Source organism: Chiloscyllium punctatum, chromosome 6 (genome assembly GCF_047496795.1).
Source record: "Chiloscyllium punctatum isolate Juve2018m chromosome 6, sChiPun1.3, whole genome shotgun sequence".
NCBI lineage: Eukaryota > Metazoa > Chordata > Chondrichthyes > Orectolobiformes > Hemiscylliidae > Chiloscyllium > Chiloscyllium punctatum.
This window is the reverse complement of record NC_092744.1, coordinates 56,750,200-56,993,992: the sequence shown is the minus strand read 5'-3', so window position 1 is coordinate 56,993,992 and position 243,793 is coordinate 56,750,200. Positions and strand designations below refer to the sequence as shown.

The following is a 243,793-nucleotide window of genomic DNA, read 5'->3' as shown; positions in this document are numbered from 1 at the left end:
TAGTGGGATATGGGCAAAATGCAGGCAAATAGTACCAGTTTGATTGGGGAAATCTGGCATGGATGAGTTGGACTGAACGGTCTGTTTCCATATTGCATTACTCTATATCTTTAAAGTGGGACTAATTGCATAGCTTTTTCAAAAGACACTAATTCCGTGAGAAAGTGCTTTGATTCTGTGTAATTAGGTTGGAAGTTTAACTGACCTCTAAAAACAGACATAAGTGAAGACTATTTTATCCTCTATTTGGTGTTTTCACAGCTATAATAAAGAAAAAACACTCTAGACACAAAACAAATTGACAGTATAAGATTGATATTTTAATCAAACTTTATTGAAAAATCATGTACAACCATTGATTTTCCTGAATTATAGAACAGGCGAAAAGTTAATGTTCATTTTATAATGCCTTTTTCTGAACAATAGGCACATAGCCTTTGGAACAAATATTCCACAGGACCCGATTTAAGTAATTATTACCAATCGTAAAAACAATAGCATAATACTTTAAAGAGACTTTAGATGCATGACATGCTGCTTCATGGTTTATTAGTAAAGTATCCATTTACAACATCCTTGTCCAACTGCATCATTGGCATTTACTATAACGTGAATATAGTGTTATCTAATATAGTATGTGAAAGCACATTTCATGCATTGCTGCAAAATAAGAACTTTTTGAAATGGCTTCAAGTTTCTTTGTAAACAGCCTAGCACTGGATCAATTCAATTGCAAGAAAATGGTTCCTTTATAGATTATAAATATGAATAACTCTTCCTTATGTGTAACTATGAACATTATAGAGCAGCCCTTAAATTTAACACCAAGCAGAGCTTTGCTTTAGCACCCAGCTGTCACTTTTTATGTTATAACTTCGTGTGTTGGAATTGTCTCATAAATTGACATTTGTTTGAATTTTAAGATTTGCTGTTTTTGAGGCAAAGTCAAAGTGATGAGCCACTTACACAAATATGTCTTAAAAAATTAAAATTTTCTTTATATAAAAACTAGAATTAAACTAGCATTAAAATGAAAGGTCCATGTTAAACAATAGAGAAGATTGCGAATGTGAACTGTGATGGCATTGGATTCAGACAAACACACGATTGGAGGAGTAAATATTTGACCCCCATGGCTATTGCTTCCAGTTGCTGTTTTTATAGTTAGTTTCATAGAAATTTCAATTCAATCGGTTGATGTCAGTGAATTCCTAACTTTAACTACCACATGCTTTCTCTTTTTATATATAATGCCATTTACCACTTTATTTGGATCACAAGATGATTGAGGTGCATAAGAAATAAGACTGCAGCCACAAAGCAAGTTGAAGAACCAAAGTTTTCACTGGGTCCTTAGATTCACAGATTTTTCTCATTTAAAAATGTCTTAAGTTTCAAATTAGTGTGGGTTAAGTCATGATGGCAACTGTGCTTTCAGGTTGGCCTGCTCCTAGGCCAGAAAAGAACTCCAGCGCCAGACGAATGTGAATTGGAATAAAGACGTAGGCTGTATATAAAACCATAGCCACAATGATGAACAAAACAGAATTGAAAACTGTTTGTTCCCAGGGCTCCAGCACATAACTGCACGTAACAAGCAGGTATTGGTAATATAGCCAGGATAGGGTTTCCTTCACACCTTTCACATCCATTTCTCTCGCTCTGAGTGAAAAGCAGAGTTAACCTAAATGGAGACAGAATTCAATTATGAAACATAATTATAGATAAATACATCACTTGTCCTTGTTGTTTTACTATTGCATGATTGAAACATGTCCCACTATCAAATCAAATTCCCTAAATTATCTACAGAAAATGTAGACTATTTGTGCAAGACATTTTAATCAGCAATCCAAATAGGTTAAGGTGTTTTACTTCTTTAAAAAATCCCAATCACAACACACATATTTAATTATTATTCAACATCACAAACATGGACTTATAGTTAATAACTGGAATAATGCTGATAAACAGAAGAGGATGGAGAATTAAAGATAGGGAACCTAGAGTGATGCTGGAAAAGCACAACAGATCAGGCAGCATCCAAGGAGCAGGGAAATTGACGTTTCAGGCAAAAGCCCTTCATCAGGAATAGAGGCAGGGAGCCTGCAGGGTGGAGAGATAAAATGAGAAGGGGGTGGGGTGGGGAGAAAGTAGCATAGAGTACAATAGGTGAATGGTTGTGGGGATGGAGGTGATAGGTCAGAGAGGAAGGTGGAGTGGTTAGGTGGAAAGGAAGATAGGCAGGTAGGACAGGTCATTCCAGCTCAGCACTGTCCCCATGACCTGTCCTACCTGTCTATCTTTCTTTCCACCTATCCACTCCATCCTCCCCTCTGACCTATCACTTCCATCCCCACCTCCATTCACCTATTGTACTCTATGCTACTTTCTCCCCACCCCCACCCCCCTCTCATGTATCTCTCCACTCTGCAGGCACCCCGCCTCTATTCCTGTTGAAGGGCTTTTGCCCGAAACGTCAATTTTCCTGCTCCTTGAATTCTGCCTGACATGCTGTGCTTTTCCAGCACCACTGTAATCCAGACTCTGGTTTCTAGCATCTGCAGTCCTTGTTTTAACCTTTGAATCATGATCGATCAAATTCATGTTGTGAACCCTACTTCTGAATCAAGTTGGGAAGTGTTCTCCCATGTGTAATGTAAAATATTATTTTAAAATCAAACCAATGTGTTAAATGTCAATATCTTCACATAACTGTAGATTTTATAACCAAAAACAGATTCATTGCATCAACTTGAATGTGTCAAGTAAAATGGGCAACTGGACCAATATGCAAACTGGTGTTCCATATCATTCTAAAGATTAGTTTCTAACTTAACTGGTTACTCAGAAGAATCACAAATAATTTGTGGGCCCAGAAAATGAATCCTTTTACAATTGCATTACAGCACTATTGTAGCAGAGGTTTGGAAGAATTCAAGTTCGGGATGTGGAAACAGGCCCCTCGGCCCAACAAGTCCACACCAACCCTCTCAAAAGTATCCCACCCAAACCCATTCCCCTACATTTACCCCCTAATAATGCACCTAATCTACACATCCCTGAACACTATAGGCAATTTAGCATGGCCAATTCATGTAACCTTTGGATTGTGGGAGGAAACCGGAGCACACGAAGGAATCCCATGCAGACATGGGGAGAATGTGCATACTCTACACAGACAGTCGCCTGAGGCTGGAATCGAATCTGGGTCCCTGGCACTGTGATGGCAGCAGTGCTAACCATTGCTAACCAGATGAGATAGAGCAGAAGCATGCAATGTTAGGAGGTGGAAGCAATCTTGTTGAACGAGCAGGCTGGAAGTTTATCTTGGGATCAAATTAGACACTATGTGTGGTTCAGCCTCAGACAGTTGCCGGGAAAAAGGAAAGAGTCAACAGACAGGGAACAGAATTTTCGTTGAGTAGAACACAGTACTTTTGGTCTTTCCAACATTGAGTTGCAGGAAATATTTGCTTACATAGTACAGAGACAGGCAAGGTACAGCGGGTGTTGTCAGCCTCCATGTAGGAACTGATACTGAGTTTTCCGATGTTGCAAAGAGGCAGCATGTAGATGAAAAATAAGACCATAAGACCTAGCAGCAGAAATTAGGCAATTCAGTCTATCAAGTCTACTATGAGAGTGCTAAGGCTAGATCCATGTGGAAGACAAAGAGACAGGGTGAGAAAGGGGAAAGAATTAAATGTTAATCTCTGGATGGATTAGGATGGAATCAAACAAAGTGCAATTCCAAACAGCTGATGATACAAGACAATGGCATGATCAGATATGTCAATGGTTCCACTCATGTAGGTCAAAGAGAATTTATTACTGTTGAAGGGACTGGTATATTCCAGGACATTGCAGAGGAAAAGGAGGTGAGCAAAAGTAACTTACAACAGTAGATGGAGTCAATGCCGGTCATTTTGAGGTAGAGTGGTGGCAGCAGATTTTATGAGGAGGAGCAGTGTATTTTAGAAGAATAACTGTCAACACCACCAGCCAACATGGGTGACCAGATGAGAAACTTTGTGGTCAGTATGAAGATGAAATGGAACAGTAGATTGGTCACTGGCACAATATGAGTTTGGAGAAGGAATGAGAACAGATAGAAAGGAAGTTTTACAGAGAGTGAGTTCTGGGCGATGACAGGGCTAAAGCTTGAGGAGTTTGGTCTGGTGGATGAAAACGAACAAATGGAGAAAAGACAGATGAACCGAACAGTTTCAATTTCAGTGGCAAAGTTCCTTGTGTTTGTTTGAGGTGAAGGTGGATGAAAGGGTAAGGATTTTCAGCTGGCACCTAGAGGTACAGGAACAAACAGGATGTTTTTGCATTGCAGTATGATCCTGCAGTGATGAGAAATTTCAGCATGAATATGATGGTCAGAATCTTTTTCCCCACTGTTTAAATATCTAATACTAGGGGCATGCATTTAAGGTGAGAGGGGGAAGTTCAAAGGAAATGTGAGGGGCAAGTTTTTTTACATAGAGAGTGGTAGGAATCTGGAATGGGCTGCCAGGGCTGGTGATGGAAACAGATATGGGAGGGCCATGAAAGGGACTTTTAGATAAGCACACGGGCATTCAAGGAATGGAGGGATAAGGATCAAGGGCAGGCAGAAGGAATTAGTTTAATCTGGTGTCATGTTCAGTACAATATCATGGACTGAAGGGCCTGTTCCTGTGCTGTACAATTCTATATTCTATGAAAGTCTAAAAGTACATGATATTGGACACCAGAGACAGTCATGACTGCACCCCGCAACTCAAAAAGAACAAGTAATCTCTTCCTAGATTTTACCCTTTAGTTTAGTAACTTTATAGAAAATCTACAATTTGGATTTCGTATTACTTTTATATAATCCTTATAACTAGAATGTCCAAGTATACCAAACTCCAACTGTGTACACATCTACATTAGTTTTGGGAGCTTGTGCCATGAAATCAAACTTCCAGGACTTTGCTTAAATGGTTTTCTTTAATAATGTGCAACTATTTGTTTAGATCACTCTAATCCATTTTGAATCTTTCCACACATTTTACCCTTACTTCCAAAATACATTATTTGACATTTTCTACACTGAAATGAACTCATTAATTGTTTGTCTTAGCTGTGTGCTTGTTTATGACCTCTAATAATCTTTAGCAATTTACCATTTCTTTATTTGTTGACAGTAAAATGTTGTTTCTTTTTACCGTTCCTAAGTTCAAGTCATTTGCAAATACAGGTAATAAGGGTGACCCCCAATACTGACTTAAGTGGAACTTTACACATCTTTCCAGTTTGAAAACTTACCCTTTAACCACTCCTCAGTTGATATGGCTATATGTACCTACCACCACAACTGTGTGCGCACACACACCAATCTACAGTGCATTTTAGATTATGTTGCTCTCATTGAATAGGCACTCTGATGCAGGATGCCAGACTCACCACATTCATAGAAGTTATTGAACACCATCATGTAGAAATTGGTGTACACCTTGTTTTTTATGGACATAATAAAAGTAAAAGCAAAGAAATTGGAGCAGAGTAGACCATTCAGCTCCTTGAGTCCATACCGCCATTCAATATGATTATGGCTGCTTATCGAACTCAGTACCCTATTCCAATATTCTCCCCATATCCTTTGATGCTTTTAGCATAAGAACTACGTCTGCATTTTCTTGAAAGTCTTCGATGTTCTGACTTCAATGGTTTGTTGTGGCAGAGAATTCCACAGGTTCATCACTCCCTAGATGAAGACATTTCTCCACATCTCTGTCCTATAAAAGGTCCATCCTTTACCTGTACAGTATGACTCCCTGGTTCTGGACTCCCAGGTCAGTGGAAACATCCTTCCTGAATCTACCCTGTCGAATCCTGTTAGAATTTTATAGGTTGATGAAATCACCCCTCATTCTTCTAAACGCTAATGAGTATAGTCCTTACTGATCCAATCCTTCTTTGTATATCACTCCTGACATTCTAGGAATTAGTCTGGTGAAGGTTTGCACTCCCTCAATAGTTTTAGAACATCATTCTTCAGAGAAAGGAACCAAAAGTACACACAATACGTCAGGTGTGGTCTCAACAATGAACAGTACAGTTGCAGCAAGACATTCTCTTCTCCTGTACTCATATCCTTTCACCATGAAGCCAGACATACCAGTTACTTTCTCCATTGCCTGCTGCACCCTCACGCTTACTTTCAGCAATTAGTTGGAGGTATAGTGGACAGCGGTGGTTACCTCATTACAATGGGATGTTGATCAGATGGGCCAATGGGCTGCGGAGTGGCAGATGGAGTTTAATTTAGATAAATGTGAGGCGCTACATTTTAAAAAGGTAAATCAGAGCAGGACTCATACATTTAATGGTAAAGTCCTGGGAAATGTTGCTGGACAGGAGACCCTGGAGTGCAAAGTGGAGTCACAGGTAGATAGGATAATGAAGAAGGCATTTGGTATTCTTTCCTTTATTGGTCACAGCATTGAGATTTGGGAGGTCATGTTGTGGCTGTACAGGACATTGATTAGGCTACTTTTGGAATATTGTATGCAATTCTCGTCTCCCGCCTATTGGAACAATGTTGTGAAACTTGATTCATTTACAAGGATGTTGCTAGGGTTGGAAGATTTGAGCTGTAGGGAGAGACTGAATAGGTTGGGGCTGTTTTCCCTGGAGTGTGGGGGGGCAGAGGTTTAACCTTTTAGAGGTTTATAAAATCATGAGGGGCATGGATAGGATAAATAGGCAAGGTCTTTTCCCTGGCGGAGGGGGGGGGGAAAGAGTCCAGAACTAGATGGCATAGGTTTAGGGTGAGGAGGGAAAAATTTGAAAGGGATCTAAGGGGCAACTTTTTCACGCAGAGGGTGGTGCAAGTGTGGAATTAGCTGCCAGAGGAAATTGTGAATGCTGGTACAATTACAGCATTTAAAAAGCATCTAGTTGGGTGTATGAACAGGAAAGGTTTAGAGGGGTATGGGATAAGTGCTGGCTAATGGGACTGGATTAGGTTAGGATATCCGGTCGGCATGGACGAGTTGGACCAAATGGTCTGTTTCCATGCTGTACATCTCTGTGACTCCAGTGCAAGATACCGAGGTCTCATTGCAACACCTCATTCCCCAATCTATTACCATTCAGTTTTTGTTACCTAAGTAGATAATCTCACATTTATCCACATTATACTGCATCCACCATGTATATGCTCACTTACTTAACACACTGAAGCTTCTCTGCATGTTGCTCCAAGCATAGTCTTCCATCCACTTTGTATCATCTGAAAACTAGAAGATATGACACATGGTTTCTTCAACTAAATCATTAATATAGATTGTGAATAGCTGGGGTCCAAGCACTGATCCCTAGTCAATGCTGCCACTCAGAAACAGATTCATTTATTTCTAATCTTTGCACAACCTCCAATCTCATTTTGTTTAATTTTACATTCCGATATCTTACATGGGAACTTATTGAAAGTCTGAAAATCTATGTAAACCACATTCACCGGCTCCCCCTTATCCACTATACTAGTTATGTCCCAAAATGTTAGCAAATTTATCATGCATGACTTTCCTTTCGTAAATCCAGGCTGATTCTGCCTAATCCTGTCAATACCTTCCAAGTGCTCTTCTATTACATCTTTTAAAATGGACTTGAACATTTTTCTGAGCAGACATATTGTGTACCAATGCCAAGAGTGTGTGCCTGTAGCACGTCTGCTGCCATATTGGACCTTCCTGCTGTTAGCTGGATCTAAAAAAAATGTCTCAAATTCAATGACTTAAATAAGTAGAGTTTTGCACGTTTCAAGGTCCTTATGGAGTATGTGCAGACAATCGGGTAGAGCACTTGCCCTGCACGTCAGACCAATTATATACAGCAGTCACAAAAGGAAATAATGCATTACAGCTCACAGAGTGCGAGTTATAGTGGCAACATGCATTCTTACATATATTCTGTAATCTCGAACTATGCAGAGTAATGGTAGAGACTCCAAGCTCCACTTCAGCCTATGGCCAACCAGAAATCTCGCACAGTCTTAACCACCTTGCATTGCTGTCTGTCAAAAGTTAATATTTCCAGCAAACGCGATTGTTTTTGTTTTAAATTATATTATTCAACCTGTCTGTGTCAGGTTATAAACACCTCAGTCAAAATCTGAGTTGAGACTGGAGTCCAGAACTTGGGGCTCCGATTTAGAGTCGCTTCCCACTGCACCGGCACCTAAAGTAAGCTGTTCATCCTCTGGCAATTCTCGCTCCCTGTCTTCTGTTCCCCACCTCCCCACCCATCACCTAACAGTGCAAACCATCTTCCGTGGCCTCTCCACCGTATATGCAGTGCTGTGGTTTCACCCAGCCCCTTTCCTGGTCGCTGTTGTCTCCGCTCCCACTCACCGGGTTATTGCTGCCGGCTCTGCAGGAAACGCGGGGCCACCGTCTCACTCCACCCCATTGCCCTCCCGAGCCCCAGTTTTACTCTCCCCCCCTCCCCCCATCCCCACTTCCTTGCCCGCAATCCACGATCTGGATTGTACCGCGTTCCCGCAGTCTCCCCGAATCCGCAATTCCAGTCTCCCGGGTCCGCAGTCCCTCCACGTGGATCAGCTTTGGCGGCGGGTTTGCTGCTGCAGCCTGAAGCAGAGAAGGGCTCATTCCAGGACATACGGCAACCTTGAACATAACACGCATGGGTCGGATTTTTCTGTTGTATTTATATGTGTGACACCCCTGCTCCGGGGTAAGGCTTCACTGGAACAATAGGCCATTATAAAACGCTGGTATTTAAAAACTCTGCAATTACCAGATCGTTACCGTTCCTTCACGTGTATGGAATGCCCTGGTCATTAACGTTCATGTAGAAAGGTTAGGTAACTGTCAGTTTTAAGGGAAAAAAAAATCCTCATCTCCTGTCCGTGTATAACTACCAATAACGCGTAAAGAATTGATTTCAGGCAATAATTCAATCTGATGAGTCTAATATTCTTACTGCTGAAATTTCCACTGTTTGTAAAGGTTGTCGGAAGCATAGATTACTGTCTTATACTCATTCACGATCATCACAAGTCAGGGAATTAAGAGGGGAAAATAGTGGCAGTTTTTGAATGTGTATGAATGAACTGGACTTTGGTACAGAGGATGTAGTTTCAAAGTTTACAGAGAATTGGTGAGATGGGAGTATTTAGGGAAGAGGATAGAATAATGGCAGACTTCAGGAGGATACAGACTGGTAAAATTGGTAGGCAAGTGGCAGATTAAACTTTCTGTACGTGTGTAATTGTGGAACTGAGGAATTGGTATAATCTAAATGGTACAATTTTAATAAAAGAAACGTAACGTGGCAGGAAAAATCTGAAAGAACAAGCAGAGGGGAAAAAAGTTAACATTGTGTATTCAAATTTGACGCTTCAGAACTGAAATTATGGTTTTTATGACAGAGGGAGTGCAACAGATAATGAGAGTGGGAGAGAAGTGAGGACTGCAGATCAGAGTCGAAAAGTGTGGTGCTGGAAAAGCACAGCCGGTCAGGCAGCATCTGAGCAGCAGGAGAGTTGACGTTTTGGGCATAAGATAATAAGGGTACCCAAAGAAAAAGACAATTGGAGTACCAATGATAGTAGAGGAGACATATAGATATTAATGGTATGTGTGAATAATTGAAAATAGGTCTGCTCTGCTGAGAGAGAACATATACAAGCAAAAACTGGGGATACAGAAGAGAGTGTAATCAAAATGAAAGAAAAAAGTTATTGATCTGACATGAGAGGGGAATGATTTTAAAAAGGAGCCAAGTGGTAACACTTTCAGGCAGAGGATCATATGTGTTTGGAATGAGCTGCCAGAGGAAGTGGTGAGGTGAATACAAATACATTTTAAAGGCATCTGGATGGGTATATGAATAAGAAGAGTTTAAGAGGGATATGGGCAAAGTGCTGGCAAATGAGACTAGGTCAGATTGGAATGTCTAATCAATACAAATGAGTTGGACTGAAAAGGTCTATGTCCATGCTGTTTGACTCGATTTATAACTGTTCAGTCCTGAAGGCTGCAAAGTACTGAAGTGGAAAATGATGTACTGTTTCTCCAGCTTGTGTTGGGCTCTGCTGGAGCATTGCAGTAGGTCTAAGGCAAAAATGTTAGCATAGGATTGCAAGAAGGTGTATTGAAATGGCACAGCACTGGAAAATCAGGGTCATTCTTTCAGTTCAATTTTAAAATTGGCATGGGAACAAACAGTACGTTGAACTTTTTGAAAAGGATCCTTTACTATAGAAATGTACTGCATAATCTAAGTGTCAGAAACAGATCAGCCATGAGTTTATTGAATGGCATGGCAGGCTTGAAGATTGAATGGCCTACGTCTGCTCCTATCGCATACGTTTATTTGAGAAACATTTATAAAATTACTGGTTATATCTCATCTAAAAATGCTGTGAACAATTCTTCAGAAAAAGGAATGGCAAGAGATGTCAAGGAAAGGAGATTGAATAGAATCAGGAATTAAGGCTTTCATTGATGTGGAGAGACTAAAGAATCTGGGATTGGTTCTTCTCAGCAAAGGGAAAGTAAGAGGGCATTTAATGGAGGTGTTCAAAATAGAGGGCTTTTGACAATAGTTATGGAGAAGTTTGATAACCTGAGTTTTGACATAATTGACATTTAATTCCGAACAAACAAGGAAAAGATTTTTCATTGATTTTCATGTTTTACTTCACTCAATGAAGTAGATTCAATAGCAGCTTTCAAAAGGGATTTGGATCTCTCCTTATGGCAATGATATTGTGAAAGTGCTGATATTGGACAAAATCAAAGTCACAACACCAGGTTATGGTTTATTTGAAATCACAAGCTTTCATAACACTGCTCCTTTGTCAGATAAAGTGACCTTCTGACGATGGTAATGGTTACAGAGCTCTGGTAAAAGTAGAGAATGGGACAAATTGGTAATGCAGAGGGTTGGAATGATGAGCAAAATGGTTTTCTGTGTTTACTAGTGCCTGACTTTAAAAAGAGCAGTTTTATTTACCATGCACTGGTTACCAATTTTGCACTCATGTTAAAAATAAAATACTTATCTAGAAATATATTTCTATCACTGGATACCCAATTTAAACCATTTTCAGGTTGATTTCAATTCCACATTTCATGCAAATTGAAATAGAGGACCATAAAACACTCACAATGGCATCTCCCAAGATTCCATAGTTCCTGACAGTTCAGGAATCTTAACATTGACATCACTGACGCCCAGAAATAGTAACGTAAGAAGCTGCTATTTCACTTAAAGTACATTTCTTGTGTTTGTATCTTGAACTTTTTCTAAAAACTGTCACATTTTGAAGTAGTTAGTCCTCTAACACCTTCTAAAAAACCACAAAGGAAAACAACAAACTATTAAATTTATTTCCATCTATTGACTTTTACCAGGTTCATTTTAATCCTTCCAAACAAGCATTGAAATATTTTACTTAATGGGGACTTTATTCACACAATCAAGCTACTGCAGAAGCTAAAAATCAGAGACTAAAACAGGAATTAGTCAAAATACACAAGTCAGGCTGCATTTGTGGAGAAAGAAACAAAATGATTCAGGTCAATGATCTTTCACCTAAGGGAGGATGGGGAAAATAGTGAATTATATGTAATAAGAGTGAGTAGAATTTGTATTTAAAATGTATATTCATTTCAATTGCTTGTTTTAGTATTTGGGGTAGCAGTATAGTGAGAGGTTGGACATTTGACTAGATTTTACTCTATTATGAGAATTTGCTTCAGCATTGCAGTGTAAAATATGAAGAACTGAGTTTCCATCCCATCAATGGATTAACATATTTTTCTTAAGTTTATGTTTGGTAGAATTTCTATCCCATTGTTTGGTCATAGTCCATTTGTCAAGCATTGAGGGTTTCTACATTAGTCTGGTCATGGGATACAAAAAAAGTGTTTCACAAGTCCGCATAATGTATGCTATATATGGAGAACATCTTGCTCTTCAATTTAACAGGAGAGCATACAATAGGGAATGATATTTGCTATATTGTAAATTGATTTGAGTGATATGATACAAATGGAATCATTTGCCAATAGAAGATACATTAGAAGGCAGAATAGATGTATGTGGTATTTGGTAGATAATTCTGGAATTAACTGATGAATTTTCTTTGAAAATTCTCAAGGTATCCACATGGGAATATGTATATTAGCAGGTAAATCCAGAAATTAGAATAAAATTGCATTAAATTCATGAAAACAGAACCACCGAATTACTTTTGGCAAGTGTCATTCTCTCACACACACAAGTTTCAGTTGAGTGCAGATTAAATCACTGTGGTATTCAAAAATCAACTGAAGTGAAACTTCTGGTTTAACTGGTTTCCGAGGAGATTGCTCACAATGCAGTTTCAGGCTGATCAGATTACTTGCATACAGATGTTTTCTTGTTCGTCTCAAACTTGAAGTGCCACTGCACAGCGTGTTTACAGTGTATTCAGATGCAATGGTGCTCCTGGTTCATATGGCAAGTGTGTTAGCCACAAGGGTGGACACACTATAAAAGAGGCCAATTACAATATGCTATTGGAACTCATTATAATAAATAAAAACAAGCCATTTGGCCTGAATTATTGCCATCCATTCCATAGGGCAGCAGGTTTTATATTCTCACCAGTTGCTATGTAAAAATATAACTAATTTCTTTATTTGATCTCTCTGGAACTCCAGCATTTGTACTCCTATTTCTTGTCTGCTAACCAATTTTCAATCCCCCTTAAAACCCTAACCCTATTGTGCTTTAGTTTTACACATTAATCTCGTGGGATTTTGTCAAAAGCCTTCAGAAAGTCCAAATCAACCAAATCCATTGGCTCCCAGATCAACTCGACTAGTTACATCCTTAAAGCATTCTAGTTGATTTGTCAAGCAAGTTATCCCTTTTGCAAATCCATGGTGACAGTGTCCGATTTCACAGTATAATAATTGTGCAGCATAAAATATTAACAGAGGGATGGCCAAAACCCAATCTGTGGACTTACTGTAAAAATCAGGATTCTTTTCATGTCACAGCAGATGTCAGAAACATGCATTAGTCCCTTTGATTAGATACTTTACTCAATGGTTCGGTTGGGTTCAAGGGTCAGAGACAGCTGGGGAAATAATACCAGAAATTCTACTCACTTTCTCTGTGGCAGGCCTCAGCATAGAGAATGAACTGAAAACTTGCACAAATCCTGCAAGGTACTTAAAAGTTGTCTAACATTTCTGCAAACAAATCCATCCATGAAATGCCAAAGCTTCCAGATGTAAAAATCTTCTGATCTTTTCAATGTAGGAGCTTCTGAAGGAGTCTCAGATTGAATGGGTGTTTTTTTTTGGTTATCATGATATAAAATATCCAAATTTCATCCAGGGAATAAATCAGAAATGATCAAATTGGATTTAGTACAGTTTGTAGATCTATACAAGATTCTATAGTGTCAGAAACGTCAAGTGAAACACATTTAGATTGCCCAGATTGATGGTGCAATTTTAGAGCTAGCACTTCATGCAGCCTTCATGGTGAAACTGGAAGCTATTGCAGTACATGGAATCTTGTATTAATCTAGGATGCAAAGTGCCTCAGAGGCGAGAATAGCACCAACCAAAGCACAACTGATACTGCAAGCAGCTGATGAATAAGTCTTTACTAAATTTCCAGAGAGGGTGGCGTAGCCTCGTTAGTAAGAACTTAAATCAATGGCAAAAAGTGGTTTAGAGTTGGAAGGCGTAGAATTGGTGTGGCTAGAGTTGAGCCCATACAAAGATAAAGAGATCTGATGGGTATATGGACCTCCTAACAGTTGTCAGGATATAGAGGAGAAAATAGAGATAGAAAAGGCATGTCAGAATGATCTATTACACTGATTGGGGGGTGGGGGGTGGAATTTCAGTATGCAGGCAAACTGGACAAAATCAGGTTGGTAGCAGATCTTAAGAAAAAAGGAATTCATGGAATGTCTAGGAGCTTTTTTCAAAAGTAGCTTGTGGCAAAGCCCACAAGGGAACAGATAATTCTGGATTTGGTGATGTGTAAAAAGGCTGAATTTATGAGGGAGCTTAAGGTGAAGGAATCCACAGGAGGCAGTTTAAGAGGGAGAAGCTTGCATCAGATGTAACAAGATTACAGTTGAGTAAAAAGGTAATTACAAAGACATGGGAGAGGAGCTGGCCAGAGTTTGAGTTGATTGGGAGGGGAGCCTAGTAGGGAAGATGGTGGAGCAGCAATGGGAGGAATATTTGGGGTAATTTGGGAGACACAGCAGAACTTCATCTCAAGGAAGAGGAAACATGCTAAGGGGAAGATGAGGCAATCATGGCCGACAAGGGGAAGTCAAAGGAAAACATAGAAGCAAAAGAAAAAGCATATAATGTCAAGATGACTAGAGAGAAGCCAGAGGATTGGGAAGCCTTGAAAAATCAGCAGATGACAACAAAAAAGCAATAAGGTGGCGGGGGAGAAGATGAAATAAAACAGTAAGCGAGCTAATAATAGAAAAGAAGATTATCAGAGTTTCTGTTAGATTTCTAAAATGATATGAGAGGCTAGAATGGGCATTGGACAACTGTAAAAGGAGACTGGAGAAGTGGATAGAGAGAACAAAAGGTGTTGCGGAGAAACTAAAAAAAAGGTACTTTGCATCAGTTTTCGCTGTGGAAGACACCAGCGGCATACTAGAACTTCAAGAGAGTCAGGGTTAGAGGTGTGTGTAGTGGCCATCACTAAAGAGCAGGTGCTGGGGAAGTTCAAAGATCTGAAGGTGAATAAATAACCCAGACCAGATGCAATACACCCCAGAGTTCTGAAGGAGATAGCCGAAGAGATTGCAGAGGTATTGGTGGTGATCTTTCATGAATCACAAGTCAGGAAGGATCCCAGAGGTCTGGAAAATGGCTAATGTAACATCCCTGTTTAAGAAGGAAGGGAGGCAGAATATAGGAAACTACAGGCCAGTTAGTCTGACCTTGGTCATTGGTAATATTTTATCCATTATTAAGAATGAGATTGCAGAGAACCTAAAAGTAGGGCTGAGACAGCATATCTTTGTCAAGTGGAGGTCGGGCCTGATGAATCTGTTGGATTTCTTAAAGGAGGTAACAATCAAGTTAGACAAAAGGAGAACCAGTGGATGGATCTCTAAAAGGCCTTTGACAAGATGTCATGCAGGAGCCTGCTCAATAAGATGGGTCCATGGTATTAGGGGCAAGGTACTGGCAGGGATAGAGGAATGGCTGACAGGCAGAAGGCAGGGAGTAGGGATCAAGGCATCTTTTACAGGATGGCAACTAGTAGAGTTCCGCAAGAGTCAGTTTTGTGAACATCACTATTCACGTTATACACCAACTTCATTTAGATGAAGAAATGGAGGGCATTATTGCTAGGTTTACAGATGATATAAAAATACTGGGGGCGAACAGGTTGCGTTGAGGAAGCAGGCAAGCTGCAGAAGGACTTGGATAGGTAGACATAATACAAATTTGGGAAAGTGCAAGGTTATGCACTTGACAGGAAAGAGAGAGGTGTAGACTATTTTCCAAAATGGGAAAGGGTTTGGAAATCTCAAGCGCAAAAAAAAGGACTTGGGAGTCCTGATTCAGAATTCTCTTAAGGTTAATATGCAGGTTCAGTTGGCAATAAAAAGGAAGGCAAATGCAATGTTAGCATTCATTTCAAAAAGGCGCAAAGATGTACTGCAGAGACTGTATAAAGGCTCTGGTCAAATTGCATTTGGGACATTGCAGGGCCCAAAACTGCTCTCATCGAAGGAAGGATGTGCTGGTCTTAGAGGGGGATCCAGAGGATGTGTACAAGAATGATCCTGGGGATGAAGGTCTTGTAACTGAGGAGTGGTTGAGGACACTGGGTCTGTACGCAATGAAGTTTAGAACGTTGCGGAGGGAGTCCTACTGAAACTTATACAACACAGATACCTGAATATGGAGATGATGTTTCCGTTACAGTCAGCGATGTGCAGCACAGAAACAGAGGCTTCAGTCCAATCCATTCATGCCATACAAATATTTCAAACCAATCTAGTCCCACCTGCCAGCAGGCAGCCCATATCCCTCCAAACCCTTCCTATTCATATACCCATCCAGATGCCTCTTAAAATGTTGTAATTGTACCAGCCTCCACCACTTCCTCTGGCAGCTCATTCCAGACACGTACTACCCTCTGCGTGAAAAAGTTGCCCATAGATCTCTTATATTTATCCCCTCTCACCTTAAGCCTATGCCCTCCAGTTCTGGGCTCCCCGACCCCAGGGAAAAAAAAAAAAAAAAAAACTGTATTTACCTTTTCCATGCCCCTCAATTTTAAACCTCTATAAAAAAAGGTCAGTCCCAGCCTGTTCAGCCTCTCCCTATAGCTCAAATCCTCCAACCCTGGCAACATCCTTGTAAATCTTTTCTGAACTGTTTCACAACGTCTTTCCTATAGGAAGGAGACCAGAATTGGACCCAATATTCCAACAGTGGCCCAACCACTGTCCTGTACAGGCGCAACATGACTTCCCAAGTCCAGTACTCAGTACGGTAACCAAGAAAAGAAAGCATACCAAACACCTTCTTCATTATCCTATCTATCTACCTGCGACTCCACTTTCAAGAAGCTATGAACCTGCACTCCAAGGTCTCTTTGTTCAGCAACAGTCCAGAGGACCTTACCAATAAGTGTACAAGTCCTGCTAAGATTTACTTTCCCAAAGTGCAGCACCTCGCATTTATCTGAATTAAATTCCATCTGCCACTTCTCAGCCCATCCGGTCCAGATCCTGTTGTAATCGGAGGTAATCTTCTTTGCTGTCCACTACACCTCCAATTTTGGCGTCATCTGCAAGTTTACTAACCGTACCCCTTATGCTCGCATCCAAATCATTTATGGAAATGACAAAATGTAGAGGACCCAGCACTGATCCTTGTGGTACTCCACTGGAGACCTGTGACCAGTCTGAAAAACAACCCTCCATCACCACCACCACCACCTTCTGCCTACTACCTTTGAGCCAGTTCTGTATCCAAGTGGCTAGTTCTCCCTGTATTCAGTGAGAACTAACCTTGCTAAACAGTCTCCCATGGGGAATCTTGTCGGACGCCTTACTGAAGTCCACATAGATCATATCTACTGCTCTACCCTCAATCTTCTTTGTTACTTCATCAAAAGAAAACTCAGTCAAGTTTGAGAGACATTATTGCCCACACACAAAGCCATGTTGACTATCCCTAATCAGTCCTTGCCTTTCCAAATGCATGTACATCCTGTCCCTCAGGATTCCCTCCAACAACTTGCCCACCACCGACAATCAGGCTCACCGGTCTATAGTTCCCTGGCTTGTCCTTACCACCCTTCTTAAACAGTGGCACCACATTAGCCAGTCTTCCAGCACCTCACCTGTGACGATCGATAATACAAATATCTCAGCAAGAGGCCTAGCAATCACTTCTCTTAGCTTCCCAGAGTTCTAGGGCACACCTGATCAGGTCCTGGGGATTTATCCACCTTTATGCGTTTCAAGACACTTCCTCCTCTGTAATATGGACATTTTGCAAGATGTCACCATCTATTTTCCTACATTCTATATCTTCCAGATCCCTTTCCACGGTAAATGCTGATGCAAAATACTCCTCATTTAGTATCTCCCCTATTTTCTGCAGCTCCACAAAAAGGCTGCCTTGCTGATCTTTGAGGGGCCCTATTCTCTCCCTAGTTACCCAGTTGACATTAATGTATTTGTAAACTCCCTTTGGATTCTCCTTAACCCTATTTGCTAAAGCAATGTCCCTACCGATTTCCTTCTTAAGTATACTCCTACTGCCTTTATACTCTATGGATTCACTTGATGTATTCTGTTTATACTGGACATATGCTTCCTTTTTCTTAAAAAAACCTTCAATTTCTTTAGTCATCCAGCATTCCCTATATCTACCAGTGATATACTTTCTCTGGATTCTTGATCTCATTTCTGAAGGCTTCCTAGTTTTCAGCCATCCCTTTACCTGCGAATATCTGCCCCCAGTCAGCTTTTGAAAGTGCTTGCCCAATACTGTCAAAATTGGCCTTTTTCCAATCTAGAATTCAACTTTTAGATCTGGTCTATCCTTTCCCATCACTATTTTAAATCTAATAGAATTATGGTTGCTGACCCCAAAGTGCTCCCCCACTGACACCTCAGTCACCTGCCCTGCCTTATTTCCCAAGGAATTGGTCAAGTTTTGCACCTTTTCTAGTGGGTACATCTACATACTGAATCAAAGTTTTCTTGGACACACTTAACACGATGGCAGTCCCAGTCTATGTTTGGAAAATTAAAATCCCCTACCATAACCACCCTATTATCTTTATAGATAGCTGAGATCTCCCTCTGATTATTAGAGGGTCTGTAGTTCAATCCCAATAAAAAGGTGATCATCCCTTTCTTATTTCTCAGTTCCAACCAAATAACGTCCCTGGATGTATTTCTGGGAATAACGTCCCTCGGTACAGCTGTAACGCTATCCCTTACCAAAAACACCACTCCCCTTCCTCTCTTGCTTCCCTTTCTATCCTTCCTGTAGTATTTATATCCTGGAACATTAAGCTGCCAGTCCTGCCCATCCCCAAGCTATGTTTTTGTAATTGCTATGATTGTTTTTAACCTGTGACTGCAGATGCTGGAAACCAGATTCTGGATTAGTGGTGCTGGAAGAGCACAGCAGTTCAGGCAGCATCCGAGGAGCAGTATGATTTTACTGCTCCTCGGATGCTGCCTGAATTGCTGTGCTCTTCCAGCACCACTAATCCAGAAATTGCTATGATATCCCAGTCCCATGTTCCTAACCATGCCCCGAGTTCATCTGCCTTCTCGGTTAGGCCTCTTGCAAATGAAATAAAGGTAGTTTAGTTTAATTTGTCAACCCTACCTTGTCCCTGCCTGCTCCGACTGACTCACTTCTGTTCTCAACTGTACCAGTCTGAGATTGATCTCTTTCCTCACTATCTCCCTGGATCCCCCACCTTACTGGTTTAAATCCTCCTGATTGTGCAGGTCACTTCTACCCAAAAAAAGTGATTCCAATGATTCAAAAGTGAATACTTCTTCCATACATCAGTTTCGCAGCCATATATTCATCTGCTCTGTCCTCCTATTCCTGCCCGCACTAGCTTGTAGCGACGGGAGTAATCCAGAGTATCTCCTTTAAATTCCTGCCTAACTCTCTAATCTCCCTTCAGAATCTCAACCATTTCCCTTCCCATGTCATTGGTTCCAATGTGGACAATGACCCCTTGCTGGCCCCACTCCCCCTTGAGAACATTCTGCACCCTCAGAGACATCCTTGATCCTGGCAGCAGGGAAACAATATACCATTCTGCTTTTTTGCTGCTGGCCACAGAAAGGTCTAACTGTACCTCAGACTAGAGTATCCCCCAACATATTTGATCTCTTGGAACCTAATGTACCCCTCGTTGCATTAGAGGCAGTCTCAATACCAGAAACTTGACTGTTCATGCTGTGTTCCCCTGAGAATCCCCTACATTTTCCAAAACAGCATACTTGTTTGAAATAGGAATAGCCACAGAAGACTCCTGCACGAGGTGCCTACCTCGTCGACCTTTCCTGGAGTTAACCCATTTGTGTGACTGTATCTGAGACTTTCCAACCTTCCTATAACTGCCATCCATCACATTGCTTGGGTCTCTAACCAATCCATTTGATCTGATAAAATTCGCAACCAACAGCATTTGTTGCAGATATAATCTGCAGTGACCCCTTAAACTCTTTAAATTCCCACATCTGACAAGAAGCACACGTCACTCTAATAAAGGCCATTTTTGCTCCTTCACGATCTACAGACCCAGAAAATAACAGTTTTATTCTTCTATAAAATCCTGCCCCAGATAAAATAAGCCATAAACTATAAATTTAAAGTTTAGTCAAGAGACATACCTCAAAAAGAACCCACTCTTCTCACTGCTGCAGACTTTCTGTAGGCCACACTTAAAAACAATTCACTTATCGGTTTCTGTGCTGTGAACTCCACCCAAACAATTTCTCCAAGTTCAGTTGTGAATTTCACTGTTAGTTTTCCCCACACACGCTCCGATGTCCAGCGATACATGAATTCAGACAGCAAAGGCAGTAATCACCAGGGTTCCAGATTCAATTCCACCCTTGGGTGACTGTCTCCCAGTATCTGCGTGGGTTTCCTCCCACAGTTCAAAGATGTGCAGGTCATGCTAAATTGCCCATAGTGTTAGGTGCATTAGTCAGAGGGAAATGTGTCTGGGTGGGTTACTCTTCAGGAGGGTCGATGTGGACTTGTTGGGCTGAAGGACCTGTTTCCACAGGGGAGGGAACCTAATCTAATGTAAATCTAACTGTGCAGGTACACTGTGGGGTGTGTGTTCTCTCGCTCTCTCCTACGCAGACCTCACCAATTTGCTTCCTTTGTCTCTTCTCCTTTTTAAAACTGCTGTTGTGTCGGTTTTTTCCCCAAAGTTCCAAAACAATGTAAACAGCATATAAAACAGTAATTGCTGCCACTAGAAAATGGGTGAGGAAACCACCTCCCGCACCTAAAATACCAAAAGAAAAAGCACCTGTTACAGCCAGAACTTTTTCCCGTCAATCTTTGGTAACCCAGAATCCTTGTCAAATTCCTGAAGTTGGGAACATGTGTGGCAGTGATGTGAATGGATGTCCTTTACCCCCAAATCCACAGGATTTTTAACAAATCACTTTCGGAATGTGGGAATCACAGGTTCAGCCAGTGATTATTGCTGATCCCTAGTTGCTCTTGAAGCACTAGTCCATTTGGTGTAGGCGGACCCATAAATGTCATTAGGAAAGGAGTTCTAGGATTTTTATCCAGTGACATTGAAGGAATGGTGATTATATTTCTAAGGTCAGGTGGTGGCGTTGCCATATATTTGCTGCCCTAGTCCTCCTGGACTATAATGGTCATGGGTTTTGAAGGTGCGGTCTAAAAAATAACCTTGGTGAATTTTTATGCAGTGCATTTTGTAGATGGTACAATGTTGCTAAAGAACACGGTTGGTGGATGTGTGTGTATACACATGATGCCAATCCTACAGGCTGCTTTGTCCTAGGTGATGTTGAGCTTCAAAGTGTTGGAGGTACACTCATTCAAGCAAGTAGGGAGTATTCTATCACAGTCCCGACCTGTGCCTTGTAGATGGTGGACAAGCTTTGGTGAGTCAGGAAGCGAGTTACCCACTGCAGGACTCCTATCCTCTGACCTGGTTTTGTAACCACAGTTTTTAGAGGACTAGTACAATTCAATTTCTGGTCAAATGGTAACCGCCAGGATGTTGATAATGGAGGATTCAGTCATAGTAATGGCACTGAATGTCGAGAGGCAACGGTTAGATTCTCTGTTGGAGATTGCTATTGGAGTGGGCTTACTGCATGTGAACGCGGACTGCTTTGATCTCTGAGTGGCTGTGATTGGTGCTGAACATCCCCAGTTCTGACCTTAACGAGGGAAGGAAGGTCATTGAAGCAACTGAAGGGAGGTTGGGCTAAGGACAGTGCAGGAGGTGTTTTCAGTACTTTTTACTGACAATGTGTTCCTGGAAAAGCGCAGGTCAGGCAGCATCCAAGGAGCAGGAAAAAAAAACACACGATGTTTCGGGCATAATTCCTGAAGAAGAGCTTATGCCCGAAATGTCAATTCTCCTGCTCCTTGGGTGTTGCCTGATCTGCTGCGCTTTTCCAGCAAAACATTTTTCAGCTTGGATCTCCAGTCCTTACTTTCTCCTCAGTAAAAAGTACACCAGCTCTGAAGAAGTGAACTCTTTAATCATCAGGGCCACAGGCCTTGTTGTGCCACTTCTTGCAGCTCTCCCATTGGAGATTGTAGAATCCATGGGTGAACATCAGGGTACTGGGAGATTGCCTGGAGACCAGCTGTCATTGTTAATCCAGGGTATTTGAAAAATGTTTTTTGCAGAATTGATGGATGGCGTTGCTATTCATCAGAAAACCACATTGTGAGCCAGGGAGTTTTGTCCATTTGTTATGGTCTCTAGAGGCTTTAAGGCATCTTTACATGAAATGGTGGTCAGCATATTGTTGGAACTTTTCTTCCTAACACATGCAGTTTATCTTCCAGATTTATACGTGAACATCAGCCTCAACTGGTTGAAGTGCTGCCTCCCTGACTTGTGATCCTCGCAGGCAATGTTAGCTGTTCAGTTTTGTTCTCAGAAAATTGTATATTTCAACACTTTCATTAAACCAGGCCTGTTACAGATGATGCTCAATTCCAATGGTCTGAACACAGCCTAGTACAGCAAGTTGGTTTAATTCCATTATTCTAAACTGGGGTTGGGTTTGTGAAGATGTTTTCAGATTGGTTGAGAGCTGCACTCGAAATTCCCCTCTTCAGTCAGGTTCCTCTACAGCAGAGATATATCTCTTCTTTCACTTGGACCTTTGTGTCTGGTGACATCTGACTGCTCGTTGCCAGATGGCTTAGATGATAAACACATTCATCAGAACCCCACAAGAATAGGAGTAATACAGACATCACTTTGAACTATAACCTGAACAATAACACTAGCTGTAAATAGAGAATATCTCCTTGTGCTTTTATATTTGCCCGGTCAGTGGACAAAAAAGTGTCAGTTAAAGTGAGGCTATACTTTAATTAGTAAAAGCATTCCATTTACTTTGGATTTTCCCACCATTTTATCCAGACAGTGTCATGGCCAACTCTGGCACAAGTCCTAGAAGAACGAGAGAGATTTTCTTCTTTTGGGATGGCTATGAAGATTCCACGAGGGTCGGAACAGAACATTTGTTGACCATCTTTATTGGAGTCCAGGGCCAAGGCATAAGCACTGATGATAATCACATATTAGCCATGACTGAGCCTCATGGTCTTTCATTTAAAGATTTGGAGTTCTGTCTGTGCATCCAAAATCCTCTTGGAGTGGCAAAGTCAACTCTGTCAATATGACTATCACTGTCGGTCTTAAAGTGTATTCCTACTAGTTCCTTCAGATGGGTCTATCAGAAAGGAGGGTCTCTCTGAAGGTGACAATGTCAATTTGGAGCCTTCATAGTCCAAGTAATGTGATTGCGGGTCTTCTTCGCAGACGGTCACCCTTAGATTAAACATTAATTACAAACATTGCTCCATATGGAACAAGCCCAATTATTGCTGAATTCAGAACTTCTGAAGAGTTTTCCACAGAATACAAAAGACATCTAACACAAGAGAGAGCATGGAAACATATCATGAAGGGGATGCTTCCACAAATGAGGCATCCAGAATAACTCTGGAGTGTTGCAACAATAGGCTTGGTCATTTGCCAGTGCACATTTTGTCCCTTATTTTGATTTCTGGGGCTACATTTTAGTTTTTAGGGGAGGAGATTTTCTTTTTATCCTCACTAACTCCTTTAGGTGCTGTAGTTACAGGGAAACATTAGCTTATACATTTGTGTTTGCATGTAGGGTATTTGGAAATGAACAGAAACAGATTGAGAATCCCTCAATATCTTCAACCATCACACGAGAAAACCATTAATGTTTTAGGTAGCACAGTATTTAAACTGACATGAAGCAACAAGCACAAATTAGCAAGAGATTTTAAAAACCTAATACACTTCTACACATGAAAAATAATCATACTAAATTCACTTTCCACAGCTGAGATTTTGGCTATTGTGTTGTCATACTTCTCCCCCACAGTTCTAGCCTCACCTCCACCACCCCCACATACCTTCACTCTCTTCTGTCCCCCATTCAACCTCTATATCCCTGGTAGCCATCTTTCTCTTCCTTTTGGCTCGTGACTAAATAGCCACTTTTCCAAGAAGCAACTCTGCACTTTCCCTCCTCTTCCAGGAAAAGTCACTGGCCCCAGTCCCAGCTTCACCGGAGGTCCTGCAAACCACTACTGGCTCCTGGTTCCTTGCTCTGCATCTGGATCTCCTGCTCCCTCATTGCTGGTATAAACCACACTGCTTACTGCACTTCCAGTCAGAAGTTGTTTCTCTCCTATGTTTACTGCAGATAGGTTCACTATAAATTTATTACTAGTGTTCAGAGCAGAGAATCAGTTGATTGGAAGAGCAGCTCCTCATTGTTTCCTTCCATCCAATAATGTTCACAGGTCCCTCTGAATGAATTTTGGGATTGATTTATTCATCGCCTGTGTATTTGAGTGTTGTGCTATGTGTCCCACTATCTGGTCTAACTAACAAAACACATTGCGTATTGAAGATTGCATTCTCCTGAAGGAGTTGCAAATGACAAGCCATCTTCAACACTGTACTTTTCATTCCCCTGCTTATTCCCTTTAACATACCACACTCTTCCAGGATCTAAACCCTTCACATCTCAACAAGCTGGAATATTAGTCTTCCTTTCAAGCCCACGTCATTGACTATAGAAGATGGAATGGCTGCTCACTTCGCAATATTATTCTATGTGCAGAAGGAACACTTGGCCATCTCTCTGGAGACCAGAATGCAATTGAAAATTATGTTGGTGGTCTTCCCCACCTTTGCCAGATCCTACCATTTGAGCTCCCAGTTCAACAATTCAAGATGCAACTTATTAACCAAGCAAACATACCTCAAGTTCCTCAAACATGAGAGAAGGTTTATCCTTCAGTTTGAGAAATATTTCCAATTAATGGGATCACGAGTATTTTTAACAGTAAAATTAAGAAGGTAGTTCAGCTGATTGTTTGAACAATTCAAATTTTTTTAAAAAAAAGGTAGCTGCTTACCTATTGAAGAAATACTGTAGTGAGCACAAATCTGAAGCAGTGCAAAGCAGTTTACTAAAGGTGAGGTCACACTGCCAATAATTGTTGCAGCATGTTTATGACTGTGACCAAACAACGCAGCAGACATAACATGAAAAATTGAAATAAGCACACCCTCAACACACCCACGGTCCACACAGATACCAAAAAAATCCGTCATGCATGTTTCTATCAGTATGTTGTGTTTGGGGTGTATGACTAGTTGTTTGCAACCACAGGAATTACAATTAAAATGATTGTTTATCAAAGAGATGGTGTTCTAATAAGTGCAGACTTTGCTAACACAAAAATCTGTGTCTTTACACAAGTGAAGCCTTTATTATTGCTGCTTTACTTCAGCAGGTGTGTGCAGAACAAGGTTAATAAACAGCTTTGTGCTAACACTTTACTGGTTCATCAGCAAAATCAGAAGTATGCTTAGTGAAACAGTACTACTTCAGGAAAGGTTCCCAAGCGATTGAACTCATGTCTGATAAAAGGAATATTTGCATAATGCAAGTGCCAGACAATGATCTCCAAAAAGAGAACATATTGTTAAATTCCCATTCAACAATATTCTGGGGTGACAATTGACTGGAGACTTAACTGAACTAGCCACATAAATACTAGAAAACCAATTCAGAGGCTGGGAATCCTGCATCAAGCACGTTCCCAAAAACGTTGCCCTTTCCTCTTCTGGGCAGAAGTGTAAGAGAGGTGTGGTGGAATATTCAGTTCCTTGGATGAGTGAAGACTTGATGGGCCAAACATCTATCTGCACCATAGGGACTCTATGATCTACAAATGCAGGTCCAATACATTCAGCAGTCAAAGTCCAAGTAGCCTGGTTTGTCAGTACTCCATTTAGCACCTTATATATTTGTTCCTCTATCACTGGCATAGAACAGCAACAATGTGGACTATTGACAAGATGCAATGCAGCAACTCACTAAAGCACCTTTGAAAGGACTTCCCAAATATGTGACCTCTACTATTTATAATTAGAAAGGGGAGCAGATGCTTGGTGAACACCACCATCTCCTAGTTCCCCTGCCAAATCATACCCCATTCTGACTTGGAACTTCCGTGTTGCAGTTTTTCCACTGTTGCTGAATCAACAATCTGGACTTCCTTTCATATAGCACTGCAGGTGCATTTAAAAATCACAGGGAGGACAAGGTCTCAAGAAGGTGGCCACCACTATATTTGCAATAATGGTTTCACACCAAATGCTGTCTTTTACCAATAATGCTCACATCGCAGAAGTTAATAATTGGAAGAAAAAAAAATGAACACCACTTCCATTCGGAGTTGAGTTTTGTTCTTTCAACCTTTACACATCAAATTCAAATATCAGTTTGCAAACGTGCACACAGTCTGGAATATCTAAACTAAAACCGTCACTAAATAAAGATAATTTCTTACCACACTATGTTAAGGACTACCTGAGATAGGGATCCTTTTCCACAATTCAATAGATCTCTAGGATAATCTTCCAATGTTTAAAAAATACAGTGAGGACAGTTTCGGAATTTCTGGATGTCATAGGTGCCTTCTTTATAGAAGGACAATCATGAACTATTGGTGTACCTGAATGAGGTCTACAGTTTTTAATTCGCTCGAAGCCAGTCACAAGACACTGCAACAGATTGAAAGCTGTTTTCTCCCACGGCTATAACAAAGTGATTAAAAAGAATAGCATTAGAATTTATACAACAGCACATAGCATTCCACAATGAAGAACTTCAGTATTGACTGAAGTTTAATAGCTATCCTTTGTAAAATCAGAAATCCCTGGAGTAATTCACCACAATTTTTGTTGCAGATTATGTTCTGATTATAAAGGGCAATGCTGAATTTATGGAGAACGCAATTTATCAACACTGAATTTTCTAATTTATAAATGCAGACCTTGATATATTATTTGACTCTAAAATCTGCAGAAAAGTGATTGATTTGAAATAACATGCTAGTAGTACTTCAAATAGTGAGTAAGAAATGCAACAGCATTAATATAAACATGAAAATACAATGGATCCTGGAAACTTCAACAATTTCACAAGCTAATCAACTCAAACTTTCTCAGCAAAGCGCTCTATTGTCAATAATGGAATTAAAACCACATCTACATTAAATATTATTAGGTACTGTCAGATAAAAGGTGCCAAGATCTTTTATATTTGCCTATTAGAATGCTCCCAACTCTTCAGCAGGCTTTGCCTAGATTCATGAACTAATTTACCCATCATGGTTTTCACTGGCATTTAAATCCTCTACCTCAATCAAAATATTGTAGACAATTTAATTCCCCTAAGGCAGTTATAATGGTGACCTCATTGACTGCATGAATTCACAGGGTTTTACCAAACAGCAATACAAGATTATTTTCCCCATCAAGTTTTGCTGGTACCTGCCTCCCAAGATGATTCTTTATTACAAAATATTTGCCAAATCCTCATATGTGTACCTTATTTTAAAAATGAGTTTTAGATGGTGTGTTTTTAAAATTCTACAGTGTTAGAAAATGTATGACAAGAATATGGCTGGAATTGCTCTACTGTGTTAATGTGGCATGATTAGAGCAAAGATCCCTCATAGCAAAATTATATACGATCAAGGAATGATGGGAATCTCAAATCACAGATTTTAAGTTTCATGCAAACAAATGCATATGGAAGAAAAGACAGTCCAAAATAACTTGTAGCAAATCACGAAGCTTCTAAGAGCACTATCCAAACCTTCAACTTCTGCCAGTAGAAAAACTAGAGGAGCATGTACATGGGAACACAACCATCTGAAAAACCCCTCTAACGCAATCATCCTATCTTGAAATTATATTGCTATTCCTTCACTATCACTGGATTGAAATCTTTGAATTCTGTACCAAACCCCACTTGTGCTGTATTTACAGCACATAGACTGCAGTGGTTAAAGAAGGTAGCTTATCACCACCTCGTGTTTCAAGCCATAAATGGAATATCGGTTGTCTTGCAAATTTCCATCTCTATATGAAAAAATAGATTAAATAGTTAAAACAAGTTAATGGAATTGAATTGGAAAACAAAAAACAAAAAAGTGTTGGTCATTTAACTCCTATTCCAATTCAACAATTCTTGTTGTTCTTACTTATTCCAAATTTTCACTGTTCCACCATTGATATTTGTGGTTTCAGCCTTAAATTCTAGATTTGCTTCCCTAAACTAATCCCCTCTCTCCTACTTTAAGACACCCTTTGAAATTCAACTCTTTGAATTTTGATCATGTTAACTTTTGTCAGGTTTTGTTTGATAATGCTCCCGTGAAACACAGATGCTTCATTACGATAAGGGCACACCATATTAGTACAAGTTGCTGTTGATATTAGTATGTTTACACTGGGTCAGAAATAAGGCACATGAATTCCTGATTGAAGAGCTCTCTTACAATGTTATTTTTCTTATGTATATTATTCTTGTGGCTACAGTTACAACATCTAAAAACCATTGACAGATACCCAGATAGAAAAGACTTAGAGGGGCAAGGGTCAAATGAAGGCAGAGGGACTAGTTCAGTTTAGGAAACCTGGTCAGCATGGATGAGATAGGCCTAGCAGCCTGTGTCCGTGCTACGTATGACTCCATTTTCAAAGGCTTTCCATTAAGGTTGGTAAAGCACATCCCATTTTGCGGTCAGCGATTGAGGTGGGGCTGACTCTTTTCTGAAATGTCTTGTACCACTTGGTCTCCTTTGTATGGCTGATAGCTGCCTTCCCTTGCTGAAAGTCTACCATCTTCCTGGAAGAAAAGTTACCAGCAAATACAAGGCTTCATTAGTAAACCAGCATTTTAGCTCTCAAATGGCTTCGACCATTTTACACAGTTGTTGTACTGTCCAAATAGATTACCAAAAAACTTTTCTTTTCAGCCAATCAACAGCTAATTAACGTGAAAGGTTTGTCTCTAGTTTAGTTTGTGTGCAGCTTGTTATACTAATTCCAGTTTTTCAAAAAAAAAAGTATATAATTTACACTTGGGAGTAGTTGTGAAACCTGAACAACTTGCTTTTTAAGTTGATTATGTCCAAATCAACCTGCAATCATAATTTCTAAACAAAGCCAATCATGATCATTTCAGCTTCTTGTCCTTCTTTCAAGGACAATGTCACGATTTCAGACATTATTTAGACCATAAGAAATAGGAACAGAATTAGACTATTTGATCCATCCAGTCTGCTCTGCCATTCAATCATGACGGTTATGTTTCTCGATCCCATTTTTCCATCTTCTCCCTGTAACTTTTGAACCCATTGTAATCAAGAACCTTTCTATCACTGTCTCAAACACAATGACTTAGCCTCCATAGCCTTTGGTGCCAATGAGTTCTACAGAATCATCACCTCCTGACTGAAGAAAATCCTCTTCATCCCAGTTCTAAGGGGTCGTCCTTCATTATTTTGGCTGTGGCTTTGGCTCCTAGTCTCTCCTGCTAGTCCTCTGCATCCACTCTTATCCAGGCCTTTTAGTGTTCTGTAAATTTCAATCAGATTCCACTCACATCCTTCTAAACTCCATTGAATACAGAGTCCTTAACTGTTCCTCAGAACGAGCCATCCAGTATTCCAAAAGTGGTCTGACCAGAGCTTTATGCAGTCTCAGCTGTACATCTCTGCCCCTGTATTCTAGGCTTCTTGAAGTGAATGCAAACATTGCATTTAACTTCCTAACTGCTAGCTGAACCTGCATGTAACCTTAAGAGAATCCTGAAGTAAGACTCCAAAGTTCCTTCATGCTTCAGATTTTTGAAGCCTTTTACCATTTCAAAAATATTCTTTGCCTCTTTTTTCTACTAAGTGCATAACCCCTCACTTTCCCACTTGGTTTCAAGATGGTGGCAGAGTCAGATGCTCCAGCTGGAGCTTCTCTGCTTCACTTTTTTCCTCATTTTTCCCCTAATTTTGAGAGTTTTTAAAAAGAACTTTTAGCTTACTTAGGAGGGGAATGAAGGAGGCCAGTGCAGGTCCCAGACAGAGGAGATGGCCCGAGTTTTGAAGCCTGGTGAGTTCTGGAGAGATTAGATTATATTCCCTATGGTGTGGAAACAGGCCCTTCAGCCCAACAACTCCATACTGACCCTCCGAAGAGTAACCCGCCCAGACCCATTCCCCTCTGATGGATGCACCTAACACTATGGGCAATTTTCCTGACTTACGCAGACAGGGAGAATGTGCAAACTCCACACAGAGTCTCCGGAGGCTGGAATCGAATCTGGGACCCTGGTGCTGTGAGGCAGCAGTGCTAACCACTGAGCCATCCCAGAGTTGGACTGGTGTAGTCTAGAGGCTTGGTGCTGGCACAGACTGGGTGAAGGGATTGTAAATCAAGTACTTTTTCCTTTATTTTTATTCTCCAGCTGGTCTGTTATCTATTATTCTTGCACTTTTGTACCAAATACTTAAGTTTCTGTACAGAGGTATCTTGCACCTAAAATGGAGCCATAAGCAGTGACATTGCCAACTTTTCATGTGCACTTTTGAGCACACATGACAAAAAGCTAATTCAATTAAATACAATTTGTATCCCATCTGCCACTACTTTGGCCACTCTGCTAGACTGTTCAAGTTCTTGTGCAGCCTCTGCTTTTCAACACCACCTGTCCCTCCAGTTATCTTTGAGATATCTGCAAACTTAGCAACAATACCCTCAGCTCTGAGCATGTAGAACGTGGATAATTGTGGTCCCAATACTGACCCATGCAAAACTCCAATCATCACTGGCTGCCATCTTGAAAATGATATCTTTATTCTTACCCTCTGCTCACCAGTCAGTCAGTCCTCTGTTGTTGCCCCTAACACTATCTTATTTAGCAGCCTCTTGTGTGGCAGCTTGTCAAAGGTCTTCTAGAAATCACATCCATTGGGTCTCCTTTGTCTAACTTGTTCATTGTCCTGACTTGTCAAACATGATTATCTTTTGAAGAAGATGTGCTGCTTCAGCCCTATTTTACCAAGTACTCTGCAATTGCATCATTAATGATGACTCTAAAAACGTTACTGAAGAAAAAAAATGTCACCATCTACCAATCCTCAGGACTCTAACTTCAGTGATTCCTTGAAAAATGACCACCAATGCCTCTCTGATCTCTGCAGCTAACTCCTTTAGAACTCAGGTGTGATCCATCTGGTCTAGGTCATTTATCCACTTTCAGGCCTTACAGCTTCCCCAGCACCTTCTCTTTACTGAAGATGAACGCTACACTCACCTGTACCCATAATTCTCTTGATGTTTTAGTTTGCTGCTGGTGTCTTCAACTGTGAAAACTGATAGACTCAGTGGAGGAACTTTCTTTCTTTCCCATTACTACTTTTCCAGCAGTCCAATATCCACTCTTGCTTCTGTCTTGCCTTTTACATATCCAAAAAAAAATTTATAAACTTCTTTCCTATTACTAACTAGCTTACCGTCATAGTTTATTCTGAGTTTTTTTTTAAATGTTAGCCTCTGCTGCTGTTTTAAAGGCAGTTCTCTGACTTCCCACAAATCTTCACCACATTGTATGCTTTTCCTTTTAAGTCACTGACCTCCCTTGTCTGCCAAAGTTGCCACATTCCCCCTATCTTAGTATGTTTCTTCTGCCTTGTTGCTTTTGAGATACATTTCACTTGACATGTAGTTTCAAACATAATTTTCATTTTTAGAACTAAGTGCCATGACCTAAACAAATCACCACTTGCATAATGCTATAAACAATTGCCTTCCTAACACTAATTGCACCAGTCCAGTTTGCTGGTCAGCATTCAGACAGATTGAAACTATAATATCTGGATTAGCATTTGTTTGTATGTTTGATTTAAGTTGCAGAAAGTCAGAATAGTGACTAAAAAAAAAGTAAACTTTAAACAAAGACAAAAGGTTTTTGTTAAAGGAACAGGAACTTCAAATTAGATTCTGTACAGAAAACTAGAAAGACAGGTCCTGCCACATATTTGCACTAGATCTTGCATTAACCTGCAGCCTGGTTTTAGTTAGCTTTCTGTCAGCATTAAAGAAACAAGAAAAAAATCTCACCTTTCCAAAATGTAGGATATTTAATAAAACTGTTGCTGCTTCTGTGGGAGAAGAGTCACAACTGTCTGTAATTCATCTAAAGTGAAATAAATCCTGCAAGTACTCAGCAGTTGAATTTGACACACCTGCCCCCATTTACTACTGTGAGCAATTGAAATGATTGACTAATAAAAACACAAGTTACTGATAAGCCGTAATACAGAAACTCATGCGTCTCCTTGGAGAAGGAGGCACCTCCCTATTTCTCAATGATTGTATTGAATGGGTTTGCTACAAATCAAGATTAGATGTTGTGGGCAGGCATTAATACAGTCACAAGCGAATGTGATAGCAAGGTGGCTGAATAATTCTGATAACTCTACCTGTATTCAGTAGGTTTTCCACATTAGTCACAATGTCAGATTGATTCATGCATTGAAAAATGTGCTGTGCATCCACTAAAATGCAGCCCAGAGTTCCATCAAATTGTGTGACATTACAGTTGGGCAGAGGGTGAAATGTATCTAAAAAGGCAGTGTTCATTTTATATATGTGCGGTGCATTTGTTTGTTGTGTACATCTACAATAATATTCAGAAAAACAAATTATGAATACTAAGTCAATAACGTGTAAACCAGGAGTGGTAATTGATTGTAATGTGATTGAGAAAGGTAGAATTAACTTGCTTACACCAGTTTATACCAGTTTTGGTGTATCACACTAGGTCATTTATAAAAATGGATGGCACTGAAATTCCCCTTCGATGTCTTAGTTTTTGAAGGAGGTATACATTTACATTCTTGTGGTTAATAATAAGTTTCACATCTGCAACATCTTAGAAAATATCTTGGTAAGCCGATGGAGACTGGTAAAGTCAGGGATTGAGACAAGTTAATTCGGTTAATTATAGCTTATCTTTCTGATTTTTATGTTTTTTTTATCATGGCACCTCATTATATTCTGAATGGTGCATTTATTTTGACTTTCATTCCCTTATATGGCAAGTTATCCAAAATATCTTACTCTACAAGTAAAGACAGAGAGGGGAGTTTTCTTAGGATGTTTCAAATGGGTTTGGGCTGCGGCAAGGGAAGACATTAGGTAGCAAGAGGGAAAAAACAGATAGAAAGGTATGAGTCAGGATCCCATATCATCCTGCCTTCTCCCATTGGCCCAGATTTTCTGATGGCTTGACAGTTGTTATTCCAGCATTGATGGAAATTACCTGGGAAACTGAGCCTTCCTAGGGCAATTCCCCATATGCTTGGGAATCTCCCAAAGTCTCCATTTAAATTGGAGCCTTTGGGGATTCTGATGAAATTAAGTAAATTAATGATATAAAAAAATTAGATTATTAAGTATATAATCTAGTCTTGAGTAAGCACTTGAAACAGCTCCCTGATTACCCCACTCAATTCCCAGCTACATCTCCCCCAGAGACTTCAACACTCAGACTCTGACCTGGTACCCTTCCTCTCCACCCACCGGAATCAATTTGAACTTATCTCAAACCATGCCAACCCTACCCCACCACTACTATCACCACCACCACTGGACTGTGCCAGCCACCCTGGACACAATCACTCTCCCATCCCTGCCAGATCTGACCCGATCCAATCCTTCACCCCATTCATTGCCTCCCTCCCTGTCATCAGACCCAAGGGGCACCACCCCCCCTCAACTCTCCATTTCCCTGGTGGACCCGATTTCAGATTCTGTCACTGCCTTCTCCCTATAGTTGCTGCCAGACCTGCTGAGTTTCATGTAATTTTTGTTGTTGGTTCAGATTATTTAAAGTGCCGTTACTGATATTGTTGGGAGCGAAGAAACTTAATAAGGCCATTAGAAATAGGAACAGGAGTTATCTACTGCTGTGTGATTTTTAACATTGTAAAAATTGTTCACATACTTTAGCAGATCTTCTCAGGTTACGCACCTTCTTCTATATCACCTCTCAACTACCTTTGATGGAAAAACTAGCAAAACTATCAAATGACACATACTGGTGTGACTTGTCTACTTAAACATAGAGCACAAATATAACCACAGTGTTCATCTTCAAAATCCTCGAGTTTTTTTTAACTGTTTTTTTTTCCATCTGGGACTGTAGTTGTGGGTTTCAGCTTTAACTTTATTTTCTTCCTGCGTCTGGCATATTTTGTGTTCATGTTGAATTTAAGATCATGGAGATTTATGTCAGTGATCCTTTACATCTCAAACACCACAATCCTAGTGTTTTATCCTGGTGCTCCATTTGCTTATCTGGCCTTGTATGCTGCTCAGCCCGCTGTTCCGAGTATAGCCAGTTAACCAGCAGTGTATGCCATGTTGTGAGCAGGCAGGTGGGACTAGATTAGTTTGGGGTTATGTTCAGCATGGACTGGTTGGACCGAAGGGTCTGTTTCCATGCTGTATGATGCCATGCCTCTATGACTCTAAGTGAGGAGTTGGCACAATACTGGTTTGCAACCTGTTTCAACAGGAAAAGGCAGATCATGATTCACTTTTAAAACATTCTAAAGTGGGTGTAAGTGAACTTTTATCACATTAGTTTGGAAGATAGGATGCCAATGCAAAGAAATTTACGTATTCCCAAACAGCAAAAGATGCTAACACCTACTTTACACATTTTCCATATGAAAGCAGCACTTTTCTGATCTGATGTTTATTATTTACTGGCACTAAGCCAATCTAAGGCAACACTGGAGAATACAGCCTCATGTTTCTTCATTCAGTCTTGCACAGCAGCCAAGGTATATTAGGGTTTTGTTACTATTAGATAGATTTGCTGTGTTCACACATTTGGTCAAATGTCAGTATTGTCTTTCAGAATTTTAGCTCAGCATCATCAATTTTACATGAAAATGTTAACAAAGTGTTGAAATTTTTATTCACAGTAACAGTTCATACTTTGTTATGGCATAACAAAACATCTGGACTTTGAGGCCAGATACAAAAGTGTTGTTTTGATCTTGGCAATGGAAGCCATTGTCTTTGTACCCATTAGCTCATGTACTCACCTGAACATCAATTGGATCTGTTCTTGTGGTGTACTTGAAACTGGGTTCACTCAGTCAGCTGCTTTGCAATGTAGAGTGATGCCAACAGCATGTGTTCAAATCCTATATAACCACGTTAAACTCCCCATCATTTGTCTGTTTCTAGTGAGAGAACAGATCTATGGTCCTGTGGGACGATGGCAACTTTACTATGTGGTATGGTTCCATCTAGCAGAATAATATATCCGGTGTTCTTGTTTGTCCATTATATGATGGTCACGATTGTAGCTTTATTTGAAAGATTAGCACTGCTGCCTCACAGCGCCAGAGACCCGGGTTCAATTCCCGCCTCAGGCGACTGACTGTGTGGAGTTTGCACATTCTCCCCATGTCTGTGTGGGTTTCCTCCGGGTGCTCCGGTTTCCTCCCACAGTCCAAAGATGTGCACGTCAGGTGAATTGGCCATGCTAAATTGCCCATAGTGTTAGGTAAGGGGTAGATGTAGGGGTATGGGTGGGTTGCGCTTCGGCGGGGCGGTGTGGACTTGTTGGGCTGAAGGGCCTGTTTCCACACTGTAAGTAATCTAATCTAATCAAGAAAATCCCAGTTCTTGCTTTTAGGAGACCAATGCTATGCTGTAAACATGGACCCATGAACACCAGAATACTACTCAAGGGTACGAGTTATTAAATAGTATGATGCAGACTACCCATCCGCCAAGTTCATGTGGAAAATTTCCTTCCACTGGACCCATTTTACGTTAGCATTCATGAATAAAATTTCATTTCACCTTTGTGCAACCTTAACCCTTACAGTGGACAGTGAGGACTGCAGATGCTGGAGACCAGAGTTGAGAGCGTCATGTTGGAAAAGCACAGAAGGTCAGGCAGCATCCAAGGAGCAGGAGAATCAATGTTTCGGGCATAATTCCTGATGAAGGGCTTATGCCCGAAGTGTGGATTCTCCTGCCCTCAGATGCTGCCTGACCTGCTGTGCTTTTCCAGCACTACACTCTTGACCCTTACCCTTACACTGCCTGATGTAGCTATGTTTAGAATGTTCTGACTTGCATTTCCCTTTACTTAATATATATCTTGTGTGTCTTCAAACTGCTAACTTAGTGGTTTTTCATTGTTTTCCCCATCGTGGAAGGAAGAGAGCTGGAAGGCTGCTGGGTTTGTACTTGCCTTTAGGTACAGAGGCAGCCTCGTTTTCTTCCAGTCATATGCTGCTCTTTAAAGTAAGAGTTCCAAAACAATTCTAGGTGCTGTCTGAAAAATCAACAATTCTATCACAGTCATTTGAATGGGATGGCTGGGGTGTTGGCATGTGATGTTTTCCTGAGAGATATCACCAGCATTCATGTTAACTACTACCATTATTTTCTTGCTGGACACTTGCTCAGTCTATGTAGAGAACTGTTTGATCCTAGAGCAGTGCTGACCAATGTTCGCAACTAAATGCATATGGTTAGCTGGTTATGTTATTATAAACGATTGATTGTTTTTTCAGACCTGAATTTGATTTTATTTGATAATGAAGTGTGGATGCCTCAAAGCCAGCATTTATTGTCCATATTCCCCATGAGAATATCTCAGAGCCACCTTCTTGCAATACTGCTGACTGTGTGTGGTCTGTGTGCACCCACAATTTTGTTAGTTATAAAGTTTTAGAGTTTTGACCCAGCAGTTATGAAAGAAAGTGAAAATATTGTTTTAATTCTGGCTGATGTGAGACTTGAAGGAGAACCTGCATGTTTTCTTTGGTGGTACAGCCTGCCAGTTTGGTAAGAGCTGCTGGGGAAGACTTGTAGATAGTGCACATGGCTGCCACTTTTCTTAGTGGCAGAGGGCACATATGTTGAAGGTGATAGATGGGTGCACCAATCAAATTGGATGCTTTGTCCTGAATGATGTTGAGTGTCGGATGTTGCTGGAGCTTTTCCAGGCGTGTGAGCAGTACTTTCTCATGTTCTTGAGTTGTGCCTCACAGATGCTGGTAAGGCCTTGAGGAATTGAAAGGGAAGTTACTTGCCAGCAAATAACCACAGTGTTTGTACAGCTGGTCCAGTTAGATTTATGAGTGCACATGACTATGATGCCAAGGCATTGATGCAATACCAGGATAGCAAAATTGCTCAACAAATGGGTAGTCCGCAGTTGTATTGAAGAGGGAAGCTGAGTAGTGTGTCCCTGTGGTCAGAGGAATGCTGATGGCCGTTTATGTTGTGAAGCATGCTAACTTCAAAACGTCCTGAGATTGGTTGTCCATCTAGAAACTGTGCAAATATGCTATTGCTGGTTGGCAAGCCAGCAATTGAGGGAGTTTTTTTTTAGCTAGAAACTCTTGGCATGGACTCTCTATCTAGGGACATTGCATCAGTCTGGAATCAGAGTGACAATTAAGATAATGCACCTAATGATAGAAGTTTGGAATCAGTTACTTCTCTACAGAATGCAAGTATCTGAGAACTAAATCAGGTCATTTAATTTGCCATCCTGATGTCATAAACATTGACAACACCAGCTTGAATTTATAATTGTTAGCACCTCAATATAGAAAAGATCCCCCAAGGGACTTCATAAAAATAATCTGCTAAAAATCAATATGTGCCTAAAGTAGGGGATATTAGGAGTGGTTAGTCACATTTTAGTCAAACAAATTGATTTGAAAGAGAGAGCAGGCTGGCACTTAAAGAGATTTAAGGAAGAAATTACAAAGTTTGTGGCCTAGATTGTTGAGGGCAGAGCAGCCAGTGGTGATGGGATGACTCTTTCAAACTGAGATGAGAAGGAATTTATTCAATCGACAGGTGGTGAATCTGTGGAACTCATTGTCGCAGAAGGCTGTGGAGGCCAAGTCACTGAGAGTACTTAAGACAGAGGCAGATAGGTTCTTGATTAGTCAGGGGATTATGGGGTAATGGGGAAAAAGCAGGAGAATGTGGTTGAGAAACATGTCAACCATGTATGGATGGCAGAATCCCCAGTGGGCCAAATGGCTTAATTTAGCTTCTACATCTGATGGTCTTACAGTTAAATTCATTTTGGAATGTAAAAAAAATGCCAAACTTGAATGAGTAGGGAGTTTTTAGATAGTTAAAACAACTGTCAAAAAGGCTTTGGGGATAAGGAGTGGTGAGAAATTTAAACAGAAGTTTGGGAATTCTAAGTATGTGGTATTGAGATTGGGAGTCAATTTAGGTCAGCAAGCACATGGCCATTGGTGAGTGGCCTAATGATTCATGGTGTGTTTAATAAACAAAACCACGATCCCCAAATGACCGGAATGAAAAGTTAATAAACAAGAATTCACCTTATATTTGTACTTTAACCTACTAATCAAATTAAAGAGGATATGAATAATATATGATAATAATATAGCATTCATAACAAAGCAGATGAACTAATGGCACAGATCATAATGAATGATTATGATGTGGTAGGCATCACAGAGACTTGGTTACAGGGGGGTCAGGACTGGCAGTTAAACCTCCAAGGATTTTCAACTTATCGAAAAGACAGGGAGGTTGGCAGAGGGGGTGGGGTTGCCTTGTTAGTTAAGAACAAAATTAAATCCATAGCACTGAATGACATAGCGTCAGATGATGTGGAGACTGTGTGGGTGGAATTGAGGAACCACAAAGGCAAAAAAAACATAATTGGAGTTGTGTACAGACCTCCTAACAGTGGTCAGGACCAGGGACGCAACATGTACCGGGAAATAGAAAAGGCATGTCAGAAAGGCAAGGTCACGGTGATCATGGGGGACTTCAATATGCAGGTGGACTGGGTAAATAATGTTGCCAGTGGATCCAAAGAAAGGAAATTCATGGAATGCTTACAGGATGGCTTTTTGGAACAGCTTGTCATGGAGCACACAAGGGAGCAGGCTATTCTGGACCTAGTGCTTTGCAATGAACCAGACTTTATAAAAGATCTTAAAGTAAGGGAACCCTTAGGAAGCAGCGATCATAATATGGTAGAGTTCAGTCTGGAGTTTGAAAGAGAGAAGGCAAAATCGGATGTAATGGTGTTACAGTTAAGTAAAGGTAATTATGAGGGCATGAGAGAGGAACTTACAAAAATAGACTGGAAGCAGAGGCTAGCGGGGAAGACAGTAGAGCAAAAATGGCAGGAGTTTGTGGGTATAATTGAGGACACTGTACAGAGGTTCATCCCCAAGAAAAGAAAGATTATCCAGAGAGGGATGAGACAGCCATGGCTGACAAAGGAAGTCAGGAAATGTATTAAAGAAAAAGAGAGATCCTATAAAGTGGCCAAGAGCAGTGGGAAATCAGAAGATTGGGAAGGCTACAAAAACAAACAGAGGATAACAAAGAGAGTAATAAGAAAGGAGAGGATCAAATATGAAGGTAGGCTAGCCAGTAATATTAGAAATGATAGTAAAAGTTTCTTTCAATACATAAGAAACAAACTACAGGCAAAAGTAGACATTGGGCCACTTCAAACTGATGCTGGAAGCCTAGTGATGGGAGATAAGGAAATAGCAGGAGAACTTAACAAGTACTTTGCGTCAGTTTTCACAGTGGAAGACATGAGTAATATCCCAACAATTAAAGGGAGTCAGGAGGCTGAGTTGAGTATCATTGCCATTACAAAAGAGATAGTGCTAGAAAAGCTAAAAAGTCTTAAAATTGATAAATCTCCTGGCCCCGATGGGATACATCCTAGAGTTCTGAGAGAGGTGGCTGAGGAAATAGTGGAGGCATTGGTTGAGATCTTTCAAGAGTCACTGGAGTCAGGGAAAGTCCCGGGTGATTGGAAGATCGCTGTTTTAACCCCCTTATTCAAGAAAGGATCAAGACAAAAGATGGAAAATTATAGGCCAATTAGCCTAACTTCGGTTGTTGGTAAAATTCTAGAATCCATCATTAAGGATGAGGTTTCAAAATTCTTAGAAGAGCAGAGTCTGATTAGAACAAGTCAACATAGATTTGATAAGGGGAGGTCATGCCTGACAAACCTGTTGGTATTCTTTGAAGAGGTGACAAGTAGGTTAGACCAGGGAAATCCAGTGGATGTGGTCTATCTAGACTTCCAAAAGGCCTTTGATAAGGTGCCACAAGGGAGGCTGCTGAGCAAGGTGAGGGCCCATGGTGTTCGAGGTGAGCTACTGGGATGGATTGAGGATTGGCTGTCTGACAGAAGGCAGAGAGTTGGGATAAAAGGTTCTTTTTCAGAATGGCAGCTGGTGACGAGCGGTGTCCCGCAGGGTTCAGTGTAGGGGCCACAGCTGTTCGCATTATATATTAATGATCTGGATGAAGGGACTGGGGGCATTCTAGTGAAGTTTGCAGATGATACGAAGTTAGGTGGACAGGCAGGTAGTACTGAGGAAGTGGGGAGGCTACAGAAGGATCTAGACAGTTTGGGAGAGTGGTCCAGGAAATGGCTGATGGAATTCAATGTGAACAAATGCGAGGTCTTGCACTTTGGCAAAAAGAATAAAAGCACAGACTACTTTCTAAACGGTGAGAAAATTCGTAAAGCCAAAGTACAAAGGGATCTAGGAGTGCTAGTTGAGGATTCTCTAAAGGTCAACATGCAGGTTGAGTCTGTGATTAAGAAAGCGAAAGCAATGTTGTCACTTATCTCAAGAGGGTTGGAATATAAAAGCATCGTTGTGCTACTGAGACTTTATAAAGCTCTGGTTAGGCCCCATTTGGAGTACTGTGTCCAGTTTTGGTCCCCACACCTCAGGAAGGACATACTGGCACTGGAACATGTCCAGCGGAGATTCACACGGATGATCCCTGGAATGGTTGGTCTAATATATGAGGAACGGCTGAGGATCCTGGGATTGTATTCATTGGAGTTTAGAAGATTAAGGGGAGACTTAATAGAGATGTACAAGATAATACATGGCTTGGAAAGGGTGGACGGTGGGAAATTGTTTCTGTTAGGTGAGGAGACTAGGACCCGTGGACACAGCCTTAAAATTAGAGGGGGTCAATTCAGAACAGAAATGCGGAGACATTTCTTCAGCCAGAGAGTGGTGGGCCTGTGGAATTCATTGCCGCAGAGTACAGTGGAGGCCGGGACGCTAAATGTCTTCAAGGCAGAGATTGATAGATTCTTGTTGTCTCGAGGAATTAAGGGCTACCGGGAGAATGCGGGTAAGTGGAGTTGAAATGCCCATCAGCCATGATTGAATGGCGGAGTGGACTCGATGGGCTGAATGGCCTTACTTCCACTCCTATGTCTTATGGTCTTATGGTCTTATAGTGGATAAAAATTTGCAACTTGCTTTAGCTAATGTTTCAAGCTGGTATCCACAGTGAATGTTCCTTTACAATTTTGTCAACTGTGAGTTCACATGCAGGTGATGTTTGATGCGTTAAAAGAAAAAGCCTGAAGTGCCCAAAACTGTGAAGCCATTAAATGTCAAGTGATAAAATGCTCAATGTCACCATTACTATTCCTCAGGCGAATCTCCAAAAAATGGCATTCAGCTCCCACACAAACCAACATCATTAGCAGCAGCTAACGAGTGTTGATGTCCAGACACATAAAAGATTTCCCAATAAAACTGACAGTTTAATGAACTGGCAGATACTCTGACGATAGCGTTTTGTCAAATATAATGAGCAGAGAGGAAATCCTAGTACTATCAGTAAAACAATCACTTCATTTCTCTTTTAAAACAAGTTGTAATATTTATTGCAAGATTAAAGTCCCAGTTTTCCAGATGGAACAATTTTCATCCATCCAAAACAAGTCATCAGGAGAAAGGCAGAAGAACATCTATTTATAATCTGAACCCAACTCTTCATATCCCTGTTACAACAATAAATCCAAATTCCCGCAGTGTACATTCACTTATGCACTGATTAAATAGCTTAGTAAAGTGCTAACAATATAGGCTGTTATCACAGTTGGAGGATATGATTCCCAGAATTTCACATGATTGTAAGAAAAGGTTGGGAGACAAAGTGAATATTGAAGTTGTCACGTCCTGAGGTAATATACAAACAACTTAATATTTTTAAGGTTGATGGACTATTCTAGGAGTGAAGGCAGGTGATGTTGCAATGGTAAAGGGAATCAATCTTTGCAATGTGGGCAATATGTGTTTGGATATTTGGTTTGTTCTTTTTAACACAGTAAACATTTCATTATCTGGCACCTATGGGACCAGGAGCGTGCCAATTGATCAAATGTTCTGGATAATTAAGAGGCCCACACTATTAATGAAAAGATACATACTAAGTAATAGAAATGTAATGCAGGCGGTACACACATCACTATTATACTTTTTTTACAGTATAAATCACTAAAATAATAATGCAAAATTGCCTTAAACAAACTGACCAGCAGAGAGCCTTCTCACTTGCACTCTCAACTGACTACTCAGACGTTATGGTAGATCATGGTATTTGAGAGAAATTGACTCGAAATTGAATGAACTGATGAAATTTCATGTGGCCATTCTATTGAACAACAAATATATTTAACTGAGGTAAATACATCAATAAACTATAATAATTGTACAGAAGAATGCAGTAAACTTTGCAATGTTTGAGCTATATCTATCATTTTGGCCAGTTTATCAAGAGTACTGGTTCAAGAGATGCCAGTTATGGAGTCATAGAGTTCTGCCGCACAGAGACAGGTCTGTCATCCCAAACTGGCCTATGCTGACCAAAATATCTGTCCATGCTAAGCCCATTTCCCTCCTCCTTTTAAACCTTTCCTAACCATGTATTTGTCCAAATGCCTTTTAAGTGTTGTTACCCACTGCAATCCCTTACTCTGGCAGCTCATTCCATATGTGTGTAAAAACTCTCTGTGTAAAACCATTTCTCCTCAGGTTCCCTTTTATTCTTTCCCCTCTCACCTTCTAGTTCTCGATTGATTTCCCCAATTTCCGAACTCTGAGAAAAAGGCTGAATGCATTCACCCTATCCATGCCTCTCATGATTTTATACACTTCTCTCAGGTCTCCCCCTAAGTCTCCTACGCTCTAAAGAAAAAAAAGTCCAAGCTTGTCTAACCTCTCCCTATAACTCAGACCCTTGAGTCCGGGCAACATCCTTGTAAATTTCTTCTGCACTCTTTCCAGTTTAGTAACATTCTTCCTATAGCAAGGTGACCAAAACTGAACACAATACTCCAAGTGTGGCCTCACCAACATCCTGTACAACTGCAACATAGCTTCCCAACTTCTATACTCAGTGCCTGACTGACAAAGGTCAGTGTGCCAAAAGCTTTCTTCACTGCCTTGTCTACCTGTGACTCCATTTTCAGAGAACTCTGCATCTGAACTCCAATGTTCCTCTGTTTCACTACACTTATTACGACCCTACCATTCACCATGAAACTCCTACCTTGATTTGACTTTCCAAAATGCAAGACCTCACACTTATTTAGCATTTAGCATTTTTCGACCCACTTCCACAGCTGATCAAGATCCTGCTACAGTTTTTGACAACCTTCCTCATTGTTCACGATACCACCTATTTTAGCATCATCTGTGAACTTACTAATCATGCCTTGTACATTCTCATCCAAATCAGCAATGGGCCCAGCACCAACCCCTTAGGCACTCCACTAATCACAGGCCTCCAGTTCGACAAGCATCCTTCCACTATTATCTTCTGCCTCCTACCAGCAAACCAATTATGCTTCCAATTTGCCAACTTTCCCTGGATTCCATGTGATCTAACCTTCCAGAGCAGCCTACCATGTCAAACCTTATCAAACACCTTACTGAAATCCATATAGACTCTGTCTATCACCCTGTCCTCATCAACCCTCCTGGTCACTTCATCAAAGAACTCTAACAAAGTTGAAACAAAGTTTGCTGTAGATAACTGGAGAACATTACACTTCTTCTGAATCTGGATGCCTGACAACAGAGATAGTGGAGAAAGGGAGTTACAAAGCAAAGGTCTAATCATAGTCATAAATAGAGGACATTATGAAACCTTTGTGCGGCATTGACGTTGAGGATGAAGGTAGGTATTTTCTCCGAGATGAACGGCAGAAGGAAATAGAGTTATAAGGAGAAGAAAAGCAATGGCTGGTAAGGGATGCAAGGAAGTTATCAAAGAAAGCCATATCTATGATTGAGGTATTGAGAGTAGAGAGATCATATGAGATTTCAAGGTTGAATGATTATTTGTGAATAAGATATGATAATTTACATGGGGACCAGGTCAAAAGGGGAATTGGCTCACTGAATTATGTCAAATAGAGAGTGACATTGCTCTCTGCCCAAGGGAGGTTCCATAGTGCCTTAAACTTGTACCAAATATCAACAAATCCAGAACATCAGCAAGTATTGGAGCATTCTTCAAAATAAGGGTTACAATCCCAACAAAAGTTATCTGTTAGTAAATTTTACTCCAGTGGATCTGTAGATTCCTGCAAGATTGCTGCCCTTTTCTGATTCTGTATGATTTTCTCGATGAAGGATCTCTCTCTCTCTCTCGACTAGTTTGTGGCTTTCTCTTTCTGCACAGTGTAGCTAATCAACCTGGCTAATTAGTTCAACCTGGAAATTATGAGCTGTTACTGAGACTAGGAATTATTTTAATTTAACTTCAGATTACCATATGGAATAATCCCAAATGGATAGATGTGGAAAACTTGCCCATGCAATGATTAGCATTAGTGGCACACGTTAATGAGGTTATTTCGGGAGAGATCTTAAAAGATTCTTCTTCTGTTCTTTGTCCAAAGGCAGGTCCAACCCACAGCATCATGATCTCCCCCATGAGTAGTGTAAGGAGACAGGTTCTGAATCCAGGTTCAGCTGGAACCTCATGCTCAGAACACCACTCTAATTCACACCAACTGTCCGGCCAAAAGAACCAACCATTCCCACAAGGGGTCTGAGTTGCTTTGGCAACATGAACTTTATACTGCATGTTATTAAAAATGTTGTTATGAACTTTGAAGTAAATGATCCATTTTCTACTTATCATATGGCTGACTTGGAATCTCTCCCATTCTTGCTGCCTGCCGTTGTTTTATGTTGGCAGGATTTACATTATAAATGCACCTTCCTCAGCTTTTAAATCCTGAAGTGAAATTTACAGTTCTCGCTTGGAGACAGGAACACTACACACCGTACTGCAAGGCCTCCCCATTCATTTTCATTACTTATCTCTGTTATCATTAAACATTAATTCAAAACAAAAAAGATTTTTGGCTTGTTGTGATGCTTAGGTAGTAATAAATGTTTGTTCTTTAACTTCTACAAAGTTTACCAACCTATTTATCACCAGGATTGACAGCACATATCCCATAAAGGAAAACTAAAACTGATTTCACAAAATGCTCTTCCTTAATATGTTCATTTATTCTTTATATTTGGTCCAGATTGTTTCATGCCCCTTTTATTTCCATAAGTAGTATTTCTTAGCTGTTGACTCTATTCAGCTACCATTTAAATTTCTCTTGCTTTATTATGTATAATAATTTTAAAAAATATTTTAGTTGTTTGTTCAGTATCTTGTTAACATTTTGGTCGCATTCAACCAACCTTGATTCATAGCTCAAAAGTCACAGCATCATAGCAATAGCACCTCAAGTGAATTTCTGTATAAATAGCATACATTAACAATAAACGTGATGGTTAGCATAGGATAGTGTAATGACCAGAACATGCAAAGGAAAATCTTTTCTTTTCGTAACACTTCATGATTTTCTTCATGATTCTTCTATTTAATTTAAAAAAAGATCAACACTGTCGGGCTCTTAAGATGGCTGCTATAGTCACATAACTGGAATTAACTGAAATCCTCTTGAACTTTCTGCAAGTAAAAGCCATCTAGTGCATTAACAGCTCTTGGAGACTTGCCTACTAGCTATTGTCACCAAATATTGCTTAGTTATGCCCTGGCTGCTATAAAGTCCAGGGCTCAAAGGAATTGTAAATGACTACCTGATACCAAAATGTTAATTATGTTAATTTCAATTAGTCACTGACATTGGCTATCAGCACTGCTTTACCTAACAACAATCATTTTTACTAGGATGAACAAAGTATGTAATTTCTCTGAATGGTTTAGCAAAAACTATCCAGTCACATAACTGGAACCTGCACTTGAATTGCTTAAGAGCACGGTTTTGACTTCTGATGTCAGTTGCTGCTTCAGTATCTTGAAAAGAGCAGCTCCAAGGCTTAGAAACTTGAAGGTTGCCCACCATAGAACATTACAGCACAGTCCAGGCTCTTCAGCCCTCGATATTGCACCAGCATGTGGAACCAATCTGAAGTCTATCTATCCTACACTTTTGCATTTTCATCCATATGTCTATCCAATGACCATTAAATGTTCTTAAAGCTGGCAAGTCTAACACTGTTGAAGGCAGGGCGTTTCACGCCCCTGCTACTCTCTGAGTAAAGAAACTACCTCTGACATCTGTCCTAAATCTATCACCCCTCAATTTAAAGCTATGTCCTCTCGTGCTAGCTATCACCACCTGAAGATAAAGGCTCTCACTGTCCACCCTATTTAACCCATTGTTTAACTTTTATGTCTCAATTAAGTCACCTCTCAAATTTCTTCTCTCGGATGAAAACAGTCTCAAGTCCCTAATAAGACCTTCCTTCCATACCGGGCAACATCCCAATAAATTGCCTCTGAACACTTACCAAAGCTTCCACCTTCTTCCTATAATGCGGTGACCAGAACTGTACACAGTACTCCAAGTGCGGCCACACCAAAATTTTGTACAGCTGCAACATGACCTCATGGCTCCAAAACTCAATCCCCCTACCAATAAAAGCTAACACACCTTCTTAACAACTCTACCAAACTGGGTGGCAACTTTCAGGGATCTACACTGCCAAGAATCTTACCATTAGCCCAGTACTCTTTATTCCTGCTGCTCTTTCAAAAGTGAATCACCTCACACTTTTCCACATTAAACTCCATTTACCAGCTCAAAGCCCAGCTCTGCAGCTTATCTATGTCCCTCTGTAACCTGCAATATCCTTCATCGCTATCCACAACTCCACCGACCTTAGTGTCACCCACAAATTTACTAATCAATCCTTCTAAACCCTCATCCAGCTCATTTATAAAAATGACAACCAGCAGTGCCCCAAAAACAGATTCTTGAGGTACACCACAAGTAACTGAACTCCAGAATGAACATTTCCCAACAACCATCACCCTCTGTCTTCTAAATCACCCTCAAACCCATGCCTCCATATTTTGTGCAATAGCCTACCATGGGGAACCTTATCAAACGCCTTACTGAAACCCATTTACACCACATCAACTGCTTTACCTTCATCCACCTGTTTGTTCATCTTCTCAAAGAACACCTGCCCTTCACAAAACCGTGTTGACTATCCCTAATCAACTTATTCCTTTCTGGATGATTATAAATCCTATCTCTTATAACCTTTTCCAACATTTTATCGAAGTAGGGCTCACAGATCTATAATTCCCAGGATTGTCTCTACTCCCTTTCTTGAACGAGGGGACAACATTTGCTATCCTCGAGTCTTCTGGCAGAATTCCTGTCGACAATGATGACGCAAAGATGACATCAGCAGTACTGCCAGTCTTCTGGCACTATTCCTGTAGACATTGATGACCTAAAGGCTCTGCAATCTCCTCCCTGGCTTTCCAGAGAATCTTTGAATAAATTCCATCTGGCCCAGGGGACTTATCTATTTTCACACTTTCGAGAATTGCTACCACTGCCTCCTTATGAACCTCAATCCCATCCAGTCCAGAAGCCTGTATCTCAGTATTCTACTCAACAACATTTTCTTTTTCCAGTGTGAGTAGTGTGGAAAAATATTCATTTAGCGCTTCTCCTATCTCTTCTGACTCCATGCACAACTTCCCACCACTTTATTTGATTGATCCCAATTTTACTTTAGTCATTATTTTATTCCTGATGCACCTATAGAAGGCTTTAAGGTTTTCCTTGATCCTATCTGCCAATTACTTATCATGTCCCCTCCTGGCCCTTCTTAGTTCTCTGTTTAGGTCTTTCCTGGCTAGTTTGTAACTCTCAAGTGCCCTAACTGAGCATTCATTTCTCATCCATCTCTCCTAAATATCTGATCTCTGGAAAGAAACTTGGATTTTGCCTGTGAAACTGGACTAATTCTTGAAGGACGGGAAATATTTTTGCACCTTTGAAAGCCATCCACCTGCATCTCAACTTTCAGGAAAAAATAATGGCTGCAAGATTATCCAACTGATAGACTCCCAATTGAGCACTGACTCAGTCGACTGTGTCAATTAAACAATTACCAACATTTTTGTTTTATTTTTAAGAAATTCATGCATTGTAACCTCCTTCTTTCCCTTTCTTTCTTTCCACTTTGAATGTTTGTGTGTATGTATGAATGAAGTAGAAAACAGTATCCCACATTTTAAATATTTTGAGAATAAACCCAACCTTTGATTTTGGGGGGTGGTTGGTGGGGGTGGGGGGGTGGGTTAGGAGTTGGGGGTTTTATAGCGAAGATTTAGTTTTGTTTTAACTCAAAACTTGGGAATACTTTTCAATGCAGAACATTAAGGGATAGGAATAAAATGGTGAAAGAGTGAAATGATCAATAACTCGCTGGTTCTGGCTTAAGAGGGGAAAAACAATCATAATTAAAATTCATCCCGTTCTGTCTTTATCCATGATGGTTGGTATTAAAAATTAGCATTCCTTCACAATATGCATTGACAATTGTAGAAGGTGCTTTGAACGTGATATTTAAATTCCTGATGTGTCATTGTCATTGTGCTTTGAGCTTTGCTTTTGTAAACTTCATTTCTATAGCTTAGAAATTACTTTGAGATGTAAACAGACAGACAATGCCAGAATTAGTTTTATAAGTCCTGCTTATGTGGATGATTATTATATACTTAATGACTTATTGTTAAATCTTATTCTTCCATAGCTTATTGTGTAAAGTACTAAAGTATAGAATTATAGTGTCAATTTTATTTTTGTTGGGCCAATAATAGATTTAGAAAGGATCATATGAGTCATTATGTTAAATGCCTTGCACCACATAGAAAATGTTGTCTGCTTTTTTTTTAAAGTTGTTTCCAGGAATTAAGATTAAGAATTGCATATTTGTGCAATGAAAACAGTTCTGTATTTTATGCTTTTTCTTCTCAAAATGTTGTGCTTTCAACCATGGAAATTGAATAAGGTTTTATTTTGGAATACTCTTTCACTTTTGGTAGTTAGTGCTTTGGTGTGGTTGCAGGGACCCAAGGCGGAAGATGGGGTAGAAGTGACCTGTACAAGAAGGACAGATTGCACCTGAATTGGAAGGGGACTAATATACTGGCAGGGAGATTTGCTGGAGCTGCTCGGGAGGAGTTAAGCTAGTAAGGTGGGGGTGGGTGGGGGGGCGGTTAGCGGGGGAGGTGACCGGGAGATAGTGAGGAAAGACATCAATCTGGTACAATTGAGAACAGAAGGGAGTCAAACAGTCAGGGCAGGCAGGGACAAGGTAGGACTAATAAATTAAACTGCATTTATTTCAATGCAAGGGGCCTAACAGGGAAGGCAGATGAACTCAGGGCATGGTTAGGAACTTGGGACTGGGATATCATGGCTATTACAGAAACATGGCTCAGGAATGGGCAGGACTGGCAGCTTAATGTTCCAGGATAGAAATGCTACAGGAAGGATAGAAAGGAAGGCAAGAGAGGAGGGAGAGTGGCGTTTTTGATAAGGGAGAGCATTACAGCTGTGCTGAGGGAGGATATTCCCGGAAATACATCCAGGGAAGTTATTTGGGTTGAACTCAGAAATAAGAAAGGGATGATAACCTTACTGGGATTATATTATAGACCCCCTAATAGTCAGAGGGAAATTGAGAAACAAACTTGTAAGGAGATCTCAGCTATCTGTAAGAATAATAGGATAGTTATGGTAGGGGATTTTAACTTTCCAAACATAGACTGGAACTGTCATAGTATTAAGGGTTTAGATGGAGAGTTAAGTGTGGACAAGACAATTTTCTGATTCAGTATGTGGACTAACCTACAGGTGCAAAACTTGACCTGCTCTTGGGAAATAAGGCAGGGCAGGTGATTGAGGTGTCAGTGGGGGAGCACTTTGTGGCCAGCGACCATAATTCTATTAGATTTTAAATAGTGATGGAAAAGGATAGACCAGATCTAAAAGTTGAATTTCTAAATTGGAGAAAGGCCAATTTTGATGGTATTAGGCAAGAAGTTTCAAAAGCTGATTGGGGGCAGATGTTGACAGGTAAAGGGACAGCTGGAAAATGGGAAGCCTTCAGAAATGAGATAATGAGAAACCAGAAAAAGTACATGCCTGTTAGGGTGAAAGGAAAGGCTGGTAGGTATAGGGAATGCTGGATGATGAAATAAATTGAGGGTTTGGTTAAGAAAAAGAAGGAAGCATATGTAAGGTATAGATAGGCTAGATCGAGTGAATCCTTCGAAGAGTATAAAGGAAGTGGGAGTATACTTAAGAGGGAAATCAGGAGGGCAAAAAGGGACATGAGATAGCTTTGGCAAACAGAATTAAAGAGAATCCAAAGAGTTTCTACAAATACATTAAGGACAAAAGGGTAACTAGGGAGAGAATAGGGTCCCTAAAAGATCAGCAAGGCGGCCTTTGTGTGGAGCCGTAGAAAATGGAGGAGATACTAAATGAGTATTTTGCATCAGGATTTACTGTGGAAAAGGATATAGAAGATATAGACTGTAGGGAAATAGATTATGACATCTTGCAAAATGTCCATATTGCAGAGGAGGAAGTGCTAGATGTCTTGAAATGCATAAAAGTGGATAAATTCCCAGGACCTGATCAGATGTACCCTAGAACTCTGTGGGAAGCTAAAGAAGACATTGCTGGGCTGCTTGCTGAGATATTAGTATCATCGATAGTCACAGGTGAGATGCCAGAAGACTGCTAGTTGGCTAACGTGGTGCCACTGTTTAAGAAGGGTGGTAAGGACAAGCCAGGGAACTATAAACCAGTAAGCCTGCTGTTGGTGGTGGGCAAGTTGTTGGAGAGAATCCTGAGGGACAGGATTTACATTTATTTGGAAAGGCAAGGACTGATTAGGAATAGTCAACATAACTTTATGCATGGGAAATCATGTCTCACAAACTTGATTGAGTTTTTTTGAAGAAGTAACAAAGAGGATTGATGAGGGCAGAGCGGTAGGTGTGATCTATATGGACTTCAGCAAGGCTTTTGACAAGGTTCCCCATGGGAGACTGATTAGCAAGGTTAGATCTCATGGAATACAGGGAGAACTATCTATTTGGATACAGAACTGGCTCAAAGGTAGAAGACAGAGGGTGGTGGTGGAGGGTTGTTTTACAGACTGGAGGCCTGTGACCAGTGGAGTGCCACAAGGTTCAGTGCTGGGTCCTCTACTTTTGTTATTTACATAAATGATTTGGATGCGAGAAAGAGGTACAGTTAGTAAGTTTGCAGATGACACCAAAATTGGGCGTGCAGTGGACAGCGAAGAGAGTTACCACAGATTACAATAAGATCTTGACCAGATGGGCTAATGGGCTGAGAAGTGGCAGATGGAGTTTAATTCAGATAAGTGCGAGGTGCTGCATTTTGGGAAAGCAAATCTTAGCAGGACTTATACACTTAATGGTAAGGTGCTAGGGAGTGTTGCTGAACAAAGAGACCTTGGAGTGCAGGTTCATAGCTCCTTGAAAGTGGAGTCGTAGATAGATAGATAGGATAGTGAAGAAGGTATCTGGTATGCTTTCCTTTATTGATCAGAGTATTGAGTACAGGAGTTGTTGTGGCTGAACAGGACATTGGTTAGGCCAATGGAATATTGGATACAATTCTGGTCTCCTTCCTATCCAAAAGATAGGTTCAGGAAAGATTTACAAGGATGTTGGCAGTGTCGGAGGATTTGAGCTATGGGGAGAGGCTGAACAAGCTGGGGCTGTTTTCCCTGGAGCGTCGGAGGCTAAGGGGTGACCTTATAGAGGTTTAAAAAATTATGAGGGGCATGGATAGGATAAATAGACAAAGTCTTTTCCCTGGTGTTGGGGAGTCCAGAACTAGAGGGCATAGGTTTAGGGGGAAGAGGAGAAAGGTATAAAAGAGACCTACGGGGCAACTTTTTCACACAGAGAGTGGTAAGTGTATGGAATTAGCTGCCAGAGGAAGTGGTGGAGGCTGGTACAATTGCAACATTTAAAAGGCATTTGGATGGGTATATGAATAGGAAGGGTTTGGAGGGATATGGGCCGGGTGCTGACAGGTGGGACTAGATTGGGTTGGGGTATCTGGTCGGCATAAATGAGTATGACCAAAGGGTCTGTTTCCATGCTGTACATCTCTATGACTCTATGAGAAGTTCTTCCTCCAAGCATTGGGTGGTTAGGACTTGGTGATGGAGGCGGCCCAGGACCTGCATGTCCTTTCTGGAGTGGAAGATGCATGGAGGAAGAATGCCTCATCTTCTGCCTTGGGACCCTGCAACCACACGGGATTAATGTGGATTCCACCAATTTCCTCATTTCTTCTCCCCCCACCTTATCCCATTCCCAAACCTATCCAATTCGGCACCACCTCTTGACCTGTCCATTGTCTTTCCCATCTTTCCGCTCCACCCTCCTCTCCAACCTATCACCTCCACTTTCCTCTACCTATTGCATTCCCAGCTACCTTGCCCCCAGCCTCACCCCTCTCCCATTTATCACTCAGCCCCCTGGCTCACAAGCCTCATTCCTGATGAAGGGCTTATGCCTGAAAGCTCGATTCTCCTGCTCCTGGGTTGCTGCCTGACCTGTTGTGGTTTTCCAGCACCCGACTCTCGACTCTGATCTCCAGCGTCTGCTTTCTCCTTTAAATTGATACAGTCCATTTGACATTACAAAAGCCAAAATTGTCTTTGCTCTTTTGGACAAAGGTATCTGCCAGTATCCTCTAAGGAACTCCAACTTTGAAATATAAATTTGTTGTTTCACCTGTTCAATACAGTCTTCCAAACGTGGGATCAGATATGAATCAGACTTTATAACTGCATTGACTTTGCAATTGTCCACGTATAACTGTTGGGTGCCATCTGGTTTTGGCACCATTACAGTCACTGTAACTCACTTGGATTATGTTGTCTTGGAGCATGTGTTCAATCTCCTTTTGAACCTGTGTCAACTTTAGAGGGTTAAACCTACAAGCATGTTGCTTAATCAGAACAGCATTTCCTATCTCTACGTCATGCATTATTAGGTTCGTACTTCCCAGCTTATCTCCCCATGTGATAGCAATAATCCTTTCAGGTCATTTGGATTTTCCCCTGAAAAATAACTCAATAATTTATCTCAATTTTTGATAACTTTCTCATTGTCCAATTTAATTTGAGGAGTGTAGAATGAGTTGCCAGAGGATGTGGTGGAGGCTGGTATAATTGCAACATTTAAAAGGCATTTGGATGGCTATATGAATAGGAAGGGTTTGGAGGGATATGGGCTGGGTGCTGGCAGGTGGGACTAGATTGGGTTGGGATATCTGGTCAGCATGGATGGGTTGGACCGAAGGGTCTGTTTCCATGCTGTATAACTCTATGAATATCCAATTGAGAATCCTCTGAATTTAGTTCTTCCCTCTGTGTTGACACCAGTCACACAGTCTCATTTTGCTTTCCTTCCCTGTCAAAATACCTTTTGAGCATATTCACATGACACACTCTGAGATTTCTTTCTGTCTGGAATCCTTATCAAATAGTTCACCTCACTCAAACTCCTTTCAACTTGATAAAGTCCACTAAACCTTGCTTTTAAAAGGTTCACCTATTATTGGAAGTAACACTCACACCTTATCTCTGATAGCAAAATTGCATGCTTTTGATTTATTGTTTGCTTCCTGTTTCATTGTATGCTACGATACTTTTAAATGCTGTCTAGCCAACTCCCCCACTCTATTTAGCCATTTCCTAAAATTTGACACACAATCCAAATATGTGGTCTCTGAATTCTGACTCATCAATTTCTCCTTAAATCAATTTTAATGGTCTTCTCACTTCATACCCAAAATCTAATTCAAATGGATTGAATTTAATGGATTCATTTGTTGTATCTCTGATTCCAAAAAGTACAAATGGAATTCCTTTATCCCAATCATCTGGATAGTCTTGACTATAAGCCCTCAACATGGTCTTTAAAGTCTGATGCCATCTTTCTAGTGCTCTCAGCGATTCTTGATGGTAAAGATTTGAATTGTTTAATTCCTAAGCTGCCCTTGAATAATTCTGATGTGAAGTTTAACCCTTGACCTGATTGGATTTCTGTGTATATTCTGTATCTACTGAAAAATTTGAGTAACTTCTCTACAATCCCTTTAGCTGTGATATTGCAGAATGGAATGACCTCTGGAAATCTAGTGGACACATCCGGTATTGTTAACAATTACTGATTCCCACTTTTTATTTTAGGTAGGAGTCCTACGCAATCAATTAAGGCTCTTGGAAAAAGTTCCTCAAATGCAGGAATAGGTATTAAAGGTGTGGGTTTTATTACTGCCTGAGACCTGACATGCATGACACATCTGGCAAAATTCAGCTACATCCTTGTGCAGTCCTGGCCAGTAAAAATGTTTCTGTATTTTAGCTTGAGTTTTTCTTACCCCTAAATGACCTCCTACTGGTAGTTCATGTGCTACCCACAATATCTCCTTTGTATAAACCCCTGGCAATACAACTTGATGAACGTCTGCCCATTTTTCATCTGCCTGAATATGTGATGGTCTCTATTTCCTCATTTAGACATAATTTTTAAGGTAGTAGCACTCAGGGATACATTCAAATTCTCCCTCTTTATGATTTTTGATACAATTGCTTTTGTTTTTCATCTTTCTGCTATGACTCAGTTAATTACTATGAGCTAAAGAGGTGTACTTTGTCATCCATCTGCTCCTGGTTTGTCTCAACCATTTATCAAACAGGGTCTCTGATAACTCTACTTCAACTTTCTCATCTGTACTCTTTGATCTCTTTTGTTTCAAGTGGTGATTTTGTGACCTCATTACCACACAGTCAGGAAACATCCGATGATATGCTTCCTGTAATACCTTAGTGGCCTGATTATCCACTGGCTTTTCAACCACAGTAGCCAGTATTCCTACCTGTGAACCAGCTACATCATTAGCAAAGACAAATTGTATTCTTGGAGCTGAGAGTTTGTCCAGTATTCCTACCACGAATTCCCCACTCTTCACTGGACACTCCAATCTCATTTTGCATAATTGAGTACTTCTTGTCTCACTGTGAATTCCCGTTACTAGTATCTTTTCTGACAATATTCCTTCAGAGGTACATATTTCCTTATCTTTCAACATGAAAAAATTGAGAGGAACCTGTAGCACTTAATACTGTAATCTCTTTACCTGCTGCTCCGGGCCTATGTGAATAAACTTCACCTTCACAAGTATATGGTTTCAGAAGATCTGGCACTTCCTCCTTAACCAACTTCGAACCAGCTTATATATTCTGGTGTAGCTTTTTAGCCTCCACTGTGCTTTCTGTTACCACTCCAACAAAAATTCACTAGTTTAACCTGTTTTCCTACATCTGGCTTCCCAGTGCTTTTTCTAACTCATCAACTCTGTGGGTTCATGTGGCCTACTTTATTGAGTGAAATCACCAGAGCTTTTTAACTTCTTTCTGCTTCAAAGGTTTCCTTTTTACCCTGTGGTAAGTTATCCTTATGATCTTCACTGAGATCTACTTTTTCGTTACCATGTAAGAAATTCTATTTTCTTCAATTTTTAATCCCTCATTGATTGAAATTGATGTTGGAAGCCAAACTTTGAATTATGGACCAACTCATAATCATCAGCCATTTCAGCTGCTAATCTTGCCATTTTAACTCTCTGCTCTTCGACATGAGTTCTCACTACTCCAGGAAGTGAATTTTTGAACGTCTCCAAAATAATCTCTCTAAGACCATCATAGGTTTGGTCTATTTTTGATGCCCTTATCCACCTGTCAAGATTACTTTGTGTGATCCTTTCAAACTCAGGTTTGACCAGGGTCCCTCCTTAGATTCCTGGAATGCTGTCTATAGGCTTCTGGCACAAACTCATATGCACTTAAAATAGCTTTCTTCACCTCCTGATATGCCCCAGATATCTCCTCTGTTTGTGATGCAAATACCTCACTAGCTCTATCTACAAGCTTTGTTTGGATCAACAAAACCACATGGTCTCTGGCCACTTCAATTGTTTAGCCACCTTGTCAAATGAGATGAAAAAGGATTCTACATCATTCTCTTTGCTTAAACTTAATGCTTGAATATATTTAAACAGATTCCCACCAGGCCTTTGATGGCCATGGGTTTGCTCAACCTCACTCTTTTCCTCATTCAGATTACCTTCAGCCTTCAACTCCATCCTTTTAAGCTGACTTTCCTGTTTAAGTGCCATTTTATGAAGTTCAAACTTCCTCTCTTTCCTCCTTTCCTTTCTTTCCTTTTCGCATCCTTCTCTCTCCTTTCTTTTTGTTCTGCTAAAACAATTCTGTCTTTTTGTTTTGTTCTGCTAGGGCCTTCCATTCTTTTTCTCTTCCCTCAGTTTTTAATCATAATTTAATCATAATTCAAAAAGTTTCATTTCTTTTTCACTTTTTCTTTTGCCTCTAAATCAAGCTGCCTTCTTTTCAATTGAATTTAAGCCATCTCCAAAAATTCCAATGTCTTGTCTGGCAAATTTAAATACTGAGCTATTTCTGTAATTATCTCTCCTTTTCTTATGGATAAAGGTAACTCCAACTCCAGCTTACACCCGAAACATTGACTTCTGCACCTCCTGATGCTGCCTGGTTTGCTGTGTTCTTCCACCCTCCTGCCTGTCTACCTTGGATTCCAGCATTTGCAGGTTTCTTTTTGTCTCTGACTGCCAATTCCAGCAGCTTTGCCTTGTTCAGTTTTTATAAAACCTCCAAAGTGACTTCTTCTACCCCCAGAAAACTCTTTGTGACTGGATGAGCCACTACCACATCAAGCACTATTTAAACCAACCAAATTCAACACCCAGAACAAAAGACACTAACACCTACAACTTGCTGCCTTTGAGTCCAGCATTCCTAAACCCAAATTGGAACAATAGAACAAATCCCACAAAGAGCCCCTGGTCTGTTATGGACCAGGATACACCCCTCAAAATATTCTAAGAAGGTAATCCAGATCCTAACTTTTTCAATTGTTTTAAGCAGGTGTAAGTGGATATTCCAGGAGTGATGCAGCGAGTCAAATCACTCAGTTGTAAACAAAACAAAATTTATTTTACATACAAACAAAAGAAAAGCAAATTTTGAATAACATAACTATTTGAAAACCTAACTGACATGAAAATGCAACTTAACAAAGAGCTGTTCTGATTTCCTGAAATGTCCCATAAACACACCCCTTGACAAAAAGGTAAATTCAAACACAGGTTCTTACAGGAGAGAGATGTCAGAGAGAGTGAGAGAGAGGATCAGCATTGAGCTGTTTCATTGGGCCCCCAGCTAAAAACTGGAATAAACCCTGAAGTGAGTGAACTGACAACCCCCCCTTTCATTGTACAAGTATTTTAAAACAATACCTGGAAGACTTTTCTGCTTGTTGACTTAGGCAGCATCTGTTAGCTATTACTAAAGTAGCCAGTTCAGACATTTTGGCACTTCTGCCTTTAGGGACCCATCTCAACAAAAAAAAACAAGAACAGAATAACCTGATTAAGGGAGCCGTATTGTCACACATTGTAATGGTGTGTTCTCTCACCCATCTCTTATGAGCCAGCAATTCAAATACACATCTCAGCATTAATTAGAATGCCAACAATAACATTTTAAATAGATTTTTCACTGTTTAGAGTCATAAATATGTATCTAAAAGATAGAAGCAGGAATATATTATTCAATCTATCAAGCCTGCTCTGCCATTTGATAAGTTCATGGCTGATCTGATTTTGACCTTTACTTTCCTTTCTATTGCCGTATCCTTTAATTCTCTTGTCAATAAGAACCTCTCTCACTCAGCCTTGAAAATATTCAATGATCCTGCTCCTACCCCTCTCTGGGGATCAGAATTTCACAGACCAATAGCACTGTGAGAGAAAAAGATTCTCTTCATTTCCAAAGAGAGATTTTTTAAAACTGAATTTTCTACTCACTCCCTCAAGGGTGCAACTTAGCAAAGAGCTGTTCTGATTTCCTGTAACATTCTCATAAACACACCCCTTGCCAAAAAGGTAAATTTAAACACAGGTTCTTACAGGAGAGAGATGTCAGAGAGAAAGAGAGAGGGAGGACCAGCATGAGGCAGCATCACCCTGTCAAGTCTCTCCATGCTCCTACAAGATCATTGCTAATTTTAAAAACTTCATACAGTCTCAACCTTCCCAAACTTTCCTTGTAAGACAACCCATTCATCCCATGAATCAGTTGGGTGAATCTTCTCAGCATTGCTTCTCATGCAATTATGTCTTTTCAGAAATAAGGAGACCAAACTGTCCACAGTACTCTAGATGTGGTCTCTCCAATGAGAAAAACCTTTTTACTTATATATCCAATTCCCCTTGCAATAAATGACAACATTCTATTTGCCTTACTAATCACTTGCTGTATCTGCACATTTTATTTTGTAATTAATGTATCAGGGCACTCCAATCCCTCTGTCACTTTGCAATTATTCTTCAGTAAAATAGTATGCTGCTTTTTTATTCTTCCCATTCAAAGTGAACAAGTTCATATTTTCTCATATTACACTTAATCTGCAAATGTTTTGCCAACTTATTTAACTCACAATATACCTTTGCAGATGTATTATGTTCTCTTCATGAGCTACCCTCTTATCTATCTTTTTGTGATTGGCAAACTTAACGACCACAAATTTGGTCCCTTTATTTAAGTACTTTACAGAAATTGCAAAAGTTAATGTCTCAGCACTAACACCTGTGCCACTTCTCTTGCTTCATTCTTTGCCAACCTGAAAATGACCAACTAACCTCTATTCCTTGTTTTCTGTTAGCTAAACAATTTTTTATCCACGTGATTAGGTAAAAACAGGACTGCAGATGCTTGAAATCAGAGTCTAGATTAGAGTGGTACTGGAAAAGCACAGCAGGTCAGGTAGCATCCGAGGAGCAGGAAAATCGACATTGCAGGCAATCTATTCCTGATGAAGGGCTTTGGCCCGAAATGTCGATTTTCCTGCTCCTCGGATGCTTCCTGACCTGCTGTGCTTTTCCAGCATCACTCTAATCTATCCACGTGATTTTGCTACCCCCTATGCAGTGAGGTCTTATTTTTAAGGAAGTCTTTCAATGTGACACATTGTCAAATGCCTTCTGGAAATTGAAGTGCTCCACATGTACAGTTCCCACAGAAAAACAGGAATTTCCTTCCACAAACCATGTTGATCCTACCTGATTGCATGAAGATTCTCAAAGTGTCGTGCCATAATCTCTTCAGTAATATATTGTGGCATTTTCCCCCATAGATTACATGCTACCTAGCCTATAGTATTCTGCTTTAACTCTCCACCCTTTGTTGAAAGGTTTTACATTCAATATTTTCCAACCTGTCGGGACTTTTCCAGAGTCTAGAGAATTTTGGACAATTAAAACCAAAGCATCTACTATCTTAGCAGCCATGTTTTTAATGACTGGCACGTGACAGTGTCATGTTTAATGATTGCCATTATTTTCCACCTCTTCCGCCACTTGGCCATGCGCTTTGCAGGCCTGCAGTCCTTACTGTCTCCTACTTCTTGAAAGCATGAATTAATCATTATGTTTGAATTGTTGGCATACTTGAATTTGGAAGGTTTGACAGAGAGGGTTCTCCAAGCATTGAAACTCCAAGGGGAGAAAACCCTGAACTTGTAACCAATTTAACCAATTTCCACACCCAGTCAGAGACAGCAGGAAGCCCCGATAGAACAGAACAGCAACTGGTCAGAACAGCCTGCCTATCCATCTTGACAGAAAAACCTGACAAAAACAGGACCCAAAAACATAATAAAAACAAAGATGGGCTGACGTTGCTACAAACAGACAGAAACATGTGCAAAGCAGTGGCAGGAATGGCCTCGGGAATCAGTCTTTCAGAGAAAAAAAAAGTTGTCATTTACTTAAATGTAGAAAGAGAGGAAACTGAAGCAAGAGAAGGAGAATAGTGAGTGCATTCCAAACCTATAGTTATAGTGGAAGGATATTAGGAATGTGAGTGGTTCCCTTGAACTGTGAAGCTCTTTCTATAGCACTGCTGTGAGTACAGATTTCAGAATATGCATTTTACAGTGTTCCAACGGGTGACAGGTGACAGGCTGCTCCATAATGCCTGAAAGGGAGAGAAAATACATTCACTCCTAGCTTTCAAAAGGAAACTAGATAAATCTTTGAAGAGAAAGAAATTACAGGGAAGAGCTTGTGAGTGGGACTCATTGAATTGCTTTTTGAAGGACCTGACCAGACGTCCTCCTTTGATTTTGCACTGTGATTCCATTTGATTATAGATGGTGAGGAACTTAGCTTTGAGTGTTCTCACAGATTTCTTTCTCTGCATTATTGTGTGTTGATACAATTAAGTACAACTTACTTATGAAAAGCTGGTATTTAGCAATGACATGAATAAACACTGACCACAAAATTCTTTGACTAATTTAGCAAAGGCATCAACCTATTGTTTTGACTATGGTGAAAGGAATGCAGTAATAATTAAATCCAAACACTCCACTAGTGGCATCATTAGTGTAAACATGTTGATTCAATTACCAAAATGGCCAATTCCATTCTTTTGTTTTACTAAAAGAAATGACAACCTGGCTTCTTTAATGAACTAAAAAAATATATTATGAACACAACTTAGTATTAGAACAATTGGCAAGTAATGATTAACACCTAAATTATGATCCAGAATCAAAACTATATCCCTCTAATCCCACAGACACTCACAATATAAAAAAAATCAAGTCTCTGTAGAAATATATCTTTTCGTTTTAAAAATGACAAAAGGCAAAACCTATGAGATGCTCTGCTGGTATACTTTTTATGTATATGATTTCTTAATATTACCACTTATGATAAAACATTTCCCCACATTTGTTGTTCATTCTCAGGAAAATATATATCTAAACATCTAAATTTGTCCAGAAGTTTAAATAATAACCCTCAAAATTTAGTTAGTTTGATAGTTTACTTTCACTTAAAATTACTATTCATGGAACCATACACAAATTTGTATTTTACCCTTCAAACTGAGATTGTTGTATTTTTCTAGTGTCCTCTAGTGGTGCATTATTATAGCTTCACGAAATGATGGCTCAAGAATCACATGATGAGCTAGGAAGCTACTGTGTTTTATCACTTGGGTTTCAGAGTTTGTTAAATTTTACAGTTCTCTATCTTAGATTAATTAAAAAGAATTGTCAAGCAAAGCAAAAATCATTTCATATTTTCATGATATTTTTCATAACATTTGACTATTTTAATGGTGTTCAATGAAGCAGTTTATATTGTGCAATGCCCATCAATCTTAAAGGAAGCCTGTTGATAAGTTGAATATGAGGCTCAGATATCTGAGCATATAATGCCTCTATCAACACTCACCCTGTTCCATCACTGTCCGGTAAATGTTTTGAAGCAGTAAGGTGGCCATTTGAGATGAATATGTGATTTCAATGTTTTTAAACATGTATTATATGTGATTAACCTTTAGTCTGAGCATGAGGTGAGCAATGCCAAGGTCACAGAGAGGACAATGTCATATATGTTGTTATTGTGAATTTAAATAAAGACTATTAATCTGTATTAGCTAACATTGAAGTCTTGGATTTTGGGTTAACAGAGGAAAAGTTAAAGTGACCTGAGACAGTACAAACCAAAGTCTCTTGCTTTGAAAATATCTGAATTCGCAGGATCATACAAAGGATTGTCTGGGACTGTCTAGCAAATTATCAAAGAGGTAATTAGCTGAACATTAAAATTCATTATGTGGAATGTATACACAACATGACCTTCCAATGTATCTGGGGAATGAGACTTCTCAATTACAGGTATTGCTGAAACAAAGACTTAAGTCTGAAAATGGTCATGCAAAGCAGAGGATTGAATCCCATCCAGCTATGACAAAGAACCATAGCTGTATTCTGAGAATGGACTATCAAAAATCTTGGCGAAAAATAAGTTGTCCCCAGTGTGGACCAATAGCCAGTTTTGAAACACCGATACCTTGAGTACAAAGACATTGTAGGTTTGTGGCTTTTGTTATGGTAAACAACATCTTAAAAATTGAATAATTTTGCTTTTATTCATTTGTGCAATGTAGGTGTCACTAGTTGGACTAGCATTTAATACCTATCCCTATTTTCCAAGGGAAAATTGCTATACCCTCAATAATGAGGTAACAGAAGGACAAGAAAAAACCATTAAACCTTATTCGTATGGTCGAGGGATGACCATATAAGTGCCTTGCAAATGCTGCCCGTGATAGACAAAGATGTTATCTTTAGGCTTTAATCAGTTTAGGAAGACTTAAACTAACTTAGCAAGGGAACCAGAAGCAGAAAGTGATATTATACAAAATTATCAAAGAGTTGTGAGACAGATAGTAATAAAATAAGACAGAGTAAGGTGTTAGATGAGTCCAAGTAAGCAGGCATTAGCCTGTTTGGATAAGAGTGCTGGCTACAGGTTGATGAGATAACTGACTATTCCACCACATGGAAGCTCTTCTGTGGAGATGCAGTGGTGGTAGAGACAGCATTGTCAAAGGAATTTACTCTCTTCTCAGCAAAGAACATGAGCCGAAATGGCCGTGTCGCTTGCCCCATGTCAGTATTCGGGACATCTACTCAGGGCTGGAGAGCAACTTGCAGTGAAAGGGACAGGGTCCAATCGATGTGGTCGATGTTGATACCAACAACATAAGCCAGACAAAGAAATTGGTTCTGTATTGTTAGTATGAGGATCTAGGCACCAAAGCAAGCAGCAGAATTTCAAAAGTCATTATCCCTGGATTAACATCTCTGCCACATGAAAATTGGCATAGGGCAAATCAGATTGATTAGATGAATGCATGGTTCAAAGAATAGTGTGAGAGAAGGGCGTTCTGGTTTACAAAGCGTGGCATTAGTATTGATCTTTATGTCATAACTGTCTACAGGAATAGTGCCAGAAGACGGGAGGATAGCAAATGTTGTCCCCTTGTTCCAGGTGGGAGTACAGACAACCCTGGTAATTATAGACCAGTGAGCCTTATTTCGGTTGTGGGTAAAGTGTTGGAAAAGGTTATAAGAGTTGGGATTTATAATCATCTAAGAGAGGAATAAGTTAATTAGGGATACTCAACATGGTTTTGTAAAGGGTAGGTCATACCTCACAAACCTTACTGAGTTCCTTGAGATGGTGACCAAACAGGTGGGTGAGATTAAAGCAGTTGATGTGGTGTAAATGGGTTTCAGTCAGGCATTTGATAAGATTCCCCATGGTAGGCAATTGCACAAAACATGGAGGCATGGGATTGAATGTGATTTAGCAGTTTGGATCAGAAATTGATTAGCTGAAAGAAGACAGAGGGTGGTGGTTAATGGGAAATGTTTATCCTGGGGTTCAGGTACTAGTGGTGTACTGCAGGATCTATTTTGAGTCATTTTTATAAAATGACCTAGAAAGATGGGTTAGTAAAATTATGGTGACATTAAGGTCAGTGGAGTTGTGGATAGTGGCTGAAGGTTGTTGCAGGTTACAGAGGGACATAGCTAAGTTGCAGAGCTGGGCTGAGAAGTGGCAAATGGAGTTTAATGTGGAAAAATGTGAGGTGATTCACTTTGGAAGGAGCAACAGGAATATAGAGTACTGGGCTAATGGCAGGATTCCGGGTAGTGTAGATGAGCTGAGAGAACTCAGTGTCCATGTACATGGATCCCTGAAATTTGACACCCAAGTTAATAGGGTTGTTAAGAAGGCATACAGTGTGTTAGCTTTTATTGGTAGAGGGATTGAGTTTCAGAGCCATGAGGTCATGCTACAGCTGTACAAAACTCTGGCACGGCCGCACTTGGAGTACTGTGTACAGTTTCTGGTTACCACATTACAGGAAGGATGTGGAAGCTTTGGAAAGGCTTCAGAGGGGATTTACTAGGATGTTGCATGGTATGGAGGGAAGGTGTTATGACGAAAAGCTGAGGGAGTTGAGGCTGTTCTCGTTCGAGAGAAGAAGGTTGAGAGGTGACTTAATTAGATATATACGATAATCAGAGGGTTAGGTAGGGTGGACAGTGAGAGGCGTTTTCCTTAGGTGGTGCTGGCTAGCATGAGGGGTCATAACTTTAAATTGAAGGGTGATAGTTATAGGAGAGGTGTCAGAAGTAGTTTCTTTACTCAGAGTAGTAGGGTCATGGAATGCACTGTCTGTAAAAATAGTAGACTCGTCAACTTTAAGCACGTTTAAATGGTCATTGGATAAACATATGGATGAAAATGGAATAGTGTCAGAGAGATAGACTTCAGATTGGTTCCACAGGTCAGTGGAACACTGAGGGCTGAAGGACCTGTTCTATGCTGTTACGTTCTATGTTCTATTGGGGAAATTAGGGTCAGTACAATTGGGATGGTTTGTACCTGTATCATGCTATGGCCAGTGCTCTTTTGAGCCACACAACAGGGAAATAGAGAGGATTTAAAATGAAGTGGCTGAGATAAAGGATTAAGTTTAGAAGACGTAGTGAATTAAGGAGAAATGGATAAAATGAAAAGTATTATTAAGGAAAATGGATAAACGTACTGGGCAGGACGGTTGGAGAGTACAAATCTAATTGTAAATCACATGATAAGTCCAGTGGTTACAGAAGTAATAAAAAGATACAACAAAAGACTCTGGGCTGAATTTTATCAAACATCAGCTCGTTGTTACTTACAGGGAATTTCACAGAGCGTTTTTCTCAGTGAGATGCAGTGAGTTATCTCACAGATTTTTAGGCACTTCACCTCATTACATCTGCACCACACCTCTGTGCCACCACATTTGTGTGATTGTGCCCTCACCAACAGTGGAGTTACTCAGCACTTCTGAAACCTTCTGAAAGGTTATCACCTACATCACCTACATCATATTTAAAGCCTAACTGTGCACTAGGTCAAACGGAGGGAATTGAGAAAAGACAACTTCTGAAGGCACATAGGTGACACAGCACCATAGAAATGATACTGCATCGAAAGAGGCCATTTGGCCCACCCTGTCCAGGCCAACCCAAAAGACACCCAATGCCCTTTCTAATCCCATCTTCCTGCACACAGTCCATAGCCTTGCAGTTTACAGCACCAATGGTGCTGATCCAGAGATCTTCAAAGAGTTTAGGGTCTCTGCCTCCACCACCAACTCAGGCAGTGAATTCAAGACACCACAACCCCACCTCCGCAACTCTGCATAAAAATGTTTTTCCGCTCATCTCCTCTTATCCCTCTTAGCTTGAATCCATGACCCATGGTTTTTCTTTTAACTCTGTGAAGGGAAACAGGTTCCTCCTGTCTACTCTATTTCTATCCCTCACAATTTTGTACATCTCAATCCTGTCGGCCCTTAGCCTTCTCTGTTCTAAGGAAAACCAGTGCAACCTCTCCAACCTCTTCAAGTAACTTCAATACTCCAGCCCCGGAAATGTTCTAATAAAACCTTCTCTTCATTCTCTCCAGATAAATTACATCCTTCAGGGTTGGAGCTACAGGGAGAGGCTGAATAGATTGGGGCTATTTTCCCTGGACCGTCAGAGGCTGAGGGGTGACTTTATAGAGGTTTTTAAATCATAAGGGTCATGGATAGGGTAAACAGACAAGGTATTTTCCTTGGGATGGGGGAGTCCAGAACTAGTCGGTAGAGGATAAATTTAAAAGCCACATAAGGGACAACTTTTTCAAGCAGAGGGTGGTGCATGTATGGAATAAGCTGCCAGAGGAAGTGGTGGAGGCTGGTACAATTGAAACAGTTAAAATGCATCTGGATGGGTATATGAATAGGAGGGGTTTAGAGGGATATGGGCCAAGTGCTGGCAAGTGGGACTAGATTAGATTGGGATATCTGGTCAGCATGGATGTGTTGGACCAAAGGGTCTTTTACCGTGCTGTACAACTCTGTGACTCTATGACTCTACACTATCCACTACACGGCCAATTTTTGCATCATCTGCAAATTTCCCAATTGTGCCTCCCACATTCAAGTCCACAACGTTAATATAGAAAACAAACTGCAGCAGTCCCAACACTGACCCATGTGGATCACCATTTTAAACAGCTTTCCATTCACAAAGTCAGCCATTAACCATCAACCTTTGTTTCCTGCTACTAAGCCAATTTTGGATGTGATTTGACAAATTACCCTGTATCCCATGGGCTGTTACTTTTTTGACTAGTCTGCTATGTGGAACCTTCTCAAATGCCTTAAGAAAATCCATGTCGACAACATCCACTGCTCTACCCTCATCGATTTTCCTTGTCACTTCCTCAAAGAATTCAATCAAATTTGTAAGGCATGACCTTCCTTTAAAAAAAGTCATGCTGCCTGTCCCAGGCTAGTCTTTCTAAGTGACAATTTATCTAATCTCTCAGGATTGATTCTAACAATTTGCCTACCACTAAAATAAGTCTATCTGGCTGATAATTATGTAGGATTTCCTTTGTATTGTTTTTAAGCAATGGAACCACATTTGAATTCCTCCAATGCTCTGCCACCTCTCCTATGTCTAGTGAAGATTGTAAAATAATCCTCAGAGCATCTGGTTCTTTCTTCTCTGACCGCTTTCAATATCCTAGGGAACAATCCATTTGGACCTGGTGACTATCCACTTTAAAGGATTGCAACAGGTGACACTACATTGCAAATAGAAGCACACAGTTTTAAATACATCATTGTCTCTCTGATTGACTGAGTTTGTAACTATATCTGCAAGATGCAAAGGTTACCTTCAAATCACTCAGACTATTGTTCCTTAACACTATATCATGTTACATTCTTGTCTAAGGGGGTACTAATGTTTCCATAACACCCAGCATAATACAACATTTTGATATTATTGCATGTGGGAGCATCATATGTTGGAAACAGTTCAAATAAAACAAAAGATTAGCTTTTATTGATGAACAGAAAATGTGAAAAAAAAACAAGAAACAAGCTTGTATTCGTTTCTGGGAATAAACAGTAACTTTGTGCCTTTCAGCAACAACAAATTTATGCTTAATTAATGATGACTACATAAAGATCACATTGATTGGAACTGAGTGTCAATTACGTCCTGTCTGGCTTATTGCACCTGATGGTGTACAAATCTGTCATTTGAAGTAATGTTCCTCCTGTGCAATTTGCCTACCACCGAAATAAGACTATCTGGCTGATAATTATGTGGTATTTCCTTTGTATTGTTTTTGAACAATGGAACCACATTTGCATTCCTCCATCTCCCTCTTTGGAAGACTGCGGCTGTTGTCAGTTCCTCAAAATCTATCTCACCCCCTCTTTGCCTGTTGCAGTTGTGCAGGATGTAATGCAAGTATCATGCAGCACACTGTTTGGAGTGTGCTGCAAGGCCCCCTCTCCCCTCGATCAAACTAAACATTAGAACCTTCATCTTCAAGAGACCAATCTACTCCATTATGTCCCTGTGTGAATGGGCTGCATCATTTCTATACTTGTCCATAGTTAGGGGATTAATTAATAGTGTAATCGGTCATAGAGTATAACCATTATCTTCCAATAACCATTCAACTAGTGCACCAATTCTTTGAAATGAAGCACGAACACAAGACTTCTCAGGGATACAGGCATCATGGCAACTTCCAGTGTAATTGGCGGAGACTTTACAATGCCATGAGTATAGTTTATAGCATCTTGCACATGGGAAAAATCTGCCATGTTTGGAAAGTTTACAGTTCAGGCTACAGCATGTACCCCTTCGCACAGGAACAAGATAAAGTGGGGGTGTTCTGGCACAATTTGTATTGGTAACAGCCTTAACATCAGAGGTGGGATAGCTATGAGATGGCTGAGAGTACCTGAGTTTGCACTTACTATGGTGGAGTAGAGCAGGTCATTAATCATCCCTTGTGACACTGCTGGCCATTTCTCTGAACCTTGGAGACAGAACTGACTTGGAGACTGGACTGAGCAGGAGATTGGGCTACTAGGACCCAGAGTTCTGGCCTCCTGCATGAGTCCTCTGGGAAAAGGGGACAACTAATTTATACTCAATTAATTAATCACTGCATAAAGATCGCATCGATTGAAACCGGGATGTCAATTATGTCCAATCTGGCTTGTTGCACCTGACGATGTACATATCTGTCATTTGTAGTAATGTTCCTCCTATGCAATGTTTTCGTCACCCTCTTCGGAAGATTGCAGCTGCTGTCAGTGCATCATCCTCTATCTCACCTCCAAGAGGTTCCTGTTGGAAAATAATGGTGCTATCTTCCCCTTCTCAGATATCTTCTGACTGAATGTCGATTGGTGAGAATGGCAGTTTTGGAATGCCAGTGCTTGTCTGTGTCATTTAAATATGGCATAATCACAGGGGAGACTGGTCTTCTGGTGGTATCCAGTGTGGCAACCTTTTTTTCTGGGATATGAGAAGATAGGGCTAGAATTGGACGAGAGGGATGTCACACTGGTAGAGTAGGTATTTAATGAAGCTTGGAAAAATACGGCAAGAGATGTCATCAGACCTTGAGGTGAAACATCCTCCAAGAAACTTGACACAAATGACATGTAGCAAAAAAATGTCAGATTCAGCCCGAAGTCTTTAAACATTTTTATAAAGTTTTAAATAAGCTATGTTAAGCAAGAGAGTGAAGGTCAGCAGATGTAGGCAGGAATGTGGATTTAAGATTAAGTCAGATCTGTCATAATGTTATAGAATGGTGAAGTCAGCTCAAGCTCCTACTGATTTTCATGTGTTCATATTTTGACAGTAATTGATAGCGGATATAAAACACTTTGGGATGTACCGAAAATGTGATAATTATTTCTTTTTTCTTGAGTACCATTACTTTTTTTCTAGAATTAACAGTTATTTTTATTTACATTGTAAGATTTTCCTTTTAGCAAGTATACAGTTTCCCATTTTTCCAAAATATTATGTAAATCAGGTTATAAAACAGATAACTATGACACAAGACATATTTTCATCAGCTTGAGAAATAAAATGTTTCCTGTTATTTCATCATAATCAATGACCTACTGAAAAATATTTAATTCTTAAGAATATGTATATTACAAAACAGCTGTAAAAACAAATTCTTACTCTTTAGCTGATTGTGAACAGTCAGTAAATTCTTACAGGTGAATCTAAAATGTGTTAATCCATCTAGGAAGTGAGCTTTTTTGTTTTAAACATTTAAATTACTAATCAGCCCTGAAAGTACTCTTTGCTGCATTTGTTGTCTCCTCTAAAATGGTTTAAGGGACAATAATTCATTGTTCCTTTGCAGTTGAAAGGAGCCAGTCATTGCATAATTTCTGTTCTCCCGTGTCATGCAATGCCATTCTTTGTTCAGCCCTCCAGTATGCACCATTTGGCGTTAATAACATGTTTACCCATCTTTACATGATTACTTCGGAGATCCAAAATAACTCAATTTTCCAAATGACTCTGAAAGAACAAATTACTAATAGGATTTGGCTTTTTGCATCTTTAACTTGAATGTGAACCAATTGAAATGATACATAAATCAAAGAGTGAATGCTGCTTCAAATAATAAGACTTTTAAAAATTGTCGATACAAAAAAAGTTATGCCTTACAGGACCACAAACCCCCAAATCACTCTCTTATAGACTAGTTGCACAGTTCCACAATATACTGTTCTTTATTCATGCAGGGTAGGAATGTTATCTTACACTAATTTTCAGCTTTGAGTTTATGAATATCATCAACAAAACAATATTCTTTGAATCCTGACTCCTTCAGGTCATGATAGTCATGTTGTTGTAGATTTGCAGTTTCTTTTTAACTGACCAATCAGTAACACCCCCGTTCATAGAGTGGCCATTTCATGAAAAGTAGTGAGCTCTTTAGCTTTTTGAGCTATTCCCAAAGCTTTTCTGGTTCTAACTAGTTTGCTTAATGTCTCCAAGAACTTCTACATCTTTTTCCTGACCTCTTCCTAAGAATGATTTATTTTTTTTCTCTTTAGAAAATGTCCTGTGTGCCTTGTTTTGTCTCCGCTATTCATTTGCTTCTGCATCTATGCTTTTCACCTCTAGCCCCTCTGCTTGTAGCTGTCTTTCAACTGTAATATCTTTCTGTGTCTAGGCACAGGGGGACTGTATCTTAACTTCCTTCCTGTTGATGTTCCTACCAGGTTGTTTGCCAGTCGCATAGACCAATATTTCTTATTCCCAAAAAAAGATACAAATCATCCTTTACAATTGATGCAAACTCTAAAATGTGCTTTCCAAACATTCATAAAAATAATTAGACACCACTGGAATTTTAAACAAGTTACACATTTTCTTTAATGTATCACTTCCAGGTCAAATGTCATCAAAGCATGTTTGTTTTTGCGTCTGTAACAATATCAGTAATTCTTTTTGAAACATCACACAAGAGAAGGCCATCTAACTTGTCATAAGGTCATTGAGGTGTATAGCACAGAAACAGATCCTTTGGTCCAACTCATCCACGCCTACCAGATATCCCAACCCAATCTAGTCCCACTTGCCAGTACCCAGCCCATATCCCTCCAAACCTTTCCTATTCATATACCCATACAGATGCCTTTTAAATGTTGCAATTGTACCAGCCTCCACCACTTCCTCTAGCAGCTCATTCCATACATGCATCACCCTCTGTGTAAAAAGGTTGCCCCTTAGGTCTCTTTTATATCTTTCCCCTCTCACCCTAAATCTATGCCCTCTAGTTCTGGACTCCCCCACCCCAAAGAAAATACCTTGTTTATTTTCCCTATCCATGCTTTTCATGATTTTATAAACCTCTAAAAGATCTCCCTGTAGCTCAAATCCTCCAACCCTGGCAACATCCTTGTAAATCGTTTCTGAACCCTTTCAAGTTTGACAACATCATTCCAATAGGAAGGAGACCAGAATTGCATGCAATATTCCAACAGTGGCCTAATCAACGTCCTGTATAACAGCAACATGACCTCCCAACTCCTGTACTCAATACTCTGACCAATAAAGGAAAGCACACCTTCTTCACTATCCTATCTACCTGTGACTCCACTTTCCATGCAGTGAAGAAGTGATTTTTTTCAGTCTTACAGGGTCTTAATTGAATCTCATTTGTAATAATGAAATCAGTTTGGGCACTAAGTCTCAGGCATGGAATGGATACCATATACTGTACCATTACCAGGGTTTAAAGTTTGAAATTATGAGGACAAATTCCACAATCCGATTTGTATTCCTTTCAGTTTAGTAGGTTTGAGTGATTAAGATTAAAGCCATTGATAAGGTAGATACCCAAACTCTATTTCTTCTTGATTGGAATCAAATTCAAGAGGGGCTGTTCTTACAATTAGAGCTAACTCCTTTCAGAGTAAAATCAGAGAACACTTTTTAGAGTAAGTTTTATTCCTGATCCTTAAGGCATGTGTCTGGCAGCAAGTGATAAACCTTATCACTTTTGATATTAATGGAAATGTTTGCTATTTAATGCTATTTCAGTTCCTTATTTGCTACTATTAGATGAATTTTAAAAACATTTAAATACTTTCCTCTGCTACCCAAGACACCTGGTCCATGCTTTCCTGTCTCTAGTCACCCAGAATGCACATTAACATAATTTAAACCATGCTCTGTCTGATCTCTCACTCTACGCCTTTTTAAAAATATGTATTTGTAGGACTCAATAAATACTGAAGTGTAACTCTAAAATATGATTTTTTTTCAGTTTCAGATTCAGATTGCTCTTCAATTGTTGGCCATTATCACAGTTGGCCATTATCACTGCTGGCCCTTGGTATTTGTTTACAAGCCCACTCATAGTTGGCCCATATCATTAAATAAGTTTTGCTCACCCCTCTCAAATTGTGCTAATCTTTCTCATAGCCTATAGACCATCACTTTGGCTTCTGACCATATATCGTCTTGCTCACTGAGACTGCCTAATGCCACCACTGAAACACTGCCCATCTGTACAAATATGTGGAAGGGCAGGTTGTGAGAGAGATAAAAACAGTTCACACAAAGGTATTGAAAATGTGAAGTTATTTTGGAAGAGAGAACAAAAGAACAGATTATTATCGAAATGGAGAAAAAATGCAGAAAACTGGAACACATAGGGACTTGTCAGTACGTGTGAAAGAAACACAGAAAGCCAGCACACAGGTGCAGCAGGTAATCAGCAAGACTATTGGAATGTTGGCCCTTATTTGAAGGGGATTGAAGTAGAAGAGTAGAGAAGTCTTAATGCAACTATACAAGGTGCTGGTGAGTCCACATCTGGAGTACTGTGAGCAGCTTTGGCCCTCTTATTTATGGAAAGATCTTATTTCATCAGAGGCAATTCAGAGAAGTTCACTCAGATGATCAGCAAAATGTCTGCCTCCCTTGACTGAGGACTGACGAACAGCAAGGTAAGGCAGTGATTCTGTGAGCATGTAACTAGATACTATGTGAGTGAGCCCTAGGACAGCAAATAAGCAGCCCTAAGGATTAGCCTGATCCAATCTGTAAGTTGTATCATTGTCCCTGTGATGTGTCTCTTAAGCAGCTATTCAATACTTATTGCCATTCAATGCAGGCCTCTAATTCTGAGGGGTCTTGCAATTGGATTGTAGAGGTGCCACAAGGATTCTGAAAGGTTGACAATTGTCTGATGTCAATATCTGTATTGAGGGATGCATGCTACTGGTGTCCATGGATGGAGCTCTGGGATACTGTTGGGTGCAACATGGAAGCTCTTTGCAGTCAGCAGTTACCAGGTGTTGCTCTGACTTCCATGCTGAGAGCTCTGGGCATCTAGTTTACTTGCATCAGGTGGTACACAAGGAAGCTGCATAACAATGAAATGAGATGTGCAGCTAATAATGTGGTTCATGTGCAATGATCCCCCATTATAGGCAACTCACTTCTGTTCAGTGAGAGTCTTACCTCAATGCCCTGAACATAGTTAAAGGATGCAGTGATTTGCTTTGGATGTTGAGATAGGCCTCACTAGGCTTTTCACATAATTCTGCCACATTTTGCACCATTACCAAAATCATTCAGGCCCCCATAAGATTCCATACCAAGTCTCTTTTCAGCCATTATCCCTGTGTTTGTTGAGGTACAAAACCTCCCATGGTTCAGTATAAAAATTATTTCAAAATGTCTCCATGGCTTCGTTCCTTTATGTGCTTTTGCTGCTCTTAACCCTATAAGCATCCAATATCTCTTAGTTTTCCAATTCCAGCCTCCTTATTTTAACTGTTCCACCATTGGCTGTTCTATGTTGAGCTAATTAGACATGGCATTCTGAAATTTCCATCCTCAACTTCGCTGCCTCTCTCCTCTCACCTCCTTTGAGACACTTCTTCAAACCTAACTCTTTGTCAAACCTTTGGCCATCTATCTTAACATTTGCTCCAGGGTAAAAGCTTAAATGTAAGATGCTAGTCACATGGAAATGAAAAATGTAATTAGGAATTAAGGTATAGATCAAACCAGACAGATCAGTGTGCAATCTAACTGAATGGGACATGCTGTTAGCTAAATGAGGAATATGTACTGAAACTACGAAGGTCTTAGTCTAGGTTTTTCTATAAAAATTGATTAAGAAAATTCATCCGCAAACATGACCACACCAGCTTTCAGCTACTTTGGGTGTACGATTTGCATATGAAATCTCGAGACAATACACTTTTGGGTGGATTTCATCCATGTAAATACTTGAAGGAGGTGTTTTCAATTCAGCCTCTAAGTGTTGTTCTGCAATTTACTACGATCATGGCTGATCTCATCATCGCCTCAACTCCATTTTCCTGCCGAATCTCCATAACCGTTTAACCCACTGCTAATTAAAAATCTGTCTATACCAATTTAAATGTACTCAGAGTCCCAGTGCCCACCACACTCTGGAATAGAGAATTCCACCATTTCACGTCCTTTGAGTGAAGTAATCCCTCCTCATCTCTGTCTTCTTTGAACTGCCTCTGATGCAATTAAATTCATCATCATCTAAGGGGTCCAAAACTCTATGCACTATTCAGATATTGTCTCACCAAACCTTGTACAATTGCAACAATGCTTCCCTACTTTTAAACTCCATTCCTTTACCAATAAATGCCAAAGTTCCATTTGCCCTCTTTATTACTTCCTATACCTGCAATACTAGCTTTCTACGATTCATGTACAAGGACACCCAGAACCCTCTGCACTAAAACATCTTGAAGTTTCTCTCCATTGTTTTTCTGACAAAAATAAATACCTTAGAGTTATCCACATTAACCCCATCTGTCACATTTCAGCTCATTCACACAACCTGTTCATATTCACTTGTAAATTTCTTATTTCTTCACTGCAATTTACTTTTCTACCTATTTTAGTGTTATCAGTGCTGGGATTTCTCCATTTTATTTGTTAAATCATTTTCATCAAATCTCTGGGCTGGATCTTGAGTGAAATCTTCAATTTCAGATTTTTTTCTTAGAATATGTGTTAGCACAGTATTACTGTAGTCTGAGAAATTGGGGGCCATTTGGATCCATTTTCTCAGAAATGCTCGAACTTAATAATGAAATGGCTGTAGTTGTTGTCCTGTTAATATAGAGCCTTTGAAACCCATGTCTCTTTTTATTTAGCAGTGTTTAATTATATCATTGGTGCTACTGAAGCAACCTTTTGATATTAAAAATGCCTGTGGAAATTGATGGAGCAAAAATTAATTGAAACGCAAACATACTTGATGATTTTCAATTTACTTGTGACATTTAGATCAGCAAAATGCAGCATAGCCATGGATAACGATGTAGTAACTGCATGTTCTCACATTTTAGTAAGTACCACGTGCCAGTTCAATAAGACTGAACTCTCATTGTGAAAGTGCAATTTAAAAAAAAGCTTTGTGTCAGTAACCATTGAAGTGGTATTTGGATTTTTTTGTAAAAAAAAATAAATTTCTATTGGTTTATCTGAATAACTACCCAGCTCAGAAACTTCTTGGCTCAGAACTGTCATTAATTTATGTAAAGCGCAGCAGTGTGTAGGCCTTGTTCAAATCACAGTCAGTTATTTGGTGAGTGGCTATTAAGTCAGAAAATAATGGTAATTATAATTGAGCACTGAAGCACATCCCTACATTTCATTCAAATTCCTCAATTTATTAAAAAGAAAATGACAGGCATCTAACATGCAATTGAGAAATAAATGCTCATTTTCATGAAGCACTTACATTCTATTTAAGACTTGCCACGGACCCGGGCAAAAGAAATTTTGATCGAAGCTATTGTAGTGAAGGTTGATTTGTTTTCTGTGCAGGTAAACTCATATTATTCAGATAAACAAAAGGTGAATAGGACACGTTCATGTGGAAAGTTTTGAGATTTTACATTGATTGCTTTAAAAATGTATTAAAGTTCATTTCTGTGGATTTGCTTAATATGGAGAGATGTGTTTTTTAAACATTGTGGGTAAAAACTGTTGTTTTATTTGAATTTATATGAAATGTAGTAAATTGATGAAGGCTCTAAAATGGATTTGAGTAGCTTCACTTTTAGTGAAGTTGTGTGCTCCCTCAATGAGACTGATGGTGCAACTGATTTTTAATGGAAACAGTAAATTAGAAAGTGCCTGGGATTTGCACCTGTTGGTTGAACATTTTCCAAAAACTGCGTGAAGGCATTTGGTCCAAAGGACTTTTACAATTGGTGGTTTTTGTGTCCCTTTCCAGTTTTTACCATTAATAATTTTGTTACATTACACTGATATTATGGAAAAGAGGATTCACAATGTTAATTTAAGTAAACAACTTAACGTAACATCAAAATTTTTATTTTAAGTTTGCAAGCATTCCCAAATGCCAAAAAGACTCAGAAGCTATGACATTCTACTGAATACATCACTTCCAGGTGAGGTGTTCAGCAGCAGAGTGCTCATGGAATTTTAAATGTAAGCAAGTCCCAGAACTGTTCACTCCACTTGGTAAATGACCTGTGCTGATGGTTTGGCATGCAAGGACAATATTTGTATAGTTACTTTGATCAGCCTGTTAGGACATGCTGTGACATACTTTGGGGGCAGCTGGGGCTTGAACCCAGATATTTCAGCTCAAAAAATGATATTTGTGTAACCTGTGTGGAATATAATCTACCCATAATGTCATAAGAATTATGTACAGTTCATTGAGGCAATGATTTTTTTTGATAAATATTTGTGTCCCCAAAGAGTAAATGTTCAAAATGTTTCATGAGGAAAATGCTGATATATCTTAAACTTGCTGTCTTGATTTTGAGAAATAATTTTCAGCACTGATAAACCAATTGAAATATTTGATGTATTAAGGACTGCTCAAGTGGAGTGGAATTTAGAATAACAGTAACAGATTCGAAGATTGGATGTTGCAATAGATGCATGAGGGTGTGAATTTAATTTATAATAGAACGAATGCACATGTCAGCTGTAAGTATGATGGTAAAATTACTTCTGGGTTTGGGTATCCATTTCAATATTGCCCATTGGAACAAGCTCGATTAAGCTCTAAGAAAAATAATTTACTGATAAAGAAACTTTCAATGGTATGAGATGTAATGTTGTAGAGAATGTGGTGAAATCATATTTCCTTCTATTACTATTCCTAACTTAGCTGTCCGACTGGGTGGCTAAAACTTTGTATTTCATTCAACACCATTGCTTAGATCTCAATATGTATTTTTTTTTAAATCACAAACATATAACATTTAAATAATACTTAAAAATTGTGTTTTTTAAATCTTTGTAGAAATGCTTCATACATTTATGATAATACTGCCAATGCTGGCTTCCAGATTATATGCTCAGAATGGAACCAGTCTTGCTGACAGTGACTCTGGTAGAATTTTTTTACCTATGGAACAAGGTGATTTTGGATCTCGTGAAAGTGAGTCTCCAGACCCAACGGCTTCCTCTGAAACTGAGACTACTTTCTCTGATCTAGTTACAATGACTGATTCTGGATTTCAAGAGAATGAAACAAATGTTCTAATTACCATATCATCTCCAGAAGTTACTCCCCTAACAACTAATGAAAACAATGAAGCTGAAACAACTGCTCATATGGATTCAAAGATTAATGGTAATACTATAAATCTTCATGAATTGACAATAAAAAAGTAACAAGTTCTTTGTACTATACTACATCTGTCATTGAAAATTCCAACATACTAATAGAAATTTATTGTTACAGTTTCAGTATTAGGGTGTAGGTTTGCTTGCTGAGCGGTAGGTTTGATATCCAGACGTTTCATTACCTGGCTAGGTAACATCATCAGTGGCGACCTCCAAGTGAAACGAAGCTTTTGTCTCCTGCTTTCTATTTATATGTTTGTCCTGGATGGGGTTCCTGGGGTTTGTGGTGATGTCATTTCCTGTTCATTTTCTGAGGGGTTGATAGATGGTATCTAGATCTGTGTGTTTGTTTATGGCGTTGTGGTTGGAGTGCCAGGCCTCTAGGAATTCTCTGGCATGTCTTTGCTTAGCCTGTCCCAGGATAGATGTGTTGTCCCAGTCGAAATGGTGGTTTTTTTAATCCGTGTGTAGGGCTATGAGGGAGAGAGAGTCGTGCCTTTTTGAGGCTAGCTGGTGTTCGTGTATCCTGGTGGCTAACTTTCTTCCTGTTTGTCCTACGTAGTGTTTGTGGTAGTCCTTGCATGGAATTTTGTAGATGACGTTGGTTTTGTCCATGGGTTGTACTGGGTCTTTTAAGTTTGTTAGTTCTTGTTTGAGAGTGGGACAACACATCTATCCTGGGACAGAATTCCTAGAGGTCTGGCACTCCAACCACAACGCCATAAACAAACACATAGATCTAGATACCATCTATCAACCCCTCAGAAAATGAACAGGAAATGACATCACCACAAACCCCAGGAACCCCATCCAGGACAAACATATAAATAGAAAGCAGGAGACAACAGCTTTGCTTCACTTGGAGGTCGCCACTGATGATGTTACCTAGCCAGGTAATGAAACATCTGGATATCAAACCTACAGCTCAGCGAGCAAACCTACACCCTAAACCTCAACCTGAGCTACAAACCTTCACAAACCTTGCAGTTTCTGTATTACTACATTTTCTCCAAATCCTACTGCTGATACACTGATTTGATTCAATTTATTGTCCTGTGTACCTAAGTACAGTGAAAAACTTTGCAAGCAGTACAAGCAGGTCACAGTAAGCAAGGACATACAGATTATAGGGTGAAAAAACTTTAACAGTTATTGAAATTATTACAGTACCAGTACATTAACATGGCAGAATAACTCATCACTGAATAGTACTTCTGTAACTTTGAATGATCTGTTGTGCATAACAGCTTAGGAGTCTAACTAGAATTAGTATTATTACTACTAATATTACTTGTTCACTTTTGTTGAGGGATTGCAAGCAGGGAATATTGTTTTAGGGTAATAGCTAAGATGATTAGTGGGGAAAGGTTTTCATCCAGGGGGTGATATGAGCCTGGAGCTCATTGTCTGAAAAGATGGTAGAGGCAGAAACTCAGAAAATTTATGAGAAACCTGAATATGGACTTGAAGTGCTGTCTTGAAGCCTAGAAGGCTTTCGACAGAGAGCTGAATAATAGGAGCAGTGTGGTGGCTCAGTGGTTAGCATTGCTGTCTCAAGTGCCAGGGACCCAGGTTTGATTTCACCTTTGGATGACCGTCTGTGTGGAGTTTGCATGTTTTGCCTGTATCTGTGCGGGTTTCCTCCAGGTGCTCTGCTTTCCTCCCATAGTCAAAAGATGTGCAGGTTAGGTGGATTGGCCATGCTAAATTGCCTATCGTGTTCAGTGATGTGTAGGTTAGGTGTGTTAGCTATGAGAAATGCAGGGTTATAAGGTATAGGGTTGGGCCTGGATGAGATGCGCTTCAGAGACTCGGTTTGGACGGAGTGCCCTGATCCTACACTATTCTATTCTATAAATAGGATAAAGCTGGCTGGTTCTTTGGATGTCATCTGGGGAGGTAAAGGGACAAATTCTGATGATTCAATCCAAAGATGAGATTTTAACACTTTATATTGTTTCCAGGTTTGTCTGGCATCAAAGAAAACAACATCCTTGAAGTACCTGCACCAGGATTCAAAGAAAATAATGCATTGAATAATTCCAATGCATTAGGGGTTCCGGGTCCAAAGAATAATCCTGCAAAGTGTTGTCCTTTGGGCTCAAAAGGAGAAAAGTCACATCAAGGAGCTGACAGAGATTTTGGAAGCAGCCAAAACTCATCTTCTGGAGAGACAGAACATTTCGAAAGGAACCATGAAGAAGAAAGTAATATTGAACTTCCTGATTCTTCTAAAGAAATCCATTCTCAGGAAGAAATAAGAAAGGTATTTCGCAGAGAGATTGCACCTTCTACATTTTCCGAGCCAGAAGGATCACAGGCGTCAGAAGGCAGCTCAAGTACTGAAGGAATAATTGAAACTGATCAACAGGAAGTGACAAAACTTCTGAGTCCCAGTAATGAGAAAAATGGATGTGCTACGGCTCAGGCTTTTTCAGTTGGGTTAATGGGTCAAATTGAACTTTCATTGATTGGAACACCAGTTAAATTTCAAAACATTTTCTTTAATGAACAGCAGCTGTATAACACTAGTTCAGGAACATTTATTGCTGAGGTTAGTGGCATCTACTTGTTTATATACAATGTAATAGTTTCAGAATGGAAACTGACAATTGGCTTTTTTATGAATGGTGTCAACATTCTTAACACTTCTAGTGTCCAGGTTAATGGAAATATTGGTTCGGCTTCTGCATCTCTGATCTTGAATCTTTCAAACGGGGATGAAATCTGGCTTGGACTTGTTAACAGTGGTGGAGGGACGCAAATGACACACAGTAGTACATCCACCTTTTCAGGATTTCTACTCATCCTCTGATTATTTGTATAAGCCCAGATACTATGCTTCTTAAACTTTTATTGTAATATTTAGTGAAGTACTGTATGATTTTTAAATTGGCTACTATTTTGAACATCTCATATACTTGAGAACTTACAATTCTGTTCTTTCCATTTCTGCAGAAAACTCAATGAATATCATTAGAATAAAAATATCAGATTTGCATGACATTTGAGAAAAGGAATGGTGTGTACTACTGCATCTGAATTGATAAAAATTCAATTGTAATTAATCTATTGTATCTTCCAATCAGTTACAATAATAAAGTTCATTTCCCTCCTAATAATAATACTGGATAGTATTTATACATTAATATATTTACTTAATATCTTGGAATTGTTACAGCAGTGAAGAAGGCCATTTGACTGATTGTGTTCATGCTGAACCTTTTTTTATTGTTTCATGAGTTGGGGGCATCTCTGGCAAGGATAGCAGCATTTCTTGCCCATCCCTAATTGCCCTTGCTGGTTCATATCAGAGACTAGTTAAGAGTCAATCACATTTCTATGGCTCTGGAGTTATATGTAAGATAGATCAGGTACAGATTTCCCCTCCATAAAAGATGTTAAGTTTCTTTATTCATTCATGGGTTGAAGATGTCGCTGGTTTGGTCACATTTATTGGCCATTCCTAATTGCCTAGAGGGCGGTTAAGAATCAACCAAATTGCTCTGGGTTTGGAGTTTCATGTAGGCCAGACCAGGTGAAGATGGCAGTTTTTTTCCTTAAAAGGACATGAGTAAACCAGATGGGTTTTTCCGATAATCAACAATGGATTCATGGTCATCATTAGATTCTTAATTCCGGATTCGACTGAATCAAAAGGGGTTTTTACAAAAATCCACAATAATTGTCACACCTACCATTACTAAGGCTTGCTTTATATTCCAGACTTAATTGATTTACTTTAAATTCCACCAACTACCACAGTTGGGATTTGAACCGGTGTCCCTAGAGTATTAACTTAGGCCTTTGTGTTGGCTAGGCAAATGATATTGCCACTATGCCAGTGTCTCACCTCTGCCATTGCCCTCCATAACTGCACAGTTCTTCATTTCAGAGTCATACAGTAATTAGAAAAGGTACCAACAGCATGTGGCACAGAGGGAGGCCACTTTGCCTACTGTGTCTGCACCTACTGAAAAAAACTCAGCTACTCAGCCTCATCCCATGTTTTCTAAGTTATGGGATTTCAGGCATATATTCAGACAATTAATTGAGAAAAGGGTTTCTGACTTTATTAATAAGTATTATTCACATAATATACGTTATTCTGTAGCAGCTAAGAAGGCAGCCCAAGACCACCTTCTCAAACACAGCTAGGGACAGGCAATAAATACTAGTCAGCCAGTGATGCCCATGTTCCATCAACGAATGAAAGAAACCCAATTCCACTTTAAGAAGGTATATTAGCAGACCTGCAATCCTCCATCACATCCACCCTAATGAAGATTAGAAAGTGATGGTCAGAGAATCTGGTATTTCCTCCTTAGCTTCTTTCAACTGACTGATGTATATTTCATTTGTCACTGGTGACTTATCCACTTTTAAGAATGTTAATTCCCTATTGTTTCCTTTCTTCTCCTGTTTATCATATTCAATATTTCCCACTCCTCCTTAATAATTGTTATAAATGCATTGACCACCCTTTTTCTGCACACAGATGGCCATTCAGAGCTACAGGTTCTGCCTTTAAACATAGGTTACACTTTAGATCTTTTATGAGGCCACTCCTCCTTAGTTATCATCTTATTCAATGCATTGGTAAAATATCTGAATTCTCCTTTATTTTACTTTCCTTTACTTTCCTAGCTTCCTCTGGGATTCACCATTATGCTTTTATTCTTCTCTTAGCTTTCTTCAATATTGAATTCCTGGTGTCTGACATGAGCCCTCCTTTTCTGCCTTATTTTATCCTTTAAGTTCTTTGATATCTGGATGTGGTTGATTTGGTTTATTATAGTTAGAAGTCAATGAAATATTGTAAATGATTGAGCAATTTCAGTTAGACGAATGGGGCGAATGGAAATTCCTAGCCTAAATCAACTCCAAAGGGTTGTCTTCATCCAGGAATTGTGTAAAAACAGTTCAGAACATTTTCTTGCTGGGACCAGTGACATCTGATTAATTATGTTCAAGAATTTTTAATAGCACAGCTTTAGTATTAATATTGTAAAAAAAGACAACACAAATACATTACATATACAAAGTTTAAATAAGAAATTAATCCAGTAGAGAATGAACTATAAAAAGTCTCAATTATTATAAATGTTATAAATTGTCATTAATAGCACTGATCACCCATTTTTGATAATTTGAACTGATTTGTCAAATGCATTGTTCTTAACTTGGTTAAATTTGAAATCAAAAGCCAATTTTTAAAAATGTTCATTTTCTTTCAATGATATGCTTACGTCAGCATGTTTGGAGCAGCACAGATGTAGCTAAAAATGTAATGCCAATGTATGAATGTACATCTCAGGACTGCATGCATCCTAACTACCCGAAACGGTATGCTACAGACAAAGCAAAGCAACTAATAGATTGAATTTAAAGATCTGCAGTCCAGTTGCAAGCAGTCATAAATGCTGATGGAAACAAACCAATGACTTAAAGGATGAGTCTCGCAAATAACCTGAACCTCAAGATGTCACTGCAATAAACAAGGCTGATACATTTGCAAACCACTTCAGTCAGAAATACAAATTAATGCCTCCTCCTCTGCTCCCCAGTATCACAGGTGGTAGATCTTAGTCAACTTGATTTCTTCCTTGAGCTATCAAGAGAATGACTTCCAATAAGAAATTATTCAATCTAACTTTTCATGCTTCATGCAGTAAACAGCACTATGAACTCGGCTTTGAGGAATGAACAAGCTAGTAACAACAAAAAAAACATATTAGAAGAAGATACCTTGCAGGGGTTTGCTGCCTTATTTTGAGACTGTTCTTTACAGCTCCCATGGCACATGAGACAAGAGTCTTCTTCTCCCATCATTTGCTTTTTACATCTATTAGCAATCCAGATTTGTAAAAAAAAGACATGGATAAACACATGCGTAAACAATACATCTGTGTCTGAAATATTTTGCTCCCATAATTCAGCTACCTCCCAGTAACTTTCCAGCTTCTTTTTGTGAATGGGACAAAAGTAATCGTGTTGATTTTGTCAATGTTTTTAAGCCAATTGCAATTAAATTAGTTAAGTTGACTACTAATAAGAGATGACTTGATAAGGGTAAGAAGAGTACATGTCTTTCTCACCAGTTTAAGTTAAAGATTAGGGTTAAATTGGATGATATGGTGACATATTTCAGCGATGCATGATATTAACAGAACTTGACACACTGCTTGTCTTTCCCACATTGTGGTAAAGTATGGCTTTGCACTTAAAATCCCTACAGTTGAACTCAATCTTGGAAGACTCAACCTTTCTCAGACCTTCATTGAAAAGGCATAAGTAGCAAATCAGCTGTTTGTTCTTCCAATTGGAAATGGTACAGAACATTGGCTTAAAAACAATAACTGTTGATAAAAATGAACTGTATAATCTTTTAAAAATATTACTTAAAATATATCTCAATTAATTTCTGAATCCTGGCTTTAATTTTAAAAATGCTAAGTTACAAAGTAGTATTCATGAGCACCACCTTTGCAATTTTTAACTTTTCAACCCATCACACTTCAAATTCAATCAGCAATAACCTTCTCACTGACACTCAGTTGGAACTGCCAGAGTCACTCACCTCCTGACCTCACTACAGCTTTGAGTCAAAGATGGAATAAAGAGCTAAACTCCAGAGGTGAGGTGAGAATAAGTGTCCTTGACATCAAGGCAGCATTTAACTGAATGTGGCAAAACTGGCATCTATAGAAATCAGGGAGTGAAATTTCCATTTGTTTCAGTCATACCTGGCACAACAAAAGATATCTGTGACTGTTGGAGTTCAAACATCTTAGTTCCAGGACATCAGTGCAGGACATTTTAAGGTTGGAGTTCCCAACCCAACAATCTTAGTTGCTTCATCATTGACCTTCCCTTCATAATAAGATCAGAATTAGATGTATTTGCAGATGATTGCACAATGTTCAGTACCATTCCTGGCTCTTCAGACATTGAATCAGTGTGTGTTCATATGCCTAACAATATCCAGGCTTGGAATGATAAGTAATCCAAGATGGAGGAAGGGAAAATTTTCTGGCTAACAGGCTCCTCCTTTTTTGAGGTAGTTTTGGTGTTGGAGGTGGTTTCCTCGAATTCCAAGAGCAGCAATTACTGTTTTATACGCTGTTGCATTGTTTTGGAACTTTGGAGAAAACAAAAGTTAAAACAACAGCACTTTTAAAAGGGCGAGGAACAGACAAAGGAAGCACATGGTGAGGTCAGTGCAGTAGAGAGAGAGAGAAAGAGAGAGAGAACGATACCCACACTGCTACTGACACAGCAGTGAATCTGCACAGTTACTGACTTTGCTGTTTGAATTCATGTATCGCTGGACATTGGAGTACATCTGGGAAAATTAACAAACAATGAAATTCACAACTAACCTTGGAGGAACCTGTTTGGGAGAGGTCACAGCACAGAAACAGATAAGTGAATATTTTAAGCATGGTCTTACAGTAGGTCTGCAGTATTAAGTAGAGTGGGTTCTTTCTTGATTATATGCGATATTGAGATATGTCTCTTGACTAAACACAAAAATATAAGCCATTAAGTATTTTGTAGCAGAATAAGACAGTGCTTTTTCTGGGTCTTTAGATTGAAAGAAACAAAAATGGTCTTTAGCAGAGTGATATGCTCTTCTGGTCAGATATGGGAGTTTAGGGAGAGTTTACGTGTTACTGAGGATTATATCTGCAATAAATGCTATTGGTTGCGAATCCTATCAGATCGACTGGATCGGTTGGAGAGACAGTTAGAGGCAATGAGGAATTTACAAGACCAAGGGGACTTGATGGATGGCAGTTATTGGAAGGGGGAAGAGTTGCAGATACAGTCACATAGATGAGTTAACTCCAGGAAAGGTAAGAGATGCAGGCAGGTGGTGCAGGAATCTTCTGTGGCTTTCCCCGTTTCAAACAAGTATGCTGTTTTGGAAAATGTAGGGGGTGATGGATTCTCAGGGGAACATAGCACAAACAGTCTAGTTTCTTGTATTGAGACTGGCTCTAATGCAGTGAGGGGTACATCGGGTTCCACGAGATCAATTGTGTTAGGGGATTCTCTCGTCCGAGGTACAGACGGACGTTTCTGTGGCCAGCAGCGAAAAATCAGAATGGTGCGTTGCTTCCCTGGTGCCAGGATCAAAGATGTCCCAGAGTGGGTGCAGAATGTTCTCAATGGGGAGTGGGGCCAGCAGAAGGTCATTGTACATATTGGAACCGACAACGTCGGAAGGGAAAAGGTTGAGGTTCTGAAGGGAGATTACAAAGAGTTAGGCAGGAATTTAAAAAGGAGGTCCTCGAGAGTAGTTATATCTAGATTATTCCATAAGCTAGTGAGTTTTGAGAAGATGTGTAGCTCAGGTTAAGGTTCTATGAGCTATTAAAAGCAGGAATAGGAGGATAGAGCAGATGAATGCATGGCTGAGGAGCTGGTGTATGGGAGAAGGATTCACATTTTGGGATCACTGGAATCTCTTTTAGGGTAGACGTGACCTGTTCAAGAAGGATGGATTGCACCTAAATTGGAAGGGGACTAATATACTGGCAGGAAGATTTGCTACAGCTGCTCGGGAGGATTTAAAATATTAAGGTGGGGAGGGGTGGGACCCAGGGAGGTAGTGAGGAAAGAGATCAATCTGTGACTTGCAGAGTGGAGAACAGAAGTGAGTCAAACAGTTAGGGCAGGCAGGGAGAAAGCAGAGAACAAGGTACGATTGATAAATTAAACTGCAGTCATTTTAATGAAAGGGGCCTAACAGGAGGGCAGATGAACTCAGGGCATGGTTAGGAACATGGGACGGGGATATCATAGCAATTACAGAAACATGGCTCAAGGATGGACAGGACTTGCAGCTTAATGTTCCAGGATACAAATGCTACAGGAAGGACAGAAAGGGAGACAAGAGAGGAGAGGGAGTGGCATTTTTGATAAGATAGCATTAACGCTGTACTGAGGAAGGATATTTCTGGAAATACATCCAGGGAAGTTATCTAGAAACTGAGAAATAAGAAAGGGATGATCACCTTATTGGGACTGAACCATAGACCCCTAATAGTCAGAGGGAAATTGAGAAATAAATTTGTAAAGAGATCTTAGTTATCGGTAAGAATAATAGGGCAGTTATAGTGGGGGATTTTGACTTTCCAAACATAGCCTGGGACTGCCATAGTGTTAAGGGTTTAGATGGAGAGGAATTTGTTAAGTGTGAACAAGCAATTTTCTGATTCAGTATGTGGATGTACCTACTAGAGAAGATGCAAAATTTGACACACTCTTGGGAAATAAGGCAGGGCAGGTGACTGAGGTGTCAGTGGGGGAGCACTTTGGGGCCATCGTCCATAATTCTATTTGTTTTAAAATAGTGATGGAAAAGGATGGACCAGATCTAAAAGTTGAAGTTCTAAATTGGAGAAAGGCCAATTTTGATGTATTAGGGAAGAACTTTCAAAAGCTGATTGGGGACAGATGTTCGCAGGTAAAGGAATGGCTGGAAAATAGGAAGCCTGTCCAGAGACAGTATATTCCTGTAAGGGTGAAAGGAATGGCTGGTAGGTATAGGGAATGCTGGATGACTAAAGAAATTGAGGGTTTTGTTCAGAGAAAGAAGGAAGCATATGTCAGGTATAGACAGGTTAGATCGAGTGAATCCTTAGAAGAGTATAAAGGCAGTAGGAGTATACTTAAGAGGGAAATCAGGAGGGCAAAAAGGGGACATGAGATAGCTTTGGCAAATAGAATTAAGGAGAATCCAAATGGTTTTTACAAATAGATTAAGGATAACAGAGTAACTAGGGAGAGAATAGGGCCCCTCAAAGATCAGCAAGGCAGCCTTTGTGTGGAGCCGCAGGAGATGGGGGAGATACTAAACGAGTACTTTGCATCAGTATTTACTGTGAAAAATGATATGGAAGATATAGACTGTATGGAAATAAATGGTGACATCTTGAAAAATGTCCATATTACAGAGGAGGGAGTACTGGATGTCTTGAAACGCATAAAAGTGGATAAATCCCCAGGAACTGATCAGGCATACCCTGGAACTCTGTGGGAAGCTAGGGAAGTGATTGCTGGGCCTCTTGATGTGATATTTTTTCATTGACAGTCACAGGTGAGGTGCCGGAAGACTGAATGTTGGCAAATGTGGTGTCACTGTTTGAGAAGGGCGGTAAGGAAAAGCCAGGGAACTATAGACCAGGGAGCTTGGGCAAGTTGTTGAAGGGAATCCTGAGAGATAGTATGTCCATGTATTTGGAAAGGCAAGGCCTGATTAGGGATAGTCAATATGGCTTTGTGCATGAGAAATCATGTCTCACAAACTTGATTGAATTTTTTGAAGATGTAACAAAGAGGATTGATGAGGACAGAGCAATAGATTTGATCTATATAGACTTCAATAAGGTGTTTGACAAGGTTCCCCATGGGAGATTGGTTAGCAAGGTTAGATCTCATGAAATACAGGGAGAACTAGCCATTTGGATACAGAACTGGCTCAAAGGTAGAAGACAAAGGGTAGTGGTGGAGGGTTGTTTTTCAGACTGGAGGCCAGTGACCGGTGGAGTGCCACAAGGATCGGTGCTGAGTCCAGACCTGGAGGGTGGGTTTAGGGTGAGAGGGGAAAGATATAAAAGAGACCTAAATGGCAACTTTCACAGAGAGGGTGGTATGTGTATGGAATGAGCTGCCAGAGGAAGTGGTGGAGGCTGGTACAACTGCAACATTTAAAAGGCATTTGGATGGGTATATGAATAGGAAGGGTTTGGAGGGATATGGACCGGGTGCTGGCAGGTGGGACTAGATTGGGTTGGGATATCTGGTCGGCATGGATGGGTTTCCGTGCTGTACATCTATAGTGACTCTAGTGAGTAACACTTATGCCACTCAAGTGTCAGGTGATGATCATCTCCAACCACAAAGTATCTAACCATTCCTCCTCAACATTCAATGATATTACCACCACTAAATCCCACCCCAATCAACATCCTGAGGGTCACCATTGACCAGAAATTGAATTAGACCAATGTGGACCTTTAAGTATATTTGGTTGCAAGACCTGGTCAGAAGCTAACAATTCTGCCCTCAGTAATTCATCCCCCAACACCTATCCACCATCTATGGGGTACAATTCAGGAGAATGATGTAATATTCTCCATTTGCCTGTGCAGTAAGTCTAATAAAATAAGATGTGTGTCTTCACCCAAGATAAAGTCGTCACTTGATTGGTACCCCATGCATCATCTTAAATGTTCATTCCCTTTATCATTGATGCACAGTAACAAATTGCACCATCTAGATTATTTGGTAACTCAGAGTGGCTCCTTCCACATCTGATCTCTCCCACCTAGAAGGAAAAAAGAGGCAGCATATAAAAGGGATCACTAGCCCAACAGGTTTCTCTGTAAGTCACACACTATCCGGCTTAGAAATGTTACTGGATAACTCTTCTTGAGCATTATGGTTTATATCTTGAACATTATAGTTTTAATTATATCGTGTTGAATGGATTAGAGGTAGTTCTCTATTTCTCCCTTTACGTTCATGAGATTAGATCTCATATAGTTCTTGCCTTTGTTGGTTGGTCAACATCCAAAAGCAAAAGTTATCTTCATCACGTCTGACAAAGCGCGTTTCTTATTAACTTTTCTGACTGCGGTTTCCTAAATCAATACCTCAGTAATTAAAACCTCGTGGATCTCTTTTTAAAGACACTTAATTATCTATCTTCCCTGTCCGGATTTTTAAACAACGAAAAATTGCCTTTCTTACCCAGCCGTCAATTCCCGGATGCGATTGTTGCTTGCCCTTGCACGCTATTTAATTACTGTATGGAAACTATGTATCCTGGGACTTCAATCACCTGTCTGAGTTTAATCACCTATCTGACCATGTTCCAATTCTGAAAGCTCGTTAACACAGGAATATAGGTTTCATTATTTCTCTCTGGGCCAATAACCTCTCCTTCCCCGTTTCAATGTTTCATGTCTAGTTTCAGAGCAGCGCAACTTTACATTTGTCTCTTCGTAGCGCCACAACTAGATTAGCTGATGTTCAAATTAAAGACATCTATCAGGCTTGTTGCAACTAAATTGACACCAGCAGATCCAGCTTTTACAGAAACTCGTAACAGCTTTTGACTAGAAAAGAGCCAATGATACCATCATACCGCCCTGAGTTGAAATCTAATTTCCAGAGGTACCAAAATTGGCCAGTGGAGGAAAACATAGGAACATAGGCAGCATTCTTCAGAATTAGATTAACTCTTCCTTATTTGTAAAGCTATGGTGTCTTCAATCTTAACACCGATGAAGAGAAACGTCCAATACATAGAATCATTGCCAAAAAGCTTTCTTATTTTTGTTCCTCTTCTTATAATAATGAGTTTAAGACTCTCCCCCAAAATATTTCTTGAAAATGTTTGCTTCAATAATCATAATCATTTAATTTGCATTGTATTTGTAGAAATGTCTTTTAAAACATCGGATATTTTCGCATCATTGTAAATTTGACATTTTTGCACACGCTGCAGCTAATCTTCGACATCCGGCTTGGACTCCATTATCCGTTCCATTCCAGTAAATACCAGGTTAGTAGTCCCGTGAACATTGCGCAAAGCAGGCCGCTTCCCAGCCTTTAAGAAACTGTTGTAATGCATAAGATTAGATTGACTTTAAAGATAACTTATTTTTAATGAAGAAATAATAAGCATCCAGAATGTAAATTGCACAGAACATCTCGTCTACAGTTTATTTGCAAGCTAGAAAACTATCCTGTTCAAGTTAAATATCTACGCATCAGTTAGCGAGTTTTGAAAAGATTTGTAGCTCAAGCTGAGGTTCTGGATGTAACGCATCAGTATTTGCAATAGAAATGACATTAAAATACAATACCATTGAATTTATTCTATTTATGCTCAATTCTACCTATTTCTCCAGACAGGGAGCCTGGAACTAAAGCTGTAAACTGAAACTGGAAAGGGTGTAGAATATATTTACAAGAGTATTACCGAGACTGGACTGCGATGAGTTTTAAGGAGAGACTGGGTAGGCTTGGACTTATTTACCTCAAGCAAAGGAGGCTGAGGGGTGACCTTGCTGAGCTTCATAAAGTCACCATGGATAAGATGAACAGCCAAGGTCTTTTCTTTAGTGGAGGGAAGTTCTAAACTAGGTGGAATTGTTATAAAGTGGGAGGAGAAAAGTTTAAAAGGGACCCTAGGGGCAACGTTTTCACATAGAGGGTAGTGTGTGTATGGAAACAGCTGTCAGAGGAAGTGATGGAGTCTGGTACAATTATAACTTGTAAAAGACAGTCGGAACGGTGAATGGATAGGAAAGGTTCAGAGGGATATAGGCCAAATGCAGGCAAACGGGGTTAATTCAATTCAGGAAAACTGATCGGCATAGACGAATTGGACAGAAGGATTTCGGAGTTATATGACTCTATGATTCTATGACTAAAACAGCCAGAACTTCAGAAATGACATGATGAAATATCTCTGTTCAGAAATGGTGACGTAAGTTTGGAACTCTCCTATGAAAATGACAATTGGTGTTTGACAATTATGAATTACAAACCTGAGACGGAAAGACTTTTGTTCATGAAAGGTATGAAGGGATATGGGGCAAATATGGAAATATGGAATTAGATGGAGATCAGCCGTGACTCACTGGCGGGACAGGCTCGAGGGCCTAATAGCCCACTCCTGCTTCTTTTAAGTCAAAAGTTCTCATCATTAAATACATCTTTAGATTTCAATATTAGTATCACATCTCCATAAACTCTTCCACATGTGTAATCGTAGAGTACAGGTTTGCTGAGAGGTTATTGATCTGAAACCATCTCCCATCTCCACAGATAGCAGCAGACCAGCAAATCTGTTTTTATTTTGAACGCCCGAAATTGGCCTGAACGAGTTAACGATTCTGCCGGCGTTAAAGTGAATGCAATCTCTTCGTGGCAGTGGCCAGCCTACTCCACAAATTTCACTAATATCACAACATTACCCTTTAGATTTGCCAAGAATGGAACAAGTCTTAGCTCGGCAAAATCTCAGGGCATTTTTGTAGTGAACTTTGATCATACAAAAATAACGTTTTCAAATTGATTGTTTAAAAAACCAGAAATATGAAATTATTGGTATGAAATGCTAAACTGTGCGATCTTGATTACGTAGCATGGTTCTGAACTTAGGATCAGAATTAATTCTTTTGGGCATTAATCGCCTAAATCTTACAGCAGAAAGTACTAAGAAAATACTAAGATAGTATTGTACATTCAGTCGATAAAAATGAAAATGTGTACTTCCACGTTGAAACCATCAAGTGAGTTTATTTTAGCATTTTCCTGCCTGCAAATATTATGGTGAAATTACACGTAACCTGAGGTTTCCAAACTGAATTTATACAGACTATTAGATTTTTAAAGAACCTTCATTCCCACCAAACAGTAGATAAGTCATGGAACTGCAAAAAGACATCCGTGGAAAAAATAGAACTGGTTTCTGGCTAATCACTGGAGTTCGGGTAGAGAAAATGTTCAGAAAAAAATAGCCAATCCCCTGCCTCTCCAAATACCTCGTGCATTGCCATTGGCTCGGGCCTAAAAAGCAATAAATAAATAAATCAATGGATGGGGAAATGCATTTCATTTAGGGCGGATTGGTCTAGATGTTTGGGATAAATGGTGAAGGAAACATTCCAACAGGTATGCCAATAAACTTGGTGCTAGCTTCAGTACTTTTGCTGTCGGTAGTAGAATTATTTACTCGGCAAGATCAACGTTACCATGTATTTCAACACTGGGAGTCTAGATTTTACAAAAGTATATTTTTTTCGCGTTGTAATCGTTAACAAAAAAAATCTAAAAGTCAATTTTAACAGCTCTTGAAATCGCGAATTACCTCTATTACTCTTAACTTTAATGGGGGGAAACTTTATGCTAAACATTCCTAAATTAGAAAAGAACAGGTTTATGTTGCACAGATGTAAATGTTGAGATAATGTGCCTCTGAATGTGGAAATGAGTTAAAGCATTGGACACCTGTAGGAAACGGTGCATTACAGATCATCTCGGAAGGGAGTTTAAAGTGTCATATATTCTGGGTTTATTTTATCGCGTTTATCAGCGTTGTTCGGAAGATTTGTGGGCATTTCAAATCTTTAAAAAGACAGTAATATTCACTGACTATGACTTGTAGAAATGTGAACGTTTTCAGTTGTTACCTTACAGAGTACCACCTCAGGATTGCTGTTAACTCTCAAACTCAGTTTAAAAAAAAACATTTTAGCAACATTGAAGTGTACTCGGAAGTGATAGGAATCACTCTACTCTACCATCCTGCAAAGGAGGAACAAATGTTCTGTTTCAATGGCTTTGCAGAACCAATAGAGCAAACCTAAAACATCCTTAGGTTACATCTTGCAACAAAGACTTGAGTTGTTTTTGGATAACTGTAGGTTTTTTGTTACCTTGATGGAAGCAAAATAACCCTTTATCATTAAAATCTTGCATTAGTGTAGATACACTGTACCAGTAAATGCTGGAAACAACAGCCACTGTGTTTATGCCTTGTTAATGCAATTTATATAAGTGGAATGGAGAACTGCTCAGTGATACTCTAGTTAGACCACTGCTTTCAAATACTTCTAAAAGTGCTCTATTGCAAGAACTATGACCAACACCCAGTGATCTAAGGGGAATGGCAAAGATCTAGTTTCTCTCTTTTACTTGTGAATGGGGAAAACCAATAAAAGTTAATGGCCATGACTTGCTGTTTGAAATGGTTGATAATTCTGTTACCCTGCTTATTCTGCACTGCTCCCGCTTACTTTATTGTTCATTATCTAAATTGTAGCATGGACAAATCAAACATTTGCAAATAACATTCACCAAGTGTGACTCAATATCTTCCCAAGCATTTTCCTTAAAGTAATGGAGTTGAACCAGAATTCTGCAGTCATACTGCACATTTTGTTTTTCAATGTCCAAGGGTAATAATAGACCAGATTGACACCCTTTAATCTGTATTGTAATTTATTTTTAAACTTTGAGACAATTTTAAAAATCTGTGCTAGGGTTTAGGAAGTGCACAAGCAATGGATATCAGTAAAATGAAACACATATGTCTATGTTTGTTACATTAAAAACAATAACTGAAAGCAAAAGAAAACTTCTTGCTGAACATGGTTTCTAGATACCAAGACTGTGAATGTTGATATGATCTCAGCTGATGTTTTTACTGAAAAAGTCAGACTCTGGACAGGCACCTTGCTTGATTGATCATGTTTTGTTTTTCTCTCACTGAAACATAAGCACAAAATGGAGCAGATTTCTGCTTTAACAATAAAATGTTTTATTAACAAAAGAAATAAAGAAGATAGAATAAAGCAAACCAGCTGCTTTTAACAGGAATAAACAATGTTTGAACACAGATTGCATTTTTAATTATCAATCCTAAAACCCTTCTTTATAAATTGAAAATAAAATAAACAGCTTTTGGACAGTAAGCAAAACACAGCCTTGGTATAGTATCCAAAAACACACCTTGCCTCGTTCCCAAAGACACCATTGATATAATACTCACAGTGGAGTCTCAGCTCAATAGGCTAAAGTCACTTGTGATTTTAACTTATAGACTGGAACTACAGACAGACTCTTCCTGAAGCTATTACACTCCTGAGCTTAAACATATTCACCTTTAAGTAACCTTTTTAGGGTTCTACCTCTACATTTCTGACCTGGGACAAAGACTAATCCTTCACTGTAAGGTAACCCAGTTCTGTATATTTTCTCTCAGGAGCCCTAGTCTGTACAACCATATTCATTCAACCATTTCTCTGGACTGTCTGAATTTTAAGTAGATCGAAAAACAGAACCTCTCTCTCTCTCTCCAAACTGTAAGTGTTTCCCTTAATCTTAAAAAAAAGTACGTTTCAGAAATCTCTACCAAACCTTGAGGTCCCACTATTTAACTCGCACATTCACAAAATGATCTAAAATGTAGAAAATCTATTCCTTTTAAAGCCAGGCTTCAAAAACTGTTTTAAAAGAAATCAAAATAGACACAGAGATACTAACAAGTTTATTATTAAATTCAGACATCTGCAAAACCCGCATCTTACTGATAGAAAAACTAAAAACAATTAAAACTTTCAATAAATGGTATTGGATGTATCACATGGTTTGCATCACAATACCTTTTGAATTATAGCTATTCACAGCATTTAGCTAATAATCTGCTCTACATCCAAACTTCATGGAGTATAATCCTCTTGCTGATTTATAACTGAAAGATGAGCTTGACATTTTCATTTTCCCCAAGAGACACAAATATTTTTTGTGCAGTGAGGCAAAAATATTAGTACATATAACTGCAACGGAGTAATCACAACTGAAATGTGGCAATTCATCATTAGTATTTAATTTTGAATGCAACACTGATTCTACTCATCCAAAATAATAATTTCAGTTCTTAATAATGCAAAGAAAATGTATGTTTTCTCAAAGATGCCATAGAGAAAACAAATACATTTTCCATGGCCAAATGGACAAATATAGACGTAGGTTTGCTCACTGAGCTGGAAGGTTCATTTCCAGACATTTCGTCACCCTACTAAGTAACACCTTCAGTTGGCTCAGGCGAAGCACTGCTGATAGTTCCTGCTTTTTACTTATATGTTTGGGTTTTGTTGGGTTGGTGTTGTCCCATCCATCCCAGAAAAGCCAAACAAAGACACGCACGAGAATTCCTTGAAGCATGGCATTCCAACCGGAACCCTATCAACAAACACATTGAGTTAGACCCCATCTACCACCCCCTGAGAAAAAGAACAGGAAGTGACTTCACCACAGGAAACACCATCACCACAGGAAATAACATCACCAACCCAAAGAAACCCAAACATACAAATAGAAAGCAGGAACTATCAGCAGTGCTTCGCCTGAGGCCCACTGAAGATGTTACCTAATAGGGTGACGAAACATCTGGAAATGAACCTTCCAGCTCAGCGAGCAAACCTATATCCAGAACCTCAACTGAGCTACAAATCTTTGCAAAACTCGCTAAGGCAAATATAGAAATCTACTGTACAAAGATAGGTTTTGTTGATTATGCTCTCTTGGTTTGGAGCCCCATTCCACAACTTAAACACATTGGTTTATTATTTCAGGGTAGTAAAAGGGTTGGGATTGTTTTAGGCTCCTTAGAAAGAGTCCCTGACTTATGTTTTCAAGGGACATTTAACAAAAGGAAAAAGGGAGATCAACAGACAGGGTGGTGGGCTTGTTCTTAAAACTGGCAGGTCAGTCTGACTTCTCCATCAAGAAAGCAGCAGTACATCATGACGCCTGTAATTAAAGGTGATGCTTTTTCAAAATAGAAGTGCCTTCTCTCTAAATTTTTAATCTTCAATTAAAAATTGGCTCTTAGCCAGGCCATCATATTGAAGCAGTAGGGGAGTCCTTCACAGCATGTCCTGCAACCATTTATGCACCCAGGCAGCAGGGAGGGATTTCCCATCCACGGGTCTGCCTCCAGGAGGCTGTCTCTAGACTTCTGAACAGTCTTCTGCCATTTGGGACCTGAAGGCACCAATGGAAAAATCTTAATCTTAGCATAAGTTGGCAACCCACTGGGTAATCCTGCTGCACTCTCCTCCTTCATTACCTCTCTGCAAAAATGTCTTGAAGCTGGAAACCATTCTGGCTGGCAAGGCCATTCTTAATGCCAGCTAGTCTCCAATGTCGGTCTTGGCAGGGAGTAAAAATCTAGCCTATGTTTCTTTGTACCAGGGAATCAGTTAGATAGCCAGGATTGCATTTCACTATTCAGAAAAAGTGTAAGCTTGTATTTCATGTTGTTCTGACCAAAATATTTCCCTCAACTAGCGCAACCCAAGGCTGATTGCCACATCATTCATCTCATTGCTGCCAATGTAAATTCTTCTCATTGTGAATCATTTTAAGATACTTTTCCCCATTGTCCTCATTTATTCTTATTCTATTTTGAAACTATTACTGATTAGGAAAAATTACTAATTGTTCTGAATTATTTTTAGTTCAATCCTATTTTAATTTGAATTTTAGTTCTATCAATGAACAATAATTAATGCAGCTTACTGATGTTGTAGTTGTTATGTAGCTGTTGCATCAATGGAAAGTGGGCTCATTGAATCAGATATTGAAGTAGAACCCTGAAGTCAGATCCCCCCCTCGTCTCTGAATAACCTGCAGGTTGAGATGTACAACATAAGAAACATAATAAATAGGAGCAGCGTTTTGCTCCTGGAGCCTACACTGCCGTTTGCATCACAGGTAGACAGGGTGGTTAAGAAGGCATTTGCCTTCTTTACTCAGACCTTTTAATATAGGATTTGGGATGACATATTGAGGTTGCACACGATGTTGGTGAGGCCTGTTTTGGAGTACTATGTCCCGTTCTGGTCACCTTGTTGTTATAGGAAGGATATTATTAAGCTGCAGAGGATTCAGAAAATATTTACTGGGATGTTGCCAGGAATGGCGGGCTTGAGTTAGAAGGAGACACTAGGACTTGTCACTGGAGCATAGAAGGTTGAAAGGTGACCTTATAGAGGTTTATAAAATCATGTGATAAGGTGAATGGCAGATGCCTTTTCTGTAGGGTGGGGGAGTTCAAAACTAAGGGGCATAAGTCTAAGGTGAGAGGAGAAAGATTTAAAAAGGACATTAGGGCAACCTTCTTACACAGAATGGTTAGCATGTGGAGTGAATTTCCAGAGCAAGTGGTGGATGAGGGTACAATGTTTAAAAGACATTTGGATAAGTACATGAATAAGAAATGTTTGGAGGATAATGGGTCAAGCGCAGGCTGGTAGGACTAGTTCAGTCGAGCTGGACTGTTTGGATTAAAAGGTTTGTTTTGGTGCTGTATGACTATATAACATCATGGTTCATTTACTAAGGCCCCAACTCCTCTTTAGTGCCAGCTCCTTATAGCCCCCAACTCTTCAGTATTTCAATAATCTATCCATCTTATCTTGAAATGTTTTCAGTAATCTGGCCTCCTTAACTCTCTGGAATAAAGAATCCCAGATATTCATCACTCTTCAAGAGAAGAAATTCCTTTGCATCTCAGTTTTAAACGAGTACCATGATTTGCAGGACTTATTTTCTCTAGTTTGAGATTCTTCATTTGTGGAGATATCTTCTCAATGTTTACCCTGTCAAGCCTCTTCAAAATTTTACATGCTTCAAAAGGATCCTCATTCTTCTAAGTTCTAGTAAATAATTGTTTAGCTGTTCTCGATACATCATCACCTCTATCTCAGGAATCAGCCAAGTCAATCTCTTTTGAACTGCCTCTAATGCCAGTATATTCTTGCTTGGGACCAAAACTATATGCAATACTCCAGATGTGGCCTCGCCAACATTCTGTACAGTTGTAACAAGGCCCTTCCTTATTTTTAATGGAGTCTAAAAGTAAGCAATAAACTTATTGCAATAAAGTTCAACATTCCTTTTGACTTTGTAATTACTTGCTGCACTTGCATGCTAACATTTTGTGTTTCATACATAAAAACCTCAGATTCCTCCAGGCTACACTTTTTTGGAGTCTCTCTCCATTTTAGTAGTAGTCTGCCTTTTAATTCTTCCTACCAAAGATGCAAGACCTCACATGTTTCTACATTAAACTCCAGTTGCTAATTGTTTTCAGATTCCTTATGTCCTCATCACAACATGCTATCTTATATATTTTAGCATCAACAGGAAATTTGGATACACTCTGCACCCTCCTCCATTAATTGCACCTTTCCAGTCTAAAAAAGACCTGTTCATCCGACTCTGACTTCTGTGTATGAACCAATTCTTAATCCACAATAATCCCATTTTTCACAATACCGTGAGCTTCTAGTTTGTGCTATCTAGTATCTTTGTGACACCTTACTCAAGTACCTTCTGGAAAAGTATGAAAAAACTGTTGTATGGGACCTTGTGAAAACCTTAATCAACTTTCGTATTTTTAATGCCACAAGTGTGTGGTAGTGTGGCCGAGTGGTCTAAGGTGATGGATTTAAGCTCCAGTCTCTATCAAATTATGAGTTTGAATCTCGCCGTTACCAGCATCATGGATGAAGTATTCCAGGTAGTTGCTTGTGAAAGACCTTGGCAGTTTGTGGTCCTTTCCTTCTGGGTGTTTGTGGCTCCTCAGGCTTCTGATACTCTTGTTGATGTAAGCGGGAAAATTAGTGAGATGTCCAGCCATCCAACAGTCCTTCAGATCCCTGATTTAGGGGAATTTGCATGTCTAATGTTGGTCCTCTGTGTCTCAGTTGGTAAGCATGTTTGGCTGAAAGCTTGGTGGTTCAAACCCACTCAGGTACAGAGCCTCAAATATTTCAGATCAAGCATTGAGACCGAACACGTACTGACATTGCACCCATGATTCACCCATGAACTCATCCATGATTCACCCTGACTCCACACGAAGCGAGACAGGGACACACAGCAGGATGTGACCCCATTCTCTCCAACTCCCTGCTGCCAGCTGAAAGCAGCCACTGCAGCTTCAGTTAGTGGCTTGTGCCCAGCTTTGGGACACAGCTTATAGAAACTCCTTCCCTCATCAATGGGTCCTCCTGTGTGAAAGGGGCAAAAATCCATTTTTGCCTGTGGCTTGTTGGTCTAGGGGTAAGATTCTGACTTATGGTTTTCTATAGTGTTGAGATGCTAGATGTCCTGGGTTCAAATCTGAGACAAGCCCTTGTCTCTTGTCTTCACTTGAGTGGCTTGGTGACTCAGTGGCTAGCACTGCTGCGTCACAGCACTAGGGACCCTGGTTTGCTCCCACCCTCGGGCGATTGTCTGTGTGGAGTTTGCACATTCTCCCCGTGTCTGTGTGGGTTTCCTCCCATAATCCAAAGATGTGCAGATCAGGTGAATTGGTCATGCGAAATTACCCATAGTGTTTTAGGTGCATTAGTCAGGGGTAAATATAGGGTAGGGGAATGGGTGTGGGTGTGGTTGGGTTACTCTTTGAAGGGTCAGTGTGGACTTGTTAGACCAAATGACCTGTTTCCATACTGTAGAGAATCTAAATCTTAAAGTGATCTTGTGTAGTATTGTTCTTGGTATGTCAGATAACATGGTGTTTTATAGTTCTTAAAGTAACTTGCAACATGTTGTTTTGCTTTTAAGGTGCTTTGTTTCACATAGGCTGCAAGGCTGACTTTTTGATCTTGATGTCAATTATATTTTATTACTGTTACTGAGGGAAGAGACACGTGCTTGTGAATTTCCATCCTCCAGAATTCAATCCTTTAAACACAGATAAGCTTCCCTGTGTTCTCCAAATTTAATTAAAAGCCAATAGTCAGGAGAAAAGTGTGTTAGCATGATTGCATGAAGCTCTGTCCTGGCATACAAAGTGCAGTGTGATGTCTCCCAGTAAAAGTTTAGCTTATTTTCCTTCACACTGTAAAAGTAGAAGTTTCCGATTAGTAGTTAAATGTAATGTAAACATATTCAATACAAATGTGAGACACCCTGGCTGGCTCATGCTGGAGAAGACCACATAACTGTCAAAGCAATGGAAGGATATTTTCAAGATTAGATTACTTACAGTGTGGAAACAGGCCCTTTGGCCCAATAAGTCTACACCGACCCTCTGAAGAGCAACCCACCCAACCCCCTACCTTTACTCCTTCACCTAACACTAAGGGCAATTTAGCACAGCCAAATCACCTAACCTGCACATCTTTGGACTATGGGAGGAAACGGGAACACCTGGAGGAAACCCACACAGACACTGGGAGAATGTGCAAACTCCCGGGATTGTACCCGGGTTTCTGGCGCTGTGAGGCAGCAGTGCTAACCACTGGGCCGCCCTCCACTGTGCCATCGTGAAGATGCGAAAAGTCTGCTCAGAACAGGTTTGTGTTAATGGATGACTCTGGTTGGAGCACCTTTTTCCATTCATAACTGGATGCTCAAGGGGAGTCAGATCTTCTTCAGAACTGGAAAAGATCAATGAACCTGAAACATTAACACTGCTTTCTCTCCACTGCTGCCAGACCTGCCGAGTTTCTCTAGCAATTTCTGGTTTTGTTTCAGATCTTTAGCATCCATAGTTTGTTTTATTTTGTGGCTTCTGGATGTAGGTCCAAAGAAGTATGTCGCTGGGACTCTCTCAGATAAAGGAAGCATGGGGGATTCCAGGGAGTTGGCAGTAGATCTGCAAATGTGCTTCCTGTGGTCAATGACTAGCTGGATATTCATTTACTGGAAACCTTTTCTGTTCAGGAAACTGGCAAGTTTACAGGTGCATTGATGGCCTATGGGGGAAAACATGACTTCCTGAACCTGAGGGATTCATTGGTGACAAAGCCCAATGTTGTTTATGCCTGTGCAGATTCATCTGTTGTGGTGGATAGGCATCCATCCTCTGGGATATGGCATCTATGACCTACCTGATGGCATGATAAGCTGCAGAATGTGAGGTGTCATTCAGCTTTGTAGATGATTCTCAGATGTATAAAAATGCAGCATATTGATCACCTTGATGGTTGCAAGTAGGGGTATCTGTGGGTCATATGATACTTGGTCTTTATGTACCAGGACATAAATATCTTGACTATGGTCTCTCACCAGCTGTGCTCTGTCATTTGCAGATATTTGACTCTTAGCCAGCAATCCCAATCCTTAGATTAGTGCCTTCATCCCCTTGTAGCTCTTTTGCTGTGCTCTTGTGGTCTCCTCATGAATTTTCTCTTTGCTATTTTGCTGGATTGGCTCCCATTTGAACTCTATCAGTTGGCACTCATTTGTTCACTAGAGCTTCCTCTGCCAACATCTGGTGCTCAAGTAATGCCAGCAAACTTACATCGATTTCTGGAATCCTGCCACTCCACTCACAAATGGAAGCCGCTTAGCTCCTCTGTGCCACTGGTTGAGCAGCTGAGCATAATTCTCTGCTTCATGATTACGTTGACCTATGTCCATTCACCATGATGGCTCCATAATAGCAGCGGCTTCTCAGAATCCACAACCAATTAATTGGAGACTTCTAGGTTTCCAAATCCCCTTGTTCATCTTTTCAATATCGCTTTGCTTTCCAAAGGTATTGTCAACCAATGACTACTTCCAGAAATGTAATTTTCAATGCACACCACTACCTGTCTCACTTCCATGTGCAAAAGAAGATCCAGCCCATTGCACGCATAGAAAAATATGGTCATTTTTGTTCGGGTGACACAGTTACAGTTTTGCTCATGGTATTTACACTCTTGTCTAAACAGTGTTACTGATGAGCACTTTCCCTGTCTATTAGAATAGTTACAACACAGATGGAGTCTATTTTGCCCATCATATCCATGATGGTTACTGCATATCTGTACTGAGGCTATAAATGCTGATGAATGTGTTGGAGAGCCCCATGAGTTGTATTACATTGATATTAAACTTTTGAAAATTGTAGCTGCATATTTTTGCACACATTTAAGCTTTTTTAAAAAAAAAACGTTTTTCTAACATTGAAAAGTGAATTCTAATATGGTCCTTGACATTGTTATTTATCTTATCTCTTATTTGCATTAACTGTTAATATACTAATTGATCTTTTCCAGCTGCAAGGATGTTTAACCTTCCGTGGCACACAAAGCTCCTTCTGTTATTCCTCTTCATAGCACAAATAGTTGCAAAAAGTACACCACCACCAAAAGCTGAATTTAAGAAAGATGAAGTTTTTACGAGGGCTTTATTTCCAACCTCGACTGTACCTGCAGAAGAACTTGGGACTGATAATTCAGGTCTTTCCTCTGAGAGTTCCACATTGAAGTCAACATCTTTACGTTTATTTGACACCTTTCCCACTGTACCGCCTTTTGAAGATAATGGAAATTTTACTATTGATTCAGATGAGTTCCTTTTTAATTGCTGTGACTGCTGTCCTCCAGTACCAGGACAAAAAGGTGAACAGGGAGAACCTGGCAAAGCAGGTAAAATTGACACAATAGTTGAATTTATACAGTAAAGTCTGTGCATTCTGTTATAGAACCACTGTATCATTTCCCCTTTACCATGATCACCACCATTAGCTCCTGCAAAGTTGCAGATCAATGATCCAAGGATTGGTGCCAATAGCACTGCATTGATTTGGTATCAGTCTTCCAAACTATGGAGTTTTAAGGCTTGTTAGACGTTCAATGCACTGGGTTCCTGACAGCTAGAAAACAGCAACATGCTGTTAGTATGGTGTTTAAATTTAATCAAAATATTTAATGGTGTGTCTGAAAAGTGATTCCGACATAGAACACACATGAATATTTAATATAGTGGGAAAATGTTCTCATTTATGGAGTTGTAGAGCTATGCAGCATGGGAACAGACCTTTCCATCCTATTCGTCCGTGCTGACCAGATATTCTAAGTTAGCCAAGGCCCATTTGCCAGCATTTGGCCCATATCCCTCTAAACCCTTCCTATTCATATACCCATCCAGATGCCTTTTAAATGTTGTGATTGTACCAGCCTCCATCACTTCTACTCACAGTAGGACCAATTCCATCATAGAACATCCCAGATGGCTTCCTTCTTCAAAGACTGCAATTACCCCTCCCACGTTGTCCTCTGGTGCATCTCCTCCACTTCTCACACCTTTGTCCTTGAACTGCCCCCCGCCCCATGCAACAAGGACAGCCCCCCCCGACCCAGTACTCACCCCAACCTCCGAATACATTGCATCATCCTCTGCCATTTCTGCCACCTACAAACAGACCCCCACCACCAGGGCTATATTTCCCTCCCCACCCCTATCTATGTTCCATAGAGATCATTCTGTCCGTGACTCCCCTGTTAGGCCCACACCCCCACCAACCTCCCCTGCCATTGCAATAAGTGCAAAACCTGCACCTACACCTCCCCCCACCCCTCACCTTCATACAAAACCCCTAAGGATCCTTCCACAATGACAGAGATTTACCTGTACTTCTACACACATCAGCTACTGTGTCCATTTCTCTCGATGTGTAACTTGTCTACACTGGGGAGACGGGACACCAACTTGCGGAAAGTTTCAGAGAACATCTCTGGATCACATACACTAAACAACTCCGCTGCCCTGTCGCCAAACAATTTAACTCCCTGTCCCACTATGCCAAGGACATGCAAGTCCTGGGCCTCCTCCACTGCCAAATTCTAGCCACCTGACATCTGGAGGAAAAATGCTTATGTCTGCCTTGGGACCCTCCAACCACACTGGATCAATGTGGATTTCACTAGCTTCCTCATTTCCCATCCCCCCACCTTATCCCAGATCCAACCTTCCAAATCGACACTGCCCTCTTAATCTGTCCTACCTGTCCATCTTCCTTCCCACTTATCTGCTCCACCCTCCTCTCCAACCTATTACTTTCACCCACACCTTCGTCTACCTATCACATTCCCAGCTACCTCCACCCTCCAGCCCCACTCCCCTCCCATTTATATCTCAGCCCCTTGGCCATCGCCATATTCCTAATGAAGAGCATATGCTTGAAACGTCGACTCTCCAGCTTCTTGGATGCTGTCTGATGGCTATGCTTTTCCAGCAGCACACTCTCCAGCATCTGCAGTCCTTGCTTTCTCCACTACTTCCTCTGGCAGCTCATTCCATACATGCACTACCCTTTGTAAGAAAAAGTTGCCCTTAGGTCCCTTTTAAATCTTTCCCCTTAAACCTATGTCCTCTAGTTTTGGACTCCCCACAAGGAAAAGACCTTGGCTATTCATCCTATCCATACCCCTCAAGATTTTATAAACCTCTTGAGTGTGACCCCTGAGCCTGGACTGTAATTTGTTGTTTTTACTCTGCAGTTATTTTGATTGTTCTTTCCTATTGACCGGTTAATAAATACTCAATTGTTGGATCTAAGGTTGAACTCTGTCTGCCTCTGCATTTTCCTGAGCAGAATTGAAAATCTTAATCAATTTTGCTTAAAGGGTGACCTGTTGGCCTTTTTAATGGAAGCTGATATTGGGCATTAGAATCTATGAAACTCCTCATGCTTCAGTCACTGAGCACTAAGAGTGTCAAATATATATTGATTTAATGAGGGCAGAAGAGAACAATGCAAGTATTCAGCATGTCCAAATAACAGTGGACCCTAGCATTATCATTGGCTGCAATATTATCTCCATAAAGCAATGCGGAGGTAAATGTTCCATTCATGTTTACTTTTAGGCATGTAATGGAGTAACATTGCCTGATCAAGTGCAATTTTCTTGGTTCATATCCATGATTTCATCCGGCAATTTCTCTAAATGAAAAATACAAGATGAGACAGCTTAATCAATATTTTAGGGATCTTAAAGTGCAACTGGAAATACAAATTCATTTTGAAAATTGATTGAATTTTGATGCTCAGGATGATGAATCATATTTGTGCTTACTCCATCTTTGCTGCCCAGTGGCACTCGAAAACAACTGAAGTATGGGTTATGTGTGGAATGAACGACTATTTATTGCCCTCAATTTCAGAACAAGATCATTGATTAGAAAAGACTTTTCCTACCTTGACCTTGTCCATTGTTGTGGTCTTTTCCAATGTCTACAGTGCAGCGCATTACTTAATAAAAGTTAGTGTCTCTTGAAGCAGTGGTCTGATATGAACAAAAGCGGCAGTCTAACTTCAGCTGTCACCTTATAAATTCTAGTGGTAGAGACAGCTGGAGAACTGATTTGCGGTCAGTTAAGAGTTATTCTGAATTGAAAATGTCAATTTTTTTTACATTTTTCACAACAATATCATGAGTGTCTAATATGGAAGAGCCTGCCATAAAAATCAAAGCAATGAACAGGTATCTGTTATTCTTCACATTTTGGATAGAGAGCATAGACTGTTTCCATTCATAAAAGAATCAGGAATGAGACAGAACAGCTTTAAAGTGATTTGCAAAAGAAGCAAATGTGGGGTGAGAAATTCTTCTTTTCACACAGTGATTGGTTCAGGTCTGGAATGCAATGGATAGAATGTGGTGGAGACAGGTTCCATTGAGGCATTCAAGAGGGCATTGAGTGATCAGTTTTGTCTAAATAAGGTGCATGATATGGGGAAGAGACAGGAGAACGGCGCTAATGCATGACACTTATTTAGATAGCCAGAAATGATGAGCTGAATGGCTCGCTTGGGTGCTGTGACAATTCTGTTGGAAAAAAAAGTGCATAAAATCAAACTAAGTATTCAGAATCATTGCACTGAACTATAAATATTGTGATAAGATTTCTGAAGTTTTAAAGACTTTTTTTCAACTTAATAAAACTAGATTGTTTATAAGGTGCAGGGAACAGTTGTAACCAGGAGTGCCTATAATATCAGATGCTCACAGAAGATGTTCATTAAATAGTATAATTTGAGGCATTGTCAAGTACAAGTGGTTCAGGATTTATTTCAGTTTGATACAGCAATAGTTCTATCACTTTTTTTCTGGACTGAATCAAGTAGATAAAAATGCTTCCAAATAGCTTGACTATGCTAATATTAATCAAGTTATTACAACTATGGCTAAAGTTAGAAATTCTAATTATGAAGCAAAAAACATAAATTTTACAGCAAATTTTTAAAAGAGCTGAATTCTTCTAAAAAAACAACTTTTGGGTGGCAATGTTTGACTTTTGGTTTGTTCTATCCTCACTACATAGAACTTATTTATTCAGCTTTTAAAAACACAGACTTTATAGATTTTTAAATTGTTTCTCCATGTGTTTTGTTGAGGAATTTTAGATATGTTAGTTGTCTAAGGCCATACACAAGTGGCCTGAGGTGGTGATGGGGCGGGGGTAGGGGTCATGCCTCATTCCGCACTGTGATTGAATAATCATATTTGTCATTAATTAGTTGCAGTGATATGTGATAAAGTTCTCCAATTAGTCTACTTCCAGATGAGCTAGAGATACTTGGAACATGAATTGAATCACCTATCAATTCAGCATTTATTACCTTTCCTCTGTTATAGGGCCTCCAGGTGAAAAAGGAGACCAAGGGATAGCAGGTCTCCCTGGATCCCCAGGTCAAGCTGGTATCAAGGGTGCTGTTGGAGAAAAAGGTAAGTTGGATATTTGGTAGATGATTTCTTTTCACTAAGTGTGAGGTGTGACCAGCATGTTGGAGGGTTTTTCCCCATAACTTGGCAAAACTTAGCAAACTTGCCTCATTGACCATTAACCCTGTCACTGTAGCATCTCTCACATCTGATTCTAGCTCCACCTTATTCCTGGAACAACTTACCACTCATCGGATATCTGACAAAAGACCAGCAGTGCTGTTGGCTGTGTCATCTTTAAAAGATCATTAAGCACCTGGATAAGCACTGGCTTTCAGAATCTGCCCTGTTTGGTCACAGACAGATTCCGAACATGTTGGAGGAGGAGAGAGTGGGGTAATGTCACCGTGTATCTCCAACAGAGACCTGGAGGTTCTGGTGGATGGGGTGGTGCAAAGAAAGGGTGTCCTTTTCCTGGAGCACCAGCAGAGGATGCTATTCCATTGGATCCCGGCAGCCTGGTCTGAGGTCACCCATTGCAATGTTAACAATGTGAAGGAATGGCCAGCAGTATCATTGCAAGATCAGTGACCTGCTTGACTTTGTCAGGGTAAGTGGAACACTCTTCTCTCTGTTATTTTGCACTCACTCACTCACACACTCTATCTCTGTTACTTCACTCATCTCCCACCAAGGCTCATCTCTACCATTCCCTCACCTGCTTTCACACCCCTCTCCTCAAATGACCACCACGATCTCTGCCTGCCCTCTGTGCTGTCTACTCACTCCTTCTGAACACCTCACCACTTTTACAACACCTGTGCAGGCAGTTGTGCCACCCACTTGCAACTCACTCAAACTCTCCCTTTCTCTTGTTGTGGGAGAAAACAGCCCATAACAAGGCAGAAAGAGCACAGACAGGTAGAGGGGTGCCCAATGTTAGTTTCCTCAACAGTCACGAGGAGAAATCCCAGCCCCTCCAGCAGAAGGTCAAGAATGCAGCTGCAAAAATGCTGAAACATCCATGTCTTGCCAACTCAGGACATAGCACTCTTCATTCCACTACAACACTCACAGTAACATAGCTAAGTTGTCAGTGTGATTCATTGCATACCACTCCTAACCCCTGGTCATGATGCCTTTTCGCCTTATATCTTGCAGAGTACCAGTGTGATGTCACCCACATCCATGCAAAAATGGCTGGCTGCCCCAGAAGCCATCTCCTCAACCTCTGAGGATGAAAATCTTGATCCCTTGGAGGAAACATCAGCAAGGCTGCTTCCTTCACTTTCCACCAGCCCACAAACTGACACCTCGGTGGGAATGTTAGGCTTAGAAAGTGTGGCAACAATCTGGTGAGCACCCAGCTGTGACAGGTTCGCAGCTGGCTGAGGAAGAAAGGTTCCAGGCCACTGGCCCTTGAAGGACTGCCAGAGACCAGGCTCCTGCTCAGCCCCGGGCAGGAGAGGACGCTGTGGGTGTTGGCAGTCAGGAACTTTGTCCACATGCACAGGGAGGAACAGGATCAGCAAACAGGTATGTAGGCTTCAATGGCCCTCATTGCTCAGTGGCTGCTGGAGAGTAGTCAAGCATGAGTCAGTCTAGGAGCCCCGATGGGCAGGTTGGCAGCTGCCATGGAGAGCCAGGTCCAGCACAAGCCTGCGCTCCATTGGCACAGCCCCTGTTGCTCAGGCCTGAGGGCATGATGGACGGGGAACCCAGTGTGAACTCTGTGCCCCTTCCTCACAAGGAGACAGACCAATTGCAGGAGGTACCCAACTTGAGGTGGAACCACATGCAAGTAGTCCCTCAGCCTGTCAAGCTGTCCAGGCAGAAATTTCCCTGGATTAAAAACAGAAAGAACTGCGGATGGTGGAAATCAGAAACCAAAACAGAAATTGCTGGAAAAACTCAGCAGGTCTGGCAGCCTGTGTGGAGAGAAATTAGAGTTAATGTTTCGGGTCAAGTGACCCTTCTTCAGAACTGTAGAATTCTCCTGGAGTTGCCTGAACAAACCTCCAGGGCCAACGTCCCTCCTGCTGAGCAGCTTCCATCATCCCGACTGGGGAACCAAGGATGACACGGTGTGGGAGGGAGAGAAAGAAGGAAAACCTGGTAAGGGCACTTTGGTGGCATGGGTAACTCACCAGTAAACATGAAGTCTCATGTTTGCCTAAAATTTGATTTGTTTTGGTGCAGCATCTGTTTATTTGAGTCTCTGTTTAGCCCCGAGTGTAACTATGCCAGCACAATGCTTAACACCATGTCGTTCGGGTAGTACCAGAGTGATGTCTGTCTGTGTTAAGAACTTGCTGCTGCATCTTGAAGCAACATGAACAAGGTGTGTACAGGACAATTCTAATACCATTTACCCTCCTGCTCAAACAGCTCTATTGTTTTCCTCCACCTGACTAAGGAGCAGCGCTCTGGAAGCTTGTGATTTCAGTTACAGAGGAACCTCAATTATCTGAAGGACACGGGCAGGGAGTATTTCATTCAGTTAATCAAATTCCGGATAATTAAATGCCGGATAACATAGTTTATCCAAGCATCGGGATCTTGCGATCTTGCCGGATAATCTGATATTCGGATAACTGAATACTGGATAATCAAGGTTCCTCTGTAAAACTGTTGTACGATAGCTTGGTGTCATGTGACTTCTGACCTTGTCCATCTCAGTCCAACACCGGCACGTGCATGTTATTTTTTTCCTGACCTCTGTGCCCAAATGTACTGGTGTGAATGAGGTGGTTAGTGATATCTGGTTTAGGAGGTTGGCTCCCTGCTTGCTGCACATGTGTGAGGATGGCCAGGGATTAGGGACCCAGCAGATCTGTGTTCTGTGTGTGATGTTATTTCCTTTTTAAAACAAAAACCCTCACATAATTTGATCCTGTAACCCCTGCATCACAGATCAAGACTGTTACTCCACCCACTTGGGATGTGATCAATGCCATTTTCCTTCCTTTTCTTGAATAATTTTGAATTCAAGCATGATAGAGGGCTCGGTAACTGTTCCTACAAACAATGTGTCTCTGATGCAGCTTTTCAGTTTTAATTGCTGGAGCACTCTGCAATGCAAGTCATAGAGCCATAGTGTCATAGATTTATAATCGCGGAAACAGATCCCTCAGTCTATGTTGACTAGATATCCTAAACTGATCTAGTCCTGTTTGTCACCATGTGGCCCATATCTTTCTAAACCCTTCCTATTCATATACCCATCCCAATGCCTTTTAAATGTTGTAATTGTACCCGCCTCCACCACTTCCTCTAGCAGCTCATTCCATACACTCACCACTCTGAGTGAAAAAAGTTGTCCCTCAGGTCCCTATTAAATCTTTTCCCCCCTCACATTAAACCTATGCCTTCTGGTTTTGGACTCTCCTACCTGAAGAGAAAGACCTTGGTTAATTCACCCTATGCATGCCCCTCATGATTTTATGAACCTCTATAAATGTGATTCCTAAGCAGCTGGTGGATCAGAGAGGTGTCATGGTGAAGGGTTGACGGATGTCAGATGCCAAAATCCGTAGATGAAAGGTGCACGTGGCTGGTACCTATGGATCATGCCCACAGATTCTCATTGGTGTTGAGCAACACAGAGATCTTTTTAGAGCCAGTAGGGAGCTGAAGTAGCGAGGTACCCGCTCTGAATTCAATGTTGAGAATTGCTTGTTTGATGAATTTGGTAAAATACGAAGTGGAATGCTAATGAGGTGCTTTGTGGTGCCAATAATATGTTTTAACAAGCTATAATCCTGCTTAGTTCTCAACTCACCACTGCCAAACAAATACATAAAAGATGCAGCGAGGTGCTCCTGATGTTGAGACAAGCTTCATTGGCCATCTCACCATAGTCCCATGCGCTCAGTCCCCTATAAGATTCAGCCTAATGTATCCTAGGTACACATTTGCCCAACTTAAATATACTGTAGTTTAAGGAAGGATTCCATTTTGATTAATGTATTATATTAATAAATAGTAGAAATATATGAGCATAACAAATAGGAGCATGAAAGACCATACAAACCCCTTGAGTCTGTTGCTCCATTTAATACAATTATGGTTGAGCCTTGCCATGAACTGTACTTGCCCAATCTCATTTCCCTTGGTTTCAATCTTGAATGTATTCAATGACTGAGCAACCAGAGCTCTCTGGGCTAGAGAATTGCAAAGATTCAGAATAAGTTGAGTGGAAAAAGTAGTTCTCCTAGCTTGAAAATATGTATTCTAATGCTGGACTTGTTAGCCAAGGCATTAAACGTCTCAGCAGCTACACTCAATCTTCCTCAGAAATTATTTTGTTATTGTCTCATCAGTATTGCTGAACTTTAATTATATTAACTTATTTATAAAGATAAACTCAACTTGTCAAAAATTTAACACTTAACATATGGGTTAAAAGAAGTACTTGTTGCTGTTCAGGGTCAAAAGGGGATCGTGGTCTCGATGGATTTGATGGACTTCCAGGATTTATCGGAAAACCAGGGGAAAAAGGTATGGAAAAAAACATGTTTCTTACATATAATAAAGTTTTTATTGATCTACCAACTAGGTGGGTATATATACTTAGTAATATGCAGCATGAGAGAGCCAATTATTTGATCATTTGTAATGTAGCATTTTGATTTAAGGCATTTTGTTTGCAGTAGATGATAGCGTAGACGGTCTGTTAATAAAACTTATTCCTTTATTTACATTTTGCCATAAATAAAATGACATAATTACAATAATATACTGTCATTAACTCCTAATCACAGGAATAATTAAGTGTTCGAGTCACAATAAAATAATTAGAAATTAAATAAATCAGTAGTATAAAAGCAAAATTAACAAGTTTATACATTAAATTGTTCATTGGACATCTTTATTTTTATGTGTCTTCATTTTTGTAAATTCCCTGAAACTGTAATCTTTGCAAACTAGCTTATTTTACATGTATCTAATCTACTTGATGTTGATGTAATTTTAAAAAAAACTACTTTTGTCATTTTCAGTGAAACTCTGTCCTTGTGCGCTTGTTGTCTGCTAGATTTCCAAGCTCACCTGATATCCATTCAGGCCTAAACAGCAGCTTAGTCACTTTCTCAGGCCTGCATCCTAAAATATACAGTGCATTCCTCACAATGGCCTATACCTCATTTTTCTGCACTCAGACCAAACGATGGTAGAATGTAGGAGCAGTATTCAGACCATCAAATCTGCTCCATCAGTCAATGAGATGGCTAATCTGATAATCCTCAACTGCACTTTCCTGCCTTTCCCCCCCATATCCTTTGATTTCCATACTTATTAAAAATCTGTCCATCTCAGCTGCGAATATACTTAATGACTACAGCCTCTGTGAGAATGAATTCAACAGATGCACCTCCCTCTGAGAGAAGAAACTCTGACTTATCTCAGTCTTAAATGGATGACCCCTTACTCTGAGATTATGCCCTCTGGTTCTAGACTCTCACAAGGAGAAATAACCCCTCAGCATCTACTCTGTCAAGACCCCTAAGCATCATATATATCAATGAGGTCACCTTCTCTGGACAGCCTTCAATGTCACTATGTCTTTCTTTAGAAAAGGGTAAAAAATTGTTCATGATTCTAGGAGAGGTCTAATTAATGCCTTGTATGGTTTTATTCCCTTTGAAATAAAGTCCACATTCCATATAACTTCCTGATTACCTGTTGAACTTGTATGCTAGGTTTTGGTGATTTTTGTGCAGAAACTATCAAATTAGCCCCTCTATTCTTGCTGCCAAAGTGTATAATCTCACATTATCCTATCTTTCACTTCATCTGCTAAGTTTTTGATCACTCACTTAGCACATCCATATCTCTCTGTGGTGACTCTTTCTGTTCCCCTCACCACTTGTGTTCCCACCTACTTTTGTATCATCAGCCTTCTTGATAACCTCCCTGCTGATGAAACAGCCATTTTTACAGCCAATGTCCCCCTTAGTCTTGCACTTCCTTTGACTACATTCCTTGGTTGATTCTACTTCCAGAATATGTCTCTGATACATACTTGCGTACTTTATCTAAACTCACTTCTGGTGTTCCCATTATAGTTTCTGTACTCACTCCATTGGATTTCTATGTCTATTCCTTTTCTTTGAACATTTTCCAGTGATCCATGCTGATTCTGCCTAGCTGCTTCTTTTGTAAAATTATTCTCTTATTGAAATAGACACACCCCAGCTGTTTCTGTAGCTTCGTGTGTTCAACTTCATACTTCTGCTCTGAACTGGGAAATAGAGCAGGACAGGTGGTGGAGGTGACATTGGGGGAGCACTTTGGGACCAGTGACCATAGTTCAATTAATTTGAAAATAGTTATGGAGAAAAACAAAACTGGTTCAAGTTCTAAATTGGGGCAAGGCAATCTTTGATGGAATTAGACAGGAGCTTGCAGAGGTTGATTGGAGTAGTTTGTTTGTAGGCAAAGGGACCTCTGGCAAGTGGGAGACCTTTAAAAATATGATAGCTAGAGTTCAAGGTCTATATATGCCTGAGAGGGTGAAGGGCAAGGTTGACAGGAGTAGGAAATCCTGGATGACAAGAGATATTGGGGCTTTGACCAGAAAGAAGAAGGGGGCATGGCTCAGGTACAGGCAACTAGGATCAAGGGAATGTTGGAGGGATACAGGGGATACAGGAGTTTATTGAAGAAGGAAATCAGGAGGGGCATGGGGACATGAGATAGCTTTGGCTGAGAAGATTAAGGTGAATCCAAAGAGGTTCTTTAGGTATATTAAAGATAAAAGAATAACTAGAGAGAGAATAGGACCCCTCAAGGGCCAAAGTGGACATGTATGTGTACAATCACAGGACGTGGATGAGCTCTTCAATGAATATTTTTCCTCTATCTTTACCATGGCGAAAGACATGGGAACTTGGGAAGTTAGTGCTGATATCTTGGAGACAGTCCATATCACAGTAGAGGAGGTGTTGGACAAATTAGAATGTATGAAGATATGTAAATCTCCTGCTCCTAACCAGATATATCCAAGAACTCTGCAAGAGGCTCAAGAAAAAATTGCAGGGGTCCTGGCTGATATATTTGGATCATCATTAGCCACAAGTGAGCTCCTTGAAGACTGGAGGGTAGGGAATGTTGTGCCCTTATTCAAGAAGGGCTGAAAAGAAAAGCCTGGGAACTATAGACCAGTAAGCTTAACATCTGTGGGAGGTAAGTTACTTGAGAAGATTCAGAGGGATAAAAAAACGTGCATTTGGAAAGATAGGTTTTGATTAGGAGCAGTTAGCATGGCTTTGTGAGTGGGAAGTCATGCCTCACAAATTTGCTAGAGTTCTTTGATGAAGTGACCGGGAAGGTTGATGAGGGCAGGGTGGTAGACATAGTCTACATGGATTTCAGTAAGGCCTTTGTTAAGGGTCCACATGGTAGATTGCTGTGGAAAGTTAGATCGCATGGAATCCAGGGAAAGTTGGCAAACTGGAAACACAATTGGCTTGAGGGTAGGAAGTAGAGGTAATAGCGGAAGGATGCTTGTTGGACTGGAGGCCTGTGACTAGTGATGTGCCTCAAGGGTCAGTGCTGGGTCTATTGCTGTTTGTTACTTATCTCAATAATTTGGATGAGAATGTACAAGGCATGTTTAGTAAGTTTGCAGATGACACTAAAATAGGCGGTATCGTGGACAGTGAGGAATGTTCTCAGAAATTGCAGCAGGGCCTTGAAATGGCAAATAGAGTTTAATATGGATAAGTGTAAAATATTGCATTTTGGAACGTCAAATCAAGGTAGGAGTTTCATGGTGAATGGTAGGGCCTTAAGGAGTGTAGTGAAATAGACGGAGCTTGGAGTTCAGATGCAGAGTTCTCTGAAAATGGAGTCACAGGTAGACAGGGCCATGAAAAAAGCTTTTGGCACACTGACCTTCACCGGTCAGGTCATTGAGTATAGAAAAGCAAAAGTGAGGACTGCAGATGCTGGAAATCAGAGTTCAGATCAGAGTGGTGCTGGAAAAGTCCAGCAGGTCAGGCAGCATCTGAGGAGCAGGAAAATTGACGTTTCTGGCATGATGAAGGGCTTTTGCCCGAAACGTCAATTTTCCTGCTTCTCGGATGCTGCCTGACCTGCTGTGCTTTTCCAACACCTCATTGAGAATAGATGTTGAGAAGTTACGTTGCAGTTGTACAGGACGTTGGTGAGGCCGCACTTGGAGTATTGTGTTCAGTTTTGATCATTTTGCTATGGGAAGGATGTTTATTAAAGAGTGCAGAAGGAATTTACAAGGATGTTGCCTAGATTCAATGGTCTGAGTGATAGGAAGGGGTTGGACAAACTGGGACTTTTTTTCTTTAGAGCATAGGAAACTGAGGAGAATCTATTAGAAGTGTATAAGATCATGAGATGCATGGATAGGGTGAATGCACTCAGTCTTTTTCCCAGGGTTGGGGAATCAAGGAGTAGAGGGTATCAATTCAAGGTAAGTGGAGAAACTGAGGGGCAACTTTTTTACAAAATGGGTTGTATGCATATTGAATGAACCAATAGCAGAAGTGGTTGAGATGGGTACATTACTTTTATTTAAAAGGCATTTGGACAAACACATGGATAGGAAAGGTTTAGAAGGATATGGTCCAAGTGCAGGGAAACGGGGTTAGCATGGATGGACATTTTGGTCGGCATGAGCCAGTTTGGCCAAAGGGCCTGTCTCTGTGCTGTAGGTCTCTGACTCTCTAACTGCTATGAAAAATTGATTAATCTGTAGCACTTAACATATCAAGTCTCTATTTCCTTATATGCCTTTTACTGATTTCCATATTTCTCAGTGTTTTAAATTATTACTTTGCTTGACATTTGTGCAAGCTGCTTCTTAGCTTTATACTGTGCCTCTCCTCATATATTAACCATAATTGCTTGACTGTACACGTAGAAGTTTTATTCTTTACAGATTATGCATTGGCATTATATTATACTAAGAACTATCTTGAATACAGTGTAATCTAGATAATTTACCACTTCCATTGCAGAACTCCCATTTCAGTTGGAGAACTGTGGTAGAGGTGACATGCCATTTGGAGCAGTTGAATTTAGGCAATAAGTCTACCCAGAAAATGCTTCCTAAAGTTGTGACTGAATTATAACACTACAAAATTGCTGTGACCCTAGATACCAATGAAAGCAAAATAGTAGGACGTTAAAGTTCGTATTTTGTTAGTAACATGCACACATTAAAGATTAGCAAGCAGTGTTTTGTATACATATGAACATCTCTTGCAAAATTATTTTATAAAACTGTTATGTTATTGTGCCTAATGAGAGGGTATGTAGGTAGTTATACTGCAGCAGTCTCTTAAAATCTAGCAGCATGGCTAATTACTACACGTCTAATCTCTGATGTGACATCAGTTTGATCAATACTGAGACTCATTGCAGGTAAGTGTCCAAATCCAGCTCCATGCAAATACTTGCTGGTGAAAGGAACTATCACTTTCCATCTATTTAGTGTGATCTCAGGACGATTGGTCTTCATGGCGACTCCAGATTCTTGGAGAAAGTCCAGAACCATTTCTAAAGTTTAATTGCAGAATTTCAAAAAAGCGTTTCTGCTCTGGGCAAATCCAAATCTTCAGAGTGATATTCAAAAGTGTTTTTAAACTAGTTGAAATTTGTCACGTCCAAATTGGAGAAAAAAGATTCAAAATACATTTGCAAGTAGCTGAGATGATTAGTCATAACATAAGTGGGACACTGTTTCCATTTCAAGCCAGAAACATGGAAAGTTGGGGAAATGAATCATAGTTCAAATTCAGCATAAAAAAAATGTAATGCTCTTCACAAATGCTGTGACTGGATCATCCAATTGAAGAATGTTTATATTCTGTCTTTGCCTACAGTAAAATCATGGTAATTTGAATTGCAAGAGGCCTGCCTACAAAATTGTATTAAGCGGAGCTTCAAGATAGTCAAGGAAGCACTAATGTAACCGAATTTTCCTATGAACACATTTTCAGTCAAACAAATCGAAAACACAGTGATCTAGTGAATAAATTAAAATTGTCTTTAGTTTTCAATTTGTTCAGACCTTACAATAACCAGATCTTAAAAGACAATGGCAGCAAAAACATTGGCAGTTAACTGTGGACAAACTCAGTAAACTTTTTTCTGCTTGATGTGCTATCTTCATGTCATCAATGTAAATTAAACAGATGCTTTTTTGCTGCACTGCAAAATCCCAGATATCTCTATTGGCTTTGCAGCTTTGGCTTGAACAATGGTGAGGGATTGGGCATTCATATAGGATACTTCAGTGTCATCAGAGTGCTAGCCTTCTTTTTCTTGCATTGGTACATTTTGTCCACTTTCCTGATTCATGTCTCAAAAAAGATGGAAGTCATCCAAAGGGTTTTATTATCTTCAGAGTGTATGGATAGTGTTTGCACTTGGATTGGTACTGTGGGCCGACATTTGCAAAGCAATGTGGCATATTGGGCTTTCCCAACACAAAATGGGGCAGCTTTTCCATGATATCCATGTTGGCACAGGCTAAAGTAATATGTTTCTTGCTTTGCCTTTTAACAAAACACATTTCATGTTTAAATGTTAGGGAGAAAAATAGTAAAAGAAGGTAAAACACTCTAATTTCAACCATGTTGAAAATGTATATTGGTGAGTACATATTCCAGACATGAAGGGGACCATATTGTAGCCATCATTGTCGGCTTGCACATGACTTTTCATTTTAGTGTGGCTGAACTTTGCTCTGAATTATTAGTGCAGTCAAATGACAGGCATGCATAAGCTCAGCTGATCCAGAAGCCAGAAATTCATTGAATTTCCATTGAATTTCCTATATTGCCAGTGTGAATGACTGACAACTTCGCCACAATGGGGTTTTGAGTTCTCTAAATTTGATTCATCAGGATTTTGTCTTACTTTTGACAACCAGGGAACCTTAGTGAGAAACAACAACACAAATGATCAGAATCCTTGTTGTCACACGGGATTTCAAACTGACACACATAATGTGGTGAAGGTGCAATATAGTTCACAAATGTGAATGCTGCAATTGCGCATGTCGCTCCATGTTCAGTTCTTTAGTTGCTAATTGTTTCCTGTGAATCATGCAATGAGTCCAAACAGCAGACAGAGCAACATGCTTCACTGAGGCATGCAGGTCTGACTAGTTGCCTGAGGAGGTGGAGCACCATCAATACAAACTTCAACATATGATTGCAGGGCATTTTCATGTCCTCCATATATCACTGTAACACAGTAAATATTGCCTGGTCCAGGAATATTTGTGGTCAGGAACCAGAAGACAGACATAATTTTGACAAGAATATTCACCCACATGCAGTGCACAGATGCCAATATGTGAGCATCTCACAATCTGTGGCTCACATCAGTTTGAAGAGCAAAAGCATCTGCATGATCAACATGGATTCATGATCAGCTGAAATTGCCTATCCTTCACTTTATGTTGCAGTTTGAGAGGGATCTATATGCTAATCCACTTGCTTCCACCTCTCCAAACTTTATTTTAACCATACTGATTCTAACATGTAATATCAAAGGGCAGGAAGTTATGGAGGGGCTGAATGGCTGATCCCCATCCTATGAGGAATATTGGTAGCTAGATAACTGGCCAGTTGGAAGTTGGCCCCACAGTCATAAAGCACTGAGAGTCAGTAAAACGAGCTCCGAGTGTTACTTCTGTCCTTCGATGTGGATCTCTGTGCAGGAAGCTATGGCAAACATGGAAGCCTCATGGATAGTAAATTTGGCCTGGAATCTTAGGCAGGGGGAAGTTTTAGCACTTTTGTGATTTTGTGACTTTCATATTCTGGGTTAGAGGATTGCTATCTTCTGGCAGGCTACTTTTGATTGCCATTAATGATAGTGCCATTTTAAACACTTTTAAAAAGATATATTGGATATCCACTCAGACCCAACTGCTTATTTTGGTCTCTGCCTACCCTCTGTGTTTATTAGGAGTGAGCTCAGAATTGGGTAGGATGGAGGTGGGCTGGCCACACAGCCTATATTGTACACAACCCCAGTGAAAATAGCAGGCAAGGAGCATGTAATATCCAGCTGATTATTTGTGGAATCCTGGGGGCATCTTTGATTGCACTTCGATAAATCAGCTCAAAAGTTGCACTGAGGTGTGTCAGAAATGACTAGGACACTCTGAAATGGAACTTGTTGCTGTAAAAACTCTTCTTTTTGATGTTGGAAAAATGATTATCTTTCCCAGAGCATTATCCTTCTGAATGGTCTGAAGTGTCACTTGGGTATATTTGGCTTCATGCTTTTGCTAGACAGCACTTGAGACAGATATGGCCTTTCTCTGGATTTAGGCAAAAGAAACTCTGATGGATCCAGGGAAGTGTCTTGTATTTGTAAACAAATCTTCCCCCCCATGCTTTTCCTTTGCAATGGTGTCAGAAGCTGCTGGAGATAGAGCTGTGAATAGATATTTGATATTGATGTTACAGTATATGGTGGTGTCAAAAAGACATTTAATTATTCTCTTAAGATACAGATTATGGAAGCATTTGACAAATCAAGAGTTCAGGAGCTCCTGCAAAGTGGGTTCTTCCTGATCCCAACCATCAACTCCAACTCAAACTCTTCAATTCCAGTATGATCTAGATTCCATGCTCATTGGTCTTCCAATCAAGATTCCCATGGATTGATGTGACTCTGTCATTCATCCCAGTAAACCATGGTCACAAAACAAATCAGCCACTCGTAGTGATGGAGTTGCAAGCTTAGAGTTCATTCCCTGCCTGTCCCTTGCAACAAACAACGGCTAGAAAGAAAATAGGGTGTGGGATGAGGCCTGGGAGCTGCTTCTGGCCATGACCCCAACTGTTTGTCAACTGTTTGTGTGGGACTCCACACAAAGCCCGGCATTACTTTAAAGGTTCAGGCTAGAGTGGGGTGGGATGGGGGGGGGGGGGTGAAGAGAGCGGGTAGAGAGAGGGTTTGTGAATGACACGTACGCTCTGGAGGCTAGAGAGCTAATGGACTGATATTGGCACATTGACAGTCACTTTGTCTGAGTTGGGAGCTGCTGATTCGAGATGGACAAACAGAGAGGAGCCCTTAACAAGGAAGTACCCTTGGAAGCACAGGTTTGATATTTAAAAATGCAATCGCTGCCTGGTTGTGATTATCCAGTGGCAATGCTGGTGTAGGCACGGAATGAAGCATTGCAGTCCCTTCCTCACCTGAGCCTGCCATAGATTCCTCACCATCCTTCCGGTTGCTACCTTGTGGCAGCATTGCCAACTGGCTAACAGCAACTTAATGATTTTGTAAATATTTGTTTATCAAAGAGAAGTGAAAACACCACTTCTAGATCTGCAAACAGCATATACAATAACTGCCTTTAGATTTTAATCTTGCATAGCTTCAAACTATTTTATTTGTGGTAGGTATATTTATTAATGGTTTGTGTAAATTAAAAGATGTGTTTCACAAGATATATGTTTAATAATGACATATAAATGAGGGACCTATTTTCTTTTACATAGACACAAATAACTTGACTCATTTGTACAGATTAGTACAGGAGATGAAGCGATTCTCCTAAACCAATCTACTGAAATCGGCGGATAAAGTGAGATGAAGGGAGACACTGCCCTCATAGAAATAGGTGCAGAAAAAAAGCTTAAGATGGATCTTCTGATGATCAGACCATTTTTATTCCAGTGTAGATGGGAGGTGGGTGAATGGGGATCCTGTGAATCTCTTTCATAGCAGACTTCAAAGGAATTGCTTGGGAAATTGAAGATTCCACTGGACAATTCCTCTGTACTTTAAAATCTCCAAAATTACCCTTTTAACTTGGCAAATTTGGAGGTTTAATAGTAGCTTAGGGGAAGAATTGGCTATTAAATGCAGTCTAACTTCTCACTCTGTACTACCTTGCACTCCCAAGACTATACCTCCCCCAGAGCACTTAAACCCATCAGACCATGTTAGAACCCCCGGGTCCTGACAACCCACACTGCTCTGGACCTGGCAACCCCTTCCCTTTTCTCTGGATCCACTCCTGTCTTCTCCTGCTCTGGACCCATCATCTCCCTTCCCTCACTCTGGGCTCATTCCTCTCCTATTCTGGACCCAACACCACCCTTCCCTCATTCTGGATCCAATCCTTGCTTCCATTTTGGACCCAACACCCCCCTTCTCCTGCGCTCCCCTTTTTCTCCTGCTTTGGACCTAATATGCCGCTTCCCTTGTTCAGGACCTGGCACCCCCTTCCTGTTCCTTGCCATTTGACTTGACCCACTGTCTACCTCCCGGTATTCAAAACCCCTTGGCACCTGGGACCTAACCCCTACTTCACTCGCTCTGGATGAAGACCCATCTCCCCCTACTGTGGAATTGTTCCCTAATTCCTCCATTCCTGATCCAACTTTCCCTATCCCACTATGGACCTGCTCCTTTTTCCCTGCTGCTTGAAATTAGTCAAGAATCTCAACATATCCAGAACAAAATAGCTTACACGATTAGTACTCCATCTATTTCCTTAAACATTTTTCCCCTATAGTGCAAATGTACGCTGGTACAGAACCTTCTAGCTCTATGGTGTATCACAGCAACTTGCCAACAGCACCCCTCAACCCCATGACCTCGTACCATGGGAGTAAGCAAATATTTTGTTTAGCGGGCCCCATTTAGGTCTTGAATATCTATGGAAAATATGGCCATAAATGACCAAGAAACAAATCCTGACAATAGTTATTTATTTTGGCATAAATAAAACATAAAACCTTTATTATGATAGTTATCTAACTTGACAGTGCATTCTATACAACAATTGTACCCTTTCACACCACCCTGGATAATGTGAACCGTTCCTTACAATGTCATTCAAGTTTGGTGATACTTCTTTCCTCACTACACCTTTGCCTAATCTGAGTCCAACAAGGTCTATTTTATTTCTAATGCCCACAGTAGTTTCTTTTTGTCTTGCCAACATGGATGCTGTATTACTGTGTTCTCCAATATGGTGTTGCAAGGACCACTAGAGAAAACTAATAAAGAAAAGGGGAAAAAAATGTGAAGACATCAAAAGGAAATCATCACATCTTTTCGTATATACAAGGACGAGTAGTCTGTCTCTGTTTATCATTCCTGGAGCTGAGATTTGGTCACATCACTGATGTTTAAAAAAGGTGCCAATGAGTACATCCATAATCTATCCCACAGTTGTTAGAGAGCACATCCTAAGTTTATTTTTTTTAACAACACAGAATCCAAACATAAAAGTGCACTCTCTTCACTTTCAGTTATATTCACTTTTCTCTCTTCTCAGGAGTTCACCATTACCTGCCATTCCAGCAGGGACAGAAGGTTTTTTTCAACTCTAATCTTCTGAAGTCCTTCAACAAAGCATTGAGATTATCTGAGAACTTAATTGCTTGAGGAGACCCTTAGCAATACGTGCCATGAAACTTGTTGCAGATAACGAGTTTTGTTTCGATCTGTCAATCTTCTTCACCAGTACAAATGTCAATTGTGCTTTTGTTGAGTCGACACATCTGCCATCTTCTGGCTTGTTTGCAAATTACTTTAAATCTGAGCACACTACTCACCAATCCTTCGGTCACTAGAATATTTCTCCAGTTTTATCTAATCAATAGCTTACGTAATTTTAAAACTTTACTATATCTACTCTTAATTTTCTCTGTTCTATGGGGTGAAACTAATTTTTTTCTGTTCTCTCTACCTAAGTGAAGTTTAATGTGGAATTATAATGTAAAAAGTTGACAGGATGTACACAAAATTACAAAAAATAAAAATAAGCTCATTAGGTTGTGAACATATAAAAGTTTTGATGGTTGAAAGCATTCTCCGGAGTACTGTCACGTTAATGAAAACCTTAAGGTTACAGGTTGAAAACCTATGATTATCGGGACCCATGGCACAATTCCTCAGCAATAATTAGTTTTTACAATTGGAATTTTTTTAAAAAATGGGAATATCAAGCTATTCTAGTTGTACTGACTCTTCTTGATGAGTATGAAAGTGCAAGTGTAAAATAAGTGGAAGTTTAAAATTACAGTGTATATGCTTACAAAATCAAGAAGCAAATCAAAACTGCAACAATCCAATAAGTAATTCTGATTGGAGACTTAATTTGTGTTTCACTGCTCTTCAAGTGATGGCTGCTTTTAGGTGGCAGCTTATTTACTCCCGAAGGAAAGCCAACATCTGTACTCTAATCATTGACCAATGTTAGTTTATCAGGATGTATTTTTCATCGGCCTTGAAGTTCTTCAGGATCTACGTTTTAACTTTCCTGTAACTCCGGGTGTCCATCAGTTCGGTGCAAGGAACAGTTGTTTATGTGCATTTGGCTATCATTGCAACTGCTATAAACCTTGTGTACATTCCCTTGTGCAGCTGTGGGTCAGATAAGAAAGTCTTGTGGGCTATGGTTTGCCCAGAGTTGATCTAGAGGGGTAAGGGCAACAGGTGTATAGTGTTTCTCTCTAAACTATGCAGAATCCTGATTTGAAAACATGTCCATTTTCCATTGCAGCTGGAAATAGATAAGCTAGATCCTCCTAACACTGTGGGTGTTCCTACATCACGCAGGCTGTGGTAGCTTAGGTGGGTAGCTCACTACCAGCTTCTCAAGGATAATTAAGGAGCAACTATAAATGTTTGACCGCCTTTGATGTTACATACATCAACAAATAGAACAAAATTCAAAAGTCAGAGATGTGCTTATCTTCTGTTTTGTTTTGTTTTCAGGTGAGCAAGGAGCTAAAGGCGATAAAGGGAACATTGGTTTTCCAGGATTTAAAGGAGATAAAGGCGATAAGGGAGGTCCCTGTGAAAATGGTACCAAAGGAGAAAAAGGGGAGCAAGGTGATGTTGGCAAAATGGGGTTAACTGGAGAAAAAGGTGAGAAAGGTGAGAGAGGAGAGATAGGAGAAAAGGGAGAATGTGGGGACGTTGGTGAGAAGGGTGATCATGGAGATTCAGGGGCAGAAGGTGACAAAGGTGATAAAGGAGAAAAAGGTGATCCAGGGAATGATGGCATTAATGGAAGTGATGGATTGAGGGGGGAAAAGGGAAATGATGGACAAAAAGGAGATAAGGGGGATCATGGACCACAGGGACCCAAAGGATCACTAGGGCCAAAAGGAAAGGATGGTCGCAAAGGTGCCCGTGGTCGAAAGGGCATTCGAGGACTAAGGGGTTTGCCAGGAAACAAAGGTGAGGATATAAAGATCATGCCATCTGCATTTAGTGTGGGATTATCGCCAAGTAAGTCCTTCCCTCCAGTTGGGACTCCAATAAAATTTGAAAAAGTGTTTTATAATGAACAAAATGTCTACAATCCAGAAACTGGAAAATTTCACTGCAGCATTGGAGGTGTTTATGTGTTTTCTTACCATTTGACTGTGAGAAGTAGACCTATACGAGTTAGTCTGGTAAAAAATGGAACTCGTACCTTGAAGAGTAGAGATGCAATTTTTGGCCAAGATATAGATCAGGCATCTGGCCTGGTTATTCTAAAGTTAAAACCCAATGATCAAATTTGGTTGATGATAACCCGAGACTGGAATGGCATTTTTGCGAGCAATGATGATGATAGTACATTTACAGGGTTTCTTTTGTACCCAGAGTAGGCTTCACATTATATGAAATAAATCTGTTATCTTGCAACAACCTGGATCCCCTTTTGAATGTACTTTTAGTTTAAGATTTGGTCCTTGCTCAGACAATAAATGAAACAGTATATTTGAAATAATCAAAAATGAACTTAATTTTGTTGATTTTTGTTTAAAGTAACTTGACATTGTACTGACTATATTATATTAGTTAATTAAATCAATAAATGCTGTGAACATATGGCATTTCTTGTCTTCCTATTTCAATTTCATATTCATTTTCAAAATGGGTAACAGAATATTTCACAAGGTTTAACTAAGTGTTTAGTTTTGATCTTATCCCATAAGTGGTGTGAAAAAGGATGTTGAAATTACAAAATACAGTGATTATATCTGTAACCATCTAGGCAGGTTTCATGGGGAAGTGTTCTGTTGACAAGATAATGTTCAGAATGATACAAGCTTTGTTTCACTATGCACTTTATTTATACTAGCTTCTAACAAAATTCAATTTCAAATTGAAAGGGTATGATCCAGTATCTGCCACTAACCATATTAAAGCCTTTTAGTTATTGAAATCTTTTTTTCTTCATGTATTTCTCACTGATGAGGCTATAGGGATAACTTTCAATATACAGCAAAGCTGTTCATTGATGTCAGTGGAAAGGAAAATTGAGCAACCGCCCAGCATACAATACAGGTTTTATGCTGAAAAGGTGAAATTTATACTGCATAAGCTCTGAAGATCTTTTTAGATTTTTATGAAACAGTGAGTCAGCAGCTCGTCTGGTAGGGGACAATAGGAGCCATTTGCCCAAATCATCCAAGCTGAAATGTAGAGTTGCACCAGACAAATGCAAACTGCCTGAACTAGGAAATGCAACTATTCCTGATAGAAAATGTGCACCAATAAATGCAGTGTCACACAGTAATAGAAGTCTCCAAAGTACAGGGTGTGTTTTGAAATTGTCATGGGATGTGAGCATTATTTGCAAAACAAGCAATTGCTCTTCACCTCAAATGCCTCTTGAGAAAGTATTTGTGACTAATGATCCCCCGAGAGTCAAAGATCTCATGCACGCCAATTAGAGTGCTGATGCATTGACTTTTGCATGCATACGTTGCTGCTACATGTGGACCTCTGAGGTCTATGCATCAGAAAAAATGAACCAGGAAGAACATAGATGGTGAGCCATGTTTTTGAACCACTGCAACCAATCTGGAACACCTAGAATGTTGCTAGGAAGGGAATTCCAACATCTGGATTCGTTACTTTTATAATATGGTTCAAAGTCAAAAATGGTATGTATGGCTTGGTGGAGAACTTGCAATTCATAGTGTTTTCCCATATTTGCTGCTCTTGGCCTCCCACATACAAAGGTTGCAAGTTTGAAAGGTGTTGTTGGAGGAGCCTTGGTGAATTGCTGCAATGCATATTATATGTACGTCCAACTGTTGACACTGTGTTAGTAGTGGAGGGAATAGTTAGGGTGCCAATCAAATGGGAACTTTTATCCTGAGCTCTGACAAACCACTTGAGTCTTGTTGGAGCTACATTCATCTCGGAAAAGGGAGAGTATTGCATCATAGTCCCAACTTGTGGGTCTCGTGGAAGATGGACAAGATTTAGTCAGGAGGTGAATCACTCACTGCAGAATTCCCAGCCTCTATGTGTTCTGGAAGCCATAATAATAATCTGAATGTTTCAGTTAGGTTTCCAGTTGTGATGAAGCCCAGGATGCTGGTGATGGGGGAGGGACTTAAAAATGGTGAAACCATTTAATATCAAAAAGAGACGACTAAGTTGCTTGGCACTGGCACTTTGGTGCGAATGTCACGTGTCACTTATTATCCCAAGTCTGAAAATAGCCCATATTTTGCTGTATATGGATACAGACTGTGTTAGAATCAAGAACAAAGAACAATACAGCACAGGAACAGAGCCTCTTGCCCTCCAAGCTTGCGCTGACACATTTTGCCTAACCGTTAGTAACTAATGAGATACAACTGATACTGAAAATTGCACAATCATCAGTGAACATCTTCATTTCTGATGTTTGTTGGAGGGACAGTGATTGATGACAGAGTTGAAGATGGTTAGGCCTAGGACGCTATGTTGAGAAGTTCTTGCAGTGATGCATAGGAAATGTAGAGACTGACTTCCAAGAGCAGCAACCAACTTCCTTCATGCTAGGTATGCCTCCGAGAAATGGAAGTTTCCCCCTGAATTCGCAATAACTTCAATTTAGCCAGGCCTGTTTGATACCAGTCTTGGTCAAAATCTGCCTCGATGTCAAGCGTAGTCATCTCACCTTGCATCTTGAATTCAGCTCTTTTGTCCATATTTGGACGTGTATCGTAATGACCTCAGGAACTGAGCAGGCCTTGCTGAACCTAAACTGTATGTCAGTCAGCAAGTTATTACTGAGTAGGTGTTGCTTTGCTGACAACATCATTTTTCTGGCAATTAGGAATAAACAGATGGGATAGTAATCGGCTAGATAGGATTGAACCTGTTTTTTAATGAGGTGCTGTTTCACACATCTTACAAAAATTTGCCCTGAAAGTGCACATTTGTAACAGTGTGAAAACATGGAGCATCTGTATTTAACATGACTCTGACAAGGAATGAGGAAACGTGACTGACTTGGCTTGGCTGAGCACTCAGCATGGATTGTAAGGTAGGTATCACATTTAATTAATTTATCTAATTCAATGCACTTAGATATCCACAAATGTGATCAATAAACTTGTCAAATGAAGAGTTGCCACCAGCCATGTGTCAAGATCTATTAATACAATGGCATTTTCTCCCAAGTATTTTAATCTTGCTGATGTAAAATAACTGTCATGACACATTTCAGTGTTAGTCATTCCAGGGTTTATTTACTCCTGGCTGTCTGTTCAGTAAGATTTTCCCACATGTACTTCCTAACCAGCGTTTCTTCATCGACAGGAAGTAATGATGTATCTCTAACTGAGGAGCAACTTCACACAGAAGGTGATGCTTATATTGAACGAGTTGCTCGAGGAAATAGTAGAGCTGGAAAAAATTGCAAAACTTAAAAGACATTTGGACAAGTATATGGATAGGAAAGTTTTCGAGGGATATGATATGGGCCAAAAGCAATAAAATGGGACTAGTTTAGTTTATGAAACCTGGTCAGAATGGACAAGTTTGGCCAAACAGCCTATTTCCGTGCTGTCTACCTCGATGACTCTATGACACTATCTATGTTTAGGAAGGTAACATTCACTGGGTCCCTGTGCTAATGGCATTGCATACTCTGCATTGATAGTCACTTGAGCAGACTAGCTTAATGATACAAATGTGGTTTTGCCTGATCAACACATTAATTATTCACACAAGCCACTGATTATTCTCTTGTTACTGGGGATGCCATAGAGTGACCAGATCTCTCAGTAACAGCGTTGGTGCTTTTAAAACCTCCCATCCCCTGGACCTCCAATTAGATAAATTGTGATCCAATGTATCTAAAGCTTGAATTATAAAATTTAGTTAGGAAGCCTAGGCAGAACTCAAAGTAGGGGCCACTGCAGAGGTCATAGTCCGTTGATATGCAGTTCGGTAATCCACCAATACCTAACTGTGCATTTTGGACTCAATTGACTTGCTCAAGTTGTATTAATTATGGCATAAACTGTTGATACTTAGACACCAGTGTTGTAATTCTGACAATGGTAGAGTAGTATTAAGACTCTTTCCGCATTGCTTCTGCTGTAATAACATGAAAACATTTTTCTCCTGCATTAGCTGTCATCTGGTTGGTTAGTAATCCCATGTGCATTGAGTTGATAATGTAATATTTCCGAATAGGCAAAACTTTCCTCTTCCTCCCCTTTCACTGACACTTACTCTTCCTTCCTTGTGTTTCAGACTCATCTGTGACTTGTTTGTAAAATTGGTAATCTCAGGACATTCTATATTCTGATTGTGAGGGAAATAACTCAAAAGGGAAAAAGTTGAAAAATCCCTTTTGAAACTTTTTTTCAGATATTTTTATTGTCATTCAATTTCTTCCAGAAAGAAGAAGCAAATATTTGAGATAACTCTCAGAAGGTGACAATATTAATTCTTGCATACAACAGATGTCAATTTGTAATAGCTTTGTACCTTTGACTGGGTTATTGAACTTAAAATGTAATTTTTGGGAGATTTGTTTCATATTTTGAGTTGACAAAGTAGTGAAATTATTTCAAGCAATATTGAGCACTAATTGCTAGAAAGGAAGCCTGTTTATCTAAAATTATATCATTAATACATTATGATACTTGAAGTATTTTGTTGGAAAATCTGCTAACAAAGTGCCACTTTTACACTATTTTTGAAAACAACAAATGTTGGAGATCACAGCAGGTCAGGTGACATCCATGATTCAGTACAGATTCCAGCATCTACAGTAATTTGCTCCTGCTATATTTGACAAAACAGTTCAACAGCAATTTTTTTCAGAAAGATTTAGTTTCAAAACAAATGGTGTTAATGATATTTGGAAGAGTAATTGAGGTATACAATGTGAGACAGCAATTCTTTAATGCTACTGTGAATTGTCCATTTCACATCTGGCCACATAATCGTTTTTGGAAAGAATCACGTGAGACGGAGTTTAGAAATAAAATGTTTGCACAATGACTGAACACTTTAGTACTGCACCTTTTTCTTCAAGTGAATAGGAGACAAAAAGAAGTTAAAACCAAAACAAAAATATCAAATACAGTGATTTTAAAACAAAAAAGATGACTGGAGATGTAAGATAGTAATCTTTGTGAAGAGAACAAGTACATTTTAAGGCTCACAATACTTTATCAAGCTTTTGTTGATGACATAGATATGTTGATGACAGAAATTGCAGAATGTGATCAAGTGATATAAAGGTTGGTGAATAGATGAGACCATATCATGGTTGTGAGGAGATGAATGAGTAGGAGGAATAGTACACAAATGAGTTGGAATTGGTTGGAGGGGTGGGTCTGCCAGTGACACCAGAGGACAGTCTTTAGATGTGGAAAAAGACTGACATTTCAGTAAAATGGAAGAAGGTACTGTTAGAGCAGATACAACAAAGATGGAGAAATTCACAGAAAAGAACATTGAGTTTGTACACAAAACAGGGTAAATAGAAAAATATTCCAGGTAATAGTGTAAGTTCATAAGCTTGTAATAGACTTCTGTAGAAAGGCCATCACTAAGGTTAGAAAAAGAAAAATCCACAAAGGGAGAGAAAGAACCAGAGATAGATAAGGTCAAAATTGAAATTGGAAATACAGCAAATGAAATTTTCAAGGTCACACCAAGAATACAAAGAAGGTCATTTTGATTAATTTCTAGATCTCAAATTATTTTATTATAACAAACGACAGAAAAGCCTCAACTGAATTATCTTTCTCTTTGTCAGCAATTGTGCTAACAGAATGTTTCTGTGGTATTATATAAAGGCACTGGTGATCATTTAGCATTAGCACACAGAATACCTCAGCCATGAATGTTTCTGCTTACAGTGTATTTCCAGAATATATCTGCTTTCAGGCCGTTGTACTGTATCAATCATACTGCCATCTTTTATATTTCACGCCAAAATGAAATCAGTTCAACACATTTATACAAAGAATAGTTTAACTGGTTAAAAAGTATATCACAGTACTACAAGGTTGAAAACATTCAATATGTGTGTGTGGATGGAGAAAGCCACAAATACATCATTTTATTAAAGCAAGATGTAAGTGTGAAGGAGCAAGTTTAAAGTTGCACAAAACTTTAGTTGGGATGTGGTTAATACATTATGTGCAGTTTTTAGCTCCTGAGCAGAGAAAGAATATTAAAACCATTGAATGTGCACAATGTAAGTTTAAGATGGTGCCTATTTTTATTTGTTCATGTGGTGTGGACATTGCTGCCAAGGCACCATTTATTACCTATCTCTAATTGACATAGAGAAGATGATGGTGAGCTGCCTTCCTGAATCCTGCATTCCATAGTCCGTAGGGGTACCCATGATTCCTTTAAGAAGGGAGTTCCAGGATTTTAACCCAGTGAATTATAGATAGTGTTGTTCTCAAACACCTACTTCCCTTGTCTTTCTAAATATTAGAACTTATGAGTTCCTCAAAGGCTGCTAGATGAGTTACTGCAGTAGATATCAGTGCAGAAATTACACACTATGCATGGGTGGTGGAGGAACTGAATATTGAAGGCGATGGTTGGAGTCAATCAAACAGATTGTTATGGATGATGTCAAGTTTCTTGAGTGTTTGAGTTGCACCCACTATGCAAGTGGAGAATGTTCCATCACATTTTTGGGATTGTATCTTTTAGATGGTGAACAGGCACTGGAGAGACAGAAGGTAAGTTACTCACTGCAGAATTCCTAGCTTCTGACCTGCATGTGGCCACAGTATGTGTACGGCTAGTCCAGTTCTATTCCTGGTCAATAGAGGCCACAGATTGTTGAATATGGAATTTTCCATAATGGTAATATCATTGAACATCAAGCGACAATGGTTAGATTCTCTCTGTTGGACATGGCCATTGCCCATCACATATATGGTGTGAATGTTATTTGCCACATAGCAGTACAATCCTGAATGTTACCTATGCCTTGCTGAATATGGATAAAGAGGGCTTCAGAATCCGAGGAATTGTGAGTGGTGCAGTTCATTGTGCCATCACTGGTGAATGTTCCTGCTTCTGACCATTTGATGGAGGGAAGAACATTGATGGTTGGGCTGAGGACACTACTCCTAGGGTAATACTCCTGTGAAGAGAACTTCTGAAGAGTGCCCTGAAACTCGTAAACTACTTCCTGTGGAATTGTAAAAATTGAGAGGAGTAAAGCAGAGGGTTGTCTTTAAAATTATAAAAGGTTTTAATCAAATTGGAAGGGAGAGATTACCTTCTCTGGCTGGAACATCAGTCACAATAGGCCATCAAAATATCATTGATTGTAAGGTTAGAAAGGTATTACTTTTAATGGAAAGTTGCTGAAACTCGGTTTCAATGTCCAAACAAATGATGAAGTAGAAAACATTGCATCTTTTAAAGGAAAAAAATTAGATTACATTAGAAGCATAAAATGTCATCAGAATATGTGATGCTGGGATTAATTTTGGTTTGTTCTAACAAAGAGCAAGTGACTTGATGGGCTAATGGGCCTTGTTCTATGATCAAACCTTCTGTGGCTTAATGCTAACTTCTGGACAACTAAGCAGATGTAATCTTAAAAGATGAATATAAAGTAAAACTGTTTAAAGTTAATTTAGGTGAAATGATTTTCCAAAGGCAGCTCAAGTACATCCTAAATGGTGATATCATTTTTCTATAATGGCAAGCTACTGAATAATTCAGACCACATACCACTTCAAATTCAACACATTATAACTTCAAGGCATATTATTTGCTTAATCTAGTGCAGCATTTAACCTAGTGCAGCTGTCCCTGATAGTGAGCCAAAACAGAAAATGTTAGCAATGTGCCAGAAATTTTATGCCCATTACCATCACCTTCTTTAAATGGGGGAGAAATAGACAAATTGCCAAGCTCTCCCATACAATAACAGAGTGCTATACTCATTCATGGGGTAAATAATAAATTCAATACACTTCTAGCATGTAATAGTTCAAACATATTATTTCATTCTTTATTTGAAATGATCTAAACACCTATAAAGACATTAATCTTGTTGTCCTTTTAGTTATTGCTGATAGAATAATTTGCAATGCCATCAAACCTATTTAAATTATCAAGCTGATGCTTTGAATTTTACTTATCATTTTGAATATTCTGTAGAAGTTTTGGTTACTTAAGTTTGAATGTTAAATCACTTCAGAGGCTGGTATCCCCTCACCAAGTCACCCTTTATTTACATGTGCATAATACTTGACACTGATCAGCTATGTCCGAGCCAGATCTCTGAGTGAACAGGATGTCTGACACTCCCATTCTTATCTGTCAGCCAGGGCTCACTGATTGGATCAGATCAACAGCCCAAAATAAGGGACCTCATATTCTATGAGGTCCACCTGTTGATCTCATTACAACCAGTACAACTTCCCCTCAAACTCAGGAAAATAGACTTGTTCTTTTTCTTGCAGCCTCTCCTGTCGCATTTTCACACAAGGCCCACTATTTGGCTCAGCCTTGGATATGGGCCGCATGTATTGAACTGTAGCCTGCCTCATGGAGCTGGAGCATCTTGGAAGAAATTCATCCTCCTCTTCAGGTAGTAAAGGCATCAAGACTGTGACATCTACAGCCATGTCCATCTCAAACTCCAAGATTCCTTTGATGCCAGATGGAGGCAGAGAACCAACGGATTCTGACAGCTTTTCCGGCTGTCCTGAGGGATGGGTATATTTTGTTCCTGCCCATTGCAGGTTTCATGTGGTCCATGTGCTTGTTCAGAACTGCCTCACCGACCCAACATTTGTATATCGCAGGATCCTACCTTGTGTAGACCACGCCTCTGACTCATGCAGAGCAGTTTCTGTTGTTCCTGTACCCAAACTTCATCTCCTTAAGTAAACTGTCTCACTCACTTAGTGGAGTCGTGTGACTGGCATTGCCTTTCCTGATACCATTTCACCTTTACTAGCAGCCCCCCCATCCGTGGTCTCGGAAGATCAGATTTAACCTGGTGCGGAGTCTTTCCCCATTAGCTACTCTGCTGGAGCTATCCCTGAAGTTGCATGAGGGCTGGTCTGATAATCAAATAGGAATTGGGACAGTTTAAGTGACACTATAGGCTGTTTATGCCTGCCTTCAACATTTGGACTGCTCTTTCTGCCAGACCTTTGGATTATGGATGGTATCGAGCTGTCTTTATATGCTGAATGCCATTCAACTTCAGGAAATAGTCAAATTCCCTGCTGGTAAATGATGTCCCATCATCTGTGACCAACACTTCCAGGACTCCGTGTATTGCAGAAGATACTTGTAGCTTTTCAGTCATCGTCCCCGTATTTGACGAATGAACTCTATCATGTCACTTTGAATGGGTGTCCACAATGACGAAAAACATAGATTCCATGAAAGCATTGGCACAGTTAACTTGCAACTAAGTTCAGGGTTTATTCAAACTTTCCCAAAAATCTGGTGAGCTGCTGATGGTAATTTTTGTCCTTGGCACCCTGGCCACTGCTGAAAAATGTGTTGCTGGAAAAGTGCAGCAGGTCAGGCAGCATCCAAGGAGCAGGAGAATCGATGTTTCGGGCATAAGCCCTTCTTCAGGAATGAGGAAGGTGTGCCAACCAGGCTAAGATAAAAGGTAAGGAGGAGGGACTTGGGGGAGGGGCATTGGGAATGCAACAGAACCTCTGCCAGCTTTGAATGTAGTCCTTCATGTTAAGGGTCGAGTATTTATCCAGCTGTGTGAAGCAGTTTACCATTTGTTTAAAATCCCCACAAAGATGAACCAACCCATCAGACTTCACAATTGATACAGGTGGTGCTGCCCATTCTGCAAACTGGACTGGTTTGATGATTCTTTTACTCTCCAGCCTCCTGTACCTTGCCCGTAAGGCAAATAGCACTGTGTGGGCCTTACAGAATCATTGGAATTGCTTCCTGGACAACAGGCAAGCTGGCCTTGACTCCTTTGATAGTCCCTAGACCTTCCTGATAAATTTCTAGGTATTTCGTTAGGACTTCAATTAGGCTGCCGTTTCTAATTGAAAAATGTTGAGCCAATCTAGGAGAATCTTTCTTTCTCAACAGATTTTGCCCCATCAGGCTTGAGCCCGAGCTTTTTATTACAATCAGCAATAACTGAACCAGCTGCTTCTCATATGAGACTGGAACAGAAGTTGTCCCCTCAATCTATAAAGATTCCCCAGTATACGTTCTCAGTTTAGCTGAGGTCTTACGCAAACTTCAAGGCTGGAGGCCAGAATGAATTCTGTTAAAGACTGGTTCTGCAATCACTGACACAGCCACATCGGTGTCAACCTCTATGGGAAAGGGTTGACTATTTAACCAGGCATTTATTTTGATTGGTTCTGATTTGGATGTTGCTAAATCATTTAACTCAACAAGTGAGACATAGGTGGGCTTTCTACAATGTGTGCTTTCCTACCTACGATCCTCTGACTCAATTTAGGCCTAGTAGGACTTTTATTTCTGCCTTAAGTCTGCATACTGGCAGCAACTATAATGGCTTGTTGGCCTGGTCCTGAAGAAAATGTTGACTATTTGGCCAACACATGGCTTTGTTTTAGAGTTTTGCTGTGGGCTGATGTTGAATCCCTCTTGTCCGGATATGCCCTGAGTGAGGCTAAACAATTGCCTAAACATTCACTGAACGCAAAATGTTGACTCTGCTTTCTCTTAACAGATGTTGCCAGACCTGCTCAGTTTTTCCAGCAATTTTCTGTTTTTGTTTCAGATTTCCAGCATTAGTAGTTCTTATTGTTTCCTCTTACTTTAGCCATTGTAGTAACAAGTGATAGACTGATACAGTATACAGGAAAGAGACCATACAGCTCAGTGTGCCTGTGTCAGCTTTCTTTTTGGAAGAATGATTCAGTTAGTCCCTATTCCCATAGCCCTGTGTATTTTTATTCTTACATAACTTGTCCCCACTGTCTTTTGGGAGTTAATATTGAAGATGTTTTCACTCATTGAGGCCATTGAATTTTGTCTGCCAGTGTGTAACCATGTAAGTTATCATTGCCAACATCATAGCCCAATACTGGGTCTGTACCATATCTTTTTGTGGTCTATTATCTTTGATACAGTATACTAGCTGCTTCCTTTGCTTTAAGTCAATAAACTATACAGGGCCAATTCAGAAAACATAGAGCTTCAGGTCTTTAAACAGCAACCTGATATATACTTTGTCACAGTTATTCAATTTCTTTCTCTCAGGTAATTGCTGACCTATCCCTTGAAATTGTCATAGCCACTTAAATATCGATGGCCAGCCAGATTTCCTAGTCCCAGCCTGAAATCCTAATAGAAAAAGTAATTTGTGATCAGAAATTCTAGTCAGTTTTGACTCAGGCAATTGTAAGTAGGAAAATAGTCACAGCAGTGCTTGGAAATTGCTAGCTCCTTGAAGAAAATTGAGCCCATTTTGTAGTTGAGTATTGTTGTGTTCCATCCATTACCCTGTTTGGCATTTGTCTACACTTCAAAAGTAATTATTTGTCTAAATTATTTAGAAATCTAAATCTGCTTTCAAAGAATCTACATAAATGCAAATACTGATACTGTAATGTGATGTAGCCTGCACGATGGAGAGGAAATAAAGGGCTAAAATGTTAGCTCTCATGGAACATAAAAACCAGCATGGCCTGATTGGATATTTCTGGCAATTGTGCACTGTCTATCCAAAATTGGAGGTTGAACACAAGGTCAATTAGAAGTGTACCTAAAATTCTTCCAATGATTAATTTATCTTCATTCTCATAGCACTTGTAGAATTTCTCAAGATTATTGCATAATTCAGACTTTTGGAAATATTTGGAAAGAGGATAGTTGAGTGGAAACATGAATCAAAGATTTAAAACTAACTCAATATAGACTGTATAATTTTCTGTAAATACTTTTCTATTCGCAGCATTTCACTTCTGCTTATATTCACTATCACTCTCTGCACCTTCATCTTTTTCTGTCCTTTGCAATCAGCATCAATCTCTTTAATTCTTCATCTTTTTGCCGCTAGCACTGTCAAGCAAAAGATAACCTTAACCCAGTCATCAATCTATTCATTCTAGCTTTAATCTGTATCTTGAACATTTTGTCTGAGATCAAACTGTACTAGATAAATAAGACTGCTTAATACAGCAAAATTCTGATTTGCTATTTTCCAAACAAGTGGTTTTCTAGTTATCAGGGATGAGGTCTGATCAAGCATTTGGTAATATATACAATGTTGCCAGTGGCATCTAATGACATTTAAATGTTGGATACATGATTTCAGAAAATTGTGTTGCTTAAGATGTAATCAACAAAACTTTTTTAATGCTTCAAAAATTGATTTATTTCTCTTTTATTTAAATAGATTAATATTAGAATGAAACTATAATACCTAGCATATAACTTTAAATATTTTATATTGTTGACAGCAATTTCAAGGTAATAGTATTACCTTGGAGTACTCACGTGTTACTGTGAGTATTCAGTATTAGCTTCCACAAGACGCACGTCACAAGAAAATTGATTGAGCTTAATGTCTGTAACAAAATGGGCTCAAAAAGCAATGTTGAAATCTATATTCATTCTAGTCACATGGCCTCTTCACCAGAAATACTAGAAAAGAAGTTGAAATGATAAATCTTTATTTATAATCTGTTAAGCATTCTATATTGTTATTTATAGGGTGGCATTATTTCATAGTAGTTTGGAGTTTTAAGCTCATTTCTCTATTTCCTTATCATTACTTGGCTTTCTTATATTTGAGTTCTAACTGAGATGATGGCTAAATGTGGAGCTTTACAGAAAGGAATTTAAATGGTAACATATTGGGAAATGTGGTTGTATAAAGGTATCCATGTGTCCTTCCACCCCAGATAATGAAATTAGACAGGTAGACTCAGTAAGCAATTAGGAAGACAAATGGTATATTGGCTTTTATTGCAAGACGATTTGAGTTCAGAAATAGTCTAAAAATTTGACTACAGTTATTCAGGACCTTGGTGAGATTAAACCTGGAGTTTTAATCTCCCCACCAAAGAAAAGGATATTTGCACAGAGGGAATGCAGTGGAAATTCACTAGGTTGATATTGTGGATGGAATGACTATCCTCTGAGGAGAGATTGGTTCCACTGGGTCTATATTCATTAGAGTTTACAAGAATGAGAGGGGGATCTGAATGTATAAAATTACAACAAGCCTAGACAGACCAACTGCAAGAAGTATGTCTTGCCTAGCTGGGGATTCCAGAACAACAGGACACAGGCTCAGGTAGACCATTTAGAACTGAGATGAAGAAAATGTCTTCACTCCAAGGACAGTGATCAATGCTAAAGAATGCAGTGGAGGCCAAGTCACTGAAGCACTGATACTGTACAAACTGAGACAAATATTGGACTGTAGAGTTTCTTACATATTGCTCAGCCACTATGGTAGAACTATGCACTTCCCAACTACTGAGTTTTTTTTTGGGAAATGGGGGTGTTGTGGAGGGATGGCTGGTGGTGGGAGGGGCAGGGGGTGGTGGGGAAGCAGACTACAAAATTCCCACTGCCTTCCTGTTCAACACTGTCTGATATTTTGAGTGGGATGATACCTTGGCAGCCTGTTTTTCTTTGAAGTCCAAGATTTAATTTTATCACTTTCTGTTGTCTTTCTTGCTCTCTTAATCTAATTATCTATATCTTTCTGTATCTCATTTGACATTGTATGCAAATTGGAATGGATGAATTCACTTTTCAGTCTTTAAACTTTTTTAATTTCACAATCCTTCAGTTTGATTTATTAAAGAGATACTTTGCCCTGTTTACTCAGGTCACATTTGCCTTCCTGCACCATGTTGGATTACACTTTGATCAGTTTGCTATGGAATTGTTTTAAACACATGCAAGACCAGATCCAACCAACAGCAATAAGTGGTAAATACCCTGTTAAATATCAAATATCAAATATGTATCTCTACATAGGCACTGCAATGGAGATTACTACATTCAAAATATGGGTAAGAAAAGTCATACTTTTGATTATGCTTTCTGATTTTCTAGTGACAAGTTTATGCCAAGATGTTGTACAGTACTGATTAGGTGAATCAGAAGTGGGACATTCAATGGACTGCTTCACTATTTGGATGATGGTTATAAGGTTTATTTTCTGGGGTATTTGAGAATGATAAATATAAAAGTGATCCCAGTCTTTGGGCATGGATACATTTAGCTAACAAAACATCAGATTAAAATAAATTCTTGGTGAATTATTGTGACTGCATTAATCTGTTTTAGGAGTTAGCTTATTGGTACATTTGAGGTAGGTTGTAATGGATCATAATGGCTCAGTCTTTTAAAAAATGGCAGGCAGGGCCCAATTCCAGACTCCCAATCCCATTCCTGGAGCCTTGGTTTTCAATGGTGCAAGATAAGGTAGTGGTGAGCCCATACCTGCGTTCATTTCTCCCCAAAGTCAGAGGTCACATGACACCAGGCTATAGTCCAACTGGTTTATTTGAAATCATAAGCTTTCAGAGCACTGCTCCTTCATCACTTCACCTGAAAGCTATTGGACTATAACCTAGTGTCATGTGACTTCTGACTTTGACCACCCCAGTCCAATACCGGCACCTCAACATCATCCCTTCTTCCCAGGTCCGTCAACAAAACCTTTTGGGGAATTTGGATTTCCAGCCAGTTGTGGGTAATAAGGTGTGATTCAGCAACCAAACTCCCATATAAGGTAACAGCTATCTTTGTGATGGAACCTTCGTAAGTAATATGGCTTTTGGTGATAAGTGATAGTTGCATAGCATACAAACATTGTTAAAAGAGCAAAGAAGTCAAAGCCTTTAACCTTCCACTCTTCAGGGTAAGAAACAGACTTGACTAAAGGGAACTAGAAACAGGAAATGTTGGAGAAACTCAGGAGGTCTGGCAACATCTGTGGAGACAGAAGCAGAATTAAAGTTCCTTACTGTGTTTCTACTGAAGTTATATCTGACTCAAAAAGTTAGCTGTAGGGAAATAAAAATCTGCTATTAAAGTGAGGATTGTCACCAAGCCAACTTTATCATAAATCAAAAATATAAAATTACTCCAGGCAGAGTCTAATTCTTCAATTTGTACTGACAGCTCTCAAGTTCACTGCCCTTACTGGGTCCAGGTCTAGTTACATCTCCAATACTTGCTACAAAAAATTGTAATTGTTTCCTCCATCTGAAAGCAGCAAAATTGTACTACTCGGAACCCCACTACTGCAAACTTAACGGGTAATATACATTGAGGGCTATAATTGGAATGGAAGAAAGAGTTGAAAAGCAGCAATTGAAATGGAGGGACTTGGGAACTGAGAAATGGAAGGACTTAAGCAGAGTGCATGGAGAACAAAAAACAAAATAGAAGGTAATATATTGGGAAAAATCAGAAGCAAGAGACAATGTAAGAAGGAATATCACCTTTGTCTGTCCAGTGTTACTTAATTGATTAGATACTTGTTAAATATTTATCTAAATTTTCACTGAAAACTGTTTGTTAAATCCTATCTATGTACAACTCTTGCAATTGCAATACTTTTATGCTCCCAGCAGGACAGAAACTATTGTATCCCATAAAATATTCATAGTTTTTATATAATCTTAGTTTCTTTCCACAGTTATATGCATGTACACCAATTCTATTTCCAACAATGCCTTGTTTTGTCTATGATGCTAATGGTGAATAGTTATTATGACTGTAAATATTGAAGTAAAGCGGATTTGGGCACAATATTCCTTTTTTACTGTTATCTGAGATTTTCTGTGATATCGATATGTCAAACAAAATGTTACAAAGAAAATGAAGAATGGCAATTGTTTAGTGGATTTGTATTAACCTTTTAAGAACTACTGGGAATTAGAATTACCACCAGTGACAGAACTATTTAATTTATTTTCAATGCTAGTCAAAACTTGTAAATAATGTTAATATCCAAAATCCATGCTCAATTTTCCAACATATGTTCCAATTGAATGCTGTTCATGATTAGGATTTGTAAGTTGAAAATTTATACTTAGAGAAATTGTTTTCAATGAATGATTCAGCAGCAAAACAATTCAGACCTAAAATTACTTGTTATGAAGCTATTGGACTGGGCTTTGATATAATGGTAGCAAAACTATCAGCATTTATTGTCATTAGTCTGTGAAACAGACAACAACTTCTGGCATTCACATACACTATTTAAACATTGAAATTAAAAAGTAAGTAATTCTCCATTCCTCACAAGGCACACTTAAGTCGTTCCAGACGGAACCAATTAGAACTCACTGACTTGATGTGAATTTACACTTTTTGTATGATCAGTTTCACTAGAAATTAAAAAAAAACCTTGTGAAAGGCTCTGGTGGTGTTGTGGTAGTGTCTCTGTGTCTGGGCCAGAAGGTCCAGTTTCATCGCCCTACCTGCTCCAGAGTTTTGTCATAACACGCATAAGCAGATTGATTCAAAAAGATCTACAAACCCAGAATCTTTGTCTTGTAGACTGAAGTTAATTGGGCTTTAAATATTGCGTGAAGTCATAATTACTACTTTGATGCTGAAATCTAATTTATAGTTGTGGAATGTCAACTTTTTTGTTAAGAAGTTCCATAATGCTTTAAAATATAAATGTCTTTAAATGCAATATTTCAACTTCTATCTTCGCCGCGTAAATGTTTCAATTTTTTGGGACACTGTAAAACCATTCAAGAGAGGACAATCTTTTTAAATCCTGCATTACTGTCTGTGGGCCAAGTCAGAGACACCCACATCCAATGGATCAAACTTTAACATGGTTGGCTGCTTAACTGTCATAATAATTTCAATGTTACTGGACAGTGGCGATTCCTTATGGATGGTACCAGAATGAGATTATTGCCAGTAAGTGAAATCCGTGTCATGGAAATCAATAAATCTTTCTGAAAACCTTGTGTTGAAATCTACAGTGAGCTGCAGATACTTTGTTGCAAACTACAAAATACAGATAATTATTTTCTTGGATGGGAAGGAGTGCATCATGTCAAAACGTTGTAGATTCTTCTTTCGGAGTTGGTGCAATTACAGTATCCAAAATCTTAACAGTTGGCAAAGAGCTAGCTTTCTGGTGTTGAAAGAGAAATTGAAGAGAAGAATACAATGATATTGCCATAATGAGGCATAAAATTATTGTGCATTATAATGATTCAAGTAATCAGTAAATATACAATTGTACTGTTCTTTAAAAGCAAATAACCAAGGAGATCACTGCACTGACTAAATCTCAAATTCTGTGGATAATCTTGCCTGGCATGGAGTTTTGAAGGAGCACATGTAGTGTGTGCAAAAAGAGTCTGAGGAAACAGTCTAAAGAAAAATGTTGCCTAGTTTCAAAGTTGCGTGATTTACTTTGAAGCTCTCAGACATTCTTTTTTGAATGAATTATTATCAAGACTTGACATTCTCAAATCACAACCAGCACAAACATCACTTGTATGCTATCTTGTTAAGAGAGGAAAAATAACTATAAACAAGAAACTGAAAGGTGAGGAACCCTCAAAACATTTTCAGAAAGTAGCCCAGAATCTAACTTTTCTAGTTATTTTAAGCAGATGTCGGGTGACTGTCCTAAGAGTGATACAGCTGGTCAACCCACTTAGTTTTAAACAAAACAGAATTCATTTACACATGAACAAAAGAAAAGCAAATTTTGAATAACATAACTATATGCAAACCTAACTGTCATGAAAATGCAACTTAAAGAGCTGTTCTGATTTCCTGCAACATCCTATAAACACTCACCCTTGGCAGAAAGGTAAGTTAAAACACAGGTTCTTACAGGAGAAAGATTGTAGAGAGAGTCTGCCAGAATACCTTCGTTGAATCAGAGTCTTTTCCCTCAGCAGCTTTTTTGACCAGCAGCTTCAAACAGACCCCTTGCTAAGACCAGACCTGACCAGACCAAACCAGAAACAGCTCTGAACTGGGAGAACTGGCCACTCCCTTTTCATTGTACAAGTGTTTAAAAACAAACATAAAAGCCTTTTCAGGTAGATATTTCCAGACATCGCGGCACCTCTGCCTTTATGATCCCTCTTGCAAAAAAGCTAAGGGCAACATAACCTTGTTAAAAGTGCAGCATCATTACAAACTCAGGAAAATTAAAATGATCAGGTTTTAATACTTTGTAAATTGCTGGAACTGGGACTTTACAAGTTTCCAGGTCATGATGGATTTCATCCTAGGCTTTTAAAAGAAATATTGAGTCAGATTGTTGATGTATTGGTTTTAATTTTCCAACATCATTTGATTCTGGGAAGGTTCCTTAGATTGGAAAATATTGAATGCAGCTCCTTTTATTCAAAACAAGAGGGAGGCAGGAAGTCAGAAACTAGAGGTCAATTAACTTAGCTTCCACGTTTCCCTGTGTCAGATGTTATTATTACAGATGTTATAACAGAGCACTTGATTAATTTCAATGTAATCAACCAATGTGGTTTTGTCAAAAGGGAATCATGTTTGACTATATTTATCAGAGTTCTCTGAAGAAGTAACCTGTGCTGCAGATAAAGTGGAACCAATAGATGTATTGTATTAAGATTATCACAAGGCATTTGATAAGGTGCTTCCACAAAGTTTAATGTGGAGTACAAAAGTTCAAGATGTTGGCAGTAGTATATTGACCTTCTTTCCACTTTATTTAAATGTTTTAGATGAAGGGACAAAAGATATTGGAGCTAAATGCTTTGACACAAGGATAGTTAGGAAAGTGCATTGTGAAAAGGACATAAGGAGTCTTCAAACTCCCAACAGTGTGGAAACAAGCTATTCAGCTCATGGTGTTCATACTGACCCTCTGAAGAGCATCCTATTCAGGTCCTCCCCCCAATTCCTGTAACCCCTCCATTTCCCATGGCTAATCGACCTAGCCTGCACATCCCTGGACAGAATGGGCAATTTAGCATGACTAATCCACTTAACTTGCACACCCTTGGACTGTGGAGGTAAACTGGAGCCCCCAGAGGAAACGCATGCAGAGGTGTGAAGAATTTGCAAACACCAAACAGCCAGTTGCCTGAGGCTGGAATTGAAACCAGGTCCATAGCACTGCTGCTTCACAGTGCCACCACTGAGTCACCTTACCTGTATTGATAGGGAATTAGTGGGAAAAATCTGGCAATGAATACAATGTGGGAAAGTGGGGAAATTGTCCATTTTGGTAAAAAGAATGAAAATCACATTATCTAAATGGTGAAAGGTTAGAGCTCTGAGATGCAGAGATTTGGGTGTCCTAGTGCATGAATGGTAGAGGTTGGTATGCAGGTACAGCAAGTATTTGGGAAAGCTATCAGGAATGTTATTTTATTGCAAAGTGAATTGATGTGCAAGAGTAGGGAGGTTATGCTTCACTTATACAGGGCATTGATGAGACGGCATCTGGAGTTTTATGTACAGTACTGGCCACCCCACCTACAGAAAGATATTTATACATGGAAACAGGTCAGAGAAGGTTTGCTAGGCTAAAACCTAGAATGAGTGGATTTTCTTATGAAGAATGGCTAGACAATCTAGGCCTGTATTCTCTGAAGTTTGGAAGAGTCTGAAGTAACCAAACTGAAACACATAGGATCTTAAAGGACTTGACTGGGTGGATGTGGAAAGCATGTTTCCTCTTGTGGTAGAATCTAGAATTAGGGATCATATTTTAAAAACAAGGGGTTGCCCAGTCAATACAAGATGAAAAAAATTATTTCAAGGTGAGTCTGTGGAATTCCATTCCTCATAAGGTAGTGGATGCAGATCTTTAAATCTTAAATTTTTAAGGCAATGAATAGACAGTTCATTTAGCATGTTCTTGATTTTCTTGTTTGTCAAATAACTATTGCACTCTGGGTAATGAGGTACACTGCACATGCTCAGACCACATAAGCCATATTCAGTTCATTAGGGGTAAGGGGCTGATGCTTGTAAACCAAACCTTTAGTGAAGATGCTAAGAAATAATAACATAACACAACTGAGACAGACAGATTCATGTTATGAAATATATATTGTCTTATTTAGGGCGGCACCCATAGCTCAGTGGTTAGCACTGCTGCCTCACAGTCCCAGGTTCGATTCTAGCCCTCGGGTGACTGTGTGGAGTTTGTACATTCTCTTTGTGTCTGTGTGGGTTTCGTCTGGGTGCTCTGGTTTCCTCCCATAATCCAAAAATGTGCAGTTTAGGTGAATTGGCCATGTTAAATTGCCCACTAGTGTTAGTATTAGGGGTGGAATGGTTCTGGGTAGGTTACTTTCGGGAGGACTGATTGGGCCTGTTTCCACACTGTAAGGAATCTAATCTAATCTTATTGTGGGAATTAAAATTCAGTTTCTGTGGAGAAAATGTTTGAAAAACGTGATATTGTGGAAATGTCATGATCAGATTATAAGCACCATGATCAAAATCTGGAATTTATATTGATAAAAGCCATTAGAAATATGGGGATTGAGTTTTGTTTCAGAAGTTGAGAAACAAAAGCCACAAGAGAAAATCCACAATTGTGAAAGATTGAAATATGTACAATAAACACTGAACATATTCCTTCCCCTGAAATAGAATTAGCACAGTTATTCTGGATATTTAAATTACATATAGGATCATGGCTAACACGTCTGCGGATATAATCTTTTCTACAACGTTGCCTCATCCAGTTATTGGCAAAGTCGCAGTACCATTTTAGATGGTTCATCAATGTCATCGGAATTTGTTGTTAATGCCTCCTTGCCTCGATCTAGTAGGCTCTCCTAGTTTTTTACAAAGTGGGGGTCAAGAGTCAACCACATTATTTTGGATCTGGAATCACCTGTTGGCCGAATAAGGACAGTAGATTTGTTTCTCTAAAGGATGGTGCTAAACAAGATAAAATTGGCATGTTGGTTTGTCATTTGACTAACTCTAGATATTTTCACCACCTGCCATTACGACATTTGAACACTCTACGCCAGTGACATTCCCACTATGCAGGCATCTTCAAAGGTCTATATCATACAAAACACAAATAACCAAAATCTGAACAGATCCCAAAGTAGCAGTGTCTTTTTTTTTTACTTTCTATTTATTGCAACGAACAGGAGACGACGCTGTTGCTCTGTGTATTGCAGCAATGCAGCAAAACAGAAACAGAGGAGACGGAGTTTCTTTAAGGGAGTACTGTTACACTGCATGTTAAACAAGCACTTACTGTAAGGAGTACGTTATTCGCGGCAAATCCTAATAACAGACAGGAGAAAAAAATGCGTCCTGTATTTTGACCATTCAAAAGCGCTTTTTTTGGGGGGGGGGGTGGGAGCATTATGAAACGTCAGATTGTCAACCTTCATTTGTACTGCGTTTTTCGCTCAAGACATTCAAAAGCGAAACGCAATGTAATTGCGGGAAATGTACATCTGAGCTTTAAGAGCCATGATCTTCTTTTCCCACGAGGAGCTGTCACTGGTGCTGAAAAGCACAATTCTGGAGGAGTCCGGGATCAAATCCGAAACCCCAGCATTTAATTGGACTGCGCAATTCGCCATTCCAACTTCCGTGTTTGTGGGTGGGAAAATAAGATTTTTGTTTGCAATTTAAACAAAACTGATATGAATTATGATTTCTCCTAAAGGCTACCTTAGCTTCTATATTGAAAGCGCAATTTGACAACAAATATCTATTTAGCTGGATCTGGGCGACGAGACCAGACTAGATAAATCTTGCAGTATCGTTCTCGTGTACAATCGAAACCGTCCCATTGAATTGGGTAGCAGTGCAGGACCGATACAAGTGCATTTAGATTCAAACAGTTAATTAGTAATAAAATCACACCATATATAATAGTCATGATAAAACTCGGAAGATAAAGTTTGAGCTGTTCATGATATACTTGCAGCATATTTACTGCCAACCAAATGATAGAATTATGCATTTCTATTTTCAGTTTATGCAGATAAATGCAAATTGCAGAAGTTGCCTTGAGATCGTAGGTAAGGAACAGAGGAATTTTCCCGACTTAGAAACTAATTTAAAATTTTGAGCAGCAACTTTATGCAATTATATATTCTTGAGTGGTAAGGTGACACATTACTGTTGTATCATGTGTGAACTGGAAATATTTCTAATGTGAATAATAAAGATTAAGAGGTTAAACAGTTCTTCAGTTTCAACCCTTAAAAATAAATCTCAAAAACAAAACACATGGCGCAGAATACATTTATGTCCTGGAATAAGACTAATCTTTGTATTAGTACCAGATATTATGAAGTGCTTTATTGAATCAATGAGGAATTCCAGCCTGAGGATGACAAACCACTGGATGTTCAGTGACCAACATCTTGTAAATTCGAAAGTATTTTGGTGTAGCTCCAGCCACATTGATTACATCAGCAAGAACAACAAACCCATTGTGGAAAGTGAAGGAGATTTTTTCCCCCCTCTAATCATGCAAGTAATGGAGAACGAGAATGGATTTATATCTCAGTGAAGTGGATAATTTAAATCTTAAGCAAATGCTGCAATTAAAGCACAAAAGAACCTAAGAACAAGATGTACTGAGAAGTACAGCCAAAGACACCAGTAATAACCTTCTCATTGACACCCACATTGGGTTCTACCAGTTCCTGACCTCATTACAACCTTGGTTCAAACATGGGTAAAGGAGCTGAATTCCAGACATGAGTTGAGAGTGACAACTCTGGACATCAAGGCCATGTTTGACTGAGTGTGGCATCAAGGAGCTCTAGGAAAACTGGAATCAATGGGTATTGGAGGCAAGCTTTCTGCTGGTTGGAGTCATACCTGGCATGAATGAACATGATGGTGATTGTGAAGATCAGTCATCTCAGTTCCAGGACATCTCTGCAAGAGTTCCTTGGGGTAGTGTTCCAAGCCCAACCATCATTCGCCACTTCATCAATGACCTTTTCTCCATCATAAGGTCAGTTGTTTGCCAGTGATTGCATGTTGTTCAGCATTTGCGACTCCTCTGCTACTAAAGCAGTCCATGTTCAAATGTAACAAGATCTGGACAACATTCAGGCTCTAGGCTGACAAGCGGCAAGTAACATTTGCATCACACAAATGCCAGGCAATGATCATCTCCAGTAAAAGGCAATCTAACCAACCATCCTTGGCATTCAACAGTGTTAGCACCACTGAATCCCCTAATATCAACATCCTGGGAGTTATCATTGATCAGAAAATCAACTGGACTTCATATAAATATATCCACTGCAGGAGTAGTTTAGATACTAGGAATACTGTGATGAGTAACTCAACTCCTCCACTCCACAAAACCTGAACACAATTTAAAAGGCACAAATCAGGAGTGTGATGGAATACTCTCCAATTGCTTGGATACATCAATGCCCAAGGAGCTTGACACCATCAAGGACAAGACTTGGCATCACATCCACAAACATCCTTCCCTCCACTACCAATGCTCAGCAGCAGCAGTGTATACTATCTGCAAAATGCATTGCAGAAATTCATTCAAGATCCTCTGACAGCACCTTCCAAACCCATGACCATTTCCATCTAGAAGGACAAGGGCAGAGGATACATGAGAACACCACCACCCTTCAAGTTCCCCTACAAGCCACTCACCATCCTGACTTGGAAATATATGACTCTTCCTTCACTGTCATTGGGTCAAAATCCTGGATTTCCTTCCCTAATGGCATTGTGGATTAATTTATAGCATGGACTGTAGCAATTCAAGAAGAAGCTCACCACCATTGGTGTCTTAAGAGCAACAAGAGATGGGCAATAAAAGCTGAGCAGCCAGAGATGCCCATGTTTCACAAGGCAATGAGAAAGTCTAGCAATGTGCCGGTTTTTCATTGCAGGTTTTTCCTTTCACCAGTTTCTGCAAATCAACCTGCCTTTGAAACAATGGAATGGTTGAGGTCAGTTTAAAGAGGAAATAGCTCAATAAAGAGGCATACAGAGATACGTGTCTAAATACTCCCCCATTCAAAAAATGATTTTGTTGGTAATCTTGTCTCAACTTCCTTTTCCTGTCTGCCCACCAAAGCCCTTGTCTATCAAGAATTTATTATTTAACTTTGAACTTATTTAAATCAATGATCCAGCTTCTACTAAATTTTGGGCAATAAAGTTCCACTTAAGAACACTCGATGGGGGGAGGGGTGGGGGGTGGGTGGGGGGTGGGAGCTCATCTCCATTTGAAAAGGGAAAGCTTTTGTTGTTGTTTATTTGTAACACAGTTCTCCCAAAACAGGAGACATTCTCCCAGTATCAATCCTATTAAGACACCTCAGGATTTTATGTTTCAAGAAGATCGTCTGTCTGTCTTCTAAATTCCAATGGGGAAAGGCCCAACCTGTTCAACATTTATGCATAAGATAAGCACTTCATCCCAGAAATGAGTCAAGGGAATTTCTCGAAACCACTGTGATTGCATTTTTTTTAAGCACGGATAACTAAATTGTACACAGTACTCCAGATATGCTCTCAAGGCCCTGACCAGGTGCAGCAAAACTTCACTGTTTTTATTTTCCAACTCCCTTGCAACAAATGACAACATTCCTTTTGCCTGCCTAATTACTTTCTGTACTCATACTTTTACTATTTTGTAATTCATGTACTGGGACACTCAAAACCTTTCATACTACAGAGTTTTCTCTATTCAGATAGATTTATGATTTTCTGTCCTTGCCAAAGTGGACAAGTTCACATTTTTTTCACATACTACTCTATCTGCCAAATACATGCCCGCATTTAACCTTTCAATATTCTTTTGCAAAATCTTTATTTCCTTTTGAGAACTTGTTGTTCCCAATCTCCTTGATGTTATTGACAAATTTAACTGTGATGCATTTGGTCCCTTATTCCAAGTCAGTCATATGGATTGAGGTCCCTCCACTGATATTTGTGGTTACTCCTTGAATTGCCAACTCCCAAAAAGACTCCTTTACCCCTCCTCTCTGATTCCTGTTAGCTAACCTAACATTTATTCATATTAATCCCTCACATCTTTCTTATTACTTCCTTTAAAAAAATTAATAAATTAAACAAACATGATTTCCTTTTTACAAAGCAATGTTTATGTCACCTAATCACATTATCAATCTACATGATACTTAGAAAATCATAAATTCTTCATCTCACAAAGAATTAAGGGCTACAGGGAGAGTGCAGATAAGTGGCATTAAAATGCCCATCAGCCACGATTGAATGGCAGAGTGGACTCGATGGGCCGAATAGCCTTACCTCCAGTCTTATGTCTTATGTCTATGCTATAACCTCCTTCATGGATTTCTGTATGACAATTATTAGGCTAACTGATGCATTATTTTCTACCGACTGTCTCTGTCCTTTCTTGAATAAGTGTCCAATTTCCTTTTGCCCAATCTGCTGCAATACTTCCAAAATCTAAGGAATATCATAAAATAGTAACCACTGTCTCTATTATCCATGCTACACTTTCTTTAAGATCCTAGAATCCAATCACCTGGATGAGTGAATTTGGCAGTAGCTTTTTTCAATAGTTTGCTCAATACTAAACCTGTAAAGATTACTGTAAGTTGATCCCTCCTTTTCACTTCTTGATTTTTAAGTATCTTTGGAAAGTTAATCTTTGCTGAACCCTTGAAATTGCTAAACAGCACTGAAGGTATGAGAGGATCGGCTTCAGCAAGTTATTATTCCGAGTGAGAGGGCAATTTAACCCTGATCCATTGTATCCATATGAAAAGCACATGAGGGCGCAGACCAGAAAAGGCTTGATTAAGCGACAAGAAAGGAGGGCTACATGAGGAAGATGAAATGTAGTTGTACGAATTATGTCGGTTCCTTGTACAAATAGCTCATTGCCGTCCTGTACTCCATGGAGAGTGATATTAATTGTGTCCTCCATAGTTTGAGAGATTTTGCCCTAGATTTCTTGAAAGATGTTTCTCATTGATCTACCAAATCCTGAAGGTCAATGATCCACATATGAGGGAGGTTTAGGCTGCTCTAACAGATCAGAAGCTCTGTCATTAGTGATGCATATCATAGTTACAGGTCCCAATACCTGCTCCAATTGCTGATGCAAAGTGTCAAGTCATTTTCAGATATTTGCATTTGCAGTGATCAACTGCAATTCCTCCAATTGTCTAAGCTTTCCAATATCATCCGCAGTGCCTCACACAAAGTGAGCATCATTTTCAGAGCAGGATCTCAAAGCTCTGAGCTCATAGACTTGGAAGTCAGGGCTTGACTTCAGCAGAACTTTTACCCAATTCCATTTTCATTTAATAATTCTTCTGGTACTACTGAGAAGAATTAATGATGGAGTTTATCACAAATAAAAGAACTATAAGGAATGGTTGTGGGAACATAGAGGTCACCTCACCCCAACTGTTTCAGTGAGCTGGTTTATTTTTGGACACTGGAAAATAGGAAAATAGGCCCCGCCTATTAGGGCAACCAACATTCATACTTATTGAGCCGTACTGAGACAGTTTAAAAACTCTGCTAAATATAGAAATTGAATATTTATTTTTTATACTTGGTTACAGCTAAAATAATGCATGCAGTTGAGTAAAATGCTGCAGTATAATAAATGCATGCTACCATGAGGAACCTTACCCAGCAATACCAAGTCTGAAAGCCAGTAATGTTTTGACAATGAGTTGGCAAAAATGAGACTTTCTTGCTGCCAGTGCAAAACTCAGAAAACTACCCCCCTCCCCATTGTATTTTTCAATGGTCATATTGAAAATATATTTGCAGTCTTTTTAAAGGGAATAACATAATATCAAATAGCAAGGTGATGTAGTATTAATCACATGGGAACAGAAATAATTTGATTAACATTTATGCCTTGACTGTATTTGCGATGAAAGATTAAATATCTGTAAATATCAGTACTTTAGATGGAAACACCAACTGTTTATCAATGTTTAGTGCTGCTCTGAGGATTTCTATCCCTCCAAAAATAGATTAACAATTGTAGCAAAAAAGTATGAATTATAGCTGATGTTTGTGTGCTAAGTCCTTCTTAATGTCATTATTGTGAGATGCCGGATGTGCTTGCAATCTACTGAGCTGATCTTTTATTATAACGTAAGTGCAGCTCATACTAAATGTTGTCACATCCGGCACATACCATGATGGGATCACATTGATGGGCCACCAGACATTAGGAGTTCTTATAGGCAACTGACCACATTACAGGAGAACTGGCTGGAACTATAAAATAGTGGCAGAAGCAAAGTATAGTGGTTTTGATTGTAATTCTGTAGCAGACACTATACATAGTGAAATCTGTATGTTTTTGGAGTGGAGTGGCACCTTCCTGTTAAGAGTATTGCTAGAGTAACCTCACTGAGGTAATGGAGAGATAATGCTGTCACAGCATTTGCTGTGCAATATATCATGCCAAAGTAAAATGCCCCCAGAATTTGCCTAATTTAACAGCATAGTCCCGCAAGTTAATTTAATAGTACTTCAGGGGTGCTACATTACTTAAAAACAAAACCAAGCTTCCTATAAATGAGATGGGCCCTTTACAAATGAAGACATGTACTTATGCTTTGCCAGATACTCTCCTTTTCTACTGTGACAACAACCAAAATCAACATTGACCCTTTAACTGAATGAAACAGCTGCTTTCTAGTCACCCTGTCCATGCCCCTCATAATCTTCCACATCTCTATCTGGTCCCCCTTCAACCTTCTCTAGTCCAAAGAAAACAGCCTGAGCTTATCCAGCCTCTCTTCATAGCTAAAATGCTTCATTCCCGGCAACATCCTGGTGAATCTCCTCTGCACCACCTACAGTGCAGCCATCATACTTTCTGTAGTGTGGTGACCAGAATTGCACACAGCTCTCCAGTTGTGGCTTAACCAAAGCTCTAACATGACCCCCTGCTCTGAGAATTTATAACATGACTGATAAAGGCAAACATTCCAACTAACCTATTACTCTGTTCTTCCACCTCCAGGGATCTGTAGAAAAGCATCCAAGGATCCTTATGTTCCACAGAGGTTCTTATTGTATTGCCATTCATTGTGTACTCCCTTGTCTTGTTCTTCTTCCAAAGTGCATCAACTCACCTTTTATCAAGGTTAATTTCAATCTGCCACTGATTTGCTTAGCTGACCAATTCATTGCATGTGTTTCTGGCAGATATATAGCACAAAAGGGATGATTCACAATCAGTCCAGCTCTCCAGCAAGTTAATGTCTTCCCAGCATTCCAGATAAAAATGTTCAATGTCCTTCAAGATTCAATCCAGTCAGGCCCATTTCCTCAGGAATCAATTACTATTAGCAAGACACACTGCAGTCAATCTCCATTCCTTAAACCTTCAAAAGCTCCATCTGTTCCAGTCCATTTCTTTTGAACATAAACCAAACTCTCAAAAGCATCTTGCTTGGTCAGTAGCACAAAACAATTCACCCAAGTAATAACTTCTTTGATACAACCAGAACTGCCCCTTTTCAGTAAGATACTATGAAAAGATGTTAAAACTTTCATCCAACTCTTTCACAGGTTCTGTTTGCATTTCTCTCGCACTTGTCATTTCAATGAACTTAGATATTTATCATGACTTCACAGCCCCCCTGTTTTAGAGTGGTCTGTTGTACATTAAGTAAAAACATTCATGACACATCTGTGATCTGCACGCTGTAACTGCAGATCGGATGATTTTATCTGATTCCTTCTGCTATCACATGAAATTACTCTGCTGTTTTAAAGGTTCAGACTAAGCCACCTTTAGTAATGAAAAGCAATTATCCCTAACTGCTGAAGTGAGAAAGGTTCAAATGCTGCCTTTCTGTAGTTGACAGTAAAGATTTCAGCTGTAATTCTCAGCTACAATGTTTGGATGTGTATATATGGCTAGTGGTATAGCCAGGGAACCATGCAAATGTATTTATCTGTGCTGCCTGCTTCTATCTTAACCTGTTTGTTCCAGAATCAGCAAAAAGGATTCTCAGAAGGGTAGCCATAGTTCAAAGTAGCACACATTGACTAATCTCTGTCAGAACAGCACAGATAAGCTGTTAGTAAGGCTTTAATTTGTTCCACTAATTTCCTTCTTCCCAAACCTCTGAAAGAAGTAGCAAAAATGCTTCAGCAGCAAGGGAAAATCTCTCATGCAGCACCCATTTTACATTGCTACTGAGCATCTGGAATGGGCATTGAAAGTGGGTTAAGGTTTCATTCTCCAAATCACATACAAATTGTGACTTAATGAGCCCAGTATACAACAGATGCCACAGGCACTTAAATGTTGTATTGTCCTAGGCTGCAGTATGAGCATTAGCCTGTTTAGAAGGTGTTGTTATTACAAGGAGCTGCAGCTTAATGATCATTCGATCAGAGCTGAACTTCACCAGTTTTTATCAAAATTAGGCCCAGATTTTCAGCTCTCAGTTCATGCTTGCTATTGAGAGCTGCAGTGACATTGGACATTCTAGGAAGCTGATTTACATGTGAACTGGGAATATAATTTGTCAGAAGAGCTCATTAGGAGCTTTTGTTGATGTTCCCCTGATACTGTCAATGTATAAGCTTTTAGGTGTTTTGTCCAGTATTTACCTAGTTTTCATCACATGCATTTATTGTCACTGTTCCTAGCAGTGAGTTTGTGAGAGTTACAATCCTTTAAATCAGAAGGTATGTCAAAGCACTCTGGTATGGCCACACTTCAACATTGCTCACCTCATACACCTCCCACACTCTGACATTGCCCAACCCCAGCACTGACACTGCCTTCCCTTCCTGCAGCCATGACATTCTGCAACTCATAGAAAATGGGGACTGCAGATACTGGAGATCAGAGTTGAGAGTGTGTTGTTGGAAAAGCACAGCCAGTCAGGCAGCATCTGACGAGCAGGAGAATGAATGTTTCAGGCATAAGCCCTTCATCAAGAATGTGCCTGATTTTTAATGAAGGGCTACTGCCTGAAACATTGATTCTCCTGCTCCACAGATGCTGCCTGACCTCCTGTGCTTTTCCAGTGCCACACTTTTTGACCATTACATTCTGCAACCTGTCCAACATGTTGTACATTCCCCACAGAATTTTTGAAGTTCTGAAGAACAGTCACACCAGACTCAAAACATTAGCTCTGTTTTACTCTCCACAAATGTTGCCAGATCTGTTGAGCTTTTGCAACATATTCTGTGTTCGTTTCAAATTTCCAGCATCTGCAGTGTTTTGCTTTCACAGTAATTGCTGTCATTTGAGTGGTCCTGCTGAAATCAAGCCTCCTCATTAGGTGTCCTCACTGAAACCACGCTGCAACAGAACAGACTCCAGTACAAAAAGCAAGGTCACAGACTCCCTAATGCAGTCAGCAGCATGGTACTGCACTCCTCCACTGACCGAGATCAAAATCATCTGTAAATTGTTTGTTTTCGTGTATCTGTATTTTAAGGCTAAAGGTCCTGGGGAAAATTGCGCTTTCAAAAAAGTACCAGGTACAACCTGATCACGTTAGTTCCTTTTATAATGTTTTGTAAAAGTGCACGAGGAGACATAACTATTGTTAGGACAGCCCATGGCTGAAACAGTATAAAATGGCTGAAAGTGGTTCTTAGTTGACATAAAATGGCTGAAGTAAACATTTAGCTAAAATGGCAGCTTCCATAATCAATTGTTTGAAGTTAAACTATAAACTAGAATAATTTGCTGCGTGAATAGGAGTATATCTAAGGTAACTAGATTAAGATAACATACAAAGGTTCTTGTGAAATGTGTACAATGGGGCCTGATAAACAGAAATAGGTGGAGCTGCTTGTGTAGAGAAAACTAGACAAGATGCAGCCTTGAGGAATGCTGACTGGTGCCTCCATACCACGCTGGTCCAAAGTCTGGTATTTATATGGGATAGAAGGGAAGGATCTGACCAATACTATTCCTGTGTTTACGTGATGTTAAGACCCCAGATAATTCTAGCCACGTCATATATCAAAATTGTGTTTTAATTATACAGGCATTGTGGGATTTAACTGTGCATGTCAGGGTTGGACTGGGGTGGACAAATCAGAAGTCACAGGACACCAGGTTATAGTACACATATGGTTTATTGGAAATCACAAGCTTTTGGAGCTCTGTCCCTTCATCAGGTGAAATGAAGCAGTGCTCCAAAAGGTTTTGTGATTTCAAATACATGCTCTAAAGTAGATGGAAGAGTCCTTGTCCTATCAGCAGGGGAGTCCTGAATAACTGGCACAGGAGCTAAGCCTGGAATGTAAAGTGAATTCCCAAGGATAATAGACAGGGGAATGCTGGTAAACATCATGAGGTCAAGGGATGACTTAAAGCTGCCCATGGACTGATCACACAGTCGCATGATTATCCTGATTAGATGTGTTAGTAATCAATTAATAAAACACTTGGTTTGTAACAGCCATGGTGTGATAAAAGAAAATGTATAAAATGTGTATGTTTCCTTTCATTCAGTAGGGAAGTCCCTGGGACTTTCTCCCTATCAGTGTAATACAAGCAACTCTGATGCTTGAAATAGACTTGGGTGTCAAGTGACACATTTAGGCATTCCACCCCATCACTATCATCTTATAAACCTTTTAAAACCTAGAGTTTGAATTGACTGAGCATTCTAAGGTGTAAACATTCATTAAACTAATGTGCAAAAAAAGCATGGGTGACATGAAAAACTACTCTTTCACACAGCGAATAGTTAGGGTTTGCAATGCACTGAAAGAATAATCAATTGAGGCATTGAAGAGGGCATTGGAGATTAATTGGATAGAAATGGTGTGTAGGATTATGAGGAGAAAGTGAGGACTGCAGATGCTGGAGATCAGAGCTGAAAATGTGTTGCTGGAAAAGCGCAGCAGGTCAGGCAGCATCCAAGGAACAGGAGAATTGACGTTTCGGGCATCAGCCCTTCTTCAGTGTAGGATTATGGGGAAAAGTAAGGAGACTGGCAACAGGATATAGAACTAATGTGGACACAATGGACCTAATGCTGTACTGATTTGTAACTTTGGACCAGCCTGGTATGCAGACTGCTGTGATTTTGTGATGTTATTTAATAAAGCATTTTCTATACAATTTGTTTTTGTTTAGTTTCATAGTATATCTCTCATCATTGGTTTCCTATTCCATTTTGTTCAACTTTTATTTCAGACGACCAAGTCACAAATTTAAAAACACCCATTATACTTGAAAGAGTTCACCATCCTAATCTCAGGGGCAATTAGTGATGGACAAACAATTTCTGCTCTTTCCATCAATGCCTACATCCCATAACTGAATGTGAATGTAACAACATCAGAGCATGGTACAAATGATATATAATGGTTTATATCAGACTTTCCAGCTATAAAACATTATACATGCAATTAAAATTAACCTCATCCCAGGACTGAGCTGACATGAGTGGAAGATCACCTCAGTCCAATGAACCTTTTGTATTGACGTGCAGACAAGCAGGATGCTGGAAGTACACAGCAAACCAGGCAGCATCAGGAGGTGGAGAAGTCATTTTTTTGTGTACAATCCTTGTTTAGGAATGGAGGTCGGGGTAGGGGGAGCTGCAGATAAAGTGGGGGTTGGGTGGAGGTTTTTGGGTAGAGAGAGGGCAGAGTGGTGAGGTAGTGATAGGTGAACACAAGTGTTGGGTACGACCTGTTGGTTGATAGGAGGAATGGATCCAGTTGGTGGCTGGAGGGAAGGCTCAGTTAGAAGAGATAAAGTTGATTGATGAGGGCAGGGCTGTGGATGTCATACATATGGACTTCAGTAAGGCGTTTGCTGAGGTTTCCCATAGTAAGCTTATGGAGAAAGTGAAGTCTCATGGGGTCCAGGGTGTACTGGATAGGTGGATAGAGAACTGGCTGGACAACAGGAGACAGAGAGTATTATTGGAAGGGAGTTTCTCAAAATGGAGAACTGTGGCCAGTGGTGTTCCACGGGGATCTGTGCTGCGACCACTGTTGCTTGTGATATACGTAAATGATCTGGAGGCAGGTATTTGTGGTCTGATTAGCAAGTTTGCAGATGACACTAAGATTAGTGCAGTAGCAGATAGTGAAGGGGACTGTCAGAGAATGCAGCAGAATATTGATAGATTGGAGAGTTGGGCAGAGAAATGTCAGATGGAGTTCAATCCCAGCAAATGTGAGGTGATGCATTTTGGAACATCCAATTTTAGAGAGAGCTATACAGTAAATGGAAAAGCTCTGGGGAAAATTGATGTGCAGAGAGATCTGGGTGTTCAAGTCCATTGTGACCTGAAGGTGGCAATGCAGGTCAGTAAAGTGGTCAAGAAGGCATACAGCATACTTTCCTTCCATGGATGGGATATTGAGTACATGAGTTGGCAAGTTACAGTTGTACAGGAGTTTGGTCTGACCACATTTGGAATACTACATTCAGTTCTGGTCGCCGCATTACCAAAAGAATGTGGATGCTTTGGAGAATGTGCAGAGGAGGTTCACCAGGATATTGCCTGGTCTGGAGGGTGAAGAGAGGTTGAGTAGGTTCAGATTATTTTCATTAGAAAGATGGAGGTTGAAGGGGGACCTGATTGAGGTTTGCAAAATCATGAGAGGTATAGACAGGGTGGATAGCAATAAGCTTTTTCCCATGTGGGGGACTCAATTACTAGGGGTCATGAGTTCAAGGTGAGAGGGGAAATGTTTAGGGGAGATATGCGTGGAAAGTTCTTTACGACGAGGGTGGTGGATGCCTGGAATGGGTTGCCAGCAGAGGTGGTAAAGGCGGGCACGATGGTGTCATTTAATATGTATCTAGACAGACACATGAACGGGCAGAGAGCAAAGGGATACAGATCCTTAGAAAATAGGTGACAAGTTTAGATAAAAGATCTGGATCAGCGTAGGCTTGGAGGATCAGCCTGTTCCTGTGCTATAATATTCTTTGTTCTTGAAGGGAGGATGCGGGCCTGGAAAGGGGCTCAAGTGATGGATGGGAAGGTTATTTGAAATTGGAGATGTTGAGTCCGCCAGAATGTAGGCTACCCAGGGAGAAGATGAGGAGGTGTTCCTCCAATTTGAAGTATGATTCACTGTGGCAATGGAAGAGAAAAAGAATGGGAAAGGGAATTGAAATGGGTGGTAACTGGAAGGTCAGGCTGTCTGTTCCTGGCCTGGCTGAGATGCTCAGCAAAATGGGCCCTTTGTTTACATTTGGTCTCCCTGATTGTAGGGAAGACCACGTTGGGAGCACTGGATACAGTAAACTAGGTTGGAGGAGAGGTAGGTGAACGTCTGTCTCATCTGGAAGGACTGTTTGGGGCCTTGGATGGAGGTGAGGGTGGGGGGTGGTGTGCCAGAAGGTTTTGCATCAGCCAACCATTCTCTACTGATACTGGCCCCCAGATTGCATGTAGGGAATGCACTAAACAGATGAATGGAAAACATTTTCAGATGCTCAAGGGAAGAATGTTATGAGGTAAGTGCTGAGTGACTAATATTCCTTCTTGAGATATTTGGAATTGAGAGTGCACTCTTACGAATGCTCAATTATTCATGGAAATTATAACTTTTTTGTTGTGATCATTTACTTGACTGGTATACTTAAATGGCCATAGGCAATCAAAGGTATGCAATGTTATGTTTGAGATATTTAATGAAGGATTTATGTGAAATCAGGGACAGGGTGCACTGACACTGATAGCAGTAAGATTGTTAAACAGGCTTTAACATTTTAGTGATAAATTAATCCCCTCATCGCTGAGCCCCCTAGATGATGGTCCTCATCATACTCCTTTCCATTTGTTTATGATGTCAAGTAGATGGGGCTACCGCTCTGAATATCCTCTCTGTTAGAGGCAATTCAGAAGACATTCTCTCAACCAATACCTGGAATTTGGGTGTTATGAAGAAAATTTGAATAGACTGGATCTTTACAAATTAAGAAAAATAACGCTTAATTTTATTGATGCATAGAACATTCGAAGGGTAATACGTATGTGATGCTGAAAGGATGTTGCCCATTGTGGGAACTGGGAACAAAATTTCAAAATAAGTGTTCTTTCAGGGGGTTATGAGTTTTTGAAACTCTCTTGTCCAGAAAACAATGGAGGCAGTGACACTGAAGATTTTTAAAGTAGCTGGATGCTTGACTAACAAGAATGTCAAGCTTTATCGTGTAGTCCTGATGTAGAGCTGAGGCCATAATTATATCAGACATGATCTTAATGATGCAGAAACCTTGAGGGGCCAAATGGTCTCCTCCTGCTCTTAATTCAAATGCTCATATCTCTATATCCAGATTTTTTGAAATGATAAAGTTGAATACTGCACAGCAAGCTACAATTGTATGAATACTAGAGCAGAAGTATATTTTCCAAACTCTCCCGCACTGTAGAAGCAACAACCCAGTGGTTTTTACAATCACACCTCTGGTCAAGGCATATGCTTGATGTTGTGCTTCTTGGCTGATGTTTCGGCAGCTTTTAAAGGCTTGCTGTCCATGAACACATTTTACAATCACAGGGGAATTAAGACGGGCCCTGATTTTTAGTGAGGAAGGAACGCACCAAATATATTCATATTCAGACTGTCCTTCCATCTTTCAGGATATTCCCAAGGTCAAACTGAAAAAGACAATTTTTTTCCATATAGAGGTAAGGTAATTGAAATAACTCCACAGAGGCCAGTATCCCTTCACCACATCACCTTTTATTTACATATGAACAGTTCTTGACTTTAGTACTGCCTCATTCGGAGTCAGCTATCAGAATGTCAGTGTCTCTGACTCTGACACTCCCCTTTTTAAAAAATTATTTTCCCCACACTACCGCCTAACAGAAATAGTGCTTAGTTTTATTGTGTGTGTGTGTGTGTGTGTGTGTGTGTGTGTGTGTGTGTGTAGGTTTAAGACATAGTGAAGAACAACAAGTGTGTAAATCTTTATTTATATTCCACTACCAGGAAGAAAGGAAACACCAGAGTGGTCAGTGACAAGCAATGTCCTTCGAGAGCGGGCAATACTGCATGTTCAAAAAGTGAAGGGGAGGTCAGGGATTAAATCAAAATAGAGTTGGAGGGGGGGACCCTCCCCTTTTAAACTGTCAGCCAGGGCTCCCTGATTGGACCAGATTAACAGCCCCAATCAGGGAACTCATATTCCATGAGGTTCAGTTGGTTGACCTCGTTATAATCACTGGAGTAATAATTGTTTTCATTATAGAGCATGTGCTTCAGGCCTTACAGCAGGACTTCTCTTTATGCACCTAAAAAGTGTGCTCCTCCTACTCCTCAGCAAACGACTGTAGTAAAATGTTTCCTGATTGGGAATAGTGCCGATTGATTCGATTTGTGGATACTATCCTTCGAGTTATAGCACTTGAAGAAGTGGAGCATGTGTTGTGTAGGATTTGAAAGGGTTATTACTGAGGAGTGCTGTAAACCTAACTCTCAATGATAATGCCATATGGATCTTAGGCCTTGGATCTCAAAAGAGTGAAACCTAACATCCGGTCCTCCACAAACTTTCTGCAACAATGTCTGTCTTTATCAATGTAATCTGTAGCTAGTCAGTATTAAACTGTATCTTCTGAACCAGAAGAGTCTCTTATTAGGCTAATAAGTGTTCTCTCATTACCACACAAGACTAAGCAGGTCCTGTACTTTCCTACTCCAAGAGGTTGGTGACAGCAACATTCATCACAATCATACAGAGTAGGGAGCTGGCATTCTCATACAAGACCTGGAACACGAATGGATGTTAAGTATTGAATAGGCCCCCATTTTTGACATGCAAAGTTCTAACGCTCAGAGCTTTTGCCTTAAGACGGGCCCTGATTTTTAGTGAGGAAGGAACGCACCAAATATATTGTTCCCCTTGGCACCAGTTTCATATCTATAAAATAATTCAAGTTCAATCTAGTTTTAAGGCAATGAAAGTTCAATTTTGTTGAAAATCCAGGAATCATAATAATGTGAAATCTGTGGATTATGGTCAGTTGAAATCCCAAAATCTAAAGGATGAAACATGTATCACTGTATTTCTTAGTTCAATCTTCTCAAGGGTGGAAATGATTTTTAAAATTGACATAATTGGAGAAAGCAAGGAAAATTATTCACTTTTTCATTATAATTTCATGTATTTCATTTTGGGTGAAATTTAACTGAGCAACATGGTCAGCAAATTTGTATAATAAAGTTTTAATGTTTAGCTGAAATTTAGTTAAAATATATTCACATTTTAGGGTAATTATGATTAACACATTAATTGCCTCTGCAGTTTTATAAGTCACAATTTGTGCAGAATCATTCATTGAACCAATAAAATTCCAACATTATAGTTAACATAAATCATTAAATTTTTATATGGAGTACAGTCCAGAACATTTTTGTATTTATTTCTACCATGAGAGAAACTGGTTGATTTTGGAAATTTGAAAATGGAGCAGTGTAAATTTGTTGGAAAAGTTTTATAGCAACTTGAAAATACTTCATTATCCAAAGACGTCTAGAGAAATCGTATATAATAATTGGTTATTCAACATTTGTGAAACTTAATTTAATTTTCACATTCATTATTTGATTATTTTTCTTGTTTATCTGTTTCAGGCAGACTTCATCTTTTCCACACTAATCAATTTAAAGTTATTCTCTGTTAAATAGAATCAAGGCAATAATATTGCAAGCTGATACAAAAATTCAAACCATCCAAAATCTTTATCTTTGGATGAAACAGTTGAGATTGTTATTTTAGTCTAAAAATCAATTGTTAATTTTCCAGTCCATGAAGTTGTGCACTGATGAATTTCATTTTCTTGTTTGCAGATTGCGATTTATGTTAAGAATTTTCTTGAATTATTTTCACATTTAAATATCTGTAAAAGCATTACATATGGGAAGTTCAAGGAGTCACTCTATCACATTTAGAGCAGCAGTGCAAGTTGAAATGAGTTTTCTTTGTGCTGAGGATTAATCTTCATTATACAAGAATAATCCTTGGGGATTAATTATACTAGAGTCATGACAAATCAGATTAATCGCAGATAAAACAGCCAAAGACTTTATTAATCATTCTGCTACACTTAATCCAAATGAAACATGTTCTCTGCCAAATTCTTCCGATAAGTATGGAGTGGATCAAATAGATCAAGGGCAAAGAAATTGATATTGAATTGAAGAACTATGTATTACTGGTTAGATGTGTGCTTCTTTCAGAAATAACTGAAATAAAATCATTAATCAGAAATTAAAAATCTTAATTTCAAACTGATTTATTTGTGCACTGTACATAGCTCACGAGGGAAATAAATCAGTGCTACAAAAAAAATTGTATTGCATTCACTTTGCACTTCAAATTCAATCAGTTGAAACCCTTAGGTAAAATGCTTACAAAAAACACATTTTTAATATTGGTATAATTAAGTTCCAATATTTCAAGACCCCAAGATTTTACTTAACTCAAAATTACCTGTGTTATCCGTGGAAAGATATTTCAAACTTTCAATTGATGTTTTTGCTTACAAGCTTCGTTTATGGAAGATGTGGGTTTTGCTGAACTTGCATGTACTACAATGCATCACTGAATTACTTTCTGCTTATTCTGATTCACTGGCTAATTTAAACTGCTCAGTTTTGTTATAATTGTAATTTTCCTTATGCTGCTCCTAATTAGGGACTAATAAGAATGATCAACATTTGAATATGTGCAGTTTTTTATGATTGTGATTTTATGATTATTTTGTTTTGATAGTACGTTTTGTTTGTAAAACATGAGCATCATGAAATAATATAACTTGGGTTGATTTTTCTCTGTTTACCAGCTATCTTGTTCCAGATTCTGAGGAGAGAATTGTTGATAATGTCATGAGGGAGGCCTAACAATAATTTCTCTCATGCGCAAAGCACTATAGTAACAATAGTATGTGTGGAACAAGTTCAGAAACGATGATTTATTCATACCTTTTAAACAATTTAGTATAATTGCAGCTCTATAAATGTGTCAATCAACCAGACCTTCAAATTACTGATGGCATTGGACACCACAATATCTCATGGGAATAAATATGGAGGGATTGAGCATAGTTTTAGGTGAAAGGGCTTTAAATAGACAAAGGTTTTCTCTATTCTGAGAGCTGAGACATCTATTATTCTGTTCAAACAACTGAGCCTGGGGAAAACATTTCACACCTGGCATTGTTCCTGTATGGTTCATTGGTTTGTACAGAGTGAGGAACTGCCATAGTTTGGTACGGGAAGTCTGAAGGATCATAAGGGGTGGATAGAGGGACATAGCTTGGGATATGAATGGCAAAGGAGAAGAGAGTTCTGGTGCAGATCTTGTCATGTAGTGTGCATGGGCGATGCATGATGGGTGGGGTTAAGGATCGGAGGAACATATTTGTGCTTTATTGATGACAGGGGCAAATTCCCAGAACACAATGATGGCTTTTAAACAATGGAAAAAAAACACCTCCACACTTGGAGATCCTGTGGCTAATTTCAAACTCCTTGTGGGTGTGACAAGATCAACTACTGGTAGCACTGACCCCATGTAATCCACCACCATCACAGAACACACATGCCGCCTTTTCAGACAGTTTTCCTGTAGTAGGCTGGCTGAGCAGGGAAAGTACCCTTCCACCGACACTCTTATTCGTTTGGCCGAACTGGTCCTCACCCTTAACAATTTCTCCTTTGAATCCTCCCACTTCCTCCAGACCAAAGGGGTAGCCATGGGCACACATATGGGCCCCGCTATGCCTGTCTCTTTGTTGGCTACATAGAGTAGTTGATCTTCCGTAATTACACCGGCACCACTCCCCACCTCTTCCTCCGCTACATTGATGACTGCATTGGCGCCACCTCATGCTCCCGTGAGGAGGTTGAGCAATTCATCAACTTCCTCCCCTTCCTGGACCTGTCCATCTCCATTAATGATGACCGACTTGACATTGACATTTTTTACAAACCCACTGACTACCACAGCTACCTGGATTACACTTCTTCCCACCCTACCTCTTGCAAAAATGCCATCCCGTATTCCCAATTCTTCCGCCTCCGCTGGATCTGCTCCCAGAAGGACCAGTTCCACCACAGAACACACCAGATGGCCTCCTTCTTTAGAGACTGCAATTTCCCTTCCCAAGTGGTTAAAGATGCCCTCCAATGCATCTCATCTAAATCCCGCACCTCCGCCCTCAGATCCCACCCCTCCAACCGTAATAAGGACAGAACGCCCCTGGTGCTCACCTTCCACCCTACCAACCTTCGCATAAACCAAATCATCCGCCGACATTTCCGCCACCTCCAAACAGACCCCACCACCAAGGATATATTTCCCGCCCAACCCCTGTCCACCTTCCGCAAACACCGTTCCCTCCGTGACTACCTGGTCAGGTCCATGCCCCCCTACAACTCACCCTCCCATCCTGGCACTTTCCCCTGCCACCACAGGAAGTGTAAAACCTGCGGCCACACCTCCTCCCTCACCTCTATCCAAGGCCCTAAAGGAGCCTTCCACATCCATCAAAGTTTTACTTGCACATCCACTAATATCATTTATTATATCTGTTGCTCCCGATGCGGTCTCCTCTACATTAGAGAGACTGGGTGGCTCCTAGCAGAGCGCTTTTGGGAACATCTCCGGGACACCCGCACCAATCAACCGCACCACCCCATGGCCCAACATTTCAACTCCCCCTCCCACTCTGCCGAGGACATGGAGGTCCTGGGCCTCCTTCACCGCCGGTCGCTCACCACCAGACGCCTGGAGGAAGAACGCCTTATCTTCTGCCTCAGAACACTTCAACCCCAGGGCATCAATGTGGACTTCAACAGTTTCCTCATTTCCCCTTCCCCCACCTCACCCTAGTTCTAAACTTCCAGCTCAGCACTGTCCCCATGACTTGTCCGGACTTGTCCGACCTGCCTATCTCCTTTTCCACCTATCCATTCCACCCTCTCCTCCTTGACCTATCACCTTCATCCCCTCCCCCACTCACCCATTGTACTCTATGCTACTTTCTCCCCACCCCCACCCTCCTCTAGCTTATCTCTCCACGCTTCAGGCTCATTACCTTTAGTCCTGATGAAGGGCTTTTGCCTGAAACATTAATTTCGAAGCTCCTTGGATGCTGCCTGAACTGCTGTGCTCTTCCAGCACCACTAATCCAGAATCTGGTTTCCAGCATCTGCAGTCATTGTTTTTACCTGAGCAGGGAAATGTTTCTGGCAACCACCACCAGCCCACCATACCCCACCCCATCCAAACATATATTTAGATTGGAAATCCAGCCCATATTACTTGAAGACTCTCCTTGAACCATTTCATGGAGGCTAGAATTAGATATGAAGACAGCATACTTCATCAAGAGCGTGAGAAGAACTTGCTGTCAGCTGCATATACCTACACATCAACTGAGGATGAAGTCACTAAGGAAGAATTTGAACTAAAAAATATGATACATCATAATCTCATTTTAAAAACTGCCTCAACTGCTTGATTTGCTGACACGCAGATCTCCTTTACAGAGTTGGCATTTGGAAAACATTCAGCTATCCTATTTCACAATAGGGTGTGCCATCTTATCCCAGTTATTCTTCAGATTTTCCATTAGTGCAAAAAAGAAAACATCTCTAGACAAATCTAGCTGTCTTCTTCCCACATTTCAACTAATATTAAACTGGGATATTTGTCTATAATGTTAAAAGCGTTTGTCATTTATTTCCAAAGTAGCATTCATCAGGCGCAGTCATGAAGAATGATAAGAACTTGGATTTATATAACACCTTTTATATCCTTCAGTTGGACAGAGGTACTTCACAGCTGATGAAACCTGTGAAATTGTAATTGTTTTTGCAAAGAAAGCAATATGAGACACGTTACAAGTGATCCATTTGTTATGTTTATTGCTCCTTTATCTCATAGTCTTATACTATTTGATTAGGATCACAGATCCTTATACAGTGCTTGATTGCTTTAACCTTTGGGTAGAGCTTGTGGGTCAAATAACTTGATCCTGACTGCCAGAGAGAAAATCCTTGAGTGAGCTGTTGCTATTTATAACATTTATATTAGAAGGTTCATCAAGTCACAAGGTATTATAAGTCATTGTTCTTAAATTCATAGAATTTATGTAAACATCTATTTTAGTCTGAAATAACTAAGATATACAGCAACTCAACCCAACCTAACAATGGTGCTTCTTGAGAAATAACCACCAAAAAAGGTAATCAGTCAAACTCCTCACTCTCCTTTTAACTAGGGTCTTAAGAAGATTTTATGCTCGTCAGAAAGGGCAGGTTTGGATTTATGTCTCACCTGAAAGGTGCTATCTCTAAGTATAAAACATTCCCTGGACAATACACTGAAATGTTATCTTAGATTATGTACTCAAATCAGAGAATAAGACTTGAACCCACACCCAATGATACAGCGATAAACATGCTACCACAAGTACCATTTTGAGAATAAAGCAATTTTTAATGTTTTAGTTTGGTGACTGTTTTGTTGTATTGTTTTTAAATTAAACCTGTTGGACTATAACCTGGAGTTGTGTAATTTTTAACTTTGTTTTTAAATAAGCAGCCTATTAGTGCACTTATAGTGTGCATATGTTTATACAAGTTCCTCATTGTTTGCTGTCAGTTAATTTCTTTTGGGTTTGTGGGTTTCTTAAAAAAATTGAAAATTATAGAAGGTATTTACCAAGAGACTATATCATAATGGATATTCCAACAATTCTGTTAATGGGCAATTATACGGGTTTAGATATATCTAAACATTGCTATTTTGCAATTACAGTTGCCTTTTGATTGCACTTAATATTTATGAAGAAGTCTATTACAAATAAATGATGTATGTTGATTAGATGGGATCAATTTGCGTTCAGATCTGTTTTGTCCAGTACTACCCTCAGCAGGGATGATAACACTATATATAAAACTTAGAACCCCCTTAACCTTCTCTTCTCTAAGGAGAAAAATCTGAGCTCCGCATGATACTCCACATCACTGAAGTCCCTGTTCCTTGGTATGATTCTGTTTACACTCACCAAGGCCTTGGCGTTATTCCTAAAATGTGGAACCTGAAATTGAATGACACAATACTCCACCTAAAACCTAAGCAGTGATTTATAAAGGTTCAACATGATTTTGTTCCTGCATTTACTTCCTCTATTTACAAAGCTAAGTATCTGATATGTCTTCTTGGGGGAATGACCCATAATAGGCAGAGAACTTCAAAACTCAATCTATCCCATGGGCTGCAGCATAGCAAAGCAGCAGGACCAGTTGGCCAGACAAGAGAAGTAGTAAGAAGGCTGTAGCAGGTTGATAAACTCTGGAGAGAGTTCACAGAGTGTTCAGGGCGCAAAAAGTGATAATCAGCAAATAGCAGCATAAATAAATAAAAGCCCACAGTTGTTCACGTGGTAACATGCAAAATCACTTAACTCAACAATGAGTACTAGACGATGGCAGAGAGCAGCTAGACATAAAGATGTGAAATAAAATAGCATACAAAAAGCCCATTAGCAGAAGCAGAATGTCGTAGCATTCATTACAAAGCCTATTGGCAGAGTCATAGCCCAGTCGCTCATACAGAGAGGTCTGAGTGCCAAGATTGAGACCATTTCATATTCGAGGCAGCAGCATATTCCAGCAGCAAACAAGGGTGATGAATTCACCCTGGAAGATCTAACAGATCTGTGACATAATTTCTCAGGCACAGATGAGACAGAGCTACTGGATATTTTGTTACGCTGATGCATTGATATTGTTGATTTTGTCGAAGAAAAAAGAATTGTAGAATCCCCAACATTCAAAGGGCGAGCTGCCTCATCCTTTAACTTAGATACTCATATGTATTACTAACCATTGTTTTAATGTGTAGACAATGTGGGTAGTAGATGACTCTAACAGGATGAAGTCCATCGCAGCACTGGAAGTTGCAAGACCCAACAGAACATTATGCCTAAGATTGTCAAGAGAAGCTTGCAGAACGATAGGTAATCTGAGTAAACTGGTAGGATGCAGTGTCTGAAGAAGAGGTCTGATAGTTTGGGATCCTCCTGAGCTAGACTAATATCTATGAAAACATAGAATGTTTAGGAATGAGTATGAGAGACAAGGGTAGGAGGTTGGGAGGGATGTTAGTGGTACCAATTAAATAGATTGCAATTTTGTTTTATTTTTGCCAAGTATGAGGTGCAATTGCTTCCTTCTACCTGTGGCATTTACATTGCAGCCAGTTCTAGCTTATATGATTACTGATTTCTTTGTCTTTCTACAAAGTATTATAAAGATTGTAAATGCTTTGAAGCTTTTGTATATTGTCACTTTTGACATTACTGTTTTGACTTTGAAATGTATTTGGAAAATAAATATTCAAATGAGAATGTGATGCTATCAAAATGTATAAAAGATTATATGGATACAAGACTTCTTGGTTTTATTGCATATACCAAGAGACACCCTACAATATGAAATTATTTCCACATCAAATATGAATACCTTGACAACACTGAATATGATAAGACCTGTTGATTGATGACAGGAATTTTTCAAGCTTAATCTGAGCTCTTGTATTCGAATGTTGTCCTGGACATATAGGTAAATGCAATGTGAGCAAATTGAAACATGATAGAAATTAAATTGTAATTAATCATTCAAAATAATTGGATCAGATATTTGCTGATTTGAAACTAGCTACTGTAGTCACGGCATATATGACAGCCTCATTTTTTTGGTCACTAAAATCATTCTTTACTGTATACTCAACATACAGGTCATCCCTCCAATCCCCACTTTTTCAGCAACAGTAAATGTTTGTATTAGTAGTCAGCCACTAATCTTCACCCCTATGAATGGATGTTTGAATTATTGATGCCTTATAACTGGGAGTAAGGGATTAAGTAGGTGTTGTAGGCTGTGTTGCAAATAAACAACACTTACAATGAACTGACTCTACTTGGCAAATGACAATGATACCAACCTAGGACAAGCCAAACAGAGACATGCACAAGAATTCTTAGAAGCATGGCATTCTAACTGAAACTCTATCAACAAATACAGTGACTTGGATCCCATTTACCACCCCCTGAGAAAAAGAACAGGAAATGACATCACCATTAGAAATGATGCCACCGCAGGAAATGACATCACCAACCATCAAAACTCAAACATATAAACAGAAAGCAGGTTATACCACCAGTGCTTCATTCAGAGGCTCACTGAAGGTATTACCTAGTATGGCGAGGAAACATCTGAAAATGAACCTTCGAGCTCAGCAAGCAAACCTATATCCAGACTGACACCAACTATTCACACTGACCAGTCACTTCTATGCTGAGCTGACAAGTGGACCTCAGTTTTTGAAGAGTTCCTGAAGCTTCACTGCATTAGTTCCACCTTGGTGAAGGTAAGCAATTTCATATGAATTTTCCAACGTTACCTATCTGTTGAAAAGTACATATTTGTGAAACAATGATTTAGATTTTCTTTTCATTTAATTGAAACAAAAAGGGAGTTTTTCAATTTATAACATGCTTTGAAATATTAAAAATAATTATGGTTTGGTGAAAGAACATAGAACAATAGAACATAGAACAATACAGTGCAGAACAGGCCCTTCAGCCCTCGATGTTGTACCGGCCTGTGTACTATTCTTAGCTTGTCACCCTACGCTATCCCATCATCATCCACGTGCTTATCTAAGGATTGTTTAAATCTCCCTGTTATTCTTCCTAAAGTGCATCACCTCACATTTAGCTGCATTGAACTCTATTTGCCACCTCTCAGCCCAATTCTGCAGTTTATCCAAGATCCCCTGCAACCTGTAACATTCTTCCAAACTGTCCACTACTCCACCAACTGTTCCACCTTAACCTTTATGACACAAATTAATTTGGATCTGTTGTTTTGAAGAGGTAAATTAATCATGCCAGTCTAAACATACATCAGTTCTTTAATGGCAACAATTGCTTAGTTATCCTGTGAAGTGAAAGAATGAGAAAATTTCCCCTGACTAACCTTGACCAATTTGTAATAACCCTTTTTTAACTCAGGCACATTATACAGCGAGACAGACAAAGAGGCCAATCAAAGGTCCGACACTATTAAGAGAAAAACAATACTTAATCATAGAGGTCTGCAGCATGGAAACAGGCATTTTGGCTGAACTTGCCTATGCTGCCCAGTTTTCACAATTTAAACTGGTCCCATTTGCCTATAGTTGATTCATATCCCTCCATGCTTATCCCATCCATGTACCTATCTAAATGGTTCTTAAATAACAAAATTGTACTCTCTTCCACTACTACCTCTGGCGGTCTGTTCCAGACACTCGCCACCCTCTGAAAAAAATTGCCTCTCGGGACACTTGTATCTCTCCCCTCTCACCTTAAAATTATGCCCTCTAGTTTTAAGACTTATCAGACTCTACTGAACAACATTAATCAAACGCTATCAATCTCTTCCCAGGACTTTTCAGTGAATAGCTTTAAATTTCTAAGTCAACAGTCTCAAGTCTACACTAATTATCTACCCTGGCATATGCTTCCAAAGATTGTCTACAACCTGTCCAGAAGTCACTTCTGCTATATTGGAACTTTTGTCTAAAAGACTGGTAATACCCATTCAATAAGGCTGGGACAGACTTTCCTCAGTCTTTGAAGATTAGCTGATGTTTAACATCTACTTTCATCAATTTGGACTTCTTTCTAAGCTAGGGCTGGTTCTCAACTTGGGTTATCTCACTGAGGTGGTTTTTTTGTGTCTGTTTAGTCTGATGATGCTCACCATGAGGTACACAGATATTGAGATGCTGTGCAGCTCAGCTGGCAGTCAAATATGATTTCTGGAGATGCTGTTGAAAAAGTGCAAAATGTAGAGCAAGCTGTGGCTCCAGGTTGCCCCATTTATATCCCTCTTCGTGACCTTCTCAAAGTTTCTGTGGCCTGTGTCCAATGCTAGCATTAGGTGGAGGCAGGAAGGCCCAACGAGGTGACTACTTTTCATATATGGAGGTTGTAGATCATGATGTCCTGGTAGAACATGTTGTAGAAGTGCTGTCCTTGTCAATCTGTGTCAGTTCTCTCTCACTGAGCTGGGTACCACCAAGTCTGTATAGCATTCTTCTAACAAAGCAGATTCATTGGAGGTGTAAACAATGGTTCATTATGAAAAAATATTAGCACCTCACCAGGTAGTTTCAGGCGTGTCTAGTTTCCACAGGATATTGATTGTCTAAGGCCAGCTGCATGAACACTATCTGTTTGCTCAATTGCAAATTGCAGAGTCTAGGTAAGTTTCAACTTGATTTCCATATTTAAAGTTTTTACTTATGCTCATGAAAAGAATATAAATATTTCTGTAACAATCCTGGAGGTCATGGGTCACCTGACCATAACTAGAAGAATCTGAGCTTGTGATCTTTAAGCTTTTGAAAGAATTTCTCATGTAGGTGAAAACATTCATAGTTTGCAACTTAGGATAGAACAAAACACTAAATATTATTTTCTTTCATTGTGTAATTTTAATAAAAATTGGTAATAGAAATCATCGCCAGTAGCATTCAATGATCACCATTCTGATGAAAAGTAGTGTTAAGAGGTAAAATGGGTCAAAATTGAAATAGGGTACATGCTAGGAATCTATTTAGTATTGTTTAGATTGGGTACTATAGCAATGTTGGATAATCCCCGCTCTGAAAATACAGTGACAAGATCTTTGACTTAAAGGCCAGGTTTTGAAATTATGTTTTGGCAGGAGAACTTAAACTTCTAACATATTTGTATGAAATTTATTTATTCGACACTTTAGCAAAAATGCATTTTAAACAGGTTGATTCAGAGAGCCGCTCAACTCAAATAGTTCTGCTGCATTAGAAACTGACAAGCAAAGAGGATTAATGACAGAAATTTTCCGAATTATTATGTGTAAATGTGTGCCTGGATTTTTAATACAGAAAACTAGTTATGTTCCTATATCTCTTGATTTAAAAAAGATGTTCCTCTCTGGACATGGATACACTTACGGGTATTATAACTTGGCTATTTTACTAATTTGTCACTGTCATTAGTGGAGGTTGGGCTGTGACTCAAGCTGGATTATTCTGTTTAGAAGCTGTGAACACTCACTCATTTATCAACTGCTGGAGCAGATAAAATTCTCACAAAGAAGAAAAGCAGGTTCCAAGTGAGCTAAATACTATAAGACTACATCACAACATCTGTCAATCCAACTGTGAACAGAATTAACATAAGTTTGTGAAATGCAAAAGGAAACATTGAAACATTTACCATTATTTTAAATCAGAAGTGCTGAGTTGATAATCTATCCTCCTGAAGTTCTCAGCATCACAGATGCCAGTCTTCAGCCAAATTGACTCATGCCATTTTGCAGCAAAAAATGGCTGAACGCACTGAAACATCCTGGCAGTCATGCTAAACACTTCAGGTTCAGAACTGTGGCTCTGGTCAAGCTGTTCCAATACAGCAGTGATGCTGAACTTTACCTTGTAATGTCCTAAATATGCCTTGAACAAAATAAAAGGACATGTTCAATCTGGGTAATAATTGTTCTGTCAGTTAATGACAAAGATCTGCAAAATGCTGGAAGATGTTATTACAGTACCTGTTCAACAAGTGACAGCAATAACTTGCACAGTGATCTCCATTTTAATTGTGCCCGAGTTATTTAGCTTCTGACTTTGTTACAGTCTTGTTTCAAACATTGATAAAAGAGCTGAGGTTGGAGTGATGCTCTTCATATCTTGAATTTGACCAAATATGCCACCAAGGTAGGACTGAAGTTGATGAGTATTACAGGGAAATGTCTTGGTGTTTGTAGTCATACTTAAGGCAAAAATAAGTTACAATTCTTAGAAGTCAAATATCTTAATCTGAGGACATTGCTGCAGGCCTTCCTTACAATGAAGTCTGTAAAGATTTTAGGAACCTGGAACAATCTGTCACAGAGCTGCTCCTCACTGAGAATAAATAGCACAATAAGGAACTGTGGAACTCATGGAGAGCTAGCCAGCAGCCTAAAGTTCAGCCATGTGAATATTAGAAACATCTGCAGAAAAGCATATAGAGTAGCTTCATTAGCATTAGGTGGTCAAGTTCATGGAATAGTTTTCAATAATGTAACAGTAGGATTAGATTGATGTGGAGGTGCCAGTATTGGACTGGAGTGGATAAAATCAGAAGTCAATGACACCAGGTTATAGTCCAACCCGTTTATTTGAAATCATAAGGGTGCCTTTGTCTCAATTCACCCAAAAGAGGGGCTGAACTCCAAAAGCTTGTGATTTCTAGTAAGCCTGTTGGACTATAACCTGGTGTCATGTGACTTTTGATTAAGATTAGGTCAAATACATCTTAGAATACCATGTATTACACTATTGAATAATATTTTGTAATAAACAGTGTAATGAAGAAGCCTAAGCCTGAAGACAGTTATTGACCTTGACACATTGACTGGTCTGTCTGAATCCAAGCTTTTGGATGTGGGCGTAAAACCACACAGAAGAAGGCATACATGGTCCAACCAGCTTCATCTGTGCTAATGTTATCATTTCTGGATTATTAATCCAGAGACCTGGGTAATATCCTGCGAACCTGGGTTAAAATCCTGAAATGGAAGATGATGCAATTTGAATTCAGTAAGAAAAAAATCTGGAATTGAGAGTCTTCTAATGATGACCATAAGTTAATGTTGATTATGTGGAAAATTCATCTGGTCACTAATGTTCTTTAGGGAAGGGAGCTATTGATTTGATCAGGCTTTAATATGATTCTAGACCCACAGCAATGTGGCTGACTCTTGACTGCCATTAAAGATGGGCAATAAATGCTGACCTCGCCAGTGACACCCATTCTTATGGACCAGGCCAGACCACTCAAAACTTTCTTAAGCATGCAGCACAGACCATAACTTGACAATTTGTTTTGGTAAGTGTACAGTGAAAATTACCTGGCGTAAGTTAGCTAGGTTAACTACCAGGTTTTAAAACAGACAAAAATTTATTCACAAAATTACACAATGGAACACAAAGAACAAAATAAAGAGCCCTACAGAACTAAGTCTATCCAAACTAGATTTAATTATGCTGTTCTGAATATACACAACAGTCCCAATAAGCAAAGCCGCTTTTAAAAAAACACAGTAAAAATGGAACAAATGCTTACAGGTCGAAGTTAGAAGGGCAGAAAGGGGGAGAGTTTTTGCATCCTGTTCACATAGTCCACTGCTGAACCTCCAACCAGTTCTGGACTGAACCGCTCAGCTAGAGAGCTGACCACTCCCCTTTCATTATACAGGTCACTTCTAAAATATGACCAGTTTGGCCTGAAGTTTCATCTGTTTACATATAAACAAAGGGCCTCTCAATATCTTTTTCATCTCTGCAACTAAACTAGTCACCTTGGAGCCAGGAGGGATTATGACCCTTCTGAAAAAGTCCAAGGACACAGTATCGTTGAGAAAAGGGATTAGCTTTAGTGACACCATGAATGAATAACAAAAATCACCTGTTCTTCATCCTAAGTCAGAAGTGGGAATATTTACTGATGATTACAACATTGTTCTGTACATTTGTGACACTTCAGAGACTGGAGCAGCCTATATCTGTATGAAGTGAATCCTGAAAAACGTTGTAGCTTGAGCTGATAAATAGCGAGTAACATTCACTCCAGATAAGTGCCAGGCATTGATAATTTCCAACAGTACAGAATCAAACAATCTCTCGTTTATGTGCAACGGCATTACATTTCTAAATCTTCCACAATCAACATCCTGTGGCTTTCCAGAAACTGAACTGGACGAACTATTTGAATGTTTTGACTATCGTAACACCTTAGAGGCTGAGAGTTTTGTGATAACAAATTCACCTCCCTGACTCCCAGAGTCAATCCACAATTTACACAGCATCATGTCCATCTTTGATGGAATATTCTTCATTTGTCTGGATAATGCAGCTCTGGCAACACTCCAGAAACTCAACTCCAGAAATGCATACAGACCTATGAAGAACAGTCGCAGATCTAAAGATCAGACATATTTTTAAAACCAAGAAAGAATGATAAGAAAAGGGAGACGTTAGAGTATGAGAGAAATCTAGTTAGAAATACATATTAAGAATTTTTACAAGTAATGGAAAAATAGATAATGTGTTCTAGCCTGAGATTCTAAGGAACTAATACAGGTCATTGTGCTATAATGTATGTTTCGTTAATGCAAATTCGCTGTAATGTAATTGACAAATTGGGGACACTGTTTCTAAAGTGCAAACTTTTAAAACGTGTTAGCTGCAATGCAATAACATTGCCAACACTTTAAATGCTGTTTCTAAAGTGCAATTTTTCTATAATGCAGAGTTGCACAAGGACACAACTGTCATGTTATAGAAGAATTGATTGTGATAGGACATAAACTAATGACAAACATTTTCTGTATGACTTCACTGAAGATAACATCCTGGAAATATTTGTAAGTGAAGAGGTGAAGTAATGAGATGAAAAATAAACAATTACAGTATCAGAGAAAACATACTAAAAAAATTATTAGAAATAAAAGCTGACAAGTCCACAGAATCTGATCGACTTTATCCTGAGATCTGCAGAGATAAAAGATGCATTGCTTATCATTTTCCAAAATTCCATAGATTCTGGAAATGTTCCTTCAGGTTTAAGAAAGTGACTGTAATTCCTCTACTTTGGAAATGAAGGACACAGCATGCAGGAAGTGCTGAGTTTCATATTGAAATCCTTGAGCTCAAATCAACAGAGACGAATGATTTCCTTCCAAGTGTTCTTACTCACTCATTCAAGTTTGTAACTGCATGCCAATTCTTCTATTTTCTCTTCCACAAAAGATAATTGAAATTTTAATGTTCTAATATCAGATGTTAAATGATTTAACTCCCTCTGGTAATGATAATGAAAAAAAAATGTTTCCACATATTGCAAATGTATTCTAACAGTCAGTGTTGCTTGTATTAAATTAAAACAATTTCAAATTTTATTTAGATAATACTGGGGGTCTTTAATTTCTGATAAGAGACATGGCCTTTTATTAGTTGCTGTAGCAACAACTATAATCACAGAAAACAAAAGGATAATGAATTGTATCAACGCTAAGCATTGTTAGTAAATCACTTATGATAATGTGAAATTTCATGTAATGGAAGTAGCCATGTTTTGTGTCAATTAATAAGTAATCTAACTATTCATGAATTATGTCCAGTGATAATGAAAGTAGCTACGTACACATTCCTGACAGAGAGCTCTATTGCAAGAGGTTCAAGTTTTTCCCAGGATGGCTCTTTAATGCTTCGCAGGTTCCTCACCCTGGTTCTCAGCTTTGTTATACAATGTATCTATTTCCGGTGAGCCTTTACTCTTTGGATTGGGTGCTCAGTGGCCGGGTTGGATTGCCGCCTTGACATCATTGGTTTGCAAGTTTTCAGATAGAAGATTTACAGGAGAATCATTTGATGTTTGCTGCCTCTTTCCTAATGGCAGAGATTTGCTACCCAATAGGTTCAATGGCTCGCTGTCTTTCATGCAAATGTACTGAATACTCATCTTCTGGAAGCCGTTAGGATTATTTCTAGGAAGTGAATACCAACACATTTTAGGCTAGCAACATTGTGAACCTCCTGATGACACAAAGAAACAATATCTTCCTCAACAAACACCATGTGCTGACAGCTAAAACACTCCCATTGATGTAGGATCTCAAAAAAAACCCAAAGTATTCCCAATGATCCCTGCTGAAACATGCTCCATGCCTTCCCAGTGAAGTGAAGTTGGAGTGCAGAGGTGGTTGGGAAGGTGAGTAACTGTTATTTAAGTACTTACTTCGAAGCCAACGGTCTTTTTGCAGCAGAGAGTGGCGGGAGCTGGGCGGAAGTGAAGTCGGAGTGCAGAGGCAGGTGGTAAGGTGAGTGACTGTTATTTAAGTAGGTTTGTTCTAAACCCTAGGTCCTACACGCTAGGGCCTCCCTCCCACCCTCCTCCTCTAACCTAAATTAAAAGTCTGCAGACTTGCACCAATGAAAAGGGGGTCCAGGGAAGTTTCTGTTGAGAAAAGAGCAAGTCTTTAGCTCAAGAGTCTTTGACAAGGAGGTTGAGTGAAGTGATTACGCCACAGTTGAAGAGGGTGAAGACATGACTGCCAAGCTGATTCTGTGTGGTCCATGCATGATGTGGGAGGTCAAGGACTCTGGTGTATCTGGCTCGTATAACTGTGGAAAGTATGTACACGTTCAGCTTCTGACAGAGCATATTGCAGCACTGATGAAAGAACTCGATGACATCAGGCTCATCTGAGAGACGAGATCTTTCTGGATAGGACCTTCAGCGAGGTTATTACACCGAGCATACTAGAAGAGAGTAGAAGGGAGAAGACGATGAGGAAGGCAGAGAGGAGACAAGTGCAAGACACCCAAGTGGAAGTACCTGTCAGGAACTGGTTGAATCTTTTGGAAACAGTAGAGACAGACAACACTGCCAGTCCGCGAGGCGATCAGGTCTGCCAATCAAAAGTTGGCATGGAGGCAGAGCCAAGGAGTCAGACATCACACAGAGCCGTGGTAATAGGGGACTCCATAGTGAGAGGAACTGAACGGGGTTTCTGTGGCAACAGGCAGGATTTGAGGATGGCGTGTTGCCTTCCTGGTGCCAGGATTAAGGACATCGCAAACAGAGTGCAGGAAATCCTTAAGGGCGAAGGTGAAGAGCCAGAGGTGGTGGCACGTCGGGAAGAAGAGGAGGGACATTCTACAGCGGGACTTCGGAGAACTTGGATGAAAGCTGAAAAGCAGGACGTCCAGGGTGGTTATCTCTTGTTTGCTTCCAGTTCCTCGGGCTGGAGAGGCCAGGAACAGGGAGATAATGGACTTGAATGTGTGGCTGGGGAACCGGTGCAGGAAGCAAGGATTTAAATTCTTGGATCACTGGTGTATGTTTTGCGGTAAGGATAAATTATACAAGAGGGACGGGTTGCACCTTATTAGGTGGGGGACCAGCATTCTGGCAGGTAGATTTGCCACTGCAACACAGCTGCATTTAAACTAAGTAGCGGGGGTGGGGGGTGCAAACTGGAGGTTTAAGAAGGAAATTGAAGGGAAAGTTTGAACAAGAGAAGCCAACAAAGACAACGGTATCAATGGAGCAGAAAACTCAAAAAGGGATCATGCCGTAAGGTTGAGTGAAATAGGGATTGATAGGAAGGGTGAAGGCAATAACAAATTAAAAATATTATATATGAATGCATGAAGCATTAGAAATAAGATGGATGAGCTTAAGGCTCATTTGGAAATTGGCAGTTAAAATGTTGTGGGGATAACGGAGACGTGGCTTCAAGTGGACAGGGCCTGGGAAATGAATATTCAAGGCTACAAGTGCTATCGTAAGGACAGACTGACGGGCAGAGAGGGTGGGGTGGCCATGTTGGTGAGGAATGATATTCAGTCCCTTGCGCGGGGTCCTAGAATCAGGGGATGTAGAGTCAGTATGGATAGAGCTGAGAAATTCTACAGGTAGAAAGACCCTCATGGGAGTTATCTACAGGCCCCCAAACAGTCGTCTGGATGTAGGGTGTAAGTTGAATAAGGAGCTGAAATTGGCCTGTTGCAAAGATATTACTACAGTTGTTATGGGGGATTTCAACATGCAGGTAGACTGAGAGAATCAGGATGGTACTGGACCCCAGAAAGGGAGTTTGTGGAGTGCCTCCGAGATGGATTCTTAGAACAGCTTGTGCTGGAGCCTACCAGGGAGAAGGCAATTCTGGATCTGGTGTTGTGCAACGAACTGGATTTGATCAGGGACCTCGAAGTGAAGGAGTCATTAGGAGGTAATGACCATAATACAATAAGCTATAATCTGCAATTTGAAAGGGAGAGGGTACAATCGGAAGTGACAATATTTCAGTTGAATAAAGGGAGCTATGGAGCTATGAGAGAGGAGCTGGCCAAAGTTCAATGATGCAATACCTTAGCAGGGATGACAGTGGAGGAACAATGGCAGATATTTCTGTGTAGAATGCAGAAGATGCAGGATCAGTTCATTCCAAAAAGGAAGAAAGATCCTAAGAGGAGGCAGGGGTGGCTGTGGCTGACGAGGGATGTTAAGAAACATATAAAGTCAAAAGAGAAAAAGTATAACATAGCAAAGATGAGTGGGAAAATGGAGGACTGGGAAGCTTTAAAAGAACAACAGAGGATAACTAAGAAGGAAATACGCAGAGAAAAAAATGAGGTATGAAGGTAAACTGGCCAAAAATATAAAGGAGCATAGTAAAAGATTTTTTAGGTATGTGAAAGGAAAAAATTTGGTTAAGACTAAAATTGGGCTCTTGAAGACAGAAACAGGGGAATATATTACAGGGAACAAAGAAATGGCAGAAGATTTGAATTGATACTTCAGATCTGTGTTCACTCGGGAAGACACAAGCAATCTCCCTGAGGTAACAGTAGCTGAAGGACCTGAATGGAAGGGAATTTATATTTGCCAGGAAATGGTATTGGAGAGACTGTTTGGTGTGAAGGTTGATAAGTCTCCGGGCCTGATGGTCTACATCCCAGGGTACTGAAGGAGGTGGCACTAGAAATCGTGGATGCATTTGTGATCATTTTCCAATGTTCTATAGATTCAGGATCAGTTCCTGTGGATTGGAGGGTGGCTAATGTTGTCCCACTTTTTAAGAAAGGAGGGAGAGAGAAAGCAGGGAATTATAGACCAGTTAGTCTGACCTCAGTGATGGGAAAGATGCTGGAGTCAATTATAAAGGATGTAATTATGACACATCTGGATAGCAGTAACAGGATAGGTCAGAGTCAGCATGGATTAATGAAGGGGAAATCATGCTTGACTAATCTTCTGGAATTTTTTGAGGATGTAACTCTGAAGATGGACAAGGGAGATCCAGTGGATGTAGTGTACCGGGACTTTCAGAAAGCCTTTGATAAAGTCCCACATAGGAGGTTAGTGAGCAAAATTAGGGCACATGGCATTGGGGGCAAAATTCTGACTTGGATTGAAAATTGGTTGGCTGACAGGAAACAAAGAATAGTGATAAATGGCTCCCTTTCGGAATGGCAGGCGGTGACCAGTGGTGGACCGCAGGGATCAGTGCTGGGACTGCAGCTTTTTACAATATACATTAATGATATAGATGATGGTAGTAAAAGTAATATTAGCAAATTTGCTGATGATACAAATCTGGGTGTCAGGGTGAAATGTGAGGAGGATGTTAGGAGATTACAGGGTGACCTGGACAGGCTAGGTGAGTGGACAGATGCATGGCAGATGCAGTTTAATGTGGATAAATGTGTGGTTATCTGCTTTGGTGGCAAGAACAGGAAGGCAGATTACTACCTAAATGGAGTCAAGTTAGGTAAAGGGGCAGTACAATGAGATCTAGGTGTTCTTGTACATCATTCAATGAAAGCAAGCATGCAGATACAGCAGGCAGTGAAGAAAGCTAATAGCATGCTGGCCTTCATAACAAGAGGAATTGAGTATAGAGGCAAAGAGGTTCTTCTGCAGCTGTACATGACCCTGGAGAGACCGCACCCGGAATATTGAGTGCAGTTTTGGTCTCCAAATTTGAGGAAATACATTCTGGCTACTGAGGGAGTGCAGCGTAGGTTCACGAGGTCAATTCCCGGAATGGCGAGACTATCTTACGTTGAAAGATTGGAGTGACTGGACTTGTATACCCTTGAGTTTAGAAGGCTGAGAGGGGATCTGACTGAGACGTATAAGATCATTAAAGGACTGGACACTCTGGAGGCAGGAAGCATGTTTCCGCTGATGGGTGAGTCCCGAACCAGAGGACACAGTTTAAAAATAAGGGGTATGCCATTTAGAACAGAGTTGAGGAGAAACTTCTTCACCCAGAGAGTGGTGGGTGTGTGGAATGCTCTGCCCCAGAAGCTGTGGAGGCCAAGTCTTTGGATATTTTCAAGAAAGAGTTGGATAGAGCTCTTAAGAATAGTGGAATGAAGAGTTTTGGGGATAAGGCAGGAACAGGATACTGATTGAGGATGATCATAATGAATGGTGGTGCTGGCTTGAAGGGCAGAATGGCCTACTCCTGCATCCTTTGTCTATTGTCTATTGTCTATTGTCAAATAATGACAGTCCCAAATCTTAGTATCACAATAGACAGCAACTATAACCTGGCAACTGACCCAAATGATGAAGGCTCAGGTTTTAACCATCTATGGAAAGTTTGGATAAACCTCAACTGCTTGAAGAAAGTGTACATTCAGAATGGCCTATTGCTACGCAGGTAGAATGTAAGGAATAGTCAAATTAGAACTGGTTAGCTCAGTTGGCTGAATGGCCAGTTTGTGATGTGGAGAGCTATCAGCAGCCTGGGTCCAAAATTCCCACACCAGCTGAGGTTACGATGAAGGATTCTCCTTCTCAACCTTAACCCTGTCCTGAGGCACGATAACCTTCAGGTTAACCACTACCTGTTGTCCTTCTCGAATGAGAGAGCAGCTCTATGGTCTGATAAGACTATGCTGACTTTACACACCTCTTGCACCCTTCATCCATGCAAATGGATCAAGCCATCAGTTTCACCACATCAAGGCTTTGGGATCAACTCACATACCACCTCTGTCCTTCAAGAGTCCAGTTTAGAGCATAGGGTCACTTAAAATGTACAGACTTCTGCCAGGTTACTTTATGCACATTTATATGCACAAATGCATTGCATGCATCAACAAAGTGTGGGTTTGATGGATTTTAGCTTCATTTCTAAGCACTCACTCAATATTTGCTGACTTGGATGCTGCCATCCTCTGTGGTTTGCATTGCTTTTTTTTAAGCAAATAAGGAAAGGTGGCAGCTTTTCACATTTCAGAGTGATGAATGTTCATAGGTGTGGTCATGTTGCTATTTGGCACTGTGCTATGTCAATGTCATCCTTACAGCATATGCTCGCAGCTGATATGGCAAAAACACGGCAAGCACTTCAACCTAAAAACTATCTGTGCAAGTCAAAGGGGATGAAAGTCTGTGCTGGAGACAAGGAGAACACTGTTGGTTGGGGGATACTGCCACAGTCAGCCAAGGAAGTCATCCATTCCAGTCCAGGAAGTTGACCATGGTCAGTTATGCAAATGCTGTCAGTCTGGGATCACAGGTATGTCAGTGCAGCTGCTATGGCAATGTCAGTCTGGGCAGGGGCAATTTTTTTCTCCAGTGAGACAAAACCATAGACTGAGTATGATAGGGAAGTAGATGGAATAATAGTTAGTGGTGATTCAGACGAAGGAGCATTGCTGAACTCTCCCCAGTGAGTGAGTAGGGAGTGTCGAGAGCAGAAAGGGTTAATAGTTTGGATGGTTGAAGTGGGCAAAAACCATTGTGTGGAATAAAAAGTTAGAATCTATGTGCCTTGGTGAGAGGTGTATGCAGTGGCGGAGTTAGAGGACTAGCCTTGTGCACTGCAGAAGATCATTATCCCTCTCTCTGCACAGCTTTGTGTTGTGTTTCACCCTGGGCACCACACTGACCAGGTTTATTATCCAGGTCTAGCCCAGTTTGATGCTATAGCCTCCTTCATTAGTCAGAAGGAAGAAGCACTGGCTTCACCTCCATAAGCCCATCCCCAACATCTCCAAATCCCTGCTGGTGAACTGAAGAGTAAACATGCCTTTCTGGGCTATTTCATTGGTGATAATGGTGGAATACTGCAGTTTGAAGGACAGTTCTTGTTTCCCAGGATCTGAAGGAGTGTGTAAGTGGGATTTTAAAATGGCAACACTGAATCATGGAACAGTTACAGTGCTGAAAGAAGCCATCTAGCCCATCATGTCTGCACTGGCTTTCATAGCACTTTAATTTAATGCCAATTACCTACCTTTTTCCCATGACCCTGCTCATTTTTTTCAAATTAAATAATCATCAAATGCCCTTATGAATAACTCAACTGGACCTACCATCACAACTTTTCCAGGCTGTACATTCCATCTCCAAGTATTCACTGTGTGAAAATCTTTGATCTCACCTTGCGTTTACTTCTTTCACAAAACATTCCTCTCCAGTTCTTGACAGATTATCAATGGGAACAGTTTCTCTGTATCCAGCCAGTCCAGACTGCTCATGATTTTGAAATGTTCTATAAAATCTCTGCTTAGCCTTCTCCTCTCCAAGAGAGACAGTCCCACCTTCTCCAACCTTTCCTCATAACAATTCTCATAAACCTCTTCTGCACTCTCTTCAAAGGATTCACATCCTTCCTATTGTGTCACCCCAGAACTGTACACAGCACTCCAGCTGAGGCCCAAGTGCCTTTTATAAGTTCATCATAACTTCATAGCTCTTGTATTCTGTGCCACTATTTATGAAGTCACTAATAGGGCATGCTTTGTTAACAGCTCTCTCTCTATCTGTCCTGTCACATTTAATAATTTATGCGCATGCACACAGAGGACTCTCTGCTCCTACACCACTTTCTGAATCTTACTTCTCATGTCTGTGTCCATTATGCCAAAATGCATCACCTTGCATTACTCACATCAAACTTTGCTTACCACTTAGCTTCCCGCTCCACCAACATATCAATATTGGCCTCCTCATAATATACAATTCTCACAAGATTTGTGTCATTCACAGACTTTGAACATGTCCCTTGCATACCAAGAATTAAATTATTTATATATAACAGGAAAAGCAAGGCTCCAAATACTGACCTCTAATGAACTCCACTACAGTCCTTCTTCCTGTCCAAAAAATGTTAACCATTACCCTTGGTATCCTATCATTCAGCCAATTTTGTATTCATGCTGCTATTATCCCTTTTATTCCATGACCTATAACTGCCCTTACAAGCGTATTGTGTGGCATTGTATCCATCATCTTTTGGAAGTAGGTCATGTCAACAGATTTACCGTCTTCAATTCTCTCTGTTACTTTTTCAAAGAATTGCAGCAGGTGAGACAAATTTCCCCTCAACAAATCCATCCTGTCTCTTCTGAATTAATCCATATTGTTGTATATTTATTTCAGTTCTATCCTGAATGATTGTTTCTAAAAGCTTCCCCACTGTTGAAGTTAAACAGACATCACTGTAATTGCTGGGACAAACTTTACAACTTTTATTGAACAAAGGTGTAATGTTTGCAATTTTCCAATCCTCTGGCATCACCCAAAATCCAGGGAAGATTGAATGATTATTGCTGCTGTATTTGCAATTGCTGCTCTCAATTCCTTCAAAATCCTTGGATGCACCTGACCTGTTCCTAGGATCTAAATCATTTTAAGTACAGTACCAACAGCTTATACAAAAAAACCTCTTTATCAACTTGATTGAATTCCATCCTCTGTCACCATGGCCGAGGCAACATCTGCCTCATAAGGAAAGACAGATGCAAAATAATCATTTTGCACACCAGCCATGCCTCCAGTCTCAAAATGTAAATTCCTATTTTGGCCTGTAGTCAGTCTTTATCTTCCTGTACCACCTTTTTACTATTCATGTGTATTGATATGGCCTTCACACTTTACTGTTGGACTATTTTGTAGTGTGAACACCGCAATATCCTGGTAGTGGCAAGTACCCCACCTCTCCTGCTGCATGATCCAAGTTGATGTATGCCATTGTGGCCAGTTGCATAATTCATGAGACGAAGAGCAGAAGATTGGGTGAGAAAATATGATATGGGTCATAGTGGACTGCCCACCATGAATCTCACTCAAAATTACATCTTGCCAAAGAATGGAAAACTTCAGGCCATAGTAATTAAAATGTTAATTATAATTTTCTAAAAGCCAATGAAAAAGAACAGAACTTTAAGGACACAATTTTTTGATGCTAGCATATGGAAATCATTGCATGCATTCCTGACGGTTCATAAAGTGAAGTGAAGGCTGAAATAGAAGCTTTGACACATGGAACCCACCATGCAAATAATAAGGTATGCAATTCATTTTTATGAAAGACATTATAAATTGATATATTATTTGAATGGCAGTATTCATGATGGCATATTTAACACTCCAGGAAATATATCTTGAGATAGCACTGCTGGATTATCACCTGAATTAAACCTAACATATTTTCTAAGTATATTAGTCAGTAGTAATCTAATACCAACAGAATTAATGCATCTTTGCCAATGTTTCCAAAGTTCTCCCAGGATTGAACTTGTTTAATGCATATTAATATACAAGTCTAAGTTAACAGATGTTTCTCTTGGAAAAATGTGTTGAGTGCTAAAGGTAAATCCACATTTGCCTCTTCCAGGATGTTTTCCATAAATAATATTTCCGATAATGCTGATGTAAAATCCACATGGAGGGCTGCATTTCCCTTTTGTTTTGGCTAAGTATTATTTTTAGGGGGATTCATACAGATCTTCCAGTCAGTAGCTCACAGATTTCTCTCATGCAATCTTCCACTGTTCACCATGTTGGTTATATGTCTGGGTTCCATGGCAACCATCCTATACAATCAGATGGCAGTAGGACTGTTCACTGCTGCTGGGACATTGCACCAGTTGTGCTGTTGGCATTTTATTTCATCCATAGCGGCACACCATTTCAAACAGTATGAGCCAGTGTTCATACTCGGCTGCTGGGCAATGTCAGGAAAGGTCATGTCGCAGATGGTACCCTGCTTCGGCAAAAGGGACCTGGAGGTGTTGCTGGATGGAATGATGCAGAAGGGAGCTATTCTTTTTCATGTGGACTAGCAAAGGAGATGACAGCAGGACCTAAACAATAGCGGGTTCCATGCCATTTCATGAGCCAAATGAAATGTCCAGCTTGATCATGACCTTCTATGTCTGCTAGGGTAAGTGCCACTATTTTCTCTCTGCTTCCTTACACTCAATTTAACTCTGCCAATGTACAATGATATCATCAAGGGTAATGATCTCCAACTCTCACCATAGCACACAACATCTCTACCTGACAGTTCTAAACTAGTAAACTACTAACTTCACCTGCCTTCTGTACTTCCTGCTCACTTGGGGCATTTCATTATCCTTGTTGTTCCTGCACGTTCACGCCACAGATCTTCTACCTAGTTTCATCTCACTCCTTTCTTCCTTTTGTCTCACTGCAAGGGAACATCTCTCATACTGGGAAGAGAGGGACAAGACAGGAAATCCAGAATTCTGAGGTGCACCAGAATCCAGGTATTCATTGTGCTTGAGTCACAAAAAGTGAGCATAGCAATTAAGAAGACTAAAGGAATAGTATTCTTTATTACAAGAGGAATTGGACATAAAATTAAGAACATTATGTTTCAGTTACATAGGGTATTGACGAGACCACATCTCAAGTACTCTGTACAGTTTTGGTCTTCCCGATTTAAGCAATGCTCTAACTGCATTGGAGGTGCTCCAGAGGAGGTTTACTCGGTTGGTATCTGGAATGAGTGATTGTTTTATGAGGAAATTTGGAACGTGTTTCCATTAGTGATTAGAAGATTGACTTGGATAATAGACGAAGTGAACTGCAGCCAGATTTGCTGATGATGCAAAGGCAGGTGAGAAAGCAAATTGTGAGGAGGAGACAAAAAGGTTAAATTTTCCATATGAACATGTTGACGTCTCATGCATGAAGGGCATGGGCAAGCTGATCGTTTAATTAGCCAATTAGAGACACATTGTGCCACTTACCTCAAAGACCTATGAAATCACTAGTTACCCTTGAAGTCACAGGAGAGTGTAGAACCCAGTAATGCAGCCGACAGGATAACAGACCTGAACGTACACACCCACAGGTCACATGCCCACTTGCAGCAGTTTTATCCTAAAGTGGTCCTTGATTAGCTGTTTAAGGACATCAATTTGAGCAGGACAGAAAGGTCTTCCTCCTTAGTGTTTAATTGAAGTGAAGTGCAGGTATGATATTATCCACCTACAATGACCTAATCACAATTATTGAGTGGAAAATTCTGCCCAATTCTTTGCAATGGCTATCAGATTACCAAATTTATTTATCATTGTGCCATCTCCATCTTTACAAACGTACAGAGGTAATCAGCCTTAACTTTGACTTTTTATGTTTCTTTTCCCTATTCATATTCTATTTTCTGGTTACTTTTGTGTGCTCTGTCATTTCTAGCTACACTTCGATTATTATTATCCATATTACTACCATGCACTCCTGCCTTGCCATTTCTTTCTTTCTTTAATTTCCTCTCTCAAGAACCCTCCCAATCACTATTTAGTTTTAAACCCTATTGACAACCTAAGTTATTTGCACAGCCTCCTGAAGAAGCTACAGATAAATGCTTTGATCTTATGGAATCAGACCTGAAATTAAGTACACAGCTCTGTGCTAATAATAGAAGTAAAATCATTGAATGTTTCTGCAGTTTAAAGAATTGTCAGGAGATTTAGCAGTCTTCGGTTGGTTTGCTCACTGTAGCATTACCAAGATAATGGATACCCTATGTCAACGCATAACAAAAGAAAAAGACATCAGAGTTCATTTTTGCCTTCAACTCCTGAGTAGTAATCTGCCAGGGAGAATCAACTGTACTTTCTAGGATGCAGCTTTTTTTCAAATTCAGTGGCTTTGAGACCTTTAAAGCTCTCCTCTCGAGAAGGGATTTCAAGGTATGATCCAGTTTTTATATTTCACATATTTGTAACCTGCAGTAGCCTGGTTTAGGAAATTGTTGTGATGGTGATCCAAGCTATTCTGGAGATGCAACTACATGGATAAGAGCTTGAAGATGCCTGGAGCTCCAGAGAACTGCTCAGTGACAGTCCTGATCATAAGCCTTGAAACGTACATGAATATAACATTGCTGAAATTTATTTTTCAGCACTTCATCTTGTATATCTTTATCTTTATTCTTGACACAAAACATGAATTGAAGATTTTTAAAAATGTCTTTTCCCAAAGTAGCTGCCTTTCATATAATTAACAATTGCTGTATGTGATACTTTAGCAACTCAAGAATTTTAAATAGTCTGACGAGTTGACTCCTGAAAGCACCAAAGTATTGCTTCTGCTTAAAAAAAATCTAGGATGTGTATTTGAATAAATTTGAAAATGACCAGGGGCAAACTGGAAAATGCTGGAAGCTCAATAGACTAGGGCATCAGAGCTAGTTAGGGCAAAGGCAGAAAGTGCAAGATTGAGCAGCAATAATGAAGTTAGGAGTGCGGGGTAAACAATGGGACAAAACCCCTGGTTTCTGCAGATAAGACCATTTCCTCATTTCAATATTCATTGCCTTCTAACTGCTTCTAAAGTTCCAAAACTATTGCTGCTGCCCTATTCTTTTGCTATTCCACTTTCTATTTTCTCTGTGCTAGCCTAACTAGTCAACCACATGGGATATTGGCAGAAACAGAATGTCAAAAGGGGCACCACAGCTGAGTAGGGTGGAGAGTTTGAGGACACCTCAGGTCTTTCAGAGAGTGGGATATTTAAAAGCTTGTAGAGGAGACATTGAATCTCTGTTTGGCTTGCCTCCTATTCCTTTAGAAATGAAACAGATCTTGAGAACTATCATCCCACCTCAGTAAATCTACCAGAGCAGAGAGTCTATGTGACACTAGATTGTGATCCTGATGTGTTAATCATCTAGCAGCATTTCTGACTGGTCACTTGTAGGTCCATTATGATCTGACACCTGTGGAAACTCTTACTTATAATCATGGCCTGTTGAGTTTTGTATTTAGCATATAGATAACCCAATGTTAAAGGCTACCAGTGTTGGCACCTTTTAAAGGCATTTTCTGGTGCTCTTGCTGGAACTCAACTAAATATCCAAATAAACCTTGACAAGGGGTATTGAGACATATTGTAATAGTATGCGAATTTCCTGCTGTTGCTGAACATTGTGTAGTCAATTTTGGGTTGTTGAAAATTTCTCGCACTTAGCAATGTGACAGTACACAATAGATGAGATCCTCGTTGTGAGAACTAGATGTGGAGATAAAGGTATGTGCAGGAGACTTACTACTTCTTTCACAGTTTCAGATTTTCTTTTGATACATTTGTTGATATTACAATGGATCAGTGAAAAAAATCTCTATGGATGTTCATCTTTGCCCTTACATGCATTTCTGGTAGTCATTCCTATCAACGGTACCACTGATAGAATATATCTGTGACAGGTCAATTAATGAACACAGATCAAGTTGATTTCACACTTAATCTACTTATTTTACAAATCATTTCAAGTTTAGTTTGGCAACTACATTTTTCGGGATTGTTTGGTTAGTAGTGGTATTACTGACAATTACAATTATCTACAGCATTTTTTAGACCCTTGTTCCTCTCATTGGATTTGCAGTGATATTTCTTCAATTTGGAAGGCCTAGGTTCTCTTTTATTCATGAAATACAAGTTCGGTTTTGTGGTCTCCCAGGCCAATATTCAACTCATTGTACTCACTGCTCTCATGCTTTTATTATGCCGTAGAGGTATTGATTACTGGTTCTGGAACATTGACTGATAGACATGCTCACAGCCTCATTTCAGTGTCAGGTTGCTACTTTACCAGTATGTAAAAAAAAAGCTGTTTCAACTTAACCAGGTGTTAGTGAAAAGGATTTTATGGGGTCAGCTGAATTAAGGTTGTTGGTGCCTTTTCCTGGCCGTTGCTAAGAAATTCATTCAATATTGTGCTTACATTGTCATCTGTAACAATCGCTTACATGTGAGTGGCTTTCTAGGACTTCACCAATTTTGATTTAAGCGAGCTTGACTTTGAACATGCGTAAAGCCTCCTACTACTATCAATGGGTGGACGGCATGCTGTTCCTGCCCATTTCCTCATCAACAGAAGCAGTCAGCTGAAAATTTATTATAGTGACAATTTCATTCAAACTGCAGAAATGAGTCTTCCTGTACATTTTCAATGAGATTATTAACTAAGCAAACTAACCTATGTTTGAAATAACCTGGATAAAGGACATCCAGATTTTTATAGATTAACCACAAAGCAATTGAAAGTAATGTATCGTTTAGGTTCAAGCTATTCTTGATCTGCTCAGATCTGTAGTCTCAACATAGCTCAAAAAAACTTGACTTGTAAGCTTTGTGGCACATGCATTCCTCTGAAGTGTAAAGCCTTGAGTCAAACGATAAAACCGAAAGTAATGTGATGAATTATCGCAATAATAAACATAATTGTAAACTATTTGTTTTATACCAGTACTCGTTGGGATTACTTTTTATTGGAAAAATTCAGACATTAAATAGAAGATGGCTAGCAGTCAGCAATTATGTGCAGTAACTGGAGATCTGGGAATAAAGCTGAGGAATTTTCCTTACTTTATATTTCCTTTATTGTTCTTGGGAAATTGTAATTTTACTGTTCAGTTTCACTTGAATGTATTTTGGCTTTTGAAGAAACAATGCTTCATTGGCCTTTCTTTTTTTAATCAAAATACTTTCACTCGTTTCTGTAAATCATGCTGAGAGGTCACTAGTTGCTTTAAGTGACAGTGCAATTTAGATATGTAGAAGTAAAATGTGGATAACTGTGTACAGAAAAATTACCTCAATGTGTTTGATAAACTCATGAATTTATTTTAATTCAGAAGCTACTATTTCACCAACATAAAGCATGTTTTAATGAAATAATGATTAAGTAGTGCCATGCTAACAATACATATTTATGATATTAGTATTTTTAGGAAGCATCGTTCTTGCTAGGAGAGCACAATCACAGCACTCAATTACACACAAGATTGAACACAAAGCAAATAATTTCAGTGGGTCAGCGACTTTAATTAACTATCTTTACGAAGGTACTTCAACAAAATATATTTTTCAGTCAACAAAAATTGTGAAATTAATTCAAACAGACGTGAATTATATTCTGAATTTGATCTTAACTTTTCTACAATTAATATAAATTGGATACAACACAGGCTTCAAACAATGAGGAACACTCCAATTAAACAATACCTATCAGCAGAAGATATGAACATGCTTTTAGAAAACTACTTGCAATAAATGCAAGCAATAGGAGAGTATGCTTATGTAAACTTTAATTAGAAAATATGATACTAATAACTCCAAGTTATAACTTATGAAGTTGTAGTTCAATGGGTGTAAATAGGCTTTTTGCAAGCTTGTCTTTAATATAATGGAGAAAAATCAACTCCAGACAAAGTTCCAACATATTGCTCTGAATTATATTCAGCTATTGTGAAATAAAGCCTGTTCCATATGCAAGTCACACAAGGTCATGTGCATGTTATTGAAGAGTCCCCTGAAGAATAATGCAGTGAGGTGCTTAATGGAGATGTGGACGAATTGAGTTGCAGAGCAGCATTGCTCTTTCTGATGTGCTAGACTAACCAAAACCAATTGAACATAATGAGAATTACATATATGAAGACTAACAAAATATGCAGATATAGTCTCTTAAATTCAGATATCATAAAACTGGAGTTGTCTTAAAAATAGACACTTTAATATCTTTTAACATTAGTCATGGAGTCTTTGTGCTATACAGCATTGAAACAGATTTTTAGGTCCAACTAGTCCATACTGACCATGTTCCCAAACTAAACTAGTCCCCACTTGCCTGTATTTTGCCCATATCCCTCCAAATCATTTCCATTCACGTACTTTTCCAGATGTCTTTTTAAATGTTACAAACTTACCTGCATCCACCGCTTTCTCTGGCAGTTCATTCCACACACAAACCACACTCTGTGTAAAAAGAAAGTTGACCCTCATGTCCTTTTTAAATCTTTCACCTCTCAACTTAAAAATATGCTCCCTAATCTTGAACTCACCCACCTGAGGGAAAAGACCACTGCTATTCACCTTATCTATGCCCTACATGATTTTTCAACCTCTACAAACCTCAACCTCCTCCTTCCAGTGAAAAAGGTCCCAACCTATGCAGCTTATTTTTATATCTCAAGCCCTCCATTCCTGGTAACATTCTGGTAAATTTCTTCTGAACCTTGTCCAATTTAATAATATCCTTCCTATAGCAGAGCAACGAGAACTACACACAATACTCCAGAAGAGGCTTCACCAATGTCCTGTACAATCTCAGGGCACAACCTTAGAGTAAAGGGAAGACCTTTTATAACAGAGATAAGGAGAAACCTCTTTAGCCACAGAGTGGTTAATCTGCTGAAATCATTGCCATGGTGTATATTTAAAATTCAGATAAATTTTTGATTGCTAAGGGGATCAAAGGTTTCAGGGAGAAAGTGGAAGAATAAGATTGAAAAACCTATCAGCTATGATTGAATGGCGGAGCAGATTCAATGGGCTAAATAACCTAATTTCCGCTCCTATGTCTTATGGTCTCAACATGACATCCAAACCCTTATGCTCAGAGGCCTGAGCTATGTCCTGCAGTCTACAGCACAAACCAATTTGTCTGTATTTTGACTTTGTGATTCTGGAACTTGCAGAGACATTAAAATATGGGCACGTGTTCATACAGAGTATTATTGTCACGTATATTCTTGGCTCAAAGTTCCTCCTCCCATAATGTGAATTTCATTGTTAATAAATGAATAACTTACTGAGGCAATTTGGATGGGTTGCGCATTGGTATGGTGATGCAGCAGGTTGGTTGAAAATCTTCAACTCACATTCCAAGTAACGCTTGGTCCAACCCCACTCAGTTTCATTAACATTCACATACTTTGAATTCAGCACAGCTTGTGAGTCAGTTTTAGTTAGGTTGTTATTAAACCTTTTTACTCAAACATTTTTTGTTCACTATCATGCATTCTTTCTAAAACTTTAATAAAATTATTCATTTTGATTTTATGTTTCACCTATTAATGGATTTAAGATTTTGACTTCAAAAACCAGCAAACTCAAGATTTGGCATTGATTCAGTCCCAAGGTTTCTGGTTTTGAGATACTATACTTGTGCATTAAAATATGCCACAAAGAAAAACGCATAAATCAAAATAGGATTTAAAAGCAACTTCAAAGTAGTAATCTGCATGCATAATTGTGCTATAAATGATTATTGCTGTATATTAAGAATTTTTTATAACTTGGCAGTTGATACACAGCTTTTTCAAACTTTACAGTGCAAAAGTATCTGTAAACGTCAAGTTGCAGAATGTACAAAATATAGACAAATGTTACCAGTTGCTGCTCTTATTTTACCAGTTTACCATGTTTCATGCTAGTTTTCTGTGAATACTTTGTTTTGGAAAAATTCAGATATTAAATAGATAATGGCTAACAGTCAGCAATTGTGTACAATAACTGAAGATCAGGGAATAAAGCTTCTAAATTTTCCTTTGTTATGCAATTCTAAGTTCAACTTTTTATGCTAATGAGTTTATATCTAACCTCCACTTGTTGTCCATTAAATCCTAACTACTACATCATGGTCAAATTCAAATTAACGAGGAGGTATTTTGCTGAATACTGCTCTTGTGTCAGATGAATGAATGAGTGAAAGAATGCTTGTTATTAACATATTCTACAAAATTTGTTATGTAGCTGTGAAAGGCTACAGTCCTCATCACATATTGAGTAGATAGTTAAAGGGCAAGATTACTTATATGGGCAAATAATTCCTCAGGGTTGCCATTAAATAGACTTTTCACCAAATGCCAGGTTGATCTGGACTTTTTACTTGGATAAATATTAAATTCAGCTTTGTTTCATATTAGTATTTATGTCCTAGTAGTAATCAGTGGTTAGGCCAATTTGTCAGTCATCTTCAAACATTATACTACAAGTAAAGCAAATCATGAGAGCATTGTCATTAATAAAACACAATATTTAAATATTTCAGATGTCCGTGGTGTGGTGATATATGAATAATCAGCTCATTTACTGAAGCAACATGACAGAGATCTGAGATTAAAAAGGAAAATTTATTATATAGGTGTTGTCTTGGTCACCAGTAGAATGGAAATAGATTCAATCAGGATGATTTCCTCTGTGGATTTGAGGTAACACATCTAATAACTGTGTCTTACACTCTGGTAAGTGTGTGTGTGTGTTTTTTATACCCACTTAATTACTGACAAAATGGTGGCGGTGGTGGGAGGGTAAGAAGTGTACCGGTTCAGTGTTTCTGCTCACCTCAACAGCCACATTTTTCCGTATTCTTTTTTAAAAATTTGCTTTATTACTTCATTTCTCAATTTCACTTTTGAGTCAAAGCTCACCTTTATTACTTTTCGGCGGCTGTGATGGAGAAGGGTGGTTGTGAGGGTGTGCTGCGATGGTGGAAGCATGCTGGATCTGGATATTTGTTCCTTGTGGCCATAGTGGCCCTGGCTTTCTCGAAGGCTGTGCCTTCGCTGGGTCTGGGCCATTCCCCTTGGTGGTGGTGTGGCTGTAACTGTGGCAGCATGGTAGTTCTGGGTCATTCCTCATGCCTATGGTGTCAATATGGTGGCTTTGGGTGGCAACTGCTTGAGCAACGGCTTCAGCATTGGTGTCTTGGTGGGTTCAGTCTGTCCCTCCTTGCTAAGGCTGTGGTGTAGTGGCTTCAGTGGTGGCAGTGTGGTGGGCCCAGACCAAGAATCCCAGCTTTGGTGCCCTCTGCGGTGGTGTCCCATAGCCAATTTAGAAACCCAGATGCCAGAGAGTGAACAAAATATGAACTTTGTCTCAATTATTTCCTTTCATAATTTTGCAATTAAAATGCCGCTGTATTTTCATAAATACAAGTACAATAAATTACTATTCTATTTTGTTATTTGAAATAACTGGGAAAATTTTACCAATATGATTATTACAGGTGTGATTTGATTGGCCTATTAGTTTCTATACCTTTTGTAGAAAGTCTGAATTCTTTAGTGCATCCTTAACAAAATCTAAACATGTTCCTACAGTTTTGGAGACAGAGATGAAGGAACAACACTTCCTGTTTGTTAGATTCACAAGTGTTCAAAGATCCTTTAGGGGCCATTGATTTATTACTGGTGTATAATGTGATGCCTTCCAAAGGGGATTTTTTGCATTATTGAATTAATTGAGAAACAGCATGTCTCTTCAACTGACCACATTCAAGAATCTGTGCAGAGATACAGACAGCAGGATTTTCCCTGCTGGCTCCTGAATCCTCCCATTGGGCTCAAATGGGTGTCAGAAGACTGCACTGTCTGGGAAATAGTCACTCAATATAATTTTTCCCAGAATGGTCAGTTTAATGGCAAGAAAGCAGGCTTGCTATCCAATTAATGACTTCCAAAAACAGTAGTATGTTATGGTAGGCTTCGGAGGGAGAACATGTTCAGGTTGAATGTAACCTCTCTCCAATTTTTGAAAATCTTAAATTTGACATGGGTTCTGCAGTTAATCTGCCACCGTAAGCTGGAGGAAGCCACTCTATTGATGTCTGAGACAACTGTTGATCCCAGGCAGGCAGGGAACCCGACACTGCGCGCACCCAAATACTAAAAAACACCAGTTAACAGGCCTTAACTGGAGCACAGTTGATTGAGTTGGTATCTGCTGTGTGTGTGAAAGTGGCTACATGGCCCCCTCCAAACTCGTTATGCCTTCCGGAAAGTAGCCAGGTGGCAGGGTGGAGCTCAGGTATGGAATACAAACCCACAGCCTGATTTTCAAAGGGCTGAAATCAAGCCTACAAAGTTGAAATCAAGAATTTTAATTTGGGACATATAATCCAATTGAAAACCAATTACAGACAGCAAAGTAGAGATAAAAGACGAGCTTAAGAAAGGAAAATTGATGCGACAAAGTAAAGAAAAAATAACTTCTAAAATTCAGGGAGAGTGTCAGTAATTAAAACTTCCGATATCATATCAGTGTATTTATAGTAAAGTTCATCACTCCTAATTTTTTTCATGATTAATTACGAGGTAACATGACTCCACATCCTCCATGCCTTTTTATGCAGCATCTTTCAGAAATGTGTATTTCTAACAAAGCTTGTGGAAGAGCTGAGAAAATTGGACAGCAGCTTTTATTAATTCATTTATGGTATGTGGGCATCACTGGCTTGGCAGGCTTTTTTACATATCCCTAGGGACCCTTGAGAAGGGCAGTGTTGAGCTGCTTTCTTGAACCACTGCATTTGGTATAGGTACAAGCATAATTTTGTAAAGGAAGGGATTAGTATTGCCCAGCTTTCCCTGCACAAAGTATACCCTGGGCAATTTTCCACATTGTTCATTAGATGCTAGTGTGATAGGCATACTGAAACAGATAGATTAAAGCCATAGTGAGTTATGGAGCACAAGACATCAGTCCTTATTGCCAGAATGTTGTCAGCACCCATAACCTTTACAGTTTCCAGTGCCTTCAGCCATTTCTTGATGTCACATTGAATGCATTGAATTGGCTGAGTCTAACATCTGTAATGCTGGGGACCTCTGGTGCTGGGGACCTCTGGAGATGACAGATTCATTTGGCACTTCTGGCTGAAGATTTTTGCAAATGGCCTTCGCCTTATCTATTGTGCTGATGTGCTGTTTTCCCCAGTTTTATATTTTTAATTCAGGTGGTGTGGCCATCGTCGGCTAGGCCAGCATTTACTTTCCATCATGAGTTGACCTTGGGACGGTGGTAGTGATCTACCCTCTTTACCCACTACAGTTCATGTAGGTAGACCCACAATACTGTTAGTGAGGAAATTGCCGGATTTTGATCCAACAATGCTGAAGGATCAATGATATATTTCCAAGTCAGGACAGTGACTAGTTTAGATGGGAACCTGAAGATCGTGGTGTTCCCATATATTTTCTGCCCATTTCCTTCTAGATTGGAGTAGTTATGGGTTTGGAAGATGCTGTCTAGGTAGTCTGGGTGTTTTTCTGCAATGCATCTTTTCAATAGTCCACACTGCTACGACTGAGTGCCAGTGGTGGAGGGAGTGGCTACTTTTGGATATGTCAAGCAGGCAGCTTTGTCCTGAATGGTTTCAAGTTTCTTGAATGTTGTTAGAGCTGCAACCATCTAGTTAATTCGGGAGTACTCCATCACAGTCTGATTGTGGGATCATTTAGCTCTATCTTTTGCATTCTGTTCATGATGCTTCACATTCAAGTAGTCTTGCATTGTTGCTTTACCAAGTTCTGACACCAGTTTTAGTTGTGCTTGGTGTGCCTTGCATACCCGCCCACACTCTTTATTGAACCTGGATTAATGCCAAGGCTTGATAACAATGATAGAATTAGGGATATACCAGGCCATGAATTTGCATATTGTGTTTGAGTGCAATTTTGAAGCTGCTAATGGTCTGCCTGTCTCATGGATGCATAGTCTTGAGTTGCTTGATCTGTTTGAAGTTAATTCCATTTGGTATGTCAACATTGTCATTCAACACAATGGAGGCTCTCCACAATGTGAAGATGGGACTTTGTCTCCCCTAACATTGTGTGGTGGTCATTGGATGATATCATGGATATATCCAGGTTCGGGAGGATGAAGTTAAGTGTATTTTTCCCTCATCACTTGCTGCAGACCCAGTGGTTGACATTGAAGTCCCCACCCAGAGCAGATTCTGTCCCCTTGCCACCTTCAGTAGTGTTCAACATGGAGTACTGATTTGTGAGCTGAGAAGGTCAGCATATGATAATTGGTAGGAGATATTCTTGCTCATGTTTGTCTTGATGACATGAGACCTCATGTGATGTGATTCAATGCTTAGCACTCCCTCTTGATGGTATAGCACTTTACTGGTGTGTCCCATGAATAGGTCAGGAAATATCCAGAGATGGTGATTACCTTGGTTGAGACATAACTATATTCATGGAATCGTACTTTACAGACAATGCTGATCATCTGCTTGACGAGTTTGTGAGCCAGCTTTCCCAATTTGTGTACTGGTGCCAGATGTTGTTAAGCAGAACTTTGTACTGTTGGCTGGGCTGAGTCTGCTGTCGTTGCTGCCTACGTCGATGTAAGGGGTCCAACTAGTTTCATTCTGCCTGTAAGTTTTTTCACAGTTTGATACAACTAAATGGCTTGCTTGGTCATTTCAGTGGGTAATGTCAAGATTAGAGTGGTGCTGGAAAAGCACAGCAGGTCAGGCAGCATCTGAGGAGCAGGAAAATTGACGTTTCGGGCAAAAGCCCTTCATCAAGAATGAGTTTCATTTTAGTGGGTTGTTAAAAGTCAACCATGCGACAGTCTGGAGTTAGATGTGGGCCAAACCAGGTCAAATGGCAGTTTTCTTTCCAGATTGTTTTGTTTTGACAATATTTTCATTAGAGATAAAATTCCAATCATCATTTAATTCCAGCTTTTTTGAATTCAAGTTTCACCATGTCCTGTGGTGGAATTCCCCAGAACAGTACCTGGGTCTCTGGATTCCCAATCGAGCAACAGTCACACTATGCCTTAACTTCCTTTAAATCTGTATTACAGACTCTGAGGTCAGTTTCAAGTTTCCTTATTCAACTGGGTTTATGGATATCAGCAGTTGCTGCCTGATTCATTCCATGGTAACAGGCTACAAGCCTCATTGCTATTTCAATGGCAAAGTCCAAGCCATTGAGTCAGGTTCTGCATTCATACACTTAAGAAGACATGAACTTCCTTGGTGTTGGGAATAATTATTTGTACTTAAAGATTCTGTGACGGACGCTGAAAGAAATGGAACTATTTGGACATTTTTCTGGATTGAACGGGATCATGTGATTTCTTGGATTGTGTTAAGCAGTGTGTGGGTTGTGACTCACCTACTAATTATGGAAGTCAATAGTTTTATTTGTGCTTTAAAGCACCTGCTGTTTCTGTGGAAATCTATTAACTTTGGATAAGCAGCTGCGCAAAGCAAATGTATAATAAATGGGATTTATTGCTTTCGTTACTGAAGAGCAGACTATTATTAAAATCATATTAAAGGTTATCCAGCAACCCCGTTTGATGTCAGTGAGAAGAGAAGACATCCCAATAGTTGCAGTCTCTCGACAGAAACAAGATCAGAATTTGCTGGAGGAACTCGGCAGTTCTGGCAGCATCTGTGGAGAGAAAGCAGAGAACATGACTCAGGTCCAGAGACCCTTCATCAGAAGTGACTTTGCTTTCACTTCATTGATGATGCCAGAAGAAGGCAGTGTTTGGTATGCTTTCCTTTATTGGTCAGAGCATTGAGTATCGGAGTTGGGAGGTCATGTTGCAGCTGTACAGTACATTGGTTTGGCCACTTTTGGAATATTGTATGCAATTCTTGTCTCCCTCCTATCGGAAGGATGTTGAGAAACCTGAATGGGTTCAGAAAAGATTTACAAGGATGTAGCCAGGGTTGGAGGGTTTGAGCTATAGGGAGAGGCTGAAAAGGCTGTGGCTGTTTTCCCTGGAGCATCGGAGACTGAGGGGGGACCTTTATAGATGTTCATAAAATCATAAGGGACGTGGATGGGGTAAATATCAAGGCCTTTACCCTGGGGTGGGAGAGTCCAGAACCAGAGGGCACAGGGTTAGGGTGTGAGGGGAAAGATATAAAAGGGACCTAAGGGGCAACGTTTTCACGCAGAGGGTGGTGCTTGTTTGGAATTAGCTGCCAGAGGATGTGGTGGAGACTGGTACAATTACAACATTTTAAAAAAGCATCTGGATGAGTACATGAATAGGAAGGGTTTCAAGGGATAGGGGCCAAGCGTTGGCAAATGGGACTAGATTAGTTTAGAATATCTGGTTGGCATGGACGAGTTGGACCGAAGGATCTGTTTCCGTCTTGTGCATCTCTATGACTCTAGACCTGCATTAATCACCAAACTACAGCTGTCAGCAATTTTGTTTCACTAACAGAAAATTTTGTAGGCCTCAGAAGTTATCACAATTTATCCTTTGTTGCCAGACTTTGGCCCATGGGAGTTATTTTTTTCCTGTTGCCTCGTTTGAAAAAAAATAAAGTATAATCTCCCCAGAGATCTGTCTCTGTGTAGTGTGAGTGTCTCTGCTTGTTTGTGATTAAAACAAGACACTTTTAATTCTTGGTCATACTTTAGATATTACTTAATATTTACCATCTGCATTAGGAATAAGATTTTTTTGTTCATCACAAACAAATTATTTTGATTTTATTAAAATGCATGGGGATTGTTTCTTTTATTCTAGGTAGCAATATAGAAAAATGGACTTTGCCATTTTGGTAATCAAATTTACACTCATGGTAAAGAACAAAGAAAATTACAGCACAGGAACAGGACCTTTGGCCCTCCAAGCCTGCACCAATCCAAATCTTACTTCTAAACCTGCTGCCTATTTTCTAAAGATCTATATCCCTCTGCTGCCTGCCCATTCATGTACCTGTCTAGATACATATTAAACGATGCTATCATTCCCGTCTCTACCACCTCCACAGGCAACACATTCCAGGCACCCACCACCCTCTGCGTAAAGAACTTTCCACGCATATGTCCCTTACACCTTTCCCCTCTCACTTTGAACTCACTTCCCCCAGTAATTAAGTCCCCCGCTCTAGGAGAAAGCTTCTTGGTATCCACCCTGTCAATACCTCTCATGATTTTGTAGGTTTCAATCAGGTCCCCACTCAACCTCTGTCTTTCTAACTAAAATAATCCTAATCTACCCAACCTCTCTACATAGCTAGCACCCTCCATATCAGGCAACATCTTGGTGATCCTCTTCTGTACCGTCTCCAAAGCATCCACATCCTTCTGGTAATGTGGCAATTACAACTGTATGCATTATTCCAAAAGTGGCTGTATCAAAGTCTGGCACAACTGTAACATGACCTGCCAACTCTTGTACTCAATACCCCGTCCGATGAAGGAAAGTGTGTTGTTTGCCTTCTTGACCACTCTATTGACCTGTATTGCCACCTTCAGGGTCCAATCGACCTGAACACCCAGATCTCTTTGTACATCAATTTTCCCCAGTTCTTTTCTATTTACTGTATAGTTCGCTCTTGAATTGAATCTTTCAAAATGCATCACCTCACATTTGCCCAGATTGGACTCCATCTGCCATCTCACTGCCCAGTTCTCCAATCTATCTATCTTATGCTGCATTCTCTGACAGTCCCTTTTATTATCTGCTACTCCACCAATCTTGATATCATCTGCAAACTTGCTCATCAGGCAACTGATACATTCCTCCAAATCATTTATTTAGATTAAACCACAATGGTCCCAGCATGGATCCCTGTGGAACAACACTGGTCACAGGTCTCCAGCCAGTTCTCTATCCATCGAGCTAGAACACCCTGGACCCCATGGGACTTCACCTTCTTCATCAACCTACCATGGGAAACCTTATCAAACGTCTTACTAAGGTCCATGTATATGACATCTACCTTCCCCCATCAATCAACTTTGTCACCACCTCAAAGAAGTCTATTAGGTTTGTTAGACATGACCTTCCTCGCACAAAATCATGCTGTCCATTACAGATAGGCCCATTTTCTTCCAAATGAGAATAGATCCTATCCCTCAGTATCTTCTCCAGCAACTTCCCAACCACTGACATCAGGCTCACCAGTCTATAATTAGCTGAAGTATCTCTGCTACCCTTCTTAAACAAGAGGCGAACATTGGCAATTTTCCAGTCCTCTGGGACCTCACCTGTGTTCAAGGATGCTACAAAGATATCTGTTAAAGTCCTAGCTATTTCCTCTCTCGCTTCCCTCAGTAACCTGGGGTAGATCCTATCTGGACCTGTGGACTTGTCTACCTTAATGCCTTTTAGAATACCCAAAACCACCTCCCTCCTTATGCTGACTTGACCTAGAGTACTCAAAGACCTATCCCTAATCTCAGCATCAGTTATGTCCCTCTCCTTGGTGAATACCGATACAAAGTACTCGTTAAGAATCTCACCCATTTTCTCTGACTCCATGCATAACTTTCATTTTTTGTCTTTGAGTGGGCCAACCCTTTTTCTAGTTACCCTCTTGCTCCTTATTTATGCAAAAAAACTTGTGGTTTTCCTTAACCCTGTTTGCAAAAGATATTTCATGACCCCCTTTAGCCCTCTTAATTCCTCATTTCAGATTGGTCATACATTGCCCATGTTCTTCCAACGCTTTGTCTGTCTTCAGTCGCCGAGATGTTATGAACACATCCTTTTTCCTCTTAGTTAGTTTCACAATTTCACCTGTCATCCATGATTCCTTAATCTTGCCATTTTAATCCCTCATTTTCACAGAAACATATCTCTCCTGAACTCCAATCAAACTCTCTTTAAAAGCCTCCCACATATCAAATATGGATTTACCTTCAAAATACTGCTCCCGATCTACATTTCCCAGCTCCTGCTGAATTTTGGTATTGTTGACTTTCCCCCAGTTTAGCACTCTTCCTTTAGGACTACTCTCATCTTTGTCCATGAGTATTCTAAAACTTATGGAATTGTGATAACTATTCCCAAAGTAATCCCTTACTGAAACATCAACAAACTGGCTTGGCTCATTTTCCCAACACCAGGTTCAGTATGGCACCTTCCCAATTGGTTAATTTACATACTGCTCTAGAAGACCCTCTTGGATGCTCCTTACAAATTCTGCTCCATCCAAACCTCTAACACAAAGTGAATCCCAGTCAATGTTGGGAAAATTAAAATCTTCCATCACCACCACCCTGTTGCTCCTACATTTGTCCATAATCTGTCTACATATTTATACCTCTATCTTACACTTGCTGTTGGGAGGCCTGTAGTACAGTTCCAACATTGTTAACGTACCCTTCCTATTTTTGAGCTCTGCACGTATTGCCTCACTGTTTGAGTCTACCATTCAGCACAGCTGTGATATCCTCTCTGTCCAGTATAGCAACTCCTTCACCCCTTTTACCTCCCTTTCTATCCAACCTGAAGCATCAATATTCTGGGATGTTTAGCTGCCAATCATGCCTATCCCTCAACTAAATCTCAGCAATAGCAATAACATCACACTCCCAGATACTAATCCAAGCCCTAAGTTCATCCTTACTTACTTAAGTAACTTACTTCATCCTTACTTACCTAAGTACTTACTACACTTCTTGCATTAGAATAAATGCATCTCCGACCACCTGTCCCTTTGCATTCATCATCTGCTTCCTGCCTACTCTTCCCCTTAGTCACACTGACTTCATTATCTAGTTCCTGACAGGCTTTAGTTACTGTTTGCTTTCTGTCCTCTAACCTCATTTGATTCCCAATCCCCTGCCACATTAGTTTAAACCCTCCCCGACAGCGTTAGCAAAAGTGCCCCCAAGGACATTGGTTCCAGTCCTGCCCAGGTGGAGATTATCCAATTCATAATAGTCCCACCTCCCCCAGAACTGGTCCCAATGCCCCAAAAACCTGAACCCCTCTCTCCTGCACCATCTCTCAAACCATGCATTCATCCTGCTTATTCTATCATTCCTCCTCTGACCAGTGTGTGGCACTGTTAGCAATCCTGAGATTACTACCTATGAGGTCCTACTTTTTAACTTGGCTCCTAACTTGCTAAATTCTGCTTGTAGGACCTCATCCTGTTTTTTAACGTATATATCATGGTGCCTATATGCACCATGACAACTGGCTGTTCACCCTCTCCTTTGAGAATGTTCTGGAGCTGATCCAAGACATTCCTGACCCATGCACCTGGGAGGCAACATACCATTCGGGACTCTCATTTTCGATCGTAGAACCGCCTATCTATTCCCCTTACAATTGAATCCCCAATGATGATAGCCCTTCCACACTTCTTCCCACCCTTCTGAGTAGTAGAGCCAGCCATGGTGTCATGAACCTGGCTACTGCTATCTTCCCATCATGTGTCACCACTTTCTCCCCGCGCCCCCCCAACCCTCCCACCTATTTCCTTTCTCCCTCAACAATCCTAATCTGCGTTGTGACCAATTCACTAAACATATTATCCACAACCCCCTCAGCATCACGTATGCTCCAAAGTGAGTCCATCCACAGCCCCAGAGCTATCATGCAGTTGAACAAGAGCTTCAACTGGACACACTTGCTGTATGTGAAGGAGCCAGGGACATCTGTTGTGTCCCTGAGCTCTCACATTGAGCAAGAGGAGCATAACACGGGTCTGAGATCTCCTGCCATTTTTAAACTTAAATTTAATTTTAGTCTTAGCTTAGGTAAATGAAAAGGAAAGTTTTCACCAAATCACTCGATAAAACAATAAAAAAAAAACCTTGCCTGATCAACTCATCACAGTGTGCCTTTTCTTTATGGATCAAGAAGGAGGGTAGGTAGGAGACACAATATGTGTGCTGTTTCGGGTTCAGCCCCTACCCAATTAAAATAGTTTCATTTACCTTCCCAACAGCCTCTGGTCCTCACTTTCACCTCTTGACAATTGTGATGGAGTAGTGTGGTTTTTCTCCTGTCAGTCCTAGCATCCCTATAATTTGGAAGCAGGCCTTTCAGCCCGTTGAGATCACACCACACCTTCAAAGAGCATCCCAACCAGACCTGCTCCACTCATGTAACCCTACAGTTCCCCATTGCTCATCCACTTAGCCTGCACATCCATGGACATCAAGGGCAATTTAGCATGGCCAATCTACTTAACCTGCACATATTTGGATTGTGGGACACAGACACGGGGAGAATGCGCGAACTCCACACAGTCAGTCACCTGAGGCGGGAATCGCACCTTAGTCCCTGGTGCTGTGACACAGCAGTGCTAACCACTAAGCCACCAAGCCACGCAGTCATAACACTAGGATATAACAAGCACCTGTAAAGTTGATACAAGTATCATAACTGTACGTTTTCATTTAAGATATTATTTTTACTCTGACTTCTCGTCAAGCAAGGATAGCGATGATCTTAATAAAAGCAGGGAATGATTCTAACACATAGCTTAGATTTGTAGCTCGGGTGCTCGTTGTTGTGGTTCTGTTCGCCGAGCTGGGAATTTGTCTTCCCAGCTCGGCGAACAGAACCACAACAACGAGCACCCGAGCTACAAATCTTCTCCCAAACTTTGAACACCTACGGGCGAGAGACGCTAAGACAAGCCAGGAAATGGGAATCCTGTGCCAACTGCCTAAGCGCCACATACGAATAACTCCGGTTCCTGCATGAATGCCGAAAGAATCGAATGCAAGACAAATTCCCAGCTCGGCGAACAGAACCACAACAACACATAGCTTAGATCTAAGTATCTATCATTGCCCATTGTATGATCAATAACATTACTCGTAAAATGCGCTGTAAATATTTGTGAGGATCAGGAGCAAACATCAAAGTGCCGTTTTAAGTGCTGTTAAAATGTATTTGCAAATCTCTTGTTTTGGTGCAATTTACAATAGGTTAGCTATGTTATTGCTTGAGCTTTTATGCATGAATAGCATTTTCACATCCTGCTGCAAGTTTTCCAACAACATGCCATTTGGCAGATCACTGTGGATGCGTATTTCTATTATTTTACATATTCTCTAAAGAATTCCTGGGGTGAGCTATCTCATCATTTTCAAAGTATTAGAGGTGTATGAAAAGTACAGCAATTTTTTTTCACCAGGAATCTCAGGTGGCTGTCTTTTCTGCTGCATTTATGCCTTTAAATTGCTTTGTGTGAGTCTCAATGTGCTTTTTGAGTTTTCCCAGCTCTGCCTGGCAGGACCCTGCTGAGTTAATTTGTGTATGTCAGAGTGGGAATCAGTGACTTAGCAGGTGCAAAAATTCTAAGCTTACATTGTTAATGCACCCTGTGTAACATGGAGTGAGATTTATGAGGAACAGTAACAGTCAGGATCAGCTGATACTGAAGTGAGGATTCCCTGACACTGAAGAGCCCAGAGATTTTTAAATATAGATGTCTAAAGAAGAGAAATGTTTTAAAAATACTTTTCCTTTGGCATTCTCCTGGATTTATTTCTTCAAATCAGACCACTGATAGATTTTTAGATCATTACCTCAGCCACTATCCATAGTTTAGAATTTTCAGGAGCAGAATTGGCACTGATTCTAAGCCAGTCAGATGCTTTGTTCCACAAAGTCCAGGGATTCATGTCTCTGCAGACCAGAAAGTGGATCATGATCAGTTCTGCAGGTCAGCTATATTAACCCGTGATTACGTGCATGTTAATAGGGCAGCTATTGAAGGTCAATCCGGAGTGGGGTAGACCATGGTCAGTCACGGGGAGTTGGTTTCTAATGGGAGGGGCTTATTAGAGGGGCTGGCTGTGATATGCTGGGGAAAGCAGAAAGCTCAATTCTGCAGGTGGGCTTCATTATTCTGGGCTACTGAGGGAATGGTGATAGTGATAGGGGGCAATTGCAGCTAGAAGGGTGTGAACTGTAGTTAGTGGGAAGATACTGGGAGCTCTCAAAGGGGCAATTCACACAGGACACAGTTACTTTGTCTTCTACATGGGGTAGGTGTAGGGCCAGGAAGGACACAGGAAATTCCAGAAACATGGGCTCTTTGTAGAAAGCAGACACGTTCATAGGAATGCAAAGGAGCTCAACTGACATGGAGGGATACTGAAGGTTCATTGGGGCCATAGAGACAGAAATACAAAAGGGAGTGTGAGGATTTGGGGAGGAATAGTTGTTGGTCACAGGGACAGTCACTCCCTGTGAACATGGATTTAGAACTTTGTTGTCCCAGATTGAAAGTCAGCTGAGAAATATTGACACAAAACAGCTGAGATCCCTTGAAAAAATGAGAGGGATGAGTTACTGTTTTCTTTTGCAGGGCCAGAGTTAGCAACATTCTCTCTGAAGCCCTGCAACTGACAATTGAAATGATCATGCCTTCACTGATTAAGATTTGGAGATGCCGGCCTGATGAAGGAGCGACACTCCGAAAGCTAGTGCTTCCAATTAAATCTGTTGGACTATAACCTGGTGTTGTGTGATTTTTAACTTCACTGATGAAGTAATGCTCCCCAGTTCCCTTTAATTCTTATTTCAACCAAAAGTCAGTAATTGTCAAACAATGTAACAAAATATGACTGCAACTAATCATGCAAATTACATTGCATCCAGTGATTGCCTCCTTATCACACACATCAAGCAATATAACGAGGAACTTAAAAACAGGACTTGATTTTCCCAGTTGACAATAATCAATGATAAGTATTCAAAGGCAATGAATAGTGGCTGTCCAGTGATGTGGAAGGGAATTTTGTGGGGGGCTGGAGATCATCATATGCTGCCTTACTGGCAGAAGCCTTCTCCCAAAGGAACCAAGATGTTCTTGTTGTCCTCCATGCATTTGATAAGGTTACATTTTTAGATTTCCTTATCGTGGCATGCAATTGATCACCTTGTGAAGCCTTCATGCTATAATGACAGTTACATGTTATTGAGGGCAGCATGGTGGCTCAGTGATTAACATTGCTTCCTTACAGTGACAGGGACCCAGGTTCAATTCCACCCTTGGGAAATTGTATGTATGGAGTTTGCAGATTTTCTGGGTGCTCCCATTTCCTCCCATGGTCCAAAGATGTGCATGTTAGGTGAATTGGCCATGCTAAATTGCCCATAGTGTCCTGGGATGTGCAGGCTACATGGTTTAATCATGGCAAGTGCAAAATTACAGAGATAAGGTGGGTTTGGGTGGAATGCTGTTTGGAAGGTCAGTGTGGACTGGATGGGCCGAATGTCTTCCATATTTTAGCAATTCTATGATAAGGGCTCAGGTGTTCTTTCAATGAAACTATGTAATTTCTCTGGCTTTCCTGACAGATTATCTGCAGAGAATTGAAAAGGCCGTAGCCACGTCTGCCTTTCTTGTGATCTTGCTCTGACTGAAGGAGGAGCTGGGGAAAGAGACAGTGCAGAAGAAGAGCTGCAACAAGAACCTACAGTGGCTGTCTCACAGCCTCCAGAGAACATCCAGGAGGACAAGATCCACCAAGGAGGGGCAGAACTAGGGTAAATAGATTTTGTTGCTGCTAACTGCAAATGTTTGAATAGCAATACTGCAAAAGGTTAAGGATGTCCTGTTTCCATTACCTCAGAGCTATTTCAGCAGCTGGATGACGATGTACTTGTAAGGATTGGGTTGCAGTCTCATCCTGTGCAAGGCCATAGCTGTCCTTCATTTTAATACCGGAGGCTCATTTCGGGGATCATCTGGGGAACTGAGAATGCCATTTCCCAATTTTCCATTTATAAATGTAGCAATGATGTTAATAATGCCATCTTCACCAGTGCCCACTCTTTTATCATATGACTAGATGCTACATTTAGTGTTCTTTTGGTTCAAATCAGACAGGTCGAAGAGACGACAAAGTCACAAACTGGCTTCAAAGGACACTTATTGTGCAGTGGTAGTGTCTCCATCTCTGAGCTGGGAGGTCTGGGTTTAGGTTCCACCTGATCCAGAGACTTAATCATGTGTCTTAATCTGAACAAACTGGTTAAAAGAAAATAAGAGCTGCTTTCAGACTTCGAATTCAAACAACACTTTTTATTATACATTAATAGTAAATGCAGCTCTACATGGCCATCGCATTTCAGGCTCTGATCCAATAGGTGAGGACTAACATATCTTCTCTTATGTTATGCCCATGTACTCATGTGAGTCTTCCAGAGATATTATTCTGACTCTGCCCACACTATGCTATTTGTACTCAAGGTTGGTCAGCCCAATGGTATCATTACGAGGTAGCTACGGGGTATGGAAGCCTTTATACACCTACCACATCATTACCCTCAACCTTGATGAGACCTCCCTCAAGTGCAGAATGCTATTAATTGTTATGACAGAGCACTTTCAAAGCAATGTCACCAACCAGAATCATTTCATGTTTTAAGTAATTTGTGAAGAATTGAATATGAGCCACATTTTGGAACTGTGTGTCAGATCTCCTGGGAATTCTCATATATACTGGAATAGCAACTGGTGCCTGCTTCTTTCCAAGGTTCTAAGCCCATACAGAGATGGTCTGCTGGGAGACCAGGGGTACCACCCCCAAACCCACTTATGACAGCTAAGAGGAAGACAGTGCAATGTTTTAGAGTCTTAGAAGGATGAGGAAACCTTCATTGCCACCTAATTCTAGGATGACAGAGATTGGTTCAAACTTTGTCGGATTGTTTACATTATCATTTAGGAAAGTGTCCTTCCTTTCTGTAAAGAACGTGTCTAAGATGTTGTTTTGCTTGTTTTCACATTTTGTGTGATAGATTATATGTTGTGTTATTCATGTAAAAGTGCAAATTATTTCTACATTGAAGTAACATTAAAGTAGCTATGCATATTGTATCCTATATCTCTATAAGGGGAAAAAAAGCAACATTCCCATTGCATGATGCTAAATGTATAAAGCTCTGAAAACATCAATGAGGGTTTGACTTATGAGCCATTGTCCCTTATGATAGTGATCAGGTTGACATAAATCTTGAGAAGCACCTTTTGATTCTTCCTTCATGTGTCCTTTCAATGCTTCAGAACATGCAGAGACTAATTTCTCCCAGATATATTTGAACATCCTTTATGAGAGCATTTAACATGAGAGGCAGCCCTTTGCGCAACAGTTGTGCTATGAGGGACAGTGGGCATGTGAGCTGCCTGTTGAACATCTCCCAGCCTTGAATGTTATTTGCTATTCCTTGAAAAACTCCTACGCTTAAGAACAACATTAATCTCTTGAGATATGTGGAATTATCATTGACTCTGCACTCTCCTGCATAAAGTAAGTGTATATATCAAAGGCTGATTGCTGGATCTGTCTTGGTGCATTAATTGACATTGCCTTTAGTGTCAATGTCCTCCACATGAATGTGCAATGCCTTGGCTGCAGTCCTCCAAGTTAAGGTTCAAGATCCCTACTGCATGAGGCCATCTGTAGTCAAAGATGCAGTTGGTTGTATGAGGTGAGCAATGTTTGGCAACTGCAAGTTCTTACATTTTTGGGATGTATACAGACTCTCGTCAACTCTCTCAAGGGTCTGCCTTAATCAAGTCCTACATTGTAACTGTGCAACTATTGATAAAGGTGATAGTTGAATTTCAATTTTAACCCATCCTACCCTATGTGACCTTAGTATGTTTTCTTCTTGCTTTCACTCCAATTCAGCCTAAGTGCATTCCTAATAAACTAAGCTGGGGTGATGGCAGCCTACACTGTGGTTGGCCATCTTGAATTAGAAGATTTGGATGGGCATACTCTGGTGACTTTGGCTTCAAGGACCCAGGCCTGCTGAGATTCTCCTTCCTGGTTATGGACTCACACTGTTCAATTCTTACTGTTGTAAGTTTTGAGTGTTACAGGCTGTCGGAAGATGGAGGTTCACGGCACTTCGGTATTATCCTGAGAAGAATCTTTCCAGCTGCCCGTGTGTCACTCCTCCATCTCTGGATGTCTGCTGACAACATCCTGCCTCACTCAGGGGAAAGGACACCTCACTTCCCCCTTGTCTAGTCTTTGATGCTGAGCACACATGGCGAAAGTGAGTGAGTGCAGGTCTGACAGACATGGAGTGTCCTGCTGGACCTGCATATCCAAGATGGCCAGTACCATTTTCATGAGTATTGCCTGTGCTCCCACATCAGAACCATCACAGTTGTTAAAATATTCTCATTTAGTTATGAAAGAAGTCAAAGCCAGTGCAGTAATAGAAATAGAATGACTGAATATAATATGATTGTATTATTTATTAATGTTCAGCAAATTTACCAAAATACCCAACAGGAAGGTTTGATTTCAAGTTACAAAGTCAAGTTTCCAGTTGAATTGCTTATCATGGTGAAGTAAGTGGAGAAAGAAAGATGTGAAAATGTTCCTGTTAAACCTGTCACCTTTTATAAATCAGCGCAATTTTATACTTTGATTCAATGGATGCGTAGTCTCTGTATTGTGAATGTGGAAAATAAAAGTAAAATAAAGATAAAAGTTGGGATCGAAATGACCCTATGCCTGTCTGAATTACCTAATCTCACCTCAATAAAGGTGGAAGTGTGAAATTGACTGCAAAATCTGCAAGGCACATAAAGTAACGTTCATATTGTCTTTAAAATATTAAATTTGCAAAGGTTGGATCATATTCTTTTGAAGGAAGGATCTCTTTGGACATCTTATAAAAGGTATATTCTGATTATTCAAGGAGACAAAAAAACTGTGAAACTCAGTTAGTTTAGTATTCCCTATCTATTAATAACGAAAACTGATTTTTAGTTAGATTTCGTTTCTGGGTATTTTCCTTCTCTATACAGAAGTGTCAGGCAAGACAGACTACCAGACAGTTTGAACATTTCTCATTAAATATAAGCAACAAATTAATGCAAAGCAACATTTTTCCTTTGTAGTATATTGATGTTAATCTCAGGAGCACCATAAAAACAATCCATATTCTAAAATATTTAGTTACAGTTCTAAGAGTTTTGTTTTAAAAATTCTGAGAATATTTCTGACTGAAATCTTCAGCAATATTGTTTAACATATCATCCATGATCAGTCAGATTGGGAATGTTTCAATTGAAAGTTGTTAAAACTGGTGTTGGAGTTACCCTTGAAAATATTTAACAAAAATGCCTTCTGATCTCTGGAACATATTCAATTTGCTAACACTGTTGCAAAAATTTTAATTAAGATTGTAACTATACATAAATAAATGTTGTGTATCATCTCTGGTCTCTCTGCAAGTCTGAGGTTGAAGGTTTAAGTCTCAGTCCATAAAATAGGCTCCCATTTTACAGCAGCACTGTCAGAGACACTCAGTGTGTGTCTCTTTGTGTGGTGGGTGTGTGTTCATCTGCATTGCTCACGTCGGCCTGCTGTAGTGGTTGGGTCAGGGGTAGAGCCCCTGTTCTCATGTCATCTTCTGGACCAAGAGTTCTGTGCTCAAGTTAACAGTTTGGCCTGGGGTCTTTGATCAGGAGCAGCACTGGGGCCCTTGATTTCTGTCTCCTGCCAAGCTTAGAGGATCACCTGTCAGATAAGTCATTGAACCAAGCACTTCCTTCTCTCTCATTTGAACATAAAAAATCCAAAAACTATTGAAAGCGAAACAGGATAGTTCTGTTGTTAGTTCTTCCCTTAGCTCCAAAAACAGAGTGATGTGGTTATTTATTTCATGGCTCATTGCAGGAGTTGCCTCAATGGAACCTGACAGTTACCTTCAATTCCCTGTAACAGCGGCTACAATTCAAAAATCCTTCATCAGTTGCAACTGCTCTGGGCTTTGGTTTGTCAGTACATAAGATCATTTCAAAGGAATAAATAGGACAAAAAGTAAAATTGAATTCTTCAAAGGATGAAAACAATCTAATTTCCTTTGACACTCTCATCAAGGAAGGATTCTTGTTCTTGAACGTGTTGGGTTCTGGTTTGAAATCAATCATTTTCCTGAACTTTAAGTGGTTCAAATTGCTCCCAGACCCCTGGTTCTGGACACAGATCTTACTTATGCGGATGTGAATGAAGAGACAGTAGGCAGGTATTTAAGGGCAAAAGAATCTCTGTATTGATTTAAAGTACAAAAGGGTAATTATAATAAAAGAAATGGGTAACTCAGTTAATTCGAAGAAGTAACTACAATGAATACACAAGAACACACTAGTAATTTAAATTACACTATGAAAATAGATTACAATTATTAGATACTACTGACACACAGGAAAAAAACACCAAGTTTTAAATGCACTAACGATCAGAATTCCTACCAGTAGAATCCAGTGCATTGATTCCCCCTCCCTGCTAGCTCTGTTGGAACTGTGGAGTCTCAGGGTTTATGCTTACCACTCAGAATGCAGTTTTGAAGTACAACTGGCAGTTCTGGCTTGCCATACCCAGAGCCTGGATGAAGACTTTGAACTGTATGAGTTTTTCATGTTGGGTTGAGTCTGCTGATGGGGTGAGGTGTGTTTTGGATGTATCTGGTGAATACCCAGTTTTCCTCACTTTTGATTGGTTTTGTGTGTGGGTTTTCACCTCAGATTGTGACTGAGGACTTGTAACTTCAATGGAGTCATTGATTGATTGGGTTTCTCATCTGGTTTGGATGGTCGGGACAGTTGTTGGGGTTCTTGCCTTCAGTTCAGAAGTGTTTTGCTCGGATTCCTCCTAGGTGGGATTGGGGCTGCCTGTGGATCCTGTTATCTCTGCGTAGGATCTGTATGTTTCATTGTGCTCTTAACGTTCTCTTCTGAGGATAACTGGCTTTCCAATGTTTAGAGTATTTGTGAATGGGTTTTGATCAAGTTTGAATGTCAAGAATCACTGTTGTCCCCACACTGTCTGTGCTGTGCAGCCCGAGATGTAATAGAATGAAAAACTTAACATGAGGAACATTTTGAGGACCCTGGGTTTATAATCAATTAAATTTAGAAGGATGAGGTGGGATCTAATTGAAACACGCAGAATACTGAATGTCCTGGACAGAGTGGATGTTGGGAAGATGTTTCCATTTGAAGGAAAGACTAGGATCCAAGGATATAGCCTTAGAGTAAAGAGAAGGTTTTTTTAGAATGGAAAGAAAGAATTCATTGCCACAGAGGGCTATGGAGGCCTGGTACTGAGTATATTGAAGACAGAGAGACAGAGAGGTTCTTGAGGATCAAGGGGATCAAGAGTTATGAGGAGAAAGCGGGATAATGGGGTTGAGAAAGTTATCAGTCATGTTTGAATGGTGGAACAGCCTCAATAGGCTGAATGGCCTAATTTATGCTCTAGTGCCTTGTGGTCTATGACGCTGCTGCTCCTTTAATAAAGTTATGCTGTCCTTGGCTTTTTTTTCCCTAACTCAAGCTACTTCATTTTCAATTGAATTTTAGCCATCTCTAAAAATTCTGATGGAGTTTGCAGCAAATTTAAATGCTGAGCTATTTCTGTAATTATATCTCCTTTCCTCATGGAAGGATGCAGCTTCAGCTCCAACTTGTCTGCTAATTCCGGCAGCTTGGTCTTAATCATCTTTTGCAAAATCCCCAATGTTACTTCTTCCACCCCCCAGAAAACACTTGGTGATGGAAAGAGCCATTGTAATCTCCAGCACTGTTTAAATCGACTGATTCAACACCCAGAACAAAAGACACTAACACCTACCACTCACAGCCTTTGAGTCTAACAACCCTAATCCCATTTGAAACTATCGAACAGATCCCTCAAACAGTCCCCAATCTGTTATAGATCAAGCTAGACCCGCTCAAAACATTTCAAAAAAGTAGCACAGACCCTAACTTTGGAAGTTGTTTTAAGCGAGTGTGACGCAAATAATCCAGGAGGGATGCAGCTGGTGAAACCACTTAGTTTCAAACAAAACAGAATTTATTTACAAGATTATTGAATAAAACACAAACAAAGGAGAACAGGCTATAAAATAACAACCTATACGAAAACCCAACTTCATGATTATACCAACTTGATGATGCTGTTTCTAATACTTGCCATAATCCCCATAAACACCCCTTGGCACAAAAGGAAAAATCAAACAGGTTCTTGCAGGTGAGATGTCAGAGAGAGGGAGGATCGGCATGGACCTGCTTCTTTGGGTCCAGCAGCTTCACAACAACTGACTGCTTTCAGTGAACAGCCAGCCTGCTAAAAATTAAACCAAACCAGACAAAAGCAAAGCTGAGAGTGTGGTGCTGGAAAAGCACAGCATGTCAGGCATACAATATTAACTCAATATTGAGGACTGCCTTGACAATTGCCTCTTTACTGCATACCACTGTGCTAACTATCTTCTGGTGGGACAGGTCAAATCCAGAGGTGGGATATTGTATTTAAGGTATGTTTCCATGAGAATAACACGATCAGGCTGTGTCTTGACTAAGTTATTGACAAACTTTCACAAATTTGCTACATGCCATCACTTTGCATAGTTGACAGAATTGTATCTGTCAGCGTTCAACAATCCTGGACATCTGTAAATTGACATCCTGTTCACCAATATAAGAAAATAACTTGCAGGTGTCTCTGCCTATATTTCATTATTCCAATGAAGTTATTTCAGCTTTTTGCTTCCTGTCACAAACATATAGGTGAAATGATGCATGATATCCTGCCTCCTTTTCTATTCTCAACATACTTTAAAAAAATGAATGATCTTTGGCGGAAATGATTAGCTGTTTGTAACTACTACCAACAATTAATTTCTTGTCCACATTTTCCAGATACTTGAGTAAATTATTAGTGATAAACAGAGTTATAGAGTCAGAGAGATGTACGACATGGAAACAAACCATTCGGTCCAACCCATCCATGCCGACCAGATATCCCAACCCAATCTAGTCCCACCTGCCAGCACCCAGCACATGTCCCTCCAAACCCTTCCCATTCATATACCATCCAAATGCCTTTTAAATATTGCAATTGTACCAGCCTCCACCACATCCTCTGGCAGCTCATTCCATTCATGTACCACCCTCTGTGTGAAAACGTTTCCCCTTAGGTCTCTTTTCTATCTTTCCCCTCTCACCCTAAACCTATGCCCTCTAGTTCTGGACTCCCCAACCCCAGGGAAAAGACTTTGTCTATTTATCCTATCCATGCCCCTCATGATTTTGTAAACCTCTATAAGATCACCCCTCAGCCTCCTACGCTCCAGGGAAAACAACCCCAGTCTCTCCCAAAAGCCCAAATGCTCCAACCCTGGCAACATCCTTGTAAATCTTTTCTGAACCCTTTCAAATTTCACAACATCTTTCGGATAGGAAGGAGACCAGAATTGCATGCAATATTCCAACAGTGGCCTAACCAATGTCCTGTACAGCCGCAACATGACCTCCCAACTCCTGTACTCAATACTCTGACCAATAAAAGAAAGCATACCAAATGCCTTCTTCACTATCCTATCTACCTGCGATTTTAAGGACTTATGAACCTGCACTACAAGGTCTCTTTGTTCAGCAACACTCCCTCGGACCTTGCCATTAAGTGTATAAGTGCTGCTAAGATTTGCTTTCCCAAAATGCAGTACCTTGCATTTATCTGAATTAAACTCCATCTGCCACTTCTCAGCTCAATGTCCCATCTGGTCAAGATCCTGTTGTAATCTGAGGTAACCTTCTTCGCTGTCCACTACATCTCCAATTTTGGTGTCATCTGCAAACTTACTAACTGTACCTCTTATGCTCGCATCCAAATCATTGATATAACTGATGAAAAGTAGTGGACCCAGCACTGATCCTTGTGGTACTCCACTGGTCACAGGCCTCCTGTATGAAAAACAGCCCTCCACCACCACCCTCTATCTTCTACATTTGAGCCAGTTCTGTATCCAAATGGCTAGTTCTCCCAGTATTCCGTGAAATCTAACCTTGCTAACCAGTTTCCCATGGGGAACCTTATTGAACGCCTTACTGAAGTCCATATAGATCACATCTACCACTCTGCCCTCATCAATCCTCTTTGGTACTTCTTCAAAAAACTCAATCAAGTTTGTGAGACATGATTTCCTACGTACAAAGCCATGTTGACTATCCCTAATCTGTCCTTGCCTTTCCAAATACATGTACATCCTGTCTCTCAGGATTCCCTCCAACAACTTGTCCACCACCAATGTGAGGCTAACTGGTCTATAGTTCCTGGCTTGTCCTTACCACCCTTCTTAAATGGTGCCACCACCTTAGCCAAACTCCAGTCTTCCGGCACCTCACCTGTGACTATCAATGATACAGATATCTCAGCAAGACGCCCAGCAATCACTTCTCTAGCTTCCCACAGAGTTCAAGGGTATACCTGATCAGGTCCTGGGGTATTATCCACCTTTATGCATTTCAAGACATCCAGCACCTCCTTCTCTGTAATATGGACATTTTACAAGGTGTCACCATTTATTTCTCTACATTCTATATCTTCGATATCCTTTTCCACAGTACATACTGATGCAAACAAATGTAATCAGATTATGAGATGTGTGAAGAAGAACCAATGAGCTTGCAGCTTCCCAGTTTTGTACGAGGGTTTCATGCTTGGCCAAAAGTAAACAGCAATCTTTACCTGCTGTTTGAGCAGAATTTTCGCAATAGGGGAGACATTAGGGCATTAATAAAGACCCTTTGCGTACTCTCACCAAGCAATACAGCTCTATTTACAGATGCAAACAAAAGTCAAAATTAAGTAATTTTGAAAACCATATTTGACCTTCCTCCTTCTTTTCAATTTAGAGGTTGGTTACAGAGTGTGCATAGATAGCCTAATATTGTTATAATTATTAATGTTACTTCTTAATTTGTCATAATGCTTTAACTGTTCTATATGGGACACTAATTTTATTACACAGAAAGAAAAAGTCATTAACTATAGGCAAATCAATCATTGTTCCTCTCTCAGCTTGATGTCATACCCAAGTGTGTGGGCCAGAGAATTAGGACTACAGCATTGCAGTTTTATTTGCAACCTGCTGTTCCTTTGATCGTGACTTTGGCGAATGTTTCCTTGAATGCTTTGATTTAAGACTTCTGGTATTAATATTGTGAATTATTGCACTCCTGGCAAAAAACAGAATGTATGAGAAAATGGCAGGTTCACAACCATTCGTTAATGTTCCTTTTGCAGTTATGGTAAATTGGTACATTAATCCATAAGTGGAAATAGAAGCTTGATGTGTTTTGTACACCCTGGAAAATAAAACTGAACACGCAAACTAAATCTTTTAATAGAAACAGTTGTTCTCCCAATCTGAACTGTTGTTTCTTGTTTGAACTGGCCTTTCATTTCTTGGGGCTTTGTATTTCCTTCAGAGTCTGGGAGTGGAACAGTTCAGATAAGATATGTTCGAAACAGTGATAAACATACAACAACTGGCAATTATATAACATCTTTAAAATTGTAAAATAACCCAAAGGATTTCATGAAAGCATAACGGACAGTATTATGAATCATGTAAAGCAGATATTGGAACAGAAAGGGATAGGTTTTGAGGAGCATCCAAAAGGAGGACATATATGAAGGCAGGTGAAGATGTTTAGGGCCTTGTCAGATCAATACATGGTTATCAATGGGGAACTGATCAAAACCAGGACTATCTAAGGGGCTATAATTAGGACAGTGTAATATTGGTAGAGAAGACAATGAAATAGAGGATGAGACAGTGGAGAAACTTGAAAACCAGGACAGAAGTTTTAAGATCAAAACATTGTTTAACAAGGAGACAATTTAGATCAAGAAGCAATGAAATGATTGTGTGAACAGGAATTGGTGCTATTTTGCTCAGTGGCAGCAGCTTTGGATGGCCTTAGATCTACAAAGTGATGAAGAAACTCAGTAGACCTGGCAGCATTTGGCAAGAGAAAAACAGAGTTAATGTTTTGAGTTCAGTTACCCTTCATCAGGAAGTGGAAAGATGGCCAGAAATGCATCAGAATTACATAGCTCCAACCGTGTTGTTCTGAATGCAGTGGAGAAAGAGTTGGAATTTGTGGATTTTCCAGAAAAATGAAAGATTTCTCATTCTTATCAACCTCAGTTAACCTCTTTGTTAATGATCAAGATCCTATTGTTGGTTTCAGAAAAAGCAAGAATTGATTTTATTAATATCTTGGCCCTGCTTTCCCAGGGTGGAAGTGCCTGTTATGAGGGAGCATAATTTTAAGGTAATTGGAAAAAGGTGTCGGGGAAATGTCAGAGGTGGGTTCTTTACACAGAGAATGCTAGGTGCATGGAATAATTGACGGCAAAGATAGTAGAGTCAGATACATCAGGGACAATTTAAGTGACTCTTGGATAGGCACATGGAAGATAGTACAATGAAGAATATGTAAGTTAGTCTGATCTTCGAGTAGGATAAAAGGCTGGCACAACATCAAAGGCCGAAGGGCCTGTACTGTGCTGTACTGTTCTATGTTGTTTGTTCTGTGGCCAATCACTTCAAATGTGACCTAATTAATAATTTAGTAATAAGCAACACTCAGGAAGCTGCCTTTGCAACTGTATTGTTGTATTATCAGGCAAATAAATCTCTTATTCCTCCCAATTCAAAAAGTAAATTTAAGGAAAAGTGATGGCATTGTTCGATCTTGAAATTAAAAACTAAAACATGTTTACATCATAAATTAATTTTCTCTGCATATTTCTGCTTCACATTGACAAAGGCTGCAACTTGAGAATACTGTTTCTCTCATCAGTCAGGTAGTGTATACCCAAGGAGACAACAGTAAGGCCAAATGGGAAATATTTGGAAACAAACATAACAATGGAAATTGACTTTACTGGGCTAATTACCTGCTGAATGAGATGGTAGTCCCAAGACGAAGTCTCATTCTTGAGCTGTTGGAAAATTTTAAAACGTTTGATCCAACAAAATCCAATATTTGCTAGTATCGTGCCTGAAAAGAAGGTTTTCTCAAACGTAAAAGGTGTAAATAAGAAACCTATGCCATATCCTAAGGCCTGATTTTCATAGAATATTGAACTGAGAAATCTCTAACTTTTAAAGTGACTCCACCTCTCATATTTTCACTCCAGAAAGGAGGAAGCATGATGGATTTTGTCCTATCACATCCAGGAAAAGGCTTGCAGCCACAACAGAGGTTTTCAGACGGCCAGCTAGTCGGCAAGAATGGCCATCTAGATTTCCTACAAAATCAAACCAGTTTTAACAATCAATATTAGGTCTTTAAACTCTCATTTCTCTCCCTTTACATCATCCCACCATCTCTTACGCATCTCTCATGTGCCCCATGCCATGTCTCTCCCTCACTCATTACGTCCATTCCCGCTCAATACTCTCAGAACTCAAAGCCCGTTTGTATACTCATGCTCTATCCATATCTTTGCCCATCACACGGGAGTCCTCCATAGCCATTTATCCATATGCACATGAGTAGACCTCAGAATGATTTGAAATAGAAATTAGATTTTTAGGATCATTTTAGAGCTATCAATAAAACACACTAAGCTGAAAAAAGCTAGTTTGAAAATGTCATTTACAATATCGCTTCATGCAGTCAATCTGCTCTACAAACATGCATCTAATTTGATTACATCAAGGACAGCTAATCCTTTTAATTATTCATAAAACTGTAATTCAGTTAGTGTCTCCTGCTGAGGTACGAGCTTTTCAACCTTTTGAAACTCAGGCATGCTTTCAGAGTCTGTTTGTAATTACAACTCTTAGGTATGAAAGCAGTGAAGCCTACAGAAATGGGGAAAAAAATACAGCGACAGTTTTTCAAAGTTATCTGTCAATCAATACACTCCAGCAGTATTTTATTTTCTCAACATGAAAGCTGAAGTGTTTTATTGTGCTTTTACAGTGTTGTTGCTTTAAATCACTTCAGATTATGACATTTAGGCTTCACAAGCAGTGTTTTCTTAATGTTTAAGATTTTGAGTGTTTTTGGAGTATTTTCTCAGGGGTAAAGTATTGTAAACTATCTCAACATTTGCACAATGCTGGTGAATGTAATAGTGAGTATTGCCTTGGCAGGAAAGAGCCATATAATCAATCATTGCAGTAAACATACATCTACATTACAATAAACCATCTAGCTATTGAAATAGAAAGCACAGATTTTACTTTGCATTTCAAAGCCTGGCAATGTAAGAATTCTAGGAGCAGGTGATTTTCTACATTTCCTCACTTAACCCTTGTGTTTTCCCACAATCCACAACTATACCCAAGTTCCATGAACCATGTATTCTTACTGAAAGCGTCCATTCCATTTAAAAAAATGGAGGAGTGGGGGTATTCAAACAATCCATGCTCTCAATAAAACCAGCAAGGAGAGCAGTAAGAATGCCTAGCTTGTCTGCATTCTTATTGTGTGGAATTGAAAATCATTGCAAATAGCAAGGGTGAGTGAGAATACTAAAATCTAGATCCACCCAACACATTCACAGGGCTCCTGAGTTGACCTAACTCAGTGAAAGTACACGTTCTATTGTGTCAGGATTATTGGCAGGCTAGGATTCAATTTGCTCCCATCCTTGTTAGTGGAACTGGATGGTAGCACTCCACAATTATTTAGCTGGACTGACTTGTTCTCGCTCTTGATCTACTTGCCAACTGTGTTGCCATTGTATGTTGCCAACTTCCGAGAAGTCTACTTGTAATATCTAAACCCACCCTGTTTATTTTATTCTGATCCAATTTGAGGTATCTATAGTTAGAAGCTTTACCTTATGCCCAGTAACATTTGCTGCTTGTCATTTGTGTAATTTGAATTGGGTAAGTTCTTGTTTTTCAGACTTTTGTGGGTTTTGAGAAGCATAACTTCTGTCTGGAACATCCATCTGCTTTTATGTTAAATGTCTAGCTTAGCTTGTGAGGGAAACCAGCATAATTTCCAGCACTGTTGGGAATCTCACTCCCAATAGGGAACTGTCTGAGTGTGCCAGTTTGGTGCTTTTAGTTTGTTGGCATTATATAGAGTAAAATGGCTCTGATCTGTCATTATGAATATCACATTGTTAGCATAATTACATCATTAACAAAATGATTGGTTAACTGATTATCGGCACACGATTTTCAACCCTCCTCAAAATATTACAGATATTTAAAAAACTAAAAATTTGCAGAAATAATAGGTAAAAATGTTATCAGGCTAAATAAGTCAACAGAATTTAACATAAATAAGATAAATATCAATTGCACAAAATCCATCAATGGGTCTATTTAACTATACAGTAGGATTGAAAGTCTTGCATACTTTTGAAGACCGTTTGTGATCTTAAATTGTCCCAAGGTATCCCAAGTTGTGTTGCAGTCTAAAAAATGCTTTTTAAATGTTATGTGTAAATGTAGGAAATATCACAAATATAAAAAAAAGCAGCCAATTGTTTTCAGTGATGTTAGTTGAAGGATAAATATTGGCCAGGACACTAAAAATAACAGCCATGGCATCTTTCATGTCTATCTATGAAAATAAACCGGACCTCAGTCTAATGGTTGAATGTCACATCTGAAAAACAGCACTCTGAGAATGCAGGACATTGCATTCTATCCAACACTGGAAGACATGAAGGATAAAATGGCTTATTTCCTCCTTATTAAAATGCTAATCTCTGCCTGTTATTGCTGAGTCCTGATAGTATTGCTCAGTTTCCTGCTGGTTGTAAACTACTGCGCTGCTTAGTGAAAAAAAAATTGCAATGGTGTATAGACTTTAGTTGGAGGCGCTGAATTAAAATTAACTGCAGAATGGGCCATAATGCTTGACAGGTGAAAGATTACTCCCTTCAGTTCCACACATGGTAGTGTATATTGAGTTGGATAAAGGAAAAATTAGAGCAAGAACATCAGGGATATCAGTCGTAACCAGAAGAAGCAGCAGTGGCTGGTTTAAAAACAGGCAAAAAAAAAATACTGTTCACAGGCACCTTTCTTTGCTCACAGTCTATAAGCTTGTTCTGTCTCTCTCTCTCTCTCTCTCTCTTTCTTTGCTTCATCAATGAGAGAGAGAGATGAATCTGTCCTCATACTGATGAGCAAGCTTTTATTAACTATTTATGCTGTATGCAGACATTTGTCAGAGAGGGCATTCAGAAAACCTTGCTGGCTTGGTTCTTATTCTGAGTATCCTATTTCAGTTAGCACCACTTAAGATGTATGCCATTATTCACTAGCAATACAGAATTTAACCTGGTTAAGGTGGTTCATTAATGTCCTTCTTCAAAGAATGACATTTGCCATCCTAACTTAGTGTGCCTGACGAATTGTCCTCTGCAATGGCCGAGTAGGCTACTCAGTTGAATCAAACTGCTATAAAGTCTAAATAAAGGAACAAAGCTAGCATTCAGACTTGACATCAATATAGGCACCAGAAATTACAATGGGAAGCATACTCCTTAACCTTGGAAAGTCCTTTGTTCAAAAACCTGGGTTATTGAAATTTGGAGAGCTTTCCCACAGATCAGTCAAGCAAAAGGCTGACATAATCATATCTTATAGGCCACTGTCAACATTCTTGGACAGGACAAATTTACAAGAAATGGTGACATGGTGTTAGGTAGTTAGGAAGGAGTTGCCTTGGGAGTCCTCAACATTGACTCTGGACACCATGAGATTTCATGGCACTATGTCAAACATTGACAAGGAAACCTCCTGCATTTACCACATACTATCTCCTTGGCCTTGGCTGAAGAAATCAATACTTCTTCATACTAAATACCACTTAAGGAAGCACTGTGAGAGAGTAGCAAATGTAGAAAAATGTGCTCTGGGTAGGGGGACTTTAATATTTATCACAAAGCATGGCTTGGTTACACTACTACTAACTGAAGTGGCTAAATCTTAAAGGATATAGATTCCATCTAGCAGCAGTGACAGGTTGTGAAGGGACCAATAAAAGGGAAAAACACACTTGATCTCATCCTCACCAATCTTCACAAATAATGTTCATCCTTGAAAATATCGGTAGGGGTGGTCATCATGCAATCCTTGTGGAAATAAAGTCCCATCTTGACATATACACAATCAATTTGTGTAGTACTAACACTTTGACAAATGGGATAGTTTTTCATAAATTTAGCATCTCAAAAGTGAGCATCCAAGAGCACTATGGGCCATCAGTACCATAATTGTGTTCAACCAAAATCTGTAACCTCATGGCCCAAAATATCCTCAACCCTACCGTTACAATCCAACCAGGGATTTACACTGGTTCAATGGAGATTGCAGGTAGGCATGGTATGAGTAGCACCAGACATAACTAAAAATTAAGTGTTTATTTGCCAAGCCAAACAACAGAAACAGCAAATAAGAGATAGGGCTGTGCTCATACTGAGCACACAAAGGAAGTAGGCTGTCATTATTGCATAGGCAGAAGTGGGTACTGCAGATACTGGAGATTAGAGTCAAGAGTAGAGTTGTGCTGGAAAAGCACAGTAGGTCAGGCAGCATCCAAGGAGCAGGAAAGTCGAGGTTTCAGGCAAAAGTCCTTCATCAGGAATGAGCCATTGTTGCATGTCAGTCATCTCAGTAGTAGGACATCTCTGCAGGAGCTCCTCAAGCTCATGTCCTAGCCTCAAACATCTCAGTTGCTTTCTCAATGACCTTCCCTTCTTTTTAGAAGGTCAAAAATAGCGATGTTCGTTGCTGATAGCAGTGTGTTCATCATCAATCATGACACGAAGTAGGTCTAGGACAATGTTCAGGCATTGACTGATAATTGGCAAGCTACATTTGTGCCACAGAAATGCCAGGCATTGACCATATTTTACAATTGAGAACCTATCAATGCCCCCATGATATTCAATGGCATTACCATTACTGAATCTTCCACAAACAATATCCAGAGGTTACCATTAACTAGAAAATGATTTGAACCAGCCATGTAAATACTGTGACTACAATTGTAGGTCAGGGTCAGGAATTCTTTTGCAAATAACTCACCTTCTATCTCCTCAAATGTTCACCATCTACAAAGCAAAATGAGGAGTGGAATGAGAAACTCTCCAGCTGCTGGCTGAATACAATCCCAGCAACACTCAAGAAGCTTGACACCAACCAGCCCACTTGATTGACTCCACATCCATCATCTTCTTTTTGACCTGGGTGAAAATCCTGGAATCCCCTTCCCAGTAGCATTGTGTGTGTCCCTACACCTCAATGATTGTAGTAGTTCAGGAAGACAGCTCTCCACCTTATCCAGGGCAATTAGGGATGGACAGTAAATGCTGGCCTAATCAGCAATGTTCATGTCCCATGAACAAACAAAACCAAAACATTATCTTCCTTCTTCCCCCACCTCACCCAAATCTTGTTCATTCCCTTTAAATTGTCATTATGAAAACATCAGCATTTCTGTTAATATTTAACTGAAACACATTTTCTTCAGTCTCACAGCCCCAACAAGCTGTATTTCTGACACTGTTGTCAACACAGACACACACTAATCTATTTTCTCTGATCTCACCATATTTTGCAAAACTAACTTGCTTGAGCTATGTATTTATCACTGGCTGTCAAAAATCAACACACTCTTTAACATTCTTGTCTCTGCCTCCTACTAGACTGTACAGGGAACTTTATCCACTTATCCCAGAATGCAGGGCACAGCTGCATCAAACAGAACACCAATACTCTCTTTTCCGATGCTTTAATCAACAGGAAAAGATAATGTGCAAATAATGTCAAGCTGGTGAGTGATTATGGCACAAAGATCATTCAGCATTGTGCAAATTTACAGCAGCTGTCAAAATTCTTGCATCTTGTGATATAATTTCTCCTAAATTCCATTATTCCATGAATGCTGAATAGAACAGCTACTGGGGCAATAGTTACCCTTTAACATATAACTCAGGTCTCCACAAATCTGCTGCAGCTAAACATTGAGGTGTAATAACAGCTATGGCATAACCAGGAGCATCATTAAACATACAATTGGACAATTGAAACAAAGGCTTAAGTCCCTTCATAGTTAGGGTGTGCACCCCAAAACAGGTCTCATACACAGTTGGCTAGATGGAAATATCGTGTATTCCAGCTGGAGGAGATACAGTGACAGGAAGCATCTTTCCCTGATTACAAAGAATGGGATAAAGCAGAGGCAGATGTTAAAGGAAAAATTCAGCCAGAGAGTGATAAGTTGATAGAGCAGAACTTCTGGTTATGAGCATATGTCCAGTCCCCTCTTCCCTGAAAAAGTACAAAAACAGTCTTTCTTCAACAGTCCTTGGGGTATCCTTTCTTCACACCCTTAATTCAGTATTAAAGTGCATTGAAAGCATTCAAATACTTTCTAAGTTGATGACTTTAAGCCATAATCAAAACTCTGCAAGCCAATGAATTATTCACCTTTGCATTGTATTTATCACGCTGAATCATTACAACTGCCCCTTTATTTCTTTCCCCTTAATGAATGTAAACTGATTTTGGTGAAGCTCCATGTGTGTTATTTAAGTTGTGACCACAATATTACCAGCTCAGAACATCCATGAACTACCAAATACACAATTACACCTGCAATCTCTTGTTTCAATCTTCCCTCCATTTGACACACACATTCATTGCAGCTAACAAGAAAGTACAAAATATTGAAACTCAAATTGTATAAAGCAGCAGTTTGGCATTCACAAATGATGTTATGTAACATAGGAAATTAGTAGTTCAAAGTTTTCCCACAGGAAAGCAGATTATTATGTGAATGGAACTGGATTGGGAAAGGAGGAAGTGCAAGGAGATCTGGGTGAATATGTTTACCAGTTGCTGAAAGTAGGAACACAGGTGCAGCAGACGATGAAGGCAACTAATGGTATGTTGGCCTTCATAGTGAGTATATTTGATTTTCGGAGCAGGGATGGCTTCCTGCAATTATACAGTGCCTTGGTGAGACCCTGTCTGAACTATTGTGTGCATTTTTGGTCTTCTTATTGAAGGAAAGATGGCCTGGCTGTGGAGGGAGTGCAGCAAAGCTTTACCAAACTGGTTCCTGAGTTGTCAGAGTTGATGTATGAAGAGAGGTTTTGAAGAATGGAGGGGAGGGGACATGGTGGGGGAGATGTCCTCAAAATCTAATAAAATTCTAACAGGACTGGACAGGGTAAATGCAAGAAAGATATCCCCAATGACTAGGGATTCCAGAACTAAGGGTCACAGGCTAAGGATATAGGGTAGACCATTTAGGACTGGGTAAAAGAGCGATTTCTTCACCCAGACAGTGGTGAGCCTGTGGAATTCTCTGCCACAACATTGAACATTTTCAAGAAAGAGATAGGTATAGTTCTTAGGGCAAAAGAGATCAAAGGGTATGAAACAAAAACAGGAATGGGTAATGAGTTGGATGATTAGCCATGATCATGTTGAAAGGTAGAGTGGGCTCAAGGGGTCAAGCAGCCAACTCCTGCTTCTATTTTCAATGTTTCAGTTTCACATGTTTCTATTGTGCTAAAATTCACTCCAGTGTCAACTGTAGTGATGAGAACATCCAAGCCTAACAAAAGAAGGACCAGAAGACTCAAAAACATCTGACCTCAGTCTGCATTGGTTGTTTTCATATTCTCTAATGATGAAAAAAAACATGGATTGTACGTATGTGGACAAAAGGTCAGATGCAACATGTCGTGGACAGAGCTAAGCAATCCTGCAATCAACAGTTAAGATCAAAGTGGACATGCCTGTTGTAAATGGCAGTAAGCAATTAAATAACTAGTGGGCGGGTGACTCCAATATTCTTTCTCACAGGCAAAATTTAGCACAACAGTGCAAAATACAAGATGGGTGCCTTTACACCTTCCTTTCAGCTGTGGCTTTGCTGGTACAACATTTCCAGAGTCATTAGATGTGTTTCAAGTCCTACGCAAGGATGTGAGCACAAAAATCTAGTAATGTTCCAATGCAATATTGATGGAGTTCTGCACTGTTGGATGATCTATATATTCAATGATAAATCAAGGTTTTTTCTGGAATCTCAATTGGAGGGAAAAGATCCCTGGACATTGTTTCTGAGGAGACAGGGGGTGGTGGTTGGGGTGTGGTGGGGTGTGGTGGTGGTAATCCTTGCTATCTTGGCTAATATTTATCTCTTAATAAAATTTCCAAAACACGATTATCTGGTAATATTTCAAGAAGATGTTTTTGAGATTTTACTGTATCCAAATTAACTATTGCGCTCCAAATGTTGCAAGATGACTGCACTTCATAAGGACTTAATTGACTGTAAAATAATCTTGGAATATCTGGTGGTGAAGAAAAATGCAAGTCTTTTTCACCTTCATACACAAATATAAACTGGATATGTGCCTTCATTTCTCTTGAATTCCTCAGCATTGGATATTAATTTTTAGCCAATTAGAGTTACTCCATTGAAAGCAAGAACTGGCTGAGCATATCAACTGCATTAAAAGGTTATGAGCCATGATACCACCCAACTGTTGTGCTGGAAGTTTCTGCTCGAGAATTGGTTGTACTTTGAGCCAATTTGCTTCAGTAAAGCCACAACATTGGCATATACCTCATTTTGTGGAAAATTGCTCAGATATGTCTTGTCCATAAAAAGGAATTTTATGTCCAATTCAACCAATAACCACTCCACCATTCCATTTTCAAACAAAATGATGGAAAATGTCAGCAACATTTCTTGCTATCAAGTAGCAAGAAATGATTACTTGCTTAGGAATGCTTAGTTTGAGTTCTGCCACATTTGCTTTATGACCGAATAATCCAAAGCATGGAATTGTGCTGAATACAAGACATGTTATGAATGACAATGCCTGGCCTTGTGATCAAGGCAGTGTTTGACTGACTGTGATGCCAAGGAACCCTAACAAAATTTATTGACAATGGAAATTAAGTGGAAAACTCCCCCTTGTTTGGAGCCATGCCTAGCAGAAAGGCAGATAGTAATGTCTTTTGGAGGTCAATCTCTCATCTCCAAGATATCCCTGCAAGAATTCCTAGGCCTAAGCATCTTTAGCTATTTCATCAATGATCTTCCCTCTACCACAGTGCTAGAAGAGAGAATGTTCATTGATGATTGACATTATTCAGTGTCATTTACAACTCGTCAGATAATGAACTTCTGGGTTTAGGTTGATCATTGACATGAGCCAAGTTAATAACCATCTTTAACAAAAACCAAAAGCATTAACATAGTTGAATCCACTACTATTATAATCTAGGAATCACAATTGATCAGAAACATTGTTGAACCAACCACATATTTACTGAACTCCATACAAGTATAAGTAAGAGGCTGGGTTTTCTTTTTGCCAGTAGCTGTCCTTTTGATATTTGCACCAACTACAAGATGCAAGTCAAGTGCAAAATGGAATACTCTGCATTGCCTGGATGAGCATGGTTCCCATAATAACCAAGAAATTCACCAAAATCCAAATGCCATCCATATTTAAAATACTCACTCTCCTCCACCTTTGGTGCACAGTGTCAGTAGTGTGTCTATGTATAAAGGCTAAAGTGCATACTGCAGAGGCTGGAGATTAGAGTCAAGATTAGAGTAGTGCTGGAAAAACACAGCAAGTCAGGCAACATCCAAGGAGCAGGAAAATCAACGTTTCAGGCCAAAGCCCTTTATCAGGAATGAGGGCTTTGGCATGAAACGTCGATTTTCCTGCTCCTTGGATACTGCCTGACCTGCTGTGCTTTGCCAGCACTATTATAATCTTGTCTATATATAAATGCAATTCCTAAGGCTTCTTCAACAGCACCTCCCAAATCCTTGAACTCTGTATTGTAGAAGGACAAAGGCAATGGTGTATTGAAACACCAATAGTTGCATGTTCTACAAACACACATGATGTTCTCTGAACTCATGAATAACATTACAGAGTATCAATTGCTTATTTATTTCCAAAATTCCACAATGTATTCTTGCAAAGGTCAACAGCAATTAATGACGATGGCATGTTTTTGAACTGAATTCATCCTGTCACTATACTGTCAATAAATATATCACTTTACTGAATAATATGTTTTCCAATGGCAAGTACCCTCATTGAAATCACATTTGTTTTGTAATGACAATATGTTATGTTGGCAACTGGAATACATAATAACTTGTTCTCCCATATTAGAAGACTAGTTGACAGAAACAAAATAACCTGTGATGAAAACAGGTTTAATAAAACTGAAGCACACAAATGAAAGTGTACTTCTGTTCAGCATCAATAGTTTCTACTCATGATGGGAAGATTCTACTTGAAATAAATCCTTACTATTGTAGATCTATCTATAAATTTGAATAAGGTGCTACAGGATGGTTTTAACCATTTTACCTTGTCTACGATCAATAAAATTTCACATCAGAATGGCTTTCTAATAATAAATTAGACATAAAATTCGATGCAAAAACAGAAATTGCTGGAGAAACTCAGCAGGTCAGGCAACATCTTTGGGGAGAAAGCAGAGTTAATGCTCCAGGTCGAATGACTATTCTGTAGTTTTAGTTTTGTTTAGTATAAAAACAGATGCAGCTGAACTAAGACTTTACCAGAATTCAATATCTATCATTACAAAAGGATTCTTCTTTTGGTCTATAATGTTCATACACCCACTCACCAACTGACATGTACTTTCCTCTGGTTTTTAATATGACTAGAAAAGTTGATGTTTTTACACACCACTTGGGTAGATGCACTTTTGCTGAAGTTGCACTGGTTCTTAAACTGCACTACTCCTCGGGTTGCCAAAGAGTTAACAATGTAATCAAACATGCAAAGTCTTCGATTTCCTTGTCTGTTGAAATCAAGTTACCAGAAAATACTGACCACATTTTTATACATAACAATTTGTTACAAAAAAGTAAACTCAAATTACAAGTAAACAGTTATGAATTGTCAACACATGGACTCACTAGTTAAAACTCTAACTCCTTTTTAAAACTCATAGACATTCGGATAGACAGAAACAAACACAAAATTGGTTTTATGGGTGGAAGGAAAAACCTAGGAAATTCTGTTAATTAATAACTGACCACAGGATCGTGTTGTGATGCTCCTTTTGTTTGCCAGGAATTTCTGTTCTTCTGTCTTCATTCTCCAGGTTCTTTCAGTTCTTCTCAGGAAGCACAGGGTGACTGGTACACTGTAAGGTTCTTAGTTACTGATAAAAAGCAACAGTTTAGAGCAACTGGGGGAGAAAATAACTGGTGTTCTTCAGGCATTGTACTGCACAGAGAGAGACACACACAGCTTACCTTTCCAGCTGAACAAAGGCTTCTCCCTGTATCATTCACAAGCTTAAGCTCTTCAGCTGCCCAGGAAACAACCATAAAGTTGTCATCTGGCTGATGAACATTTGACATCCATGACTGGACATTTCTTTCCACTCAAATTTATGCATGCATACATACACATATACACTCATACCCACATGCTGTTATCATCTACAAATATTATCTCTACTGTTTAAACAAAGCAACAACCTAAACACCACTTTACATTGAGTTTTAGTAACTCGACGTTATAAGTACCTGTATAGCAATTCCATCTTGGTGCTTGCTTTTTAAAATAGTCCCTTTCCCCAACTAAGTCCACAATCAAAAAAACAAAAAGTAAAGTAACACAGTCTTTACAATGTGAACAAAAAAAACATTTTTCCCTTTATTCACCCATACTGTTTTTCGCCTTCCCATTTGCAATCAGAGAAAATTCTAATAAGACAGTGTTTGAATCAGAAAAAATGAAAAAAAGCCTTAGAGAAGACATACTCCTTAGAAATCATAGATTATAGGTTTAAATTAGTTTGGATTAACAACATTAAGTAAATGTGGATTTTCAGTTGAATAAATACAATGGGAATGGATCCAGAGTCAGGGATGAAGCAGTTACTATGCTTTAAAGCATAATCATTTAACTTCCTATGTAGGCCCTGAAGTATCTGGAATTTCTTGAACTCCTTGGATGTTGTTTGATATTGGAGAAGCTCCAGTGTGCTTTTGTGAACCACCTTGTCTGCCTGACCAGAGCTTCAGCTACAGGTTACCAATGGACCTTTCCTCTGTGAAGTGGTAGCTCAGCAGCTGTGGTCATTTTTTGTTAAAATTTTCCACAAGTGTCAAAGAGAGGGTATCTGAACATAGAGGTACCATCTCTCTCCATTACCAATAAGAGCAGAATGTATCTCCTCCTATCGGCCATCCAGCTTTGAGATCTCACCTAACATCCTTCATTGAGCTATGAGGATCCCCTCTGGCCACGTTTAGAAAGCATTGATGTCAGGTGACTCCTCCTGACATAGTGCAGAACCTGTATTTGGCCACAATGTTAGTGTCCTGACCCAAAAAAGTCTGATCTCAGTTACTTAATTTCTTGTCAGCGTATCCTCCTTTAGTGTTACCTTCTGGCTATAGCTGTCCATCTGCTGACTTTGACTTGCTTTGGACTGGCAGCTGACTGACAGCATGAAGCTGGCAAGATGGTCACATGTTCTTTGTGTTGCTGAGTTCTGACTCTCATCCTCCTCTAACCCCTCACTCCACCTCTGCCCCAAAAGATTCCGCCTGTTGGATTTTTATTTACAGTTCCTATTTTTAATCAGACTGTTTGGTCATGTTATGATGAACCACTGGGGCAGGTGGGACTTGAACCTGGGTCATCTGAACCAGAGATAGAGACACAATTGTTGCATCACAAGACGGCTTTCAATTGCTATCAAAAACCAGCTCTGGGTAAACTAAACTTAGCAGACATGGACTGATCATTTGAACTGGACAAAACAACTATTCAGAAGTTAAGACAGAAGAGCTTGTAGCTTGCAGCTAGCTTAGATATTTTACAGTCAACCTGTTCAGAAATACTACTACACACCTCAGGAGCCGATGACACTTGGACCCAGATCTCCTCATTCAGAGATAGAGACACTACGACTGCAGCACTAGAGTCACTGCAGATGGCATATTCTGTAACTTCTGATAATTGACATTAAACTGCCCTTATTGCCTGACCTCTGTGTGCAGGTCAGTAGCCTTCCTGTGCCCATTCTGACCCTGTACTTGTCCACATATAAGGGTCAGAATACTGTACAAGTTAACAGAAATCAGAGCATCAGAAATACATTCTTATTTTCTTATGTTCAAAATGTGTTTCAGTTCTGTTATTCCACATTAATAGAGGACCTTCATTAAATTTTCTTTTGTAGATTTGTTGATCTTAGTGCTCAGAGCCTTCTCCCTGCCCAGTTCTCAACAGTCACTGATCTATGTTGTAGGGTAGATATTTAATCATGTTAGAGAACAGATGAATCAGAATTCACTGAATGTTCCTAATTTTTTTGTGATCTTGTGAGAATAAGATTATTCATAATGAACACCTCTGCTATTGTGTTCCTCTGTTGCATGTGGTTTGCCAAAGACAAAGGATTATGAAAGTCACATTTGTGCTGAGACTTCTTTTTCTGCATGCTGTGTGATTCAATTGAGATTCCTTTCACGATTTTGATTGTACTGCAGGAATAGTATAATTCTGGAATAATAATTTCAAACCTAATTGATTACGCCATGGCTTCACCTGAAATTCACAGTTTTAGATGCATGGTTATGCAAAGAGGTAATCCATTTTATAGATTGAGTTGGGACCACATGCTGAGTGATGAGAAAAAAGGATAATAGCTATAGGTTCTCTTGAGTATTATGCACACTTTTATTGTGTGCGCAAGGCAGTATGTATTTCTCCCTGAAAATGTCACCTCCATTGTTTGTGATAATTGTCTTAGTTGTTATTGGCATAGACCTGTACACTTTTTGAAAGCTACTCCATAATAATTAATTGTCATCACAGATTCCAACCACTGATATAGAGTTATAGAGTCATACAGTACAGAAACAGAACCTTTGGTCCAACCAGTCCATGCTGAACATAATCCTAAATGAAAAGACCTGCCTGCACCTGGCCCATATCCCTCCAAACCTTTACTATTCATGTATCCATCCAAATGTCTTTTAAGTGTTGTAATTGTGCCCACATCCACCACTACCTCAGGAAGTTCATTCCACACACGAACCAACCTCAATGTAAAAGATTTGCCTCTTATGTCTTTTCAAATCTCTCTCCTCTCACCATTAAAATGTGTCCCCTAGTCTTGAAATTCCCCATCTTAGGGAAAAAGCAACTGTGATCAACTCTATCTATACTTCTAATTATTTTTAAACTTCTATCAGGTCACCTCTCATCCTCCTACACTCCAGTGAAAAACTCCCAGCCTATTCAGCCTTTCTTTATAACTTAAACCTTCCATACCTGGCAATATCCTGGTAAATATCTTCTGAATCAACTCCAGCTTAATAATATCCTTCCTATAACTGGGCAACCAGAAGATGCCTCACCAATGTCCTGAACAACCTCAACATATAACATCCCAACTCCTTTACTCAAAGGGCTGAGCGATGTAGGCCAACATGCCAAACATCTTTTACACCATCTGTCTATGTATGACACAAACTTTAAAACTGTATGTACCTGCACCCCTAAATCCCTATGTTCTACAATACTACCTAAGGCCTCACCATGAATTGTATATATCCTGCCCTTGTTTGTTGCACCAAAATGCAATATGTCGCACTTATCATTTGATTCTATTTTACAAATAAAGCATTGTCACTTTGATAGAATTCTAAAATATAATGATTATGAAGGGGTCTGATTCATGACTTTTGCCCAAAATTAAATTTGTGTCTTTATCTATAAGTACAGGGTGGGGGGGGGGTGTGAGTGGAGTGTGGGTATAGGTTTGCTCGCTGAGCTGTAGGTTTGATATTCAGACATTTCATTACCTGGCCAGGTAACATCATCAGTGGCAACCTCCAAGTGAAGTGAAGCTGTTGTCTCCTGCTTTCTATTTATATGTTTGTCCTGGATGGGGTTCCTGGGGTTTGTGGTGATGTCATTTCCTGTTCGTTTTCTGAGAGGTGGTATCTAGATCTATGTGTTTGTTTATGGCGTTGTGGTTGGAGTGCCAGGCCTCTAGGAATTCTCTGGCATGTCTTTGCTTAGCCTGTCCCAGGATAGATGTGCTGCCCAGTTAAAATGGTGGCTTTTTTCATCCATGTGTAGGGCTACGAGGGAGAGAGGGTTGTGTCTTTTTGTGGCTAGCCAGTGTTTGTATATCCTGGTGGCTAACTTTCTCTTCCTGTTTGTCCTACGTAGTGTTTGTGGCAGTCCTTGCATGGAATTTTGCAGATGATGTTGGTTTTGTCCATGGATTGTACTGGGTCTTTTAAGTTCGTATAAGTACTTTAGCATACAATGGGAACACTGTGCCTTTGGTGTTCAACATCAGAATGCTTTAGACAAGGTCTGCATTTTGGTTTTGAAACCTACTGAGAAACTAATGCTTCTCTTAGTTAAATATAACTCTTTTTATAGACAGATAAATAGGATTCTTCTTGACTTTACAACTATCATGTATTCCCTTTTGTTTTGAATCACAGCTAGTACCATGAAAACATTTGAAGAGCCCTATGCAGCAACCTGTAAGTAGGCTGGAATGAGACATTAACAAAATTATGCAATTAATCACTTTATCAAAGTTATGCTTAGCGAGCTTCCCAAACAGTACAGAAGAGCTGGGGGGATAAAAAGCTCACTCGCAAAAGTTTTATAAGTTCTGAAGCTAAATCACTCTTCTTCTGTTTGCTACTATTTACATGGCAAATCTGAACAGCACTGTAGTCTTGCCATTTCTGACGAAATCCATTCCAAGTGCAATAAAGGGAATGGTAATCCTTTAACAACCAAAATATTCCTGACTACTGTAACGCTCTGATACTCTCACTCCATTTTATTCTGACTATAATTACATTTAATAACACGGCATTTTCATGTCTTGTTTCACAGATGATTAATGTGTGCAGAAAGAGGAAAGCAGACCGAATTTCATAGTCAATGTATGTGGATGTTTGCCTAAATGCAATGTTGGATATTTCCTTAAATATAAATCATGCTTCTGGGAGCATTGTTTGAATGAAAACATGCTAGGACATTCAGTGGCTAGCATAATCTAATGGACAATACCACCACTAAGCATATCTGTGACCTCTGACACATCTACTTTGTAAAATCTGTTTTCACAATATCTGCTTTAAGAGAGTGGGGGCAGACCACTTCTAACTGCTTCAAGGACACCATCAGCAGCTATGCAACTTATGAGTGACATATCCAGGGTGATCCTACTGTGCAACTTAAGACCTGCAACGACAGCTCGAACAATGGGCTGACCTTTACCAGAAATCGGCTAATTATCCATTTTGATGAGTTTCACAGAGGATCTCTCTCAATGAACCCAGCAGGTTTTATTCAGCAGCAGCAAAAGCGAAAAAATTATCAAACAAAAGTTGCATTTGCTTCTGAGACCAGACAGCCATTGAAGCAGCCATACATTTGCAACCAATGGCTGACCACTGCACCAGGCTCACATCGATTGGAAATGTGTGTCAATTCAGTCCTGTCTTGTGTGTTGCTCCTGACAGTGTAGTGCTCTATCATGCTGAACGTGATGATTCTCCTGCTCAATGTCCTTATCTTCCTCATCGGCAGACAGCAGCTGCACTCCAAGCTTTTCAAATTTCATCACATTCTTTCTTTGTCTGCTTCAGTTGTGCAGAGAGCAATATATTAGGATTATGCAGCATACTCTGGCTGGAATGTACTGTAAGTCTCATGTGCTCCAGCCCCACTTCTCCAGACAAATCCATGTATCAAAACTTCATCTTCAGAAGGCCTATCAATAGCCCTGATCGGAGAATGAGTTGAATTGTATCAACATTCAGCCTCAGTCAAAGGAGTTGCATGACAAATTCATTGGCCTTGGTTGCAATGGGTAGCCCTTGCTTCCCACTAACCAACCATGTCATTCAGTACTTGGGAAAAGTTTACTCACTGTCTCCATCATTTTGCAAAAATGCTGCTGGGGAACCCATGGGAACTCTTTCATACTATTGAATTTGATATTGAGTCCTAGAGGTTGCAGGGCCTCAACTTAACCACAGATACTGCCAGACCTGCTGAGTTTCACCAGCATTTTCTGTTTTTGTCCCAGTCTCCAACATCCATATAACTTTGTTTTATTTATCTGAAGTTGAACCATATTGTCTTTATGCTCCTCTGCATTTGTAGATACTTGAGAGTCTCCTGGGGTTTTGGCAGCACAGGAGTGGTCCCCTTCATGTAATGCAGTTCCCTGGAATGTTGGCAGCCATCCCCTTCCTGAAGTGCAGTCCCCCAGTGGCAAGGTTGTTCCCTTCCCAGGAGGTCGGTATGGTGGTCCCAGGAGACGCACAGACTCATGGTGGTGATGACATGGGTGGAGGCAAAGTGGCACCGAAGAATGGCAAAATGGTGGCAGCATGGCTCCAGGCCAGGTCTTGGCCCAGGTACCTGACAGCGAAGGCAGTGGCTTTCTGGCTGCGGCAGTGTGTGGGCGCTTGGGGCACCTCCGTGTTTGCAGACTCAGAGATGGACTTTGTGGCTTTGTTCTTCTGTCAGCATGGACTCATGGTGGAGGCAGGAAAGCAATCTGGACATTTCCTTTACTTTTGGCTGTTCCTTTTATTTCTGCTTCTGATTTTATTCCTGCATTATGTGTACTAAAACTGTGCTGGAGAATGGTGAATTTGTACAAAGTTCACCATGCCCTTATGTTCCTGTACTCAAGTACACGAATAATCTAAGGCTCAAAAATAATGATTAATTGGTGAAACAAGCAATTTCAATGTTAAAATTAACATGGGAGCTTAACGTATTAAGATTTTATGAACTGCAGCGTGCTTTTGACAGATTCAGAAAGAAGGCAGAAATAATCAATTTATATCCAAAACATGACAGGAAGTCTCAAGATGTCCTACAAAGAATTTCCTTTTATAGTGTATTCTTTACATTTATGAGGGAAAAGACAATATATGATGACTTTCCACAATGTCAGGTGAATGATATATGAACATACAAACAAAGATCAAGAGTATGCCACATGTCCTTTTGAGCCCCTTTCAACATTTAATAAGATCCTTGTGAATCTGATTTTAATCTCAATTCTTCAGTCCATGAAACCTCTAGTAACCTTTCACCCCCTTGATAATCAAGAATCTATCTACCTCTGACATAAAAATAGCTAAGATTCTGTCTCCAATGCTCTTTGAGAAAGAAATTCCAAAAACTTGCCACCCTTTTTTTAAAACAACCCCTTATCTTTAAACTATGACCCCTAGTTCTGGCTTCTCCCACATGAGGAAACATCTTTTTCACATCCACCAGGTAATCGCTTCAGGATCTTTTTTAAAATTCAGTTTATGGGGGTGTGTGGGCATCGCTGGCTGAGCTGGCATTTATTGCTTGTGTAGTTGCCCTTGAGAAGGTGATGGTGAGCTGTCTTCTTGAACTGCTGCAATCCCCTTTTGAAACCTATGTTTTGATTAAGTCAACTCTTGCTCTTCTAAACTCCAGAAGACACACTGCTAGCCTGTCTAGATTCTCCTTACTGGACGATCCACTCATTCCATATATTAGTCTAGCAAACTTTCTCTGCCCTCCTTCCTATGCATTAGCGTCCTACTGTAAGTACAGTAACCAGTGTTGTATGCAGTTCTCCACATGTTCTCTCACCAATATCTTGTTGGACTGAAACATCACCTTCCTACCCTTGCATTCAATGGCTGAGGGGTGACCATATAGAGGTTTACAAAATTATGAGGGGCATGGATAGGATAAATAAGCAAAGTCTTTTCCCTGGGGTCAGGGAGTCCAGAATGAGAGGACATAAGTTTAGGGTGAAAGGGGAAAAATATAAAAGAGACCTAAGGGGCAACTTTTTCACACAGAGGGTGGTATGTGTATGGAATGAGCTGCCAGAGGAAGTGGTGGAGGCTGGTACAATTGCAACATTTAAGAAGCATTTGGATGGGGATATGAATAGGAAGGGTTTGGAGGGATATGGGCTGGGTGCTGGCAGGTGGGACTAGATTGGGTTGGGATATCTGGTAGGCATGGATGAGTTGGACTGAATAGTCTGTTTCCATGCTGTACATTTCTATGACTCTATGACTCTGAAACATAACATTCTATTAGCTTTCCTGATAGCTTGTTACATATGCATACTAACATTCTGTAATTCATACGCTCGGACACCCAGATCTCATTACATCTCAGAGTTCTATAACCTCTCACTATTTAGATAATATGCTTCTTTCTTTTCCTTTCTACCAAAATGGAAAGTTTCTCACTTCATACATTATACACCATCTGCCAGATATTTGCCCATTCACTCAATCTATCTCTGTCCCTTTGGAAGGATTAAAATCACCTTAACATTGGGCAATATTGCCAAGTGCTCCGTTCCCGTCAACCACCTATTTGTACTTGCTATCGCTTGAAGTTTACCTGCAGCAATGAGGGAGAGAGACTGTAATTGTGATGTTCTACTGGGTAGCTTCATTGCCCTTTTAAGGGCCTCTGTGCCCAGCTGATTTCCAACAAGACTTCAAGACCTTTCTGCAAGTCTAGCGACTTTGCAGCATATTTCCCTCGGGGATGGCTGCAGTGTCTAGTGATCCATAACTGTTATGCAGACCGGAACACCTGCCAATTGATTGATTGGCAACTCTTGGTACTGGGACTTGTTCTCTGATGTGGTTCGAAGACCTGCCTAATGTTAATTCATGGCCAGATGTGTTAAGTGGGTGTAAGGCAAGCCAACCAAGTGAGGTCAGATATTGGTGATTGTGGGGAAAGAGGGGATGGGTGGGGAGGAGGCAGTCAGAGTTCCTGCCCACAGTTTAAAATGTAGCCCATTGTATGGATGATCCTTGAGGTCAGAAGTCCCTCCCTGAATCACAGTTCCATTGGAGGCAAAGCATACATTTTAATCTAACAGATGCTTGCTATGGACTTCTAATCCTAAACAATTCTTAATGAGACGTAGATTTAGGTTGAGTTGTACTGCATTTCCTAAGAAACATACTTTTATAAGATGAAGACAACAACCCCAAAATATTTTTATCTATATATGGAGCACTTACCTAATTTCAATAACTAACTGTGAATCTGGATTATGATCATTTTATTATATAAAGGACACACAAATAAAAGCATATTTCTGGTGACTTGGGCCATTCCTTTCTACTTGATCATATATATTACAGATCTCCAGCCTTGGTACTTGATACTATTCCACTCTTTCATTACACAGATATCAATTTTCTGATACATACAAAGTACTGTTAATACTTCACATATAGTAGCTGGAATCACACTTGAGGCAAAGCTTTTAGTTACCATTGTGGTTTCCACAAAAGATTAAAATTGCAGCTGCTTAACAGTGGCAGGGCACGTTGGTACTGAGACTTTATAAACATTTCAATCATTTTACAACACAATGTGAATTAGTTGCCAGAATTATCCTCTTCTGTAGAGAGATTAGGCTACCATTCCAGTATGTATTGAGGTAAATGTAATTTTCTGTTTCATTTTGCATTGCTTTGAAATTCAACAGATTTTGAAATAAAGTAAACTCTTCAATTCAGTGTGTCAAGGACAACATCAGCATCACATTTCAAACAGCCATAAATGAACTCAAAGGCCTGTACTGCCCTGATTGTAATTTATAACACCTTATTGAATAAGGATAGTGAGAGAGGGCTTTTTTCTGCAATGTAGAAGCATGGTTCAAAATAAACTGGTCCATACCAGACAATGTATCATATATAAATGGTTACTATAGAATGTGTCCCTTAAAAGAGTGTTTAAAAATAGCTTTTCAGCAAGTGGAAGCGGTATAAGAGTGAGATACTTTAGTGTTACTTAAATTTAGTGTGATGTAAAATTTATTAGTGAAGCAATACATTTTACATGGTTAGGAACATAATACTTTGGAACAGGAATAGACCATCCAGTCCTTTCAGCCTGCATCATCACCATGGCTGATTGTTTGTAGCTCCAACTTCACTTTCCTGTCTGTCCCCCATTACCCTCAACTCCATTCTCTACCAAAAATTGACAAACCTATTGCATCATCTGTTGGATTTCAGGGAGGCTAGCCCAATACTTTCAAAAATACAAAATAGGTTTTGAGGTTCTTTTTGTTTTTCAATGCAATATTTTAAGTTCATTGAATCATGAAGGGCATGGATAGGATAAATAGACAATGTCTTTTCCCTGGAGTGGATAAGTCCAGAACTAGAGGGCATAGGTTTAGGGTGAGAGGGGAAAACTTTTAAAAAACCTCAGGGGCAACTTTTTCTTGAAGAGGGTGGTGCATGTATGGAATGAGCTGCCAGAGGAAGTGGTGGAGGCTGGTATGATTGCAACATTTAAGAGGCATTTGATGGGTATATGAAAAGGAAGGGTTTGGAGGGATATGGGCCAGTTGTTGGTCAGTGGGACTAGATTAGGTTCGGATATCTGGTCAGCATTGACGAGTTGGACCAAAGAGTCTGTTTCCGTGCTGTACATCACTATGACACTATGAGACCTTTCACTGCTTTTTTACAGCATCACTAAATGTAATTATTTCCAACTTCTTTACTTCTGTAAATTATGTTTTTACTGATTTCTGCACTTCCTGCTACTTTTATTGGTCATAGATTCTTCCATTGCTTTGATGGAAAAATGCTCAGCAAACAGGCCAAGCAATCATTATCTATGTTGGTGCTATATGTGATGTTGAGGAGAAGTTTCTTCACCCAGACAGTGGTGAGCATGTGGAATTCTCTGCCACAGAAAGTAGTTGAGGCCAAAATATTGAATGTTTTCAAAAAGGAGTTAAATCATCTGATCACATTTTTGTCATTGCTTGTTTATGGGCTGACCTCCTTGCGGAATCTTGGTTGATCAGATTTAAGAGTTCCTGAGGAATCCTCCTTATGTCAACATTCTTGCGGGCTTAGTGCGCATAGGGTGGGCTGGATGGGAGTGGAATGGGGGAGTAGGTAGATTGAAAGGGACTGGGATGAGACAGAGTCACCACAAGGGAGGGAAGGATGCAAAAGTCAATTAGAGGAAGGCTGAAAGAGAGAGAGAGAGAGAGAGAGAGGAAATCTGCAAGGGCTGGAGGAAGAGAGATAAACTGCAAAAAGAAAGAGCAGTTTTAAACCTGTCAACAAAGGAATGAATACTCAGCTAACCAGGAGCTCAAAAACATTGAAATGCTTAAAAACATTTAATGACCTGCAGCAATATTTAATGACTCTGTCTTCATTGCATCTTGAGGCAGTGGCCTCCAAAGTCCCACAGCCCTGTGATATAAAAAAGATACTCCTGTTCTGAGTTCTAAATGATTGTGCCATAATTCTGGACTCATGTTCAAGAGGTAAGAACTTTGCCAGGAATTCCTGAAGAAGGTATTATGCCCGAAACGTCGATTCTCCTGCTCCTCGGATGCTGCCTGGCCTGCTGTGTTTTTCCAGCACCACATTTTTCAACTTCAGGAGAAAGAAGGCCAGTCTTTCCAACCCTTATTCCAGCTGTCAATCTGGTCAATCTAGTAAACCTGCTTTGAGCTGCCTCCAAAGCATTTACATTCTTCCTTAAATAAGGAGATTGAAACTGCGCTTAGTGTTCAGAATATACTGGCCAACATTTGCTCATTAACAAACAACACAAACAAAAATGAACTGGCCGCTAATCTCTGTGCTGATATGGAACCTTTCTGTGAACAAATGAGCTGTAATATTTTCAAACATAACAGCATTGACAACACTTCAAATTAATTTTTTAGCCATGAATGATTTAGAGCAATGTGCACACATGAAAGGGTTATATAAATGTCAGTCTTATAATTGGATTTTTGTTTTGGCTTCCAGTCGGTTTTGAAATGTGTTCTAGTATGCATTCTTCAAATCTTCATAAAGCTCAGGTCAGATTTCTGAGTTACTTTTAAACAACATTTATTAACAATTGATGCATGATGGTAAGACTACAAATCAGAATGAGCTGTGCTGCCCAGGTTCCATTTTTCGAGCAGAGTTCTAGCACATATCTATTGAGGTCATCGGTGCATCACACCTTGACTCCGAGACTAATCTACAAGTTCATTAGACCCTATCTCTGCAAAGTCTGCTATACTGCATCTAAAGTTTGTCTGATCTTCCAGATGCTTTAGTCAAGATTATGTATTAGAGAGATCTGTAATTTAACTTCTTTTCAACTTTGATGCTGTTCAGCACACGAAGCTTTGGTTTCAAATAGGAGCAGGAATAGGTCATTGGCTCAACTAGCCTGCTCTGCCATTAAACATGACCCTCAGGGCCAGCTGGAGTGCTACACACATCTCAACCATTTGTCCTTGGGTTCAAGGCAATGGGAAACATGGCAAGTTCTCCAGGTACTCTTTAATCCCAAGGAAGCTGAAGAGTGCTAAAGCATCACCCGGCTTTCAAATGTCTTCTCTCAAGCCACTCCAGAGTCCGCTGAGTACTCCACTGCACCCTGCCTGGTTCTCCTCTCACTATATGAAGTTTAAACTGAGGAGGAATTCACATGGCTCTAGCAAGAAGCTCTTCAGCTTCAGTATGGCAGAGTTGACCAGATACAAGTATCGCTGTGGTAGCACAACAAAACCTCTGGGGACAATGGGCTTCACTGCTGAGCAGGCTTCCTCAGCCCCAGCAGTGGAGACAGGGACAACACTGAGGTATAGTGTGAAGGAAAGAGAAAGAAAGACCTGCTGGCTTTTTCCAGTGCTGCACTCTCTCTACACAAGCTAGAAAGTCAGAGTTGGTAAAGTGTAGTGCGGGAAAAGCACCACAGGTCAGGCAGCATATGAGGAGCAGGAGAGGTGACGTTTTGAGCAGGACCCTTCATCAGGATGCTGCCTGACTTGCTGGCTTTTTCCAGTGCTGCACTCTCTCTACACAAGCTATATAGCGATCAGTAATTGAATACACTGTTAAAATTAAACGCAGGTTAAACACTATTAGAAGATAAACAACAGTTTTATCACAAAAAATGTAATCAAGCATCTTACCCTTGAGGTTCCCTGTACTGTTCCACCCACTTTCCACTCCCTGCTAACTAGGTTGGAAACTTTGGGGTCTCGGGAGTTTAAGCTCACCTCACCTCTGGGGGAGCATGTGATTTTGAGGTACAGGTGGCTGTTCCCGCTTTCCTTCCCCAGTGCCTCGATGATGCCTTAGACCTTTGGCACAGGTTGAGTCCATTGATGCAATAGGGCATGCATTCGATTTAACGGGTGAGGACTTGGTTCTTCTTACTTTCTGGTGGTTTTGTGAGCCGGGTTTCACCTCAGGATGTGTCTGAGGCCTTGTGGTGTTGGTTGGGTCGGTGGTTTTGGATGTTGTCAGTTCTCAGGTCTGCTTTTCGTGGTTGGTTGCTGTTGGTTCCCTGGTGCAGAACAGGCCTGTGTCAGTAGGTTTCAAAATTGCCATCGGGATCCCACTTCCAGAAATAGCTGTACAGATTGCTGTCAGGGATTCCTCTTCTGTAGCTAGCCGTGGCGATACCTCTTTACATGAGGTTGGGGTCTGCAATTATACTAGTTGCAGGCCTCTTATCTTCGTGCCAAGCCTATGCTTGCCAATGTGTTACTGGTGTTCCCTTTGAGTTCAGTTGGCTTCCTGACAATTAAGAGTATGTTTGATTCAGAATGAATGCCCAATATGTCTCTGAATGAATATTGATTGAAGTTGAATGTCTGGTATCTGTATAGGTTCTGAAATGTCTGGGTTGGGGTAGCCCAAGGTGTAAACATTAGTTTCAGTCTACAATGTTAGGTCTGGTTGATTGTTCTCTTTGTCTGAAGGTGTAAATTGGACTTTTGGACTGAACAATGGTCCCAAACCGAAATCATTCTGGCTCTATGTGTACTTGTTGCAGCCTAAGCTCAGGCTTTTGTCCAGTACAGTATTTTCAATGTTAGAAGGCTCCAAGGTCTTGGTCCAGTATTGTAGAATATGGGGTCTTTTGCTCAATCCTACAGGATCCTGAGGGGCTGATAAATATTGGGTGCTGAACGGTGTGTGCACCTGGTGTCCATGGATCGTAAACTGAGGTACTGTTTCTTGGTGAGCCACATGGAGACTGTTTGCAGCCAATGATATCTTGAAGCCCTCAGATACCTGCTCTGATTTCCATACTCTTATCTAATTTGTTGGGCATGTTTGGTAATATAGAAAACTGTACATCAGTGAGGTGAGATGTGCAGCTAATAAGGCATTTAACAAGCAATAATCCCTTTAATAGGCAATTTGTTGCTGCCCAGTGAGAAACATGCCTCCGTATTCTGGAGATGCATAAAAACTATAACAACTTGCTTTCATGGTTGAGGTAGACCTTGCTGGACTTCACATATGATACTATCACAAATTTCACCTTAGCCCACGTCATTCGGATCATTATTAGATTCCACCCACTGTTCTTTTAGAATTTATTTTCAAAGCTAAAGAGAATTGAATTGCAATCTAATTCCTCGAGTGAAGCGTTCTTATAATGACTCATTAAAAATGAACACAATGTAAAGAGTTGAAGATCTAAATATCTATACTTAAATAAT

General features: G+C 39.8%; 3 protein-coding genes across 14 annotated transcripts; 2 read left to right on the top strand and 1 right to left on the bottom strand.

Moving 5' to 3' along the window:
- Nucleotides 1–312: 312 nt before the first annotated feature.
- Nucleotides 313–104,536, bottom strand: sptssb (serine palmitoyltransferase, small subunit B). 12 transcript variants are annotated; one of them, XM_072572694.1, is made up of 4 exons: nucleotides 31,828–31,977; nucleotides 26,376–26,457; nucleotides 7,208–7,277; nucleotides 313–1,684 (listed from the first exon to the last, which is right to left on the bottom strand). In XM_072572694.1, exon 4 carries the CDS (start codon nucleotides 1,650–1,652, stop codon nucleotides 1,410–1,412), a length of 243 nt encoding a protein of 80 aa, XP_072428795.1. In that variant the 5' UTR covers nucleotides 1,653–1,684; nucleotides 7,208–7,277; nucleotides 26,376–26,457; nucleotides 31,828–31,977; the 3' UTR covers nucleotides 313–1,409. The 12 variants fall into 12 exon arrangements, with proteins under 12 accessions (XP_072428795.1, XP_072428800.1, XP_072428799.1 ...); XM_072572699.1 differs by lacking the exons at nucleotides 7,208–7,277; nucleotides 31,828–31,977 and adding an exon at nucleotides 104,519–104,536; XM_072572698.1 differs by lacking the exon at nucleotides 7,208–7,277 and having other exon boundaries at nucleotides 31,828–31,978.
- On the top strand, nucleotides 72,144–80,026 carry LOC140478502 (uncharacterized). The gene is made up of 3 exons (XM_072571759.1): nucleotides 72,144–72,332; nucleotides 76,673–77,005; nucleotides 78,963–80,026. Exons 2-3 carry the CDS (start codon nucleotides 76,675–76,677, stop codon nucleotides 79,811–79,813), a joined length of 1,182 nt encoding a protein of 393 aa, XP_072427860.1. The 5' UTR covers nucleotides 72,144–72,332; nucleotides 76,673–76,674; the 3' UTR covers nucleotides 79,814–80,026.
- otol1b (otolin 1b) lies at nucleotides 91,651–123,777 on the top strand. Its single transcript, XM_072572692.1, has 5 exons — nucleotides 91,651–91,698; nucleotides 101,595–101,966; nucleotides 105,960–106,049; nucleotides 110,415–110,486; nucleotides 122,733–123,777. Exons 1-5 carry the CDS (start codon nucleotides 91,662–91,664, stop codon nucleotides 123,614–123,616), a joined length of 1,455 nt encoding a protein of 484 aa, XP_072428793.1. The 5' UTR covers nucleotides 91,651–91,661; the 3' UTR covers nucleotides 123,617–123,777.
- The last annotated feature ends 120,016 nt before the right edge of the window (nucleotides 123,778–243,793 follow it).

What these genes read in the sequence shown, in the direction of transcription:
- otol1b (XM_072572692.1), top strand. Translation starts at nt 91,662, where the DNA reads ATGTTTGGGATAAATGGTGAAGGAAACATTCCAACAG. An exon ending in TGAAGGAAACATTCCAACAG is followed by an intron (nt 91,699 to 101,594) that starts GTATGCCAATAA and finishes GATCTTTTCCAG; the next exon opens with CTGCAAGGATGTTTAACCTT. An exon ending in CGGAAAACCAGGGGAAAAAG is followed by an intron (nt 110,487 to 122,732) that starts GTATGGAAAAAA and finishes TTTTGTTTTCAG; the next exon opens with GTGAGCAAGGAGCTAAAGGC.
- LOC140478502 (XM_072571759.1), top strand. Translation starts at nt 76,675, where the DNA reads ATGCTTCATACATTTATGATAATACTGCCAATGCTGGCTTCCAGATTA. An exon ending in TATGGATTCAAAGATTAATG is followed by an intron (nt 77,006 to 78,962) that starts GTAATACTATAA and finishes TATTGTTTCCAG; the next exon opens with GTTTGTCTGGCATCAAAGAA.
- sptssb (XM_072572699.1), bottom strand. Translation starts at nt 1,652, where the DNA reads ATGGATGTGAAAGGTGTGAAGGAAACCCTATCCTGGCTATATTACCAA.